The sequence below is a fragment of the Rattus norvegicus genome, chromosome 15 (assembly GCF_036323735.1).
Source record: "Rattus norvegicus strain BN/NHsdMcwi chromosome 15, GRCr8, whole genome shotgun sequence".
Classification (NCBI taxonomy): Eukaryota; Metazoa; Chordata; class Mammalia; order Rodentia; family Muridae; genus Rattus; species Rattus norvegicus.
This window is the reverse complement of record NC_086033.1, coordinates 23,774,600-24,022,605: the sequence shown is the minus strand read 5'-3', so window position 1 is coordinate 24,022,605 and position 248,006 is coordinate 23,774,600. Positions and strand designations below refer to the sequence as shown.

General features: G+C 46.3%; 1 protein-coding gene and 1 long non-coding RNA gene across 4 annotated transcripts; both read right to left on the bottom strand.

The window, feature by feature from the left end:
- Window positions 1-5,157: 5,157 nt before the first annotated feature.
- Window positions 5,158-149,622, bottom strand: Peli2 (pellino E3 ubiquitin protein ligase family member 2). 2 transcript variants are annotated; one of them, XM_017599664.3, is made up of 6 exons: window positions 148,367-149,255; window positions 100,252-100,381; window positions 25,772-25,873; window positions 15,766-15,960; window positions 13,915-14,103; window positions 5,158-10,090 (listed from the first exon to the last, which is right to left on the bottom strand). In XM_017599664.3, the coding sequence occupies exons 1-6, from the start codon at window positions 148,633-148,635 to the stop codon at window positions 9,524-9,526; spliced, it is 1,452 nt and encodes a 483-aa protein (XP_017455153.1). In that variant the 5' UTR covers window positions 148,636-149,255; the 3' UTR covers window positions 5,158-9,523.
- Window positions 149,623-202,846: 53,224 nt separating this feature from the next.
- On the bottom strand, window positions 202,847-212,001 carry LOC134482091 (uncharacterized). 2 transcript variants are annotated; one of them, XR_010058129.1, is made up of 2 exons: window positions 211,803-212,001; window positions 202,847-203,098 (listed from the first exon to the last, which is right to left on the bottom strand). It is a non-coding gene; the product is annotated as an uncharacterized LOC134482091 (long non-coding RNA). The 2 variants fall into 2 exon arrangements; XR_010058128.1 differs by having other exon boundaries at window positions 202,847-204,027; window positions 211,803-211,979.
- Window positions 212,002-248,006: the final 36,005 nt, after the last annotated feature.

The window sequence follows — 248,006 nt, the reverse complement described above, 5'->3', positions numbered from 1 at the left end:
GAAGTGCATTAAGTAAGTCCATGGGTTGTGAGTGGCTGAGTTGAGACGTGAACCTAGGCAAACTAGCCGAGTCCGTGCTGTCAGGGACTGAGCAGTTGTTAACTGCAAACAAATTCTTTCTTCCTGTGAAGTCCTCCATTATGATGTACAGTGACAGAGGGGAGCAAGGCAGAATGTCCCCTCTCCTCTCTAACTGCCCCAAGCTACCAATGTAGCTTTCTAAGATAAAGAAGCGGATTTAGTTACCCTTTGTATAGAATTTGAGTGCCACTGTCCTCCAGACCTAGGGAAGGACACTGGGGAAGGACTGTGACTCCCAAACTCAGGTGCAAATTAGCGCAGTCCCCAGAAACATCTATCTTTTCCCAAGCCTAGTGAATGATGTCATTAATCTGCAGACAGATCCAACTAAATCCCAGAGTAAAGTGCAGTATATGATCTCAGATAAATATACCGAGGAAAGCCAAATGTTACACAGCAAGAGAGAGCAGTTCTACGGCTCAGTGCTTGCCTGGAGCGAAAAGCAGGATGGGCTGCCATGCTTCCTGGGATGAGGTCACCCTGTTTGCATTTCCCCTTGACAGCTCCTGAAGATCTCTGCCCTTGGTCTCATTTCTCCCCCAGAATCAGGCCCCGAGTTTGCATTTAGTTTCTTGATTACCTGTGGAACCCTCGAGGCTGCAACAGCTGTGGCTATTTCGGGTCCTTGGATTTAGGAGCCCAGTGCCTGTCCCTTGCACCTGCCGGAGCTGTGACTTTTGGGATGAGTAGTGACATGGTGGGGAGGAGTGATTCTGAGATCACAGGAGTAGCAACAGAGAGCACCCAGCGTGTGTGTGATGTGCATGTCTTCCCCAGAATGCCAACCATTGTAAGAAGGCTGTTTGACCTCCAGCTGCAGGAGTGAGAGGGTACCTGGGAAACACGGCAGCGTGACATAAGAGAAAGACATTCTGAGGTGGGGTATAAAGAAGTTGCTTCTTAAATAGGCGTAACCTGGAGAAGAAGCAGCGGTTTCTAACCGTCCCTCTCAACACTAATGGGTAGCAGTAGGTTGCAGAATCTTGGTGAGGAGATAAGGAAGTAGACACACTTCTAGTTTCTTTTCTTAACAGAAATCAATACACACTTTGTTTTCCTCAAAGTCTTGATCAAAATGCCTTCAAACCAAAGAGGAAGGCTGTCAGACAGCCCCCATGAGCTCTCCATTCTCTTTGGCTTTGATTTGAGGTAATCCATTCTCCGTGTTTGTCTGACCCTCAGACCTGCTGTATCGTCAAGGCCTCTAAGGAAGGGAGAACAAGGCGGCAGGTGGAAGATAGCAGTAGATGGTGAGTGTCATGGAAGGTGAGTTCTGTGAGTTTAAGAGAACCAGATTTTTCTGCACCATCAGACGTCGGGAGCTTGTGTCCTCACAGTAGCATCTACTGGTTCTTTTTTCCCAAAGGACTAGACGTATGACAGCTTGAGTGCAGATCTCTGCTTACATGTGTGCAGCAACCCATGAAGTGAACACACATCCTCACCCATGTCAATGCTAATCTAGGCAAGAGATCCTCCAGGCCCTGCTAAAGTGAAATTCACTTAAGAAATCATTGCTAAGCCTTCCAAGCAGACTCAGTAGGACTCCATGTGTGTAGTATGTGTATCTTAAAAGAAAACCTCATTATTTGAAATTAAGATGACTATTGGTCCATGAGACACCACGACACAGGCAATCATAAGAACAAAGCATTGGAGGACTTGCTTAGAGCTTTTGACCTGCTTAACGGTTTTAGAGGGCTAGTCAATGTTTATCATGGCAGAGAGCCGGCAGGCATGGCACTGGAGCAACAGCTGAGAGCTTCATATCCTTATTCATAGGCACACACATACACACACATGTACACACATACACACACATACACACACATGCACACACATACACACATGCACACACACACATACACACATACACACACATACACACACGTACACACACATACACATACACGTGTACTCATACACACACATGTACATGTTCACACACATACACACATACACATGCACACGCACACACATACACACATGCACACACACGCACACATACACACATGCACACACGTACACACACATACACACATACACACACACACACACACACGCACGCATGCACACAAACAGAGAGCCTGGGTCTAGTGTGGAAACCTCAAACCCCACCCCAGTGACTTACTTCCTCCAAAAGGGCTGCACCTCCCAGTCCTTCCCAAACAGTTCCCCAACTGGCAACTAAGAATGCAAACCTATGATCCTGTGGGGGCCATTCTCATGCAAACCACCACAGGATATATTTGCCAAACCTTGAGGAACATTAGCTTTCATCAGAGAACCCTTGGGAGCCCCAGTTAGCAATCCAATAAACAAAAGGTAATATGGTTAAATGTGGCTCTTGCCCAGGCTGTCACATACAGGTTGAGGAGGGTTTAATTGGACGAGGCTCCAACTGTGAAGAACTCGAATAGCCACATAGAATTAAACCTGTTAGGGGTATGAAAGGGTTGCTTGTTTGATGCCTAGAAACTGCAGGAAGAACTCTGAGGAAGGCAGAGCTGCAGAAAAGGGGGTGTTCTTGGCCGTATCCTCATCCTCATTCTCTCTCTCTCTCTGTCTCTCTCTCTGTCTCTCTCTCTGTCTCTCTCTCTCTTTCTCTCCACCCCCCCTCTCTCTTTCTCTCTACCCCCCCCTCTCTCTCTCTCTCTCTCTGTGTGTGTGTGTGTGTGTGTGTGTGTGTGCACATATTAAAGTGAATGTTTGGAAGTCACAGGGCAATTTATGGAATATTTATTCCCTCCTTCCTACGATGTGGGTCTCTGGAATGGAATTCAGATTGTCAGGCTTGGTGAAAAGTTCTTTTACCTGATCCTAGGGTGTATCCTTTTTAAACATATGTTTTGGGGTAAAATTCATGTAGTTGCTATCTATCTGTTTAAGTGTAATTCAATCTTTTTCCTGTATAATCACAGTTGACCAATGACCACTAATTTTAGAACCTTTTCACCCCCAAATCTTTTTTTTTGGTTCTTTTTTTCAGAGCTGGGGACCGAACCCAGGGCCTTGCGCTTCCTAGGCAAGCGCTCTACCACTGAGCTAAATCCCCAACCCCACCCCCAAATCTTATACCTACTCATTACCATTCTTTACTTTCCCTTAACCACCAGTGACCATAAATTTGCCTTTGAACTTTTGTGCCTGGCTTCTTATTCTTAATGTACTACAGCCCAAATTTTGATTGTGTGCATACTTTGTTTATCCTTTTTCTTAGGTGATGGGCGTTTGGATAACTCAAGCCTCTCCTATTACGGGTAATGCCAGACTAGCACTGACCCATCCACATGGCTTTTCATAGTAGCAAGGTCATGGAGTCAGCCATGGACGTTCGTAGATGTCCACGAACAGATGAGGGATACAGGAAATGCTGCACATGCGTACAAAGGAATTGTACTCAGTTGTAGGGAAAACGGGATTTGCACAAAAGTGGATGGAACCGGAAACCATTATTTTAAGCGGGGTGGGCAAGGCTCAGAGACAGACGGGTTGCACACATTCTCTCTGGCATGCAGATCCTGGCCTTGGTCAAACATGTATCTTTAGGTGGGAGAAAATGATGGTGAAAACCAGGAAACCAGAAAGAGGCCCAGGAGAGTAAGGGCAGCTCTGAGGGAGGAGGTAGGGAAGGCAATAAAGTAGGAGGGGTACACCGATGATGACAGGGCACATAGCTGAGAAAGAGGTCTGGGAGCCGAGGAGGGTAGGTGGGGATGGATCAAACGTGTGTGGCGATGACTTCGTACGGAAACTTGTAGCTTCCTAGGCTAAAGGTGGAAGGACATTCACTCACGCTTCTTCTGTGTTTCCAGGTCTTTGAGCATGGATCTAGGAGCAGATTGCCAGGCCACACAGGAACCACACGCTGGATGTTCCAAGGAACTGCAAACTGCTCGTCCCAGAGCAACAGCTCTGTTCTCCTATCTGGGGAAGGGAATGTGGGCTCTGGCATTCCGAGCTCTTGTCAAAGCTCCGTGGTGGTCTTTCTTAGTTATCCCAGTGATATAAAGCAGGGCTGTGCATCTTTAATTTGCATTCCCCAGGGGCTAATGATGTTGAGCATATTTTATGTGTTTATTGGGCATTTATGAACCTGGCCAGGGGTGGGGTGGGGGGGACTCTGACCCTTTTTTTATCATGGCCGACAGATATTACCTCCGTTTTGTGAGTTGTCTGTTTGCCAATCACAGTTTCGCTCTGTGCACAGCTTTTGATTTTGATGAAACCCAACGTGTTTATCATTCGTTCCGTTTGCTTTTTCTGGCTGTACTAAAGAAATGGGGTGGTATGAAGTCCCCAGAGTTGAAGCTTTCCTCTAAGAGCTCCACAGTTCCGCTCTTTGACCCGATGAGGTGATATTTTTATTATAAGACCCCACTGAGGTATGGGTCTTTCTTTTCTTTTTTTTTTTTTTTTTTTTCGGAGCTGGGGACCGAACCCAGGGCCTTGCGCGTGCTAGGCAAGCACTCTACCGCTGAGCTAAATCCCCAACCCCAGAGGTATGGGTCTTAATTCCATTCTTCTGCATGAAGATACGCAGTGGTCCTTGATCTATTTGTTGAAAACACCACCCCCCTCAACACACACACACACACACACACACACACACACACACACACATTGAATGAATTCCAGCACACTTGCTAAGTGGGATACAAGTATAACTAGCTGTTTCACTGTAGAAACACATTTTACTATTCATGACATTTCAAATTTGGTAAAAAATAGAACATATGCTTCTTGTATAAAAGGCTATGTTTGTATTTTTTTGAAATGAAAACTCTATTTCCCTCAACAATAGTTATAACCTTTGAGTGTCAATTTGAATAGAAACAAACCTATCGCAAATGCAAATATTTCCTTATGATAGACAGGCTAGCTTAAGGCTCGAGGGCCCATACGCCACTCTTCTGCTATTAAAGGGGAAGTAGGACTATCGCAAAGGTAGTGACACAGTGATAGCGATCAAGAAGACCCACTAATCCTACAACCAGGTTCGATTCTCCTATGAGTTAGATTGATTGGACGGTGATAAAATGTCACAAGAAACAGTAGAAATAAGCGCCGATGGAGTTTCCTTAATAAATCCAAGTTTCTTTAATAAAAAATTTGGGAGATTTCAGACCACGGACGTAAGAATGCAGTGCGTAGAGTATAAGGAAACAACAATCCTGTCTGGGACTCAGGTGGGAAGCTCCAGAAATGTACAATTAAAGTCTACGTCTGCCTCCACGTCCTGCCGAATGTCCCCGTGAAGCCAGTGATAACAAAAGTCTGAAGACAGCTTACAAACATGGTGAGATTCGTTTAATAGCTTTTGGAGATTTTTTTTCCCCTGTAAAATGGCTTGTATTTCCACAGGTACAACAGTGAAGAAATAAATTTCTTGATTTGACATGAAATATAAAAGAACAGATTTTACAAATATAGCCATAAAATTTAACTGCTCGTAACACTATACATGGTAAATATGACCCAGCCCCCTAACTTCTAGATTATTTAACACAGAGAAGCGGCCTGTGATATCACCTTAAGAGGCAGAACATCCTTTTCAGCATGTTTATTTTTGTTTAGAAAGTTAAGCAGACCTGGAAAATAAGTTTGTTTTCCCTACTGCCCATTAGGGAGTCATGAGGGCACGTGGACATTTGTGAGGACGTGTTACTAAAAAGTAATGACAGAATTCTTGTGTTTTTTTACCACTTCAGGAATGCTTAGCTTCCTTTACAAATATTCTCAAGTTCTCTCATTGGCCCTGGGTTATGAAGCAAGGGCTGGAGCCTCGACCTATGCTCACCACCACAGCGACCTATGCTCACCACCGCAGGAGCTTTGGACCCTCAGCCCAAAGGCGGAGCTCTGGGGTCATGAGATTGACAGCTCTGGGAACAGAATCACATCTGGTGAAATCAAGGTCCTGGGGCTTGTCTCTCTTAATTTCTACTGTTAGAGGCAAGACTGCATGAAGCCAGTACTGAGAGTGGCATGACTGCCCACCTCTGTGCCCACCGAAAGGAAAGAACACCTCTGGGGAAGAAAAGCAGGGAGTGGAACCAAGGAGCAACCGTTAGTGCACATATGTAGAGCATGTGTACACTAAACTCTTAAAGGGGTTCAGAAATCAATACTGAGCTCTTACTTGCAGAGACTGGTAAGCAAAAATAGGGGCCCTTGCTGCTTTATGGAAAGTTCTCGACTCTCCAAATACAGTATACGTAATAACTTAAAAACGATTTCCCTACTAGCACTGGGAAACAAATTCTACTACAATCGCACTTACGCCGGTCCTGGCATCTTCTGCACCTAGATTAGCTCGCCTCCATAATGGCCTCCAATGTTTTCTAATGGCTTTCTCCTTTCTCTACACCCTAACCCTGAAAGTCTATAACCAGTTATAATCACGTGGCTTCCCTGAGGCACAAAGGTACCAAACCCTATAATTAACTATTGAGGAATGATATAAATATGCTCTATTTATATTACAAGATTTTAATTCTTCTGGGCCACAGACGGACGGGGATGGGGGAAGGACTTGGAAAGCTTAATGCTTAACTCTGCAGTGTGAACTGTGTAGCCCTTTTTCTTTTTTTTATTTTTTGCAAAAGCTGAACGAAATCAGAGAAATGTTGAGAACCACGGTGTGCATGACCCGGCAGCACCGTTTATTAACAACAACAACAACAACAACAACAATAATAAAAAACACTAGAAAAATACTCAGAGCTATATCCCATTCACTCTGATTTTTCTTTTGTAAGAAAATGACACAAACAACTGAAAAAAAAAATAGCATCTATGGAGGTGTGTCACAAGGGCTTGACTTCTGGAAACCTATTTGAAAAGACGACTGGTCGGGGTGAGACCAGGATGAGCGGTCGGTGGTTTTCTTATATACAAGTGGGAGGAGGTGTGGGGCTCATCGTTCAAGTGATGGCAGCCCAACCGGAACACCCAGAGCTGACCTTGGAGAAGCTTCCTTCTCTCCACGGTCTCATTCTACGTGGGTGAACTTCAGTTCTTCATTCTCAAAAAAAACCAAACAAACCGTTTTTCAAACTTAAAAACCTTTCCTCAGTAGAGAAGCGACTCATCAGAAGCTGCCCCAGTCGCGGTGGCGTGGCTGCCTTTGCAGGCTGACTATTCCTCTGGCAGGGGTCGGGGGTGGGACCTCACCTGGAAACCAAAGAGCTAAGGTGGCCCCTACGGAGAGCCTGTGGTTTATTACCGAGTTCGCCATGTTATGACCTCTGATGCTGGGATGCTTGCCTTATTCCGAGGTATGTGCCAGACATGGTTCTTGACACAGAGTAGTCTGGTATCAGAGTGAACTTCCTTGAAAAAACAAGTTTGGTGCTTTTCTTCTTTTGTTTTTGTTTTTTATTTTTGATGGGTGAAATATAAAATTTAACCTTACTGGGTGTGAGACCCTTTATCTTACAAGATTACGACAGGAACCCTCAAACTATAAATTTCCATATAACTAGAGGCGGGGTGGGGTGGGGTGGGGAGGAAAACCAGTGATAAAAACGCTGGCTGCACCAGGTGGCACCCTAGGTTTCTCTAGAAAGTTCTCTTCTCTCTCTCTCTCTCTCTTTCTCTCTCTCTCTCTCTTTCTCTCTCTCTCTCTCTGTCTTTATTTCATTTTTTTCTGCAGGTTATCTATGTAGAACATAGGGAACTACCAGTAAAAAGACTGTTGTTGGATTTTCACATCATAAATATAATTAAAACAAAAAACTCTCTCATAATTCTTAACAGTCTCCAAGGGAAAATAAAGCTATTTTTAAAATGACAGGTAACTCCAGCAAATTGAGTCGAACTAAGCAGCAACACTACAGAGGAATTAATATTACCGTTTTGCCTTCAGGAAAAACTACTCAAATAGGTTTAATTGGTTGAAAATAGGTGAAATATCTGCTAATAGGCAAGATATGGAAAAACCGATTCAAGTATGGATATGTCATAATCATATAAATTATTTATATTTACAAAAGCTAAAACAGGCAGATCAGATCTGTTGGCGGTCCCTCTGAGCAGATGTTAATTTAACCGAAGACTTTCTCCCTGGGAATGGGGTGGAATGCAGCTAAGCCCAGCAGTGTGTCTCCATGCTGACATTCTGGGAGCCTCTGATACCACTGTCACCAAGCATAGAAAACAAGCACTCAGGCATTATCAATCAATGCAAGATGAAACAGAGAGGGGCAGTGCAGCTCATATGAAACTGATTTAATGATTCCCCAGTAAACACTCACTTGCCCTCTCAAAAGCAGGAATCTCGACCAATCTCTACACACATGCCACTCAGTGCTCCGTGTAGCTGACAATCACATTTAGATTTAGCTTGATTTGCAAACATTAAAAAAAACAAAAAACAAAAAACAAAACCAAAAACCTTATGGGGTTCCTTAAGCTGTGAGGGAAGGTGACAGATGGTGGGAAGGTAGGGGACAGAAATGACAATCTCGCTGTTGCTTGTTGCTTCTGGGCTTAAAAAATCTTGGGCTTTCCTAAGAAGAAGAGAAAGGAAACACAGGACGTGCCAGCAAGTGGTTTTAGAAGTAAAAGCGTATTTTAAATCCCACTTGGGTCTTAAGTTTTCTGGTGTGCAGATAAAACTGATGTTAGAGTACCTAGGACACGCCCGCTGCTGCCACCCTCAGTTCATGAATTCAATCATCAATCAATCAGTTAACCAACCAACCAATCACTTCTTGACATGTAAGTGTCACGCTAAGCAAAATTAATAACAGGGCAGGCTAGGACCATGGGGGGGGGTTCTTTGTTTGACATGCCACATATCTGATGAGTGAATATGTAAGTGAATTCCACTAAAGTTAAAATGAAACAGTATATGGATTCTCTCTTCCACCCAAAGTAAAAAAAAAAAAAAAAAAAAAAAAGTGAGGAAAAGCTACAGAGTTCAAGACAAGTGCATGGTCTACGCCTCCTGTCCACGGGTGTTTGTGGCAGGGCCAACAGAGCTGGCCCTTTGGTACTGGGTCAGATTCTGGCCACTGTCAAGTATTCCCAACCACTGAACATCACCAGATGTGTGACTCCTGTGCCACACAGCTCTGCAGGCTGTGCTCTAAGAGACATCTGCAGAGTACCCTTCTTCTACATTTGTAAAATCTTACCCAAGTTTACAAAGGGGGAAAAAAATCTGGTTAAAAACCTAAAGTTAAAAATAAAAGCATGGCAGTTGAAATCTAATCATTACACAGGTATTAAAGTTTAGTCAGGCAGACCTCAGGTGAGGCTGCTGTTCTGGGCATGCCAAACACAGTGGTATCTGTCATCGCCTGCCCCACCTCTGTCGTCCCAACTCAGTCCGCCGTCCCCTCAACAAAGAGCCTTACAAAAAGGTAGGATCTACAGTTAGTGGCGAAATCTTCACAGTAACGTGTTATCGTCATGTAGACGGTCGTCCAGGGTGTCAGTCCACTGGACCTTGGAAAATCAATTTGATGCAGTTTTGTTCACCAACCAGCTGCGTGGCACAGAACGGACAGGCGGCGTGAAATGCGTGGGTTCCGTGGGGCAGTGGAATCTGGGACCAGTACTTTGCGGACTTCTCCGAACAGACGTGCCCACAGGGGGTGAAAGCGTGAGTTGGAGGTCCTGCATCGACATAAAACCCTGCCTCACAGCCCAGCCAGAGGGGGACATAGGGGCCCACAGTCCTGCACATGGGACACTCCCGCTCGTTGGCTTCGCCGTCGCTCCGATGGCCCCAGCTGTGGTAGCCGTGCACGTGACCGCAGCTCAGGTACGCCCAGGGCTGCTTCTCTTCTACCACTTCCTTCCGGTTGATGCTGGGGAAGGCCAGGGTGTTGAGGCCCACGGGACACTGGGGTCGGGCTGCGTTGATCTCCTGCCGGAGGGCTTCAATGTGCTTCTGAGTCGGTGCGTGGAAGAGGCCGTCGGCGGTTCTCCAGAGGAGCGTGGCCCCGCACAGGTCAATGAGGGAGCCATCTTGCAGGACATTGGTCTCGCTTTCCACCTGCAACAGGTTTAATAGAGACGGCTTTAAAAGCGAAATCCAACGATCTATGGGGGCAAGGGCACCCGAACATTCTTCACGCAGAACGCAACAGAGCAGAAGACAGGGAGGTAACGCATCCCATTAGAAAGGGGAGGGGAGGGCTGGGGATTTAGCTCAGTGGTAGAGCGCTTACCTAGGAAGCAGAAGGCCCTGGGTTCAGTCCCCAGCTCCGGAAAAAAAAGAACCAAAAAAAGGGGGGGGAGGGGAATTATCAACCCCGCCCCCAAGCCTTAGTACCTGTCGATGTCCAGGGTACAACCCAGAGCACAAGGCGCTGAGCTACTTAAGTTGGATTAATGCAGTGGTTACCTTATGAGTTCCACAAACGTCACGCTTCTGTTTTTAACGTTTTATGCTGGTAATACACCCACAGAGCTTAGGACCGAGGAGCTCCTTGCCAGTGAGGACCCATGCTTCTCTGGCAGAGCTGACGCCCCACCAGAGCATCTAACACATCCCAGGCAACCCTTAGCTGCACAGGCCTCGATCTGCCCTTCAGCCGTTTCTCCTAAGGTCCCAGTTTGGAAGCCTTCGTGAACAGGTCTTTGTTTTCCTAGGATGTGTGTGCTGCACGCCCTGTGCTCCTTGTGCTCGCACGGGTGATTAACAGCTGGCAGGTGGCAGCAGGGTCAGGCATGGTCAGCAGGACTCAGCCCAATCCGAGGAAGTGCCAGACGCAAGCTAAGCCCTGAGGGGAGCAAGACTAACAAAACAGAAACCGTGCTCTGCAGGGGTGTGAGCAGGACAGTGCCTGGAGCCAGGGGAGGTAAACGAAGCACTGGCCCACTGGCCCACTGGCCCACTGACCCACTGACCCACAATGGCTGACAGTAGACTCTGGGGGCTCATGGGCCCTTATAGGTGTGTGACCTTGGGGTGGTTACTGAAGCATATTGTCATCCCCTCCCTTTCTTTAGGCTGTAGAAGGTGGCTTTGACGATCAGAAAAACTAAAACAGTGGATTCTTGGACTAAGGTCTGGCAAGTTTCTGTTACCGTTACTTTGATGAAGACAAAGGTTAGGATGAACTCTGAGAGGATTCTTCCTGAATGGAGATTTTGGAGCCAGGAGGAGGGTGATAAGGACAGCCCACTGGAGAGGTATGATTGCCCCAAGTGTGGAACCCACAGGGAGCTCACAGGGCCCTTGGGAACTGAACAGGCTAGGAACTCTGGGTGACAACATAGCACCAGGCAACAGGCCCAGGCTGCGTGGCTGGGGGCCGGGGGAGGTCTTGGTGCCAAGAGAGAATAAGTGTGCCTTTCGCTAGCTCACGTCTAGCTGCATAGTGGATGGACTGGAGGGGTGCAGCGTGGTTGGTCCTCTCTATAAGGCAGAGCTTGAGTACACCACACACAGCAAAGAGTATCTGTGGCACCAGACAAATCGTTAGAGATCTTGATTTGAGGAAGAAACATGTCCGTAATTTTATATAGATCTAAGACCTGTTACTGATAGGCACTGATTCTGAATTTGTCTGGGCTGCGGAGACAGTCCCGTGGGTAAAGCACTACTCGTCTTGCAAGCAGGAAAACCTGAGCTCAGAACCCGTGTGAGAAGGCCATGGGTGGTACTGTGTCCTTGTCATCCCAGAGACAGGAGGCTCTCTGGGAATCACTGGCTAGCCATCTTAGCCTAGTGGCACACGGCCCTGCTTAAAAGGGCAGGCAGTACCAGAGGAATAGTACTAGAGGTTGTCTGTTGTCTCTGTGTGCACAAGTGAGCATGCACAGGTATGCAGGCACGCACGCTCATACTACCTCCTCCTCCTCCACTTCCTCCTCCTCCTCTTCTTTCTCCTCCTCCTCCACCATCACCTCCTCTTCCTCCTCCTCCTCCTCCACCACCACCATCACCTCCTCTTCTTCCTCCTCCTCCACCACCATCACCTCCTCTTCTTCCTCCTCCTCCACCACTCCTCTTCCTCCTCCACCACCAGCACCACCAGCTCCCTCTCCCCCACCTCCTCCTGCTCCTCCACCTCTTCCACCTCCCCCCGCACACCCCCAATTTTGGGGCTGTTTCTTTTTAGCAACGTTGGCAAGTGTCTATGGCACATGCCACTGTCTAGGCTGTATCACAATAACCAAAGGGGATGAGAACCCCACGTGGTGCCACGCTCGCTGGACAGTCTTGCCAGGAATGCTTTATTTACTCTTTTTATTTTCCCTTGCAGGGGACTGAGCACAAGTCCTTGCCCAGGAAGGGTAACAGTAATGTTCAGTAAAGAGCTGAGCTGCCTTCCAACGCCTTGGACTGTGAGACAGAGTCTTACAATGCATCCCCATGTGACCCAGAACTCCCAATCTGCCTGCCTCCACCTCCCCAGTACGATTCAGAGTCAGGGGCTACTGTGCCCGGCTCAGTGTCTGGCTTTTGCTCACACAGGTAGCAAATGCTCAAGTATAACCCAGCTCAGGGGAGCACCAAGCTCAGCCCTCTGGTGCAGTACCGGGTGGAATTCTAACCTGATCTGGGGTCTCAATGTGGTCACCCGGTAACTGGGGCAACATTTAACTTTCATGTGCTACTTCCCTTCCTGGACAAGGTGAGGGGATTCTGTCTCCTGTAGAGAGGGCTGTGTGGAGAGTGGCTGAGCTGACTGCTTGGTAAGGGAGGTGAACGTCGTGTCTGCACCCACCGTGTCTTCTTCCGACACTGTAATGATTAATCACAAGCCAGTTGAGCTAGGGCAGTCTTGTGTAAAATTATCAGATCACCAGAAACATTTTTGTAAGGAAATTGTTTTCATTTCCCCTTTCCTATTAGTAATTTCTCAAAAAGGACTCAGATAAAAACAGAGTTTGCCTGACCTTTCTCAGAAAATGCTTTTCACGTGTGTTCACTGGAGACGCTGAGAAAAGGCGGCCTGGCTGTGAGATGAAGGAAGGGCCCGTCCCTGTCCCTGAGTGGTGTGGAACAGAGGGGGTCAGAAGGACTCTAGAAGCAGGCCTCAGGAGGAGGACAGCCAGCTGTCCATCAGGTCCCTCTCCCTCTCTCCACCTGGAAACATCTGGTCGCCACTTTCATCCCTGCAGCCCATAGGACCCCCACCCCCACCCCGTGTGCTTTGTCCTGGGTTGCCTGGGAAATGTCCGCTTTTCTATAATCTAGAAAGAGGCATCTGCTCTCCCCTTCTAGCTTCTATGCAACAAAGTGGAAGTGAGTGAGTCTCTTCAGGACCTGTGCCATAGCTACTTCCCCGTCAGGAACCTCGGACGCTCCTTACAACCAGAAAGGGACACAGAGGCACTTGTTTCGAGGCTCGGCAATGACACTTCTGAGAAGAGGCCACCATGGGGATACAGGAATGACGCCAAGTAGAACAGCCTACCTTTGTCTAGGGTGAACAGCACTGAGAATGCAATTAGCGTCTATGAAACTAACGGGGGGTGGGGAGGAGCTGCCCACGTAATTATTTCTTAGTTTTAGAAAACCAGATCTTCTAGTTTAAACATTTCCCTCACTGCCTCGCACTGCTCAGGAGTTCTCTGGCTTAGTACAGTATCATGGGGAACGATGAATTCTGCAGTGATAAACACGATTAACGACTGTCTTCTCACGGCGGCCGGGAGTGAAAAATAACACACGTGCACACAGAAATGGCCAGCTACGAGGAGAGGACAGCCGGACCCCTCCAACTCTCCGGAGCTCAGGGGATCGTTTCTGGATCAGAAAATGGCACCTCCTACCCCACACGAAGGTTCTGAGCGTTATCAGCGGGGAAGCGATGGGCACCATGAAGTGCCTGCGTGCATTTTCCAGAGCGGAGCCCAACTCACCAGCTTCCCCCTCTGCTGGGCCGACCTGGTCTCCCTCAAGGTGTACACGTCTCCACAGACGGAGATCTCTCTCCAGACTCCGGGCTGGGACTCATCCGTGAAGCCTCCTCTTGGGTGCATTACCAGGACGCCGTTGGTGGTGAGTCCGTCCATGTGCCCGCCAGGGTTTTTCCACTTTGCCGCCTTCTCCTGGGGAACGACACCACAGACCAGAGTAAGCTTGCTAAGGGAACGCACGGAGCCTCCTAAAATACAGGGAAAGCCAGTCGGCCATAGTGGTGCGCGCCTTTCATCCTAGCACTTGGGAGTCGGAAACAGGTGGTTCTCTGAGTTCGAGGCCAGCCTGGCCCACAGAACGAGTGAGTTACAGGACTGCCGGGGCCACACAGAGAAACACTGCATTGAGAAACAAAGTTCCCTGAAAAGGTGGGAGAGAGGTGAGGGACTTTACTCTCTATTTAAAGCTGATAAGCGGAGTGCAGTGTGCTGGTACGATGCCAGGAGAGGTGTTAAACTGTTTGAGGCGGAAAGGTTCATCTCTGGCCACGCATGACACTCTCCTCGGGAGTTTAAACATACCTGGTACCTGACCTCCTCACTGAGGGATTCTCCTCCCCTGTGTCGAGCCTGGCATCTAAGCCTCCACTCCCTTTCTTTGGCCTCACTTCTGCCTGCTCTCACCCAGGGACCTACAACTGTTTTACATACACTCGAGATCTGGATACAGAAAGAAACAATATTCTTCAATTTTATTAAAGGTTCAAAATTAAAACAAAAAATGTTAAGCCAGTAATGTGGGGGCCGGTGTGTTTCCACGCAAATGGCTGTGCCTGTCCCCAGGGCGGACAGTGATGGGACAGACTGCTCCGGCTTCTGTGCTGCTTTGACGCCCCTCCTGCTTCCGGGACCATGAGGCAGGGCAAGGGGATCAAAGCCCTGCTTAGTACAAACCCATCAGAGCAGTCCCAGGCTCCCTAAGACCCCGGACCACTGATGTCCGAAAGCTCAGGAGAGGGTGGCACACTCAGAAGCAGACCTCCCTCTCCTCTCAAAGCCCAAGTGGCTGGTGTGCCGGCAGAGACAGTGGGCAAGACACAGAAAACAAGGCCCAAGATGTCACAGGACCGCGACATCATCCTGTGCTGGACTGGCCTTCCACGGCACTTCCTGTCATGTTATCCTTTAGGTCACAATGGACAATTACTCCCTGCAACAATATTCTGATTCTAGAGGTATTTGTATCAAGGCAGGATAGTCACTAAAGCTTTTGGGGTTTGTTTATCAAGATACCCCACGAGGGAAGGGCTTTCTCTTTGTTACGACATACCACATACAGGACGGGATACAGCAAACACTCGCCTTTCTGTGAACAGTTAGTTCACTGACAGTTTCTTTCCTTCCAGCTCTAAGGAGTTAAAATTTAGCAGCTCATTTTCCCCTTTGAAATAAACCTCTCAAATTCACCGCAAATGTGTTATACATAATGCTAACATACACGCCTTTAAAATAATTACTGTGTACATTATAACTTATACCGCAAACACAACAACAACGACGGAGTAATCTATGGATCTTCTTTTCACTGAGGCGGCATCTCTCTATGCTGTACAGGCTGGCCTTGAACTTATAACCCTCCCGCTTCTTTCTCCCGAGGGCTGGGTGCATGTGGCCAGGCTTCAAATTATCCTCAGGTCTTTACCGCAGCCTTCTCGGGCTGAAAACTAAAACTTAAAAAAAAAATAAATAAAAAATCTAACTACAGCCTCCATACAAAGCAAATTCCCCCCAAAGTAAGTTCCTATCACAGTAGTGGATGTGAGCCTGAAACCAGAGTACAGTCACAGTACTTACGCCGAGGAATATATTTTTGGAAGAATCGAACCCTGCTGCGAATATGCGTGCTGTGTATGGCTCGTTCCTGTCGCACACGATCCTGCAGGCAAACCTAGAGATGGTGCTCTGTGTGATCTGGGCATCGTCGTTCTGACCGCCGGAAACCGTGTCTGTGACCACGAAGTCGATGGGACTTTCTGTTGACCTGCCCACCTGAAGGAACCAAACATTCTCATGACGCGCATGAAAAAACGTTGCGTTCACAGGGACAGAGGCCCAGAACCCTGTCACCTTCATCATCTCCGCTTAACCATGCCCTTTCTTGTTACTGGAGAGAGAATTTATGGTAGACGGCAACCAGATCTCTTTTAAAACTCCACTTCATTTTATCCTACTATGGACAGTGAGTGAGATCTCCACGCCCCCGCCTCGCCCCACATGCCCTGTGTGTTTTGTGTGCAGACCGACACGCACACAGAGGCCAGAACCCAACTAAGGCTGTCATCGTCAAAGATGCCGTCTACCTCCTGAGACGCTCTCATTGCCTGCTGTTCCCCAGTCTGGCATGGCGGCCTGTGAGCCAGCAGCAGTGAGCCTCCTGTTTCTGCCCCCGGCACTGAGATTACACACATCACTTCACTACCCTTGGTAGAGAGGTGAGTAGCTTACCGACTGAGCTCTCTCCTCAGCCTGAGACGGACATATATAAACACGCAGGACTACAGGTATTATGCTATAGCCTAGACTCCCTGGTCTTACTCATTTTGTATACTGCAACGTTATGTCTGTTAGTCTACCCATTTTAAATATCACGAGAAAGCTCAACTTTCTATTCTTGGAGAATGATGTTGGATTTTCTATCTCGGATCCACTTGGAAATATTTTTACAGCCAATCACTCTTGGTTTTCTATTTTAGGTGGTCTCAAACCTTTAGAGGAACAAAGGAACTGTGCTTGCTGGATTCCGTGAGTCAGAGCCCTTGACTTAAACACAGACCTGCAGGAACAAAGCCCTTCTTACTCTGAGACAGAGGGACAAAGCTGCCATCACTCAGTCAACCTAAGAACAGGGGATGGGCGCTTATCCTAGTCAGTCTAGAGCTCAGAATATGAGTGAAAAAATTTAAAAAGCGCTTCTTAGAAATTCATGAATGGATTAAAAAGAAACTTCTCCGGGGAAGTCTAAACGTTGCTACCAATATCACAGTGTCTTCCTTTCCTTGGTGAGACGTCAACACTGCCAAGAGATTGAATTTTAAGAGAATCTTAAGAGTTCTAACAGGGCCTTTCCCGTTCAGTAGATTCCACCTTCCCCTGTGAACTAGAAGACACGTTTGCTTATGGGTTGGAAAATCCTCAGGATGGGATATTAAACATGGACGTACTGATGGTCCCTATGTGTTTGCCTGGAGGCACTGAAAGACATGGCCTCCAATCAAAGCCATTTACACGAAGATGAAGAATTCCTCACTAAATACACCGCTAATGCCTTCGCCTGAAAACAGGACTGGTTCAGAAGCTGCTCGTGGGAGGAACACATGGGCCCTGACATGTATGCACATAAGGCCATGAAAATCAATTTCCAAGGTGTTTTTGTTCTGGATCGTGAATTCTGCCTGGAAGATAAAGCAATGTAAAATACATGATTTTTTTTTAAAAGAAAATCCAAATGAATAAAGTAAAAGGAAGAGATCTTACAACACGTAGCTCTGCGTGCTTCCCAGGAGTGTCACGAAGTCCCTTTGTAAATTTGTTCTGCCTGTTCCCATGCACTGACTGCCCCAGGAAAGCCAACAGACGTCTATTTCCTCTCATTTTTTTTTCTTTTTTCTTTTTTTTTTCGGAGCTGGGGACCGAACCCAGGGCCTTGTGCTTGCTAGGCAAGCGCTCTACCACTGAGCTAAATCCCCAGCCCCTCCTCTCATTTTTAAATGACCCTTAACTCCTTGTTCTAATGGCATGTGTGTGGGATAGATGAGGTGACTGGTTCCGATGAAATTCATCAACTTGAGCGCATATACACCGCTCAGCGGTGTGCATCTCAGGCTTAGAAAACATACAACTTGCTTAATATGATTTTACCTTCGAGATACCATAAAGCCATACCGTCTAATTCGCCTGTCTAGGGTCGTGTACCTTGCCTCTGCTGGGTTTGTTTTCAACACAGGTGTGCACCTTAGCTCCACTGACTGACAAAGCTGTGAGTCCTTTTGCTGCTGCTATTGTTAAAACTACTTACTAACAAACTTTAAAGTAAGCTTTATATATGCACAGTTAAAAATGAAAAGGTACAAAAGCCGAGAATAAAAGCACAGCCCCTTTCCTTTTAAAAGTACAGTATTTCACCTTTGCTATTTTGGAATCTTACGCACATCTACAATGTGTTCTGATTACATCCACCAGTCCCTGCTGGATTCCTCTCCATGTCCCCGTTCCAAGTCCCAACTTCCTGACATTTCTTTTCTCCTTAAACTGGAGTCCAGTTACTGATGCCCGCATGTGCACTGGTGCAGGGCACAGTCCAACCGCAAAGAAAACTGACCCTTCCTTCCCCAGCAGCCAGGAGCTGTCAACTGCTCCTCAGTGAGGGTGGGCGCCTTGTGAGCCCCTCTCACATCCATGAAGGAATGATTGACTAGTTTGACCCTGAGTCGGTCTTGTGGAGGCAAGCTCTAGGTTTCTTCCTCCTCCTCCTCCTCCTCCCTCTCCACCTCCTCCTCTTCTTCCTCTCCCTCCTCCTCCTCCTCCTTCTCTTCTTCTAAGTTTTACTTTGTAAAAGAAAGGTCACAAATGCTTCAAATATTTAATAAATATAGAAACATAAAAAGGAGTAAATACAGTTTCTTCACACTCAGCACCATACCTCATCCTGAATTTTTATTCTATTAGGGGTGAAACAAATGTGAGAAGCCCTGCACCTTTCCTGGCTATGCCATAAAATCCAAAGCCTGGGTCCTAAGTCTTAGAGAAGGGAGGCGGGACTTCACACACTCTGGGTCCTAATGCCCATCACTCTTGGAGAGGCAGGACTTCACACACTCTGGGTCCTAATGCCCATCACTCTTAGAGAGGTGGGACTTCACACACTCATTTGTAAGCCAAAAGCCACTGTACTTCTAAAGAGCCACATGCTGCTCTTAGACAGGTAGGCAAGGGATGTTCGACTGAGGCCCACTTCCCAGCCCCACCCCTTCATGTCCTCGGCCATTATTTCCCTCCAGGAGTGCAACGTTGTGACTTCCCCCCAAGTCACTAAACTCACGTCCCATGATTCAACTGAAATTGACTTTAAAGACCTGAAATTCTATTTCCAACCGGAGCATTCTGCCTAGATCTGTTATTTTAAGCCCTGCTTTTGTCTGGCTGGCCATACTGTGATCTATCATCTCACCTCTGACTGCACTTTATTTCTGGGGTACTAGTAAGATTTCCTCCTTTAAGACACAAGCCTCTTAGGGCTTTTGCCGGCATGGAAATCTCAGCCACTTTCTTACTGAAAGCCCAGTCGGTGTGGGAAACCTGCCGTCCGTCTTTTCTTCTGTTGGATCAGTTCCCCCTTCTCTTACAGGCAGTTATGTAGACAAGCTGAGAAGCCTCTAAATTTCATCTGACAGTTGAGTGGTACACAAGCCAAGATGCCTCTGAATTCATCTGCTATTCATAGAATGCTGGCACTCGGAGAATGGCTGTAGTGAGAACTTCACTCACCACACTTGAAGTTTTATATATAATAAAAGTGTATTTATTGAAGGGGCCCAGGAAGATGGTTCTGAAATGGCACAAAAGCCTCTCGTTTCTCTTCTTCCTCACTTTCCCCTCTGACACAGAAGAATCATGGCTGTTTCTATCTAGGAGTCTTCTCTTACAGGGGCCTTAGATGCCAAGGGGGGTCCCTTCCCATGACTCTGCTCTGACTGTCACCCGAGTCTTCACTCACTCCCTTAGGTTTGGAGCTCTCTGAGCTGCGGTTAAAGGCACAGATCCGTTCTGGTTTCTGTTAAAGATTCTAACTTGTCACTGATAATCTTCAAATACAGTAAAAATGAGTATTAGAAAAATGACCCTTGGCTCAGACCATCTCAGCCAAGCTGAACTGATATAAAAGTTTCCGTGGCTACTCTTGGAACCTCATCCTGCTGCCAGCACAGTGGGCACAGACCCCCACTGGCCTAAGGAAAGATCTGCCTGCAGCACCAGCTCTCACACCTGTATACGCCTTGGACAACCGCATCCACCTGATCAACTTCCCTTCTTAGCCCAGGCCGGCTGGCTTCCTGTCCGCTCCCTTCTGGGAGTGAGTACACTGCTAACCCCAGGCTACAAGTCTGAACACATCTGCCCCTGGTATTTCTCCTGCACATACTTTCATCTCCTCCCCTTTCTTCTCTCCCATCAAATCTCCTTTACTAACTCCACACTCTGACCAGCAGATCCAACCTATCCTAGGTCTTGTGAGCATCTCTTGTGAGACTCGCTCTGAACAAAAACTTAGATCCTGCAGCCCTTTTCTGGATGGCAATGGCTGCCGTACAATTTGTTCAATCTAAAAGTCAACCCTAAGAACAGGCCTTGGCCTTCCTGTGGTCCCTGTGTACAACCCTGTCACTGGCTTCACAGCATACTTAGGTACTAACATTTTCCCTCCTTGGCTCCAGTTATCACTGTACAGAAGGACTCGAGTTTGTTTGTGTAGCTCAAAACACTTCTGATGGTCTTAGGAATCCTCAACCATGAGTTAATGCTTGCTGATACTTCGTAACTGGTAATTTTGAGTGGTATCTCAGTTCCCGAAATCATCGGAAATCTGTGCTTTCCTGCGGTCAAGACCCAGAGGTTGAGAGCCACTGATCTAGGTCACACACACACAAACACATACACACTTACACACACACACACACACACACACACTCACTCACACACAGTAGTCTACATAGTGAGACCTTGTTCAAACAAAACAGAACTCCTAACATGATGCTTTGTTTAGTACACAGTGAATGAGTGTGTGTGTGAGTGTGTGTATGTGTGCATGAGTGTGTGAGTGTGTGTGTGAATGAGTGTGTGTGTGAGTGTGCGTATGTTAGTGTGAGTGAGTGTGTGTGTGAGAGTGGGTGTGTGTGTGTGTACAGGACAATTTCTAAAAGTAACAGTTTAAAATGCAGGTATTAGTAAATCGATGCTAATTAAATGCTACCATCTAGAACTATAGTGATGCACCTAAGTTAAGTTGGTCTCCTGGCCTCAGAGGCAGAGCACACTTAGTCCTCTCTCTCCTCTGAGCAACAGTGTAAGGCCCCTGAGTCTCCTCTGAGTCCCTGAGATTTGTTTTACTTTCTTGTTGGGAGCTTCTTTATTTCCTTTCTCCATTTATTCCAACCCTAGGAAGCGACTACTAAGATCTTGCTTGCTTCTGTGAATTCAAACTCTAAATCCATCTCTAAATCCCTAAATTCACACCTAGTCCCAACTGTTCATGCTGACACTACCAACACACACGAAACCCTGACTGAGATCGAGCTAACGGGGATGGCTGAGAACGCAGCCTACCCTTAGAACGGTGAATGCTGGTGTACTGTTTGCCTGCCGTAGACTCTGAACATGCATGCTTGTTAAAAGGAGAAAAAGCTGGGCATGGTGTTGCATGCCTTTACCTCAGCACCCAGAAGGCAGATAGAGGTGGATCTCTGAGTTCACGTCCTGCCTGGTGTACATAGTGAGACCCTGTTCAAACAAACAAACCAAAACAAACCAGAACTCCTACCATGACTCTGTTCGGTAGACAGAAAGTGGTAGATATTACAGGGCTGGAGAAATAGCCGTTGGGAGCTGTTCTTCCTGAGGACCTACACTTGGTTCATGGTGCCCACATAAGACAGCTCAGTTCCAGATCTAAGTCCTCTCCTGGCCTCTGCAGTCACCTGCATACAGATGGCATGGACTCTCACACAGAGACACATTTCAAAAACAAAAACTAGATTATTTCAGGAAAACCCACCAGTGTCGTGCTTTCTTAAGAAATATATAGTCTTGTTTGTCTTGCCTCTCTCTGTAAGGAGGAAGCATTGGTTCTGTGTGGAAAACAAAAACCCAAAGCTTACTTCTGCCATGGCAGGCTCTGACCTCAGTTTAAGGTGGTCTTCCCTTCAAAAATCTTGAGTTTTCAGTTTCAAAATTTAGAGGCTATTTTAAAAAAAAATCAGTATTTTCCCTTTTTCTGTCTATGTATGCAAGGGGTTGAAGGAGTAGATGGTTGTGTGAATGTACAATGAGGCCAGAAGTCGATGCCATGTCTTTCCCAGTGACTTTCACCATTATTTACCCTTGGTTTTCTTTCCGCGTGTGTGTGCGTGTGTGCACGCACAGGAGTAATGAATGGGGGGCGTGCATGTAAGGCACTGTGTGGAGGTCAGAGAACAACTTGCCTGAGTTGCTTCTCTATAATTGTAGCTTCTGGGAATTAGGTGTGGGTCATTAGGCTGGAGGGCAAATGCCTTTACCAACTGGGCCCGTTTGCTGGTTCTCTTCATCTTATTTGAAGGACCTCTTGCCGATTCTGGAGCCCCCTGGCAAGACCGGTTGGCCAAGAAGCTCTTGGATCTGCCCAGATTTCTCCCATAATAAAGCAAAGATGTCAAGATGGCACTTCCACCCCACTGTGGTGCACCCTCAGCATTGCCACATATTGGTGGCGAAAAACTCTATCAAGTTTTATTGGATCTTGAGTCTTTTTACTACTTTGACAAAGTGAAGCTCTCAGAAGTTAACTGTAAAACAATCCAACTGCAGCTTTAATTCACTCTGACAAGGGAAGGGCACAAAGAAGAGCATACTCGTCATCGAAGGATGCTGCAGTGGGCATGGGGAAACACTCGAGATTCTCCTTAAAGGGGTGCACCAGCTCCCACTCTGGCACCTGCCTGCCCACTTCGCACGGGACAGACGGCAAGCTGTTGACTTAAGGTTGGGAAAGTGTCTGAGGCAACTGTCAAAGATCACGACGACTGACGGTTGAGGATGCTTCCAGCCCACTTGTAGTAAACAGGCTTTGTGTTAAACATCATTGTAAAGTTCCATAGCAATACTGACAAGAAGTACGCGCCTGTCCGTGGCATACAGAGAGCCATTTAGGTGGCACATGGAATGGCACAGAGAGTGGAACTGCTGCTAATGCTGTGTATAAATAACAGAGGCCTTGCCTCTGAGTTTGAACAACTAAGCCTGTATTTATGGTTATGTCTGTTACTTAGTGCGCAGCTGTCCAGAACTGTTTACCTCACGCGGTCCCTGAATGTGCACACCACTTCTTACTCCTCCCTTCACAGAGCTAGCTGCCTGGACAGTGTCTTATTTACCATTTTAGAGACTTTTAGTGGACTTGAGAAATGCTCCAGTCATTTAATAACGCCAACTTAACAATACAAAATATCTAATACTAATGTAATATTTAGCATTATTGCCTGTATTTAACACCATGACGTAACTGTTTGACACTTCACAGTAAGCAAGCCTAACTAGCTCTGATGCTAACGGTATGACTCACTGTACACAGCGGCACTGATATTTGCTCCACCAATCTGTTCTGAGCTCTGAGTCTGTATTCAGGGCTTTTCCTTGTCCGGCACGAGGCCTTGCGGGGCTCCAGTTACGTTTCTTAAGCAATGCATTGAGCAAGAGCCCTGTGAAACGTCATGTTGCACATACGAAAGGATATCCCTGGGGTGAGTCTGTGGGAAGGGAACGTCTTTCACTTGGGAAGATCAGAGTTGAGTCCAAGTGTGTGAGCATTTCAGGTTTTCCACAGCCATTTCCAAACCGCTGCCTCCCACAGAGGTTGCATCAGTTTATAACGCACTGGAGATTAACCTGTCTCTCCTGTATTTCTGACAAGAGTCTTTGGCTTCCTTTTCTAATCTAGCAAGAGAAAAGGAATGTTCCTCCCCTAATCAAAAATCACATATCCTTTTTTTTTTCTTTCAGTAGATGAGTACAGTGCAGTTTCTTATTTTAATGAGCTATTTAATGTCCTTTTAAAATGAATAGCTGTTACATCCTTTGATGGTATGTCAGCTCGACTGTGTGTACTTTTCTTAGTCGTTTTTTAGGAGTGCCTTATCTTTTAGGACCTCAATTACTTGTGACACGAATTGTAAATATTTCTCCCATTTGTCACTTGCCTTTTACTTTATTACATTTTGGCTATGAAGAAACTTACCTAAAAGACAAAACTTATTCATATTTTATGTTTTGTGGGGATGTCTCAGGATCAGGAAGCTTTAACTTGAGTAATTTATACAGTAATCACTTAATTCAGAAAACCTGGCCACCCAGTCATGTGGAATTTTACAGTGTTAATTTGTGAGGCAGTTTTCTTTCCCAGCTAACTACTGCAATTTTGATCTTAAGTTTTAATCAGATAGCTTATAAGGACAAATGTTTCTCCACAAATTTCGAGGACAGTTTAGAGAGAGGAGACCCTTCTGACAGAGACAGGTTCTTCTTTTCAGTCAGGCGTTGAAGCTCACGTGTGCTATGGAGCTTTCTGGTCGACCCGCTCTACCTGTTCACATGAAGTTCACATTTACCTTTAGTTCTTCCTTAGAAAATGTAACCGTGAACCAAGGATCTGTGGTTAAGTTACATTTCACAGTCATTAACCATTTATGCATAAACTAGTGGCAGAGTGGCTGGGCCAGTGGATCTGAGGGTTTACGTCCCCGGTGCTGCTGTGACGTTGCTGTGACGTTGCTGTGACGTTGCTCTGACGTTGCCCTGTGCACACACTGCCCTGACTCAGTGCTGTCCAGAAGCCACTTCCTCTCAAGGTGCTCGGTGCTGCACTTCCGATCACTAACAGCAAGGAGTACTCTGCCGTGAGCTCGCCTGCATTCAGTGACTTTAAAATACAGCCGCTGGCTACTTCTTATGGTTCTCTTTCTGACAACTGTCCCTGTTTCGCTCTTGCTCCTTTGTAAAGTCTGGGGAAATGGGTGCAGGATGGGGATTTGCATCTGGATTTGCTATCTCGAGCCCCCACTTTAGTTTTTATGTTTCTGACACTCGTAAGGAAGCCACACTGTGAAAAAGAAAGCCTGCTGCTCCATGGGCTAACCCGCCTTCCCACTCTGACACGTGAAGTCACCTCTGTTCATCTACAGGGCCTTTGTCTCTTCATCCCATGCTCACTCCTCCCCGTGCAGATGGGCAGGGCTCCCCTCCAAGGCTCGCCTCCATGGCTCACCTCCGCCTTTGTGTGTGTCTGGGTCCACATTAAAGCTTTCTGTTGGTTAAGTCCTGAATCTTGGGTGCATTTTCTAACCCCTCTGTTCAGTTTCATTGATGTTTTCCCTCTTTCTTTCCTTTGTTTGGTTTACTTCTAGACTCTGCAAGGTGCCATTGACTCTTCCTATACTCATCCTATAACATTCTTAAGGTCAAAGAGCTTTTCTGAGATAAGTATTAAATAATCTGACTATCAGTGTTTATCTTCTTAAAATTTAATTATGAAAGCACATATGCTTTACTCTTTCTAGAAGACAGTAAGGCACTGACCACATCACATGAGTTTTCCATACACTGCCCCAATTACTTCTGGAAGACTCCAGTATTTTTAGGTCTTCCTTGACTTGTGCCATTTAAAAAGCTCTGTTATGTTTGTTTTAAAAGTGGCCGCCTTTACATTTTTTGTGACTATTTTTAATATCTATTTTTATTACATTAAGATTGATGAAAAAAAGGAGGCTATGAATTTGAAGGCCAGCAGGGAAGGTGTGTGGGAGGGTTGAAAAAAAAAAAAACCGCTGTAATTAAGATACAATCTCAAAAACAAGCAAGCAAGCAATCAAAAACATATCAAGATATGGTCTTATAATTTCCTTATGCCGCATTAGAATCAGAGTAATTTTTACATTATTCTCACCGCTTTTCCCCTGGGCGTGAGTGAATGGCGCTATGGCAGATGTTCTGGTTAAATGTCAAAACACACACGTGAACGGAAATGGAACGGCGTGCACTGAAAAAGGCGTGTTACCTGAAACATGTCCGTGTCATTATCATGTGTGTACTCCACCACTACGGTCTGGTTCCGTGACAAAGTGTACGATATGCTGTGTTGACCTTTGCAGCTGATGGCCTGATCAAGAGAGGGGGGGAAAAAAGAAAGAAAAACTCATTTAAATCTCAGCAACTGGCCTCACTTCTGCTACAGTTCATTCACATCTCTACCAGGAAAACCCAGCGTAAGCTGGCAAAGCCTGTCCCCATGCTACGCCCTAAGGGTTTCATTTCAGAAAGCTTAGTCAGATACTCTATACAGGTGTAAAAAAAAAATCAGTTTATTTGCAACCCTTGATTTAATTACATCGTCAGAAAAATATAGACGCTCTCTTTATTCCCAGACTTAAGTGATAGAGCTTTAGACCAACCACGGTGATTTCTTTAAATTTTTAAAATTTCTTTCACACAGTGGGTAAATTAATAACAATCAGTCACACTGCTTCATCTGTGTTAGAGAGATTATAAGCACAGTCAAAGAAAAGTCACCGAAAACACTATTAATCTCCTGCGAGGATGCCTAAGTGACAACATAATGTTCCAACCCAGTCACGTCTATCCTGGGCTCTGCATCCCAGCTATGGCTTGTACAAGTGATTGCTGCACTCACACATTTTATATCTCACAGAGTAAGGCAACAGGGTTTGGTGGTACGTCACAGAAACCCCAGTGCTTCAAAGATGGGGGCAGGAGGACAAGCCAATCCTCGTTTTCTAGTAATCTAGGAATAGTAAGACAAGATATTGCTCATATTTTCCCCATAACGGTGTTTGAACATGTCTTAAGTTGTAGTCACGCGCTTTTAATATTTGTACATTAGCAAGGGAATTGATTTAAATGATGCTCCGAGCTGTTTCAATTACATTTTCCCTAGTACTTTAACTTATCTTCATTTCTACGCTTTATCAAGAATAATAAATAAAACTTTAATAAGCTTCCCCATTAAACATTTACTGAGGGAAGGCACTGTCAGAAGCGCACAAAACCCTTCTGAGGTAGCTGGGCGCGTTCACACAATGGACTTGGAGTGGCTCTCTCTCTGACCAGGAACTTCTCAGGGAAGCAAGCAGCTGGTGCCCCTCCCAGGCAGCTAACAGTATCCAATCAGGAATGCCGTGACTGATCTTTTATTTCACTTTATTACAATGCTGCAATTATTAAAGGCAACAGAGCTCTTTAATTGGGCCCGAAATCTCAAAAACACTTCCTGCTCATTGCCACCAAGCACAGTGTTCCAACCCTTCCCTGGTCTGAGTCAGACAAGTTCTATCTTAACGTGAGCGATATTCTATCAACTCAAAGTTGCTTTATTGGTTTGGAAGACATTTGATTTAACAATACTGCTAGAGAAATATCCCCCACTCTCCCTCCCTCTTCTCTCTCTCTCTCCCCCCTCCCACTTTTCTCTCCACACAGGTGAGGAGGAGGAGAATTTGCATGAGGAGGTCAGAGGTCAGTATTTCAGCGTCTTCTCTCAAATTCTATCTGAACACGTCCCTAATAGGAACTTGTCAGGCAAATTCCTCACTCTCAAAACACTGTACCTCAAAATTATTACAAGCTCTACTCGTGCTTGTTAGATTTATCATTCTCCCAATGTGCTGGGAACTGACATTTTGGAGCTGGCTTCTGCTAATGCGGGGGGCCTAGGTCAACCCTGTGCAGGTGCCCTGGAGGCGCCCCCATGTCACCTGGGGGTGCCAGAAGGGGCTCTGTGCGGCTGCCAGGCTAAGTCCAACTGTGCTACTGGGTTTAATTTGTAAAGTGCTCTTGTGTCCAAACCATTAAGCCACTATATAAGGAATGCAAGCCACCAGTGGGAGTGTTTACTGTCCTAGTGTGCACTTCTGTTGCTGTAAACACCATGCATGACAGCAAGCAACCTGAGAGGAAATGGTTTACTTCAGCTTTCGCTTCCAGGTTGCACCTTTTCTTTGAGGGAAAGCAGCCAGGTGCAAGGGAAACCCGGGGGTAGGAAACAGGTAGAAAGGATGGTTTTCTGGTTTATGCTTACCCAGCCTTTCACACAGATCTTCACACAGACCTAGCTCACCTGCATACACTGACAGTCACCAATCGGAATTTCTCCCAGACATGGTCACAAGCCCACTTGATAGAGACAGTCCCTCCTCCCAGGTGACTTTTGTTTCCATAGAGTTGACAATAGACACACTAACCAGCACAGGTACATATGGGGATGGACTACCTTACAGAGAGACTGCCAAGGCAGAGGAGCCTCACCAAGTCCCGTAAGAGACAAAGGGGGACTGGAACTTCCAGGCTTTCAAAGCCCCATGCTGTGAATATCACGTTTAACAAAATCTTAGCATTTGAATCTGCCGTGGGCTATTTATGTTATCAAACAGTAATGGATAGGCTTAGGAGAGGTAAATGGTATGATGTGAAGGAAACATGCTTTCTGCATCTTTAGGACTGAGAGAGCCATAGCTGAGGCCTATGATTGAATGCCCTGGATCTGGGGAAGGTAGGAAAGAGGGGACCAACACACTGCAAAAGCTCCAAGAAGACAGCCAGTGCTGAGTGGCTCACAGGACACCACCAGCATCTCACAGCAGAGTCAACTCACAGGACACCTCCAGCAACTCACAGGACACCTCCAGCACCTCACAGTAGGACCACCTCACAGTAGGGCTATTCTCCTTTATTCTCATTCCCAGCTTCAAGGGCACCACAGGCATTCAATCAAGACGAAATGAGCAAAAGAAAGAACTTGCCACAGACACAAGTCGACCTTTAGACTTTCCTTCCTCGAGTCTTCCCCGCACTCTCCTCGCTCTTCATGAGTGAAAGCACTGACAATGACCCATCCCGTTACCCTCAACCGTCCCCAGTCTATGAAAGCTACTTTACTCTGAGTGTGAACTTGATTAAAATGTGCAGCCAGGCGAGTGTGTCCACACAGAATGACAGCTTCTCGTCCATCCGACTAAAGGAGCAAAGCCCGACTCTGAAGTCCCGGAGGCCCATGTGGGCCCACTTAGAGCAAGGCACGGCTTTCTTTAGCTGCTTCGCTTTCCCGTGTGTAGCTCTTTCACAGGCTTAGTGCACCCAGCCTTTGACAGTCAGGGGGCACGCTGGTTCAACTTTCAACTAAGAACCTGGTGTCATGGAGTGTTCTTCAGGCCTCTAGACTCAAAACCCGAAATGGTTCCAGCTCCTCCTCTCTTAAATCGAAGCATGCACATCTGGTCATCTAATCACATCTAATCACAGGCAAGAGAGCACGGCACGGGTTTGAGCATATACCCCGAGTATTTGGGTTTCAAGTGCAGGGAAGTAGAATTCACTCTCAAAACAAAACCAAGTTAGTTTGTTACTATACACACCCTGGAACCAAATGACTCAGAACTTTAATAATGCCTTTTCTTTTTTTCTAGATGCCTTGGACGCCGATTATCACAGAACTGCAGGGTGCATGGCAGTGTGACTAACTCTGTTTCTGGGAGCTCACTTTGCCCAGTCTCCTCACTAGGTAAAAGCAATTGGGGCTCCCTCTGCCTCTAGGAAGGGAGACCGAGACGCTTGCTGTGGCCACAGGCTGAAGGACGCATCTGACTCCAGCGTTCTCAGCCCGGCTCTGCGACCACTGCCTAGGGTCTCCAAGCTCACTGTTCTCCATTTCATCGACCTGCAGACACCAATGGGACCTGGGAAGGAGGGACTTGGGGGTTGAAGAAGCTCAGGCCAAGGGATGTTTTTTGTATTCTGTCCCCTAGGCGTGGCCAGAACCTGCCCCCACAGCCACCTGAGGGGTCATCCTGGGATATGGCCTCACACTCTACTCTAGGAACCATGGCCCCCTTGTCTTTGGAGCTTACCAAGAAGCACAACGTATGCTTCCACTCTCAAAGGCCTTCTGAACGATGGCTGCCACTGCAGTCTTTATTAAGACCCGAGGGACCAACTACTGAGCCTCCCTCCAAGGCACCTGCAGGTTTCAGGCGGTATTATTCTAAGTCCCTCTAAATACCAGTCCTAACTGGTAATTTCATCTTCCAGTCCATTATGTAATTCAAGGAAGTAATTATACGAGGGGATCACTGCAGAAAGGACCTGATAAAAGGAAGAAATAACCCGCAGCGGGCCCGCTTTAAACGTGAGCATCCCAGGATGAACTGTACACCTAGACTGGTGTTACAGGAAACAACAGTGAGGCAGTTGGGGGGCGGGGGGAGTCTGGATGATGCAGATGGATTGCACCATTTTTGGTCTAAATCAACTTTTGACCTGTGTGTGTTTAGAAGCATGCCCACTAACAGGCAACTGGATGAGCTCGCTTGACTGTGAGGCAGCATGAAGCAACTGTGTACTCCATGATGCTAGGCAGAGAGAGGGGGACGGGCAGGCATGGGTACCACTGGGTCTTCAGTACACACCAACACAGAAGAGTAGTTCCACTAGCCGGTGACATTCCACAACACTCGAGACCACACTGCCCACGGTGATGCAGCCTCAATGTGAAGCCCCCTGAAAACCCAGCCTGTGTCTGAAGCTTCTCACATTCACGTTGCTCGCTCTGTATGAATGGCTCTTGGTTTATTCTTCTGGGCTCTAACTTGACATGCACTTGAAGAAAAGAGGGCATGGCCACATGTGGGTGCCACTATGGACAACCTGGTTAGTGGAGTTTGGTACTGAGGAGGATATCACACTGGATCTGGCTTGAATCCTAGTCCAGATACTCATCGGTTTAAATGACATCCTGTTCTGATGCTTCTGTGACCTTAGTTCGCCCACAAAGGGAGTCAATGCCAGCAGCTCTGAAGTACAACGGAGGCTGTACACCCTGGTGCCTCCCTTCCTCATACGTCAAGCTGCGCTTACAGCACGGTGTCAGAACCGAACAGGTCTGCCATCAGCTCCTTAGAGTCGACCACATGTGCTGGAGATGACTGTTCTTCCCAGCTTTAAATACATGTTCGATATTGATTGTGTTAATTAGAGATCATCCTGGTATAACAAACACGTTTTTCTAAAACTAATGACTTTTATGTCAGGATGACAAGTGTGATTAGGCAATAAATCTCCTGTCAGTCTGGTTCAAACTGCTACAGGGGGAAGAGGAGGTTTCTGCCATCCTTGTCAATTTACGTATAAAATATGCATGAGCACTATTTCTAAAGTAATTCTCAATTCATGGTACATGCGTGCACACTTTAAAGACACTCCATTTTCCAAGGAACCATATATTTCAGATGAGTGCCTAAGCTCATGGCCATGATAAGGAGGTCAGAGTATGTTTAATCAATGGCACTAGCATTTCCTAGCAAATCAAAACGATAAGCCTTTTTGACAACAGCAAAAGTTTTGAACTCGGCACTGGGCCACTCCCGTTCCCATCAGCCTAGGGAACTATTTTATAAGCCCTGACAGAGAATCTACTGGGTGCCTGGTACTGGACAGTACCTGGGGCAGACACAGTCAATCACCACAGACTAGAAAGCACGGAGGCTGAGGATGCTTAAGAAGTACTGTTTCTAATTTGGGGTTCACTCCACTACAAGGAAGCCGGATTTGGTTGGTGGTACCGGGTACAAGAGACGACTGTATGGTGATGCTCCAGAAGTCGGGAACAGCAAAGGTTACAGCAGAAAAGCCACTTCCTGTGCTGGCTGAGCGTCTGCCCCTAGGGAGTCCACCATTTCTACTTACCATGTATCCGTGGACTTAAGCACAAAGTACAGAGTAAGCCAAGGTCTCACTGTGGTGGCCAATACTGACAACTTGACAGGGTCTAGAGTCACCAGCCTCTGGGCACACCTGGGAAGGATTGCCTAGGCTACCCCTACCGAGGTGGCTTACTCATGCTAACCGTGGCAACACTACTCCACTGGCTGAGGTAAGAGACTGAATAAAAGGGAGAATGTAGGCCGACTGTGTTCCCTGACTGTGGATGCAGTGTGACCAGCTCCCTCAGGCTCCTACTGCCATGACGTTCCTGAGACCAAGGGCTATCCCAGGGAACCGTGCATGAGCCCAAACAATCCTTTCTTTCCGTAAGTCGTCAAGCCACAGCAACAGGACAGTAATGGATACTGAAGACTGGCGGTACCGTGATGTCTGACTACTGCTCTGATAAGCATGACCGACCATGTGGTCTCGAGTAGGTGGGCTGAGGAGTTTGGAATTCTGAGCTAGCAAGTCCTCCACTGCTGGGGCTACAGCTCAGTGGGCTGTTCTGATGGGGTCTGGACAGCAGAGGCCCAGCTCATGGGGTTTCAGAGGGAAAGGAGGATTCCGCCATTCAGGGTACATTGTGACAGTGGGTCTGGCTGCCTCCTGCAGGCATCCTGGGAACCTGAGGGAGACTCGTATTTGATGGCAGAAATCTTGCAACAGGATGGGATTCGGTTTGCGACATGGCTACTGTTCGCCGCTCCTGTCAACTCTACAGGGAAAACCAGTGACACACCCAGAGATTTGTCTCCCACACGATTCTCTGTCCTGTCAAGTGGCAGTCAGTGTTAACCATCACACTCGGGGTTGGAGGATGGTTTATTTCATTGTGCTACATACAAAGCTAAGCCAATGCACGGCCTTCTCTTGTTCTGTCTTACCTCTGGGGAAATCGGGATGGAGTATAGTTTTCCACACAGGAAAGCCGAGATTTGAATACACTATCTATTCATATAAACACGTTCCCATTACCAAGCGCACACCATGCACCAGTCGCCACAGAGGAAGCAGCGTATCTTAATCATGCAGCCTGCAGAGTTCTACTTTCTTGTAGAGACATCTCCCCACACTGAATCTGTGGCGGTTCCTGACAGAACACGAGAGGATGAACACCAGGCCCTGAGAGCACCACATCCGGGGTTCAAAGTAACACTGAAACCTAGGCATCAGCACTGCAGCCATCCCAGGGGGTCACGTGGTGACAAAGACCAGGCATGGCCACCTGCAGGAGGGTGGCAGAGCCAGTCCAATCTGGTAAGAAGTGGAAAAACTACCCTCAGCAGACTCCTTCACAAAAATGGCGGTGAGCTTGCTTTCAAACAGTTTTATGGTTGTAGAAATGAGCAAAGAAGAACGTGTAAAAAAAGGAAGACTTTAAGAGTATTTCTTGAAATACCGATGGTTCGGCAAAACTAAAGCAATATTTGCTCATCGTTGCATATGTTAAACTTGACAAACAGAACGGTAACTGTAACAGAAAAAATATTTAATCAGTCAGCAGGATATGCTTTAAGGGGTGTGTGCAAGTCTGTCTTCTACGATCTTCTACAGATATGTTAATATTTACACTGACAAACATATGAGGTACTCATCCCAGGAAGTGAAGTTTATTTAAAGAGTGAACGCTGGTAAATATGGATCATAAGTAGAACAAAGCATCTTATCAACAGCTTCGCTCAACACGCAAACTGCATTGGCCAATAATCCACGTAGGCATTGCCCATTTTGTTGGCCTGACCAGGCAAATTTTCAGATGCCATAAATTGGCCCTGACACAAATTGATTTTATACTAAGACAACCCAAGACCTGCCCTGCCATAGATATTTTTTAATATGCAGGCCAGCTTACCAGCTGTCTAAACAATTCCTTGAGCGCCGAGAAATACTGAAATGGAGTCTTGCTCCAAATAAAACATCTAAAACCCACTGGTTCCTACTACTGATAGGGCAAAGAGCCTCCTTCAAGGAGAAGAAAGAGAAGAAAGAGAAAGTTCAGTTTTTCCGAGTTGACTTTTGTTTTTACAATTCTTAGACGCAGTTAAAGTTGGTCCACCTGCTAAGGAGCCCTTTTCCTTATGCGACTGGTGAAATCTAGAATTCTAGTTATATAGAATCATGAAAATATTTTCGAAAGAAAACATGTATCTTGGCAGTTGGCATTTTCAAGATGCTGAGCCTGTTAGAGTCAAGAAATTACAATTTTAATATTAAAAAGTCTGGGGTAGGACGATGGCTGGCTGGCTCGTTGAGAGCCCTCGCCGTGTGAGACTGTCACAGGTGATTTCAGTGGAAGACTGAGCGTGCAAGGCTCATTAAACCCAGCCTTTTTATGTGCTTCAGACGGGGTCTCATGTGGTTCAAACCACACCTCTGAGGAGGTCTAAGCAAACTAATCCTTCGGCCTCCACCCCCCAAATGCTGGCATTTTATTACTGTTATGGAAAAGGAAGCCACAAAAAAGCAAAAACACAAAACACTTATTTTTCTTTCTTCCTTTTCTTTTTTCGAGTCAGTCTTGCCATGTAGCCCTGGCTGACCTAAAACTCCCTGTGTGGACCAGGCTGACTGGTGTTCCACTCACAGAGACCTGCTTGCCTCTGCTCTGAGTGCAGGGATTAAAGGCCATTCATTAATAAGAGATTTGCTATACTGCAGCTCGTAGAAACCTCCGCCTTAGCTGAGAGGCGGATTTTAGGTATCGTTCCTACCCTGTGAAGTACTGCCTTGAAGAACCGGGTGACCCTATCAGTCGGCATCTGAAATGAACTAGGGTTCAGTGCCCAGTAGGTAATTACTACTGCATCAAATGATCACGATAAACACTCAACATCTCTATTGGCTATTCAATATTTAACCTCACAGTTTCCCAGGTTCTTGATTCACTTATAAGGCAAGAGTATTTTTTCTTTGTATGAGTATTTTGCTCACGGGTATGCACGGGCACCATGCATGGGTTCGGTGCCCAGGGGCCAGTGAAGGGCATCGGATCCCTTAGAACTAGAGTTCTGTAGATGGTTGTGAGTCACCAGGCGGGTTCTAGGCTCTCAGCCACTGAGCTACTGTTTGAGTCCTCCTTCCTGCCAGAGTCACCCTTAGGGGCACTGGGTGAGAAGGCACAGAATCAATGGCTCCAATTCCAGAGCAGGTGAGAATGTGTCATCAAGCTTGTTTATTAATCCTGGGGGGGGGGTGCCTTTTATACCCTACACCTGTGTCCCATTGGTCCCAAGCAAGCATATTCTCCAAGTGGATGTCATCATCTGTGTCACCAATCTCTAGGCTCTCCATCGGGCCTCAGTCTGACCCACGTGCAGAAATTGCCTCCACGGCTGTGCAACCCACTCACTATTTACCGACATTTATGTCGGACCAGCTACTACCTTATCTGTCAGTGAGGTCTGCCGTTCCTCCTACATGGAGTCAGCCCTCCAGCCCTTTAATGGGGCAAGGGATATTTTAATTAGGTAAAATGTGCACACGTGAAAAGGATGCACCTTCCAATTCCAGTCACAGGGAGAGACAGAGGACCACTCACCCCTACTTTATTCTTCCAGGGACAACTGATGGCATGAGCAGAGTGTTTGTGTCGGGAATTAAAGCTTGCTGTGCAGTCTTCCACCATGGGGACTTAGTGAGGCCTCCTGCCTTTGGACGTACAGGTAAGAGTGTGAACCATCCAGTGCATTACATTTTTTTTTGCAGGTGCAGTGGTTTCAATGAAAATGGCTCCCATAAGCTTATAAATATGAATACTTGGTAGAACTGTTTGGCAAGGATTAGGAGGTGTGGCCTGTGGGAAGGGGGCACGTCACTGGGAGTGGGCTTTGAGGTTTCAAAAGACGATGATATCATTCTTAGAGTAACCCCTGCTTTTATTCCCAACGATCCCCGCCTAGGTCACAGTTTATTAGTTTCATGCAGTCTCTTGTGATTGAAAGCCGGTACCCCGCTGTTTCCCCGTCTATGTGTGCTGGGTTTTTGTTGAAGGCCTTGGGCTTGTTCTAGCAGGCAGTTAAGTCTCCTCAGATCAGCTTTATCTCTTAAGGCTTGCTTTCAGCTTTGTCTGGGCGAGTCTCAGGCAGACCCTGGTGTAGAGTAATTTACTCTGATTAGCTGGGTGGTACTCTTCTGCACGCCCCACCCTATTTCTCCTGTGCTATGTGTCTTTCCACTCTGTGGGTGGGAACATGAGCTGATCTCTTTGTGAGCCATGGCACTGTCAGGACAGCTTCCTCCAACAGTGAGGCTGCACCCTCAGAGAGAGAGCAGAGCTGATCGGTGGGCTCAAGGGGTACCCTCTGTACCTACTCCTTCTCAGTGCAAGGCCCTTTCCTCTGGGACTCGCCTTCACAAATCCTAGCGGCTGTCTGTTCATCTCAGTGAGGTCACTGGCAGCTTGGGGCTTCATTAGTGGGCTTGGGCCTGGTAACTGCCAGTAGGCGAACTGAGGCTCATCCACCTCCTTCTCTCATGGATCACAGTTCTGTCTTCTGTCTCCAGGCAGAAGGAGGCAATTTTTACGTGTAGGAGGTTATATTTTGTTTAATTTAGAATCTGTGTGTGTGTGTGTGTGTGTGAGAGAGAGAGAGAAAGAGAGAGAGAGAGAGAGCGAGCGAGCGCTATTCATTCATAGAAAGATATGAGGTGTATACTTGAAAGAATGGCAATTTTGATCTTAAACAATTCAACTTACTGAATTATTACCCTCCACATAATGACATATTCTAAGCACCGCCTTCATTCACCGCCTAAATTCTGAGCACTTAGTAGAAGCAAACACTTGTTTAATTTGCTTACTTTTTCTCAGTCCACATTGGTTTGTGAACTTTGAGACGGTAGGATGATTTTCTACAATCTTTGCAGCACTCATGTATCTCAGCATATCTGAAATAATTCCTGAATAATAATGCATGTAGAACAAGAACCTATTGTGTGACTTGGTGGGTGTCTTAGGGTTTTACTGCTGTGAACAGACGCCATGACCAATGCAATTCTTATAAAGGATAGCATTTAACTGGGGCTGGCCCACAGGTTCAGAGGTTCAGTCCATTATCATCAAGGCGGGAGCATGGCAGCATCCAGGCAGGCATGGTGCAGGAGGAGCTGAGTTCTACATCTTCACCCAAAGGAAGCCAGGAACAGACTGAGCATCCCCAGGCAGCTAGGAGGAGGGTCTCCAAGCCCACCCCACAGTGACACACTTCCTCCAACAAGGCAACACCTTCTCATAGTGCCACTCCCTGGGCTGAGCATAACCATCACGGTAGGCATCTTTCGCATAAAAGGAAAAATTCTTATCATAAAACCAAAACCAAATTGGGTTAAAATAACATCCTGTTTGTGTCCTTGATGCCAATATGTATTACTAAAACAAGGCCCTGCCTTGGAACAAATAAAAATTAACATTCATGTTAAAGGAAAATATGGCGCCGTCTATCCTGATGCTTACCAACTTAGTAGCATGTGACATAACGTGACCTTGCGTAGCTGTCTGGAGAGCTGGCCCCTTTAGGGCACCTGTACCACCAAGGAGACTCTGAAGATGAAAGACAGAGGACCCAAGCTCCAAAAACATCATTTCAAAGGTATGAACCATGTCTGTCAGGACAGAAATAAAGTACCAGAGAGGAGACCTGCTTGAAATCTGCACACTAAGGAAGGTTTTAAGATTTTACAATATAGATACTACTTGTTTTCCAAATTTTTTTTTAGTTTTATAATTTCTGACTATAGTTTGTTTCCATAAGAAAAACAGACAGACAGACACACATACACGCAGGTGGGGGGAGGGGGGAGGGGGAGGGGGGGAGAGAACACAGAATTCCAACACAATACGCTTTGAACTAGATGTGATGCACCCTTCCTTCAGAGCCGCCCCTGGCTTCCCGTGCTCCTAATTAAATTTTATTGGGAGCTTTTTGCTGTTTTGCCAAACCTCACTCCGTCATAACCACTATCGTCACGCTCCAGTTTAATAAGCTTCCCGTAAGTCATCTCACGATTGCATTTTGAAAGACATCTTTCCAAAGCTCCTTGAGTTGAATGGGACAGACTGAGTTACAGCTTTAAACACACCAGTAGCCCAGGATGACATCCACTAATGAGCACAGGGACGTCTCCGCCTTGGGATGGGGACCCTAGAACGGCAATATGTAACGTTAACTGAGGGAATAGTTCTAAAGGTGCAGAGTCTTCTCTTCAAGCCGGCGTCTGTTACACAGCACTCATGGCATCTCTCCCTCGTCTCCAAACTTCTCAGCTGGGATGCACTGACACAGTGTTCAGTATCTGGCCAGACACATAAACCCTTGATGCAGAGTATCCTATCCTGCTCCAGATAGCATTACCTGATGCTATTCTTAAACTAAGCTGATTAGTGGTTCTCTCAAAGGCCTACCTCGTAATCCACTTACGCCTCGCTGTGAAAAGAAAGGAATTATGGCACACACACTCGCCATGCTCCAGGTTGTCATGCGAATCTCGATGAAGGCACGAGGTGACACAATGGAACAGCTACAGCAGAAGCGGGTCATGGCGTCCCGCTGTGCTGGGCTGGCTCCATCGACTAACACAGAGGGCACCTCACATCTCCTGCTTCCCCGTTGCTATGCTCAGCAGCTTCTTTTCACAACTGGATGTTGTCAAAAACCTGAGCTCTGGTCTTGGTTTTTGTCCACTCAGGGAAGAGCCTGCAGGGTATGGTGGGACTGTGTGTGCAGTCACACAGCCCATGGCAACTCTAACTAACACCCGCTTTCGGAGCACAGACCTGCCGCTTAACATTCTGTATCGCAACACGCACGACGGACGAGACGCTTGTGTTTAGCAGTGTGCACACCTCACAGACCTCTGCAGGGACCAGACGGAGTGCCCCGTGCAGACTACTGGAGACAGACTTTAACTCACTTGACCTGCACGAGTGGCTACGTTCTCAGCTGACGACCATCAGTGATCACTATAATCACTTTACACTACGGCTGCGGGGATGCAATGAAATAAGGGAGGGAGGCTTGGTTTTTAAGGTTCAAAGTCTTAAGACACGCATTTGCCACCACAAAAGATTCCATTGTAAACAGAACGCTGAGGGTAACCAGCAGTCAGCCTTCCGGTCTGAAGGCGCAGACCTGAGCACCCATCCCCCGCCGCCACCTCTCGCCTTGTGGAGAGGACAGACAATGTAATACTGACCAATGGTAGTTCACAGGCTAACTCTCCTACTATGCCACCCAGTTCAGAAAGCCTGTGAGACATTATTACTCCCCTGAGGTAGCTGGTCTGTAGCCTAGGGCTAAGGGAGGAAGACTAAAACGCTGAGTCAAGGAGAAGCACTCTGTGTCTATTCATGCCCCAGAGCCCCTGGGGAAGCAGAGGGGCAAGACCGGTGTTAGGAACTTCTTTCCCACACTTCTTCACTGTTTGCTATTCCAAGCTCAGTTAATCGCGTCCACTGACTTAAAGAACTGCCAGTGTCTTATCTTCTAGGGTTGGTTTATCTCGTTGATACCCGACAGCCATCAGCAGATGGAATGTTCCCAGCGGGGGCCCGGAATTCCAGTGGGAACCACTGTTGATCTGATGGTGCCACACCAGTCCAGCCAGAGGTGGTATCTGCTTGGCAATGAGCTCGATGTCGAGTTTAGACAGGGAAGCGGCTATCACAGAAAGTTCATGGGGGGACAGGGGAAGAGTTACATGGGGGAGATGGAGAAGCCTTCGGTGATGGGACAATGGTGTTTACATGGAACCCATGTAAAGAATGCCAAATACAACAGGGGTCAGGTGTCTGTATGGGGAGTTTTACTCCTGGAGCCTAATTTTCATCTCTCTGCCTGTACAGCTGCTCGGTCCACAGGAACTGCCTGACATTGCTTACATTAGAAAACATTAATTCACTAAGTTTATAATTCTCATACATGAGCAGTCAATCGGTGAACACCGATGATCATCACAGCAGAACTCAGGCAGGAAGCAAACGACAAAATGGGCAAGGCTCAGTGGCAAACCTGACCGGGGCCCGGGGCAGAGGTACAGAGATCCAGTGAGGGCCACCAGCGCATTCCAATGCTTGAGCTGACCTTGGACTTCGAGGAGCAAAAGCAATGCCCTCTCCCAGAGAGGCCCCGGCACCCTGAGGGTGGCATGCCAAGTGTTCCGCTCCACACAAGACAAGGCCCAGAGGTTCGAGTCAGCGATGCAGCAGGATTCGGACAAGGCCCAGCTCCTCTTCTCTTTCACTGGGTTCCAGGACTTGGTGTGGTACTGTGTAGCCCGGCCACATTCCCTGCTCCTCTAGGCCCATCTACCATACCCGTCAGTCAGTCAAGAGTTCCTCCACCACCCACCCCCATTTCCTACGCCCTCTGGTTGCTTTCTCTGTCTCTCACAGGACTCTGGGTGCTCCTGTCAATCACCCTTAGCTGAATGTGAAGCTCTGATCAGGGCGGCCTATTGCATGGTTCTAGGATGCCATCTCCCAGTCTTCTGGGCAGTTTAAAGCCTCTGCTTTTCAATAATTCTTTCAACAAAGGGATGGAAGTAACAATCTGAATTTTGCTATAGATCTTGAAACACTCAAATGGAGAGTGCCAGTCTAGCCTTCGAAACCTTGAAAAGAACTAAATAAGAATGTGCAAACAATGGCGCTATTTACCGTGGTAGCCGGAGCCGCCTATTTAGTTGGCTTGATGGCAAGCTCGCCACGCAGTCAAAGCAGTACAGACGCCCGAAAATTATTTCTGCGCTTCAATTAAAATGTACGCCACTACTTTTGACGGTTTAAATGAACCTGATATTCTGAAAATACATTGTGACGGATGGTGCTACAGCTGATCTTGCTAAAAAAACTGTCCAAATGGAGTTTCTCTGCGTGTGCCAGTTCTGCGGTAGCCCAATGGCATCAAAACAGAGCTTACATTTTCTTTCCTTTTTGGTAATAGAGCTATGGTCGTTTTTAGACATTTCTGAGAGAGAGAGAGAGAGAGAGAGAGAGAGAGAGAGAGAGAGAGACCGAGACCTCTTCTTTAATTTCAACTTTTTCCAAATACAGAGCACAGTATCATCTCTCCAGACTGGGTAACGAGCCTACTCACGACGAGTAAATGACCTGCGAGAGGCATGTCTCATGGGGACAGAGACATGTTTGTACATAAAATGGAGAGATGTAGACAAATGGAATGACTGAACGACAGCTGTACCTTGGTGAATACACTTCAGAAATCACGCTCAACCGACCATGAGCCCTCTAGCGATAACTACAGAGCTCTGCCCTCAGTCGTGGAGGCCAACCTTCTTCAACACATGATTTGTAAGCTGTAGAAGAGAGTAACTTGATAGTCAATCTAAAACTGAAGCGTCTGGGTTCTGGGGAGGGGGCTTGGTGGATGAAACACTTGCCATATGAGTATGGGGACCAGAGTTTGGATTCTCTAGAACCCCCATCCAAGCTAGACTCGGTTGCTTACCTAGCTGGGATTGGTGAGCCCCAGGTTTCAATAAAGTGGAAAATAAACAGAAAGACTTGGTCAACTGGGGCCTACACACATGTGGCCATGTGCATCTGCAAACCTATAAATACACATCACATCACACACGCACACGCACACACACACTCACACACGCGCGCGCACACAAACACACAAACACACACACACACACACACACACACACACACAGCACATGGCGTGTCTGAAAACAAAGACAGTCAAACCACCATACTGCACGGCCCGATATATTCAACATCAACCCATTCCAAAAGTAGACCAGACAGACAGCACAAAACCTTTAAAGAGATAAATGCAGATGCCTACATGTAGGCTCAGATAATCAATTCTCAAGAATAAATAGTATCTGCTTAAGATCAGTCCTCTTGCCACACTGTTCCAGGGGGAGACATCTAAGCATTACCAGGGGATACAGTATACTCTGTAGCTAAAACAAAACCGAAAACAAACTACAGCAATACACAAGACCAAATACCCACATGGCGGAGACTGAGTGATGCTGATGTAATAAGAGTCAGGATAAACCAGGGTGACACAAGCCATGTGAGTGTCCTGAACACACATGTTCCCATTCTTGGTTTAGTTTTAAAGACCTATAGTGGTTTCCTGCTTGTGTTAATATACTGCACAGGTGTGTGCATCTGTGTAGAGCAGGATATCAGAGCAACTGTTACACACTGTGTGTGTGTGTGTAATAGGGCATCAGAGCTCCTGATTGTGTTAACACTCTGTGCAGGTGTGTGTGTGTGCATGTGTGTGTGCATGCGTGCACGTGTGTGTGTGTGCATGCGTGCACGTGTATGTGTGTAATAGGGCATCAGAGCTCCTGATTGTGTTAACACTCTGTGCAGGTGTGTGTGTGTGTGTGCATGTGTGTGTGCATGTGTGTGTGCATGCGTGCACGTGTATGTGTGTAATAGGGCATCAGAGTTCCTGATTGTGTTAATACTCTGTGCAGGTGTGTATGTGCGAGCATCTGTTTATGCATGTGTGTGCACACGTGTGCGTGCGTGCGTGCGTGCGTGCGTGTGTGTGTGTGTAATAGGGCATCAGAGCTCCTGATTGTGTTAACACTCTGTGCAGGTGTGTGTGTGTGCATGTGTGTGTGCATGCGTGCATGTGTGTGTGTGTGCATGCGTGCACGTGTATGTGTGTAATAGGGCATCAGAGCTCCTGATTGTGTTAACACTCTGTGCAGGTGTGTGTGTGTGTGTGCATGTGTGTGTGCATGTGTGTGTGCATGCGTGCACGTGTATGTGTGTAATAGGGCATCAGAGTTCCTGATTGTGTTAATACTCTGTGCAGGTGTGTATGTGCGAGCATCTGTTTATGCATGTGTGTGCACACGTGTGCGTGCGTGCGTGCGTGCGTGCGTGCGTGTGTGTGTGTGTGTGTGTAATAGGGCATCAGAGTTCCTGATTGTGTTAAAACTCTGTGCAGGTATGTGTGTGTGCATGTGTGTATATGTGTGTGTGCACGTGTGTGCATGTGTGTGTGGATGTGTGTTTGTGTGCATGTGCATGTGTGTGTGTGTGGTGTACCAGGACAGCTGGGCTCTCCCTATGCAGCAGATGCTCTCCTGCAGGTTCTTTACAGTAAGAACTCCTCCAGTCTTTAAAGATTCGGCTGCACATCCCTATTTCTGTTTCGTTCAGTTTTGGTGCAGACACAGAAACAGTAGGACAGGAATCTGAAAAGGCGGTCATCCTATTGGCATATGGTTTTCTTGCATATTCCGGATCATTTAAAGGGTTTTAGAAGTATATGGCACTTCATAAATTAGAGAAGAGAAACTGTCTAGAGAGTGCCTACGAAAACGATCGCACAGTCCAGGCCATCACCACAGTGAAACAATGGAGAGGAGGAGCAGGTCCGGTTTGCGACTCACTAGCTATGTTCTCGAGCATTTCCCCATCACCCGACTCAGTACTGTGACCGTCTACTGTAATTCATCGACTTGCTCTAACTCAGGAGTCAGGAAGTCACAGTCCACTGTACCGTACAGCGAGTGGTTCTGCACTGTTTTGTTCTGTTAGGCAGCCCAGATATATGCATTCATGAATCCATACATTATAAAAGCTGCTTCATGGGGTAGCTACGAGGACCTACGCTATCCTTCAAAGCTGTGAGATGGAGCTTCTCAACTTGGGAAAGTGGTGAACAGATTCTTCAGTAGCATAATCGCCTCTGAATTTTACATGCGCTGACATTTCATCTTCTTGATCTGGATCAACACACACCAGAAGAGTCAGGCTGAGTGGCCCACTGGCATCTTAAAAACTTCTGCTTTTAGAATTCTTAGTGTCTTGTTTCTGACCTGTACCAAGAAGTGATTGAGCTGGGAGAGGTAAGAGCACGTGTAGGCTCTGCCTCCTGATTGACTGACTGACTGACAGATTGACAGACTGACTGACTTACTGACTGACTGAAGACTTCATTTCAGAAGCCTGTGAAGATGGTTCAGCCATTCTGACTGCCTACTCAGTTGGGGGAAGAGAATAATCTCTGAGAAGTAGAGGGAGAGAGGGATCTGGGAAGGAGAGAGGAGGGAGAGGGTAAGGGGGGGCAGTTCAGATATGGGAGGAGATGGGGGAGAAGTTCAGAGGGTCAGGAATTTGAAAGTAGGTGTATAGCAGTGGGGGATGGAGAACTGGGGGGGGGGGTAGCCACTAGAAAGTCCCAGATGCCAGGGACTCAAGAGGTTCCCAGGACCCAACAAGGAGAACTTTAGCTAAAACACCCAACAAAGGGAACACAGAAGCTGCAGAGAGCATATCCAGTGGATAGGCACGGCCCCCAGTTGAGGGATGGGGGCACCCACACATCTCAAAAATATTAATCCAGAATTCCTCCTGTCAAAAGGAAATGCAAGGACAAAGAGTGGAGCAGACACTGATGGAAAGGTCACCCAGAGACAGCCCCACCTAGGGATCCATCCCATATGCAGACACCAAACCCAGACACTATTGCTGATGCCAAGAAGCTCTTTCTGACAGGAGCCCGGTATAGCTGTCCCATGAGAGGCTCTGCCAAAGCTGGACCAATACAGTACACAGCCAAACACTGGACTGAGCACGGGAACCCCAATGGGGAAGTTGGGGCAAGGACTGAAGGAGCTGAAGGGGTTTGCAACCTCATAGGACGAACAACCTCAAACAACCAGACCCCCACCTCCAAGCTCCCAGGGACTAAACCATCAACCAAAGAGTACACAGGGGGTACCCATGGCTCCAGCTGTATAGCAGAGGACTGCCTTATCTGGCATCACTACAGGGGGCTTGTGGAGGGGAAACAGGGAAGGGAGATAACATTTGAAATGTAAATAAATAAATAACCCATAAAAATGAAAGAAGGAAAGAGCAGCAAAATAATTAAAATGGTTTTTAAAAAGACGGTTCAGGGTAAAACCATTTGCTAAGTTGAGTGTAAGAATAGGCATTTGGGTACCTAGCACCCTTGTAAATGACAGGTAGGTTATGGTGCCCATCTGTAATCCCAGGGCTTACGAGGCAGAGACAGGACCTCCAGAGCAAGCTGGCTGGCCAGGGCAGATGAACCAGCAAGCTCTGGGCTCAAGCGGAAAACACGCATGGAGCTACTGAAGACTATTCCCAAGGTCACTTCTGCCCTCCAGGTGTAAACACACACCCTTTATGTGTATATCCACACAAATGTGTTCACCTGCACACTTGCAAACAGGCACGTGCGTCGCACACAGACACATGCAGAAGAAGAGAAAGTGAATGTCATACCCTATCTCTAACAGATCTCATTAGCCAACAAACCTCCACATAGCAAAGCTGAAATATGTTTGCTGAGAACTGTCTCCAGAGACCTGGGAAAGGAGTGTGGCTGTGCACTCCCACCGTACCAGCATCTTATGAATACTTGGTACCCTGTCATGAGGGACGGCAAAGAGCCTTTCTATCAGCACGACCATCCAAAACCAAATCAACTGAAAATGAAAGGAACCAAGCCAGACCATCTGAAGCAAAGGGTTCCAGTGATACAATGTATCCAGTCACCGAACACATCTCCTTCAAATGTGCTCCCAGCCCAAGCTCGGGTCCAACTCTGACTCTGCACGTCAGTGGTTTTAACCAACTTTACGGCGAAATGCTCACTTTCATATACTGTCACTCTTCCGTGCCGTACACCCCTGAGCTAAGTGTCACCCAGCAGCAGCACTTGACAAGGGGGTGGCTGAGAGGTTGTTCCACTCTCTGGGCCTGTTTGCTATTGGCCTTGGGGTTGGCCTGGCACAATTCTCTGCACAGCTGCTTCTGGATGAAGCATTCAACTCTGGGTGGTACCTTTGAGCCCTGTACTGGGCCCTGAGTGACAGAATTAATCAATTCCATTCCCAAACTCTATTTTGTACTTGGTCTGGACAGCTCCACTTTTACTGGAGGCCATTACGCTTTGCTTAGAAGTTCCTGAAAGACGCTGAGCTCTCTGACACAGCTTCATAGCAGAGGGTGCACAGAGTCCGTGGACGAGTGAACCACCTGCCAAGTCAAATCCAACTCTCGGAGGGTCGAGGCCACTTCCGGTTTACAGTTTTCCTTATTCCAGTGAAATTACCAACCTGTCAGATTTGCTGGTCCCTGGACATTAAGAACTAGATTCTGTAATTACAATGGGTTTCTTCTGTTCACCGTATTTTTTTATCTGTACAGTTTTATTTTTATTTTGCGACCCTTTTTATGTTCCAAAGAACCACTTCTGGATTACTCATGCATTTGTGCGCACTCAATAAAGGAAACAACACAGTTTTAATGTTAAAATAGAATCCTCCGAAAGCTAACTAAAGTACCACTCTGTAAGATGCCTACTATGTACCACGATGAACTATTTGAAAGACTTCACATATCTCAAATGATTATTCTTCACATCTAGAAAGAAGTAGTGCTAGCATCCCCATTTTGCAGACAGGGAAGTTGAGGCAATAACATCAATCGTCAAAGGTTAACCAGACTTGTTTTTATTATGACCTTCTCAACGAAGGTAGAACGCACAGAGATCAGTGTCCAGAAAGGGAAACAAAGGCATGGTGGGCACAGGTCTCATAGCCCAAAGAATCCCACCAGAGCTCTACTGAAATGAGCCTGCTCTTCAAAGCCCCCGGCAGCTGCTTCAGGGACACTATAGACAAGAGGTGTTCACCCACTCCTGTGAGATGGCGTCTGCTGGAGCGATCAGTAGCCAACTTCTGATGGATCGCTTCTCCTCCTGTGCATTAAGTCTCACTGGGCTAAAACCCACTTGGTCTCCTTTGGGAGGTTGGTTTAATATCACACGATCTCGCACACTATTCTCTTTTCTGATTTTTTAAATTGTTTGAGTTCCTCCTTGCCTCCCTTTCACACTGACTCTCCATCCTCTTCGTCCTAATATAGGGTTGTCATTCGATGGTGCTCGCTGTTTTCATGGCTAAGACTTTGAATATGATACTGTAGTCCAGCCTATAGCATGTCACCGTGTTTTCTTTCTTGATAACTCTACTTCTCCTAGAATTAATTAGAACTTTTTAGTTAATTTGTTTTCTGCTTTCCTATTACTGGTTTATTACCAAACCTTATGACATGACTGAAGAGCAACTCTGTGGAAAAGCCCATGAGTTCACTAGAGTTCCATCTGTTCCCACACCTCCCAGAGGCTGCACCTCCCTGTCCACCTTAGGTGGGCTCATCGCTGGGACCAGCACACACAGCCATTCTCCTCTCACCATTAGATTTTTTCTTGTATTAGAGCTCTTTTTTCCAGTGTAATGCCTTTATCTTTCTGAAGTTTACTCCCTCACTGCTCTGGAGGATACACTGGCAATTAATATTTTAGTCCTAACATCTAACCGTTTCTCAGTTCTAGTTTCATACTTGATAGTTTGGCTGGGTATAGAACTATTGACTAGAACTCATTTCCCCCATAAAACAGCAGAACTTTAACTTCAACTCTTATGACTCCTGGTTCTTTACAAATAACAGCTTTCTACTAAGGGAAATTTCACTAATTTCCCTTTTATTCTTGGTGTTCTGAAATTTTACAATAAAGAACTTCTTCACTTGCAAATTTACCTAATAGACAGGATTATCTCTGGCTGTCGTGGAACTCACTATAGACCAAGCTGGTCTCAGATTCACAGAGACTCGCCTGTCTCTGCCTCCTGAGTGTTTAGATTAGAGGTGTGTACCACACTCTATTCAGCTTTCTCTTGCAATTTTCAAACTTACTTCTACACGCAGAATTATTGCCACACTGACCAGTTACAGTTCAGCTTCATGATAAAGTGTGGGCCATATTTACTTCCAACGCATGTCAACAGAATGTATAAAAGGCCAAGGCAATGTCTGTCTCCCCTAACTCCTAAGTTTAACAGAGACTGTCTATGTGGTAAAGCTCAAACACAGAGGCTGAATAATAAACAAAGCAGGCTCACTGAGGTCTTAGGCCTTCATTTGTTTGGTATCAGATGCACTGTTTTGTGAATGCTAAGCACATAGTCTGTAACTGAACGACACCCAGCTCCACTAGGAATTTTTAAAAGCAGATATTCTAAATTATTCTTGCCTTGGGTATTATCTATTTTGATTCTTTTTTTTTTTTTTTCCGGAGCTGGGGACCGAACCCAGGGCCTTGCGCTTGCTAGGCAAGTGCTCTACCCCTGAGCTAAATCCCCAACCCCATCTATTTTGATTCTAAAGAAAGATAATAAATATTTTTAGACGTTCCAGACTGTATAAAACCAACATATGCAAATCTTTTGAATAAGAAACTCTATGGAACCAGTCAATAACATCGTTTGTGGCTTAGTAACTAAAGACTTTCGTTATTTTAGATCTTTTAGGTCAACTTACACTTTAAAACAATACCTCAGTTCGCTAACATGCATTAGCATCTAAGTCATCTTCAAAAGCTGTGATACGAACAGATAACTCATGCTTCCAGTCAAAACCAAAGGGGGGCGGGCGCGATTTTTCACTATTACTGAACAAGCTTGTTTAATTTACCACTTGAGTTGGTTCAATCACATCAAGTAGGTTTTCAGCCATCTTTCTAATCTGTTACTCTTCTTTTAAAAAAGAGAGGTTTTTTGTTTGTTTGTTTGCTGAACAAATCCTTTCATGTGAACCTTAAACTAACTTTAACCTTTAATGTTCACGGCTGGACATTTTCTGTCACCTACGTTCACTCATCTGGCCTAGACATAGGCTTGATATGTCTGCATAAGTTCCAGGATAGAAACAGATTAATTAAACGTTAAATTCATTGTTTAGAATACAAATAAAACATATTTCACAAATGTAATCACTGTAAGTCTGTATACCATCTAGTAAGGGCTACAGTCAAAGTTAGGCGACCCTGGCTGGGTGTGATGACATACGCCCTGTAATCCCAGAATTTGGAAAGCTCAAGACAGGAGGATCACAAGTTCAAAGCCGCCTCAGGTACACAGGAAATCACATCAAGGAGGTTTTCAGCCATCTTTCTAATTTGTTACTTTTCTTTTAAAAAAGAGAGGAAGAGAGGTTTTTTGGTTTTTGTTTGTTTTTTTCAAGTTTGCTGAACAAATCCTTTCCTGTGATTTGGAGACTAATTCCTGGGTGACACAAGAGCCTATTGCTAATCAAACAAACAAGCAAGTAAACAAACAAACAAAACAAAACACTCAAGAATCTAAGAGCTGCAAGACCCAGATTTTGTTTTCAGAAACACAAAGCCACAGCAGAGGTGGATTCAGACCACTAATCACCTTCAACTTGCGTGGCTCTTGGAAAACCCCTGTGACAAGAACCTGCATCATAAGACAAAGAAAGTATGTATTAGGAGACTGGGATCGTAAGAAATCTAATTAATATAGTCATTATAAAACGGCCATTGACACAAAATCCTGGATAAAATGTGGTAAGAGTTTTAATCTGTTATTTTAAATGAAAGGCAGTAAGTAAACAAACCCCTCTGTAAAATATAATTGTTACTATATAATCTCTTAAGGGTGCACTGGAAGGAGCATACATACTAAGCTAATAATTCAGTTGTTAGCAATTATAGCTGCGTATCTACTAACCTCTGCAGACGGAACTGATTGACAGAACGCGAAGTGAAAATGATGGGCTTTTTTCAACATTCCAAGAGACTTTCATATCCTAGGTAATTTTCTATTCAAACTTCTTTCGTCAAGATAAACAGAATAATTTATCTCTTATCGGCACACCCAAACAGAAGCAAATGACAGTACGATGTGTACTTTTAAAAGAGGTGTTATTGCCCCCAATCCTAGGACGACTACGTACACATGAAGAAAGGTCAGGGTGGAGAGTGACCTCCAGGGAGTAAGGAAGTGAGAACTCCTCTACCACCAGCCGCCGCTACGTTACTGCCACTAACAATGACCAACACTGCAGAGCTGCAGAAATGTACGGCCACACAAGAAGCAGCCGGGCCATTGCTATACTTACATACGGTTAGGTCACAAGTGGAATATCACAAGCACTCATGAACAGCAGTGTCTGAGGGACAGGCAAATGCCTGATGGGTGGAAATCCTTAACATTCCCAATGAGGTGGGCGGAGACTCAGAATGTAATGCTCAGCAAGTCTGGAGACGCCAAATTTAATCCAGGAAAGAGGGCTCTCGTCGGCTGGGGGAAGCAAGAGGCACGAAACCCCAAAGACCTTGTGGGAAAGAGATTCACCTCTGTTGCTTCAAGGAACCAGATATTAAACAACCAGAAAAACATTATAGGGAGGTAGAACGTAATTCTGTGTTGAGGAAGAGGGATTGAAAAACCGGAGGTGTCCGACTAGAATACGGTTCTGAACAAGCATCAGGCACTGTGTAGGAAGCAGGGTTTGCACCGCCTCAGATGTGAACTCGATGGATCTTTTAGCCTTAGCAGGAATCACGTGCGCTAAGAAGGGGTTCAGGGCAACCTCAGAACTGACGGATTCTATTTCTAGAGATCTGCATAAGCATTATGACAAAACTTCATTGAAAACTGAGCCCAGTCCTGAAACTTTGTGGACAGAGGTCTCTTAGGATTAAAAAAATACCTCAAATGTCCACAAATTTGAGATCATTCTGGTCTACAGGGAATTCTGGGCCAACCAGGGTTACACAGTGAGACTCTGTCTCAAAACAAAGCCACCCATTTACTCTCAGCTGAAAGTGGTTTCCATTGGTCCTGGGGCAGCCGTAGGTTCTGTTCCAGAAGATGCAAAAGGGATTCTCCTTTGGAGGAGCCCACTCTCCACCCTGGCTCCGGTGAGCTCCACTGATAAATTCTGAGAAACAGGAACTCGAGCTAAAAAGGAGCGAACAGAGACACTAAAAGGAAAGACCTACAAACAAGGTGCAGGGGCCTCGTGCCAGCAAGAACCAAGAGCAGGGCTGAGCTTGGGTGTGTACACAGGCATGCTCACACTACCTGAAGCCCAGTGGTAGCATCTAAAAAGCAGGGCTTTAGCACTGACTGCTAAAAAAAAAAAATATATCATATCTGTGCAATTAAAGCCTGAAAATGAGCCTCCTCTCTCCAGCATCCATTATGAGATTCTTCCTCTATACAGAAAGGCCTTGCTCACACATGCCTGTGTGCATTTGAAAGTGAACTCAAATACGTTTATGCTGAGACATGTTAAATGTATTCTAATTTGCAAATCCTAAAAAATTTAATTACGTCCACGCCACGAAAGCACTGACTAAAAGAGGTCATACACACCCGATGCTCATTCCAAGGGTTATGTGACCTGGGTGGGAGGGAGATTAGGCCGTTGGGAAATGATGCTCCACCAGAAACCCACCAGCCACTTCTCACTGCCAAAAGTAACTGGGGGAAAGGTGAGGAGCAGCCTATCAGATGGGACCAACTTCATCTTTAGTCATGTGACTTCGGGCCTAAGTAAAGAACAGACTAAGGAAAAAGTACCAAAAATGGAGGCGTCAACTGACCTTTCTGATAATGAACAGACACTCTTCTTTTTCTCGGTGGCTGCCCACTATCTAATGTGGCTTCCTTGGCTCTTCACTTGCAAGGCCTAAGGTGCACAGGCAGAACATATGTCGTGCAAACTCATCCAATGACAGCAGCTTTCTCATGACCCTGGTTTCAATAGTCCAGTGAAAAAGGATCTGATGGTGCCAGAGACTCGAGATCCCAGAGGACTGCCTCCCGGTTGGTCATGCTCCAAGCATTCCTAAACACCATTACTTGGAGGAGTTGACGTCGATGACTCAGAGCAAGCGCCTAAGACTGCTGCGATGCTCGGGAAACACGTGGTAAAATACAGCTTCCCACCCTCACGAGACCATTCAAGACGGGGCACCCAGCAACAGCTCCCAGCTGAACCTCTTTCACTATCCCACCAAGGAGGCAGAAAGACAGGAGAGGAGGGAGGCGGGTGAGCCTCACCGGCACTGAAATGGAAGCAAAACGAATGCCAAGGGCTAGGATTCTGTCGTGAAATGTATGTTAGTGGAATGTTGTTTTAACAAAAACATGGCTTTTCAGAGTGCTAGTATCCAAGGTTTGAGGAGTTCAATAACTATCACAGGACACACAACTGTACCCAAACAAAAATCCCATTTTCCCAAAATACAGACCCCCCCCCCCAGATCAACTTCTTCAAAGAGTTAAGGGTGCAGCTGGGAATGGCTTCGTGTTTTACGGCTTACAAAGAGTCAAGTGAGCATCAGCGTATCTGGGAGAGTAAAATATAGGACATCTTAACAGTCACTAAGGCCTGAGGACAAGCATAGCATGCAATAGGATTTTAGGGACATTTAAGCACTTGCATATTTATTTACAAACATACGGTGACAGCTGGACAAGTGGCTTCTGTGTGTGAGGGTAGGGGGTAAGCACAGTCCCCTCTTCTCATGTCTTTGTGCCATTTTACGGCTAGCAGAGAGATCAAAACACCTCTTTGTCCCAAATGACTCTGCAATCAGTAAGCCAGGTGTCCAGCAAGAGAGACCTGGGCTATACTGACTCGCAAGGGTGGGGGCAGGGGGAAAACCAGAACGGACGACAAAGCAGGTGAGACGGGACCACAGGCACGTGTAAAAATCAGAATGACCTCGATCCTGGGGGTGCACTTGTGGGACGCGGACGGCAGATAAAGTAGACATGAGAGAAGCACAAGAGGTGGGCAAGATGGGCTGGCGTCAACTACCAGGGTTGAGCCAGGCTCTGACCTGACTTGTGGCTAGAAGCAGCTGTGTTTGGATGCTGGGTGGGTCCCTAACATCCCTAAGGCGGTGAGATTACATAGGGACTGAAGACTGTCAATACTTCAAACTCTCAGATTAGAATGAGTCGGACCCAGACTTCACCAGGATTAGCTGGGTGGCTCAATCTCTAAGCTCTAAATCTGACTTGTGGAGCAGGGATCCTCCCACCCTACCTGCGGGTGTGCAGGTGTGGAAAGGCAGACTGGGGCTACCACTAGGTTCTCTGCGGCGGATTCTTCCAGTGGCCGTTTTGGAAACTCTGACTCCCTCTGGGACAAGAAAAGCAGGACAGACCGAAGACACAGTGCCTCTTCTCAGAGGGCAACATTGTAGGGGTTACAACCCTTCCTTGCCTCCCCTTACTACGCCTTATTAATACACAGCCAGCACGAGACAGTACTGGAAACCACTCAGCCAGTTCCTGATGCCCCACCTCACTCACTGGGGAAGTTCAGGCTCCCATCTCATCCTGCCTCCTTTGTTAGCCCTACAGAATGACATCTATATCCTGTGCTGAGCAGGAATTCTCAGATGTCTACATTTCTGAATAAGGTACCCCCCCCCACACACACACAGACCTGCTGCTACCCTAATACACTCTTGCGCCTACCCCAGCCCAAGTCTCTGGAGTCCCTTTGTTAATCTACCTGCTGCTTCGGGCAGCTAGCCTAGCTGCTTCCTTTCCTAGTCTCCTAGGATCAGCCCTCTACCTTCAACACTCATTCTACCACACTGACTTTCCAAGCATGTATACACGAATCTACTTTCTCTCTACAGTGAGCAACCTGCAACGTGCATCCCGGAGACAAGACCCTGAAAACAGGCAGCAGAGAGGGAACCTGACTGACCAACGAGCCATTGCACAATGGTGTGGCTGGCACCAGGTCAGGAGTCCACACAGAGAACCAGGGGCCCGGAAGAGTCGTGGGTCTCCGTGCTTGCCTCAACTAGACTTTATATGTTCACACTGTGAGTCTCACGCAATCCATTTGAGTAGTGAGTTCCTTGCTAAGTAAGCCCTTGAACAAATATACAGAACGCCTCCTTCCACGGATACGATCAGAAGCCGAACTCCGCAAGTAAGACACACTGCGTGCGGAAACTTGGAATTGCTTTTGTGAGTGAATCGCTGTGCTTGTCGTGGTTTCTCTAGAGGACGAGAGCAGGCAGGATGGAGGGCGAGAGGTGCACGCATTACAAGAGGAGACAAAGGCCTGACAGAACACCACCAGCAGAGGTTCAAATCCCCTTCCACCGCACCCCAGACCCAGCTGAGCTCTCGCTGGACGACCTCACGAGCAAGTCTAGCAGAACCCTGGTGATGAGCTTTGACAAGGCTACCAGTGGACAAAATTAAGAAGGCCCACCTTTTCAAAGCTGGAGATGCCACCTTACTAATGGCAGGTCACAGTCACCACCTGGCGGGGCAAGGGATTTAAGGCAGATTTAGGAAGTCAATGCCAGAACATGCTTTTTCTTGACTTCGAATTACAGGCCTCATCTGTAAGCAACAGAGGTCATTTTACCGAAGCAAGAACAGTTATCCCCAAAACCAAGACCCTTCTTGCTTAAATCAGCCATTCAAATGGATATGGGGCGCAATCCAGGTATTAGTCTGGGCGCCTCCAAACCTGCTGTGGTTTTCTAACTGGGACTTTTCAAAGTAACCATCTCCTTCCTGCTTGCCTCTTGAATTCTATGTTCACCCCACGTCCACAGAAGGTGGCTTCACACTGCCCACTATCACCTGCTCTAAGAATAGTGTGAGCGCACTGGCCATACCTCCCTATACTTAGAGTTGCAGGACAGAATGTGCGACTAGAGGGCAGCAGGTTTTACTAACACGAACTGGCTATAATCTCCTGTATTACAGCAAGTGGCACGCAATTCTTGCAAAATTAGAGTGAAGGATCGCTACATAAGGACAATGCAGGGGCTGGGGAAATGGCTCAGCGCTTAACAGCACTGCCTGCTCTTCTAAAGGACATGGCTTTGGGTTCCAGCATGCACGTGGTGGCTCACGGCCATTTATAACTCCGATTCAAGGAGCCCCTATACCATGCCTGTTTTCTGGCCTCTGAAGGCATCATACGCCCATGGGGTGCACAGTCATACATCCTGGCAAAACACCCATCGGGTGAAATGAAAAGTAAAATAATAAAAAAACTAAAGGGAAACGACAGGAAGAACGCCTGGTTTCCTTTTACCTGCTGTGTACACTTTCAGAAAGTGTCTAAGAATGTGGTATCCATTAACGGACCCTTGATGAAGCTAATAAGTAGTTAATAAATGGTCCAAATACCTTCTAGTATCAAAGAAGGGAAATAGTGAGGACAAGTGCCCAACTCATAAACAAAAGGTTCTTTTCAAGCTAGATTCCTTTCCACATCAATCTCCATCTGCCTCAATCTTCTTTCCTATGAAGCCCGCACTGACTCACCACCTTGGCCTTTCTTTTCCCATCTGTAACCCACAGACAGCAGAATAACAATGGGGTAGCCACCAGGGTGGTCTTCAGAAACCGGGGGTTTGGGGGGAAATGGTCAGTACGATTGAGCTGAAGGACACCATGGCATAGAGACGTTGCCTCTGTGACTCTAAGGAGGGGTGTCTAGGAGCTGGAGCAGTTCCATCAACCCTCCGTCATCACTAACCCCTTCGCTCTAAGAATGCACTCCACCTCTTAAGAACTAGACCTGTATCCAAGCACTGGAGCTACAGAAAGAAGACCAGTGAAAAGAACTAAGGTAGAGGAAAAGGAAACACCCTTAGCAGTAGCAGCAACAGCAACAGCGATGGTGGGAGCCGTGTACCTTGCTGGTTATGTGTTGAACCCTCCTTTCCTTTGGGCTCTGGCAAGAGAAGAATTGTGAGCCGTGGGGCTCAGACTGAGCTGCTTTATGCACCTTTAGCATGGGTCGGCTGCTGTCACTCTCCTTCCTCTCCCAACTCTGCAGTAAATTTGATTGTTTTACCACTTGTGATCCATCGCTTTGTCCTGCGTTGCTGCCCTCTCCAGCATCCACTCTCCCCTTGCTCTAATCAGTATTTTCATTCTTCCATCGGTTCCATTCCATCCCCCAACATCCACACACACCTCACTGACCACTGGCTAGGCCAAGCTGTATCTTCCGATACCCAGAAGATTGTATCCGGCCTGCTCTTGGCTGCTTAGGTCACGAGTCATGGTGCCAGGCTGGTTCTAACCCAAGACAGGAAAACCTTCTTTCTTTGCATCCAAGTATCACATAGGGAAACCCACGCCAGTGCAGGCTAAAGAGTGAGAGCCTGTCTCCAAAAACAACCACAGAAAAAAGTGCCACCTGCTCACCCAGCCTTGTGCCCTATGGGTAAAATCTGTCCACAGTTCCTTAATTGGTACAGACCGGGGCTACTTATGCTTCCTGCTCTATGGTTAAAACAACAATCCCTCCCACAAAACAAACTCTGTTCAAAATGCTCTTCATGATAGCATTTGTCATTTAAGATACAGTATCATTACATCAGTTGTTCCCCCGTGGACACAGAGTTTCTTCTGATCTACATCTAGCAAAACAACTTCTGGATTTTGGGGGTGGGGTTGGGGGTGGGGCACAGTGGCTGTAAAATGTACCAATTTAAGCCACACACATACTGGCCAGGGAAAAGGATAGCTTGCTATAAAGATTAAATGAGGTGTTGCACATGCAGAAAACATCAAGAAAAGTACAGCATGGATTCAGTATTCTTGGGGTTGAGGGAAAGAGGTGGAAAAACTTCCTAGAGGCCGTCTAGACTTTGAGAAGAGTAAGAGCGTACTGACATTATACACGAGCCACGCCTTCATTCAAAGTAAGCTCCTGAAGCTACCCTTAGCGCTCTACTTGCCCCGCCCTGCAAAAGTAACCATTCCAGTTCCTGCCACAGATGTCCCATGTCACCTCGATGTGTGTGCACTAACCTGGTCATAAGTCTATTAGCTGAGGGGTATTATATATATATATATATATATTTTTTTTTTTTTTAAAGAAATTGAGAAACTCTTCAAAGGTTTAAAAATCTGAGTGTTTAAGCCGTGGACTGTTTAGAAAAGTCATCTCATTGAGCTTCGTGTTCACAAAGGGCTTGCGTATTTTACACGGGCATTTCCCTCTGCCTGCTGGTGGGAGGAGAGGACTCATTAAAATACCGTCTGTGGGCATCTGAGAGACTCTGTTTCAGCCTGGCCCTTAGACTTCTGAAAGAAGCCATTATCTTCGTCATCAGACAGAGGTACCTAGACATGACGCTCATTTCCAGTGTGGGCCTGACAGACACCGTCTCTGCAGTTGGTTTCATCAAATGAACGCAAGGGGGCTGGGGAGAATCTGTTTGTGTCACCAGGAGAAGGAAAAGCTCTGAGACTCTGCCACCAGCAATGCAAGCACAGGGCAGCCGTAGGATGGCTGGAAGCCACTTTCCCATGTTCTCCTATCACCTCCGCCGAGAGCTCCCCCTAACCTGTCTCTTCATTCCCTAGCCCACCCATCCTTCCCGCTGCTCTCTGCAGTATCTCCTTAGAGTGTCAGGGTTGGGAGAGGGAGCTGTCATAGGGTCTCACCGGGCATAGCTGTCTGGCTGGTGTATGAATTAGTGCTTATGGCCATAGCAGTCAGAGCAGAGCACTGGGCTTCTGAAGACTCAGTACATGTAACACACATGTAAGCTGAACTATGCTGCCTTTTTAATTTTCTGGAATTCTTACAGGGTTCCGGGTTATAGTCAAAGATGGTACTGTGTGTACCACTTGGTCCTAGTTACTCTCTGTCCTGCTCCCCACTTTTGCCTCCTCCTTGTTTGTGGCGCTCTGTGTGCCGACGACAGAATCCAGCTTTCCAAACTGGTATTGCACTGGCTTCCTCAATTCCAGGCAGGTTTCTCCCTCCTGTTTTTCCTTTGTATTGTCATATTGTCACAGATTAGAATACGAAAGAACACACACAATGATTGTTTCATTTCTAGGTTTTGGCAAACTCAGCATGCCATTGTAGAACGACTTTATACAATGTTACCCTTTTGCTCAAACTGTTACACAAATGCCAAAACACAAGGTTACTGCTTCGTTTCTGGTTGTTTTTCCAGGGCGAAAACTTTGACTTTTTTTTTTTTTTTGCCCAAGAAGAAAAATACAGATTCACGCTGTGCTTCTTAACTATGTTACTTCAAAACCGTCATTTTCTTTTCAGCTACTTCCCCCACAAACACTAGCTTCCAGCCAGATTGTCAGCTGTGTGTCAGGGAGCAAAGCACACCCCCGCAGATGTGCCGCTGCTGCACAAATGACATTAATCTGATGTTAGGACTGCAGAGTGTTAAACCATCCTTCCCATGGTGCAGCCCACTGCAGTCACACTGGCGCTGTCACCATGGCCATCAGCAGCTGGGACATGTCTGCTGTTCGTCTCTTGTTCCAAGCCTTGTGAAGAGAGCAGACGTAAGGAGCAAGCTGAATGTCTGCAGCCCACAGATAAGGCTCATGTCGGTGAGACAGGAAAAATCCTCAATGTCTGCTGTTAATGCATTGTTTACCTGTGCTGCCTGGGAGATAGGATTCCCATGACAAGCATTAATAAAGCAATACAAAGTGTTAGCACGACACTCAAATTATCTGTTCAGCTGCATGAGATTTTCGGTCCTGAGAGTCTTTAAGGAGCCTGTATCTATTAGAGAAACAACAGGCGACTCTCTGTAAGGATGTCAGCTGCCTCCAGTCCTTTGTAGAAGGTGGCAAGTTATAAACACATGAAAATAAGAGACTTCGACTGCATCAATCCAATGTGTATCGGGCTACTTTCTAATTTACCGACCTACACAGAATTTCCTCCACCCAATTTCCTGCTTCCAAACTGACAACAGAAATGGAAGAACAATCAACAATTAAGGGTCATCCATAAACACGAAGCAATGTCCCGGGAGGACCACAGAGGCCGGTGGGAGAGTCTGACAGTGTGAGCCTGAGGGGGTGCTGACTGATGGGGATAACTGCTCCGAGAGCTGCGACATGCTTGGCAGTGCTCAGAGTACAAGAAATCATCTCATCCTATCACGGGCAGGCTGAAGGGCGGGGACGGGCAGAACCCTAGCAAGGCAGGACAAGTGGAGTCATTCGGATTGGAAAACAGTGTGTGACTTTTGCCACGCAGACATTAATTTTCAAGAACTACAAAAATGCTTCTGCATGGACGCTTTCATTTCCTGGAATTCTGATGGCTACTAGCAAAAGAGACGGGAAGAACAAACTAGTCATTGACCCAGGTGGGTGCAGGAGAGCATTAAAATCTAGGAAGCTTCCACAGCCGAGTGTGAGGCCACTTAGGAAGCTGAAGAGTAGGCAACGCGACATTATCTGCAACGTGGCAGAGAACACGTACACAAGCAAGCTACCGTCTTTGGATATGTCCGAACTGGCCAAAATGAAAGAGGAGCCAAGATAAGTTTCAGGACCAATCTCTTCAAATAATTGAAAAACATACCCGAAATTCACTACTCATCTGCTCTAGGACCACACAAGAATAAACAGTAAGGAGGAAAAAAAAAACCCAACAGTTTGTGGCGTTTATTATAACATTATTAAAAACAGCAGAATATTTTTGCTTAATGGTTAGAGCATTAGCATCCATGCCTTCCCCCCCAAAACTTGTACATATAAAATCTGTTATCTGTTAAACAAACGACAAACAAGAGTACTCTGAAGGAAGATGACAAGAAAATGATAGAGCGTGGTAGTTAATCTGACGCGGAGGGGAGAGAATTGGGCTATTTATTTATTAGATCCCTGGAGACGGAGTCAACAGAACAGGGTTCAAACTTAATGCCGGCTATTAGAGGTGAAGCTCTGGGCAGTTTCCTCCATTACAGTTTGATTTATTTTCAAAGTCTTAAGAATGGGAAGATTCAGCACGTTCAGCCGGCTGGGATATCCTGTGTGGGGATATCCCACCTCGTGGACGCCGGCTATTCATAAGGGGCAGTGCCCATTACCCAGCTGAGTTCCAGAGGACTGAGTGATCACTGGGAGCTGCTAAGAAGATGCTGGCCTGCTGCGAAGAAGGAGAGGAAGGAGAGAGAGGAGGCCTTGCTGGGGAGGGAGGAGCCGCATGGTTGGGGAGAGGCAGATGCTTTCCAGAAGGCTAACATTCGTAAGATGGGATCATGAGAAAACAATCACCTCCTCTTAACTGCTGTCTTTCCTGTAGTGAAGCACATGTCCATCTTCAGTGTAGAGCTTGACTAGGATCAAATATTGCCAAGTAAACCCAGAGCACAGCGCATGTTAAAGGCTGCCTGATGCACCGATGAGTAGACTCATCTGGCTGCTGTTCAGAAGGTGGCAGAGGGCAGAGCTACCCCAGGCAGAGACCGACACCCTTTCTCTCAGCCTGAACTCCTCCCTTCCTGCTGCTTCAGCACCGGCCTGTCACCTGGGCCTGTCACCTGTGAACATAAGGGTCCTGGGAACACGGCATTGTCAATGGCACACTTCCGCCTTCTCTGTTCCCACAGCTTCCAATGCCCAAGTTCTCACCCGAGGAGGAAGCTGTGTCAGGTACACCTCCCGTGTCACAGACTCTGAGCCACAGACCCCTGCAATGCCTGGAGGCTGTGCGCACCTGTCCACATGTCCTCACAGGCTTCGCCTGTTCCTGATTCATGGGACCGCCATCGCTCAAGGCCCAGTGCAGCAACAGAATGTAAGAGCAGTGACCTGCACAGAAATGCTTTCCTGTGTTTAACATGCTATCTCGCCCATGCAACACCTCAAAAACAGGAAGTTCCTAAAACTAAGTGAGATGCAGACGGAAGACTGAATTTTTTAGAACGTGCTTGGAATTATATTACATTCTCAAGTTATTTCATAGATGAGCAAAATTATTCTTTTTTTTTTTCTTTTTTTCGGAGCTGGGGACCGAACTCAGGGTCTTGCGGTTGCTAGGCAAGCGCTCTACCACTGAGCTAAATCCCCAACCCCCGAAAAATTATTCTTAAGAGATACTCTAAGGCACTACTTAGCCTCCGGGGAGGCTGTCAGCAGCTCTTGGCTGAGAGAGACAACTGTCCCCAGGGCAAGGGTAGAGACTGAATTTGTCTTTTCCCAGAGGAACCAGAAACTACGCCCGAGGAGCACAAACCTGGACAGCACCTCTGCTCTGAACACGGTCGCTGCTCACAGAGGCTTTGCTCCATTCTCAGCTCTGAGCTGAGTTAGAAAGAATGCAATTGCAACTGGCTTACACAAAGCCATCAGCAAACACAGGAGAACAGTCACCACAACTAGAATGAAGAGTTATCATCGGACAAAGTAAAGTATGTGACATATAGGACTTGAGGAACGACTACTTTTGCAGCACAAAACAGTATGACATGAGTGAGTGCATGTGTTTGTGTGAGTGTGCGAGAGAGAGAGAGAGAGAGAGAGAGAGAGAGAGAGAGAGAGAGAAACTAATAGTGTGACTTGAATACCCACCAGCACTAGCTTCCACTGTTCAACAGGTCTTTATAAACTGGGAGATAAAACCAGTGAACAAGACTGAACAGGGTAGGACAAACCCAAACTGCTTTGAAAGAAGCAAAGAGAGCGGTAAGCCCTAACGGCAATTGACCTTGAATGGCCCCCACTCCACCCCAGTCAAGCACCCACGCACATGAGTGAACCTAAACCAGAACAAGATGGGTCATTTCATAGGCACACAGAAAGGAACTGCGTCAGCGTACTTCTGTTTGCTTTTCTATAATGCTGATTAAACAACGAAGCAAAATTAATTACTACCTTGAAAACCTGGGGAATGACATCTCTGCAAAATATGAGCCAGATTAAGCGAATTCTTGAGCTGTACTGGCATACGCCTCCCACATAAAAGAAAAACTAACAGGAGTGCAAACGTGACATATAACCTAAGTTTCCGAGTGTGCGATGTGGCCACCCAGAGAAGCTGCATGACTCCTAGAAGCCGCAGCAGTACGGACGCTATGAAAGCACAGCGTGCATGCTTTAAGCTTCTGACCAACACTCAGGAGGAGCCTTAGGTACCCACGTTCCACATGGCTGCAATGGTGTCAAGACTTAACAGGAGGAATTGGGCAACAGTGAATGTGATTCAAGTTTTTAATTTGTAAAACTAAGTTCTATTTCCAGGCTGTGTCTGAAGACTCAGCTAATTTTGAAAATGATACAACCCTTAACTCCCGCACTCGTCTTTTGGATGACAGAGTTCAGCTGAAATGCTGTACAGCTTAACATCAAATACCAAGTCCCAACAACGATTTATAAACGTGTGTGTGTGTGTGTGTGTGTGTGTGTGTGTGTGTGGTGTGTGTGTGTGTGTGTGTGTGTGTGGTGTGTGTGTGTGTGTGTGTGTGTGTGTGTTACTCTAAATCTCTAAATGGGGAGGTGGCACAGCTGGTAACGTGGTTGATGTGTAAAGACTGAGGGCTTGAGTCTGACCCCCTACATCCACCTAGCAAGCCAGGAGCAATGATGCCCATCTATCGTTCCAGCGCTAGAGAAGCACACACAGAAGAACCCCGCCCTGGGCTCGCTGGCCAGCCAGCCCCGCTGACTCCGTGAGCTTCAGGTTTAGTAAGAGACCCTGTCTTAAAAAAAGAGATGAGGGGTTGGGGATTTAGCTCAGTGGTAGAGTGCTTGCCTAGGAAGCGCAAGGCCCTGGGTTCGGTCCCCAGCTCCGAAAAAAGAAGAAAAAAAAAAAAAAAGAGATGAGAGAGATTGAAGTAGCTGAAGTTGACCTCAACCCCCTACAGGACGAAAGTAAACATGCATACATGCACACGTACACATGTATGTGTACATGTACACACACACACACACACAAAGTCTTCAACATCAAAGGGATGACTATCTCCTACCTGCCTACCTGGGAATCCCCACCACTCGAAAGCCCCTTGGCTTCCAATGCACCCAGGAACCCCCCTCCCCCAATGACCTCTGGTGAGGTGGGGAAGCATTGTGGCGACAGCCTAGGAGGCCATATTTACCACCAGCTCTTCCTTCCCGCTGCCTCTGTGGAACACGGGTCTAGCCTGTGGGACACAGTCCCTAGTGCATAAATGCCATCTCTTCTCAAGAGGTGACAAGAGAAGGGCAACGGCACTTCACAGGGCCGGGTCAGAGATCTGATTCACTGTCACTGCGGAGGCACGTGAGACTGTGACAGACCGTGATCCATGAGTGGCAGGCACCGGTGTCTTAGAAGCTTCAGTGAAAAGCTGGCAGCAATTACTGAAACTCTTCTCCAATCTCCAGCAAACCGTGTCCATGGCTGTTAATCCAAAACGTAAGCGTAAGGGGAACCATAAATGTCTTACATCCCCATGGGAGAACGCACCCTGCGAGCCAGCAGAGTCACGTCCTGTTCCTGCCGCTCTGCTATCCAGCTGTGTTTCTGGAACCACCCCCCTCAGAGCTGTCCTCTCTCCCCAAAGCATCTTGTACCCTGTGAGGCATCCTCAACGCCACACTGTCATTTACCACGGTACTTCGAGATCTGCTTGGTATCCTGCAATGTAATGGTACATCAGATGCCCTACCAAAGTGGCTTCTAGGAGTGGAGGTCACTGTGCCACCTCCAAGGCTGCCCTGTCCTAGACAAGCAGCTGGCACTAAGTTCAAACCCCTCTAGGGCATGCAAGTTTCTTCTTGCCAGTGGAACAGGGCCGAGAAAGCCACTTCTTAGCACTTACTCTGCTCAAGGGACAGGCTGGAGGGGAGGAGAAACCAAAGGTACGGCTGGTCTATTGAGCCAGCCAATGCATATGCGGCTACTGCGTACAACAGCCCCCACACCACGACAACCCAACGCCCAAAATGAATTCAGAGGAAAACTAGCATCATTTCCTTTCCCAAACCCACCTCCAATGCCTGTCAAGAGCCACAGGTCTCAAGATCCCCTAGCCTCCTCTACATCCCTCAACCTTAGCCACAGACCTCTCTCAACAAGGAGAATCCAAGACCAACTTCCCAGCCTCGAATTAAATTGAAAATTATTTCCCCATGGGCCCTAACTTAGATCTATGAGTTTTACTGAATTATATCGCAGGGACACTAGAAAAAGCCTTGTAAGTGGTTTTGAAAATTAACACCGCATAAGGTCATGTTTGTCACCCAGAAAAACTGATACATCCCTGGAGAAAACCAGCTGAGCAAACCGGAGCTTCAGTTACTGACGTGGCTCACCCTGAGCCCTCTCGGGCTCTCCCACTCTCTCTTTGCCCCTGCCCTGTGAACCTTACCCTCAACATGTCTGTGTCCCTGAACCCTAAAAACATCACCGCTGCTCAAATCCTGACCTCTGTCAACTCGAGCAACAAACAGCGTCCTTTTAGCCTCTTTTCGACGTATTTTCTACAGACAGGCTTTCCCCCCTTCACTCCTCCCTTTCCCCCTGGAAAGTGAGCTGACCTGGCCAGCGGACATGCCTTTGCTTCTCATCACTTAAGTGGCGGTGCCGGGATTTGAACAAGCCAATTCCTTTCTGGATCTCCTCAGGCATCTACCGTGCGAACTGTGTGTGCAAGACGCCAATCAGAACTGCGAGGAACCTGGGATCCGAACTGTGATTTCATCCGCACACAGTAGAAAAGTCAGAAACTGGACTCTTCCTTAGTCAGCTAAAGCTGAGAGCCTCCCCTCCCCAGCAGGGTGCGGGTGTGATCAACAACTGGACATATGCCTGGCCTGTCCCTTCACGGTCCAGTCTCCAGGGGGTAGCTCAGGTATGGAAGGAAGACCATGAGCCCAAACGGTCTTCATAGCTGGTTCACCCTGCTGCACTCGTGTGACAGTGGTGTTGCACCTGCAAGACCGTGACCTCGGGTCAGAAGCCCCACCCTCAGAAGGACAGTGCAGTGCTAGGGAGTCCCAGGTGTGCACAACAGCAGCAGCAGCAGCAGCACAATCCTGTCCATCACCTCACCTACCTTAAATGTCTTCTGCAACCTGGAGCTCAGCTAGGAAGGACAAGAGTAGACGAGAGGATGCCTGGGGCAGAGGGCATCTGCATCAGGGCTCCTAAGACTTGGTGATTTATTCCGAGTCTGGCCTAGCAGGATAGTTTCAGGCAGAAATAGTGACACTTTTCAAAACAATAGAAAGGATGCAAGCAACCCAGGGTGGGAGAAAATCAGTCCCTGGTCCCAGACAGTAGGCGCTGGCCCTGGAGTGGAGACACTGGCCCTGGAGTACAGTGCTGGCCCCGGACTGCAGGCCCTGGACCCAGACTGCAGCACTGACCCCAGAGTGCAGACCCAGGCCCTGGCCTGCAGGCACTAGCCCCAGACTCTAGGTGCTGGCCCTGGAGTGCAGACACTAGCTCTGGAGTGCAGACTCTGGCCCCAGACTCTAGGTGCTGGCCCTGGAGTGCAGACACTGGCCCTGGCCTGCAGGTACTAGCCCCAGACTCTAGGTGCTGGCCCTGGAGTGCAGACACTGGCTCTGGTGTGCAGACTCTGGCCCCGGACTGCAGGCGCTGGCCCCAGACTCTAGGTGCTGGCCCTGGAGTGCAGACACTGGCTCTGGAGTGCAGACTCTGGCCCTGGCCTGCAGGCACTAGCCCCAGACTATAGGCGTTGGTCCTGGAATGCAGACTCTGGCTCCAGAATGGCTTGGGACACACATTACCATCTGAGCGGCATCTCTGTCCCATTTCTTCCCAGCCCATCTTTCCCTTGTACTTTGATGATGTTACCCCCCACCTAGTTCTCTAAGGTGCTGTGCTCTGAACAGAGCCCTCGCAGGACTCCTCTTGCACATAACAGGCTCTAGATCTTCTGTGCTGACAGATGAGGTCCAGCGTGCTCAGCCTCTCACTTCTCTCCCTAGGAGAAAGCCAATGTTGTATTTGTAGGGATTTTTGTTTAGTTTGCAACAGTTGTTTTTTTTTTTTTCTTTTTTTTAAAATCCTTGTAAGAAAGACAGCCCAGTGGCTATGAAGCTCATTGGCAGAGCTCTTGCCAAAATTTATGAGGAGTACTCCGAGGAGGAGGAGGAAGAGGAGGAGGAGGAGGAAGAAGAGGAGGAGGAGGAGGAAGAAGAGGAGGAGGAGGAGGAGGAGGACCACCAATAACCCAACTGGATCTATAATGAAAACACTGAAAAGCATTTTATCCCACTGCTGGCTTGGAATCCAGTCCTCTGTCAACCCTGCCCATGGAAAATAACAAGTGCGAAATGACACCTAGTTAATACTCTAACAGAACGTCTCTAGCTTTGATGTGCCAAATGTCTTCCTATTTTTATTTACTCATCTATTTATACCCTGAAATTAGGATTTCTACTCCAACTCTAAGGACTACAATTGGAGCTACAAATGCAGACAGCGTGTTCTCTGTGTTGATGTGGACTGTACCTGTGGACACACACTATACACAAAAGGCAAGAGGCTTCAGGAGAGGCACCACAGGCACACCTAACATAGCCTCGGTGTGGGACAGCAGCGGTCACTCCCAAGCAGGCTTCACAGGACTGTACAGCAAGGCTCAGAGGTCTCCTTTCCACCCCAGCACCCACTGCCCTGCGACTTCCAGATGCTGTACTGAAGGGCTGTGAGTCATGGCTGGCGTGGGACGGCCATGGAGGTGATTCAGTTGGTAAAGTGCTTCCTACACAAGCACGAGGACCTGGAGGTGTTCTGCCCCCGGAGCCCATGCATGGCACAGCAGCGTGATGTGCGTCTGCGTCTCGGTGATGTGGAGGTGCATAGGTGGCTGCTGAGGGCTTGCTTGCCATCTAGCTAGCTTAAGCTAATCAATGAGTTCCAGGTTTAGTGGTGTCCCCGAGAGTTACAGTGCTCTCAATTGCTCTGCAGAAGACACCTAGTGTCAGCGTCTGGCACTCGCGGATATGCACAGACGGGCCTGGTGTGGTATGTGTTGTAATCCTAGCACTTGGGAGGATAGGGCAAGAGTCGTTCCAAGGAGGCTCTTAGCATGGGTCGTGCAGTGAAACCCCACCTCAAAACAAAACAAAACAAAAAACAGATGGGCTAAAAGAGTTTGCAGCTTAGAAGAATCAAATTATTCCACAGGCTAAAGGTCAAACACAAAAGCTGGATCCACCTTTACTTCAAAACCAATTTCGTCCTCTCAGAGAAATCCAATCTTAACTCCTGCAGCTGTTTCTCCTGCTAATTACTTCTGTGTTCCTAGACAGCGCAGCTCCCAGACTGCATCCACTGACTAACTGTTCTCTCATCTCTCTTCTTCCTCTGTGCCCCATCCCCAACACCGCATGCAAATACTTCTCTGTGTTTGTCCACTGGGTTTGTACTGCATAGCTTTTGGCTGTCAATATCTGCTATGGCATTGTTTATTTAGGTTTTTTTTTTAACTGTATTAGTGCTGCTCAAAGCCACATTCCACAGTGAATAACGATTGCATTTTTTTTTCCACTCAATTACTACTTCTCCCTGGAGTTTGACTAGCTTTTAGTTTGTATATAATCCTGGCTCTCTAAAAATATAGCTCTCTCAATATAGTCATTAGACAGCCCATTGGTTCTGGGTGATTTTGCTTTTTGAATCCCCTCCTTGTACACAAAGCATTGGGCAACTGCTCTATCCTGCACTATGTCCTCTGGCCAGCTGTTATCCTGACTCTCTTTAGCTCCACCCCAAGTCCTTTTGTCCCCACCCTCCCTTTCCCTGTGGGATTGTGGTGATTATTTCCTTGATTCAAGGCACTCCTCCTATTTACTCTCTCCTTTAGATAAAACTCATCTTCTGGTAACTCCAGAGAGGGCACAGAGCTGGGACACTGTCTCACCCTGCTCGTGTTAAGATGTATTTACACTCTCCCTGAGATCCCCTGGCAATGAGGCAGGAGATACGATGTGGGGCTCGAATCAGTCACCATTTCAAAGCCAGTGTTCAACCTAACTCCTGGGTCTTCAAAGGTAGTGACTGTTACTTTCTGGCGGCTACTGCTCTTCCCCGTGTTTGGAATTCTGAGTTTCAGGCTATGCCTTGACGTGGTTCTTTCCTTCTATTTAAGGTGGGCTGTCGATATGTCATCCAATTTTATCGCATTATTACTCAGCACCTCTCCTTCCCATCCGCTCCTACATTCACATTTGTTTGATAGAACCTTTCCCGGTGAAGCAGCTCTTCCTCTCCCAGAAGCCACTGTTCACCAACAGTTCCTCAGCTGGGGCTGGGGATTCTCCTCCATGCACAGGTCTTGTGCACGATGTCATAAGCTGTGACTACGTATGTTCGACTGCCCTGTTTTGTCCAGGAAACACTACCTCTAGCTCTTACAGTTTTTTTCTGAGGCAGTTCCCCTTGAAAAGGTCCCTGGATCTCGGGAGCAGGGAGGAGTATGCTACAGGTGTCCCCTGTGGGGCTGAGCATGCACCCAGGCTAGTGTTGTGTCTCTGTGCTAATTGTCATCTACTACAGGGGCGCTTCCTTGATGAGGTCACCTCGGGAGTTTGTTCAACATATTACGTCATCGTCCAGTCTACTCTCCACCCCAGAAAACATTTCAAACTTCGTTTTCCAAACTTTTACTCATTTGTCCTGATGCTGCTATTGTGGTTCTGCCAGACATTTATTTTGAAAACCATGAAACTACAAAGTTTTTAAAAAAACAATGCTGTGAATTCCGTGTCCCCTTAACTACACCCACCAACTGTGAACACGTTGTCGTACCTTCTCGAGTTTTCACGTGTGCACCTTTTCTTCTCTGGATAATGGGAAGTGTGGCATTTCATTCCTAAATACTGATGGCTGTTTCTAAGAATAAGGATAATTACCACACTAAAGAAAGTTAAAATGAGTCCTGGTCTCATGGTGAGTGCTGTCCTCCTGGCTCTGGGCAGTGCCCTGCCTTCCTGACTTTCTGAGCTCTGTGAAGCCAGTGCCCAGGCTGAGCTAGTGAGGGCTCTCCCTGATCTCCTCCCCACAAGCCTTTCAAATGGTTTGGTTTGGCAGACATCCAATTCCTGGTATTAAACCCTTTCTGTTTTATATATCCCAACCCTTAGTTCTGGAACAATACATTCTCAAAAGCTCTCAATATTCTCTAAAACCACTGACAAATTCCAAAAGGCTTTTCTCCTGCCGTGTTCCATCTCTGTTTACCGCATCATATATTAAAATTGAAAAAATTAATTAACATTAATTCAGTTAAAATGACATTACTATAAAATACTTTATGAAAAAAAAAATCCTGTACCTCAAAAAGATGAAAGACCGATTTACTGGGAAGAATGACATTGTTTTATATTTCAGAAATCTTCACGCCAGGCTGGGCTCTCCCTTTCTTTCCGCAAGCAATCTGTCGTGACCCACTGATGTGGCTGAAGTCTATGAAAGGGATTCAGCCTCACTGAGATATGGGAAGTGGGCAATTGATTAACAGTCTTCACAGCTAATTGCAGACATACATATAGTACTACAGTTAGCTGCAGACACATATGTAATACATTTAACCACACACAGGTATAATACTATACATTTAACTACAGACGAATACATGATACTATACAGTTAACTGCAGACACATATAGTATACTACAGTTAACTGCAGATACATACATGATACTCTATATAGTTACATGCAGATACATCTAGGATACTATATAGCTACACACAGATACATCTATGATACTCTATATAGCTACACGCAGATACATCTATGATACTCTATATAGCTACATGCAGATACATCTATGATACTCTATATAGCTACATGCAGATACATCTATGATTATATAGCTACATGCAGATACATCTATGATACTCTATATAGCTACATGCAGATACATCTATGATACTCTATATAGCTACATGCAGATACATCTATGATACTCTATATAGCTACATGCAGATGCATCTATGATACTCTATATACCTATATGCAGATACATCTGATACTATATAGCTAACTATAAACACATATATAATACTATATACATTTAACTGCAGACACATATACAATACTACACAGTTAACTGTAGACACATATACTACACAGCTAACTGAAGACACACGATACTGCACAGCTACCTGCAGACATGTACATGATATGACACTCAAGTCTGACAATGGTCATTTCTTAAAGGTAAGTTGCAATGTCGAAACTATATCCGATGCGCTTATCAACCGCGCTAAAGCCCACTGTCTAACTCATGTACTAAGTATCCCTAACTATGTGTGTACAGTGGTTAGTTTTAATTGTCAACTTGGCTCTATAAACAACCACCTTTAAAGAAAATCTCAGTAAGAGACTGTCTAGAACAGGTTGTCCTGTGGGCATGTCTTTGAAGGAGTGTCTTGAGGACACTGATTGATGTGCAAAGACCCCGGCCACTGTTGGTGGAACCAGTGGAGGACACACATTCCGTACTAGAAACATTCATCTCCCTCTGCTTCTGACTGCAGGTGTGAGTATGACCACGGCTTCGGCTGCCTGCCTTGATTTCCCTGAAACGATGGCCTAGATTGCAACAAGAGAACCCTTCCGCACTTAGAGTTACCTCCAGGTTTTTTGTTTGGTTTTTTGTTTGTCTTCTCTCAGCAACAGAAGTGAGACTAAAGCACTGTGCGCTTCTATAACGTCCTGTGTTGGTCATGTGGAGTCGTAAGTTCCCTGAGAGGTGTAGATTTTTCAAATCTTGACACTGATGTCCTGAAAAACCCATTCTCACTGGTATCACCAATAAATGCTCCAGAAAAACCTTTACTTTTAAAACCTTTTGTGCATTGTGCATTTGCACATGTGCCTATGTGGGTGTCTCTGGTGTCCCGAAGAGGGTCACAGGCTGTTACTTATAGGTGCTGGGAGTCAAACTCAGGTTCTCTGCAAGACAAGTATTTAACCACTTTAAATCACCTTTCCAGTCAGTGATCAATCTTGAGCATCAGAAACTGTCAAGTCTCAGCAGCAGACATGAGTTTTCTAAAGTTCTAACTTTGCATAAAACCTGATAACCAATACTTTTTACTGATTTCTTTCAAAAAATGTCTGCCAAATATCCAAGTGACAAAAAGCAAAAAGCATGCTTATATATGTTCCTCAAGATAAACACACTTTTCAAGGAAAATGGCGAGTTCGGTTTGCAAAAAAAAAAAAAAAAAAAAAAAGCCTCTATAGAAACGTTCTTCTTAAAACTATTATACTTTGGTATAACACAAGTTTTACATACACACTTCTCATGTCATCACGACAAAGGTAAAAATGGTGTACGTAACAGGAAAAGTTTAATTTTAACAAGTTTACTGCCTTAGCAAGTGAAACTGAATTTTCAAAGCTGCAAATGTTTTGTGGCGGTGAAGATGCCAGCTTTGAACCACTGCACTGATTCCTGCTAAAAGGCCAGTTTTACCCCCACTGCTTGTAGACCATCAGTGCGAGTGTCAACACAGAAAGCAGCAGAATGCTTCAGATCTAATGGCTTTCCATCTCTCGGGCCTCACAGTCGAATGGAAACACTTTTAATTCTTGGAGCAGATTTGTCTCGGCCTATCCTATGTGAACCATCACTTCCCTCTGCCTGCTTCCTCCTTGACCCATGTTCACGTGCTGACATGTTCTTTGGGAAGCCCTTGCTGACTGGAGGCCATGTGTTCTTAGGGCCACTTTCACTGTACTTGAAGGGCTCTTCAGATCCATCCTGAACCTGCCCCCAAGGACTTGTTCTTTGCTCACTAGACCCCTAAACCACAAAAGCTCCTTCCATCACGGGCTGATGTACCCCAGTAACACCGTTCTTTGAGTTTAGCCAACATGTCTGACACTTAAGAAGTGTCTGCCTGGTTTTAACTGCCTGTATAACTAGATAATATTGGCTTTATGCTTGCCTTCTGGGCCTCAGTCAGTCTAAATACCTGACAGCTCCTAATGTGACTGTCAGTTCCAGCAACCATACAGACAAAGGCATGATTTTATGTTCCCCCAAAAGCCAGAGGCACCCAGAGCCACTACTGGTTAGATGTGTTACTCTGTATTAGTGGTCTCTGCAAATGTAGGCCTTGCTACCTTCTGGCCACACAGACAATCTTCAATGGCTCTAAGTCCCTTTAGCCTTTAGCTGGTCCTGAACACCTCACCACAGTGCTGGGGCTCCAGTCTAACCACCAATTTCACTATCCATGTCCCACACTGGAACTAGATAGAATTGTGCTTCATCTACGGTGTGACCCTGAGTTTCTGTGTAAGGACAATCTGCTTAGCCGAAAATGTACCCACTATTCAAGTTGGTTCCTGCTCCTCATATACCCCAAGGATGCTAGTTTCTTTTTTTCTTTTTTTTTTTTTTTTTGGTTCTTTTTTTTGGAAGCTGGGGACCGAACCCAGGACCTTGCGCTTCCTAGGCAAGCGCTCTACCACTGAGCTAAATCCCCAACCCCAGGATGCTAGTTTCTAATAGGGCTGATTGCTTGCTGGAATTTGTCACTAATTTATAAATCCCAAAAGGATACTGATTATAATATATCCAGTACCTACTTTAATACCTAGTACACAATAGACACTCAGGGCATCTGTGAAACTGATTCAATGGGATCGTGCATATCAAGTTCTTAGCATAACGCCAAGATGAGGAAGTCAACAGGGAGGCTGTCTGGACTGTGGCAGGATGACAATTATTAGAACGCTATGACCTGTGCAAAGATTATTCAGTATTTGCCCTGCCAGCCTTGTCGGCCTGCGAAATATGTTTTCTATTAGAACGGGGATCTCAGCGTGTATCTGAGGGCGGTGAGAAGTGATGTGGCCTCAGAGAGTGTCTCTGTTCGTGGGTAGTAATTTTTATTATTAATTTCTGCTACCTCCTCAGCATTACACTGCAGACTTACAACTCGGCAGGCAGCCTTGCCACCATTGGAAATTAAGGTCTCTTCTTTGACAACCTGTTGGGCACATTCTGATGAGGTCTGACCAAACTGCTTTCAGGAGCAGGGACCAGGCTCACATGTCATGCCACTAATCCCTCTGAGGATAGTGTCGAAGATTTTAGCAAAAGGAGCAGCAGGCGTCTGGGGATTCAGAAAACACTGACAGAGTTCCACAGCAAAAGAGAACTCTGTCATGAGAGCCTGGGCTGAGGTGGGGACAGCACTGGGCTGAGGAAATGCCTGGCTGATGAAAACGGGCAGCTTCTCCTGTTCAAACATCTCAAGCGAAACCACTTCTGATTGTGTTTTCTAGGAAATGAAGAACCATTAGCAAAACAAAGCGGCCTTTGATGAAATACTGAAATAGAGATATCACAGCCTGGATAGCAGACAGTGAGTTACTGAGTCTCGACTGACAAGACTGACAATGCCGGAACTCAGTGTAAGCAGAAAGGCGAGGTTAATTTAAATTAAACCTCAAAACAAAAAAACAAAAACAAAACCCTCGGTTTACACAGCAAGGCCTACTTGGGGAAGAGACTGCTGCAAGATTTCCATCAATCTAGAGCAGTGGTTCTCAACCTTCGTAATGCTGCGACCCTTTAATACAGTTCCTCATGCTGTGGTGACCTCCAACCATAAAATTACTTTGTTGCTTACTCTGTAACTATAACTCTGCTACTCTTAAGAACTGTAGACACTTGATATGCAGGATAACTACTACGCAAACTCCAAAGGCGTTGTGACCCATACATAGGTTGAGAACCGTTGGTCTAGAGTAACGTAAACTCTTCCTTTCCTTCAGTGGGGGAGTTTTCTGTTTTTCCTGGATCTGTCTGAGTAACAAGTCACGGCAAATTTGGCTTGATGAAGTGTAGGGAAGCAATCTGGACACAAGCAGGTTCTCCAGACCGTCACTCGCTCTACCCAGGCCAACTTTCGTCCTGCTACAGTACCAGTGAGTGAAGTGTGCGCTCTAGTGTCCAACTTTGTAAACCACAGCAAGATGGTGGACAGACACTATTCCTTCTGCCAGGGATGCTGCTAGAAAGGTGACTCTCCTTGGCAGGTTGTCTGTGTCCTTTTCTGCACTGGAACAGTACTCCCCGGCTAGTGCATAAGACCCTCTGACTCTCCACTCACACCTTCAACATCCGCAATACCCACAGCAAACTCTTATTCCAACTGCACTTCAACTCACTGCTAAACCCCAACTCTTTTCTAACCCGAGACCTAGCACCCAGCAAGTGCTCAAAGTGGGGTCTCTGCCAGAGGTTCCCTGTGAGGTCAGCACGCTGTCCTGGAGCAACACTGTACTTGGCAACAACATTCACCTTCAACGTGACCTAGCCTGAGAGCGCACTCAAAGGTTCTACTTCCTTAAATATTCATTTTAAATTTCTACTGAGTCACTGTCTTCAGCTTTGCCTCTGCTCTTCTTTTGCAAGTGGGAGAGAATTCTAGGCTACCTTGGCCAGTCCTGGCTGGATCCTAGCCACTCCTGTCTTCTGTGGGATTGCTCCACCCCTATACTACCAACCCCACCCTCTTCCACAGGCTCAGGATCCCTCTGTCACCTCACGCCCCTGCACCAGCATCATGACTCACTGGTTCTGTTTCCTCTGATTCCAACACCATCTTTACCTCCCGCAGCCCATTTCATCCTCAGTGCCGCCCCAGGGCTCCGAACCCTCAGTGAAGAGCATCCCTGAAGGTCACCTCATACTGGCAACACCGGTGGGTTCTTCCAGTGTTCTCCCGCTTGGCCCCTCGTGGTCCTTACCTGCTGCCAGTTGCTTGCCTTGCTGGAGGCCCCAAGCTCTCCTTTTATTCCTTGGGCCCAGAGCCCTAAGCATACCTTTCTCTCTTTTTCTCCAGAATGGTTGAAAGCTGCAAGGGTGCTCACTCCCTGCATTTCCAGACACCATCAGAAGGTCCCAAACTGCCTCACCCTGCGCAGACCCCTCTCCAGCTGCAGATGCACACTTCTTACCACAGTCTGGGCCCAGCACTTGTCAGCCTCACAAACACCTTAAACTCAGCAGTTCCTAGACTCATTCACCACTTCTTCCCAGGAACTGTAAGACCCTGAGCCTCCCAGGTCACCCTTAATTATTCAAGTCGATAGCCTGGTTGCCCAGCTAGCCTGCTCCTCCTCCCTTACTGCATATCCCAACCAGTGGAGGCCAGATCAAAGCATCTAGATTAACCTACAAGAGCATCCCTAAGATGTCTTTGCCCACTCAGTCGACAGCATCACAGCCCCTTGTCTGCACAACAGCTAACCCATCTGCTACAGTCACCACTGTGCAGCCTGACTATTTTCAGTTTCAAAAGAACCATTGATGTGACTTTCTCAATCAGCCACCCCATGCCTTGGTGTTGTTCCCTGGAAAGCCTGCCGGAGCCTGCCAGAAACCCGGTGAGCAGGCTCCTTCCCCTCTCCACTCTTCTTCCTGCCATGTTTCCCACCTAACCCTTGACATGGAAGAATTCCTTCTCCAGCTTCTCCCTGGGCAGCTTCCCCTTATCGAGCTCCCCATTAGACACACGGACCCCAAATTCTTCTTCGGGAGTCTCAGCCGAAAAGGCGCTATCTGCTGAAGCTGGTTTTCTCTTTGCTTAAAGTGTTAAAATACCTTGCCCCAAAACAGCGGTGTGGTTCTGTGTATGAGATGTAACCAGGTCACAAGGCTGACCAAGATGAGGACTGCATTGCTCTTGCTAAAACTACCTGGGTACCCTCAGGAGATCATCAGTAACCTTTGATAAGTAAATTATAAACAACACAGAACCTCGAAAACACTAGTTTAACTCCCTCATCTCACTGTGAGTCACTGCTTTGACCCTTAACTGTTCAACTCTGAGAAATGAACATGAGTATTATAATAAATAATTCCCAGAGAGATGCTTACAGTTACAGAGGATATCTGCACACACACACACATGCACACGCACGCACGCACGCATGTGCACACACACACACGCACACACACACACTTATGTCATCGAGGTAGTTATATGTATAAATATATTTACTTACATATAAGTGTGTATCTGTGCAAGAGGAGACACACACACAAGCAGACATGGGGTAATGTGAACTATTTCCAGTGTGCTGCACAGGCGACGTTGGCCCTAAGTTCAGTGACTTCTCACATCATCACGACGCCATCGTAACACCTGGAAACAACTTCCAAACAATGACTGCACTTTCCTTTTTATTCCAACTTTACTGACTGTTTAAGAAATGCACCACAGTCACTTCGTTTTTTTAAATCCTGGCTCCAGAGAACAACAGAAAGTGCCATTTAATCCTTTTAATCTCCTTTAATGAAAAACACCTAAGCCATCTTCTATCTTAATTTGACAATGTAGTCCTTTATGATGAGCTTTCTCTGTAGAGCCAACCCTGGTATCAAACGCAAGATCCTCCTGCCTCAGCCTCCTGAGCGCTGAGGTTACAGGGACCCTCCGCGATGTGTGGCTGTGACTGACATTTCTAAACGGTCCAGGCTACAGGTCCTACAAAGTTCTGCCTGTGCTGGGCTTGTCTACTTCTAACTGAAGAGACGCGGGTGCACATGGGCTGTTGACAGTGGTGTGCAGAGGACAATGTGCACTTCCTGCTCAAGTGCAGCCGGTAACAGGACCCAGACGACTCCCTCTCCTTCCTCCCCACCTTGGCTACACCTAAACCCAGGTCCCACAGGGCCAGGGTTCTTCCAAGTTGATGATACCCCAAGGTCATGCAACACTTAGGACAAAGCTAACGGGACGCTGGCTGTGAGGGACCTAGAGAGCAAGTTCTGCCTGAAGGGAACGAGTGAAGGGCTGCAAGACATGGAGCTGAAAGAACCCAGCATCTGTCCCTGAGCACAGCACTGAGGAGGCGCTAAGGAGGGCTGAGGGGTTGGCTATGCAAAGGGAGGTTGGAGAGAACCTGGAAGCTCCAGCGAACCAGAGTCGAGAAGCTGTCAGAGGCTCAATGTTATATTTGAGGCCATTTCCAGAAACACTTGAAAACAAGCTATGGTGTCCTACATACCTTTTACAAGGACTGGACAATCATCTCCACTGCAATTCGGCGACAAGAGATGTGTCTTCGTTTAAAACCGTATCTTCTGTGAGCTTTGCAAGTGACAGCTGCTGGGAGAGGGAAAATCCGCTTTCTCCTCCAATGGGGTTGCCCAGGAAGCTGACCAACATACCTGGACTTCAGCTTCTCGAGGGGTTGTTGTTGTTATGGTTTGGTGGTTTTGTATTGTTTTGCTGCGCCCCCTCCCCAGAGAGAGAGAAAGAGAGAGAGAGAGAGAGAGAGAGAGAGAGAGAGAGAGAGAGAGAGAGAGATGAAGCTGGGTAGGTCGGGAGATGGCAAGGATCTGGGATGACTTGGAGAAGGGAGAATATGACCACAATAGAGTGTATGAAGCCTTTAAAAAGTACTTTTAATGTAATTAAAAACGTCTAGGGCCTCAGAAGCATCACCTTCAGACACTCAAGCTGTCAAATGTGGAGTCTTGGCATACCACTAGTGATCCTGGGAGGCTGGGATAGAGTCTCAGGGATCTCTGTGCCTCCGTTTCTTCATCTACCAAACAGGGCGACAGAACTGAGCGGTCGTCAGAATAAACAAGGTGAGTGCTAAGTGCTAGACAGCGCCCAGCACATCGAGCGTGATCAACGCCTCTGTAGTCACCAGGTTAGGACAGCAACTCCACTTAACTCCACTCCATTTTTTTGTTACTTGAACCTTTGTAGAAAAAAAAATGTTAGCTGACCGCCCGTAGATGAGATTGCTGTAGACTATTTGCAAATGGACCCTTGGTTAAACACCCCCTGATGTTAGCTCCAGGACAAAGCACTTGCCAATCAATCGTGCATGAAGACCGTGGTTCAATTCTCAACACCTCGGAAAGTAAACCAACAAAAACAAAATATCCCCAGTTGCATCCCAGTAAACCAAGAGCAGCTAACTGCCTTGGGAGAAGCTTGCTGGTACAAAAGCAATGATTCCACACACCTGCAACCAAGGCGAAGAATAGTTTTAGGTGGAGCCTGCCAGTACAACTCTATCAAATCATATAAGGAAATTGGGCTTTTTTTTCCTCCCTCAAACTTAACATCAGTATGGGAGGCCTTTGCAAATGATGGCAGAATTCAATGAGATGCACTTTACACAGCAACAGGAAATCCGGGTAGAACACACGGCTACACCTTTAAAGGCCGCTCTAGGCCTTTCCTGCGCGACTGTTACTGCTCTGCGCACTGTTGTCCAGGGCTCTAGAGTGAACAACTGCCCTGTGCTGAGCGGAAAGGAGCTCTTGGGCCTATGCTAGAGGAAAACGGCGTGACGTCACCATTCCCAGCCTCTCTGCGTCTCCTACATAGTTCCAATGATACTTTTATGGGGAAACCGGGTCACCAAGCCAGCACTCTGCTACCACTGTCCACGGTTGTTCTCTGTACACCTTACAGCCTCCTCGCCATGGCTGGGATGGGGTGGGGGGTGGTAGGGGGTGGGGCAACCACTTCTGATACCATACAGCAGCAGGCAAGTTCCAGGCCACCAAACTCGTATCAAGAGTGAACATGTGTGTTTCATTCATAAATCCAGGGCCCTCGGGCAGGTCCAGAGCAACCTGCCGGGAGCATAGCGTAGCTTTTAACTATTCACCGCTACACCTAGCATCTCAGCATAGGGCTGTGTAAGGTTTCAGGCTGCCCAGAAGGTCTGTTGTTTATCTCTCCGCCTGTTCGGATCGTTTCTTTCCTTGCAGACATCGCTCCCAGTGTTCAGCAAAGCTTTTGTGACCTCTGTAGAGATGGAAGTCTATGGTCACTATAAAGACAGACAGCACAGGACTCAGAGCCTCTCTTCCATGTCTCGTCAGCTCTGTGGCCCTGGGGAGCCAACTCTGTGCCCTGAGGTTCCTCAACTGAGAAGTGAAAATTATAGAACTCCTACCCCACAACCAGAAAACACAGGGAAATCAGTAAAGACGCGAGACACCGGTGGCCTAACTCCCAGCAGCTAACTGGACTCTCTACCTACTGGCTGTCCTTATTACAGCACAGCAAAGGTGGGCTGGCAGAATACAGTTCTTTTCTTCAGAGAACGGTAACATGAGAGATATTTGAAAAACGCATCAATTGTGGCCTAGACTCAAGCACTCGAGTCAGAATTCTGGCTCTGACAAACTGTCCTTCATCTAAAAGAATCCTGCGTTACCCCTCTGCCAATGGCCGACAGGAAAAGGCAGCTTGGTACCAACCTGTTGTCTACCAGGTGAGTGAGTCTGCTCAATGCCGAGTTCCTTCAAAGGTGAGCTTCAGCAAGGAGTCATCACAGTCACCCAAACAGGCCTAGGCAAAACTTGCGGTCCCGCTCAGTCCCTGGATCCTGGAGCAGTGGTCAGTATAGGTATTTGTATGAGAAGCTACCTACACTTGTTAGAAATGCCCAGTTCACTGATGTTCAGGCTCCAAGAAATCAACTGGGGGACTAGGGAGAGTAATTTTATAAATGATTAGCCTACACAAAATCCCCCTTCTTAATTTTCCCAGCAGTAATGATTTTTTACACTCCGGATCCTGTCATTCACGATGGCAGGACCAATCCCACGGCTCTAGGTCCTTTAGCCGAACTGTGTTTATGCCACAATGTAAGAAGATCAAAAGAGACCCAGTTAAAATGCCTTCTGTATAAACAAAAACAGAAGGAAGCAACCATCAGGGACTAAGCAGAAGGGCTGTGCTCAGTTTCCAAACATGGGTGTGTGGGGTGGAGAAGGACAGATGCTCTGATGACTCAAGCGCGTCACGTGACCACTCTCACGAGGAAGACTGTGGGCAGCAACACAGAGGCTCTCGGCTCTCACGTACCACAGCAATAATATTCTGTTTGCTTAGAGAATTACACTGAAGGGGGGAGCAGAAATCCGTAAAGTTTAAGAAAATATATTAAAAATAAGGAGTGAGGTAAAAATTGACTTCTTTGAAGTAAAAATATGTTAGCAAAAGTGTACACGATATTAGGAACATATAATTTATATACACAAATCATTAAATGAAATACATTTTGTTTAATGTATTATCTGTAACACAGTAAATCCAGAATGTAAAGAAAACTTTTGTCTATTTGAGAAAAACAGGAGTAAAAAGGAATCAGTTACTCTATACACACACATATGTACATACACACATATGTGTACACACACACACACACACACACACACACACACAAAGCACACATACATACAGAATTGGCATTTTCTTTACCAACAGAAACTATACATCACAGGAGTACTGTCAGCTACTGTAACCTTTAGTAACCTAATTCTAAATTTTGAAGCTATTAAAGGTCTTTACAGAAACAAACTACCTTATAAAAAACAACCTAAGTAGAGATCATAGCAATATGAGATAATGCTTATCCCCAATTAATCTACCAATTACACACCATCCTTATCAAATTTTCCATGTGTCCTTTGATGGCATCTGTCAACTTGATCCCAAAATTCATACAAAGGGAAAGAAAGCGAGAACAGCCACGGACACTGGCAGAAGCGGGTGAGGAGACTTAGCTCACCAGGGCCGGGGACTCACAACAGTGTGGTTCCAAGTCACACTCAGCGAGAACAGACCATAGACTGACAGGAACAGCACTGCACACGTGGGTCCTCGGAGCTGCAGTAATTTTGTAGGTGACTAAGAAAGTGTTACAAGCTAACGCAAGAAAGCGCAGAGAAGCCTGGAGATGTTACATGAAATCAAAATCTTCCTATAGCTTACAACCTACGCAAAATAGAAACCAGATGTTAAAAGTCCTATCTATGAAAGTAAAACCTTAAAAGACAGTATTAGAAACCATCTCCAGGGAGGGAGGGAGGAAGGGAGGGAGGGAGGGAGGGAGGGAGGGAGGGAGGGAGGGAGGAAGGAAGGAAGGAAGGAAGGGAGGGGAAGGGAAGGAAGGAAGGAAAGAAGGAAGGAAGGAAGGAAAGAAGGAAGGAAGGAAGGAAGGAAGGAAGGAAGGAAGGAAGGAAGGAAGGAAGGAAGGGGAAGGGGAAGGGGAAGGGAAGGCAGGCAGGCAGGCTGGCGGCCAGAAAGAGTGACCAACATGTTTTTCAAGGAACACTTATTTTAAGAAGGGAAATCATCTATAATACCGCTTGGTATTAATCCTATTGACGTGACTTTCCCAGTCTTGAAAGTTACACTTTAAAAGGGCATTTCTGTCATCTACTGCTCACCTGTTAACACAGCCAACACCATGCCTCCCGTTTCCACCCCAGGAATCAGGTGAACACTGTGGAGTTGAGTGGAAGCTATGTTCTACCCACTGAGATGACAGAGGTCATGTGGTGGTGACCTGCTGTGAAGAGAACTACCCACTTCATCCTCACAGCCATAGCCTTCAGACAACCTTGCAATGGGATCCCGGACACCCATCACAGACTTCAAGTTGGATCAGGCCTGACATCCGAGCTACACCGAAACTTCCAAGGGTTCTTCCCCGGAATGGCCCCCAAAGCTAGGACAGGAGTGAGCATGATCTGAAGAGGTAGAGTGTGGGGGGGTTCTTCTCACGATCTGTGCATAGGATTTAAATACAGGAGGCGACCATGTTTGGAGGACACACACCCCCACCTGTTTCCTTAGTGCTGATTCCCGTGACTCAAACTATCTCCTCTGCCTCTACCACTTTGAGCCGTGTTGCTGCACAGCCTCTCACACAGAGCGAGCCCGTTTCATAGCCACTGTGATGGCCACGTGCCTCAGACGTGCTGTGGTGAACCGATGCCAGGTTGAACAGCCTCACGCCAGTTGTAAGGGGAGACAGGCTGATGGCAGGAGAATGCCACAGACGGCTGTGTGGCATGGGACGTGGGAAAGAGCATAGCTGTGGTGCTCGCTCTGCACCAACATCCCTGCTCGAAAATGAAGGACAGAAAAGTGGTAAGAGGCAAACGTGAAGTTACAACATGGCAAGCAACAGTAAAATGTAGAAACAAACAAGAAACAAAAAGCCCACATGTTCAGAACCCCGCTTTTCCAGAGAGAGAGGCCAAGGGACCCGGCATAGAAGAACGGTTCACTAAGGAGAGGTTATTCACTCTCCAGTCTTATCTCTGCCATGCATCCTTCCACTTCACAGACACCTAAAAGCATTTTTGCTAAAAGCTTCAGACATGTGTCAAAAAAAATGCATTAACTTAACAAGCACCCGGTTTATGGTTTTAAACTCCCATCAGAAGGCAGTGACTTCCGCTGCACTCATTAGGGTCATCCCTGGCCATGCTAAAGGATGGCGGGCTTTCATTCCACACAGGTGCTCTTGAGTTCCAGGAACAGGGACAACACTGTTGTCTTCCTACACTCTCCTACATAAACAACCAGATCTTGAACATGCAACCCCTTATAGTTCCCCACGTGAGTGCTGGTGGGTGCAGAGAAATGGGGTGCTCTGGGGGAAAGTGGTCGGAAGCATCATGTGGCGGAAGGCTGTGTGCGAGTTAAGATCACCGGCTGGGTAAGGGGCGTCCCTGAGCAGAACACAGGTCTGTGGAGAAAAACGCCATCCTTGGCACGAACAGACTGGCCTGGAGTCCAGGGAACTGTGAGGGGTCTATTCACTCATCCATGGACACCTGAGATTATGAGGGTATCAAACAGTGCAGAGTCTAGGGGCTCCCTGGGCACGAGAGGAAAGAAACAGCAGTATACCACGTGTCCCCCACTCGGACAATAAGGAACTGGAGAAGGAACTGGGACTCAAGGCAAGAAGCACACCAAGGCCAGATACTTAGGTGAAAAACAGGTTTTGCTCCAGTACAAAGAAGGGCAGACACGAGCCGATGCACCACCAGAATGGATGGGGCATGAACGGAAGCCCCAGGTCAGTGCCCCAGTCATTAGATGCACTTTAACCTCGGCTGCTGTCTATGAGTGCTGCATATGGGTTCCTAAACTTAGAACCCATTATTACTTCAGTTTTAAAAGGTAGGCGAAAACTTTTGTCAGCTCAAACAAAGTCAAGACACTAACAAGACATAAAATAACTGAAGGGCCTGAGACTTAACCGAGATGGTGGTGGCCACCAGCAACCAGAGGACCTCAGAGTCTTTGGGGGGCGGGGAGCCCGAGAAACCCAGGGAGGCTTCAAGAGGAGAGGAAGCTTTGGAAGATGGGTCTGCAGAGCTCGTAGTACCTCAGGAAACACTAAAAGAACGGGCAGGTCTTAGAGAAAGAGCCTTTTAAAAAGTGGTCTCACAAAATTTGAAAAAAAAAAAAAGAGAGAGAGAGAGAGAGCAGCCCACACTGCTCTCCTGGTGCAGGAAGAGATGGTGGGGCCACAGCACTGCCCATGGGCTGCCTGGTGAGCTGGCCCCAAGGTGTGCAGCGGCCTGGAGCTCTGTGGATCCTTCTGCTGGATACATAGCTCAGGAGCAAGCTCACCCTGGTAACCACAGGGCACCTGAGATAAGCCTCAGAAACAGTCCAGTATTTTTGGTGCTTCAGAAACCAGAAACCTTGAACCAGACCAATACTGGTTGCAGTATTTGCATGGAAAGCTGCCCAGGCAAGAAACACACGAGGAATAGACGGCAGTCTGCAAAGCCCCTTTGTGGATGAATGTGAGTGGAGAGGTGGCAATGACAGCGAACGGAGACTTGGGAGCACAGCTGTGGTGGTCAAAGGAGCACATCCCTGCTCGTCAGGGCTAGCCACGTGGAGTGCAGCAGCCTGTCGCTCATGCAGGCTCTGTCCTCGATCATCTGCCGAGGCAAACAGTCCCCGACTTGGAGCAACAGGATATCAGAGATGAAGAGTTCACTTTCTGGGGTAAGGCTCCTCGAAAGACTTCTGTGGTCCCTGCTACTGCCAGAGACCATGTTGGTGCCTGTGATCAGTGTTGCTGGTGGAGGCCATGATGGTTTCCATGGTTTGACTTGAGGCCACGTTGATATCCATGGTCCACGCTGCTGTGTGTTGGGGAGCATGTCTGTGGTCTGTGCTTCCCTGGAGGCCATGCTGATGTCCAAGGTGCACGTTACTACACCGGGGCCAACCTGATGTCCTTGGTTTATGCCGCTGCCTGAGGCTATGCTGGTATCCTGGTTTTTGCTTCTACCAGAGACCATGTTAATGTGCATGATCAAGGCTGCCGCGGTAGATCCATTTGCTGTGGTCTGTGAACAGTGCTGTGACTCTGGCTGCGCTGGTGTCCGTGGTCTATGCTGCTGCTGCTGCTGCTGCTGGAAACCATGTGAAAGTCCACGATCTGTGATGCCACTGGCTGTTAGGCACAAGGAGGTTTCTTTTGCAGTGGTGTTGATGACTGCAGACTTATAACTTGAGAATGAGAGACACTGAAAGGCTCTGTAACAATTGCCCGCCCTCCCCCACCCAAATAAAAACACAGGAAACCATTGGTGAGAAGACTTGAAAACTGAGGCAGTGACAGAGATGCTGAAGCGAAGATCTTCCCAGTTGATGGCTTCAGGAGGGACCAGTGGGTGGGTGAGGGGACAAGTCTGGTAGTTTTAAGGAGCTGGCTGCCTAGAGTTTGACCGTGCTCCATGAGTCTATGGGCAACACAAACTGGGCTTGCTTTTCCCTTTATGAGGGGAGAGCAAAGAGGTGGGAGGGTGAACCTGAGAGGAACCGGAAGCGAGTGGGATGGGGTACGCGGTATGAAATCCCCACGTAATCAATACTGTGCTGGGAAGAGGAACAGCAGCGGCGACAGCAGGACTGGCTGTACAGCAATGATAGTCTCTTCACGACACTACAAAACAAAGTTTGCATTTGCCACACGCCAAGTGCCACACATCTACAGAAAGGACATGCGGGCATCCCAAGAAAGCAGACGGCGTGACAACGACTTCCATGGCTTTTACATCTTAATATCTTAACACCTTAATATAGAGGCGAGTCAAGCATTTAGGTGGATGTATGTGGTTTCTGTCAAACACTGCTCAGTCTTATACAAGGCACTAGGCCATCTGTGGATTTGAAAACTAAAGAGATTCCCAGACCCGATGCCCTATGGATTTCCAGGTAAGCCTCTGTCTCTATTTTATTAAAAAAGAAAGAAAGAAAGAAAGAAAGAGAGGGAGGGAGGGAGGGAGGGAGGGAGGGAGGGAGGGAGGAAGGAAGGAAGGAAGGAAGGAAGGGAGGGAGGGAGGAAAGGCTTGAAGCTACTGTCTTGGTTAGGGTTGTGCTACTGTGAACAGACACCATGACCAAGGCAACTCTCATAAGGACAACACATTAATTGGGGCTGGCTTACAGGATCAGAGGTTCAGTCCATGATTATCAAGGTGGGAGCATGGCAGCATCTAGGCAGGCATGGTGCAGGAGGGGCTGAGAGTTCTACAGCTTCATCTAAATGCTGCTAAGAGAAGACTGGCTTCCAGAGAACTAGGACTAGGGGTCTTAAAGCCCATGCCCACTTCCTCCAACAAGGCCACACCTCCAAATCGGGCAAGCATATTCAAATCACCACACTGCACTCCCTGGCCCCCATAGGCTTGTTCAAACACATGAGTCTATGGGTGGCATACCTAAACACTGCATAATAAAAATTACATTTAGTCCAACATCCAAAGGCCCCCTAGTCTACAGTAGTCTCAACAACGTTCAAAGTCTCTTCTGAGATTCATCCAATCACTTAACTGTAACTCCCAAGGAAGACAGGGAACCAGCTGGGCAAACTCCACACTCTGCACCCCCATGTCTGATGTCAAGGTGGTCTTTAGATCTCCGACTCCTTTTCCACCTTTGTTGACTGCAACCAATTGCTTTCACCTGGGCTGGTTCTACTTCCTGTTAGCAGCCTTCCTCAGCAGGTATCCCATAACTCCGGCATCTTTAACATTTTCAGGTCTCCACGGGAACTTCAACTTCTCAGCTTCTTGTTCCAATGTCTGGGATCCACACATGATCTTCTGGGCTCCCCCTCTGAAGGGTTTTCGTCAGTTCTCCGGCTCTGCCCTCTGTAGCACTCTAGGCTCCGGTTGACTCCACTCCACTGCTGCTGCTGTTTTTGGTGGTGGTCATCCCATGACACTGGACTCCCCAATGTGAACACAACACCCAGCTCTATTGCACTTCCTGGTGCCCTTTAACTACTTTAAACCGTGCGTTTTCTATTTTTTCTTTCTAAATCTTGCTATGCTGCATCATAACGCTCTTCATGAGACTAAACCACAGCCCAGAGTCTAAACTGGATTCTTTTAAGACCTCCTTTGTCAATGCAATTAATTTGACTCTCCTCACCTGAGCCTCAGACAGATTGTTCAGACGAGGGCAAAAAGCGATGGCATTCTTCACCAAACTATCACAAGAACAATCTCTCAGCCACATGTTAAAATTCTTCTCCTCTAGAGCCAAGCTTCCACAGTTAAAATCACTCTCAGTAACAGTCTTTCACAGTCATACTAGGATAGCCCATGAAGCCCCACTTAAAGCATTCCAATGCTTTCCAAATCCGTAGTCCCCCAAAACTCACCTTCTCCCAAACAAAAGCATCATCAGGCCTATCACAGCAATACCCCACTTCCTGGTACTAACTTCTGTCTCAGTTAGGGTTTTACTGCTGTGAACAGACACCATGACCAAGGCCACTCTTATAAGGACAACATTTACTTGGGAATGGCTTACAGGTTCAGAGGTTCAGTCCATTATCATCAAGGCAGGAACATAGCAGCGTCTAGGCAGGCATGGTGCAGGAGGAGCTGAGAGCTCTACATGTTCATCTGAAGGCTGCTAGGAGAAGACTGACTTCCAGGGAGTTAGGATGAGGGTCTTAAAGTCCAAGCCCACAGTGACACACCTACTCCAACAAGGCCACACCTTCTAATAGTGCCACTCCCTGGGCCAAGCGTATTCAAACCACCACAATTACCTTTAGAATTTCATACCAGCCTCATGGATATTTCTAAGCTGAAAATGCTATTTCTTTAACAAACGTATATTCTGAATGTCAGAAGGTTAATAAGATTTTTAAAGAACACCTCTCACTAACTAATTTCAGATGAATTCCTTAAAAAAAATCAACCTACAAATGTGAGTCCATTGGGAGTGTCATCAGATGGGGTTGTGCTGTGTCATGCTGACTGAGGATGGTGGTGTGGTGTGTTACAGTGACTGAGGATGGTGCTGTGTTATGTTACATGGTAGTGTGTTACAGTGACTGAGGATGGTGCTGTGTTATGTTACATGATGGTGTGTTACAGTGACTGAGGATGGTGGTGTGGTGTGGTGTGTCTATCACACTGAAGATGGTGTGGTGTGTTACACTGACTGACTGAGATCCCCTTTGTTGAGCAGGACTGGTATTGACTTGTAGCTCCTTTTCCAGAATCCTACTTTAAGGAAACACATTCCCTAACATAACTTCTGCTGCTCCTTCTGTCCCTCCTTCATCCAGCCCTGCCTTTTCATTCTATAGAATTAGCAACCACTGCCACAACCAAGGCGTGGGCAACATGAATCCATCCTTGTCAAACCAGGCTGAATCCAGGGAGGAGGGAGCATCCACTAACTTAGGCACCAGAAAAAAAAAATCAGTATTAGTTTCAGCCTATTCTCCCCTACACAGGCTTCTGAATCCCTCATCCTGGAGATGCTGGTTCTCAGGGTGCTGGCAAGTCTGGGAAGACAGAGGCTAAGAGAAGAGACCAGTTCTTCTTAATCAAAACCAAAGTCAGATTAAACCCCGTATCAAAGGTCAATTTAGAAAGTACATCCATTTCCATAAAGCCCAATGTAAGGTGACGGCTTCTGCCCACCTCCTGTGCTGTGTGTCTGAAGGAGAGGGATTTGGAACCGCCTCCTGATTCTTCTGCTTCCCTCGTCCCACATCAGAGCCATGTCAAGGCAGCTTCTGAACGTGGACTTCCTTGGCTAAGAAGTATGATCCACTCTGTTTGTATTTTGTGATAAACAGAATGGCAACAACCAGAAGACGTAAAAGGGCACCCCATGTTAGAAGCAGCAGTTAACAGTAGTTAGTATAGAATTATACAGATAATAATTACTAGTGGTCAATGGGCATTTACTGTGTATAGAGGTTATTCTTTAAGAACTTTACATGTACGTGGTTTACAGGAGTCCAACTTGAGAGCTAGATAAGTATTTATTCTCTCATTGAGAACTGAGTGTTCGAGGGCTGCAGTGGTTCTCACTCAGCCAAAGGGGGGCTGGGGGTTCAACCTGGGGAGTTTAATTCTAGATTCCACACCAACAAAAGATTAACAGTCTAAATCAATGTTCCTTAACTGGCATCTAGGACTCCCAAGATGAGGAATGTCTGAGGACCTCCTTGGCAGTCATGACTGAGGACGGACGCCCTGGCAGAGGAGCCAACCAGTCTAAGCTGTCAACAGTGCTGAGGCTGGGACACTCCCTGTCCTTAACTTTAGAGTAACCTTCTCTCCCGTCACAGGTGGGAATACAGAGCGGAGGGCAAGCACGAGAAACTTAGCACAAGGAGAGATGAATCGCGAGTTTGGCAAGTTGACTGGAGTGCTCACTCACCTGTTCAAAAACCATCAAGAGCAACAGTAAATTAAAAAAAAAATATTAACACTAAAATCAGAAAGGGAAGTGTTAACCAGCATCAAAATTTTAAAGCTGTCTTTGTATTATAATTCAAGCAGGGACGTTCTGAGGCCCTTGTGTAGCCACTAAAAAGAACAGTTACTGGTCCCCTAGAGCCTACCTAGCAGGCAGGGGATGTGTATATGGTCCATCCTGCCTGGTCCTCACCAGCAACCCTGCAAAGATACGCTTAGAGAGCATGCCCTGGGCCTCACAGCCAGCAAGGAGAAGCGCCACGAATCTGGTCAGGATCACCCACACTGGTCCACACCATCTCTGACTCCTACGTCAAGCGACCTCCGGACCTCACAAAAATTTGGAGACTAAGGGAAACATGGTCATCGGTGAGCATTAAAAATGTTTTTCAGAGGAAGACAGCAACGTACCACAGTAGTAAAAGAGTAATATAGAATTAGAGTTTTCCCTGGAATATTCAGCTCTATAAAATTATTGTTGTTCTAGCAAATCTACCAATTTTCCAAATGAAAGTAGGTTTTTTTTCTTTTCACTTGCGGCAAAAGCTAGATTTCTAAATTGTTGCAGGCTTAAACATAAACACCGGTAGCTATGATTAACTTGCATTTACCTCGACTTTACATCCTAAGGTGAAATAGCTTTTAAAAAACCAAATATCAGAAACCCCCCCCCCCAAAAAAAATCTAACTGGGATTTCGGTGCTATCAAAACTTTCAGGCATCTTAGTTATTAGAATAGTATCCACACAAAACATTAAATAACACTAAACAAACTCCTGCATCCAACATATGAGTATTTCATTTACAAGGAGTCAGACACAGAGACGCTCACACGGTGGGAGCAGAAGCCACCTGTAGCTTCCGGGTCGGGTGGTGGGCACCTGCTTAGCTCGGACAGCAGCCAGGAGGGGGCTACCGGATCTCTAGAGCTCAGGCAGGGTACTGCTTCTTGACCTGGGTGCTGTGTAAACAGGTGTTTGCTTCGTGGAAAGCCATCAAATTCCACATGGAAGATGTGTGCATGCTAAGGAAAAGTCGAAATAAATGAAAGATACCAGACCTGGGGGTGTACGGAGGTAGGATGTGCACCTATAACGTATGAGACTCTGGGCTAACGACACTCACCGTCACATGCTAAGCAGAAAGTAGGAAGAAATTAAAAATACTAGGTAAGATCTGCTTGCCAAAAGTCCATTCACCTCACCGAAGACAGGCAGATTCACATCAGTTCTACTCTGCTTGTAAGACTTAAATATCAATGCCGTTCGGATGACCCAGCAAGGCACGCCAGGGCAAGCGAGTAGTCTCTGCATGTGAGGACGCTTGCCGCCAAGCTCACGCCAGATTCAATCCACGGGACCCTCGTGGTAAAAGGACAGAGCTGGTTCCCACGAGCTGCCTTATGACCTCCACACATACACCAGGACATGTCTGCCCAAACACACCCAGAACACGTTATGTTTTTAGATGTAGTCACATTCTTCTATTTATGCGACTAGGCTGCAAAGGAACGTAACGGCGATGGTTAATGTCGGTTGTCTGCTACAGAATTCAACTCAACTCCTGTGAGGGTTTCCTCGGTCAGATTAGTTCAAAGAGGAAAGACCCACCTTGATGTAAGTGGGTACCTCCCCTCAAGCCCAGAGAAGGGGAAAGGAACTGTGTTGTTTGCCTGGCTGCTTTCACTCTTGCTGGCAAGTTCACCTATCCTGTCGCCAACACCACTGCATTCCTTTCCAGGTTTTCCTTGTAGACTGAAGACCAGAAGCTCCCTGAGTATCTTCCATGCCCTCATCTCCAAACGGGGATGCTGAGACATGCTGCCACATGGTCTGAGCAACTGCCATACTCTGCTTACCTGCTGTGTGTCAGCCATTGTTAGACCACTCAGGAAACCCCCCATCCCTTTAATACACGTGCATTCTGTGGGTCCTATCGCTTTAAGATTCCTGACTATTATAGCAGTAAAAATTAACAATTTCAACCAGACATTATTATTATGACCGACTTAGAGAAATCTTTTTTTTAAAAAAAAACATCTAATCTGTTCGTGTTTAACAAGGGCGCAGCTCTACATGGAAAAACACGCAGAACAACTCTTATGTTCTAGACTCAAGGCTTGTGGAACTCGGCTGGCGGGTGAAGAATGCCAGAGCAATGGGCTGTGCTGGGCCAGAAGCACCTTCCCTTGAAAGGGCTGTGTCACGGAACTCTCTGCGCTGACCACACTCTCCAGTGAGGGTGTCCACTGACCTCCAACGTTAGTGCGCTCAATGATTCAGAAACTTCTTCGCAATAATGCTTCACTGCTGGGAGCTAAGAAAACGATAAACTTAAATCATCAAGTTCACACAGGAAGCCTACAACCAAATTCAGTTTCAGTTTTAACCCAACTTTAGCTAAGTTTCTTCTAACACCTCAACGGCCGGTACAAAAGTGTAGGGGCCAGGCTTCAGAAACCAGAGCCCACCTCACCAACATCAGTGTACATTAGCCAATTGCTACCACTACCATATAGCACTTGATGCCTTCCAAGTTAGCCACTAGACAGCAAACCTACAGGGTAACCTGCTGTCCCAGGAAGGCCCAAAGCAGGTAAGAGCGTCTGTGTAAGAGCTGAGCATGTCGGGCTAGGCAGCTGGACAGCGGAGACACACAGGTTCCTGCCTTTGAGGAAAGCCAGTCCACACCTCTGACGAAGCGTAGGTGCACAGCAAACATTCTGTGAGATCAGAAAGGACTTCTCTCTGAGGATGGGGAGGAGATTCCAGGGAGGTGACAGCACAGGTTAGTATATGAGACGGAAGCATGTGTTAACAAACGAGGGTGTTACCGACAGAAGCACAGAGCTGTGAGGGGAAAGGCTATCTGGCAAGCAGAGAGGAAGAGAACAGACCGTGTGAGGAGCTCAGAGGGCAGCGGAAAATGCAAAGAGAATACAGTCCAAGCAAGCAGGTCTGCCCGCTCCACAAGACAAAACCAAAGGGCTCAGAGGCCAGGACTTCTTTACCTAGAACACAGATGCCATTGACCGAGCTCGAAGATGTAAGTGGTGCTGGACACAGTCACGTGGGGTTTCAAAGAGGCCAACATACTTTCTCGAGAACCATGTGCTCCGAAGCACATCTAAACCAACAGCAGTCATTCCCAGTCAGCCCATGATAGCGATTCCCTCTCCACTCCATCGCTGTTTTCAGCTGCACTGGACTCATTTCCCTGCACCTGTACAGCATGCTATCAAAACCACCCCTGCAGACACACTCGCTATTACTGAAGTCAAGCCTCCATCACTGATCCTTCTGTAGAATGGCTCTCTGCAGAACACCTGATCTCACTAACCACCGGTGCTGCCAATTCAACAAGGCAGCTTCCAATTCCAACTGTGTGTGTGTGCATATGTGTGTGTGCAGGTGTGTGTGTGTGTGTGTGTGCATGCAGGTATGTGTGTGTGCATGTGTGTGTGTGCAAGTGTGTGTGTATGTGTGCAGGTGTGTGTGTGTGCACAGGTGTGTGTGTGCAGGTGTGTGTGTGTGCAGGTGTGTGTGTAGGTGTGTGTGTGCAGATGTGTGTGTGTGCAGATGTGTATTCGTGTGTTCAGGTGTGTGTGTATGTGCATGCAGGTGTATGTGTGTGTGTACAGGTGTGTGTGCAGCTGTATGTATGTGCATGCAGGTGTATGTGTGTGTGTACAGGTGTGTGTGTAGGTGTGTGTGTGTGCAGATGTGTATGTGTGTGTGCAGGTGTGTGTGTGTGTGCATGCAGGTATGTGTGTGTGCATGTGTGTGTATGTGTGCAGGTGTGTGTGTGTGCACAGGTGTGTGTGTGCAGCTGTGTTGTATGTGTTTGTGTGTGTGTGCAGGTGTGTGTGTAGGTGTGTGTGTGTGCAGATGTGTATTTGTGTGTTCAGGTGTGTGTGTATGTGCATGTAGGTGTATGTGTGTGTGTACAGGTGTGTGTGCAGGTGTGTGTATGTGCATGCAGGTGTATGTGTGTGTGTACAGGTGTGTGTGTAGGTGTGTGTGTGTGCAGATGTGTATGTGTGTGTGCAGGTGTGTTGTGTGTGTTTATGTGTGTGTGCAGGTGTGTGTGAGTGTGCATGTGTGTGTGTTTGTGTGAAGGTCAATATGCGTGTGCCTCTGTGTGTGCATGTGTGTTTTGTACACAAGTTGAAAATGTGCATGTGGCAGCTGGACATCGGGTGTCTTCCGTTTTACTTTTAGAAACAGGTCTCTCACTAAACTCAGAGCTCCCCAGACTGCATGGCCAGCACATTCTGGGGATTTGCCTTTCTCTGCAGCCCAGTGCCAGCCAGGGTTACAGATGTGCTGACACGCTGTTGCACTGGGCTCTTAGGTAGGCACTGGATCTAAACCCCGTCTTTGTTCGTGTGCAGCTTTTCCCATTGAGCAGTCTCATCAGCCTGGCAGCTCGTACTCTTGTGAGCGAGAATTCACTAATTCACTTTGTTGTCACGGCAGCCCCTGTCTGGCAATGAATGGGTTTTCTGAGCCACATTTCCAGCAGGCTCAGAAAGACAGTCAGAAGCAAGCCTCTCTCAGTGCGGTCCCCTGTTCTCAAGGGAATTTACTCCGTGCTTCCGGCACCAACAATTGGCCAGTCCTCCAGGGCCCTGGGCAGCACCCACTCCTTAGAGAAGTGAGTCAACTTGCCAGGGTCGTTTTTTGTCAGTTGGTTTGGTTGGTTTGGCTTTTTGACACTTTAAAAATGCAATCTAAATAAAAGTTCTCTGAATTTTTATTGGTCACTGTTTTCAAAGGGAAAGTTATAAGAAAAGACCCCCTTCCTCAACAAAAAGAGGGTTCCAAGTGACTAACGGGGTCATAATTCAACTGAGTTAGACTAAAAGCATAATTAAAGATAACATTCTCTAAGACTAATATGTTAAAAACAAGTCAATGGAATTTTGCTTTAAGGACACAAATTATTTTTCCAACTAATGCATGCATTGAGTCAAAATTATAATTATTGTGTAAATGTAATATACATAATTGCAGTGTTAATTAAAGATGCCAAGCGCTAGAATCAACATTTCCTGTTTTAATTCTCTACTTCCAAAATTGTTCCTTGTCCCTCAGTTGTCGTTTTTTTTTCCCCCTCATTATCTTTGCTTCCTCTAACACAAGACTAAGAACCAATCACAGATATAGGTGTTTTGTACTTAATCTACCATAAAACAGTAGGTGTAAGTTTTCTCTTGCTGCTGTAACAAACCATCAAAGACCTCTGCTGCAAAAAGCACAATAAATTTTCTTGCACACTTGTTTGCCAGTATTCAGCAGGCACCCTGGATTCCCTGCCAGAATCACACCAGGAGGACAGCAAGGAGTGAGTGAGTTCTGGGGGAGACTGTTTCTAAGACCCTTGGGTGGACTGCAGACCCTATGGTGGGAAGAGTGAAGTTCTGGTTTCCTTACTGGCTGACAGGTTTGTCCCCAGCTTCAAGAGGAAGCAGGCACTCTGATTTATGGTCCTCTTCCTCTACCTCAAAGCCCCCTTTGCCCTTTGCCCTCATCTCTCTCTAAACTATGCATCAAAAACCCTTCCCTTCCATTGTTAAGGGCCCTTGCGATTACACTGGGCCCTTGATAATCCATGATAATCCCTCTTAAAAAGTCCCTGCCTTCGGTCCCCAGCTCCGAAAAAAAGAACCAAAAAAAAAAAAAAAAAAAAAAAAAAAAAAAAAAAAAGTCCCTGCCTTACTACATGCAGGTTTCCTTTTGCCATGAAGGCAAAACCAGAAATTAAGGCAAAGGCCCCCTGCACCCAAATGGGCTAACTACCTACAGAGTGCATACGAGAGACTCTTTTATTTGAAAGCGTGACTGTTATTCACGCTACACAGCAAATCAGAGTCACACACACACACACACACACACACACACACACACAAACAAACGACTTTTAAATTGCGGAAACTAGGAAAATCCCAATATCGCGAATCAATACGTCGCTCTTTTGGAAGTACTCAATGTTGGAATCTCGAATCAGACTTCTAACTTCAGGTTAAAATGTATTATACAACATACTGAAACCTACTTGAAAGGCTCACAAAAGGCTACAGAAGAGAACTGATAAGGAATTATGTTGTTTCAGGTCGTAAAACTGCAAGTGACGCTGGTTTTAAATACTTAAAAGCACCCCATACATTTCCTGGTATTCATACTATGAAACCACACGCAAATGTGGCGGGCAATGGCATCAATCACTCACAGAGTCACCCCACTAATTTCCAAGTCCCCTGTTAGTCATTAGAAGCTGTTAACACGATCCTTTCTTTGACTTAGTTGCACACGTGGCTCGATGTCTGAGCTAGGGTTTGACTGAAGAACCCAGGTTCTCCTACTGCTCCAGATAGTTGAAGGGAGCAAAGAGTCTGCACACACGAGGACCCTGCCTGTGCTGGAGGGGCAGCTCTCGCCCTTTGCTCACTGATCCACGTTCAAAGCACCTGCTCTCGTATAGTCACTGTTTCTGCCATCACCTAAGCCGTGGAAATTACTTATTAGGTGTGATTTTTTTGCTCTACAGAATTCCAAAAATCATAGGAATCATAGGTCAGATCATAGGAATCAATGAATTTTAAAGATAATGTTGGGGTTTTTTTTTTTTTTTTGGTTCTTTTTTTTCGGAGCTGGGGACCGAACCCAGGGCCTTGCGCTTCCTAGGTAAGCGCTCTACCACTGAGCTAAATCCCCAGCCCTAAAGATAATGTTAAAAGTAAATAATGCATTACTCATATCTGTAGTCTGTATAAGGTCCATGCTCGGGTAAGCTGTCAGATACTTTATTTTTTCTCCTGGAATTCTTACTTGCATTTCTTTTCAGATTTGGTTCTAATATATTCTGACTCACCACCACACTTGCCTCTATTTGCTTTTTATGGGTTTTATCATCAATTACCTGTCAACTAACTCTGGCCATGTTGGCATTACAATTTCTTATTCTTAATATAAAGAAACGCTTCACATAACATCAGTTACACTACCAAGGCCAAACCCTTAAAAACGCTACCCAGCCAACTGCTACCTCAGTTTCTGTATAGGCGAATGCCTTTCTGAGACATCAGAGCTAAGAGGATACCATCAAGGCTCTGTTACCTCAACATTGTAACTCCGGGTTCTTCGGAATGCTATCTAACTCTGGTGTGTTTTTGATGTTACCTCAACATTGTAACAACTCCTGGCTCTTCAGAATGCTATTTAACTCTAGTATAACTCTGATGTGAAGTAACCAATTCTTTCAACATAAAATGTTACAAGGTTTCCTTAGTTTATCTTTCAAATCATCCACCGAAGGAACACCAGGGAGAGCATCCACTGACAGACCCTTCTCCCCAGCTCCTCACCTGCATCATCTGTGCAAAATCTGTGAGGTTTTCCTGTAAGTACGGCTCCTGGAAACCATTTTTATTGAATCCATGAGAGCCAGAATAAAGCTTAATGTTTTTCAGATGTCACTCCTTCCGGTTCCATGAAATCAACGAAAGCCATCATGCCATCTCCACAGTCTTCGCATTGCACTTTAAGTAAATCACTGGACTTCTACATGAAATGGTTGGCGCTTCGCCCTTGATGACTCGGATTTTACTGCTTTGCTTTTCTAAATTTTCCAAAGGGTGATTTTTCCCCCATCTCAGTGGATGTTGTGTAATGATCGGAACCATAAATTTAAACTGACACGATCATTTCCTACAAGAACTGTACTGGAAGGCAGGATACTCTGTCAGGAAATCAGGTGAACTGTATGGCATGCTCTCAGACACACCGTCTTTGCTTTATCCACACTCAGTGACGACAAGTTGCTACTTTAACCATGTAGAAGCTGACCCGTGCCTGCAGTTTTACTGAAATAAGTGGGTTCTCATTCTAGAAATGACAGTTTGTTTTATGTTTGTATCCAGTAGAGAATCAAGATACATTCAGCTCTGCAGTTTATTACTCATTCTTTTCTTTTCTTTATAGGTTCAGAATATTCATACTTACAGTGCACCTAAATGGAAAAGCCCAAACTATAACATACCTTACTGAATTAATTAAATTATTTACAATAATCTCACTAACTAATTCTTGAACTTCAAATTGTCAGAGAGTAGAGTGTGGTGATTCATACACGTAGTCAGGAGGCTGAAGCAGGGGGACAGTGAGTTTAGGGCTAACCTAAACTACATATTACACCCTGTCTTACCAAGCAAAACAAACAGGTTCTCTCATTATACGGACTGAAGATTTATAACAAAGTGACTATAAAGGAAACCAAAATCAAGACTGCAAAGCCAAACTACATAAAAGCAGCACCAGTGAACAATCTGGGGACACTGAGAAGCTGGTGCTTCTCCTCAAGCAGTCAGCTATGCTTTCCAGGGCCACCAAGACACACTTCAAAAGTGGACTCGATGAATCCTGTTAGCTGCTGAGCTAACACTAAAGATGACGTCAGCTCTCCCACTTCCCACAATCACTGTGACGCTCACAGTGCTCCATCCACTACCCACTCAAACATACCGCTGCGGTATTGTTGGTCCCCAAGGCTTACGTGTCCACAGCTTGGTTCCTGGGGTAGCCATGCTGAATAGAGGTGCATCTGTAAGAGGAGGCCGTACGGGCGCCACCATCAGACTGGATGAGTACTGATCTTAGAGTAGGTGAGGTGTGAGGACACCGGATAAGCTCCTATAAGAACCAGCGCTGGGAACAAAAGCTCCAGGATATCCGCTCCATTTCCCGGCTAGTGCAAACCCCAATGCTTCCCTTTCAGAGAAACTCAAATCCTCCAGCTAGGCCTGATCTCTCTGCATCCCTGGCTGGCTCTACCCCAACATTTCCCAGTCTGCGGAGGATTATTCGCCCTCACACAGAGACTCTTCCCTGCCGACCTAGTCCACATTTGTGCCTTTTCCCTCCCAGCGCTTCTCACAGTGCACAGTTGCATATGTACTCAAACAACACTCCACTGTTTGCCCACACTGGCCGATTAGCTCCATGCTGATGCGTCTGCCCGAGGCAGTCTACCCAGTACCTGGCATAATGCCTGGGCGTGGAAGGTACTGGATAAATATTTGTTGAATAGATGAATGGGTGAATAAAATATGAGGCTTTATGCCTATGTAACAGATCTGCCAGGAGTAAAACAGGACTTCTGATACTTCTAACCACATTATACAGTCGGAGAGTACCTGTATTCTTCCCACAAGTAAAGATTATACAAGCCGAGATTATACAACAATAGCATGGGCTTGCCATCAGAATCTGCCTGGCTTTAATGCTGGCATTCATGGGCGACTAAGAGGGCCCATCTCCCGCTGACTTTACCACTGGCCAAGAGACATCATTGCTCTGCCCTCAAACAGAGAGACCGAGGGAAGACACAAGGACAAAGGTGTCAGGAGAGAGGTCGGGCCAGACACCAGGTCACTGATGTGCATGAAGGAATAAACTGTAGGCCAGCATGGGGAGCAGGGAGAGGTAAGTCAGGAACATCAACTCAGAGGAGACAGGAACGGCAGCGGGATGTAGTCATGTCTAATGCCATGGCCGGAAAAACAAAACATGGGAAGGGTAATAAATGTGTTTAGGAGCTGGGAGTTCATCTCCTCAATCCTGCCTGTCCACCAGACTACTGGCTTATAGATTCAGTCAAATATGTGAGCACAAAGAAACTGTTCGTGCCTGGATGGAACCCAGAAGCAGCAAGCAAGGCTCATAGAGCAAATGTAGCAGGCCTAGCACGTCGCACAGACAATGGTGTGCATCTGAGAGGCCCAGGAGGGCACAGCCTGTGACTGAGGTCCGGGTCCCTGAATGGGAGAAACAGATTCAACCCCTATTCACGCTACAGACGATATTCCGTGTTTCCTAGGTACAAAGCCCTGGAGGCAGTCGTACAAGGACAAGTAAGGCTGAGGTAGGCCAGTGGTTACCACCCCGCACCCCCACCACACACACCACGGCCCTGGTCTGTCTCCCTTGGCTGTGGTGAGGCCAAGCTGAGCCTACCAGATTCTCTCCTAAAAATGCAAACCTTGAGTAGCCTTCCGAGGCTCCGAGAAAATATTTTCTTTTCCAGATTACAAAGAGGGTCAAGGCCTGATGTGCCCAATTCTTAGTATTGTGGATAACGTGTTTAGGTACAGAGACTGGCACGACTACTAAGAGGTGAATGGTTTAAAAATCTTGAGGCAAAAATCTAAGCATGTAGGAAAAATAACGAAAGCTAAAAGGGGGCAGCAAGAGGTGGGGAGAGAAGAAGGCAGAGCCACTGAGTCCAAATTCCCCAGAGCTAGCGACAAGTTTGTTGCATTTCATCACAGCATGAGCTTGGAGAGCCAAAGCGAAATCTAACCTCTACAATGTGTGTGTGTGTGTGTGTGTGTGTGTGTGTGTGTGTGTGTGTGTGTGTGTGTGTGTCTGTCTGTCTGTCTGTCTGTCTGTCTGTCTGTCTGTCTGTCTGTCTGTCATGGGGGTGGGAATGAACCAAACTCAGGACCCTGTATACACTCTAAGCCAAGTCCTCTATCACCATGCCCCAGCCCCAGCTTTCTGTTTGTCAGCCATTCTATTAACATAAAACTCCCGACTTTAAAAGGAAATCACGGGTGTATGGTGGGAGATTCCCATAGAGTGAAGAGAAATGTTACGTCCATATTTACACTCCAAGAATGTTTTGGGCACTCATCGTGTGCTCTCAAACATCTGTCTTGCTTTCCTTCTTCACATACCACACGGTGTGGCCTGCGCAGGTCCTGGGTTCCATCCCCAGCACGCGGTGCTGTTTAGGGAGCTTGCAGATCCTTGGACACGAGGCGTGGCTGGTTGGGAGTCAATCAGAGGCAGTCCTATGTACTCTGTTCCCAGGACCATCTCTGCCTCCTGATCCACCATGAAGTCAAAGGCTTGTGCTACAAGATCCAGCCACCAGGGACTGAGCCCCTTGGCCACCATGCCTTCACTGTTGCCGTAACTGGCATCTCCTGAAACGCAGCCGGAGTAAACCAACCTCTCAGGGATTTTGTCAGGGGTGGCTGGGGGAAGTAACTACTACAGACTGTAAGACCTTTCTCGTGTCCTTCACCACCCAAGAGCTTGCTTCTACTCCATTCCTTCCGATCCTTCAGGTCCTGGTGAAGCCAGGTCACGTCATCTCCCAGCCTTCACAGTAGCCAACCTTGTCCACTCTACACTACTCTTTCTTTTTGGCTCAGTTATCACTATCAGCAGACCCTCTCCAAGGCCGCGTCACGGATCCTTAAACAGCCAACTGTTCGCAGGCTGATCACTGTTTATGCCGTGCATGAACACGATGAACACTACACTCGATTCCAAGGAAGCGTCGTGTCCTCTGAAGGCTGGTGTTCAGTAAAAACAGAACCGGTGCTTGACTTTGCCCAGGTTGTTCAAAGTCATAATCACAGACACATCCAGTAACCCGGTAAGAAACATTGCACATTAATATGTTATTTAAAAGGCAGGTATTATATAGCAAATTGTTTTATTGAGAGAAAACTTGCCGTAAGTGTAGTATGTAAAACTGATCATAGTATAATATCAGTGTAACAACTTGCCAGTCAGACTGGAAACTCAAGATACTTATCTCTTGATTATGTATCAGAGGACACACATGATTTAATCCTTTAAAAAAATTAACATTTCATTTACTTCCAACTTGGTCTTGGTTACCGTTTTATTGCTGTGAAGAGATACTATGACCAAGGCAACTCATAGAAATTTACTTGGTGGTCTGCTTTCAGTTTTAGAGGGTTAGTCTGGGATCATCATGGCGGGAAGCAGTCAGGCACTACACGGGAGCAGTAGCTGAGACGTTTACATCCTGATCCACAGGCAGCAACCACAAAGAGAAGACAGGCCTGGAGTGGGCTTTCGAAACCTCAAAGCCAACCCTCAATGACACGCCTCCTCCAATAAGGCCACACCTCCTAATCCTTCCCAAGCAGTTCCACAAATGGGGACCAAGTTCAAATATATGAACGTAAGGGTGTTATTCTTCTTCAAACTACCACCAATTTACTGGGAAGGAATAAGCACGGTGAACCTACTGTACCACTTAGGCCTGTCTACTTCACACTGTATTAATCATGCAAATTCAACCCCAAGTCATGGGTGGACAATGCTACAACACGTTATAGCAATGGACAGAGGAAAATAGCAATCTTTGGGAAGTTTAGCCCCAGATCTAATGCAAAAATCCTTTAAGATAAAAAGCATCACACAGCTCCCAAACACAACTGTAACCGGATGAACGCCAGCTGCCTTCTGCCCTAAAACAGTGTACGAACTTCCAACGTCCCCTGCCTACCCCTCCCCATCAGCCATCGTGCAATGCTTCCAAATGTTTGAGCATCGGGGAATGGGAAGAGGGATGCTGTGGGCACCTATTGAGTCAGGGTCAAGCTGCTACACACCTCACCGTGCACAGCACAGCTCTTCAAAGACATTCCCCAGCCTCATGTAGCTGAGTAACTAACTCTGTACTACGTGAAAAACAAGGTCCAGAGGAAAGAGCAGCTGACGAGAAATATGAACATCACCATTTGCCTCAGCTACTTACCTTGGATGCCTGGGGTGTGGAGACCACGTGGATTGTGCTGGGTTTGACACCGTTGGCCTTGGTCCGCTTATACAGGGCAAATCTGCTTTTCCTCCTGCCCCTGTCACCATTAGGTAAAGCACCATTGTACCTGAAGTAGAGACAACAAAAGCGACGGTCAGTTGCTTGTAAGTTTGAAAAGTGTTAGGTGTGAGCACTAGTGCCAGAGGGCAGGAGTGGCCAGAGAGCTGCTCCCTGAGCCCTTACGGAAGGAGAGGGTTGCAAGCAGACTTCAAGCTGTAATAAAGCCCAAGTCACTTCCAGAGACTTCATTTAAAAGTGACGGACAAGTAATTACAGGTTTCCTATTCTATAGAGACAGACTCTTCAAATCTTCCTCAGAAGAGACAAGGGTTTACATAAGCAAATGCTCATTCTGCAGAGGCTGTACAAACACTGGTTGGAGTCGGCGAGATCCGCTCTAACAGACCTGGAAAAACACTTGAGAGGTAATTTAAATGAACTAGTTAGGGAGGAGTATGCTAATTAAGCCGCATCTCTTACTCTCAGATCATGTTAATGCTTTCTGTATGATCTTCATTCGCAAAAAAGTCTAAATTTAGTCACTTTCTGCAGAGTTCTGAATCCTGGGTGCATTCTCGCTAGTTTGAACCCTACACAGCTAGGTTAACAGGAAAAAAAAAAAAAACAAGTTATACAAATTGTACACGAGTTTTACCTCGCTCTAAAATACCTTGGAAAGTAAACAAGTCCTGAGGTAGGCTGCTCATATTTAGCTAATGCCAGAGTTTCAAGAAATTCAGGATTACAGCTGACAGTTTGGTTTCAACTGCGTGTGCTAACCACGGCTTAACTACTAATCTCTGAATGTTTTAACCAGCACCCCATGTGGCCACGCGGATTTGACTAAGACTCTTTTGGCACCATGGCAGAACTTCCTCCCAAGAGAAGATGCCAGTGAGAATCGTGTAAAATTTACCAGGATAAACACAGCTGCTCTAAGGCCCTCTGAGAACACCAAAGAGGAGGGCCACAGGTCTGGTCACCTGTGCCTACTCGGTCTTAGCCAGCAAACCCTGTCCAGAAGAGAAGTGTGGGGTGAGGCCCCTGGGAACTGAGCAGGTTGGAACAAAGGGGTCTGGGTGTATTTATAAGGGCTGAGTCAATGGCTCTACCAGACAGCGGTTTTACATTACAACGAAGTTATTTGTACTGTGCCTGACATCTGTTTCCATGCCCACCGCAGCAGAATGCCAGCTACCTAAGGATGTCTCCAGACTGAAGGAAAAAAAATTGTCAAGTTTTAGGAGTCTCTTTTTCCTCTGAAGCAGGATTTTTAAAAAATGTATATTTTGCCTAAGTCTGCCATCACTAGTATCAAGTACTCACGAGTAAACGATCTCTATAGACTTACTTGAATATATTCTGACACCACTTAACTCGCGATCAGCTATATATGTATACACACACACACACACACACACACACACACACACACACACACACACACATTTATTAAAGGAAACATGTGAACCAATTAAAGCCAAGATAGTGACCAACTTGAAGAGGCGTTTTCACAAGTTCTGTCAAGGTTTCCTATGTCACACAGTTTCCTCGATCATACACTCCAGTCAGGGGAGCCAGGCCTGGGCAGTGTGCCACAGGCACTGTATAGCTCTCTGCTCAAAACTGCATTCCCTCCTCGAAAACCCGCCCCTCCCCTCACACTACCACTCCCTGTCTGCATAAGACGGGACATGCCAGCACCTTCCCCTGCTCCTCTCCAACTTATACCTGGTCCAACAACATCCTCATCCTAGGACACACAAAACTGGGAGAAGGGACAACTGACCGTTTTGGGTGGGTGGCCTGAGCCACATAAATAGAGCAGTGGGAATGTCATGTTCTGGCTGACGCAGAAAGCTAGGGGAAACCGTATCTGTAAGGGCTTTTATGGGCTCAGATGTCCTCTAAGCCTCATTCATGAGAGGCTGTTTCACAGCCTCAACGCTATGACCAGCACAAAGGGAAGGGGTCAGGAATGCCAGCACATGCAGAAATGACTTAATTTAAACTGCCTGCGTTCTTGCACAGATGCACAGATCCTGTAGGCTACACAAATGCAGCAGTGCATGTACACACTAATGTATCTACACAACGGCAAGTGCAAAGTCCTACTGGGAGCAAAACAGTGGCGGGAAAGCAATGGCAAAGATGAGTCCAGTTTCTCGTTTAGATTGAGCGCCTAAGCTGTACACCCAGTGTTTACCAGGGCCCTGCCTTCACGGGAGCCTTCTATCTGTAAGGATCTATTACAACGGTGTTAGAAACACACAGGACCAGGGGTGCTAGCGGCGCACAGAGCAGGGGAAGGCACTCTGGAGTTGTCGTGTATCCAGGCCAGAGGATAAGATGTGGAACACACACTAAGCAAGAAGACTCCGGGAGTCCCAAGTTCTAAGTTCCAGAAGCAAAAAGGCAGTGGGGAGGTGGGAAGGGCAGACAGGGTGAGGCTACAGGAGCAGGGTCCTGCAGGAGAAGGACCTGGCTTTCTTAGCCTAAGGAGAACAGGGAGTCTGGTAGGATTTGCTCAGTTAGTATGATAGGACCAAGGAAGTACTCAAGTAAGGTACACGATTCAGGATGAGCTCACATGGGCTATGCGAGTGACCGGTACAGAGCCTCATCACAGCCTGAGGGGGCAGGCGGTAGACAGATGCTGCGTCCCCAAAACAGATCCGAGCATACCCTGGAGTCTGTGGGTGAACCTTTCAGGAAAAGGCAAAAGTTGGTGGGACCTAACTCTAATGACAAGCATCTTTAAGAGCCGCTCTGAAACGGAGGAAGAGACCATGCAAAGATGGAGGGGAGCTAATTCTAAGGAATTCCTGAAGCCACCAAAAGCTGAAAGAAACAAGGAAGGCCCCGGAACCCTCAGAGGGCACAGGGCCCAGTCCACACCTTCATCTCAGTCAGCCGTGAGCCTTCTAGAACTGTGAAAATGTAACACCCATTGTTTTAAGCTACCCGTGGGCGCTCATCTGTTATATAAGCCCAGGAAATTCCGCAGGATGAATCAAAGTAGAATGGTGGGAATGAGCTAGGGCCTGATAAAGAGGTGGCATTAAAAAAGAGCTACTACACCCCAGGGATTCTAGTGCAGCATGGGACCCCAGGTCCACAAACATGTGACGCTCCACAGGTTGTACTTGTCTAGGAGGAAAATCCGAAACAAGTCAACAGTATGGACAGAGAAAGGAAAAATCAGAGAGGTTCTGGCCTGGCCAGGGTGAGGGCACTTCTAAAAGGAGTACTGGAATTACGAGTTATCCAGATACCAGGCAGAGGACAGCTGCCATGGCCCTGACAGATCCTCACATCACTCAAGGGCAGGGAAGGTTTTGCCTGGGGGACTCCCTTTGTAAACTTTGTAAGCCCTCAAGGCAGGAAACTACCCAGCCCCACTATTCCTCCACAACACACACACACACACACACACACACACACACACACACACACACACACACACACACACACCAGAAGCCCCAGCAGCAAGGCAGGAAACTACCCAGCCCCACTATTCCTCCACAACACACACACACACACACACACACACACACACACACACACACACACACACACACCAGAAGCCCCAGCAGCCAGGCCCCTAAGACCTCCCTAACTGTCCTAGCCTCGGTAGCTGTCACAAAGGTCATCTCCGGACCCCCAACAGGACCCTCCTCAGATTACATTAATTTTAGGTGAAAAGACTGAACAAAAGCCACCAATCCCTATGAATAGGGAGACCCACCAATCCCTGACCTTCCTACAGAAACCCATCAATTCCTGAGCTCCCGCAAGTTCAGGACTTGAAATTCTACCACCCTTGAAATCTCCATATTAGGAAGCCCCACAACGCCCAAGAACCCCTCTATAAACACCAAGCTTTGTCCAACTTCCTGCTGTGTTACTCCCTCCCAGGGGCATAGGTAGTCGCTCCTGAATTGTCCCCTCCACACCCGGACCCTCTAATAGATCTTTTATGAGATTTGCTGCCTGGTGTGACCCTCTCACCAGAAGAAGACAAGAAACAGTGAAGAGAAGAAACAGAGAGAAGGCTGAGGCTCCTGAGTTCCTCAGCTCAGCTGGGGATCCCCTCCCCGGGAGCTGCAAGGCCTCTGCTGAGGAGGCTTCCTCTGAGAGCTGCGTGGTTCCTGGGCTCCCTTGTCTCAGGATGCCCTTCCTTTGGAGCACCATCTCACCTCAGAGCTGTGTGGTCCCTGGGTTTCTGAGCCCCAGGATGCCTTCCCATCCGAGCAGAAAGGCCAACCATGTCGGCGGGCCTTTTCCGTGGGATGTTAGCTAAAGCAAGGAGGATGAACAAGAGCCCTGTTCAAGAAAAAGATGCGGAGAAGGGAAGCAAAGAAAGCTGAGGCGAGGTCACAGATGGAAACCACTACAGAAAACCGCCATTCTTAAGCATGGGCAGAGGGAACAAGCCCAGGACAAAGTTTCCTCACAAAGATAGAACAGAACTCCATGGGTAGCACCTCATCAGGTCAATGGGACATGTGAACCATAAGGAGCGATGGTGGTCTGGAATAGAACAGGTCATGGTGACCTCACCATCTTCACAAACTAAACAAAGCTAATACCTTCAACCCTACACCTCCCAGAGCCTCCACGGCGGCTCCACCCCCAGCAGCATTAGTCTAGGAAAGCACTGTGTGTCTGTCAGCCACACCAGCTTCCCAGACTCCTTCAGCCTATGGTCACCTGATTTTTGTCTCAAATGGAAATGTGCACTTGGTCACCCACCATGGATGCCCAACGCCCTTCCACCCTTTCCTCTTCAAGGTCTCGCCGAGGCTCTCCTCTCAAGACACATGTCTGGTGGGTTGAAGAGGGTCACAAATCCCTCATCACTGCTCCTCTGAAAAGTGGAGTCTAGCATCCTCTTCCCTAAATGTGGGCTGACCTTCATGGCTTATGACGTACTTGCCAACCAGACGCAGAAGGAGGTGAGAGTCAGGTGTGACACTCTGGTCTCTGTTGGGGACCCTGAGGACCTGGGCTGCCACGGGCAGCGTTAAGACGCTGTGCTTTAGAGTGGCTGGCGATGCTCTCACAGCGTTCACGCTGATGCCCAATCGTCTTCAGGTCCGGAACTACAAGTTTGTAACAACCAGCTCTCCCCTTACCCCTCCCTCCTGTCTGGTGCCATTTCCCCTAGAGAACTGTGACAGTGTTGGGGAAGTCGAGGTACCTGGCACGGTGCACCACAGACAAACAGTAGGCACTGAGAGTGTCTCTAGTGAAGCGCCCTTGCTTATGGTAGGCCTAGGCAGAAAGGCAAAATTCTGCTTGGAGAGGCAAAAAGGCACTGCTCCCAGAAGGAGGTCAGGATGCCCTCTGCCTGGCGAGCCTTTCACAGAGAATCTGTAGGAACAGAGAGAGCGCCCGGGTGCTGCTGACTCATCCTCTGTAGCTGCTGAATGGGGTGCTCTGGTCTGAGCCCACAAGGTGCCTTTGAAGCATACACATTAAAAAAGAAATCTGAGGATGTTTTTAAAAAATCCATTTACTTAGTAGATGAGCGATTAAAACCTCTGCAAAGAGGCAGAGCCAACAGCCTGCCTTTGTAGTAAACTCACATGGAATTTAAAAGATAATGAAAATCCTTCGGCGGGGGTGGGGTGGGGGTGTTAAAATCCCACCCAAGTGTTCAAGGGATTCCCTTGGTCTACAATATAGAGTTCATATACCAGTGTCCAGCAATATCATTTCTATTTTCTGCCAAGGAAGCTGAAATGGGGGCATGGCTCTTAGGCTAGTTACAAAGCTCAAAACGGGGAAAAGTCAAGAGCCTCAGCAGGTAAGAAAGGTCATGCAGAACCCAACGCCTCATCCAGTTCTGTCCGACTCCAAATCGTACGCTTTCCTGAACACAGAAATGACAAGGTGGCATCAAGGCATGTCCTGACACCCAACCGGTGACACTGTCTTAAAACAATACTTGCCACCTAAAGATTGACTTGTCGAGAAGAAGGAAAAAAGGACAGACAACGCTGAGAGACGTTGGTGGAGGAGCGCCCATCCCGGAGTCACTGCAGGGGCAATGAGCTCTCCCAGCAGCATCCCTGTGGAGTGAAAACTGTGGGCTCCCACAAGGGAGGCAACAACTGCAGGTACCAGGAACAGCCAGGGTTTTCGTTACAGACTGAAGGCTCTGGCTTCCATTCAGAGCATCACCTGTCACTTTCCCCAATAAATCACAAGCAGCTACTGTACCCCATGTGACCCAGCAGCAGGACACAGGCAAGGCAGTGGCTCCACCACTGACTCCCATGCAGAGTCCTGCTCTGACTGGAGGAAGATGCTTGTGAACCATGGCGGCCTGGCCCGCCAGCAGACGTTACAGTCTTGACCCCCTCACTATTTAACTTAGCACACTGACCTCTGCCCTAATGAGCTAGAATGCCGAGATGCACTATTTCTCTGTGCACAGCACCGCTGCACATTGCAGTCTTGTAAGTAGCAGGGTTGGGTTTTAGCCACAGCAGGGACGACGGCACCACCAGAACATCGGTTCCCTCTGAAGGTAACCTGCGGCTGCTCTGTGAACGTAGGTTCATTCGGGAAAGGTTCCCAGCTTTGCCATTAGAAGACCTTCAAGCATCAGTTTCTTGTCGGAATTGGTACCTGCTCCAAGGAGCCATTCGAAAAGATATTCAACTTAAGACACAGACACATGCATTTTCTTTTTCAAAAACACATCAGGTAAGATCACGGGGTATTGTCAGGCTAAAGGATGGGGTCAAAGGAGTCGAGACGCACAAAGAAACCTGAGTCTTGATAGATTTAGCCAGGTGGAGAAGGCTGTCCATGTAGCATCAAACCTATACTGGTAAATGCTAATGAGAGGAATTAAAATAGGAAAACTGAAAGGAAACAGAAGACTGTGCTTATGCCCGTTTTTCCATTTTACCTTTTAGTGCTGGGTGAGCCCGAGGCCACACAAATTATCTATCACTGAGACAGCCCCAGGCCCTCAATGCTGCTGCTGCCCTAGTGTCTTGGAGGCAAATATATTGGCACAACGACGCGTGCAGCTCCAGTCATGGGGTGATGAACGCCTTCCACAGCAGACCTGTGTGACAGACAGCACAGGACATCGGGCGGGTTTACTTTGCTCCTCCCATTTGGAAGGTGGTTACCTTCTAGGCAGTTCCTTCTCTTTGCCCATCCTCCCTACACATCTCCCTAGTGCTGTATGCAGAGGAAAGGCTCACCCAACAACCAGGACATCGGTGTGGGGACACTGACGGTAGTCTAAGGATCGTGATCCACCCACTGTGGCCCACCTCTTTCCTTAGCGATAACGGAGACTTTACCTATCATGACTGTATCCTCAGCTACAAATTGCCAATTTAATCAAAGAGCAGTTCTCAAAGGCTTCCACCGAGTATGGACACAGGAGCCATTCCATCCAGGTCTAACTCTGGCATCCTGTGAGTCCCATCTGAGAGGGAGAGTGGGTCGGGTCATGTCTGGTAATGCTACAGGTCACCTTGTGCTTATCGTCTAGTTCCAACTTCCTCATGATACAATATTTCCAAAGACCAAGCCTTACAAAGTGACACCCATCCCCAATATCAAGAACACAATCCTTGATTCACCTTCAGCTGACAGACACCTTCCCTTCCCAGGAGGCTATGGTGGTTTGAATATGCTTGGCCCAGAAAGGAGCACTATTAGGAGGTGTAGCCTTGTTGCAATGGTTGTATCACTGGGGTGTGGGCTTTAAGACCCTCTTCCTAGCTCCCTGGAAGCCAGTATTCTGCTAACAGCCTTCAGATGAAGAGGTAGAACTCTCAGCTCCTCCTGCACCATGCCTGCCTGGACACTGTCATGCTCCTCCCTTGATGATAACGGACTGAACCTCTGAACCTGTGAGCCAGCCCCAATTAAATGTTGTCCTTTATAAGAATTGCCTTGGTCATGGTGTCTGTTCACAGCAGTGAAACCCTAACTAAGACACAGGCAGATCCACAAGCTTGTCCGTCCTCGGTGTCAAAAAGCCTGGTGTGGCTAGGAGAAGCCTGGATCCTGGCCACCTACAATCTCCCATATGCCTCCACAAAGCCCCTATACTTCTTGAAAGGAGATTTCTACAGAGTGGATTCTGTCCAGTGTGCCTTGAGAGGTCTGGCTCCTGGCCTCGGCCTCATTAGCACCACACCTACGCTGATCCCCGGGCAAGCACTTCGCTCCCTCTGGCTTTCATTCAATTCTTATTGATCCTTGAAGGTCAAAGTTCCTCTAGTTCTTCCTGATACAGAAAATAAATACATTAATAAAATAAAGGGAGTCATGGTAAGGAAAACCTGGCTCACCTAAGACAGACACTCACAAAAAAGAATATTTATTATTCAATATTCGCCTTTGCCCTCTGAAGTTCTCATTTCTACCCATGCTTTCACACAACCACGCGGAGTACTTACCTGCTTTCACTGTGCTAAGGCCTGATTTTTAAGCGAACGTTTTTCAGGACAGCTGAAGAGGGTAGACAAAGAACCAGGGATAAGGAGGGGTCCTACTCTCTCTGTTCCAAAACTGCTTCTTTCAGATGACTCCCTTTCGTCTATCTCTGGAGCCAACAGGCCGAAATATCTCAAACTAAGGGATTTCCTATCCATGCTTTATGTCAGGGATGGCTTACTTTACTGGTGAAAATTTTAATTCTTTTCCTGTATTCATTTTTTTTTCTAAAAGAATGAAAATGCTGGGGCTGGGGATTTAGCTCAGTGGTAGAGCGCTTACCTAGGAAGCGCAAGGCCCTGGGTTCGGTCCCCAGCTCCGAAAAAAAAAAAAAAAAAAAAAAAGAAAATGCTACCCTCAGACAGAGTAAGATGTAGCAGGAGATGGGCTTACCCTTTCTGTTACTGTTTCTATCACTTGCCGTTTGAGATCACATGAAGAATATACCCTAAATCTTTCTATGAACTAAATGTCTTCTATATATTGAATACAGACACTCCCATGTTTCAATAATAAATTTAGAATTCTAGTACATTTTTTGGACATCAAATCCTATGAATTCCTTTTTCATGACTTTGGTGTCTGTCTATTTTGGTTTGGCCTCTCATTACCAAAATTAAGACAGTCGGGTGTATAAACCATAGGTGGCAGAAGAAAAACCCAGTCCCAGGTCTTTATGAATACAGATCCTGGGCCTGCTAACCTTAATGCTCCAGCCATACCCTTTATATGGGTCAGGCCACAGGAGGACCTGTTCTAGTCGGTGTGTGGGAGGAGCGGGGTTGAGACAAGCAGAGGTTAGAAATGTGCTAGGTGGTGAAGCGGTCTTGGGGGCCTGTCTTGGAACCACAGGGCACAATCCAAAGCCAAAAGAGGATGAGGTGCCTGGAGGTTGCCACATCTCATGGATGCAGAGGGGAACCCAGGTGATGGGGCGGGGAAGCAGGGATGAGTACCGAGAAAGGAGGTTAAAGTGGGGAGGGGAAAGGAGGATAAAGTACTACATGGGTGAGAAGGCAGGGTGGAGGAGGGTGTCAAGCACAGAAGAACTAACACTAAGGATGTTGGGAAAAGCCATACGGAAGCCTACAATTTTCTAAGCGTCCTGATTTTTTTGAATGTGCTTGTGTATCCATATATGTTAATTGGAGTTATCCCACATGGTGGGTTAAGCTTCTTCCCACATGTTGCCAGAGACAGATGTGAGGGACTTCCCTCAAGTTGTTGGCTAGACCTGTCCTGGAGACCCCACACAATAAGGGCTAGTGCCACTGTTCCTCCCGATTGCCTACAGGAACTTGATAGCCAGACCCTGTTGCTGAGGACACCACACATGTTGGTCATGGGACACGGAGAAACCAAGCTGATGCTGACCGGGATGCTTCCTCTCTGTTGACAGCTCTGATAGTCCTGGAAGTGGGGAGAGAGCAACTGATGGTCTTACCCACTTGTGAACTCTGTGAACTGGATTCAAGACCCACTCCACAGCAGAAACATGCCTGGTACTGCAAATCTGACCAAAAACTATAAAAGCATATTCAGGGCACTCCCACGCCCAGGGCTGAGCCTATATGGATGGACACTGAAGAGCCTCTAGCCAGCTAGAGCACGGCCAACATGGCTCTGGCAGGCCTTGCCCTTCTCCCATTCCCTAGAACTTGCTGGAAAAAATGATATTACATTCCTAAAGCAAGACCCCAAGATCTATTCCCTTTTTTTGGCCACTTCCTCTTCCAAAGGTCCAGCTATCAGAGTACTGAAGTCCAGCAATCAAAAACCCCCTTTGGCTCACCTAATTAACATGACCAATTAAAATACAACACCACATAATAAGGGTTCCCCTTTTACATTTATAACCGCCATTTTCCACACCTGTCTCCTCTCTATCCAGAGGCAGTCCTTTGTTCCTCCTCTCCCTCGTTCCCTTCCCCTTCTCCCTCACCCTCTCCCTCTTGTCTTTGTCTCTTACTCTCTGCCTTCTGGTCCTCTGGCAAATCAATCTCCTCTGTGCTGAGAACTTAGACATGGGAGTCCTGGTCTGACACTTCTCCCTTCAAACACGGCTAGCAAACTGCCCTCTACATTTGTAGAGCTCTACCAGTACTTTGGGAGATCTCAGACCTCCTCAGAGGAGCCCCTCTGTGCAGCAGACAACAGCTATCACATAAACTCACAACTGGTCCAAGTGCAGAGAATCAGTGCTCAACCACAAACAGGACAACTGCTACCACGACCCTACTCAAAGCTCAGGACCATCCAGAAGGAGGCAGAAAGACTGAGCCAGAGGACAGGGAAGACCAGAGCTAAACAGCATCTTCCAGATGAGACAGGACCACTGCCGTCAGGAACTCATAGCAGCTGTGGCTGGCTACACATAAGGCCAGCCAATGCTCTCTACTACATGGTGCAAAGGGGTCTTGAGCCTGGTCCCAGCCCTTACTGAAGAGGTACGGGCAGCAGGGAGAGTCTGGGGGATGGAGAGTTTTCTTTATGGGTGTGGTACCTGGTGGGTCAACTACACCCTAGCGGGTGTCCCACACTCACAAGTGGAGGGACAGCACAAACTGGAGTCCACACAAGACAAAGCCTGTGAGATGTGAGGTAGCAAGGTGTGCGTGGATCAAAGGCAAGTTAAAGTAGAAAAGTTGAGGGTGACTACAATCAAAATATATTATATTCTCGGGGTTGGGGATTTAGTTCAGTGGTAGAGTGCTTGCTGAGCAAGCAGAAGGCCCTGGGTTCGGTCCTCAGCTCCAGGGGGGGAGATATATATATATATTTTTTTTCTCAAAGGATAAAGTAAAAATCTTAACTGAAAAAAAAAAATCTCATGGATGAAATAAGAAACAATGCCACTCCCCAACCCCAGAGCCTCCCCAGTCCCCTCAATCTGGTAAGTGACCACTGCTTAAAGCTGGCTGGTACAAAGTAGCAAATGACAACAGTTAGCTGACTTCTGCAACTCAAAGGCAAGTTAACTAAGTAGCTTCTTCAGTACTTAAAGACTTTTGAGGCCAAATAGATACATTAAGTATCTTTTCAAACTTTTAAACATGAAGAAAACTCATTCAGAAGGATAAGCATAAATTAGAGATAATTTTAAGTTTACTCCCTTTAAAGTTGGTAAGAAAAAGAAATTTCAAAATGTGTAACACAAGAGAATGGTTGATATGTTTGATTTTTTTTCAATAAATCATGTCCATTAAAATCTGTGGTCCCCTAAACCTATCTGCATACAATGACTTTAATCTTACATAATCAAATAGTCACAAAAGACTTAAGATAAAATTACATATTATTTAGCAAAGAATTGATCCTTTAAAATCTGTTTGCACACAAATTCTACCTCAACAGAAGTCTCTAGAAAGAGCATCTCCACCACCCTCTGAAGAAAGGAAGCATTTTTAACCCAGCACTAGCCATGTCATCAAAATCGGCAGTAAGACAAGGCATATTTCAAAACCCAGAACTTAACGCTAAAAAGAAATCTGGTCACTGGCCCAAAGCTTCAGGGTATTAAGCCAGATACATAAACAAGCACTGTGCTGTCCTCTGTACCGTCCCAAACCACAGCACTGAAAGTCATTTCCCATCTCTTCCTCTTGTTTAAAAATGTCATGGCATGCCTCTTCCTACTCCCAAACAAACCATGCCAATGTGCTTAAACTTCTGTGTGTACAGAGATGCTTTTTAGAATCTCACAGCAGTACAGACAAGCCAGAGCATGCAGAATCGCTGAATACTACTAATGGAGAGAAATTGTTTCTAAGACTCGCTCTGGTCCTCTCCTACCTCTGGCTGGTACACTCTTCCTGCCTCCTTCCTGAGTCCCGCTTGTAGCTAAGCACTCCTCGCTGCACTGTGGCTGGATCAGAGCTTATGCAGTAGCTGCGGAAAGGCTCCCATTGCTACTCAAGTTTGTTCTAAGGTATTTTAGCCTTGCTCAATTATTCAGGCAACTTTTTCAGAGACAACGTGACTGTGTCAGATGTAAAAGTCTTAATGAGCCTCGAAGAGAGGCATCATTCATGGCTTCCCAGCACACCTGTCGGCCCTATGCGGATGACTCCTTTTCCCTTGACTCTTCTTATAGCTCAAACACAAGACTTAGGACATATTCAAAATAAAAATACATACAGGGTCGGGCTCCAAAACGGGAACACTTTTAAACAGGCATCTTAACTGCACAAGAGCAGATGAAGAAGGTCGATTACACGAGAGGGCTTCTGAGCCTCTGAGTAATAAGTGCTGTTTGCCACAACCAACTCTTAAGAGTGCCACAGCAGCACGCTGCCCAGAAGTCAATGTGCACTGGGTCATTAAGCCACTGGCTTCAAAAGGGAAGAGGCTTCTCGGCCACCCTGAAAACAGATACGCCCATTACCTTGTCAATTAGCCAACAGCGGACTGTACTGAAATGACCACCGAATCTTAATGGAGGGACAACGGTATCAATTATTCAAGCACTGAAGCACGGCCGAGATCCACCCCCTCGGTCTCTCGGTTCACAGATCCTTGAAGTACAGGGAAATCATAGGAAGTTGCAGGCGCAGGAGAGCCACAGTTCACATACTGTAAGTGATCTTACACTTCGCCACATGCGTCTCCACTGTTTAATGTGGTAGACAGTAGCCACGAGAAGCAATTAAAGCTTCAGTTTAAAGTGAAGCGAAAATTAATACTAGTGTAAGGCAGCACATCAAGCCCACTGGCTCGTGCGCAGGATGGCTGCCGTGTGAGAGGTCTGCTGGCCCACGCTCTGGCGTTTTCTAGCATGTCAAGTAAAGGGGGGGGGGGGTGTCACTAAGGTCACATGACCAGTCAGCAGAAGAGTCCGGAGTCCTAGTTCTAGTACATCCTGAAGATTTCCACAATCTGACAGGATTTGAACACACACAGGGGCCCTGAAACACCAGGGCTGGAACACATTCTCAAACTCCATCTCTCTGCTTGACCCCCACCCCCGCCCCCACTCACTCCAAGTGGTGATTAAGAAGATGTTCTATTGCCTTTTGAGGGAAAAAACAATTCTGGCGTCAGAAATATTTTTCTGCTTGGGGCTGACGCATTTCCCCTAGAGACACACTCTGGAATTTACAATGTAAGTTACTAACAAAGTGTGATTTACCCACAGAAGTTGATCTCACAAACAACTTCCAAACAGACCCTGCGGATGCCAAACAGGCATCGATAAACCGGACTGCCGACTGCTTTTTAAGAGCATAGAATGACACTTCATCACCGCACGGTACTTTTGAGAACATTCATGAGGTAGATATGAACGGTCACAAAGTTTCAAGGGGAAAAAAACTTGATTATTTCTCTTATCCGTGAACCAGAAATATTCTCATAAACATAATAGTAAGGATTTGTCTCACTTAATATATATAAAAGTTTGGCATGTATATGCAATCAAAAATTACACTCAACGAGTCTAGGGAGAGACTGGCAGCAACACAGAAAGCACAGCATCCGATAGCGAACTTCTTCTTTAAAGATGAAAACACAGACGCTGTCACAGGAATACAACGGAGAAAGGTCGAGAGCAACCCGCAAAGCAGCTATGACAAACAGGTGAGGAGTTTAAAATGTTCCAGCCTTGTTAGGAATTTTTAAAAGTACCGTTTGCCAATCAAATTACCAAACTCTGTTCAAATGCCACCGAATCCTGACAAGCCTCTGGTGAAAATATTAGCCAGTGCAATTCCTCTGCAAAACAATTTAGCAACACACAGCAGCACCCTCCCAAAATGCTCACATACTGCGACCCAGAAATCCAAATTGGAGAGCGCCATCCGAGGAACATAATTTTGAAATAAAAGCCAAGTTTTATGCACAAACATTGTTAGTTGTTACTTGTAATGACCAGTAACAGCGAATCGCAGAGATGTCCAATAATAATGGGTCTATTTGTACAATTCTACACGATGAAATAGTTATCCCAAATTCCTCATGACGATGAAAGAGGAGTTTGAAAACTAAACAGAAAAATGTGTGGGTAATATCCCCTTTCATACTAAAAATGTTTAATATACACGAGACAAAAAAAAAAGCAAAAGAAACGTAAGATATTAACAGTGGTTGTTAGAACTGTATGGTTAAATTTTTATTTATGGTCCTCTCTTTTGGGTGTCTACAGTGAATCTGTTTCTTTAAGTTTGAGTTAAAGTGTGTGCGTGTGTGTGCGTGTGTGTGCGTGCATGTGTGATATATATATAATATATATATTATATATATATAATTTGTATATTCAAACAGGCTGTCTTACTCTCTAGTAGCACAGCAATGTTCTATTTATAATTGAAATAGGGCGCAGATACAAAATCACCCATAGGACTGAAGGTTAAACACAGACTCACTCAGTAGAACAGCACAGCGAATCTAAAGCGTTAAGTGGCCACTGTCATGTTCACACAGGCACTGACTGTGATGCACAGATAAGTAACACAGAGGCACAGCGGTGCTCTCCTCCACCTTACATAGATGTCTGTGAAGCTGTCCGACCACCAAAAGACAAGAAAACCAACTCCTTATGTATTAACTGTTGTAGTTTCGTTTTAAACAAAACCCTTGCTTTTACCAGAGATACCACTGAGGTGGGCACATCTAATTCTTGTAACTGTAATCAGATTTTTAACTTTGGTGTAAAGTTCCAAACTGAAGACATACTTCGGGAAACTTGTCACTTGAAAATTTTGTTTTGTTTAATACTGAATTCCTATCGCTCTGCTCTAATCAGGCTGTGCCGCACTTGCCTCTGCCCTCCCAACGCCTTCCGGCTTCCTTCACGGCAGTAACAGAGCGCTGACATTCTGCTGACACGGACATGTAGTCCACACTGCATGTACACGCACGGTATAAACTGCAGGACTTCCAAATATCCGTGGTTTGTATGAACGACACACTTACAGAAGTCAGTGAAGGTCAGTAAGAAGTCGGGAAGCTAGAACGCTTCTTTCCAAATGAACTACTTCACACATGTCTTCTGTTCTCCTCTTCCTGGCACCGTGCGTGGGACAAAGCATGCAGAATCCCCAAACTCACCTGTCCCACTGGCCTGCTACCATGGCATATGCAACTCACTCCTAGAGCTGTACTCCTGGTGGCAAGGTTTGGAACTGCCTAGGTCAGTGTGTAGCGTACACCATGAAGTCTCCATGCTGTTACGAGGACGATGGCCCTGGCCCGGTGTGTGGGGGTTGGGAGTGGGGTTAGAAATGTCTGGACTTTCACAACACCTACACTCATTTCCTCAAGCATGCACTTTCAAACTGACAGTAACTGGGAATAGGTTTCAATCTGTGAGACACACTATATAGTCATCTTTTCCCAAATACATCTTCAATTAAAAAAAAATTAACACTAGTGGCTACACTGGCATCTCAGTGGTTAAGAGCACTTGCAGCTTTCAGAGGACCCAAGTTTGGCTTCCAGCACCCACAATGGGTGCCTCACAATCACCTCTGACTTAACTTCCAGATGATACAATGTCCCCTTGGTAGGCACATGCATGTGTAAATAAAAGCAGAAAATAAAAACGCTTAAAGAATTAATGTTTAAATGAACGTAGTTACAAACAGAACCCACTCAAGATTTACTTGGTGTGTTAAGAACGAGCTTTTGTGACAGAAGAAGAGGATAATGAAAATATCTAAACGGTAAGCCAGAGCCTTTAATCCCAGCACTTGGGCGGCAGAGGCAGGCAGAGCTCTGTGAGGAAGATTAGGTATAACATAAGCTTCTGAAACCTAAAGGTAGCTATGCGTCTGTGACTACCAAGGGATCTCAAGGAACAGGACAGGCTGGGGAGCCATCTGCCCGGGCTCTAGGAGGTCATGTGACTGTGTTAAATAAGGAGGCAAGGCTGTGAGTGGTGCGCCTAGCTTCTGCTGCCTCTCCCTAAAGTCAGAGCTCCCAAGGGCTTTCCTCCCAGAGGATGCAGACAGGGCAGTGGCTGCTAGGCAACGCCGGGGATCTCAAAGGTCAAGGGGGCTGGGTCTCTGGATGACTCTTGGATTCCAGAGTCTTGAGCTGTGCAACCTTGAGCTGCTTCACAAGAGGAAACATCTGCAGGGCTCCCCGACGTTACTCGAGTGTCCTGCAATCTGTCTAAGAACAGAGGGCACTCACTTGTGCCCGGATTTTTATCCTCTGCTTTATCTTCTAATTCTTTGTTTCTTAATAAAACTTCATTTTCTACTTAGGTCCAGAGAGAAATACTTGACAGTCCAAGCGCACTTCATTTACTCACGGACTCCTCACAAAGAACAGGTCGTGGAGAGAGACTGAGACACGTTAGGTTACTTGAGACTGAAAAGAAAATTATACGAATTCTAGGTTTAGAAATATAAAAATTAAAAGAATAAACCCCAAAAGGCCACAGACCCAGGGCTAAGCCCTGCAGCCAGGACTAACAGGCCATAAAGATAAAGGAGCACAGAAAACACTGTCCAGGCAGGACTGGCAAGCCATAAAGAAAAGGAATGCAGGAACCAGCCTGAGCTAATGGGACTGATTCATGGGACGTCTGGCAGAAAGACATCTCCCCCCAGCTCACTCAAAGCCATCCTCCAGACCCCAATAAGCCCCTGACTTCTAACACGTACTCTTTCTGCTTTGTTCTCACTGCTATGTTTGAATGAGCCAATTGTATGTAACCACGCCAAAACCCCCTAGCCTTCTCTATATAACCCTCTGACTTTTGAGTTTCAGGGTCGACACCTCTGTCTCCTGTGTGGGATATGTGTTGGCCCGGAGATCTCTGTAATAGGTCTCCGTAATAAACCTCGCCTTTGCTTATTACATCCAAAATGGTCTCTCTGTGTCTGGGGTCCGCGATTTCCCAAGACTTGAGTAAGGGTCTCTCTGCGTGGGATTTTTCAAGACATGCCGCTGCCACCCTGTTAGGTAGCAGAGATGAGACAGAAAAAAACAAACACTCTGCCTTTGAGTCTTCACTCAGCAGGGGTGCCAATGTCCAAAATAAGGGGAGCGTTTAGTCAACCTGACTGTGAGGACCACACACATTGCACTGCGCACACGTCACACAGCGCAATGTTCCTGAACAGGTCTCAAAGCACTAGTGAATCATCAGGGCTGGAGGGTGAGACCAGCCACAGGGCACATGGGGAGAGTCATTAGGTGCAAAACAAAGTCAGTCGTAGGGACTGCCTGGCCAGGGGCCACATGCTGTGACCTGTGCAACTGTGCTCAGAGTTGACACAGACACTCGGGGGCTTGGAGGAGGGCATTATGCTTCAGAACCAAAGGGCGATGCTTACCTAACCTGCAAATCATTGTCATTCCTTCTGTTCAAACCCAGCTTCAAACATGGCAAAGCTTACTGAAACTCTTGTTTTGAGATCCTACATTCATGAGGCCGAATCATTTCATGTCTTTAGACCTCTGCTTTTTATCTGTTAAGTGTGAATCGGGCTTCTCAGAATACAGGACTGAGGGACCTTCCCCTGCCCTGAGAAGGAAGGTAAGAGGCAAACCAGCAAAGGCTGGGTTGTTCAGGTCTCCTTGTCTTTTCCACAGAGGTCTGAAAAGGCCACTGTCACATAGAGACAACGTGACAGCTTATAGGAATGCAGGATTTGTTACTTCTCCATCATCACCAAAAAGAGAAGAGGGAGGGAGCATGCACGCTCTAGACCGAGAGTAAGACGGTAAGCACTCCTCAAGGACAACAAGACTAAAACAGAAAATGCTTCCATTTTCAAAGAGACAACTGGCCTCTTAGACCAAGAACAGAATTGTAATGTAAACAATGTTTTAGAAAGACATTCCCACAGATAACTTCAAAGTGAAGAAAGACTTCGCAGCTGTGGTCAAAAGACCCTGAAAGTACAAAGAGGACCCCAATCTCCAGGAAAACCAACGGATGAAACCAAACACAGAGGAATTGGTGATGAAATGCACACACACACACACACACACACACACACACACACACACACACACACACACACACACGTGTCCTCCTGCACCGACTCCCCTCCCCCACACTCCTTCAGACAGGCTCCGTTTCGTTTTGTTTTTAACAGAATGTGTAATTAGGCATAGCAAGTTGTAGGGAAGAAAAGGACAGTGCAGCCTGCAGCTTGCAGAATCCATTCGGCAGGGCTCATGGCAGGAGGAAGGGAAGCAGGGCACACAGCCTTTTATCACCTAGTAGGTTCACACATACAACGGCATCCAAATTCGCAGCTCTAACTTTCAGTCAAGGCAGTTACAACTCTAATTCAGTGTCTTTGCAGAAGGATCCTATGGCTTAAAATCTATCATGGAGGACTTGGGTGAGGGGCCAGTCTATAGCCTCTGGGCAGGGCTGTTTTGATAACTAAAACAAGTACATGCAGACGTGGCTGGGAGTGTCATATTCAGAGAGAATCTGAAGGAGGGAGACAGACTTCCAGGGGGAGAAAGAGAGACCTTATGCTGAACTCCACGCTCTTACCAAAAAGTAAGAAGTAATCAGTAGCTCCCATAAACCCTGACTGATTCTTGAGCTGCCCACACATGGGACATTAAATCTTGTATCAAATCTAATTTGAGAACCCTTGTCACACTAATAACAGCGTGGTCAAAACACCACACGGGTAATCACGAAGCAGTACCCTAGTTTCCCATCTAGATACACACCCAAACCACAGGCTTCCGAACACCGGCCCTTCCTCCTACACATCTGTGGCTTCCTCCTGCCTTTCGGAGAGCTGGGGCCAGAGAATTACACAAGACAGTTAGTTGTGGGGCTGATTTGTTTCTAGCACAGCTGAGGACCACAATAAGGGTATTTCTCTAGACTCTGGTGACTGCCAACTGGTTCATATAAAACCAGAGCTAATTAAGGAAAGGGATTAATGTCAACATGACACTTCGAACAAATACTGTTATATCCTCAGGATGCTAAACCATACAATTTGGTTTAGAAATACACACACACACACACACACACGCAAATCAACCTCCCTACCACAGTAAAGTTACGATGTCCTATCTTTGCCACATACATACATGCTGTGTTCACCCTAAGTACAAATGGCAAAATCCTGGAGCCAGCAAGACCACACATTCCATAAGGTAGAGTGGCTTCGAGGGGAGGGAAATTTGTCAGTCTCTACGAAAGTTAAACACAGACTTACAGTAAGACTTGAGGAAGTCGTTACTAAGAACCAACCAAAGAAAAATCAAAACAAGCCAATATCCATCAACTAGAAAATGGACTGTGTGACCATCACCTGGTCAGTGGCTAAACCAACTGTGGTATACCCACACCAGAGTCCCATTTGAACATAAAATGCAGAGCTATCACATGCTGTAACATGAATGAGAACACCGAGCTTCTGAGTTCAGTGACAGAAGCCAGGCACAAATGACTACCTACTCAGTGATCCGATTCAAATGAAACTTTCTAAAAAGGGCAAGATTATAGGGAGATCAGCAGTTGCCTAGAAGCAGGCAGGGAGGAGAAATTAACCACAACTGCCAGGAGGGGCACTGAGATGCTCAGGACTCTACTGGTGGACTGTGTCGGTGGACATATAAACCACTGAACTGTTTGCTGAGAGGATGAGAAATGTTGGCATGTATCCCCAACCTTAAAGTTCTCTCTTGGATTAGCAACACTGAACTACTGTACCGTGTGCCTGTGCTTAGCTCTGCGTGACATGTCCTTCTCTGCTGCTCCACCTTCCTGCTCCAACCGCAATCACATGTGGTACCCTGCCCCTCCAGTCCATCAGGAAGTGCGTCCTTTGGGACTAGTGGACTAGGACCCCTCTCTAATAAACCAATGCTTCCCCAGCAGGGACTCATGAGCGTACTCTTGGGGAAGCATGGGGCATTTTCTTCTTCGGTGCCCTGACTGGAGTTGCGTTCCAATTAAAACAAAGCAAACGTAGTGCTCTCAACATCAAACACTAAGAACCGAACTAAGGCAGGTATTATATAGATGACGCATTCGGGACTACGGAAGGATATGGGGAATCCATGCTGCACTCTACAAACCCCAGGCCACAGTGGCTTCAAAACACAATCACAGGCATCCCATGGCAGCAGGGGCAGGCCAGAGGCAAGGCACCAGTCGACACAGAATGCTGTATTGCAGAACATGCTCTTTTTTAGCAAAACAACATCATTCACCACATTAAATTGATAGTTAGATCCAAACTTACCCAACTCTGTAGTTCTGTATTTCATTACACAATATTTTCCTGTCTAGTTCAAAAGAAAGACAAGCATAAGGTGTTTATTCCTAGTTTCTGGTTTCGATAAACCTAAGCAGTGTTAGAAGAGGAAGGAGAAGGAGGAAGGAGAAGAAGGAGGAGAAGAAGGAGAAGGAGGAGAAGGAGAAGGAGGAGAAGGAGAAGGAGGAGAAGAAGGAGAAGGAAGAGGAAGAGGAGGAGGAAGAAGAGAAGAGGAGGAGGGGGAGGGGAAGGGAGGGGAGGGGAGGGGGAGGGAAGAGCAACAACAAAAAGGATTTTAACTCAACATTGAGGAGACCCAATATCTCTTCCCCTGGAAAGAGAATTATCAAAACAAAAAGTGCATATGCTACGGGTTTTTTTTTGGGGGGGGGGTTGTTTTTATTTTTTTTGGTTCTTTTTTTTTTTTTTTTTTTTTCCGGAGCTGGGGACCGAACCCAGGGCCTTGCGCTTCCTAGGCAAGCGCTCTACCACTGAGCTAAATCCCTAACCCCCCCCCTTTTTTTAAAGGTTTATTTATTTTATGTGTACACTGTAGCTGTCTTCAGACACACCAGAAGAGGGCGTCGGATCCCATTACAGATGGGTGTGAGCCACCATGTGGTTGCCGGGAATTGAACTCAGGACCTCTGGAAGAGCAGTCAGTGCTCTTAACCACTGAGCCATCTCTCCAGCCCCCGGGGGTTGTTTTTATTAATCACTGTGTCAAACATCTGAAACAACACATTCCGACTCATGTCTTCAGAGATTTTGGTGCATGGTTTGGTGGCTACAGGGTCTTCAGACTCATAGCAAGTCATGATTACCACAGTGACAGGCATGGGGTAGGAAGAGCTGCTCACTTCACAGTAGCCAGGACACACAACTCTTTCCAAAGCACATTCAAGAGACCTACGTCACCCACATGGGCCCCACCTCCACTTCTTGCCATCACACTGTGAATCCATTAAGTAATTAACCCACCAATGAGGTCACTGCAGTCAGGATCCAATCGCCTTTCGGGAACTGGATCTACAGCTACAAGCCCAGCCTTCAGCATATGAGCCCTTAGGAGCACACTTGGCTCAAGGTGACTAGGGTTATATACTCTTCAATAGCAGAGCCAAGAGTCTTTCCACTCAATGGCCCCAGGGCAAGGCAGAGTAGAAACCCTGGCCAGACACTTGGGTAAATGCAGTGTGCATTCTCCTGCTGCTCCATAAGAACAAGCACGCCAATCTCCACTGAATAATGCCGACACTGCCCTCAGCAAACCCATCCTGAAGCTTGAAACTAGGGTGAGTGGGATGAAAACTAAGCAAAGCAGAACTAGCGGAAGGAGCAACAGGAGAAGCAGGCGACAAAGGAGTCAGCTGTCTTAACCTTGTCTCTCTACACGCTTCCAAATTGGGGTTCTCACTTTGTTCTTGTCTCTTAATGGAAACGTTGGCAAAGGCTAAAACTAGTAATAATAACCCGTTAGGATGAGAGGCCCTCTCATTCTGCCCTCTGAACAGTCCCTGAGCATTAGGTGCTGGGGGTGGCAGGACAGGACTGGAGCCCCATGAGACAGAGACACTTAAACCAAGTCATAAGTTACAAATAAGTGTTGATCTCATCAACTGATGCTGGACTTGCTATACCTGAGCCCTGATATAACCCTGACTCAAAAGGTTGAAAGGCCTTCCAAGTGTAACTGATGGTTTCCTGAGGATGAAATCCCACCTGTTGACGGTTCAAATCTATCCTATGTCACAATCTGTGGAGTTGGGATCCAGCCAGGCCAGTCACCATCTTGAAACATGCCAACCAACTCCTTGAAAGGCGTGAGATATTCTCTCCCACTGGTTCTCTTGCTCTAGTTCATCCTCAATTATTCAATGGATTGAATGAATAAGTAAGTAAACCGTTTCTCATTCTGAAAAGTCAGTTTCAAACAAAGGAAAGGAGAATGCTCAAATGCATCTTGTGGCACCAGATTGGAGTCATAAATAAGAATATGTTCACATATAAACACATACACAAACATACAGATATATACTGGTAAGTATGTAGCATTGGGTATGCATGTATGTGTGCAAGTATATGTGCGTGCATACAGGCACTGTGTAGTGCCTGCGTGTGTGTGGTGTGTGTGCATGGGTGCGTGCGTGCATGCGTGTCTCCCAGGAGTAGCAATGAGCTGTCTGAACATCCAAATGCAGTCTCTAGATATTATTATTCTTCAGTAAGAAACACATTAGATTTCAGGGGTGCAGTAGGAGAAATATGGATGAGCCTAAAACACCTTGGAGTGCCACGATAGAAGATGCACACAGAAGATGGGGCATGTCAGCAGGGGCTGGGGCCAACCCCAAGTTTGCTGCAAGAAAAAGCTGAAGAAATCTGAAAAGTGGGAAGTGTTTTGGGGGTCAGGGTGCAAATCTTAGACTGCAACCCTGGAAAGTAACTATTAACTCAACTTTCAAATGAACTACTGAATAAGGACATACCTAGGGGAGGTGGGACAGCCGATCCTCTCAGAATTAAAATCAGTGAATATGAAAGGAGGAGAACTCACCATTAGGCAAACACCTTGGTACTCAGAGACTGTCCCTGGTAAAATCCACCGACAGATGTTAAACTCAGTGAAAGAAAGATAAGGAGAAACACAAAAATGCATTTGGGGAGGTCTTCCCAAGACATTTATCTATTACAGAGGGCAAACACTAAGTTCGGCCACCACCCTACCCGAAGCCAAGACAAGGCACTCCGTCACTGTGGCCTGACTGAACACTGACCTCACTCTACCTATGGACTTAGTGAGAAATCATGCCATGCCACTCATGAGGCCCTGTCACTGCTTGGTGCTCACCAAAAGCCCTGGTAGAACTGGCTAAGGAATTTTCAGAGCTGGAGAGTGGAGAACTGACAGTGACGGATCCTGTCAGCCAGGACTGGGCTAGAGCACAGACAGAGGACACGGAGGAAGACGGTAGAATCCACGTGGAGCCTGCAGATTAGGCTCTAGGATGTCGACTCCTGGCTTGGAATTACTCGCTAGTTATAAACTCTGATGCCGCTAAAGGGAGCTGAGTGAGGAGTGTACACAAAATCTTTGTGCTGTATTTACGATGTCTATGCAGGACTTGAGTTATTTCAAAACGGAAAAGAGAAAAAGACCTGCTATCCAAAGAGATTCTAAATCTGGCTGACTATCTCTGAAGTGGTAAAAACAGAAAGGCTACATTAAACTATTTTCATTACATGTAAATATGATGAACGGCAACTCAGTGCTTTTTAAGAAGCATGTCATGACTTCATCCTCTTTGTGTTAAGTGTTGCATGCATGTGTGCACAAGGTCACGTGTGTGGTGCAGGTGAGCTCATGTCACATATTGTGTGTGTGTGTGTGTGTGTGTGTGTGTGTGTGTGTGTGTAAGTCAGGTGTGGGTCCTTGCCTCCCACCTGCTCTGAGGCAGGCTCCCTGGTTCACAGAGTCATACACCAGACTGCTGACACCTTGAGGCTTCCCAGCTCTTTGAAGGAGCTGTAGGATTACAGAAGTGCCCTACCGGGCCTGGCTTTTGGAAGCCCTCAGGATTAACCCAGAGTCACCACCACAGTCCTAGCAACCTTGTGATTTAAAATGAAAAACAGCCTTACCAATGGGGTCGAGGCAGGGACTGTATAAAACAAAGAGTCTGTAACAACAGCAACCATATGCACTTGTGTGCACTTGTGTGCACTTGTGTGCACTTGTGTACACAACAAGAAACAAATGGAAGCCACCCACCCATTCGCCAGATATTCAACAAGACCCTATAAAGCCTCTCCAATTCCAGGACACTGATACTACGGTGACATGGTCCCTGGGTTCACCAAGTTCATACAGAGAAAAGGACAAAAACCAAGTGAGCAAATGTAAAATAAATCACACCAGAGGCTTTGATAGAAACTATGGGACAACAGACAGGAGAGCACAGCTTCTGTGCCAGACCCTCCTGGAAGCCCAGACCATGTGAGCAAACTTGATTCGATTTCCTGAAAGGGCCCCTGGGGCTGCAGTGAAGAGAGCTGTGCTGCAGAAAGGAGCCATCAGTGGCCAGGGGAGCCCCAGCCAAGAGCAGGAGCTCTGAGTGACCGACCTATCCTTTACATGGTCTGTATTCTCCGTGTCTTCCACAATGAATACACTAAAGCTTATTTAAGAAGTAATGGTTAGGATAAGACGTTAGGAATGCTTCAGTTCTCCGCAGCTGTGCTGGCACATCGCTGGCAATGCTGCGATCTCCTACTGCTGCCCTCCGGTTCTAGCATCAGAGACAGACATGACAAAACAGAACATGATCTCGTTTTCAAATTGGGGCTGGGGGCTTTATATAAAATACACCCTGAAATTTTCTAAAGTCTAATAGCTCTAGGTTAGGATCAGGACTCAGGGAAAATGATATCCATCCCTAAACATTAAATTCTTAATTCTCTCGTTATAAACTGCATAGTGTCCAAGGGCAACTAATGGTAAATGGGAGAGCAATGGTAAGCAGGCTTAGAGAGTCCTGCTGACAGCCTATGTTCTCATAGTACCGTGGGTAACAGTGAAATCAGTGCAATAACGGCAGGCAGGACGGCCCATTTTCCTCTCTGTTCTGAAGCAAGTGGACCACCTGTTGTTTACCTATTTGACCAGCAGTTACATTTGCAGTGTCTTATTTATTTACATAGAGACAATGTCTCAGTTTCTTGTTTATCTACAAACTTAGAAACAATGTCTCGAGTATTCCAGGTGGACACCAATTACCGTTAAAAGAAAAAAGTAAATCTTTTAAAAGAAAAAAGAGGAACTCCTTATGTAGACAAAGGTGGCTTTGAACCTGATCTTCTTGACTCCAACTCCCAAGTGCAATGGTTATAGGCATGGGTCGCCATGCCTAGTCTTTTGTGGTGCCAGATAGCAGACCAAGGGTTTCTCCTAGGCAGAGACTCTTCCAACTGAACTACAGTTCCGGACATTTCTTTTGACTTTAAAGGGTAAGAAACCATTTTAAAGGTGAAACACAGACCAATGTCAACATCTCGTCAACTCACAACTATTTCTTCAAAGGTTTCTAAATGAGGGATTGGTGTTTTCTAGCCACAGTATAGTAAAACTCAGTGCTCATGAAAGAATTCCTTATAACCGGAAAGGACCAGGACGGTCCAGATGACGCACCTCACTTCTGCTTAAGCTTTTGCTGGTGCCTATGTACAATGCTATGAAAGGTGGTCCTTGGAAGGGAATACGTGAGATCTTGAGATATGCTCTCCCAGCTGAGCTGCAGGTCCTTGAAATCTTGAGATACAGTCCGTGAAACAAATCAGTTCCTCACCAGAGAAGGCAGCTCTGCCTCAGAAGGAGAACAGCAGAAAAAGAAGAGGGGATGTGCCTACCACTCCTGTCTCACCAATCCTCTGTCCCACATGAGCTACCAAGACCCAGCAGGTACCAACCAGACTCTGGTATGGCAAAACCTTCCTACACTTTATTTTTCCCACCCGCAAACTCAGCAGAGGGTCTAGTGCCCGAAGAGAGCTCGACATCTTCGTGATGTCTTACGTTGCTAGGACAGCTCAACAACAAGGTGCCTGGGAAACTGGCAGAAATCAATGTTCGATGGCTGTGGCTGCACCCTAGAATCTGCTCTATCCTCTTGGCCTTCTCTTTGTGCCTCTGGATGAAGTGAGATGTCTGCTACCAAGTCAACCCCCTATCGTCGCCATTGGTTCGCTTCATCCCATGAGGGCTGGGTTCTTGAGCAAATCATCCTCACAAGTAACTCGGAAGTCAGTTTCAAGGGTTTGCTAAATTCGTATTCCTTCCTTTCAGGTACCACTACAAAGGCAGAATCGAAGGGATGGCAACGCTGCTGCTCTAGTTACTACTGCTTTGGCTGTCTTTGAAGACTGTATTAGTGTGCGGCTACTCCAATGAGCTCCACTGAGAGCAACTTCCGTGTTCTTGGCTGCCTACTTTAATGTGCAACAAGTGGAGGGTGAAGTTTGTTTTTGGTTAAAAAAAAATATTCATCCCCAAGTTCCCACAGACATTCATCAAAGAACACATCAGCTCTAAAACATTACAAAGCGTCTCGCTCAAGCTCAGCTCCGGAATGGGCCTGCTCCAGGAACGGGGCAGAATTTGACCGGAACCAGCATGTTCCTTGTGAGGGAGAAAGACAGCCATTAATTTCTGATGAGAGTCGATTTCAAGAGCAATGGCACACTCTTCACCAAGGCTGGGGCTCCAATACCAGAACCTGGCCTCCCCCTTTAGTGAAGGCAGTTTGTGACACGTGTAAAGGAATGGGTTTTACCTATGAGTGCGTTTCACATAGCGGTGACATGGGAGGCTATCGTCCGGACTTCCGGCTCCGGCGTTTACAGTGCCATCTCACTGGGTACAGGAATCACATATTTAAAAAAAAAAATAGCTTTAAAAATATTTTTGTGACAGGGAAGAACGGCCAACACCCCAAAACAGAAAAGATGGGGGCGGGGGCAGCAAACCAGAGCATAAGTGGCAGTTAGTATAAAAAGGCCCTCAAGCTTTAAAGTCACCCTAAGGAAGTGTCCTCCTGCACCAGAAGGAACAAACACACAGACTCACACCAGACACACACCATGCAGAGTGAGACCCTGGAACCCTTACCCTAAACAAGAGGACATGGCCATCAAATCCCTCCCCTCACAGCTCAGAGGAAAGGAGAAAGAGGGGTCTAAGACAATAGAAGATACCAAGCCAGCAAGGCTCTCTAGAGCAACATGAACTCGCAGAGACAGGAGCATTCGGAAGGCTGTACCAGGTCCTCTGCAGATCTGCCATGGCTTCTGGCTTAGTGTTTATGGGATTCCCAAGGGTGTGGACAACTGAGCCTGTGGTTCTTGTGCCTCCTCCTGAGCTCGTTTCCTTCTGTTCTGTCCAATTCTGCAGCGACATGTATGTGCCACGCGCACATATATGGGACTCCGTTTTGTCCAATTCTGATGTGTTAGTTTTTGTTTTAGCTTATTATAATTTATTTTATCATTATCCCATGGAAGCCTGTTCGTTTTCTAATGAGAAAGGGAGTAGTAGTTCCAAGTGGGAGGGGAGGGGAAGGGAGGGGAAGAGGAACTGGGAAGAGGGGAGGAAAAGGAAATCACAATCAGGATAAATTAAGTTGGGGGAAGGGTAATCTACTTTCAGTGAAAGGAAAAAATGTAAGTTTTAAAAAATAATTCACACACTTGAGTGTGTGTGTGTGTGTGTCTGTGTGTGTCTGTGTCTTGTGTGTGTGTGTGTGTGTGTGTGTGTGTGTGTCACTTTGAGACTTAAAAATAAGCTCAGTGAACTAAAATAACAATGTACCCAAGGAAGTGGAGAGAAAGGAGATATATGATGATAACTGGGTAATGACTAGGATTCCAGTTCAGTAATGGCTTACACATGAAACTATCAAATATTCTACTTAGCAACTGCAGACAAAACCTTCATACCAATCAATTTCTATAGACTTCATATGCTTGTGAGACCATGATGTCCACAGAATACTGTGTTTTAAATCCCACTCACTGTACTCAGCAGCCCTGCAGTCTCTCTCGTGTCTCCTGCCCTGCAACTCCCCTTCCCTAGCCCATCTGTCTTCCTCTCCTTCCTGGCTTGCGTCTCCACACCCAGTCACAGAAAACCATGGAAAAGCCATAGGGTAAGGTTAGGCCAGGGCCTGGTGCTGGGTTAGATAATTAAAGATCCTATGGCTTTCCCAAAGACTCCACCTCCTCCCAGCTGTCCCTGCAACAATGTGGCCTCCCTCCTGAAAAAAATCCCTCCAGCTCCTGTCAGCTGAGATCCCATCCAGCTGGGTTCCCCCCACCCCCACATCCTCATCAACTCTGTCAGCAGGAGGAGTGAAAGGTGGGCCGTGAAAGTCACCTGAGAAAACAAACATGCCAATGACCTCAGGAGAGAGAACTGTTTCCACGTGAGCCCAGACAGGCAGTGGAATGCATGAGCGGGCTTTATGTGACTGACAGTGGACCTGAAACTATTTGCTTCTTCGGTAAAACCACAAACCAGTTACATGGGAAGAGAAAGCATGCAAGGATTAGCCCAATAGAACAAACCTTTAATATTTAAATACCCCGTCATTACTCAGACATCCCTACCGGGAAAGCCCGACTTTAAAGTATGTCAAAGAGGATGCTTACAAAAATTCCAACTCCAAACTTCATGAACAAACCCCTGTTATGTAATAGTCCTGGCTGGCAGCCCCCTCTATCTTTACTGCTGAGACTTTACAGAAAATTTTAAAACGACAAACACTTGTCAGTTTGGGAGGAAAGAGCCACACAGGACCATGTTTTCTTTCCTGGAGAAAGCAACCAAACAGTGTGATATTCCGATGAGCATGCTCGAATCTGCACTCCAGAGCATGTGGGCACTCGGTGGGTGTCTGTAGCAAAGCTACCCCTCTAAGGCATCAAGCAAACATGCTTCCTAGGGACTGTCCTCCCCACTACAGGCAGAAATCAGGATGGTCCAGGAACCAGTGTTCTTGCCTCATTTCAAGCTGAAAGAAAGAGATTTTTAAGCCCCAACAGAGTAAAGACTTCTGAACTTTTCTGCAAAGATCAACCAGTTTAAACTCCCTGAGGTAGCACAGGTAAACATTGAACAGTTTAGGATCTGAAATTCAAGCCCTCAGCCCAAAGCCTTACACTGGATCCAGGCAGTGACAATTTTGCCTTTTAAACGATGTTTGATAAAGGTGGAAGCCCGTGCATCAATGCAAGGGGGCTCTTTTTCCACATATAAAAGGCACTGCTAAATGCCTTCAGAGGAAGGCACCACGAACAAAGCCCTTCTCCCACCCTCTTCTTTCATGTATGAGCAAACACAATCTGTGCATGGATCCAGCCTCGGACAATCCAGTAGGCAGTATCCCCAGGGGACTAAGCAGCAGGGTCAAGATGGCTGTCTTGCCTCTACCCTGGTGGTAGAAAAGAACCAGAGGAACCACTTAGGAAGTTCTGCTTTCTTTACGCCCTTTCACCCAGACACGTTGATTACATGGTTACATGTTAGACGGCTCAAAAAAGTTCTGTTTTCCCTGTTGTCTGTCCCAAAGATTACGGAAGAAATTTCTCCAGTTTACAGAGAGAAAAATCCTCTTACTCTGCACACTTAACTGCCTCTCCCTTCTAAGAAAGAAGGAAAAAAAAAAAAGCCTGCAGGATTCTTAGGTTAATGCTAAGGCATAAAACAGTTTCTGAGAGACATTAAGAAACTCATTTCCAACTCCTGCAACTCCAATGCTGTTTCCGCCTGTGCGGTGAATCAATGGAAACTAGTGAGTAAAACTGCCAGCACCCAAACAGACTGATGTCTGTGAACACGGGGAGTGGCCACCACTCGAGCCTGGCTTCGAGGAGATGCTTCAGAAGACTGGTTCTATATACTTAGGATATTTTGCACACCTAAGATTCCTAAAAGCTACAAAAGTCAGATCAACAAGGTCTACCTACCTAAAAGGAAAGCTGTGGGAGGAGCATAGAAGACTGAAGAAAAGGAGGTGGAGGGGGGAGAGAGAAGGTAGGGAAGAAAAGGAGGAAGGAGGAGGGGGAAGGGGAAAACAGAGGGAGGAGAGGAGGAGAGCAAGAGGAGAAAGGAAGACTGAAGTAGGACAGAGAGAGTAAAGGAAAGAAGACACTTCAAACCAAGAGTGAGACCACTGGCATGAACCCACACCAGTCTGGGCTTTATTCATTAATTAAAACCCTTGGCATGCCATGAATTACACTAATAATTACATCAGAAGATGTAGCAGTCACCAAGGTCAGGAGGCCGAAGTAGTCAATTACTGTTTTTATTCGGATTTCAACAAAAGCGTCTCTTCTAGATGAGCAGCCCTGGAGAATGACGGATCCCAGATGACAGCCCCGGCTTGGCTTTCTGCTCCCAATTCTCCAAGGTTGAAACCATGATTTAATCTCATCTTCCCCGGCCCAAAGCATTTCGAGAAACTATAGTTTCGAAGGTTAAAAACATAATTAGCTAACGGGGATCCTTCGAAATTACATGCTCCACAGATGGGTTGGCTGACAAGTTTATTCTGTTGCCCCACTGTCTAGATCCAGACAGTCTGAGAATGTCAAAAGATACCCTGGCCTCAGTGAGCCACCCACCCAGGTGATGACACTGCAGAACCTAGACGCACAGAATGTGTGGGGATCCTCGGCCAGGGACACGCAAGTCTCCTGACCGTCCCAACATCCGTCTAAACGGCCAAGACCCTTGCAATGCTGAGCCTTCGCCCCTAATTTTACAGGAACCAACGCTTGAGAGGGACTTTCAGAGTGTTCCCGTAGTTCCCTGTTCTCCGCCTCTTTGAATTTCACACAGTTATCTGACGATCAGTAATATACAGGAAGAACAACAGAGCAAGCCAGATCCACCAACGACTCAGCTTGGAACCAGCTGTACTTGAAAATAAAATCAACCATAACTTAGAAAAAAGAAAAATTCTTCTATGGCAATTTCTGCTAAGCAACCAGTTCACCTGCCACACCCATGGTGTGCCTGACCCCTGAGGTGTGCCTGACCCCTGAGGTGTGCCTGACCCCTGAGGTGTGCCTGACCCCTGAAGTGTGCCACACACACTCCTGAGGTGTGCCCGACCCCTGAGGTGTGCCTGACCCCTGAGGTGTGCCCAGACATACCCGAGGTGTGCCACACACACTCCTGAGGTGTGCCCGACCCCTGAGGTGTGCCTGAACCCTGAAGTGTGCCACACACACTCCTGAGGTGTGCCTGACCCCTGAGGTGTGCCTGACCCCTGAGGTGTGCCTGACCCCTGAGGTGTGCCCAGACACACCCCTGAGGTGTGCCACACACACTCCTGAGGTGTGCCCGACCCCTGAGGTGTGCCTGAACCCTAAAGTGTGCCACACACACTCCTGAGGTGTGCCCGACCCCTGAGGTGTGCCTGACCCGAGGTGTGCCACACACACTCCTGAGGTGTTCCCGACTCCTAAGGTGTGCCCGACTCCTGAGGTGTGCCCGACCCCTGAGGTGTGCCGGCCAAGCAGAGTCTCTGCCATATAAACTGACCACTAACCACTCAGCTCGGAGTCCTCGGTGAGCAAAACTTTCACAGGATTACATTGTTGGTCTTGCATCTTTTTAAAAAAAAAAAAATTCAGCTACTTTGGTCCAGAAAAAATAAAACATTCTAGATCTTGAAATATATTCTACTAGGGATATAAAGGCTATTTTCAATTTAATAATGGTTACCATATGCCACTGATAAATTCATCAAAGAAAGTAATGGGTCACTTGTCACCTCTTGGGAGAAAGCTCCTCCGAGAGATAATCTTCAATAATAAACGTATTCATCAGACACACCCACCCAAATCTTGAGGCTACCGTTCTTGAAGGGCTGTGATTTCCTGGCCATTTGTTTACTGATAGGTGTCTATCTATGTAGTAGATCATTCCAGAAAGATCTACTAGACAGAACTCCTCAGCTGGAGACTCGCCGTCAGACAGTTGCTTATTTTAACCCAACGGAGACCAAATGAACGGTTTCATTAAAGCCACTTTACAAAACCACAGCTCACAAATCATTCCCACTGCAGCTTTCTCCCAAAGACCCGTGCGCGCACTGAGCGCCCGGCCGCCCCTTCCCTTCAGGACTAGGAAGTCATGAGGATGTCTGCGCTCACAGAGCTCGGTCTGTGTCTGCTTCCCACTTCGAGGACGGGGATGTTGTTGCAGACACCACTCAGGACAGTGCTTTACACGGTCACGCTGCCGGCCAATGCACACGCAGGTCACTGAAGTCAGCCCATTCTCCCCGTTTATTTCCTCTGAGCCATAAGAACCATCTGCATTTCAGAAATTTTGTTAGTTACCACAGCCCCTGCAAGGAAAGGAGTGGGAATGGAAGGAGGAGCTGAAATACTTGAGGATTCCAGAGTGAAGGTTGGGTGGGAAGCTAGCAAGGGGGGCAGATAAAGGGCAAGAGAAGAGAGATGGCTTATCATACTGGTTAGCCACATTCCCTCCAGCAAAAAAGAAACTGAATTGAATGGTAAGATCTCTGGTTCCTTCTGATAATGAGGAAAAAAACGTAAACTCAAGTTGGCTTCCAGAGTACCCCAGCTGTCTTGCTTCAAAGCTCCAACAAGTCACCCTCAACGTGGTGTAATGGGGTACACGGTTGGCCAGGAGCAGCCCGTTTGCAGAGACAGGCCCCAGAATGGGCTAGCTGCAAACATCTACACTTTGCGAGCATAAAGCTCTCCAGGCAGGAGCTGACAGGCGAGAGTGAGCTTGCACACGGCCAAGCCCAGCCAGCACACGGAGCCAGCCTCGATAAGCCTCGGGTGAAAATAATGGAAAGAATATTTCTCTGTGGCTTCGGGGTGAGAGATAAGGAGCCAGGGCAACCAATTTCAAGTAAAACTAGAGCTTTGTCAATGTCAACAGAGCTGGGTTTGCGATGTTTCGGGAAGGTTTTTTTTTTTAATACTACAACACCAAGAAGATTCAAAGTCGCCGTCCCAACCCTGTATTTATCCATCCTAACTCTCATCATCGTTAAACTTAAGAGAGAGTTTAAGCCTGTCTTGATCTCATCTCAGGGACTCTCAACTGTCACTGAGCACCCCCATATCCGTGCAGTGAACAACTTTACAACCCACTGCACCTCAGAAGGCAGTCGGGAGACTTTTTAGAAGCCTGGTTAAGTACAAGTAAGTAAATAGCTACTTACTTAGGGGCAGAATGCACTTTTAAAACCAGAACAAGGAGGAGAGTGGCCTGTTCCCACATCAAGGAAAGTTGCTTACTCCCTCTGCCCATCTCTGCCAGGGTAGGTCTCACGCCAGGTGCTGGGGCACAGAGCAGCTGAGGGGACACTGAGGAGGCCCAGAGGCCTCACTGGACATCCTCGCTGTGACAGGAAGGGAATGCAGGGAAAGGCGGTTGAGCGACCTCCTAAGCTATCCCTTAAGGGAACTGGGATGGGGTGGACAGCAAGGAGGCAGAAGGAAGCAGGGAGGATGAAAAGGCAGGAGGAGGGAAGTCTACACACATTTCAGACTGTGGAGGGAAAGCCGTGAAGGCAGGGATGGGTGTTCCGAGCTCGCCCACGCAATGTATGCACAGAATTTACCATCCTAGAGGAGCGTTTTCCTCTGCCTACACCGACTTATTCTCAGAGGCCGCACCTCACATAACAGTCTTTCTGAAATCCTGTAGGCCTGCTTGATCCTCCCCTCATGTATCCTGTGAAGACAGGGGCCTTAGGGATGGCAGGATGACTCCTGTCCTTCTCCCTCCAAAAAGGGAGACTTTGTGTTAAGTGGCTGACTAACTCAGACCTACTTTGAAGAAGAAAAGAGGTATTGGTTTTATTTTAAAATTTTATCAGGAATCAAATTCTCTTTAAAAAAAAAAAATAATAATAAGGTTAGTTGGGCCGTAAGGTTAGTACTTTTTAAAGGGACTCACACAGTAAGTACAAAGTGAAGTCTGTAAAATGTTTGTAGATGAAGCGTAACTAGATAGTGAATTTCTTCGCATAGACTTCTGTTGTACAACTCTTCAGGGTGAGACCAGGTTGCTAGAGAATAAACGGTCTGCCTTAAAACTCTTTTCCTTTAACAACTGCTTTCGGTAGAGGGAAGCTAAAACGACTGGTGTCGATATCTGTAGGCTGCAAGAATTCAGGACACATAACTTAAAAGTGGATTTAAGCTCAGAGAAACCGAAGGTTAAAAAACAAATTCTCAAGAACAACCAAAAAGGAGATCATTCGGCGATTTCCGTGTAGTATAGCGGTAGTGGTCAACTGACTAAAACGGCCCAACTAGGTCAGAGATTCGCTTAGTCTGAGCTTAGGAACCACACGAAGGCCCTTCTCTCAGGGGAGTGGAGCTCTCTTGTCCACGTAGTCTGAACAGGAAGAACAGGGGCGGACATCCTTTGACCCCTGCCCTGAGCCTGGAGGAGGAGCTCCAGGGGAAGTGTAGACAGCAGAGCCAGCTCCAGCAGGACTCTCAGAAACCTCCACTCCCACTGCCCCGTCCCCCACACCCTGCTGATCCAAAAGGAAGTCTGCAAATCATAACCACAACTTCGCCTGCTTCTGATCCTGAGTGAAAATCATTCCTGACAGTGCCACAGGCTCGATGCGGTCTTGTGAGCCAGGGAACATCACGGCACAAACTTCTGGAAGCTGAGGTGCATGAGTTTAACCAGTTACACTCCTGGACATGAACACCCTTTGATGCTGGTAAACCCAATGGCCCAGAATTCTGTTTCATTTGTCCAGTGGGGAAGACATCACCTCTAGATGGGTTGTGATTGAGCCCCTAGTGGGAAGGGGCTACGGTTGTGTTCTGTCCGCCTCCCATACAACATTTTCCTCACACATCCTATGGGGCAGTTTATGCTGTGCTATCCCCCTGTGAGACTGCCCCCCCCCCCATACACACAACCCTCAAAGCATGCACTTAGGTGGTGGACGGGAACACAAGTAACTAGTGGGATGCAGATATGGTTCCCTCTCTTGTGGGGAGAAGTGACTCGTGGTGCCTTTTTCTATTTAAAACAGTATTACAGGAGCAGACACCTGCTGTAGGTAATTCGACTGAAGGGCCTTCTGGTGAGTGAATTGCTTGGTGTCCCACCCGATTCCTGTAGTTTACTGCATTATCAAAATGTGTTGACTGATCCCTTCCCTGTGGCACTCCCATGCTGTTTCCCCCACACAACCTCCTCTACTGCTCACCAAGATACCCTGTTTGTTCCCTGGTTTTTCACCAGCGGATACTTATGAGGTCTGTCTGCTAGGAATGTTTCTGAGAAACACAGGGTCATGAGTACCTCATCGAGCGTGCTACTGAAGTCACAGGAAGGCTGAACCCACACACCACAAAACTTTCCCACGGTCTAAGTCATGGAGTCCCATCAAAGCCTTAAGCTGGAGCACGGTCCAGTTTAACACTTAGTTTAAGCTAGCAAAAAAAAAAAAAAAAGGGTCCCTTTCCCAGTCTGCTGCTCGTCTGTGCCCCTCAGACGAGCTGAATGAATTTCATCACTGAAACATGCTGTACTGAAGAGACAAATGTTGTTGAGTCTTCCCCCTTAATCAATAACAGGAAGGCCAAGAGACAGGAAAGGAAAAAGCCATGAATAGCAGCACTGAGACACAGGTAATGCCAGTCTTTACTGAGGAAGGGAAGTGTCACTGAGGCTCCTTCCCTAAGCTACCAACCTAATAAAAATGTTTGTGTAAATAGCTCCTCAAAGGCAAAGGCAAAGAGGAAGGACTTCAGGACTGTGTACCTCAGTCACAAGGTTAGAGCTGGCCTATGGCGGACCGGAGGCTGGAGAGACGATCTGTAATCACTCTAGGTCGGCCATTCTCAACTTGTGAGTCGTGACCCCTCTTGGGGGCGGGGCGGGGATTGAATGAGCCTTTCACACAGGTCACCTAAGACTCTTGGAAAACACTGATATTCGTATCATAATGTATAACAGTAGCAAGATTATAGTTATGAAGTGGAAACAACCATAATTTTATGGCCGGTGGTGACCACGACATGAGAAACTGTGTCAAAGAGTCGCAGCATTAGGAATGCTGGATCTGCACGATCGAGGCACGTTTTCCTGGAACCATCAATTCGGCTGTGACACATCCACGGGAGTAAGACAGGGGCAGAAATCCTGTGTTTACTGTTTTAAACATGCACAGGAAACAAAGCAGACTTTTTTTTCCCCTAAAGACGCTAATCTAAGTTGTAAACGCAAGAAAACACTTTTACTGCTGGTAACTTCCTTAAAGGAATGATGTCTTGTGTTCTGTGCTTAATGAAAACAATACAGCACGGAGGTTGACCTGAAAAGGTCAGTCGAAAGGATGTCAGGCTGCTGCTGAACACAGAGGAAAAGACTGGCGAGTCTGACAACGGGAGTGGAGACACGAGCTGGAGTCCAGCCCTGGCTTCCGTCCTCAGGACCCCTAAGACCTGGCAAGGTGAAACCAGGTGAGGAGCTGTAAACTCTCAGGGCTACATGAGAGCCTGGGTCAAAAAAGGAATTGGAGCAAAAGCCAAGGGGTGGAGCAGATGCACTGTGCATGAGGGGGGTCACCCAAAGCTCCAAGTCCTCCCCCTTTCTTCACTTACAAGGCAAGCCAGCCATGAGGCCTTCTTGTGTTCCAAGGCTGGGGCCAGCGGCCCTTCTGCATAGGACTCAGATGAGAATAAGCGCTCAGAAACAACAGAAGTCACCATCAGGGCTGAGGAACCAGCCCTCTGGGCGCCCCTCCTGAAGGGAAGAGGAAACGGACTTATAAAAAGAAACAACTGTCCAGGGGAGATCACCTGTCTCCACATAAAGGGAAAAAGCCTCAGCTCCTTTTGCTTCCTCCCCTAACGGGGACCTCGATCACAGGTTCCCTCAGCACCGGGAGGCCTCACTTCAATTCACTTCAGGGTGAGCAGCACACCCTGAAGGGCAGGCAGAGATGGAGAGAGGGACACTCCGAGGCCGGACAGGCCATGCAAGCAACTACCAGGCCTCCCACAAATATCACCGAAACACAATTTCACCCGGTTACACATCTGAGGGGCCGGTCTGGAGCAAAAGGCCAGGCTCTATGCACAGTCCTGCTGGTGTGGCTTGGCAGAAGGCAGTGGGGTTGGGGTGGGACTTCAGTAGAGGGAGCAGCCTGCTCGGAACCACCATGGGAGTGGCCTGGAGGTCAGCGGCCAGCTGCTTCTTACAGCGGCTACCAGAAAGAGCCTCCACAGACAAGGAGAGGGGAACGGTGGGCTCTGATGTCATCCCACTTCCTCCCACCCCAGCAGACACTCACAGGGACACCGTGACTTGGGCCTGTTGGAATGCCAGGCCGGAGTGGGTGGAGGAAGGCCAGAGTGTGGAGAGGAAAATGGTTATCAGACCCCGACTGCCTGGGCCAGTGGGGCTCAATCCCAAAACATTCATCACTTGTAGCTCGTGTCTCTAAAACAAAAAGCCCCCACAGCATGAAATGACCATACTGTCACCCAAATGCCACTGCCAGAATGGTACTACAACCACTGAGAGGGACTGTCCCTCAGCAGGAAAGGGGGGAGAGAGGGAGAGAGAGGGAAAGAGAGAGAGAGAGAGAGAGAGAGAGAGAGAGTCAGACAGACAGACAGACAGACAGAGACAGAGACAGAGACAGACAAGAGAAAGGAACTAGAGTCACCTAAGGGCCAGAAGATTACCAAACTCAACTATTTTTTTTTCTTTTTTCTTTTTTTCGGAGCTGGGGACCGAACCCAGGGCCTTCCGCTTGCTAGGCAAGTGCTCTACCACTGAGCTAAATCCCCAACCCCCAAACTCAACTATTTATAGCCTTGTATAAAAGCTTCTTCCTGCACCCAGAAGACCCTGAAGCACCATCAGCCGAGCTTCCCGGCCAGAGCCTCTGCCCTTCCAGCCTTCCAGTTATCCACCCTGACTATGATTTCTAAACACTGAGTGTCTCAGTTCCCTGGGCTACCTGTGCCCTTCATGCACCCTATTCACACCTCACTAACAGGCTCACCCGCCCACCCACCCACCCCCACTGGCTCCCACACATCCCGCCACCTCGGCAGGCCGAAGTGGAGTCGGAGAACTCAAGTCCCTCACACAAAACCCTGCTTTGTTCCCAGTGGCTACCCTCGCACTTGGCAGCCACTAGCTAGGTTTAATTGGCTCAAGTCCTCTTTGTAGCCAATTCGCTACAAAGTCCAGGAAGATGAGGACTAGCATCTTTCACCAGTCCCCTAACTTAAGAGCCCACTGACTCCGCATACGACACTAGCCACGGTTTCCCCTTCCCCAAGCACTTCCGTCTCAGGGTTTCAATGCCCCTGTGGCTTCTGTCCTCCAGTCCCAGAACAACCACTCTCCCTTTAAAACTGCTCAAAGGTTGCAAAAGGCTGCCTCGGGCAATCTTTCCAATGTCCCTGGTTACACATTCTCTGTCCTCGGATGAGTGGAAGGAAGCAAACTGCTGAGCCGTACACACTGACCTCCCTGTCAGGCTCTGTCACCAGAGAGGAGCCTGGATGAGTCAGTCACTAAGCTGGGACCTCACTGCCCAAGTAACCTGAAATCTTGGGAGAGCAATGGAAAACAGCTTACAGAACCCGGAGCTCTGTTACCCTCTCCCTGCAAACGCTGTGGCTCTGCACCTGACACTTGGCTCACTTGAGTTCCAACTAAAAGTACCATAGCCAGAGCACCCAAGGTCATCACTCTCAAAAACTGAGGGGTTACACCACGCAATGTTGATACGGCTACCTGATCAATTCTATATGCCCGCGTAGAACACATGTGATTTTATAGGTGGTCCCAAATGTTATTACAGTTATAAACTTTAACACTACAAAACTGTAAATGCTAGAAACTTAAAAACACATTTCAATGTCTCGCTTAACACTGCGTTGACTAAAAGTAGAAAACGTTGGGGTTAACTTAGAAATTACACTTCTCTCAGCGGCCTGCAGGAAGAACTTCTGTTTTCTGTGCTGTCCCTGAGTTGGTTTCCTTTTTCCTTCCTACGGGACATGTCCAGTTTCGAGCCAGCGATGGCAGTTTCCACGTCTCCAACCTCTCCCTACTCGCTACCCAGAGCCCCAGAAAGGGCCTGTTGCATTATGGTGTCACGACCAGCTTCTCTGTAGAAAGCAAGCTGCCCCCACTCCACAAAACCACACCACACCACACATACCTGTTTCTTTCTTAGCCAGCACAGAACAGCTCTCCACGGCCTGTGTGGGGCCTGAAGTGTTTTGTGCTACATTCTTACCTCCCGAAGCCGCAGCCAGGGACAACACGGGGATGTGAGCTTCTAGGCTGCTACCTGCCCCACACTGCAACGCAGAGATGCTTCTTCTGGTCTCCTGGGAGTCTGGAACCTACAGGATGCCAGGAGGGATTCCTCCCTCTTCTCAAGCTTCTGCTTGCTCTGTTACTTCACAACAGGTAACCCTTAAGAGCTGGAAAGTCCTCTGCCGTGCATTTACCCATCCTGAGTGAAAGGCGCTTATGTGAAGTCTCCAAGAGCATGGCTGTCAGCTCAGTTGGGTCAGCTGCCAGTGGCGGGCTCTCAGCACAGCTCAGAAGATAGTACTGAGGAGGACGATGGAGACTAGGCAAGGAGCCTCGACGATAACTTACATGTGATAAAGTTCTTGCAGATGCTTTTGTTAGCTAAGATTCTCAGAACCTCCAGTATTTAATGTTTAGAATAACTCATCCAAAATACTGTAATTAGGCTAATTAAAGTAATCAATAACCTAAAGGAAAGAAAAACAACTCAACAAGAGCTCCATGAATCCACTTCATATTAGAATTGTCAGACCTAACAAGTGAGCCAGATGCAAATGGTGTATGGCTGCTTCGGAACAAGCCTCCCAGAACACAACTGTACACAACGTCTCTCTCTGTCTTTCTCTCTCTATCTCTCTCTGTCTCTGTCTCTCTGTCTCTGTCTCTCTGTCTCTCTGTCTCTCTCTGTCTCTCTCTCTCTCTCTCTCACACACACACACACACACACACTCTCTCTCTCTCTCTCTCTCTCTCTCTCTCTCTCGTTTGGACACAAGACGGTGGAAAGAGCCTTCTTGCTGTTCCCGGTAAGGCCAAGTGGCAGGTCAGTGGACACAAGGAGCCCTGCTGATCTCCTTCATCCATCCATAACCTGAGTTTAGTGGCTGTCATAGACCGGGTCCTGCAAGCCTCTTCCTCCTCTCTTGTAAATCTCTCATACGCCAGCACCTCTCTCTCCAGGGAAGTGGTCAAAACTTCTCGACAGGGCAGCCCTCCGCTAAGGGAACAGTCTGGTGTAAAACTGCACTTCCATAAAATTCACGTTGAAGTACTAAGTCCCAGAAAGTGCCAGGATGTAACTGCATTTGGAGACGGGCTTTAAAAAGAGGTAATCAAAGGTAGATGGGGTGATACCAGAGGCAGGTGGGCGGGACGAAGGAACCAAAGAACATGTGAGAAACTGGTTATGTGTCCGCCAAGGAGAGGGGCCTTAGAAGAAACCCCCAACATCCTGGTCCTCAAGTTCAGAACTACAAAAACCCTAAGTTTCTGCTGTCATCTTGTCTATAGTGTTTCTTGGCCCCCGTGAAAGGTATAGTGGGCAGAGGCTACAGCAGCCACTAAGGCAAGGCATAGAAGCTTGGCATGGTTCCTTCCACCACGGTGACCAAAGCAAACCCTGCAACCAGCAGGTCTGAGAGGGAGATTTCACCCACTGAGGACCAGCACACCCAGGCCAGGCAGGGGAGTTCTGGCTATCTGAATAGAGCATAAGGTGATGTCAAAGACCCGACTCCCCTCCAGCCACAGGACCAACTGGGAAAGGGGTCTCAGCTCCACCTCGGTGACAGTACAATACTTTCCCTGAAAGGCTTTAGGATGAAGCACTGAAGTAACTAAGTGAAAACAGGTGCAGCACAGGGAGAACATCTTGAAGTGGAGAGGGGCCTGGTCTGCAAGACTTTCCTGGAAGCTGAGTGGAAGCAAATTCCCCTGTCTACAGTACTTTACTTCTGAAGGAAGAGCCTCTCCTCGAGGTAATCCGTCAGTCAAGCATCCCAGGGAAACCTCATTACAGGGAGCAGGAGGTGTTGTGGTTACGATGCGTATCCCACAGTCTCAGAACACCACAGAGTCTAGGGAAGGATGGGGAGAGGCAAGGATGGGGAGGGATGGGAAAGGACAGAAAGAGAAGGAGGGCGGAGGTGAAGGCCCCTCTGGTGAGCTTGCTAGAACAGTTAACAGCCTCTTTTCCTACCAAAAACCCAGAAGCTGGACGTAGTGACTGCCTGCTGTGGTTGGATTCTGTGGAGCCGTTCCTAATGAGAACGGAGGTAGAAAGCGCAATGGCTTCTTATCCTACAAACAGATTTTGACACAAGCTGAAAAGGCAAGGAACCAAGTTGCTTAAGCATCTGAGTGAGTAGCCTTGTGTAGACGGCTGGAAAGAAAACCTCAGCCAAGCCTTAACTCCGGACTGAAATGACCCTGATGCGTATGGATCCAAGACGCTTGTACGCCCCAGTGTTTCCAGCCCTAATGGACTTGCACTGATGACCACAGCCCTTCAAGGCCACCATGGCGCTGCAGTGCAGCTCAGAGCAGCTGGGAAAGACACAACAGATGGCCTGCTTCTTCCCTGTGAGGCCCTACTTGGTGCAGGTGACCGCATGACTGGCAGGTAACTCGTGAAAAGAAAAACAAGTAAAGTTGGAATTGAAATAGCTGACATCCGTAGAGTAGCTCCTGGAGGAGACGCTCCGTGAGTATCTGCTGTGCCCCCAAAAGATGTGCCCAGCACTCCTCGACTGGTGGATTCACAGGTCCCTGCTCGTACATCCGAGTACTTGAAGGGAAGGCCATGCAGTTTCAATGAATGCTGACAGAATTCAAGGACCACGCTGGACACACTGGGCATGCAGATGCAGGTCCTTATCACTTCAGACTGACTCATGCTCAGTGAGGATCTGTCTTCGTATCTGTCCTCCTGTCTTCCCTTGGGAAACTCCTCTGTCTCCTTAATTGATAGAATACCTGAATGCCTTTTGGCTGTAACACCAGAATGTGCGTTAAAAAGGAGGGGGAAGCCCTACACAGAGGGTATCCTGAGAAGAAGACCGTTCTCCAGTCAGCTTGTCCTAGATTATTCTCTCTGAAGGGGTCCCACCACCACTTCTCCCTATCACCCACCCTGCGAGACCTCTCCTCGAGCACACCCAATCATTCTCTGAAGTTCTGCCCCTTTTTCCCCTCTGTCCCTCAAAGTGAACATGAGGTAAACAGAGCAGGTGCTTGTCTATGACAGTACCGGGGTTTATAGAGCCAGGCCTTAGCCAATAAATCTGTAGTCAATGACCAAAGGCAAGGGATAAAACTAGGTCCCAATGACAGGAAGCAGGGTCTGGAAAGCCAGATCACAGACCTCTCTGTCTTTGCCTTGGTGGACTCTTCAGTTTCCTCCCCATCACCAGGGTGCCCTCTCTGTAGAAGGCTCTGCCCACAGACCTTTCTAGTCTAACCCTGCAGTAGTCTCAAACTCTCCCACAATACCCCTCGTGGCCTGTCTCCATCTCACCTCACACTTTACCTCATTATTCTGCCCAGTCGCTTTCCTGAAGCACCGTGCTCTCCCCTGATACCAGCGTTCTTTGCATTCTCTTGCCTGTCTCCCGGCCTCCTCTTCCCATTTTACAGAGGATCTGCTAAAAGACAGCATGCATCACAGCCTTTTGCTCTTCCTGACTAAGCCTGAAGCTCTCTGCAGCTCGGACTAAGTCTATCCTGCGCGTCTGAGTAATACGCGTGGCGTGTAAGTATGTGGGGGACAAATAATGAACTCCGCCTCAACTATAGCTGGTCACTACAGGGGTGGGACAAGAGCGTCTAGCAATTCGCCTGGGTGGGAATCCTGCCCGCCTGCCTTAATTTCTAGCTGCATCCCCAGGGTCTGGAAGGGTTATAATAAATACTTGTTGAACGGATAAATTCCTGGCTTGCCTGATGTGACTCCGCCCCCTTTGCCTGATGTGACTCCGCCCCCTTTGCTCCCCGCTTGAGGAAAGCTCCACAATATGTGGGGGTGTGAACACGGCAGTACTAGAGTAACATCGCTGAATCATCTTCAAGAACCGCCCTTTACTGCTTGTCTAAGTCACAAGCCACAGGTCTTAGGAGTCATCATCACACACATGGTGGCTAAGAGTGGTTCAGAATGGCCAACTAATGACAAAACTAAGACATGTGCGTGAAGCATGTCCTGTGTTCATCAACCTGTTTTCCAAAAGACGAAGATGACAATGAACCACTTTGTGACTCAATCATTTCATCTTCGTGTTTCTTCTCGAAACACCTTAGGAGAGCCCTTTAATTAAATCACTAACAATTCCTTTGCCTGGATATTTTTCTCCCATGCCAATGAGGCCCATGGGTTGCTGTTACATGCATTTAAAAGCCAACCTACGATCCCACTCAGGGAGGTCACTTACCCCTGTACCCGTGTCACCAGGGTGTCGGGATCGGTCTCCCTATAATGGACTGAATGCTGTCTTATTTTGTTTCACTTCTGTCTTATTTTGTGTTTTATGTTTTGGATAAGTACGTACTGTTAATGACCCTGAATCCATCTGGTCTTATTTTGTTCAAACAAAGCATCTTGATAGGACAGTTGCATGAGGAAATACGTCCCGAATGAAAAGTCCTAATAAAGTTTTCAGTCTTGGCATATGAAAGAAACAGATCTAAGAAGGCCAGACTGGCAAGCCGACGGCCAGACAGACACACACACACACACACACACACACACACACACACACACACACCAAACGAGGCTAAAGTTAGTAAAGGGAAACATAGCAACCCCAAGCCAGTAACATCATAACCCATAATAGCCTTGGAATGAGGCTCCCGCGGCAAACAGACGGGCAGCAGCTCTCCACATCACCCCACATGCTGGGTGCCAGCAAAGAACCTGGCTGTTTATCTCTAAACAGTCGACGATCTTTTCGTCTATAAACTACAACGTTGGACATCTCTGGGGTCAAACAACAGCAAAAAGGAAGGAAGGTATACAGTAAGAGAGGCCATCAAGGCAAGTCCAAAGGGCACAACACGGAAAAGACGTGGATAAAAGCTGCTTTAAAAACCCTAAAATCTGAGTCCATAGCATGGTCAAACAAGAGAGCCCTCTGTCTCATCTGAAAGAACAACCACCAATCCAAGGGAAGAGCAGGCCCCTCCCTGGGGTATTGCATTTCCAGTCACAGTGCATGATAAGCTTTGACGGCAAGGGGTTCTTTAACCTCTTTTTTGTGCCAAGCGTCCTTTAGTATCTGGAAGCCCATTGAGTCCTGCTCAGGAGTAGGGAAAAGGGGGTTTTCAATGCATAAAATAAAATACAATGGATTACCAGTGAAATTAGTTACTTTGTTATCAAAATAGCTTTACATTGGAAAATCAAGGGTCCCTCTAACGGTCTAAGTGCTGGAGGTGAAAAGCAGGGCCTTTGCACATGCTAGGCAGTGGCTTTACCATAACCTATACTCTCAGCCAGCACCTGTATTGCGTATGTATTTGAGCGGGGTCTCACATACAAGCTGACCTTGAGCGTACGTCATTACGTAGCTGAGGACTTCATGTTAAGACATTAAGCAACAAACAGGCAGCACTTCTCTGCCTTGCCTATTCTGAGTGAAATACTAGATTTCAGGTGGAGATCTGTAAAAACAGGGTTGTTGTTTTTTTTCCAAATCCAACTTTGTGGATTCTCTGAATTCTACGGAGCCCAGATGAGGAGCCCTTGGCTGAAAGCGTAGAAAACAACATGTTCTGTGTCCCATCTAATCAGAACTAAAGCTTTGCAAAATGCATTACTCATTCAATGCTGAGGTGAGGGAAACCGAGAGAGTAAGCAATATATTTCTTCCCCAAAACCAGGATGGGCCATTAGTCCGCGAAAGAGCTGCCTGCTTCAAAATGAATTCAGAAGGGGGCTCTGAGGCCCTGTAGCACAGCTGGAGTCAGCCACCAGCAGAAAACCAGGAAACTGACCCAATAGGGCAAGTACACAAAAGTAAAGGAGCCCTCCATCCTTTCAAGGGCCCTGGTTTCTTTGTGAAGGGCTAAATAACCTTCCTCTTAGACTCCTGCTACTCCGAAGTTCCATTACCAGATTAACCCTCTCTCTGCTATTTGTCTCAATCCGCTTCACTTCCAAACGTGACTTTTTTTTCCTAAAAAAGTAATTACACTCATTTACTCTGGGGACTGTAAGTGGCACGTGCGTGCGCCACAGCTCCGGTGTGATAGAGGTCGGAGGACAGTTTACCAGTGGGATTTACCTATGTGGAGCCTGTTTGCCAGGCTTGACAGCAAACACTCACACCTCCTGGGCCAAGTCCCAGAGCCATCTCTGCCTCTCTGGAATAAGGATCAGAGAGTTTTACTAAATGTGCACGATCTTGTACATAGAACTCCCATCAGTCAAAACTATAGACTACTACGACTTTTAAAAACCTGTTTTGTGCAAGGCTACTTGATAGAAGGCCGTCATATCACTGGCCTTGTGTGTAGTGTGTGTGGGTATATGCACATGCTCGTGAACCCAAATGCATGCACGCACGCATGAGCCAGAGGCCAGGCAGGGTACGGTGTCTTTCTCTGTCACCCTTCACTGTAATTTTTGAGAGGGATCGCTCACTGGATTTGGAGCTGGCCATTTGGACTAGACTGGCCAGACTGGGAGCCCCAGGGATCCACATGTCTCTGCCTCCCCAGTGCTGCGGTTACAGAAGTGATCACAGAAGTGATCGAACGCATTTTTCATGGATCCCCTTGCTTGTGCAGCAAAAACTTGCTCACTGACCTATACCTCCCACGCCCCAGAGCCCAGCACTGACTGCTCTTCCACGAAGGATGTGTGCCCGTGTGAACTCTAGCACTATCACTTTAAGACTCACGAGAATCAACAAATATCAAGCTACTTAGAATTTGTTAACTGTGCGTGTTCCACATTTGAGCGAACGCACAGAGTAACAGAGGACACCCCGGAGAGGTTCCTTGGAGACTATTTTGATATTGCTGAAGAAACAGAGAGGAAGGAACTAAATCAATAATCACAGAGCCAGTGGGTCAGAAAGAAAAAAAAAAGACTTTAATCAGGGCTCCACTACCTTGAATGACTTTTAAATCCCAAACCACTCCCCCAACTTTAAAGTGATAGCCAAATTAATACTTCTCAGCTAAAAGGAGCAAACGGCCAATCATTTCTCCAACTTCAATTAAGCAGTGGACACACCAAGGACTTGCGACCATGACAACAGTAACTAGTTAGAATTACCAAATAATTCCAATCCCACAAACTGAACAGAAAGTGATGACCCCACTAAAATCCTACATGGCATTCTCCCCTGCTGTTCAACCTATAACAAGAATCACACATACGCAGATCTAGGTCTGAACCAACTTGACGGTTTGCTCTCGGAATGTCCTAGGTAACATTTTACCATGTGATTCAGAACACAGAGAAAAGGACAATCACTCTACAGTTAAAATAAAGTCACTGTACTTTCCAAGTAAACAAAATAGGCTAACATCATCAGATGCTGTGAGCATCTTTAGCCCCAAGAATAATTTCACCAAGAAAATTTCCTAGACAGTCTCTGCTCACCAATATGTATACCCCAAAGGACCGGGCATGCAAAGTAATGGCTTTTTTTCTTTTTCATTGAAATGCACTTGTTATTTTAAAGGTCCAGAAGGCATTCTCTCAAGTCCAGTGGGCAGAACTGGGTGAGACTTGGTGAAAATCTAACTAGTTCACTACTTTTCAGGTCCTCTTTAGCGTGCCCAATGTGGCCAGAGTCTGAAATCTGAAAGAAAGAGGGGGAGGGGGCCGCGGCCACAATTCAGGCATACACAAGCCAGACCAGCATCTGCTGCTCCCATTTTTTCTTCCTTAAAGACCTTCCTAAAGCTGGCAAGAAGCAGCATCCCCCCCCCACCCCGCCCCCACAACGGCAGTGCCTCACTGTTAACTAACTTCAGTTGGGGACAACACAGACATCATTAGCCACTTTCGGGTTTCTCTCTCTGTCCGCCACTGGATGATACCCAATGTCCAAACAGTGTTGGCATGTGGTAGGTGCGCGGATAACTGCCCTGCCGGCCTCCCAACTACTCGGTAAGAAACCACTAAGCCATCGCGGATCCAGGAAAAGCATTCGTAAAGGACGGAGCAGGTGTTACAGGTAATGTGGTTACACAGACACTAAATTACAACAGTCCGGGATACAAACTCTTTTCCTGGCATTGGGAGTGTCCTACGCTTTTAGTTATGAGCACAAACCTCTCTCCGAGCTTACTCTACACAGCTCTGAAACACCCCAGAAGATTGCCTCAAAAGGAAATAATGAAATGGCTCTGGCATAATCTTCTGTGTCAAATCCACAGTGTTAAGCATAGTCTGAAGCCAGCCACATAAACAAAACCAAACTCCACAAAATCTGGCTGGGCTGAAGTTACATAAGACAGACTAAACTGTGGCTCCCCCCCGCCCCCACTCCCCTCTTATCCCCTCCTCTTCCCAGCGAACTCTGACATCTGTCTCCTAAGCGCAAGCAATTCCCATGCAGGTGCGGAAGGCGTTCGACTGCTGAGCTTCCAAATAAGCAACGGTGTTTCCAGTGCTACCCCCCCGCAGAAATGCTAGCAACAAAATGAGGAAGGCTAGGAAACTTTAGACGACGAGCTTAAGTCTTTAAAAAAAATTTTTTTTTAAGTCGGCACTTACTTCGAGGTAGTAATCAAAACACGTTTCTCAGAGTTCCCTGAGTCTCTGCTGGTGGGGGAGGGGGGGTCGCTTCCTCGCGTGTCTCTAAGTCCACCCATCAGCACCCGTGTGGGTCTGAATACAGATCTTTCAACAGAGGACAAAAGCGCGGGTTCCCCAGAGCGGCACATCCAAAGGGAAAACAATCCTTCCCCTGCAGCACTAAACCCAAGTTGCTCCAGCGCCGAGTTTCCTGCACTTTCCGCCTCCCCCACCCACACCCTTTTCATTGCCCACTTTAACCTGCTTTAATCCTGCGAAGCCTCCCTCCGGGTTTATTAAGGGTAAACAATAGAAATGTCACAAGGAAACTCGGGAAGTAGATGAAGTCTCTTAATTGCTGCCGTTTAACGATTGTGGATAATTACTATCTTCACAATGTGATTTTTACCAGCGGAGTGGAAGCCAAGGCGGGCAGGGTGGCGAGCTCCCCGCCGCTGGCGGGGGCATCGGCAAGGCCGAGGCTCGAGGGGTGCAGGGACCCCAGGGGTAAGGGGATCAAGGGGTACGGAGACCCAAGAGGTATGGACACCCGGGGGATCCGGGAAACGTTGTTGAGAGGACCCGGGAAAACCAGGACCAGGTCCAGGCCCTTGGCCGATCTCACTCCCGGCGCCAAAGAAGCGGAGGCCAGCCGGCCGCCCGGGTCACAGACTGGAACAATGCTTAACCCCCGCGGACTGGGCTCTGGGCTCCGGGGACAGGGCTCCGCGTTCGCGGTCCTCAGGAACGAGAAGTCCCCAGCGGCCACGGGCTCCCGGCTGCACCGAGCGACCCCGCGCGGTGCAGGAGCGCCCTCCGGGCCGCAGCAACGAGCGCCCCGGGGACCCGGGCCCTCAGGAGCGCATCCCTCCGCGACGCCCCGCCGCCCGCGTCCTCAACTCACCCCAGGACCACCAGCTCCCCGTATTTCACCGGCTCCTTGTTGGGGGAGCTGGGTTCCTCCTGGCCGGGTGAAAACATGGAGCCGTGCTCGGCCGCCGCCGCAGCCGCCTCCGCCGCGATCCCCGCCGAGTCCGCGCCGCCGCTACACTCCCATCCCGAGAACGGGGTGAGCGCGCCGGGAAACGGCACGGCGGCGAACGGGGCGCGGGGCGGCCAGTCCCGCGGCTGCTCCGTCGTGGCTGCGAGCGTCGCCCGCCGGCTTCCCCGGAGCTACACGCTCTTCCGCCGCTGCGAGCGGGACCGGACTAGGAATGCGAGCGGCGACCGGAGCCCCGCGGGAGGAGGAGCGCGCGCCGCCGGGGGGCTGAGCGGGCCGGGCAGGTGGGACGGCCGCGCCGCCGCCCGCGCCTCCGCGCTCCCGCGGCCCCCGCCCGCCAGCCCCCGCGGCCCGCGAGCGCCCCGTGTTATGTAAACATAGAGTAAAGGGGAAGGGAAGCCCTTAAAGGGGCAGCTCTGTTTTTCTCCTCACTTCCTGTGGAAAGTTGGAGCGCGGGGTCTTCGTCCTCAGCCGCGTGCCCGGGGCTCCTGGCCCCGCCTGCTTGGAAGCCAGGCGTCTTGCCCCTCCCCGCCCCCAGCTCAGGGTGCTGCGCGCCCTGATCTGGGGGTGTCTGCTTTCAAAGCCAAGCCTTTGAGGGGGGGCTTGAAAGGAGAAAGAATCTGCCCATGGGTGGGGGTGGGTGGGATAATCGAAGAACCCCAAGAGCTCCCCACCATTTCACGGGGTGTACCAAGAGAAAGAACGAAGGGAGGAAAGAAAGGAGAGAGAGAGAAGGAGGAAAGGAAAAAGGGAAAAGAAAAGTGAAAAGTTACTTTTAATCCCTTATTCACATCTCTGTCCCTTCTTTCAACCCCCTGGGGAATTTAAAAGGGAATTACCTAGGCTGATTTTTTTTTTTAATGAATACAAATGTTCCTTTCTTTCCAGGGCTTAATCAAGGCACCGTTTGTATTTTATGATTTTTTTATGTTGCTGTGTCTTTAAAATATTGTGGGCTGTGATAGTTTTACTGACTGCTGTTTTTCATCATAGAGGAATTTATTATTCTAGCATTTATTAAGCCCTTGCAACATGCTAGAGACACTACATATTATTCCTGTCACTGCCTTTCCAGACTGTTAAATATTTAAAGAAATAAATACTGCAAAAGCTACCCAGTGTATAAACAGCGAGTGTACACACACACACACACACACACACACACACACACACACACACACACTTAGGCTATGACTCTAAGTAAAAAGCTAAAAAAGAAATAATTGCACGGGTAGCCTTCCATTCTACTGCTCAGCATCGTGCATGTGTCGCTCTCTGACAGGCTATTACTGTAGTGACATGACGCTTTCTGGAATTTTACTTCAGTTAGTAACTGGCTTTTCTTCTTTTAATTGAGGCTTTGGAGATAAATTACTCCGCTATTGATGAGCCAAAAATAAACTTTATTAAACAATTACCTTATTTCCGCTAATTACAGAAATTCTATTCTTAGACTGAAGGCAACTAGCTATCCAGCTTATCCTCTGTGCTTTTCTCTGTTATGAAAATGTAAAGGTTTAGCCAGCGACCCTCCTTTAGACAGTTGAGTTCTTTCTCTTCATCCAGTGTTGGTAGATTTCCGTAGGATGGGTGTAGGTTTCCTTACTCCCTGGTCCCACTTACTATATCGTCTATGTGACTGTCAGCAACCCTCTGAGTCCCGTCACAGTTACCCATCTCCCTAATTATAGTACCTCTCTCTGTCATGTGAACTTCCCCCAGTCTGCTCTGTTGCTGCCACTGATCTCTAGGCTACAATTACCCCCTTCTCTCTTGGCACGCTGTGCTTTTGTGCTTGCATTTCACTCTTCTGGCTCGTTTCTTCCTTGCTGCGCTCTGCATCTGCTGTTAGGAGGATGGAAACAAATATTTATTAACCTCCTACTAAGTCCCAAACTCGAGGCTGAGTGCTTCCTATAAGCTGTCCCAAGCTTTGGCAGAGACACTCCTCCATTGCTGTCAGCTGGTCCAGACACCTCCGCCCTCCACAGGGGCATCTTTCTGTTCTCTCCCAGCATGTTGGTAGAGCTTTAGTCTGTCTTTGTGGAAGTTACTTACAGGTAGTTCTGCTTTCTCCGAGTTTTTGTATCTGTGGAGGCTTTGATCTTAGGCAACTCTGGACTTGTAAGTGTATCAGTTCTGTCAATCACTGTAAACCTTGCAAGCTTGCAGACTGGGAAGCCAGTCTGTTGATGGCCAGCGGGAATGGATGCATAAGAATGACAGGCGAGGGATCCGAGTGAACGAATGGACCAAGTAGGGACTGGCGGCACATCGGTGGTCCTGTGGCCTCAAAAGAAATATCAGACACTCATCTCTACCTACTTATTGCCACGCGAGAATGATAGCTCACTCTTACGTATGAAATCAATTTTTAAGTTCCCAATCCCGATTGCACATAGACTTCTAATATTGAGCGGTCAGAAATGCATCTGAGCTTTTTGGACTTGCACACATAATATCACTTTATTGTTTGGCTGCCCTTTATATGCGATGTGGACCCATTGAAACTATGTCCACTTTCTAGATGGTTCCCAAAGCCCCCAAATCTGCTTTTGCTGATTTTAAGGAAGGCCACATGAGTAAATTAAAGAATACGTCTCAAACCAGATCAAACAGTAGAACTGTGAGTTTGTGGTGAGCTCAACTTTCTCAGAGTTTATGGTCTGGGACCCTAAAATAGCCAGCTTTCATCTCTCTCTTCCCACCCCTTACCTGATCAGTTGTCTGCTACAGCTTCAACCAGCAAGAGCATAACCCCCTCCATCCCAGCTAACACTAGGAATCTGATTGTAACAGGAATTTATCCCCTCCTGAATAATTGTTTTAGTAGCTTCAGGCTGGTGGGACAATCTGGCTGTGCCATCTGCCAATCCACCAAGAACCAGGGTGGGGTTGGCTGTCCTTGCTACTCCCATCAGCCCCTTCTCTCCCCTCCCTGCTGTCTCTGTCATGTATGTCCCCAAACCACTCCACATGCCATATTTTCTGAAATAACCCAATGCATACTGATTTCTCCCCCTGATCGATTTACTTCTTTTTCTTTCAAAGTAAAAGCTTTAGCCAAAAGGTCTATGTTGATTTTTGACGTACTTTAAGTAAAACCAACCATATTTCTAGAGTGAAGAGTAGTCTAACTTTTGATCACACCATATTCATGTTTACTGCATCTAAGGGACAAGTATGCTCTTTGAAAAGCATATATTTGGACAAGCTGGTTTTGCGTGTGAGAGATATCAAACGTTTGACTTTTAAGCTGTATCCTCGACTAAAGCATCATGGGTGTTCTTCCCATGCATTTGGAAAATGTGAGGAAAAAGAATTTTTGAAACCCATTTTAAAAGTCACCCATAAACTTGACCGGCAATAACCCTATTTGTCATGATGTATGTTTTCTCCTTAAAACTTACTTTTACAACTTCACTTGTCAGAGGGGGAGATGTGCACAGCATGAACATGTTTCCGGTCATTCGGGAGCAAGCACCTGTATGCTCCCTTACCTTCCGGTTGTTTCCCTTTCCTCCTTTGGTTTGGTTTGGTTTTGTATTTGACAGAGCCTCCCGGAAGAGTTTATTATTCTACTCTGCCCTCCTTTCGCATTGGGTTCCAGGTGGTTCTTTGCAGAACATACTTGCGATGACTTGGGAAGTGGGGTTGATCAAAAGTATCGGCATCCGTTAATCAGTCCTCCTTAATGGAGTATATTTTAAAGTCTTTGCTCTTGGAAAGGTATCTGCACGTTACTATTTCACTGAAGTGGATTTCCACACGTAACGACTACATCAAAGGGTGTAAACATGTTAAAGACCTTTTGATGTATACTTCCAACGTGGATTTTTTTTTTCCGAAATGATCAGGGCCTGCCAATTTACCCTGCAGTCCCAAGTAAAGGAGAGCCTGTCTCAGGGGATGCTTGGCCGCACCGTTAAATCCTCACTAACTTGACTGGCAATCTTTTTTTTTTTATTATTTGCGTTTCTGTGATTACCGTTTTGAAGAGTGTCCACTTTTACTGTATGACAAACACACACACACACACACACACACACACACTGCTGAGCACTCACTACCCCACTGAGCTGTTGATTATAAGCAGCATTCTGCCACAGGTTTCCAGAACCTTTTCACCATGCATGGCTGCATTTTTACACCCAGTGAGCGGCAGCTTCCTTCCCTTCCCTCCCTCCACAGACGCTGCTCTGCTTCCGGCTTCCATGAGCTGATTGCTTTGGATATATCCTTTAAGGGAATCACGCTGAAGTCTTCCTTCTGTGACCTGTTTACTATGCGTGTCATCATGACCCCGAGACCCATCCACACGATTTCCTCGTCAGGGTCTGAGTGCTCCATTTTCTTTACCCATTCCTCCTTGGTGGACACTGAAGATGGACAGTGATGAACCCTGTGCACGATGCAATCCATGGGGGAAGTTCAAATATCTCACAGAGATATCTCGAGTTTAACTCTTAATAAGTAGACGTGGGCTGTTGGCTCAGATGTCCGTTTTTGGACGTCTGTTTTGAGAAGCCATGCCAGTTTACCTTCCTACCAACATCATGCAAAGGTTCCCAGGTCTCTCCACTCCCACGGACACTTATTTCCTGCTTTGTTTTCTTTCCTTTTGTGAGGTGATCCTAACAGGTATGAGGTGATTTGCATCCTGATCTCAATGTCAACTTGCTGATTGTGGGTCTTTGTTTTTGCTGTATCTGTTGGTGTCTGGAGCTATGTGGCCTTTGAATAAATGTCGACTTAAATCTTGTGTCCATTTTCAGTTGGGTTATTTAAGTGAGTTTAATGGTATTTGTCTTGCTTTTGGAGGAGAGGCGTTCTTTATATTAGATTTTAACCTCTGGCCAGATACTCGGTTTGCAAACATTTTCTCTCAGAAGCTTGTCGAAGGATTGATTGGCTGACTCAGTTTCCGTCTGATGCAGCACTGCCTGCCATGGTAGCTTCCCTGTCTGTTCTTTTGTCACAGCCAAGAAACAAGGTGAACCTCTCTAAATCCTTCCCACGTTCTTCTCACATTCTCTGAGTGTGAGGTCTTGACATTTTTTGGTTCGTTTTTTTGAAACAGGGTCTCATTTTGTAGCCCTGGCTGGTCTTGAACTCACAGCGATCCTCTGCCTCCTAAATACTGGGATTAAAGGTGTGTGCAACCAAGTCCCCTGCACGACATGTTTTGAGTGTGAGAAATGAAACCCAGACCTTTGCACACACCAGGCAAATATTCCATCCCTGAGAAACATGCTTAGCCCTTCTGCTGAAGGCCTTATACTTAAATCTTTTGTCCATTTCATTTGTTCTGTAAATGCTGTAAGAGGAAGACTCAATTTCATTTCTTTGTGTGTGGACTTCTAGCTGCCCCGATGCCGTTTGTTACCAAAACAATCCTTGGCTTTTGCCTGTCTGGGCACATTTGTCAAACATTAGTTGGCCATACACATTGTATATTCTTGTGTTTTCGGTTGCTATAATAAAATCTCTGAGACTGGATAAATTTGGAGAGAGGAGAGAAGAGGGAAAGGAAGGGAAGAAGGGAAGAGGAAATAAAGGAGAGAGGAGAGAAAGACAGGGGTGGGGGAGAGATGGAGACAGAGATAGAATGTTTTTTTTTCTTTTTTTCGGAGCTGGGGACCGAACCCAGGGCCTTGCACTTGCTAGGCAAGCGCTCTACCACTGAGCTAAATCCCCAACCCCGAGAGAATGTTTTTGCTCAATGTTCCAAAGATCCAATACAAAAGCAGGTTCTGCTTGGCTACAGCGGGAGTTTCCTGGTAGATGACGTCACAGCACAATGACAGGAACCTATGTGACAGGCAGAGATCATACGATGAAGCAGGGAGACAGATAACAGGGAAAAGCTGGTTTTGATTTCTTTTCTAACGCCCTCTTATGAGAACTAGTACACTCTGCAATGTCAATCCGTCGGCCAACTTGCCATGACTATGTAACCAAAATCCTACCGGAGAGGAATACGTTCAGAGGAAGACCTGCTTGTGTTGGCTCACGGTTGTAGAGGTTTTTTTTTTTTTTTTTTTTTTTGGAGCTGGGGACCGAACCCAGGGCCTTGCGCTTCCTAGGTAAGCGCTCTACCACTGAGCTAAATCCCCAGCCCCGGTTGTAGAGGTTTTTAATGCATGACTGCTTGGCTCTGTTGCTTTGGGGGGGCCTGTGCTGAGGTAGAATATCATGACAGGGACACATGGTCAGGTAAATGTAGACCTGCTATGGTAGCTGGGAAACGAAAGAGGTGAAGGTTATGGCCCCGAACTCCCTTTCAGGGGCATGCAGTGCCCTCCGTTCTGCCAGACTCTGTCTCCTAAAGCTTCTATTCCCTCATTCATACCCAGACCAAAAGCCAAACATTTCTTACAAGAAGCTTTAGAGACACTTAAAATCTAAACCATAACAACCAGCATTAGTCTGTAGTGAGGGTACTCTTTCCCATGACCAGATTACCTCCCTCTAGGCTCCACCACCAAGACTCCACACTGCAGAGCACACTTCCTGCACATGGCTACTTCAGGAAGCACATGTGGGCTGTATGCATTCATAGCTCATGGGTCCCTTCATTGGTGTGTGTGCATGTGTGTGTGTGTTTATGTGTGTTTATGTGTATGTGTGTGTGAGTGTGTGTGTGTATGTTTGTGTGTGTATGTGTGCATGTGTGTGTGAGTGTGTGTGTATGTTTGTGTGTGTATGTGTGCATGTGTGTGTGAGTGTGTGTGTATGTTTGTGTGTGTATGTGTGCATGTGTGTGTGAGTGTGTGTATGTATGTGTGTGTATGTGTGTGTTTCTGTGTGTGTATGTTTGTGTGTATGTTTGTGTGTGTGAGTGTGTGTATGTGTGTATGTGTGTGTGTATGTTTGTGTGTGTGTGCACGCACGCCTGTTTGAATGCCTGTTTATAGTGCCCTCAGAAGAGGATATTGAATCCCCTGAAGCTGGAGATAAATGCACTTGTGAGCTGCCCAACATGGGTGCTAAAACCCTGAACTCAGGACCTCTGGAAGAATGGCAAGTCCTCTTAACTGCTGAGCCATTTTCAGCCCATCCGTACGACTTTCAAGCAGACTCTTTCTCGATACCCCAGGCTGGCCTCAAACTTGTGATGTTCTTGTCACCCGAAGGCTTGAGTTACAGGCACACCCTGTCATGCCCAATCTGTATATTTTTACACCTATACCGCACTTGTCTCTAAGAAGCTTTGGCTAGGTTTTGAGGCCAGGAATTGTAAGACATCCGTCTTCATTGTTTCTCAAGAGCCCTTTGGCAAGCCGTCGTCGTTTGTGGCTCAATACAAAATTAGCTTACGATCTTCTATTTCTGCAAAAAGTGCCGTTGATTATTTTGGTTGGCATTGCGTTGAATGTGCAGCTTCTGGCTGAGACAAGCAGGCTGATGTGGTAAATCTCCCACCCATGGGCATTTACGTTTCAGTCTGCTCGAGTGAGTTAATAGACCTAAGTGGTTTTCTTGTTTGTTTGTTTGTTCTTTGTTTTTGTTTTATACTATCATAAGTGGGATTTTTTTTTTTTTTTGGTTCTTTTTTCCGGAGCTGGGGACCAAACCCAGGGCCTTGCGCTTCCTAGGTAAGCGCTCTACCACTGAGCTAAATCCCCAGCCCCATAAGTGGGATTTTTAAAGTTTGTTTTCTGGAGCCTGTTGTGGTATTATTCGAGGGTTTCTACTCTGCCTCTGATCCTTTATTTCCCAAATAAAAGACATAAAACCTTTATATTGATAACGAGCCTTAATTAAAGCACTAGAGCTGAGCAGATATCAACCCTTTTTGCTATTCAGTGTATTTTGATCAATAATTCTGAGTTCCCACTTGCCCTGTTCTACCTGGGCTGCTCTGATTCCAACTGACCAAGGTGTGCTCACCATCTGCTTACCCCATAGTGCCTTATTACTTATTCCCTTCTCTCACCTTCTGGGTCTCTCTGTCTTAGATCTCTAAGCCCCACCTACCTCTCTTCTGCCCAGAAACAGACACCCAAATCTAAACACAAGCAATAAACAGAGAGAGAGACAGAGACAGAGACAGAGACAGAGACAGAGACAGAGACAGAGACAGAGACAGAGAGGAGGGGAAGGGGAGGAGAGGAAGGGGGAGAGGGAGAGGGAGAATGTGAGAATGTGATTTTTTTTTGTGGGGCTGGAGAGATGGCTCAGCGGTTAAGAGCACTGACTACTCTTCTTGAGTTCAATTCCCAGCAACCACATGGTGGCTCACAACCATCTGTAATGGGATCTGATGCCCTCTTCTGGTGTGTCTGAAGACAGCTACAGAGTACTCATATACATCATGAATCTATTTTTTAAAATCCTTTTGCATGACTTTTTGTTTGTCTATTTGAGGTTTTATTGGTTGCTGGTTTTGGGGGGGGTGTTCTTTTGGTTGTTGTTTTCTTGTTTGTTTTGACAGGGTTTCACTGTGCAGCCCTGGCTGTCTTGGAAGTCGTTCTGTAGACCAGGCTGGCCTTGAACTCACAGAGTTCCTCCTGCCTCTGCCTCCTGAGTGCTGAGATCAAATGCATTTACCACCATGCCCGGCTCACATTGCTTATTCTTAATATACTGACATGCAAGGGAGCTTTGCCTCCTGTGACTTTATTGAATTCATGTATCATGTTTCTGTGAAGTCTTTCAGACTTGCTGTAGAGGGCAGATAATTTTACTACCCTCCTTTCTGATTTATTTACTTTATTAATTACTTTTCGTTTGTCTTTCCTACTTTTCCTTAAGACTTCCAGTCCTGTGCTGAATGAACGCAGCAAGTGTGGATATATGTGCTTCGCCCCCTGTAACCTTAATTTTTTTCTAATCTTATTTTTAATGATGGTTTTTTTAAAGATTTATTTATTTATTATATATAAGTACACTGTCGCTGTCTTCAGACACACCAGAAGAGGGCATCAGATCTCATTACAGATGGTTGTGAGCCACCATGTGATTGCTGGGATTTGAACTCAGGACCTCTGGAAGAGGAGTCAGTGCTCTTAACCACTGAGCCATCTCTCCAGCCCTTAATGATGGTTCTTAAACACTAACATTCCGTGTGTGCCCATCACCCACCAGAGGTCATTGGAAAGAAAGGGAGGGGGTTGTCGGGGAGGGTGGACCTATTTAGAAAGGTGTTGTTGTAAAACTATAAAAAATAAAACAGCTGTCTTTTACCCGCTCTAGGTCCGGCACCACAGTGCCCCAAGATATCTGCTGGATGTCTTAATTCTCAGTCAGCAAAGCCTCTCACCCGCTTTGCTCCATCCCATATCACACTCTCTCTGAGCCCGGCAGCAATCTCTCTACCTATCTAGTTCCCAAGGCAGGTTTCCATGCCAGAAACACATCCCAACTCTGCGGCAGCCCAGTGTCTCCAGCCGCCGCACACTTTCCCACACTCAAACCGTCACATAAAAGAACACACAATACCTTTGACTCCTGTGTGTGTTGTCTGGAAATTGGCAGTTCAGTTCACAGGTCAGCAGGCAGTGGCAGCTCGATCCACTGGCAAACACCTCAAGAATACACAGCAGTCCAGCTCAGTAGCGTAGTGTTGGCAACAGCAGTGACATGACCTAGCAGAGACAGCTGGGCCTCAGCCTTGGCTTGAGTCAAGCAGGAGGGTCCAATAGGAACAGCAGGAGAAGTTCTCAGCTGTGCTTCTCTCAGGGACGTGAAGATCATTGAAGATAGGAGACCCACAAGGAGTACCAGCAAGCCAAGCGCTCTCGCTCTCCCCCCTCCCTCTCCCCCTCTCCCTCCCTCTCCCTCTCCCCCTCCCTCTCCCCCTCTCCCTCCCTCTCCTTCCCTCTCCCTCTCCCCCTCCCTCCCTCTCCCTCTCTCTCTCTCCCTCTCCCCCTCTCCCTCTCCCCCTCCGTCCCTCCCTCTCTCCTCCCTCTCTCTCTCCCTCCCCCTCCCCCCCTCTCTCTGTCTCTCCGTGGAGTTCTATTTATGTCCTCCAAACCTCATGCGTCCACCATGGGCCTTGCCTCAGCACACACATCCAATTAGCCTGAGTCCACAGAGTCCCAACAACTGAAATGTAAGGCTGACCAATACAGGTGTGTCGTTAGCAAAGACTCCTTTATCACGTGCCCTTTCACATGCTTGCCTTAGCAGAACATCCTCTCTCCTGTGTCTGCCTCAGCAAAACGTTCCTTCATGAGTCCGCCTTTGTCTTTCACCTGTGTCCACTCCACTTCAGGAGAACATTCCTTCAGGCCCCAGCAAACCGCCCTCCAACACCACTGACTCTCCAACGAACCCTTAAGTCTCCACCTCTGCCCCCAATCTCCGAAGGGTTTGTTTACGTTTCAGTTGAGATTTTTGTGTGGTTCTTACCCAGCGTTCTGGGCTATACTACGTTGCCAACACTGAACTATCCATGCAGCTTTATCCATTTGGTCATGATGTATGATCCTTTCAGTACCTGTAAAATTCAGCTTGCCATTATCATGGCTATTTTGAAGTGCGTTCTATGTAAATTGGTAGGCTCCAGTTTCTTTCATTTTATGTGACTTTGTAATTTCTTCCTAGCCCCTTCCATTGTTGAAGAGACCTTTTTTCTATTGTGCATTGTTGGTACACTTGTAAAAGAAGTTTAACTGGCCACATATGTATCAGTCAGTTTTCAGTTGCTGTAACAAAACATTTTAAGGTGGATAATTTGTAAAAAACGAAGAATGGGTGTGTTTTTTTCGTACTTCTGGAGACTCAAGAGGCACTCTACCTGGCTTGGTTAAGGAACTTTTGATGGAAGAAGACTTGAAGCTAACAGTGTTTGCAACACGGAGAGGCTATGTGATGAGCCTGGATACAGATCTGTAGTTCTCGGAGCTTGTGGAATATTCGTCTACGTTTGGCATAAGATTACCCTCCTCAGAAAATACATTTGAAAGTGTTCTTTCCCCTTTAACTTTTTGGAAGTATTTAAGAACGGATATCGACTCTCTAGTTATTTGATACAATTAACTGGAGAAACCTTCTCTTCTTTGGGAAGTGTTTGGCTATTGATTCAACCACCTTAGTCCCTTTCTGCTTAGATTCCCTGTGTCACAGGGACTCAGTCTCTAGATCATGCGTTTGTAGGAATGTGACTGTGCTTTTCTATATATTCTAAGTTTCAACATATAATTCTTCACAGTAATCCCATAATTCTTCTTTCTATGAATACAGCATCTGGTACAATATCTCAATTTCTGGTTTTATTTATTTGAATACTTTTGTCTCGATTACTACAACAGTTCATCAATTTTATGACTTTATTTTCAGAAACACTAACCCTTAGTCTCTTTCTCTTTTGGGTTTATTTCTAATGTTTTTCTTCTAGGCTTTTATATAGTTCTCTAATCTTATTATTTCATTCATGCTGCTAATCTTTGGGGTTAATCGTCCTTCCTCTTCTAGTTCTATGAATTGTACAATCAGATTGCTAACTCGAGAAGGTTCTCTTTTAATTTTAAAAAGTTTTATTTTTATATATGTGCGTGCGTGTGTTCGAGAGCGTGTGCATGTGTGCATGCGTGCATTTTGTGTGTGTGTGCGTGTGCATGCGTGTGTGTGTGTGTGTGTGTGTGTGTGTTGGGAGGGGATGTCTGTGGAGGATAGAGGACTTATCTGATCCTGTGGAACTGCAGTTATAAGTAGTTGTAGGTGTAGGACTCGAACTTGGGTCCTCTGGAAGAATAGCAAGTGCTTTCAACCCCTGAGCCATCTGCAGCCCGAGAAGCTTTTCCTTTCTTTCCTTTCTTTAATGTAGGCATCAAGGCCACACCTATTCATGACTACATCTATTTTTACAGTATCCGATAAACTTTAAATATTATGCCTCTTTTTAAAACTTGTTTCACAGTATCTTTTTTCAATCTTTTTTTTCTTGATCCGCTGATTGTTCAAAACTATGCTGCCTGCTGTCTTTACTTCTGTGAACTTTCAGTTTTACTCACCGGAGACTAATTCCTGCCTTCATCCTATTAAAAGTGAGATCGTTTTTAATGTAGTTGATATTACGTCAGTCTTCTTAAGTGTGCTATGTCGTGACCTCGTTGGGTCTGTCATGGAGAGTGTGTTGTGTGCTCGAGAAGAGCGTGTATTCTGCTGTTGGATGCGTGCACCAGCTCAGTCAAGTGGCTTGGGTACCCTGAGCTTGTAGTCAAAAGCTATCAGATGCATTGCTTTAAGTCCGGACCTCCCTCACAAGGTTCTATGCAATTGACTTCTTGACTCTAAGCGGAAGATCAAGTATGTATTCCTTTTCTGCTTCCAATTTGTCCATTTCCGACCATCTGACACATCCTATTGTGTAACTCTTTGAAAAGGGTATTAATTCTTTTAATAAGTAGAGGAGAAAATAAACAACTTCAATACTACAAAAGAGTGAAAGAAAGATTTAATCCCGATAATATCCTACAGTTTCCCCTAGAGGCAACCATCATCTTCAATTTCTTGTCTATGTTCCTGCAATATTCGATGTGTGTGTCTTCGTGTAACTAAGACGTAAGGAAATATGCAGAATGGTAGTAGATATAGTATAGCATTTCTCATGTAGCAAGGAATCTTCAGGGGGGACTCTGAGGAGATCATTGATAACAAAATAACGACTCATGCAAGGCCCGGGGGGGCTGGTGTGGTTTAATGAAGCTCCTCCACGTCAGTGGTCCTGGCTGGGAATGAGTGTAGCGTCTATTAAAAGCAGGAAGAAAGCGGACTGTTGTAGAGCACCAATTGGGCAGAAAGTGGGGTTTAGGTGAAGGTGGAGACACAGGTAAGGAGGCTGCCATGTAGAGCCTGAGGGGCATTGGCGTGAAAGTCAGATCTGTTCTCTTTGATAATGGAAACCACTAGAGTTTGGTGTAGTTGTTGAGATAATAAGAAGTCATTGAACAATTTTGCCTATGTAGAGGTCGTAAGAGACCACGGGGTGCCTCGTCAGACTCAAGGTACACATTCTCAAAGCCATCTAATGAATGATCTGTAAAGGGATTTATTTTTACTTTTTTTTTCAGTAGAGAATAGAGTTTATTCAGGGCATGGGGGAGGGGAGTTAAGAGGGCAGAGAAAGGCAGAGAGAGAGAGAGAGAGAGAGAGAGAGAAGAGTAGAGGCTGGCCATGAGCACATGGAGAGAAGGAGGAGGGGAATTTTTACATTTTTTTTAAAGTCTAAAGCTAGAATGACCAAAATCAAGAAACCAAACTTGTGACAATGAAATGGCATTGCAAGGGGCTCTCAGACTCCCATGTACCCCCGGATGAGGGATGCAAGGGAAGAAGTAACCGAGGCATGGGAAGGCAAATTGACTGAGGGTTCAAAGACCTCAAATTCTACAGCATTTTTTTTCATGCCTGCCTCAGCTATCCCATCTGTGAAGTGGGAATACCAAGTCCCTACCTACAGATAATGCCCTGTAACTGAGCCACGGTGCAGTCCAGACACTGGATAAAGCTGTAAGTGTAATGTGATAGGAAACAGTATGTGGAGATGTTTATAAAACATGCCACGGTGTGCCGGGAGCTCCATGCACTCGTGCAGTCCTGTAAGAGCACGTGTGACCAGTGTTATCTGTTACGTTGGAGACACAGTGACAGATATAGCAGATGACATGATGGGCAGTAAGACAGCTGTTATGTAGGAGCCCCAAGGCTCACGTGTTGCACTTGGGATATAATTTAGTCATCTAAGGCTAGCACAACCCACAAGATCTGTGGCTTCCCTGTGAATGCTGTTTGTGGCTACTCAAATTTCAGAATTAAATAGGAAATGGGCCCCAGATGAGAATGCTTTCTAAACTGCGAAGCTCTACAATCGTTTGAGTACGAGGAAGCACTGAGTGCTCAGGTTCTGTTAGGAAACCAGAGCGAAAATTTCGATGAAGGGGTTCACCGTCTATGAATATCATTTGACCTTAAATCACGCTGGCCGAGTGCGTTTTTTTATCTTAACCTTTCCGTAATCTTTTAAGTTCGGCTGTTATGACTGCACGTGCGAAGGGGTCGGGTGTGTTCAGCTGAAAAGTCAACACACAAACCCGCATGACCTCATCTCCTTCGCCACCTGCTCACTCCCAGACACCGTCCAAGGGCGCATTGACACAGCTCAGAACAGACAGCACTAACCCCCGCGGCCAACAATTAAAGTAGGCACCGGATGACAAGTAGAAGTTATAACTGCCCCCCCATAGGATAAATTATAAGATGATGTGACATTTTGCATTCCTCTCGGAGCGTTTAAGCTAAGGTTACTGTGGAATTGCCACCATGGGAAAATTGAACACTTGATCACCACAAAAATCTAATCGTGAGCTCACGAGATATCCACCTGCTTTGTCCATTTTGGTTCCTACTAACCTTTCTCTTTGCTTGGTCGCTGATCAATGTTGGAGGGGGACATTTTTTCCTCTTGTTATGAATCGTCTTTGGCTCGTGATTCGCTACACTCAATATCCCAGAAAGCTCTGGTGTTAACCAATAGGACGCCACAAATAATATACAACCGCAAAGATAGTCCTGACTGAACTCCAAGATCGAGAGACACTTACTATGAGAGACGAAACAAAACACAACAAATTTCTGTCAAGTGAGGGACATCTGAGCAGATGTTAAATTTCATGTGAGCCGCATCCAGACCAACAGATGTTTAAACCAGAAGGGAATCCCAAACCACACAGAAAATGTTCTTTTAGAAACATTACTCGCCAGAGCTGTAGAATTGGCTCAGAGGTTACGTGTGCTTCCTGAACTTTCAGAGGGTTCCGGTTCCCAGCATCCACATCCAGAGGCTTACGACTGCCTATAACAGCAGCACCAAGTGGGTCCAACAACCTCTTCCGGATTCTGGGGTGTGGACACCCACATTGCACTTACCACCCAACATATGCACATAATTAAAAATAAAAAATAAAACCTGTAGGACAGCCTATCACTCACCCTCTTTCTTCTCCTGGGCAGTTAAAATTGTACATCCCTTTTCTGCATTTGTCACAAACTTGCCATATGTTCTGTTCTACATGTATCATATTCAATGGAGAACATTCTTAGAATAATCTTTTTGAAATAAAATAATAGGGATATCAAGTTTTGAAATATGATTGAAGCATGTTTTAGTTCATAATTAGAGATTTTACTAAACAACTTTTGAGGGTAATACATCTTTTACTATAGATTTTAAGATGCCAAAATGTAGCGGCTTCAAACGAAGTCAATTTCTGCGCTCGTCTGCAGGGTGGGAATGTGGACTTAACTGGGTTGGGTGGCTCTTCTCCCAACCTTTTGCCGGCTCATGTGGTTCTGGTTGGCTAATGGTCACCTGAGGACAGGATGGTCCCATTTGCTCTCACTTACATTTCCAGGGCCATGGCATAAAGGCCTCTCTCCATACCTGGGCTTTACCCTGTCTCTCTGTACAGTCTCTCTTTCTACACGATGTTTCAACATCAAGGGAGCTAGCCAGGCTTATTCATAAGACAACAGTTTTCCAAAAGGCGGAGATGCAAAATTCAAGAGCAAGGGCGAGGTGCTACAGAGGTGAAATACTGATACCCAGAAGTAGAATGCTGTAAAGTAACATCTTCAACTCGTGGCTTTGATGTTGGGACTGAGCAGTAGGGAAAGGCTAAAAAGCTACTAGTAAGACTGGGATAGCTGTGATGCGGGTGGAGACAAGCAGTGGTGCATAGAGGCAAAGACAAAACAAAACCAAGCAAACCCAAAGTTAGAAGACAAGGGGTGAAGGGAAGGGAAAGAAAAGAGGAGAGAAGAGGAGAGGAGAGGAAGGGAAGGGAGGGGAGGGGAGGGAAGGAAAGGAGAGGGGAGGAGAGGAGAGAGGGGAGGGGATGGAAAGGGAGGTTAGAGGAGAGGAGAGGAGATGAAGGGAGGGAAGGGGGATGGGGAGGAGAGGGGAGGAGAGGAGAGAGGGGAGGGAAGGAGAGGAGAGAGGAGAGGAGAGGAGAGGAGAGGAGGGGAGGGGAGGGGAGGGGAGAGGCATGGGAAGGAAAGGGGAGGGGAGGAGAGGAGAGAGGGGAGGGAAAGGGAGGGAAGAGGAGAGGAGAGGAGAGAAAAGGGAAGGGAAGGGAAGGGAAGGGACGGGACGGGACGGGACAGGCAAGGCAAGGCAAGGCAAGGCAAGGCAAGGCAAGGCAAGGCAAGGCAAGGCAAGGCAAGGCAAGGCAAGGCAAGGCAAGGCAAGGCAAGGCAAGGCAAGGCCTATCCATCTCCACCCCTGCTCCCAGGGCTGAAGCTACAGGCACTGTCTGTCACCCAGCCAGATTTTCCACACAGGTACTGGGAATCCAAACCCAATGCTTGTCCCCTCTCTCCAGGGCAACTTAGTCAATGCTACTCAAACCCTGATGTATTTTGCTATTGTTTGGTTTAAAATATTTTCTAGTTCCTCCGAGACTTTGTCTGTGCATGAATTGTTCATCGTTTTTATTTTAAAGGTTTTTTTGGGGGGGAGGGGCTCCCTATCATATGAGGATTTTTCTATCTAATCGAATTTACTTGTAATTTGGGAAAGTATATTATCTTGGCCCTTCGCTGGTGTACAGCACTCAGTTGCTATAGAAAGCCACATGTGCTCTGTTGTGCGTCATGTGCCCTGGGAAAGGAGTGTTAACTCTTGAATTCTGAAGTCATTTGTGTAGTGTTCCTTAAGTGTCAAGCGACTTTGGTAGTGCTGAATTTTTTTAAATGAATTTTTTTGTCTAGTCATTCTCAGTTACTGAGCGTGTACTCTAGCTACACACTGTCTGTTTCCTTTTCAGGTTTGACAGGTTCCTTCATAGGTTCTACCATTAAGCACAGACGTTTATACCCACTCTGTCTTCCTGATGAATTTTCCTTTTTAGTTACCAGAAATCCTCACATTTTAATCTGTCATCAAGAACACTGAACCTATTTTTCAGTCTTTTTAAAAATATGATCTCTAAATATCCATCCACTCTTCTAGGCCTACTGTTTATACAGCTTCCCTCTTTCTATCCAGTTACTTTGAACATGTTTTGGGGCAATAGTATGTCAATTATGTGCAGTATAATAATATTGTCTTGCTTTTATACCACTCCAACAATCTCTAATTCGTTAATCAGACTGTTTAAACAGTCTTAAAAACTACATAGCCTCTGTTCCTTTTCATTTAAACAGAAAGGAATCAGATGTAAATGAAAATACATTTAAGTACATATTAACTACATATTAAATACATAGTAAGTACATATTAAATACATACTAAGTACATATTAAATACATGTTAAATACATATTAAGTACATATTAAGTACATATTAAGCACACACTAAATGCAGTTCCTTAGTTACAGTACCTACATGGACTGTGTTCAATGGTCACATGTCGCCAGATAACTGTTTTTATGTACCTGTGTGCTGGGACCTGTCCTTCCGGAGTGGTTCTACTGTGGTGTGCAGAAGTTAGGGCTGGCTCAGTAAAGGAAAGAATTGAGCCCCAGCCATCAGCCAGTCCCAGGCATTTATCGAGTGGTGTGTGTGTGTGTGTGTGTGTGTGTGTGTGTGTGTGTGTGTGTATGTTGGGGGTTGCTCAGTGACTCCCATATGGCACCAACTGTAGAAGATGCCCAGATGAGTTGTTGTTGCTATGGGTCTGCAGAATTGTTTTTTCATTCTGAGGATTGATCTCAGGGCCTCCCACATTCTAGGAAAGCAGTCTACCACTGCCCACACTCAGCATCAGGAGTGGGCATTTATATGCTAACTTTGTATGCTAGTTGTGTTACCCTAGATGAATTAAACTATCCTATCCTCCTACTTACTGTTTTCTTATTTACAGACTTTTAGCTGCAAATACCCAAGATTTACACCAGTAGCCTTAAATGAAGGCGATGACCTGAAACAAGGGTTTGTCTTGTCTTTGCCAGGGCAAGAAGTACGGTTGGGCTTCCTCGAGGATAGGGCCAGAATCATAGTTACATGGTCTCCCCCTCTCAGAGGGTAGCTTTTATACAGTGCTGTTCCTAAGTTATAGGGCTCTGCTGGCTAGTTTTATGTAATCAACTGGAGACAAGCTAGAGTCGGGTGGGAAGAGGGAACCTCAACTGAGAAAATCCCCTCAGCAGATTGCCGTGTGGAGATACGACTGTGTAGCCTTTCCTTCCTTAATGGCTGATTGGGTGGGCCCAGCTTACTGTGGGCAGTGCCACCCCTGGGCTATTGGTCCTCGGTGCTGTGAGGAAGCCGGCTGAGAAAGCCAGGGAGTAGCACCCGTCCGTGGCCTCCGCATCAGCTCCTGTCTCCAGGTTCCTGCTTTGAGTTTCTGCCCCGACGGAGTGTGACCTGAGAGCCAGAAGCTGAAATGAAACCTTTCATCTTTGGTTACGACGGTTATCACAGCAATAGAAACCCTCACTAAGACAATGATTTTAGCCAGGGCGACAAATAAAAACCGCTTGGCCCCTCTCAAATCCCACTCAAAATTCTAGCAGAAGAGGTTCTGATTAGCTTAGCTTGAGCCAGGAGGCCATTCCTGGGGCTGAGAGACAAGGTTGTTAGGTCCAACTAAGGTTGGTATGGGAGCAATCTTGAGGGAAGTCCGTGTGTGACTGGGTAGATGAAGCCAATGGCGAGGAGGGAGACTTTGGGAGTATAAACAGATGTTGGAGGTGCGGGAGGAGTTTTAGTTGCTGCGGTTTGAGAGACACGGGGGGCGGGAAGAGTGCGGCTTGAGCAGAAGGTGTAGGGAAACGTTAGGCCACCAAAGGGACTGAAGTACGGATGAGTAACCTGAGTCTGGAGGAGAGCGGTCAGTCAGGGAGAAGAGGTGTGAGGTGGGAGCAAATTTGACATTCAAAGACTCAGCGAGTGTCTCTGTGCCAGGCTTCCGCGCTGAGCTCTGGAGAGCTGGGGACCGAACCCAGGGCCTTCCGCTTGCTAGGCAAGCGCTCTACCATTGAGCTAAATCCCCAACCCTGGATCATTTTAATAGGAGGGTCTGGAGTGCACAGAGGGAACACACTGCCCGGGGAGTGGCACGTGGTTCTTCTCGTGTATGTAGCTGAAAGGAAAGACATGCTACCGGAAAGGGACAAGAGAGCCAGAGCTCCACTGTGACACAGAAAAACAACTCAGCATTCTTTACCTTTGCAGGAAAGCGTCAGGCTTTGCTCTTTAGATCAGCACCGGTAAGCGAGGATGAAGTCTAATGGCTCTACGCTTCCTTCAGAAGGGTCTGCATGTGTGTGCATGCACACACATACACATACACACATACATACACATACACATACACACATACATACACACACATACACACATACACACACATACACACATACACGCATATACACACATACACACACATACACATATATACACACATACACACACATACACACACATACACACATACACATACACACACATACACACATACACACACACATACACATATACACACACATACACACACATACACACATACACACATACACACACATACACACACATACACACACATACACACACATACACACACATACACACACATACACACACACACACACACACACACACACACACACACACCGGTGTCATTTCCCATTGCTGTTATAAAACACACTGACGAAAAACAAAGGAAACAGTTGATGTTTTCCAAAGGAAAGAAGTCAGGGCGAGGAAGACACGGCAGTGGGCAGCAGAGTGGCCTCTGGATGGGACGCTGGCTTGTCACGGTGTCTACAGTCAGAGAGCTTGATTCCTTCCATCCCTGTGGCTGACCAGATATCTCCTTCTGGCCTGCCTCCCCTCTTGACCTGCAGCAGACACTAATAATAACAGTGTTTATCCTGTGGCAAGCATTACTTACAGACTTCGCACAGACACCGACCATATCTAATTTTCACAGTAAGAATGAATTTGAGACTGTCATCACCACCCTCATGGTAGAGATGAAGAAATTGAGGCTTCGAGAGCTTGTAAGTGGCACAGGTGGGCATTAGATACAAAACATTTGGTTCCAGAATCCATGCATTTAAAAAATGATGCCATGTTACCCCTTAACTACTGTGATGGTTAATGTTGTCAGTGATCTAGAATCATCTGAGAGCTCACATCCTCTGGGTATGGTGGTGGTGGTGTTGTGTGTGTGGTGTGTGTGTGGTGTGTGTGTGTGGTGTGTGTGTGTGTATGGTGTGTGTGTGGTGTGTGTGTGTGGTGTGTATGTGTATGGTGTGTGTAGTGTGTGTGTGTGTGTGGTATGTGTGTATGTGTTGTGTGTGTATGTGTGTGTATGTGTGTGTGTATATGTGTGTGTGTGGTGTGTGTGTGGTGTGTGTGTGTGGTGTGTGTGTGTGGTGTGTGTGTGGTGTGTGTGTGTGGTGTGTGTGTGTATGTGTGTGTGTGGTTTGTGTGTGTGAGTGTGTGTGTGTGTGTGTGTGTGTGTGTGTTAATTTTGATCATATGTATGTGGATAAGATCTACACACTCTGCCTCCTTTCCATGGCTGGGGGCTGGGATCTTGGACTCGATAAACAAAGAAAAAGAACTGAGTAGCTGCAGGCATTCCCCTAGCTTCTTCCTGACTGTAGACACCGTGACAAGCCAGCGTCCCATCTGAGGCCACTCTGCTGTCCTCTGCCATGTCTTCCTCACCCTGACTTCTTTGGAAAACATCAACTGTTTCATTTAAGTTGTTTTTTTGTCAGTGTGTTTTATAACAGCAATGGGAAATTAACAAGGACAGTTATTTTTTTATATTTTTTACTCTATACCTATTAGTAATGCCATGTGAGATCCTTTTATGTCAGGACCAACAGTTTCAGTCACAATGTATTTCTAGCAGGAAGACCTTAACTTAGGTGCCTCCCTGTCCTAAAGAGACAACAGTCAATGAAGGACCGAATATGTCTGTTCATAGGTACTATGGGGGAGAATCATAAACTGTGGTGGAGACTTTCCGGTAAGAGCTTTACGCTCTCCAAGCTAGATGAAATTCCACCACTCTTTTTGTCATACATGACAACCGTTTCTCTCCTGATAAAGGCTAGCAACCACAGGTCCAACCTTTGCTTATCAACACACACATACATGCACACACATGCCTGCACGCATGTATGTATGCATGCACACATGCATACCCACACCATTGAGCATGAGAGAGCAAGTTCATCTCCTCAAAGTCTCTTCTTTATCTGCAAATCACTTCCAGCGTCCTTACCAGGGTAATTCTGCTATTTCAGACTTCAATCTCAGTGCCCTTCTCTGAGGACAGAGGTCACATCCTTGCTAAGACAACTTCTGCCCTCCCGCATCCCACACTGCTTTCAATAACTCTGATGTCCTCTGTTGGGGTCCTACCTTCCATCGTTCAATGACTAGGTTTACTTACATTTGTATGGAGGAGAAAGAGAGACAAATTTGTTCCAGGAAGGCAGGCCAACATGCAAATGCTTTGCCAAATTTTCTCTAATTTCATTATTGGGCAGATCAATGTCAGTATCCTTAATGTCAAATTATCAAATTCCATTGCCTAATGGAAGTTGGCAGCCCAGAGCCGTTTACATGAACTCTGGAGAAGACCCTGAAGTTAGGTTGTTTTGAATAACGAGAGACAGAGAAATTCATTAGCATTGCTTCCAGGAAAGAGTTCCTGCTGAAGCCTTTACCTGGATTGTGAGAAAGATCTGAGCCTGCTTGGTCGGCTGCCTGACTCCCCTCTAGGCTTTGCTGGCTAAGCTGTTACTTCTTTCCCCTTCCTCCTACAGGCGTGTGCTGCCTCTGTTGGCTCCCATCTTCTTCTCACCGGCTTTTGCACAGCTCACTGGAAACCCAGTCCCTGTGTGACATAATGCTGAGCCTTGCTTCTAATAATGACTCTTAAGTTCCTTCTCTGTGCATGTATTAGTTTACATCCCTGAGAGAAAGACCCTGCATGACTCCACAGATGTCTTTTGAATGTCAGGTAAGGAGTTGCAGACTAACTTTGGTAGCGGTCTTTCCTGTTTCAATCATTAGGATGCTGGGAGCCACTCAAGTGTTAGAAAAAAACGAGGCTGGGGGTTGGGGATTTAGCTCAGTGGTAGAGCGCTTGCCTAGGAAGCGCAAGGCCCTGGGTTCGGTCCCCAGCTCCGAACAAAAGAACCAAAAAAAAAAAAAAAAAAAAAAAAGAAAGAAAAGAAAAGAAAAGAAAAAAACGAGGCTAGAAGCACTCGTATTCTCTCTCTCTCTCTCTCTCTCTCTCTCTCTCTCTCTCTCTCTCTCTCTCTCTCTGTGTGTGTGTGTGTGTGTGTGTGATGGAAATTACGTTACCAGGACCATGTGTGTAGTCTAGCAGGTGCTATAAGCATGTCTACTACGGGTAAGATATTTGGGGCAAAATGAAACAAGATCTTTGTGACATCTTTACCAGCATCTACTTTGACATTAAATTAAAATGAAGCCATAAAAATTTAGAATCTTTCAATTTGCATTTCTTCCTAGCCATCTTTCAGATATAAGATGATGTGTATTTTCCAAAATTCATGATTCAACAAACTCATGTATTATTTTGAAGAAGAAAAAAAAAGATCATTAGCAAATTATCAAAGGATGTTTCAAGATTACAGTCTCATTCATCGGTTTAAGTTTCCACAGCATCACCAGCTGCTCCAACCTCCTCCCTAGTGTGGGACCCGCCCTCTTAAGCCTCACTTTCATTCAGGGTGAATGGTCCTCCGAACCAAGCTGCTAGACGAAACACTAAGAGTTCAAAGGTCTTAGCCTTGCTTTTTAACACCTAATATAGGACCTGCAAGGTCAGAGTTCTCTAAACTCCCCTCCAGGATAACTTTGGGGAGAGAACTCGTGAGCTTGAGAGAACGACATATTATTTTAGGGATAAAAAGTAAAAAAAAAATTAGGTACAAAGACTGAAGCTTGTTTTCATCATTTTTATTTTAAATGGTCTCATAACCAAGTAGTCAAAAGTATCATACTCCTTCCCAAGTTAAATTCCCACCTTTTTGCTTTGTTTTTTTTTTCAAGACAGGATTTCACTTTGTAGCCATGGCTGTCTTGGAACTCACTCTGTAGACCAGGCTAGCCTCTAACTCACAGAGATCCACCTGCCTCTGCCTCCAAAGTGCTGGGATTAAAGGCAGTCGCCACTGCCAATCGGTGTTCTATGGTAATTTTTAAAGATTCCCTACGTAGATAGAGTAATCATTTCTTTTTGCCCATTTCTTTTCTCTTCTTAAGAAAGTTTCTTTCTAACAATTTTGAAAAGATTGACTCACGCTTCGAGTAATTCCATGAGATCTGGGACACGGGCAGGACTATTCAACACCTACAGTGGTGTAGCCACTGTTAAGATGCCTGAGTGCTCATAAAACAGCCCTCGTCTGTGTTCCTCCAAACAATTCTCTCTCCCCCTCTCTCTGTCTCTGTCTCTGTATATGTCTGTGTCTCTCTGTCTCTGTCTCTCTCTGTCTCTGTATATCTCTCTGTGTCTCTGTGTCTCTGTGTCTCTCTCGCTCTCGCTCTCCCTCTCTCTCTTCCTCTCTCCCTCCCTTCCTCACATACACACATGCTCACACACAAAGGTAAGTAAATAGAAAAGGACTAGTTGACTAGTTGACTAGTTGAGAAGAGGAAGAAATTTATTGGAAATGGGAAAGGAGAGGATAAGAGGATGAATACAATTAAAATACAATATGCACAAGTATGGAAATTTCACAATAAAATCCATTGTTTTATATATAATTATTATATGCTACAAATAAAATATACTATATAAAATTATCTCCATGCTATGTATATATGGTACATACAATACTAAAATAATATTAAAAGTGATGAATCTTATGTTTATACTTGGTTTACTACCTAAGGCCACTTTGTATGCAAAAATTAACAAATCTCCCCAAATCTGAACTCTAAACACATCTTTTTTAAATGTCTTCATACTAGATCCCTAACCTGTATCAGGATTAACTGTAGAACACCCCAAATTCCATGTAGCTGGAGTTACAGGCAAACAGACACTGAAGGTCTAGAGAAAACCCCGGTTTTCATGGGAAACTGGAGAGACTATAAAAAGAGGAGCGAAGACAGTATGGAGAGAAAGACTGGAAGTTATCTGCCCAGAGATGCTGAGTTCCTCAGGTCGCCAGCTGCATCATGAGAGGGCAGAAGGTCCTTCCAGCTCGGACAATACAGTCTTCTCCACGGGCTTGAGTGAGTGATGGCGTGAAGGTAAGTCTGCTTCACTTGTGCCTATTTTTAATCAGGACGAAGCCTGCTTTTGGTGGTGTGTCAAAAGACACAAAGAAATGGCTTCCACCCCTCCTGGCATTCTCCACAAGTGACCGAAAGCAGGCACCAAAGCATGCATTTGGTACGCATTTGCAACGACTAGCAGTCTTGTCTGGGATGGATTTCATGAGCAACTTCTGCCACCCAGATGCAACTTAGTAGGAAAGTTTTCCCAATGAGGGGCATGGTTCAGTTATCGGTAAGTTATACTGAGGGTGTCTACCGTATAAGCAACACACTGCCAACAGTTCAAGATCCCCTAGGACATTAGGTGAATTACAAGTCAGGTTTTCAATAAATCACAACCACCTCGACATTTACTATGGTCCACCGAGTGCTGATGGATTCCAGCCACTTGTAAAAATGGGTTCCGTCCCCCTCTCTCTTGACTTTCATGGAAAATGGATTCCAAATGAAGACGGAGTGCTATCAACGAGTTTCTGAGGTAATTCTGAACGAATCAATAGAGTTTGAAAAAGGTTTCATCAAAAACTTTTGTACTAGAAAGCTAACTAAGACACATCTGAATAGATTGTGTATTGTGAGGCGAGATATCCCTGGCCCATCAGCTTCCCATTTATGCTGCTGTCTTCTTAGGTGTCTTGGTAAATTCTGCAATTGTCTAAGACCTTTGCCACTCAGCATGATCTACATTCACTGTGAATTAGGAACACGCATGACCTTTAAATAATGGCATTAGAACTGGATAAAGGTATTATTAACAACTCAAGAGTCTGTGCTTGCCTTCTGGACAAGGTCTAAGGAAGTTTATGAGGTCTCTACCCTGGAAAGCAAGGTGTCAGACTTCGAGCAACAACAGGTACCATTCCTTTCTTGTTGAAAGGAGCAGACAGTTTAACTCTTCCAATATGAGGTCAAGAGGGAGTTAAAACAGGAGTTGTCAGCCCAAGAAGTAAGTCCAGGAAAGCTATGTGGAAGAGAGCTGAGATTGCCAGCCATGTTGATAGAGTAGAATAAAGATTTTATATATATATATATATATATATGTGTGTGTGTGTGTGTGTGTGTGTGTGTGTGTCTGTATATATCTGTCTGCTGTCTGTCTATCATCTATCTATCTACTATCTATCTATCTATCTCTCTATCTATCTTTACATTTGCAAACCAAATAGCCTCTTTCTTCCACAGCAGCCCAAGGAGCTTTCTCAGAATTGGTCAAAAACAAAAACACAGCTGCGATTAGAGCCATTCCAAAGAGACACACAAGATCAAAAAATACCCAGAAAATACCTTGCAATGTAGTTCTGCCTAAGTGCACGACAGTCATAATGGCCGAATGCCCATCGAGTTAGAGATAAGGACCAAGAAAACAGAGCCCTTTTTAGAGCAGACTCTGTTTCCTTAATGGCCTAGTAGGGCAGAAGTTCAATCATAGAAAATGTTAGGCATTCAATAAGGTATATTCTTAGAAAGAATGGGGGAATCCTTCCAGAAATCAGAGTTATTACCTGAGGTAAAAGCCATAGTTTAAGTGGAGCAGGAATTTATAGAGGCAAAACATAAATGTAGGTTGAGAAGCCCCTTTACCTCATAATTAAAGGAAAGTTCTAGTCACTCTGAGTTGCTACAGCCTCAAATATGGAGTGATCAGAAACGAAAGACTCCAGAGGATTATCTCAGCAAGGATTCAGGTGGAGCTGACCCGAAGCCCTGTGCTGGGAGGAGAGGCACTATGAGAAGAACTGGAGGACTGAGGTCAGAGGACTTGGCTTTGGGTCTCACGATAATCTCCATCTCTGTGAGTTCGGGTAAGCTAGTTCACATCTTTGAACCTTGATTCTCTTTTATGTGCCATGGCCGTCACAATAGCTACCCCCCAGGGTTATTAGGAGAACTCACAGAAATCGTATGTGGACCATAGGACCAGACGTATGGCCTAAGACTAAGTGTCATCACACAGTTTGCTTTTCATTGTCTTTTTCCTATGTGTTCCTTTGGGTTGGCTATGTGGTGAAGTGGTTAGAACACACAGCACAGGGAATGAGACTCCCTCAGCTCACACCTTGAGCTTTTTTCCAGTTGTGTGTGGTTTCTTAACCTCTGTGTAAGTCTCTACGGACTGACTGACATAGCCAAGGCACCGGACTGCATTTGGCTCATAGGGAACACTGTACAACTTAGTACCTGCTGCTATTACTGCTGTTATCACCTGTACACTAGGTAAAATGGATGTTCCATCAAACAGCTCATTCACATGGAGTGTTTTCCTCTGTCTTTTAACTCACAACTCAAATAATGTACACGGGAAACAATTTTGGCATTTAAAAGAAGCAATCTCTTCTTGTAGTGACTTCATTTTACAAAGACGATTCAACAGTAACTCCCATCTCAAGTGCTTGTTCTTCTACAGTGAGAAGCTGTCCCCTCTCCATCAACCGGCACTGTCCCTGTCCCCTGTACCCAGTGGGCTCTTGACTAGTTTGTCGAAGAGAGTCTGATGAAAGTGATTTCATAGTTGCTTGGATGGGAGTCCATTTCACCTTGAGCTGGGAGGCCCAACTGTCCTGTGAGGAAGGCAGACCTCACAGAGAGGCTATGTGCAAATATCTGGTCAGGGAGTCAGATCCTATGAAATACTTCAGCTATGGTGCCAGGCAAGAGGCAGGCAGCCCCTGGATTCCAGTCTCAGCTTCTGAGTCACTATGGATGACTAGAATAGTTGGGGATGTTTATACAGCAACAAATACTATATCTCCTTCCGAGACTGCTCCTTTATTATCACTCTTTCAGAAGTAATATGTGCAAATACGTGCATGTGCACACACACACACACACAAACACACACACTCACACCATATACACACACACCACACACACACACAAACACACACACTCACACCACACACACACATACACACATACACCACACACACACACATACACACACACTCACACCATATACACACACACCACACACACACACAAACACACACACTCACACCACACACATATACACACATACACCACACACACAAACACACACACTCACACCATATACACACACACCACACACACACACACAAACACACATATACCACACACACACATACACACACACCCCACACACACATACTCACACCATACACAGCACACCACACATACACACACACTCACACACTCACACACACACACACCACACACACACCACACACACACCACACACACAGACACAGACACACACACACATACTCACACCATACACACCACACCACACATACACACACACTCACACACTCACACACTCACACACACACACACCACACACCACACACTCACACACACACCCCACACACACATACTCACACCATACACACCACACATACACACACACTCACACACTCACACACTCACACACACACATACACATATACACACTACACACCACACATACACACCACATACACACCACACACACACACCACACACACAGACACAGACACACACACATACACACAGACACACACACACACACACACACACACGCACACACCACACATTTGAACTGAGAACACGGTATTTTTCATGATTACTTGTGGCAATAACTTGAAGGATAGACATTTTAAATTGAATTTTTCTTGTATGAGCTCTGCGGCAGGGCCTGGAATGAATGCTTATACATCTCATATCCAAAAACCATGCATCATTTTCCTCTTAACACAAGTACAATTGTTCTTCTTGACCTAGACTTTTCTCCTTTCTAACTGATTATTCCCAAACTGAAGTAGAAATAACTTAGGGATATTTAAGCAACTGCAGGCAGTGATTGGCGAGTATTTTTAGTAGCTAGTGGTCTTGGATGCAGAATTCCTCAATGCAGCTTGCAAGTGAGAAGTTCCTGTCACATGACTATGCACACAGGAATCCTTACCCAAGAACCACAGCCATACAGAGGAGAGACCTGGGCATGAGAGCATTAGTGTGTGCGTACAAGCCAGACCTTTAGGAAAAGCTGTCCTGAGGCCTGTCAGCTTCTACCACCTTCTCCGGGGCAGACAGATCCAGCCTGTCCATCAGCATTTGAGAGAGGGTCTGTGCTGACACAGAAGGATACAGGAAAGATGGGGGCGGGGCAACAACGGATCTTTCATTGGTCACATGTTGTTAGGGCCTTAAGCCCTTCTTCCTGATAAGAAGCTGTTCTTTGTTGGTTCCTGTTGATTGCAGGATATTTGATCTCACTATGAACCCCAAGGTTGTGTTGTTTGCTGAAAATACTTGTTTCTAGTTATAGTGTGGCTCAGGGCTTCACACACCTGTCATCCCTCTGACTGGAATACAGGCACGTTCTTACCACACACATTTAATCCAAAACAATAAAAGCAAAGTTAGTTTGTAGAAGGAAGCACCCATGATTGAAAATGACACCTAACTGAGTGGCAGGCAAAGTGATGAATCAGAGAAAGATTTGACACAATAGGATATGCCCAACTCTCACGAGGAGAGGACAGGGAAGCTATTTAAGGGGCAGTGCAGAGAGATGAAGAAGGCAGCTTGATCCAGACAGTGATAGATGGGTTGCAGAGAGAGAGAGAGAGAGAGAGAGAGAGAGAGAGAGAGAGAGAGCAAGCTAGATACACATGAAGACAGACTGGGCCAGAGAAGGAGCCAGAAGATTAGAACAGATTGCCAAAGTTAGTATGAGGCCAAGTGGAGCAACTCAGGAGAGGCCAAGAGAGAAGCCAGACTGAATCCGTTAGCTTGGAGAGGAGTTTGAACCAGAAGAGCTGAGTTGAATCAGCCAGACAGAATCCAGAAAGGGATCGAAAGGGTGATCTTATTCAACACCCAGTCTCAGAAAACATTCTGAGAAGCTAGAAGCTTCAAGGACCGGGCCTGCGTTAGCAGACGGAAGCAGTCAGCCTCAGAGAGGACAATTGCATCAGCAGAATAAAAGGTACTTTTACAGGCTCCCTCCTCCCTTCCCTCTCCTACACAAACCTGGCAGGGTTTGACCTCCCGTAGGCATGGGCCTCACAGAGACACCTGGGTTTGACTCATCTCCTGCCTGCTAGTGACCAACCCCGGAGGAGTCAGATAAATGCCTGAATCACGAGTTTCTTTGTCTTAAAGGAAGAGAAGACTTTATCCCTGCCCTTGTAAGAGTCCCGTGAGGATGAGAGAACATGCCATCAGAACTCTAAAACCCCGCTTAGATGGGAACGCTTAGATCAGAACCCGATGTCCACGGTATATTTAGAATCAATAGACAACCAGAGACTGGAACGTCCAGAGGGAGCCTGGCTTTGCCAACAGTGTGGTTGTAAACTATGGCTTTAGAATCACTAGAGGATACATGTGTACTGTTACAAACCACAGTTTGTGACCGTTGGCTATGGCATGCTTAAGTAAGGGGTACATCCAGCTGCCACAGTCTCAGGGGACTCTGCGCTGTGAACGTCACCTACACTATTCCAAAGAACCTTCCCAGGGAGGGCAGCAGCCGACAGCTGAGGAGACTGAGCTGGGCAGTAGTCGGCCATCTTGTCCTGGCTACATCTTCAACAGTGGCGTCCTTCCTGTTCCAGTTACAATAGTTGCAGCCCTTCTGTTCCAGTGGTTTCCCTAAGCGGTGAGAGTCGTTGGCCTTTTTTTGAAAGCGGAGCCTGCGGTTCACAGGGCAAGCTTTAATTCGTAAAACCCTTTTCCCATTTTCCTTCTGCTTCCCTCGCTGCTACTTTGCCCCCAGAGCTGGGGGCCTCGAGCTTGCACTCCTGCAGCGTTGCAGACTTAGACACAAGCAGGGAGGTGCCAAGGCTTCCGGGCTGCCTGAAGGACTACAGAGCAGGAACGTGGCCTTCGTATCCCCTCCTCCCATTTCGCTGAGATCAACTCACTCCATGCCCAAGCCCTTGCGAAGCAAACATTTCCTCCGTCCTGTTCATTCCATCGTGGCCGTGCGTGCTTAAGCATATTTTTAAATGAAATGATATCAAATTTGGATCACAGTCCCCCCTACCCCCCCGTTCTTTCATTTTCAAAGGCGATTACACTCCTGGGTACATAATTCAATGTGTTTTCAGGAACATTCTCTTTCTGGTTCGTTCACTCGGATTCTCCCTTATGTTTTCTGTAGAAATCAGAAGCCGGCATGGGGCTGTATCCTGGTGCTGTGTGGGGGCTTCCGGCAGCCCAGGCCTCGGCAAGAACCTGCTGCTTCCTTCTCCTGCACATCATGCTCGGCCCCGTCTGTGGTATTTCCCGAGCCTTCCAGCATCTGTGCTGACACACACATGTTGAGCGGCTCTCCTGAAGATAGCACTTCACTCCAGTTGCTATAGAAATGCGGCAGGGAATGTAACTCTGGGTGCTTATGTCTCACATATTCAAATTTAGATGATAGGTAGCATGTCTAGAGAAAGGGGGTGGGGGAAGAAGGTGCCATTTCCCATGGGACAGAAGTGCAAACCTCCCATGTCAACAGGCTCCCTAACTGATAAGGCGGCCAGGTGAAGCCATGCATGTGTCCTACTTTATGATCTCCCGACTTAGGAAGCTTCGTTTGGTGTGACTCTTAACCTTCGGTATCCACGCTGCCCTGACAGCTGGTGGAGTCCTGGAGGAAGATGAAGGGGTGAGTGATAGGACATATTATGATTCAAGTGTTTGTGAGGACAAACTGCTTTTGTTTTTCTAATAACGCATCACGAAAACAAGCATCAGTTGGAAACTGTTCAAACCGAGGATGCTAAGCCAAATGGATAGTGTATGTGTGTGTATGTGTGTGTGGGGGGGAAGACAGCCCACAAAATATATGCCAAGGCTCCAAAAAGAAAATAACAAGGAGCCAAACCAAGCCCTGTGTGTCTGTGGGAGAAAAGGAGGCAGAACATTCCGTTTCTATTGCCCTTCTGAGCTAATCTTTTTTTTTTCCCCTTGAAAAGACATTAAAAACCAATCGAGAACACACACTACTCTTTAGCTGTTGGTATTGTTAAGCACATGTTCGATTTAAAAGTGGCAATGCTGAGAGTAAGGCCACAAAGAAATGGTCAACAAGATGGGGATAGGGGAGAAAGTGGGAAGACCAGGCTTCCCAGAAGTCAGCCTTTGAAGAGGCATTTGCCATCAAACTGTTGGCAACTGGGAGCATCCCCCTGTCCCCTAACCTCCACTACCCCATGCCCTCATGCCCCGACATGTGCAGCTCCCGCTTGAGAAAATGCATGGACAATCTTTTCTCAGCTGGATTTTAAATGGCACCCTGCAAGCAGTGTGAGGGGAGAGAGACTCTCGCGAGAACAGGAGACAGGAGTCACACACATCTCCCCTCGGTGCTTCACACGTTAGCACTGAGTCACTGGGCTTATGGGTCCAACTTTCGGGTACTGCAGATTACTTGTGTCAGCCAGGAAGGTGCCCCCAAAGCTTCAGTCTAAAACCCCAGCCCCTGAGGGTTTGATGGGAGCCTGAAGATGCTAACCAAGAAAGTAGAGGCAAGAAAGACAGCTGCATTGGCCTTTGCTTCTGTGTTCTTTGAGGGGAAAAGGCTCGTATTGATAAAGCTTCTAATTGCACCAGGAGAAATGGTGGCTAAGGGCTTGAACGGGCAGGGGGGGTGGGATTTAAGCCGCTTGCTAATAGTGGGCGGGGTTAGGCTCAGCTGGTACTGTGCTTCCCTCCTACAAACCAAGCCCTGGGCTCATCACCAGGCATGGTGGCAGATTCCTACGAGACCGTGATCCCAGCACGCAGCAGGTGGACGTAGGAGACCTCCTTTGCTACATAGGGAGTTCAAAGCCAGCCTCAGATACCTGGGATCTTGGTTCCAAAAACAAGTTTTTCAATGTGCCAGGGAGTTAGCTATGCTACTTAAGAGACTCCCAGACAAAGAAAGGCTCAGCCTTTTAATTCTCCTCTCCGTTTAGTGATTATATAAGAGATAGCTGCTGCCTTGGGCCTGGAGGAGGGTCCACTCTGAGATCCCCTTTTGGAGCATCTTAGTATCTGTGGCTGTTATGATGGAGACAGTAATAACAATGAATCCTGTTTGACTTCTAGTGAGAAGTCATGCAATGGTGTGTAGTAAGTGTGTGACTTACTGTGTAGGAGCCTAATAAACACTCTGTAAATATTTATAGCTCATCCACTAGTGTTTGGGGCTATTGTTTCTTCATCAAAAAGGAGGGGACAGGGGTTGGGGATTTAGCTCAGTGGTAGAGCACTTGCCTAGCAAGGGCAAGGCCCTGGGTTTGGTCCCCAGCTCTGAAAAAAAGAAAAGAAAAAAAAAAAGGAGGGGCCAGCCTTCAGTGCCTCTATTTCCCTTGTGTCTTACACAATTAGGGCATCAGTAAACATCTTGATAAAGATTTCAGTTCTTTAGGAACTGAAAGTTCTCCGCTAGGCCTAAAACCACCCACACAGTGCATGTTCAGGCCGACCTTTCACCCAGCGTGACAATGTCAGCCTTACCCACCCAGTTCCGCAACACCTTACCGGGAAGCCGATATGAGCTTGGGTTTCCCATTGCCGGGAGCACCGCCTTCTCACTGCTGATTTGCCGTTTCTCTGGGGTCTTGGATCTTTCGGAATTGGATATGGTCAATTTCGTTACTAGTGGCCTAGAGAGTCCATTTTACAGTCATTAATCTCTATAAACTCAAAGGTATGCCCGCCAGCAAAGGTTCTTACAGAGCGTTCATTATGGGGGCTACGGAATACAGGTCGTTGGTCTGGTGCTGCTACATAGTCAAACACTAAATACTCTGTGTCCAAGATCTGGTTGCCCCGAGGAGCGAATCCCCGTGTACGCCAGCGTTTGTTGTGTAACCTTGACCCATGTTATCCTGATAAAGTTACCTACAGTCTGGGCTGGGCAGAGAGAGTGGAGAACGTTTCCCAGGGCTTGAAGTCTCCGGCAGGGACAATGAGGACAGCAAGGAGGAAGATGGAGGTCACCATGGACTCATGGGATCATGTCCATGATGCCTGACCCAGGTGGAATGTGGCAAGTGACATCACAGGGATTACCACAGGGAAGTAGACAAAATAGCACAGAGGGTTGACACATGCCCAGCTCCAGGGCTTCAATGCTTATTATAAACCTAAAGGTTTCTGTGTCTTTTATCTGGGAACAATATGGTCTGAAGTGGGTAGGAAACCCCTAATAGATATTTAAAGTCGACAAGGGGCGTAGCAACCCCCCGCAATAACATTAGCCATAGCAACGGAGTGGGTGGATACAGAGGCGGAAACCCCTCTCATAGCGATAAAACCCCAAGGACGTTGTTAACACAGACTGAGTGTCTGTTGCAAATGGTGCCCGGTACCTGCGTTCTTCTTGGCTTTAGGAAACCTATGCTGGGAGTGAGCTGCTGGGAGTTAGAGGAAGCGTGCAGGTATCGAGGGTCGCTCGTGGAAAGCTCCATGATCACCCAGGGATTGCTGAAGATGCAACAGAAATGGAGTGGACTTGTCTCTGGGGAGAACATGAGCTGGGAGGACAGGCGGGAAGGGTCCTGCCTCTGCTTGCTTACTTTGTGGAATCTGAGAAAAAGATTCAGGTGGCATTCCCTTTTTGTTCTTTTTTTTTTTTTTTTTTTCCGGAGCTGGGGACCGAACCCAGGGCCTTGCGCTTCCTAGGTAAGCGCTCTACCACTGAGCTAAATCCCCAGCCCCTCCCTTTTTAATCCATTATTTATTTTCCTTTTAGCGCTTACTTTTCTTTTCACACCCCCCCCCCCCAACTAGGCTTTAACTTTAGGTACATTAGAATCGAATTTTAAATTTAAATTTGGGCAAGTTTGATGAAAAAAAAATAATAAAGCAGGGTCTTGATGGTTGACCAAAAAAAGCAAACAAGCCCACAGACAGACGGATACGCGCGCGCGCGTGCGCGCGCGCGCACACGCACGCACACACACACACACACACACACACACACACACACACACACACACACACAAAACACAAGAAAAAGTGAACTTCCTGATTCAGAAACTACTAGAAACATTAAGTTGGCGGAGCTAATGTAAAACAAACCCCTCCAATAAGTCAGCTTTTGGAGGTCTGATTTCCGTTCCTCAGCTGAAAGTGAGCTGAGGCAGGTGGGGGACGGAGAAGCTGTTCCACCGGGCAGACACACTCACAGGCAGAATATTCTAGAATGTTTGCTGTGGGTTTAGTCTCGTAAGAAAAACAGAGAGGGGGGTTGGGGATTTAGCTCAGTGGTAGAGCGCTTGCCTAGGAAGCGCAAGGCCCTGGGTTCGGTCCCCAGCTCCGGAAAAAAAAAAAAAGAAAAAAAAGAAAAAAGAAAAACAGAGAGGGGCCTCAGATTTGGAGATCCCCTTAGCCCTAATAAGTCCCGGGACGACAATGACATGAGAAATATCCATGATGCCCTTAACACCAGTAGCAAGCAACCTCGACAATGAGGAGATCCGTGTGGTACATCCTCTGAGAGCACAAGTCGGGGACCCCTGCACAAGCCGAGCCTTGGCTTTAAATCCTTGTCCGCAGAACAGATGGGGCCAGCATCCTCACATAGAGAAGTGGCCACGTTTGCCCCTCATTAGCAACGGCCATGCTGTTAAATGGCCTTCTTATTCCATTTCCAGGCCAAAGCCTGGATGACCAGCCATAAACCACCTGAGCCCAGGGCATGATTGACACCCATAAATGCTACTGTCGTGGCCACCTTGGCAGAGGCGTCCAGTGTGTCAGGTGACAAAGGCCTCCGGAAACCAGCTTAGGGTTTCCTTATTTCTACTTTAACTCCACCAAAGGCAATTCCAATTTCTCACAGGTCATCAGCCTAAGCAAGAAGAAAATGTACATAATTTGGGGCTCACCATCTATTTTCACAGAAAGCAAACACAAATTTTTTTTCTCTTAAAATGGGGACACACATTGTGTTTGTGGATTGACACCACATGAGGAAAAGATGTGTTATTGACCTTTGTTTGTGCCGGGCAAAAATAACCCCATGTGGCCACAGCAGCTGCCTGGGAACCTGGCCTCCTCTCTGTCCCTGTCCCTGGCAATGACAGATGATCAGTAGATCCCAGGGTCTTCAGGGGACTCATTTAGGCTGTGAAAGCCCCTGACTGCTTCCAGTGGTCCCTAGCATATGTCTGGCTCAGTCCAGGCTACAAGGACAGAACCTTCCCCCTTTAACTCCCCCTTCCACCCCTCTTTGAAAGCTACAGCAGTGAATGGGAACATTCCAGCAAATTCAGCAGGCCGGACTTACAAAGAGCTAGTTGTGCTGCTCAGAAGAGAAATTCAGTTCTGTTTCCGACCGTGTGTGAGAGTCTGCATTGTGTGCGTGTCATGTTTGGGGAAATTGCACACTCTTCCTTTGTCTTCACAGCTTGCCCGGGACCTTTTAGAAGCTTTTCCTGCAACAGCATATTCAACATAAAACTAAGTGTCCCACTGAGGTGATCCCAGAGAAAGCTTTGGGTTACTTCCCAATATCAAATCTCCTACTGTTCCTACTCGACCTTGGAATAAAAACTTTGGGCTTCTGAGATTCAGTATTTTTAGCGGATGAGAGTGGCTACCTTTGCCTCTGAATACATGGAGATAACCATCTGCAGACGCTATTATAGATTTGTTCTCCTTTTACAGTTGCCAGTTTGTAAGACCGAAAGTCTGTATTTCAGGTGATTCAGATAATAAGTAATAATAGTAATAATAATAAGCATCAATATTTATTGCTCACCAGCTGGGAGCTTTACACTAAGAACTTTATGTCCTCAGCCTTATTCAATTCTCAAAGCACTACAGAATTGGACACTAGTACTACTCTTATACTGGAGATAAGACTGGATCAGAGATTTGGTACCATGAATGCATTCACAAGGCCACCAGGCAGCGTAGGCCTCTGCACCTGCCCCCAGCATCTACACGCTTCATCATGACACTTACCCACCTGTCTCTGTTAAACGCTACACGACTGTCTCTCTAGAGACAGGGATAACTCGCCTTGGATATATCTGCCAATCGTGGTATAAATAAATAAAGGCCACACTGTCCTGTGTAGTGATTTCTTTCCACCACTTTGTGTCTGGTGTATAGGGATGGCCAGGTGTGAGCCTCCATGGACAGCAGCTGGTTTGGACGAGTGGAAGTATCAGAAATGGCTGAAATGGTGGCTTTGGGGTATGGCATTGTTAACTAAACTTGACTGTCAGTAGTTCTGGTGACAGATATTATGGGATAAAATTTAACAATCGCCCAAACCAAGAAAAATTAATCAAAGCGATTTAGACAGGAAAATAGTTGGCAACTAAGATAATACAAACCTCGAACCTTCCAGTGTATTTCCCTTTTCCCATTTCCGAGCCCTGCGTTCACACAAGGTATCAGTTTACTGTCCCATAACATCGACGGGCGTCACAATGAAAGCAATAGAGGACATAAGAAGTCAGAATTTTGTGACTGCAGACCTTGATTCCCAGTTCTCAGTAGAAATTACTATAGGAAAGGCGTAAATTTGACTAACTAGCAAAGGGCTCACGTAGCTATTTTAACTGATGTATTTCCCCCCCCTCTATGTTTAGAAAAATAAAGATAACATGAATACCAGTCGCCATGGTAGACTTTGTAACCTTTTCCCATCTCCCCCTGGCAGTTGAAATTTCCCCTTCCTTACTGAAATGTTGAGCTCAGTAGAAGTCTAAACAAATGGTAAGAGACATTCATTTAACGGCCTGACAGTTTAATCGAACCTTCTGGTGGCGGAGTTTTCCTTATAAGATTCAGCTCTCTGATGCCTCAGAGAATCTTCATCATGTCCACAGCAGAATGTAGCCTCCCGTGCAAACCTGTCACACCGGTGGTGTGCATCGTCCACAGCTAATTCGTCCATAGGGTTCCTAGTGGTACTAGCTACCATGTTCATGCTGGGGGTGCTCCCTTCTCCTCCACTCGGGAAACATTGCACTGAACTGAATCACGGGTCTAATCCTTTATGCAAATACTACCGGTAAATCTGGACCCTGGAGCACATGTGCCTTGCTTGCCATACGGAGCGTTCATCTTGGAGACTCTGCTCTCTGCCAAGAACTCCAGAGTCATCCTGTCAGGAACTATCAATTCAGAGATCAGTCTTCTCATTGGCAGCTAACCACCAAACCCACAAAGTTGTATTTAATTTGCTCTTGGAGGAAGGACCGGGCTCTCCCTGAACTGGGCAAACCTTTCTCTGTGGTGCCCCAGAAAATATCTGATGTTCAGGACACGCAGCCCTTCTCCTAGTTGTCAGTGGCATGGCTGGTCTGTTCTAGTCAGCCTTCCCTCAGAGCGAGAACAAGAAAAACACCGTAGGCTGCACCAGCTCTTGAGAGAAATTTGGCTTCCTTCTGTAAACTCAAAGCTCTCTATTAACACCAGTTAATGCGCTCTGGTCTCCAGGCAGCTTGCTTATTTGCCTTGTAAAAGGACGCATTGCTTTCTTGGCAATCAGAGACTTTACACGAAATAGCAGTGAGAGCCAATGACTGTGTTTTTCTTGTGAAATATATGCATGTGTTGGGGTAGGCGAGGAGTTAGTCCAGAGTCCCAGAAAGGTATCTTAACACTTTCCAATGCTAATGCTCCAGCAGGTAGCCCTCAATCTGTCATTGCTTAAAAGTAAGCCAAGAGCTTGCAAGATGGCTCGGTGGGGCAGGACTCTTGCTGCCAAACTGGATGGCCTGAGTTTGATCCCTCCAACCCATGGTAGAAGGAGAGAACTGACTCCTGGAAATTGTCCTCTGACCTTCGTATACACACTGTGGCATGGACACACACGTACACACGTACACACAGGTGCACACACACTCACACGCACATATGAATGCAAGCACGCACACACATTCCAATACAAATTTAAATTCAAAATAAACCAGAAAAGTAGCTTTGCCCCCAAACTAGTCACAGAGCTAAAGAGTATGACAGCAGCAAATGCAGTTAGTCTTCATGGTCTGAAGCTAACAATAATCAAATGTTATTATTTCTGCCTCAGTTGGGTCTGAAGGTACAGCATAGTCTTCATGCTCAAGACTCACGTTATCATGGGAAGAACATGGGTTTCATGTGTACCCCAAAGGATAACTACTAGCACCTAGCTCTTGGTCTCCCTTATGCCCACCTTGAGACTCCATGGTCTACATTCTTGCTTCTACTTCATTAAAAGCTCTCTTACCACACCTAGTGTGGCTTGGCTTCTGGGGTTTTTGTTTGTGTTTATGGGATTCCTGTGTGTGAAATGTGTGTGTCCTCTGTGTCCAGACGTGTGTCTTATGTTTTTTGTTTGGTTCTTTTTCTTCTGTTTGTTCATTTTGTCCTGTTCCAATATGACTTTTGTTCCTTCATTTTATGTTATTGTGTATCTGATTATTATTCCTTAGATGCCTGTTTTCTAATGGGAGACAGAAAGGGTGTGGATTCAGATGGGAGGAGAATACATCTTATGAAAAAATACTCTTCCATTTAAAAAAAAAACTTGGAACTTTCCAAGTATTGAGAAAACAAAAGAAAAAACTTATCTTACTCTTTCCTGGGGCTTCCGGTTCATTCTTGGGGAAGATGTTCTAGGGGATGCATCCTTAACTAGAAGTCATCTCAGTCAGGGGCCAGGTGCTTCTCTGGCCTCCTTTCTTCATGGACCACAGATTGGAAAGATCCACTCCTTCCACACTTAAAACTGATGGGGAAGACAAGGATCTGCCCCAGGCTAAGTCAAATGACGTATTGCCTTTGACCACAAGAATTGGTCCAAGAGAGTTGTGCATGACTTGTTGGGTGTTTACTAGTACAAGAGAGACAACGTCTGATAATTCATTCCAGTTTTCTAACTTGGAAGAAGATAGTCTGGGAAGCTGCCACAAGATACAAGGCTGGAAAACAGACCCCATATAAAGGATAACGGATAGAAAGGAATTTGACCGACAGAAAGACCACTCAATTCTGGTGATGAGATTTCAGCTTGATTAAGCTACTCTTGAAGCTGAACTCTATTCTGAACTCTTCGGTTTCTAGTCAAGCTTCTTAATCTCATTGGAGTTATCTCATCCAGCATCTTCCACCCAACAGTCATAACCAAGAGAGATTTTTAGAGAAGGATTGCTTTATAAAAACTCATATGATAATTATCAAGTATTTTATGTATTAGAATAGTGAAATTTGCCCTTAATTGAGGTTTTATAATATTTGGGGCACAGTAATATCTCACCACTTGTAATCCTAGCCTTTGGGAGGCAGAAGCAGGAGTTCATGGTCATCCTTGGCTATATAGGGTGTTTCGGGCTAGCCTGAGCTACATGATACCCTGTCTTGGAATAAAATAAGGAAGGGAAAAAGGAAGGAGGAGAGGAGAGAGGACGAGAAGGGAAGGGAGAGGAGGGGGAGCAGAGGAAGGGTGGGAGAGAGGAAAAAATCTAGCAGAGAATAGTAAGAATAATCTTTGTGTGGACAATGTGTTTGTTAATCAGAACTTTCAGAAATATTGCATTTTCTTCTCATAAGCAAAGTACTAAGTATGTGAGATAATAATTATTCCTTTATTTTGAAAGGAAACAATGACATTATATCAAATGAATATAAGGAACGAGTAGTGGTGACTTACTCCTGTCATCCCAACCCAGTAGGCTGAAACAGGAGTCAGAATGAGACCCTGTCTCAGATAGTTACATAAGATAAGATTAGATGGATAGATAGATAGATAGATAGATAGATAGATAGATAGATAGGGATAGACAGAGAGAGACAGAGACATAGAGCATAGAGAGATGCACAGAGAGACAGAGACAACAGAGAGAGACAGACACAGCAGAGAGAAAGGCAAGAGCAAAATAGATCCCAGATGTGGACATTGATTTTCAAACAGTTGAAAGACTTATCAATATCTCACAGATAATCATTTAATTATAATATTTGGGGTGAGAGCTTCCTGGAAGGTCTTCGTAAATTAAGATGCTACAGGCTCACTCTTTATAAATCTCTTAGACCTTGGTGCTGAAGTTCAGCCTCCATCCTCCAGAAACTGAGGGCCTTCAGGTCGTGTTTCATTTGTATAAAAGGGACACTAACCCTAACTGAGTTCAGGCCCCTGAGCTCATGAAATGTCACTAGGTCACAAACATGGCAGAACATATGTTCCCATCCATAACTACTGTGGCTGTAACTATAACCATAATCACAAGCAAGTCCATATACTTTTTTGTGAGTGTTTTTCCCCACTGCCTGATGTGTTATCCTACCCCACTGATGTTATAAATCACTGAGGACTGATTTCACTCAGCTAGGCTCTCTTGCTTGGCCGTGTGGTCATTGTAGTTTTATTGCTAATTCTAGAGTCATGTGGTTGGCCCTTTCCAAATGCTGGGCAGCTCTCTGGCTGGCCACTAGTACACAGCTAAAAAGAAATGATACTACTCCTGATGGGGGTGGGGAAAGTTACTGCTGGGTGGTTTGGAATAAGTTTAAAGAGTAGATTTCTACCACCTTTCCCTCCAAACACCATGTATCCAAACACTTAGAATTAATAAATTCAATCATTCAGCAAATAGCATGCTCCAAGCACTGTGCTGGGTTCTGGAATAACATTTTGCATGAGCTGGGGGATATCATCCACCCCTCCAGGACCTTCATTCTATGGACAGAGAGAAAAGACAAACAAGAAGGTAAAATGCATCGTGATAAATGTTAAGGAGAAGGAGAAAATGGAGCAAGAAAGTAGGACAGACTTTGTTGAACTGTTTACATCTGAATACCCGAGGAAGTGAGAGATCCAGACACCATAAACTAGAGACCAACGGGTCCAGGCAGAGGAGCAAATGCAAAGTCCCAAAGGCAGAAGCAGACTCCAGGGATGTGGGAAGAACAGTAAAGAAGTTCTTTGGAGGCATCTTGTCCATTAGTATCGTGTATTTCATCACAGCCACCGTTCCATCCCATGTCCCCCTCACATCTCCCTCTCAAATCCATGTTCTCTCTGTCTCTAACTATTGTCGTGACATACATCCTCCTGGGGCCACTCGGTGTTGCCCATATGCTCACAGGGGTATGACCAACTGCCTGGGCAACTTATTGAGGTGCTCCATCCAGAAGAAAACTGACTCTCCTTTGATAACCATCAACTGGCTGTGGCTTTTCCACTCAGACTGGAGCCTTGTGATCCTTCCCCCTCTTGACTCATGTGGTCTTGCACGGGTCCTCTCCATAATGAGGGAGCATGGGTGTAACTTCTCTGGTCTTTCCAAAAGACACTATTACCCAGAATTCCTCCTGGTCTTCTTACCGTTATGCTCTTTCTGCCTCAGACAAATTTTTAAGATGACAGAAGCTGTGAGCAGCAAGTTGGCAAGCTGGCGAAGCTTGCTGAGAGAGCTTGAAGATGCAAGAGGAGAAGTTGGGGGAATTCCTGGGGGCAAGTGTCATTGAGTGGGACAGCAGCACAGGGCTACTGGCCCAGCTCTCAGTGGCTGCTGTAGAGGCTGGACCAGGCACGAGCAGGTTGAAAGACCTTGTGACCACTCTGCGTAGGTCATCTCTATTTTTTGCTGGAACACTGTGTACTTTAACAACACAGAGTTTCTAGCATCCTTGCAAAGTCAAAGAATGTCAACGTTATGAGTCTTGTGACTGGGAAGCATACCAAGACTTACACAAAATAGCTACGTATTACAAGTTCCTTGCTCTTAGTTCCCCCACCTACCCCCCCACTCCCCACTCAGACAGTGTCTTGAATTTGTGATGTCTGCCTCAGCCTCCCCAGTGCTGGGATTAAAAACTACTGTTAGTTTTGTGTCTAATTTAGGAAACTCAGTATAAGGGATCTCACTGTGCTATTAGCCCTCCGCCATTCACATTTAATTATCCCTTATGTGTGTGTGGAGGGGAGAATTCCATGGCATGTGCTGAGGTCAAGGGGGCAACTTGAGGGGACAGGGTCCCTCCCGTTCTACCATATGGATTCTGGGGAATTGAACTCGGGTCATCAGGCTTGGATGCAGTCACCTTTACCTGCTTGCTGAGCCATCTTGACAGACCAAAGCTGTCGTTCTAAGAATTCTGAGTCTAGCCCAGGTTAGACAGTGTGCATGTGACTGCTAGGGGAAGGAGGCCCAGACATTCCACCATCTTGATTTCAGGAGGGCCAGCTTCCGCCTTCTGTCATACGATGCCCTCTCTGTCAACTTCTTTTCTAACATTCAGGGGAGCATGCTACAGGGACAAAAGTGGCAAAGATTGGACCAAAAAAAAAAAAAAAAAAGTGCCAGGGAACTCCAGATTGGCCCTGCATTTTTTCACATTTTTCTACATTTACACGGAAATTGTCTCTGTTGATTCCTTTCTCTGCTTTCACGACTTTTCAACATTCAAATTTAAATCTCTGGTGGAGGTCTCCGCAGAACTCCATGAATATGGTAAACATCTCTTTCCCACACTTCAAAATTAGAGATTTTCAAAGTGTTCAGTCAGGTGCATATACATATGCACATGAACATATATACACATACACATACACAGACACATGCATATACACATGCACATGCACACACACATACACATACACATACACATGCACATACACATACACATGCACATGCACATGCACATACACATGCACATGCACATACACACACATGCACACACACATTCACATACACATGCACATGCACATGCACATACATAGATTGTTAGGCCAGCCGGTTCTCTCAGGCTCCCGAGCTTGGCACTCCTGTCTCCATTCTATGACTACAATGTGCACACTCTGAGGAGAACGAAGACCCAGACACGCCATTCTGGGCCAACAGAGCCCCACAGCCATGCTCTTTGTACCGTACTTTGCTCTGTGCACGATGAGGAGAGCAATTGAGATGCCAGTCAGAGCGCTTCTGTCCCTCCCTGAGCTCACTCAGAAGCTCCTACCTGAAGCCCCTGTTTATGCTACAAAGAGCCTTTTGTTATACCGTGTGCTTTCAGAGCGCTGCCTCCTGCCAAGGTGGCTTTTAATTTATCAGAAGTCTCTCTGGGAGAGTGATATCCAAACTATTTGCTCTACTGCTTCCTCAGCCAAGAACCCTTAAGGGAGGCAGCTGTGGCGCTGCTGGTGTGACAGTCTGCTGTCGTGTCTTGGGGATGGCTTCTTTTATAGCTTCCCTCTTCCCTTCTCCAGGACTGACTCCCTGTTCTGCATTCTCTGTCCCAAACAGCCTTCTTCATCATTCTGAGCAGATAGCTACCACTCTCACTAAGTCAGCTTTTGTAGCACAATGGCCCTCCTACTCTGTGCTCTCAGTTCTGCCAGCATCCTCCTGCCCCCCTCTCTCTTAGCTCCCACATATTCCGGGCCAGCCTCTCTTTCTCTCTCTGACTTCTCCGTCTCCCCTTCCTCCATCTCTACCTCTTTTCTAGGTCCCTGCTCCCTCTCCTTCCCCTACAATAAACTTCCCTTATATCAGGTCTGTCCCGTGGTGTGATTCCTCAGGGGAGCACCTTGGCCTGGCTGCCCCCTTTACTCTCACTGCTGCCACATTATATTTCATAACAGTAACCACACTCCATGGTAAAGCTTCTCAACCTTCCTAATACTGTCAGACTTTACTAGTTACTCACGTGGGGGTGACCCTCAACCATAAAGTTATTTTTTTTGCTACTTCATAACTGTAGTTTTGCTAGTTATAAATCATAAAGTCAACATCTGTGTTTTCCACTGGTCTTAGGTGACCCCTGCGAAAGGGTAGGTAGTTCAATTCTTTCCCAAGGGGGTTGTGACCCACGGGTTGAAAACTACTGCTCTATTGTGTTTGTTAATAGGTTGTTTATTTTTGAGGGAGAGTTTTGATAGCCCAGGCTGGCCTTGCCATACAGCTAGAGATGACTTTGAACGTGTGATCCTCTGGCTTCTGCCTCTAGAATGTGGGATCAGAGCGAAGCAGCAACACTCCCAGCTATGCAGGCAAGCACGCTGCCAATGGAGCTACAAGCTCAGCTAGAGAAAATTGGTGCCTTGGGTTTGTTGATTGGGTGTTTTCCTATAAAGTGTGTTTGTTTCAAAGCTTTACTGCTACTGAGCATTGAGCTTCCCCTCCAGTCCCTCATAGTTCTCCATCTCCTCGTAACCTCCTCTGGTCTTCTTCTCTGAGCTGTGTCCAGCCTCCTGGCCTTCGCCTTTAACTTTTCCTTCTTTTCTTATTTCCACTGCCTCTCCCTCTCCCCTGGATGAGTAGCTCATGTTTTTTGCTCAGGCTGTGGCTGATCTGATTGGCTGACCTTCTCAACTAGGGGTGTAGATAAGTTTTAGGGTGTGCCAAGCCCTCGGTTTGACCCTCACTATCACATGAAAACATTATAAAGGGAGGAGGTACTAGAACATGTAGCAGGATGTGAGCTCATCCACAGTCTACTTCCTCCAGAGAGCCTTTCAGACCCATGCACCCTCGGCCAACATTAGGTCTTCCATGGGGAGTGTCTCAGCCCTCAGATCCCCCTTTCTGCACTTACTATCATGTATCCTATGACTTTAAGGTTCAGTGCCATAGAGGGACCCCGGATGAGTGGTTCTTAACCTGTAGGTCACAACAAACAACATTTTCACCAGGACCATCTGGTGAAAACTGTATCATCGGGCATATCAGATGTTTACATTACGATTCTTAACAGTAGCAACATTATAGTTATGAAATAGCAACGAAAGTAATTTTATGGCTGGGGAGGGTCACCACAGCATGAGGAACCGTATCAAAAGGTCAAGGCATTAGGAAGGTTGAGAAGCATTGCCGTAGACCTTATGGAGTGGTGTGCTTTCCCTATGGAAGGCTGAAAAGATTTAAGTTGAATGAGTAGCATAGAAACAGGACAGACGAATGAAGCCTGTTGAATAGATTAGACAGCTATATCCTGAACTGGACCACAACTAGCTCAGAGGTAGGAAGACGTGGCCCGAAGTGGGTGATAGTGTCTCACAGGCTAGTGATTTGAACTGATCAAGAGACATGGATACCAGCACCCGCTCATCACTCTCTGCTTCCGGGTGGCAGACTCGATGGGAGCAGTTGTCCTGCGCTTTGTTTCTGTTGCCACAACTGACAGTCTGACAGGAGCCAAAATAAACCGTCTTTCCTTCAGTCCCTGTCAGTCGGGCGTGTCTCAGCAATGAGAAAAGCAGCCGGTACAGAGAGGGTAGGGCATCGGAGGCAGAGAGCCACGGCCAGGGGAAGCAGCGTTCTCTTCTCCTTGTCTGGCGGCGGGCTTTGCACCTTGGATCCTCTTACACAGCTTCCCGGATGCAGGAAGAATCAAAACATGTTTATAAGATTGTTTCCAAGTTTATTGTTGATAACGTTTGGAAGATCTTCAAACACAAAATACAAAGACTAGGGCTTTGGGGTTTTTTTTGTTTGTTTGTTTGTTTTTGGTTTTTTTTTTGTAACCAGGCTTTAAATATTAAAGTGAGCAAATGTCTTTAAACACAATTAGAAAATACGTCACGTTATAAATAAGCACACTGACCACACTGACTATAAATACTGAATGGGTTTTCAACGACTGGATGAGGAATGTGATAAATTATATATAGAGAATGTGGATGCTCTCTCCTTGCTTTGCTTGCTCTCGCATCCAAGGGAGGAGGCAATAATATGTTAAATGCATTTTTAACATAAATTTATTTTCTGTCTCCCTTTCATCTTTACATCAGCAGCAAATATTTTAGTTAATTAAGCTGAATTCCCACGGGCTTCTCCTCTAATGTGATCGTTTAAATACAGGCCAGATGCTAACATGAATCTGACTTAGACGAGCCTTTCTCATTCTTCGGGTCCCTTCTAGAATGTTCCATGGACAGTTTTTTAGAATACCTATTTCTGAAAATCGGCATGCAAACATTTTTTTTTCACAACAGGGAAAAACAACAACAATAACAACAGCACAGCAGCAATAAAACCCAGCTTCCTATTTGTGGCACCGGTAACCAGCAGTGGAATGAAACCTTAAAAATACATGTGGGTGAGGGCCATCAGGAGACACTGAAGCCAAAATGTCTGGCTTCAGTCAAAAACAGAGACTGGACAGTAAGAAATGCTCTCGAAAGTTCACTGGATCAGACAGAGAGAGACACAGAACCTCATCTGTAGACAGATTAGAAGAAGAGAGGAAATTTTCCTCGGGTGTTCTACTTCAGACTTGTTAGGAGCAAAACAGTCTCTAACAGCACTGGCTGGGACTCTCTTGCCAAACCATCCAGCGGCCTTAGAAGGCTAAACTTGGAATGGAGATTGCGTCATCCATCTGAGAGGCCTGCGGCTTGCTCCCATCTAACTGCTGGGAAAAGCGGGATGGAAAAGGCTGTGGCCCCAGCATGCGTGGCTCACCCTGCTCTGATTCGCTTTTGTGCTAACTGCAGAAGAAGCGCAGTGAATCGAAGGACAACCAACGCTGTCCTCCCGACCTGATATCAAGTGGAATTTTCCCATGATCCCCTCGGAGGGACCCTCTGCTCTGCTTCGTGAAGCCAGAGGCTGCTCGGGACAGACTATGAGCCGCGGAGCTTGACTGATAGCACACGCCGTCGGGAGGTCAGAGGTCGAGAAACACATGGTCTGGGGGCTCTGTTCCCCAGCTCCTTCTGTTCCCGAACACAAAGGCTCAGCTGCTTCTCAGTACCAAAGGCTCCCATTGTCAGACTCATTCTCCACACAGCCATTCCCAGGTTCCAGCAGCCCATTGTTCCGGCCGGGCTATGCATGTTGAAGGTTAGCCACAGTTTCTGTCCCCGGGAGCACCATCATTCCTAGTGAGAGCATGGATCTGATTTGACAGACTGCTTAGCGGCGGTGAGCAGTCGCTGATGGCTACGATGTTACCTGCTACATTGGTGACCTGAAGACCAACGTGCGGACCACAGAACTGAGGGCTGCGAAACTCTGCTGCTGTTGACCTTGAGTATGGGGTTAAGGGCGAAGAGCAACCCGCCCCATGTATTTCACACTCTGGTCATAGCTTTACTGTGGGGGGGGGGTAAGACCCGCCCACATGTAAGGTCACCTTTACTTTTCAAGTATTTGATCTTGGAACTTAATCAAGGCATGTGGATGGCCTCCACTTTCATGTGCAAGATGGTAAAATGTTAACACTAAAGTCAAGAAACCTTGGGAATTAAAAACTAGGACGACAAAAAACAAAACAAAACAAAACAAAACAAAACAAAAACCTTTAAAACTCTGAATTTCCAAGTAACTTGCAGTGGAAGGAGAGCTTCTGTACAACACCTCAGCTGGATTTGGTGTTTGTTTCATAGTTTATCCTTGGTTTTTGTGCTGTTTTTTGGTGTGTGTGTGTGTGTGTGTGTGTGTGTGTGTGTGTGTGTGTCTAAGACAGACAGACAGACAGACAGACAGACAGACAGACAGACAGAGAGCTGGTTTGGCTAATTGCCTTCGTTCTTTAGTAATCAGTTCTCTCTACTTAATCTCCTACTTGACTTATTTACCCCTCTAGAAGCAAGTGTGTCCCAGAAACCAGAGCAACAGGAAATCAAACATTTTTCAAATTTTTAAAAAATTTATTCTCTCCCTCTCCCTCCTGTGTCTGTCTTTATACCTGTCTTTATGCCTGTCTGTCTCTGTGTATGTGCATATGTGTGTATGTATAAATGTATGTATATGTATGTATATATGTATGTGTATGTAGGTATGTATATATGTATGTGTGTATGTATATATGTGTGTATGTATGTGTGTGTATATGTATGTGTATGTATGTGTGTGTATGTATATATGTATATATGTGTGTGTATGTATGTGTATATGTATGTATATATATGTATGTGTGTATGTATGTATATATGTATGTGTGTATGTATGTGTGTATGTATGTATGTGTGTGTATGTGTGTATGTGTGTATGTATGTATGTGTGTGTGTATGTATGTATGTATGTATGTATGTATGTATGTATGTATGTATGTAGAGAGCACTGGGTTCCCTAGATCTAGGGCTACTGGAGGTTATGAGTGTGACATGGGCGCTGAGAACCAGTTCTGGCTCGTGTGAAGAGCAGCCCTGACTTGTGACTATGGAGTCATCTTGTTAGACCTCACTCTTTGTTTCTTGTACCTAAGTGTTCTTTGGCAAATGAGAAACACTGAGATCAAAGGCCATGCCACTCATAGGCCAAGTCATGTAAAAAACTAAAACAAGACAGAACTCCAACAAACAAACAAAGCACGGTAACATCCCAGGAGTGAAAGGAATGCCAGATTTACCACAGAACCAGCTTCTTGTAGCCCGCACCCCAGCACATTTACATAGACAGATGCAGCATAACATCCCCCAAATCAATAACTGTGAGACACGTTCGATGATAAATGAAATAAGAAGGAGGTACTCACCTGGACATGAGATGTGAATCATTTGTCTTAACTCCTTGATCTGTGGGCATCTTTCACAGTGATGGTGTATGAACTGCTTCACAATCGATGAACCATGAAAGATGCTAACATGAGTCTGACATAGGCAAGCCTTTCTCATTCTTCAGAATTCTCCCTTCCAGGATTGCTGTTGTGTTAGAACCTTCTGGTCCTAATTGCTAAGGCTGGCTAGACCAGTGTTTCACAACCTGTGGGTCTTGACCCTTTTGGGGATCAAATGACCCTTCCACAGGGGTTGTCTAAGGTCATAGGAGAACACAGATACATACATACTGTTTGTAACAGTAGCAAAATTGCAGTTATGAGGTAGCAACAAAATAATTTTATTGTTGAGGGTCACCACAGTCTTTAAGGGTCACAGTGTTAGGAAGGTTCAGAAGCACTGCCCTAGAAAACGACTTCCTCTTCTTCTGCCTGCTCCTCTCTTCCTGCTCCCCTCCCCCGTTTCTTCTCTGTTGGGAAACTATTTTTCCCCTGAGGTTGGAGGGAACAGAGTAGGTTTACAGGATGCTGTGAAGATCCAGCAGAGAGAGACAACTTGAAGATGCTAGGGATACAGAGAAATACAGTCACGTCAGTTAGATACAATAAAGAGACATCTTGGTTAGAGATAATATAGAGCTGTGTGCATTAGATTTGTGTCACTAGAATAAAAACCAGAGACAGTTAACTTAGAAAGAGAGAGGGGGTTATTTTAACTCATGGTTCTTGAGTTCTCCATTTAAGATCAAGTGGGCCTGTTACATTAGGCCTCTTAAGAGGGCAGGATATCATGGCAAAGAGCACATGGTGGAAAAAACCTACTTATATCAGGAAATAAGAGAGAGGAGAAAGTAGTCTTACAATCCTCTACCACAGGGATCAAACCTTTGACACACCCGCCTTTTGGAGGTCACTCGTCTATGACGAAAGAATGGTGGTCCCCACCACTGTAGGGGGATGTGCAATGCAGAACACACACACACACACACACACACACACACACACACACACACACACACTGGGGGCCTTAGCTCTGGACTGGTGTCCTGTGTTTGTACATGCCAGGTAGGTAAAGCTAGAGAGTAGCTTCCTCCATTAAAGCCCTTGCTCTGTAGGATCTGAGCCTGTTCTCAGAAGACTTTCTGTCCCAGAGCTTTGGAGTTAGTGACTTGAGATCCTCTCTTCGCCCTTTGGCTTGGTGGCTCTGGGCAAAGCTCTTAGTGCTTGGCTCTGGCTCCTGAGACCTGGTGCCCCTCGACCTCCTCTCTGCACAGACTTCTAGCGGTAGCTTTGTCCCACAGAGCTTCAGCCTACGGCTCAGCACGTCTCCCTGTCTCAGAGTATTCAGGCCGGTAGGGATATTAGCTTCCTCCTGGCCTAGCTTTGTCTCCAGGGCGAGCAGCTCTTTGGGTGGAGTGAGGAATTCAGAGATATTGGCAGGAGGAAGTAAACGACTGTGAAGATGGAGGGAGATACAGGAGCCTCAGTTGACAGGGTCCACTGGGACCACTCTTGCCAAGACCATGGCCTTAGCCCCGAACACCAGGTGCAGAGACTAGGTGCTTCCAGGTCTGCTCACCAGGATTCTTTTTAACTCGTATATATTAATGATAAGATATGGGTTTCAGGGTGGGAGAGGTGGCTAAGAGCGTGCGCTGCTCCTACAGGGAACTGGAGTTCAGTTCCCAGCAGCTGTGGATCACAAGCAGCTGTGGCTCCAGCTCCAGGGGGACTCAGCACTTCTGGCCTCTGGTATTTATGGGTATCTGCACACGTGTGTGTCTCTGCACGCGCGCGCGCGCACACACACAGACACGTGCACACACACATACACACACATGTGCACACACATACACACACACGTGCACATACATACATACATACATACACACACAGGCACACACACACGCGCACACACACATGCACACACACATGTGCACACACACATATACACACACGTGCACACACATACATACATACAACATACACACACAGGCACACACATGTGCACACACACATATACACACATACACACGTGCACACACATACATACATACACACAGGCACACACATACATACACACACACAGGCACGCACGCACGAACGCACGCACGCACACAAAGTGGGGGTAGGATAAGAATTTCAAAGACAAACATTTTTTAAATAGTTCGTGATGTGTCCATAGGTGCACATAATGTACCTTGGTCCCAGCCATCTGCAAATGCTCACTTACCCCCGAGTCCTCCTTGTCTCCCCCCATCTTTCTTTATGATCAGCCTTTTCTTCACCGCCCATTAGTTCTTGAGCCCACGTAGCCGCTTCCCACTCGTCTCTTGCTTCTGATCGAGTATATGTTTAAACTGCCTTGGCTACATCAACACCAAAACATTCCTACAAATTAAAGACTTTCTGGATTCCTCGCCCTGTTCCCGAGCTTGCTTTTGGAATACTAATTAGTCAAAGAGATGATTGCTTTGTGTTTCCAAAAATAAAAAGTAAAAAACAAAAGAACCCAGAAAAAAAAAGGGGGAGACCACACTAAAGATAGTCAGTTCTGGTGGGAGACTTTCTTCTGTTTCACAGATGACGACTCTGGTCAGCACGAAGCGATGGGCTTTGGAATGAGAGACTGCATGGTATAAAATATCATCCGTATAGGAGCAGACGCTCCAGCCAAATGGCTTCTAGGGATGCCATGATTCCATCTGAAAGGGCAGACATGGATGGATACACCGTTCCAAAGGAGCTACCGCCAAGGTTACCGTCTTGTCCTAATGGATGGCAAAGGTCACTCTCTCACTCTTATGTGATGGATGACTCTGGTGCCATCACATTTGTCTTGTACCTGGCAGCGATTCTCAAGTCTGTCATAACGAAGGTCTTCCTAACAAGAGCGCCGAATGCTCTCAGAGCTGGTGATTCCTGCTCTGCTGCTTCACTTAGAGTTGACGACCAAACCAGAGTCCAGTGGCCAGGGGCATGGGTGATACAGGACATGCGCAGTGATGATGCCGGACGAGCCCCCAGGGCCATCATAAAAGTTCCTTAGCATCTCTCCTGGTCCATGGAGTCTTCTAACCACAGAACTGGATAAAGGAAAAAGGTCAAAATCGTTTCTGCATTTGGAAGAATTCTGGAAAACTGCTGTCGCTACCAATCCCCACTACACACCATGTGGGTAAAGTTCTGCAGCATTAGTAACTTCATGGGTAAATCAGTCCTGCTGAGTGGCTGGTTGCAAAACAAGGCAGTGGGTGAGGATGAACAGCTGTGTGTGTGAGCAGGTGCTTTTAAAAAGTAATTTACGTGTGTGTTTGTAAGTTTTTACCTGAGCTGCTGCAGATGAAGGCTGTAAGTCACTGTTGGTGTATTGGTCATAGTTTCTAGAATCATCTAGGGGGACAGAATATATATATTATTGTATACTACATATATAATAGTCTTGCTATGCAAGTCAAGTTCAGTGGGTACTGACTTGGGGAACAGAGTGGAGTGGGTTAGGCTTCCTGAACTGGAGAAATGGAGTTTTTCCTTTGCTTGGGTCCTGGAATGCTCTCAAGGAAACTCCGTGACAGAGGCGTTAATGAGGTAGAGCCAGACCTCAGAAGGTCTCCGGTGCCACATCAGGAAGGCCGAGATCTATTTGGATGTCATAGAAGACTCCAAGCGTATGGACGCTGTGAACATATTGCCGTGTTGAAACCATCACTGCCACAACAGTCCAGAGGTCTGAGGGAAGGGGTGAGGTCTACACGGGCACAACCAAATGGACAGAACAGCAGTGTAGAGAGGAGAGGGCTCAGGAGGGGTGCAGAGGAAGAGGGAGTACTTCTCTGAATGTGGGGAATGGATAATTCATGCACTATGAATTAAGGCTGCTCATGGAACAGCAGGGTGGGAGATCCAGCAGACGGAGAAGGGACTGTGCAAGCAAATGCCTAGAATGCTTTCTATTGGTGTTATGTTAATATAAATGATAAGATAATATTTGTTTCCTGACGTTATGGTCACCAAACTGTTGCATTAAGTTTTGTTCAGCATTCGGGGCTGTGTGCACAAAAGGCTATGACTATGTAAAAACTATTCCCAAGTCAGCCGTGCAGTAAATCATAGTTTACCGGTTGCGCAATGTATAATCGTAAAATCCTAGGTTGAAAATAACTTTGGTTCAGTGTTTGCAGACATTGTCTTACTCTCTGATTGCTTCTCGCGTTGCTCCTGAGACATCTAAGGATCCTTGGGTTTGCTCTTCTGATTGTCACTGATTTAAGGCAGGATCGCCCATAGCCCAAGCTGGCCTTGGTCTCCATCCAGCTGCCTCCACCTCCCAGGCGCTACAAAGCCTGGCTCTCTTGGTCTTCATTCAGGGGTTCTTAAAGTATAGACCAAGGTCTTTAAAAAACAGGGGAAAGGGGGTTGGGGATTTAGCTCAGAGGTAGAGCGCTTGCCTAGGAAGCGCAAGGCCCTGGGTTCGATCCCCAGCTCCGGAAAAAAGAACTAAAAAAAAAAAAAAAAAAAACAGGGGAGAAAGCATATTTTTCTCTTCAAACTCAAATTCTGAGCTTCCTTTATGGGGATGGGCAGCAGAGCACAGGAGTGTGGTAACAGCCTGGGCTTACCTGCTATGGAAATCATAGACAGACATATAGAAATCACAGACCTATGGAAATCACAGACATATAGAAATCACAGCTCATATTAGGCCCTGATCATTGCAAGCATCTTAAAATACTATTCCCCCTTATTACTTCTTCAAAATGATGCTAACTATTAGATCTTCTGCTAAATGTTTTTATTTAATGTGGACAAGAAAGCATATGTATCACACCACACATTCATTTTTAATATTTTAATAACTCTATTTGGATATTGGTTCATCTGTGATACCACATATTTATGACAAGTATTTCAAAATGTTATTCCGAGAAGAGGTCTACGGGTTTCCAAAAGCTGCCAAATGAAGCCATGGATCAGAGAAAGGTCGAGAACTTCTGGTCCAGAGTTTGAGGGCCGCGAGCCTGGTTAATAACTCACTGTTTTCTGCTGAGCAACCATACGCTGAGGAGGAGGTAACCTATTCCAGGGTCTGGAGAAATAGATGGGAAAGGCAAGGGAACGGTCAGCTGCAAATGAAGAGGAAGCAGGGCTTGTTTGCTTAGGGAGCTCTGGCTCCTTCCCAAGATAGGCCTTAATAGATGCAGTCTCCTGCTCTATTAACAGGCCTGGGAGGTTTCTTTGGATGTTCTTGGGAAATCATGAGCTAATGTGACGGTATGCACCGACTCCAGAGTCATGAGGCACTCTTAAACTGATCATTCACAATGCTCGCCCTGTTAACACCAGATATAATATGCCCAGCATGGTGGGGCTGCATAGCCAGACCCTGTTTCCTTTGTTTGTTTAAAATCAGATTATGATATATGAATTGCAAAACAAGTGGCAGGAGTGCATAATTGTCTCTGGGGTAATTTCCTGAATCCAGCCTAGTAAGAAATCAGCCACAAAGAACACTCGATGGCTGAAGGAGACAGCTGGAGTGGTGGAGGGTTCTCCTCAAGTGGACACAAAGTCAGATGTGGCCACAGGCTCTGTCCTTTCCAGGACTCTCGGGGTATCTCTCTTCACAGAGCGTGTCCTGTCCAGCCTTTTAAGGCTGAATGGGCACCGAGTCTTTCCACTGGCTCCGTCTGTCCATGTAGTTCTGCGATCTTGTATCTGCTCTGTGGAGGTGAAATAAAGAGTGGCTATGGAGCTTCCAACCATTAAAAAACGACAGAAGTCCTCTTCAGAAAGTCCAGTGCCTGCAGACTCACTTCTGGAAGTCCGTATGGTAAAATGATCTGACCACAGAGGCCTTGTTCAAAGCACCATTTATGAGAACTGGAAACAACCTGAGGATGTATCTGGGGACGACTGACATAGGTGTGTGGCACAGGCTTGCAATCCCAGCATGTGGGGAGTTGAGGCTGGAGGGTTATGAGTTAGAAACCAGTCTTGGCTGTGTGGTGAGATTCACTGGAGGGAGAGGACAGGGACAAGTGGTTAAAGGGGTTTAGTTTATTCATGCTTACCAAATGCTTCAAGTTGTCTGAAAAATATACCCCAGCCCAGACAGAATTCGTACTACGGAATAAAAAATCACCATCATCATCATCACCATCACCATCATCATCATCACCACCACCAAGTTGCAGGAGAGCATGCCTACTAGGATCATATGTTTTCAACGAAAGTGTGTGTGTGTGTGTGTGTGTGTGTGTGTGTGTGTGTGTGTGTGTGTGTTGTATGGGGATTCAAGGATGCTTAGAAACGTCTCCCCAAGATCGATGAAATGATGCCCACATTTCACAGTGTGTATATCGGAAGCCGTAGTGGAAAAGAGACGGGGGAGGGCAAAACTTTCAAAGAGAATTTATCAGTCTTCGCGGTAATATCTTCATGCAGTTTCGAAGTATGAAGTTAGTCTCATGATTTAAAACGCAGTTGTTAAGAGTGAACGTAGCAGCTCCCGTCACGTGCGATGGTAATCACCTGGTAATTGGTTTGTAAATTTCAATTTGTCAAGAAAACTCTTCTAAATCAAAACAATTCTGTATCCATTAAGATTAGGTTTAACTGTGACTAACAGAGGCTGTAATAAGCACAATCACTTATGGTGGGCGAATGAGGCTGCACTTCCGGAGGAGGTGCTTTCCTGTTGATTGACAGCCTGCTTACCTACTGGCTTACTCTTCCGCCTCCCCCTCCCTGCCCCCTGATGGGGCGCTGGGTACAGCGCAAACACTCAATAAAGATTTTTTTTTCCCTTTTAAATGGTAGTCAAATTACTTCTGAGTATGTAGACTATGAAATGGTTTGAAAAGATAGAGAGAGATACATATATAAACTCGTTGTTTAGAGTTAATCCGTTCCCTCCAGGTTTTACTTGTACATAGCCTTTAACACGCCACGGCAACATGTTTCGGCTGGCAAATGGAATCTGGATATGTTTCCGATGGATATGTAAATTGTTACAGCCGCTCTGGAAAGCCATATGTCAGTGTGTCCCAAGGTTATCAAAGCTTCCACGCTGCCAGGCAAGCCTCGCTTAAATATTATCGGAGGCGTGGGCGCATAAAAATGTTCACATCGAATTTCATTTTCGAAAGCTTAAATTAGAAACAATTCACTATTAGTCAAAAGTGAAATGGATGGACAAGTAATATGTGTTCATTTAGTGAAATATCAGACGACGAATTGTTTGGGTGGCGGTAGCTCACGTGGAAGGCCCTGGTTTCAGTCTCCAATGCTACAAAAATAAATTATATAATGGTTAAAAGAAAAAGCCAACAGCAGCAGGTGCAGCAGTATGAAAAGCTTCCTCACAAAATTTATTTATTTATTTATTTATTTATTTATTTATTTATTTATTTATTTAACTATTTACTTGTTTGTAAAAGAGGCTACCTACAAAAAAAAGCAACTCACAAGGGTACAAATAATTTCGTTTATAGGAATTGAAGAGGCCAAACTAGTCTGAGGGAAAGAAGTGAGGAGAGGGCTTACTCTCACTGTATAGGCAGGTGTGAAATGGGCATGGCGCTGATTGTGGCTTTGGGAATTTGCCTGGGTGGTGTGTATGTTGCTATACATGCACACACACATCACGTGCATTTAGGATCTGTGTGCATCTCCATGTGTGTGCTGTATCACATTTTCCAGCTATTCACAATTTTTGTTTCCTGATTGCTGTGCATGCGCCATCTGTGTTTGTGATTGCCAGAGAGCATGTGGAGGTCAGAGGACGACTTTCTGCGATAGGTTCTCTCCGTCCACTTTTGTGTGGGTTCTAGAGATGGAATTCAGATAGTCAGGCTTGTGTGGCAAGCACGATTACTCACTGAGCCATGTCACCACCCCGTATCACACGCTCTTCAGAGCTAGGGGAAAGCATATAGTGTCCATTGGGAGAGCTCCGTGCATTTCATCATAGCCTGATCACCTAGGGCAGATGACGATGAACATTTACTGAATAAACAATGAAAGATGTCCGGCTTTGCACCCTGTGCTAATTATATTTATGCCCATCTTTCTTTTGGGAAGTTCTTTGTGACACTGAAGTTCAGATAAGAGTCTTGGTCAATAAAGCAAGGAGTCTTCTTTCTGCTTCCAAAGTCTGGCTCTAAAAACCAGTATCTCAATGTTCCCCACTATATCGAGAGACAGATGAGAAATGGAGGTGTGGCCAGGGACATGAGGCAAGACTCTGGCACCCAAATGGACAGCTGAGGAGACAGCAAGATGTCGAGGCTGGGAGCTGCCTGCACGACTGGGATGTGCTGTGAGTTCCTTGCCCCTGCGGTCACTACATGGCCACAGCTATTGTGTACCTGCAGCTAGGAAAACTTTTCCAAGTGCAGGGGTTGAGTAGCTCAGGAGAGAAATACGGTAGTTACTGCAGGAGAAGTTAGCCCGCCATACTTCAGCTGGTGGGATGGCAATGTAGGTGATGGGCAAGCCATGGGTTCACGAGGACAGGGGAAAAGTGTAGTCACCTATTTATCCCTCTTATAGCAAGAGCTGCTGGGGTTCGTGGGCGTCAACAAATCCATCAGGAGAAGGATGAGATGGACTCCATCAAGCCCTGGCTGCCTTGGCTTCCCTGCCAGGATGGGCTGTAACTTGGAGCTGTAACAATAAACCCTTTCGCCAGGAAGTTGCTTTGATGGTGAGGGACTTTTGTCACGACTGAGGGAAATAAGCTGGCACTGTCCTTCTCCACACCTGTCCTACCACATGGTCATCACAGCCTACCTGGACTGTCGCAATACCTTCCAGTTAGTATCTCTCCTTCTTTCGCTTTCTCACCCCAAATCCGTTCAGTGCTGTGTGATCGGGGTGGCTCCTCAAATCCAGCTTTGGTCCCAGGAGCCCTAGGACTGCCTGAGGATTCCAGCTTCATCCATTCTCTGGCTTCTGACACTCACCAGGTTCCATAAATGACGGTGCTTTGAGAACAACCTTATTGAGTTATCATTCACATGTCATACTGAGCATGCATTTAAAGTATATACCTTGATGACGTTTAGAGTTCAGAGAGTGCTTTGACCATCATCGTAACCTGTTTTAGAACGTTTTATCACTCCCCCATCCTGTGCCCATTAGCGATTCCCCTCACTTGCCAAGACAACCATTTATCTACTTTCTGACTTCATACACTTATCGGCCTTATTTTTAGATCCCAACACAACAAACTCTTTCTTGCATTACATCCTAGAAAGGAGCTGTTCCCTGAACTCCAAGGCTCTGAAGCCCCATACTCCCTTCTCCGGTGTCTGGCTTAACTGATTCCTCATCGTCCCAGCTTAGATTGACCTGTATTTGGGGCTTGTCCTGATCCCACTTCTGTTTTCTTCCTAGTCTAGGCTGGGTATCACGTATGCAGTGTTTGGAGTTATAAGTGTTGCTGATATCGGCACAGTTGAGCATGGCTGTGATGGTTAGTTTTTTTGTCAATGTAAAACAAGCTTGAGTCGTCTAGGAAGAAGCTTCAATATTATCACTATTGGATTGACTGTAAGCAAGTCTGTAGAGAATTTTTTATTGTTAATGATTAGTGTGAGAGGGCCCAACCACTGGAGATGGTGCTTCCTCTGCGTCCTAGGTGGTGTAATAAAGCAGGCTGAGGGAGATATGGAGAGTGAACCAGTAAGCAGCATCCATCTACAGTCTCTGCTTCAGTTCGTGTCCGGAGTTCTTGCCCTGGCTTCCTTCAGTGAGGTGTGTGTGTGTGTGTGTGTGTGTGTGTGTGTGTCTGAGTGTATGTGTGTATATGTGTGTATCTGAGTGTGTGTCTGTGTGTGTGAGTGTGTGTGTCTGAGTGTGTGTGAGTGAGTGTATGTGTGTGACTGAGTGTGTGTGTCTGTTTGTGTGAGTATGTGTCTGTGTGTGTCTGTGTGTGTCTGAGTGTGTGTGTCTGAGTGTGTATCTGTGTGTGAGTGAGTGTGTGTGTCTGAGTGTGTGTGAGTGAGTGTGTGTGAGTGTGTGTGTGTCTGAGTGTGTGTCTGTGTGTCTGAGTGTGTGTGTCTGAGTGTGTGTGTGAATGTGTGTGTGTCTGAGTGTGTGTCTGTGAGTGACTCTGTGTGTGTGAGTGTGTCTGTGTGTGTGAGTGAGTGTGTGTCTGTGTGTGTCTATGTGTGTGAGTGAGTGTGTGTGTGAGTGAGTGTGTGTCTCTGAGTGTGTGTGTGAGTGTGTGTGTCTGTGAGTGACTCTGTGTGTGTGAGTGTGTCTGTGTGTGTGAGTGTGTGTGTCTGTGTGTGTCTATGTGTGTGAGTGTGTGTGAGTGTGTGTGTGAGTGAGTGTGTGTCTCTGAGTGTGTGTGTGAGTGTATGTGTCTGTGAGTGACTGTGTGTGTGTGAGTGAGTGTGTGTGAGTGAGTGTGTGTGTCTCTAAGTATATGTGTGTGAGTGAGTGTGTGTGTCTGTGAGTGATTCTGTGTGTGTGAGTGACTCTATGTGTGTGTGTGTGTGTGTGTGTGTGTGTTGATGATATGGAACTGTAAAGCAGATAAACCCTTTCCTCTCTGAGTTGTTTTTGGTGCTAGGGTTTTGTCACGGCAACAGGAAGCCAATGGGGGACAACCCTAATCCAAAATTTTCAAATATTAAATGTTCGGGAATTCTGAAACTTTTGAGAAGCATGCCTGGGCTCAGAAGTTGTGCTTGAGTCCATTTTCAGAGCACAGAACTTTGGGTCCAGGTGTGGAACCTATGATGCTAGGACTGGTAACCATTGGTTAACCTATGATGCTAGGACTGGTAACCATTGGTTAACCTATGATGCTAGGACTGGTAACCATTGGTTAACCTATGATGCTATGACTGGTAACCACTGGTTTGCCAGCCTCTCACTCTCCTGATTTTAAGTGAACGTATGGAGTGGCTGCTCCTGTCTTGTTCTCTGTCATATCTCTAGGATGGCAAGGCTGGGACTGTGACAGTGCACTGTACACATTTAAAGAGCGAGTGAGTGAACGGTCTTCACTGCTGTGACAGAGCATCGACCACTGTCGCAGTTACACTTAGGAGAGATTAAACTTAGAAACTTTAGAAGACCGCCCTCCCTGTTCCTGCAGGAACTGTTAGTGAACTGACATGGACTAGGTAAAGACCGCCGTGTTTGCTTTGAGCAGTGGATTGTGCAACACCTTGTCACCAAACAGCAGTGTGAAACAAAATTACGAATTAGGTTTCTCTTCAAATAATTTTAGTAAGAAATGGGAGCTGGGTTTGCCCTTGTTTTGTTTTGTAGTTCCAAATAAAGGCCACTGGCCCAAAGAAGTCTGAGCCTTGTCACACTTGCAATGTTTCTATAGTTACATTCTTACACATAAGGATGCGGCCTCTTCTACAAGAACACAGCAGCAGGATGCTTCTGTGCACAGACTGTAGCGTTTGGAGCCTTTCATTTTCCTTCTCTTCTTAAAATAGAATTATTAATCACTGATTCTTCCCCTAAACTTGACCAGTAAGATGGTCACTGTCACAACCCTGGCCACTGTGCCTCCCTGCTGATTTAGAAAATCTAATGAGTGTTTTCTTGATTTAAAAACCCAGGGCTGAGCATGTAGCCTAATCACAGAATGTTTGCCTGGCAAGCCCAGGATCCATAATGGACCAAGCCCCAGTATCACATGCATGCAAAATTTAAAGTAAAACCCAGGAAAGGTTTAAACCAGAAAGATTGGCAAATACTATAAATTAGAGGTTCTGTTTGTTTCAGGCTTAGGTTGCCCTGTATTTGGGTCTTTCCTGATCGTTCTAAGGTTATATTCCCTCTGTTTCCCTTTGCCATGATTCCTTGTTTGTTTTCTTCCTAGTGTACACTGGGTCTCACTTATGCAGTGTTTGGGGTTAGAAGTGTTGCTGATATTTGCATACTTGTAGCATCCCTGTGCTGTTGCCTACGCTCCTGACTCATTGTGCTAATATTGTCCTCTGTCTGCTACACCCCCCGTTTCTAAGAGAACCACGGACCTGTCCTAATTCAGAGACAGAACATTCTCAGGCCATGTATTTTTAAAGCAAACACTTTGTTCCCGCCTCCTCTCCAGCTCTTTCACAGCTCGCACTGAGAGGTGCTTTCAGCCCTCAGCTCTGCTCCGAACAATGCTCTTACACAGTCTCCACCACAGACTAAAATCAAATTAGAACATCTTAGGGATTACAGTTAACTTCCTTCTGTCAGGTTTGAGAGAATGAAAAGCACAGTGTTTTCAGGTCCAGAAAACAGCTGAGCAGAAACTGAAAGATCCCCTGTGCCAGCATCTGCCAGCCCAGAATGGCACGGTGCTTAACACGGACATCTCCCTCAGAGTCATATACGTGTGGGTGCACACACACCTAAGCATTTAACTTCCAATGCATCTGCGTTCTGGACACAAACTACCCCCCAAAGACCATGTGAAATGGTCTCTCTCCTGACCCAGTGATTGAACAATATAGATGCCCAGATCCGTTAGAAGAAAACAATGACAGCGTTGGTGTCAGACATCATGTTTTAATCCTGGCTACATCTGCCCATCACCCAGGGAACTGAGCGAACGTCAGATGTTTAGGTCCCACACTAGCAGATTTGCTCAGAAGAAACCGGGCTGGGCGAGCTAGGGCATGCCTATTTTTAGCAGCTCTTCAGAAAGGGAGCACCCCTGCATTTTCAAGGAAGAACCCGAGCTTTTCTGGAGCTGCGAGCGTTAGATAAGACTCAGATGTCTAAGACTCACAAATTACAGAGCTAACAGAATTGTACCCCACATCTCAGGCCTGCCTGGCTCCTGTTTATTAAGACCCCCCAAACATCAGTCATGGAAAGGATAAAAGTTTTCCTCAGTCAGAAATCATCCCATCTCATTCCAGAACTGATCCATGATCCTATATCAATGTTCTCCCTATTTTCCTCTGCATTTCTGTTATTCCTAAAACTAAAAGGGGAGCCAAGTGTGGTGGTTCAAGATTGAGGCAGGAGGATTGCAGATTCTAGGCTAGCCTGGGCTTCATGGTTCCAGGTTAGCTTGGGCCACAGTTAAATTGTCTCATAAAGACGGAAAAGTTAGAGGGAAAAGAAGGAAGGAAAATCGTATAAATCGTATAAGGTGGGAGCTATTGTGACTGACTAATCTTTACTATGTCAGCCTGCTCAAGGGCGTACGCCCAGTGATCTGTGTGTAAATATTTGATGTGTTAGATGCCTTGGCTGCAGGCTGGGAGTCATTTGATCATGTAGCTAAGGTGTGTATTGTTGAATCCTTTATCTTGGGTAGAGATCCTGGCCCCACTGTACAGCCTGAGGTCTCGAATGAGTTATTTATTTTGTGCTTCAGTTTCCTAATCCAGAAGAAAGTTTCTACAACAGAGAGTTGCCTTGCATATTAAAAAGTCAATACATATTGAGCTCTTAAACCCAGTACCTGGCCGTGAGCCCCTCAACAGACACCCGTAACTGTTTCCTTGGCTTAGCATTGCTCCACCTCTTTACTCACAGCCTGCTAGAAGAGGAAGAGCCATTTAGAGCTTGAAAGTGGCTACCGTTAGGTGTATTGAGCTCCATCTTGGCTTTTAGATCTAAAGCAGGCTACAAAGACATTGCACTGCATTCTGGGTAAAACAAAACAAAACAAAACAAACAAACAAACAAACAACAACAACAACACCTGCAATGTGTATTCTGGTCTGTCCCTATTGTTTCTCCTTTGGAGACATGTACTGACTCTGGAGAGCTGCGCCCCCCCTTGAGCCTGCTTGCTGTTCTCTCACCTCTCCAACTGGGCAAAGGGTAACTTCCTCATGGTTGCTGCTGAGGGGGACTGTATCCTTTCTTGGGGTTCCCAGTTCAAGTTCAGTCTTCTTCCTTCCCCAAACTTGGCTTTAAGGCTGCAGAACGCAGTGAGTGAACCAAAGGTGGATGTGGAGCTCAAAATGGGGGCAGATGGAGGCTTCTAGAACCCTGTTAGGTGGAAGCCTGAAGTCACAATGCAAAGTGTTTCAGTACATGTGCATCTCTGTCCCTCAGAAGCTACTCTGTCTGCCCACACAAGGCAGAAGGCGTGTTTGTTGCACGTGTGTGCGTCAATGTTTCTTATTTAGTTTTCCCACTCCCTGGCTTGGGATTTTGATTGATGCCAACCCCCTGTCTCCTGATGAGTTGGATTCCCCCAAATCAATCAAGAGCAGCATCCTCCCATAGCTCGAAACAATCAGGTTTGGTTATCTTGATGATAATGCTTGAACTGATAAGGAGGAGTTATACCTTCACACACCATTAAGACTTTACCATAGTTATTCCAACAACAACATCAACATCTTTAACATTACTTTTATTTGTTTCACAAAACAACCCACCAAAACAGTTTGGTACATAACATTTCAGAACCATGAAAGCGGGATAGAAGACTGTAAGGTTTTGGCTTGCTCCGTGTCCTCTCCTTTCCTTAAAGTAAGATTACCAAGGTGAAGTAGCCAAGGTCACAGGGCTAGTTAGAGGCAGGCTAGGCCTCTGACTGAGGACAAACTGTCCATTAATGGAGCAGTTACAGAGCAACTTCTAAACATAGAGTAGTATGCAGGCAATCCACGGGAACCTGAAAGGGGCCCGCCCTCCTGTTCTCGCTTGTGGTGAGAAACCAGGGCTCTGAGTGCAACTCAGAGATAGGAAGGTAAGGAAGACCGACAGCTCTCTCTCTATCATTCATCACCCAGGGTAAGGGTCCTCCAGTGCAATGCGCCTTTCTGACTTCTGGATCAAACTAGACAGCTGGCTTACTCTTCTTTTCCTTTGACTGGGGTAAGCACAGTTGAAGAATGTAATCTGCAGTCACTGATGCCTGTTGGTAGCCAGAATCAGCAAGCACTGGGGTGTGGGCTTGAACTGAAGTCTGAAGTGACTTGTTAGGTTTTTAAAATTACAAAAGTAATGTGTTTGAATGGATTTAAAACCCATCAGCGGGCTGGAGAGATTCAGCGGTTAAGAGCACCCTACTGCTCTTTCAGAGGTCCTGAGTTCAATTCCCAGCAACCACATGGTGGCTCACAACCATCTGTAAAGAGATCCGATGCCCTCTTCTGGTGTGTCTGAAGACAGCTACAGTGTACTTATATATAATAAATGAATAAATCTTAAAAGAAAAGAAAAGAAAAAACCCATCAGCACGTTTCCTGACTTCTTTTATGTTATTCCAGAACTTGAAAGAGTGCCCTTCCCTTCACCACCAGTTTCTTGCTGCCTAATGTCCTTGGGGACATTAAAGCACAATCCCTTATTTGTACCCCATTCTTCATTTTCTGAAATATAAGGAAAAGAAGAAGTTAGACTATCTTGGAAACACCAATATTAAGAACCAATGCCTATCTGCCCAAGGAGGCTAGAAGAAAGACACTCAAGGGCCCACTGCAGGCATCACGAGGATGGGTGAATGTGTGATGGACAGATGTGAAAGAAGGAGACCTCAGTGCAGAGATGGGAGAGAGAGCAACGCTGAGGGGTTTATACGCTGAGGAGAGAGGTGGAACTGGAGAGTCCACACAGCTGTGAGGAACAGGCAGGTATAAGGAACCTGCACAACCACCTGAGCCCATGGTGGTGTCCTAGCCCAGGCTTCTGCCAGGGTCCATGTCTGGGTTCATGGTTCTATCTCATCAGAACCATGTTGTGTGGATGTCTCAGGCCTGTGTTACCATCACAGGTCACGAAGATGTCCCTGTGCTGGACTGCTGCCTAACGCACTTTACTGAGCCGGTCCTGCCCATTGTTGACCACCACACTTGGGAGAGCTGGCCCCGCCCTTTGCCCGGGCAGCACATAGCTGACCCTGGTTGTGAGGGAGCCGGTGAGCCAGCCCTGGGTCATGAGCACGGGAGAGCTGGCCCGGCCCCTCACCAGCTGCGGCACTCAAAAGAACATTTCCTGAACCTTACCTGGAAGCGCGGCAGAGGTGCATGGGTGGCATGGGTGGCATGGGTGGCATGGGTGGCATGGGTGGCATGGGTGGCATGGGTGGCATGGGTGGCATGGGTGACATGGGTGGCATGGGTGGTATGGGTGGCATGGGTGGCACGGGTGGTACGGGTGGCATGGGTGGCATGGGTGGCATGGGTGGCATGGGTGGCATGGGTGACATGGGTGGCATGGGTGGCACGGGTGGTATGGGTGGCATGGGTGGCACGGGTGGTACGGGTGGCATGGGTGGCATGGGTGGTACGGGTGGCATGGGTGGCATGGGTGGCATGGGTGGCATGGGTGGCACGGGTGGTACGGGTGGCACGGGTGGCATGGGTGGCATGGGTGGCATGGGTGGCATGGGTGGCATGGGTGGCACGGGTGGCACGGGTGGCACGGGTGGCATGGGTGGCATGGGTGGCATGGGTGGCATGGGTGGCATGGGTGGCATGGGTGTGGGCGAGCTGGCTCAGAGGACATGAAATCAGGAGCACTGCCCCTGCCCCCTGCCAATTGTGGTACTGGGTGTGCTAGCTGTGGCCGTGCTGGAGAGCTCGCCCTGGTGGTGTGGGTGTGGGCGAGCTGGTAGGCTGGCCAGGGCTTTGAATTAGTCCATCCCAACATCTACCCCATCTATGAACTGCTGGAACATGTGTAAGGGCTGGTGATACAGATTCAAAGCGGCAGGATCTCCATGACACAATCAGCAACAGGATATCCAAGAGGACTCCCAGTGAGGTTTCAGTGTTGATAGTGTAACAGAAGCCAGAGGTGTTGAAACCGAGGCCAACGACTCATTGCAATGAACATTTGCAAGCAAAGAGGAGTGAACAAAAGGGTATATACCGTGTGACAAGGCACGGCACACTACAGCTTCCATGACAAGATTTTTTTAAATTTTATCTTTTTTTTTTTTGAGGGGGAGGCCGCCAGGGCAGAGGGTGGATTTAAAGGGACAGGGAGATGAGTGGGACTGTGAAATCCATGAGGAATCAATAAAACGTTTATAGAAGAATCAATGCACAAAGCAGAGGCAAACACTGGATAAACAGCTACTTTTACTGCATCTAAGAAACATTGATGTGTTGCATTTCTTTCCTTCCTGTTTGCAATTTTTAAGATGCTAATACATAATCACAAACTTATCTGAAAACAAGGGCGTAGCCTAGGCTGTGATCTTTAGGGCGTCTGTAGTGTATCATGTATGACATGGGCAAGAGATACATACAAGGATTAACCCAAAACCTCAGCTACTCTCACTTTTTCTATTAGACTTTCTTAGATTTACACAAACTTTAGAAAAAAAAAGAAGGAAGAAAGCCTATGGAAAGTACTGTGCTAAGGACTACTGGATAAGTTTTGGATGCCAACACGAATAAATTCCCAACTTTTACCTGGTTTTGCTTGATTACTTGAGGAACATGCTTCACTCCACATCCTTAAGAACATTTTTTAAAAATCTAGTTTTTTTATCTTAGAGATTGTTTTACTCTTTAATTATGCATATATGTGTCTATGTGTTTGCACACTTGAGTGCAGTGCCTGTGGAGGCCAAAAGAGGGCGCCATAGCTCTTGGCGCTCAGGTAGCAGGTGGCTGTGTTCTGCCTAACACGGGTGCCCTGAACTGTAGTCACGTTTTCTGGAAGAACCGCAGTACATAAGCCGTTTCCTCACCCACCCACTAGTTGGTTTCTTGAATGAAGAACTGCTTTGGGTTGAGTTAAGGCACTGGATATCCTGTTTTGACCCAGGATGTTCCTATGGAGGAACGTTAACCAAATACCTGGGTAAAGGTTGAGGCTTACCAAACGAATGAGGTGGACCTCATTATAAAGACAATGCTACCAACATGATGCGTGAAAAGGACAATTTACAGGTCTGAGCAAACGGGCTCAGTGAGCTCTTAAAACAGCACAGGGCACTTCATTAAAGCTGGAAGAGCTTGAAGGGGCTTGAGACCCCTTATGAACAACGATGCCAAGCAACTAGAGCTTCCAGGGACTAAGCCACTACCCAAAGACTATATATGGACTGACCCTGGACTCTGACCCCATAGGTAGCAATGAATAGCCTAGTAAGAGCACCAGTGGAAGGGGAAGCCCTGGGTCCTGTTAAGACTGAACCCCCAGTGAACGTGATTGTTGGGGGGAGGGTGGCAATGGGGGGAGGATGGGGAGGGGAACACCTATAAAGAAGGGGAGGGGGAGGGATTAGGGGGATGTTTGCCTGGAAACCAGGAAAGGGAATAACATTCGAAATGTAAATAAGAAATACTCAAGTTAATTAAAAAAAAAAAAAAGCTTGAAGGGAATTTTGAGACATGGGGGCGGGGCCAGGTCTTGACGCAGTGTTGGACAGAGACAAGGGCTGAGCAGCTCCAGGCTTCTAGTAGCTTGTGCTGGGCCCTCAGGTCAGTTCTGACCAACAGTCAGCCATTACCCTCTTCCAGGAGGAATCTGATGTCAGTGCATGTGTTCCTTATGTTTAATGGCTGACAGGCTTTGTGTCTCGTCGTGCACCATGACAGTCCGTTTACCTTTGCAACTACCTAATGGGTAGTAGGTGTGTTTCCTCCGTGTGTAACTACAAACTCAGACAATAGAGTAAAACAAGGTTTCTTTCCGTTGGCTTTGCAATGGTCTAGCTTCCAAGACATTACTGTTGGATTCGTCCTTCTCCAGACTGAGGCATTATCTATCCAGATAGAAACAAATGCATAGATCAGATTCTCTCCTAGGGTTTGGGACAGTGTAAATAATGTCTCTCTCCCCGTCCCTCCTGTTAGCTGAAAACTCTTAGCCTCTTGGCTATGTCCAATCACTTCAGAGTCTTCTTTAGCTCTCTGCTTCCAACAACTTTCTTTCTACATTAAAAGAAACCCAGAAGAGTTGCCAAGATAAGGCCACAGAGAAACCCCTTGGTAAGCAGAGATGTGCATCCTGCGTCTCACATGCTAATGGCTCGCTTCTGCTCCCATACCTACCCTTTGCATCCCCTCTGCGTCTCAGAGCTCTGGGCCTTTGCTGCAGGAAAAAGCTCTTGGGATGACAGGCATTGATTTACTTACTTCTCTGCAGAATCCATGGAGGAGCTGCCGCTCTCACACTGTCATGTAGGGGCAGGGAGAAAGTAAGAGAAGTGAACTGCAAGGGACTCTGGGAATGAAAAGCAGCTAACCATCTCTGTGAAAGATGGGGAAGAGGATCTGTTGCCTCTGCCCATACACGGGACGGCAGAGGTGAGAACCGTGGTCTTCTGGTGGGTACCATCCCACTCTGCCTCTGCTTTTCTGACCTCCACACGTTACTTAGCCTCCCAAAGTAAAGCTCCCTTTAATTCTTGTCTATTGTTTTCATTGCCAGTAGGGAGAATGGTGTGTCCACCCCCTGACCCCTGACCTCCGGGAGCTGTCTCTGAAGTGGAATGAGCACCCAAGCCGCATGCTCTATGTCACTGTTAGCTCCTGGAACTCTGAGCCTGTAGTTCCTGATGAGAGGCAGATCCTCCGCTCTCCTTTCTTCATTCAGCATTGGGGGCTTGGAACTTACTTCTCCCTCCACGGCTCTTGGAGTCTCTTAAGACAAATGACACCCTTGACCCTCCAGGTCAGTTGGTTTCCTGGTGATGAGACATCAAACTGAGGTTTCAGAATGACATTTTTTTTTCTGGTCAACAGTACGTACGGCCCACAGATGGACTCCTACCCAGGTTCAGTGACTGTGTGCTGAAAGTTGATGCTTTTGGTGGCAGATGAGTGGGCTCTATTTTCCTGAACATCTCCTTTTAAAGTGAGAGTACTGTCTTACCTTACTCTTCCCTTCTCTCCTACCTCTTCTGCTTCTCTCTACCCTCCTCCCTCCCTCTGTTCCTTCCTTCCTTCCTTTCTCTTTCCCTTCTTTTGTTTTCCCTCTTGATGCCCTGAAACATTAGATTATTTATTTGGGATATATTCTTTTTTTACTTTTAAGTAAGGGTTATTGATGTCGACTGGATATTACGGCTTCCTTCAGACTCTCTGGACAGTGTGTAATTACTTCTTGGCCTCACATGCCTAGGATTTTCCTTCTCTCTGTTTTACAAATGCGGAGGACATCGCCGTGAACTAAAATAACTTTACCATCTGCAAAAGATTTCACAGACAAATAGTACTTAAGCTGAGAAATCCCTCAATAAATTTGCCAGTGGACCAATTCTCCTCGCTGGTACCAGAGAGGCTTATAACAGGAACCCTTTGTGCATTGCGGAAGGCATGCATTTTACATGAGCAAATTCTAAACCAACTGGCCGCGATTTCTTTCAATTACACTTTCCCCAAAATAACCCCTTTAGAATAAGTTCTCAAAGGTTTTTCTCTCCCTAATTGTAAGCTTCTCTGGGAGCCTTCAGATGCTGAGGGAAAACTGGGAGTCAAAACCTTCTCTGTGCCACAGCTACTCTATGCATTGGAAGCCATCCATATTCTCTCTCTCTCTCTCTCTCTCTCTCTCTCTCTCTTTCTCTCTCTCTCTCCCTCCCTCCCTTCCTCTCTCTCCCCCTCCCTCTCTCTCTTTCTCTCTCTCTCCCTCCCTCCCTCCTTCCCTCCTCTCTCTCTTTCTCTCTCTCCCTCTCTCCCTCCTTCCCTCCTCTCTCTCTTTCTCTCTCTCCCTCCCTCCTTCCCTCCTCTCTGTCTCTTTCTCTTTCTCTCCCTCTCTCCCTCCTCCCCTCCTCTCTCTCTCTTTCTCTCTCTCCCTCCCTCCCTCTCTCCTCTTCCCTCCTCCTCCTCTTCCTCCTCCTTCCTCTCTCTCTCCCTCTCTCTCTCCCTCTCTCTCTCTCCCTCCCTCCTCCTCTCCTCTCTCTCCCTCCCTCTCTCTTTCTCTCTCTCTCCCTCTCTCTCTCCCTTCCTCTCTCTCCCCCTCCCTCTCTCTCTCTTTCTCTCTCTCCCTCCCTCCCTCCTTCCCTCCTCTCTGTCTCTTTCTCTCTCTCTCCCTCCTTCCCTCCTCTCTCTCTTTCTCTCTCTCCCTCCCTCCCTCTCTCCTCTTCCCTCCTCCTCCTCTTCCTCCTCCTTCCTCTCTCTCTCTCTCTCTCTCTCTCTCTCTCTCTCTCTCTCTCTTTCTCTCTCTCTCTCTGGAGAGTTGCAGAGTTTTTATGTCTGTCTCAAAGTTGACTGTGCTTTCCGTCTTACCATCCTTTGACTTAAGAATCCCAACCAAAGAAACACAAAGGCGACCCTTATCATCTACCCTTCTTCCCTCATCAGCTAGTTTACTCAGCACTGTGACTGCTTGGTGGACTGGTCCTAGCTGGTGTTCACTACTCAGAGCCGCAAACCTGAAGGTGCCTCGGGAGGACAATCTGAGGACAGCTGTGTTCTTTGGGCGAGTTGATTCAAGGCGTTCATTCATGAATTAGCTAGACCGTTTGGTTGGTGTGTATTGACTTGAGGTGACAATTCAATCCATGAATCAAGCCATCTCGACGATGCTGCCCTTGCAGTACACTGACTGAGGGTCAGCTCTTTCGTACGCGTGAGATTGGTAGTTAAATAAACCAGCGCCTACACTTGCAGAATGGTTTGTTCTTATTGTCATTTAGATAGGATGGCTGTTTGTAGCCTAGGCTTGCCTTCGGCTTATAATGACCCTGTCTAAACTACCAAGTGCTAGGATTACAGGTATGCACCACTATGCCTGGCCGTTTAGATTTCATTTTATTGTTTTCAAACACACATCCCTGTACAAGTTAGACAAGCACTGAACCACTGACTGTCCCAGCCCTCATAATAGTGTGTGTGTGTGTGTGTGTGTGTGTGTGTGTGTGTGTGTGTGTCGGGGTGGGCATTGCTAAGGATCAAACCCAGAGTTAATTTTGATTCGTGAATAAATGTCGTCTTAGATTTCCATTGTTGTGAAGAGACACCATGACCAAGACAACTCTTATAAAGGCAAACATTTAGTTGAGGTTTGTTTACAGTTTCTGTCCATAATTATCGTAGAGGGGAGCAGGGCAGCGCGAAGGCAGGCATGATGCTGGAGATGCTGAGAGTTCTTCTTCTTGTCCCAAAGGCAGCAGAAGGGGCTAGCCTTCCCCTGTCAGCCAGGAAGAGGCCCTGGAATGCTACCCTGGGCATAGCTTGAGCATAGAGACCTCAAAGCGACCATGGTGACACACTTCCTCCAACAAGGCCACACCTCCTCAAAGTGCCACTCTCCATGGGCCAAGCATTCAAATACAGGAGTCTATGCGAGCCGAACCTATTCAAATGGTGACTCTTTACCAGGGTCATTCCTTGAAATAAGTCAATAAAGGGTAAAAAAAAAATGTATGGAGAATCAGGACATAAGAGGAAGGGAGCACACAGAGATGGAAGAGAGGAAAGGAGACAGAAAAGAAATGCTCAACATCTTTAGTCATAAGAGAGATGCAAATCAAAACAACCCTGAGATTTCACCTCACACCAGTGAGAATGGCTAAGATCAAAAACTCAGGTGACAGCAAATGCTGGCGAGGATGCAGAGAAAGAGGAACACTCCTCCATTGTTGGTGGGATTGCAGACTGGTACAACCATTCTGGAAATCAGTCTGGAGGTTCCTCAGAAAATTGGACATTGAACTACCTGAGGACCCAGCTATACCTCTCTTGGGCATATACCCAAAAGATGCCCCAACATATAAAAGAGACACGTGCTCCACTATGTTCATCGCAGCCTTATTTATAATAGCCAGAAGCTGGAAAGAACCCAGATGCCCTTCAACAGAGGAATGGATACAGAAAATGTGGTACATCTACACAATGGAATATTACTCAGCTATCAAAAACAACGACTTTATGAAATTCATAGGCAAATGGTTGGAACTGGAAAATATCATCCTGAGTAAGGTAACCCAATCACAGAAAAACACACATGGTATGCACTCATTGATAAGTGGCTATTAGCCCAAATGTTTGAATTACCCTAGATGCCTAGAACACATGAAACTCAAGAGGGATGATCAAAATGCGAATGCTTCACTCCTTCTTTAAAAGGGGAACAAAAATATCCGTAGGAGGGGATAGGGAGGCAAAGTTTAGAGCAGAGACTGAAGGAACACCCATTCAGAGCCTGCCCCACATGTGGCTCATACATATTCAGCCACCAAACTAGATAAGATGGATGAAGCAAAGAAGTGCAGGCCGACAGGAACCGGATATAGATCGCTCCTGAGAGACACAGCCAGAATACAGCAAATACAGAGGCGAATGCCAGCAGCAAACCACCGAACTGAGAACAGGACCCCCGTTGGAGGAATTAGAGAAAGGACTAGAAGAACTTGAAGGGCCTGCGACACCAGAAGAACAACAATGCCAGCCAACCAGAGCTTCCAGGGACTAAGCCACTAACTAAAGACTATACATGGACTGACTCTGGGCTTCAACTCCATAGGTAGCAGTGAATAGCCTTATTGGGGCATCAGTGAAAGGGGAAGCCCTTGGTCCTGCCAAGGCTGGACCCCCAGTGTAGGGGATTATTGGGGGGGCAGTAGTGAGGGGGTGGAAGAGGAGGGGAACACCCAGATAGAGGGGGAAGGAGAGGGGTTAGGAGGCTGATGGACAGGAAACTGGGAAAGGGAATAACATTTGAAATGTAAATAAGAAATATCCAATTAATAAAAATGGAAGGAAGAAAAAAAAAGACTTGTAAGCCTTCACAGAGCAGAAACAAAAAAAGTTTAGCATGCTAAGCTGAGTATCATCACTGGTGAGAACAGTTGCTGAGAAGTGATTGAAAAATTCTTCAAGGTCCTTGGGTACAATGTTGTCAACAATGCTTATTCACGTCCAGTGAGCCATATCAGAACTGCCGGGATGAAGGTTCTTCTTAACTCAGCACATATGGTGGCTAGAATCTGCTGGTCCCCTTGAGACCCAGAAAGTCTGGCTTCTACCCTTACTGTATCTTGTGCAGGTCCAAATGGCCCCATGCTGAGATTTCTGCTATGCTAAGGAAGTGCTCTGGGGGAGGAGGGGAGGGGATGTGGAAGGACCCCATTTTATATTCTGGCTTTCACTCTTGGCTCAAGGCACTGCTCGCTTTGTAAATAATCCAATTTCTGGTTCTTCTCACTGATTCGCATGTGGTATTTTATCCCATAACACACTAACCCCGATGCGAACTATTTTAATTTCCAAAACACTTACATTATGCTGTATATCTAGGAGATAGTCTACTGAGTACTTAGGGTAAGAGAAGGGGGAAAAAAATCAACCAAAGAGTCATGCCTAAGTGTCCAGTCAGTGAATGAGGTTTTGCAAATGCCACCATGAAAATTGTCACACACCACTCCTATTGTCATGCAAAGTACCTTTGGCCTCATGGGCACCAGGCCACACACTCAGTTCTAGACAATCGCTGGTCTGACTTTAGTCATCTCTCCATTCCTATCCCTTACTATATCGACTGGGCTGTCCTCGAACTCACAGAGATCTGTCTGCCTCTATTTCCCTAGTGCTGGGATGAAAGGGGTGTTCCACAAGACCTGGGCTGGTTAACATATTTTAGAGACACATCTTTATTGTGTGCATATCTACACACTGCACAGCTATGTTTTGGTGTCAGTTATGGAACCCACATACAACAGCTCCACTCCCTAAGATTATATTGTCCAGCAATCTCATAGACACCTTTATCTGTGTAACTGTACTGTGTGATGTTGGTGCAATGATTAAATCACCCAAGCGCATATCTCTTTTTTTTTTTTTATTAACTTGAGTATTTCTTATATACATTTCGAGTGTTATTCCCTTTCCCGGTTTCCGGGCAAACATCCCCCTCCCCCCTCCCCTTCCTTATGGGTGTTCCCCTCCCAACCCTCCCCCCATTGCCGCCCTCCCCCCAACAGTCTAGTTCACTGGGAGTTCAGTCTTGGCAGGACCAAGGGCTTCCCCTTACACTGGTGCTCTTACTAGGCTATTCATTGCTACCTATGAGGTCAGAGTCCAGGGTCAGTCCATGTATAGTCTTTAGGTAGTGGCTTAGTCCCTGGAAGCTCTGGTTGCTTGGCATTGTTGTACATATGGGGTCTCGAGCCCCTTCAAGCTCTTCCAGTTCTTTCTCTCATTCCTTCAACGGGGGTCCTATTCTCAGTTCAGTGGTTTGCTGCTGGCATTCGCCTCTGTATTTGCTGTATTCTGGCTGTGTCTCTCAGGAGCGATCTACATCCGGCTTCTGTCGGTCTGCACTTCTTTGCTTCATCCATCTTGTCTAATTGGGTGGCTGTATATGTATGGGCCACATGTGGGGCAGGCTCTGAATGGGTGTTCCTTCAGTCTCTGTTTTAATCTTTGCCTCTCTCTTCCCTGCCAAGGGTATTCTTGTTCCACTTTTAAAGAAGGAGTGAAGCATTCACATTTTGATCATCCGTCTTGAGTTTCATTTGTTCTAGGGATCTAGGGTAATTCAAGCATTTGGGCTAATAGCCACTTATCAATGAGTGCATACCATGTATGTCTTTCTGTGATTGGGTTAGCTCACTCAGGATGATATTTTCCAGTTCCAACCATTTGCCTACGAATTTCATAAAGTCGTTGTTTTTGATAGCTGAGTAATATTCCATTGTGTAGATGTACCACATTTTCTGTATCCATTCCTCTGTTGAAGGGCATCTGGGTTCTTTCCAGCTTCTGGCTATTATAAATAAGGCTGCGATGAACATAGTGGAGCACGTGTCTTTTTTATATGTTGGGACATCTTTTGGGTATATGCCCAAGAGAGGTATAGCTGGATCCTCAGGCAGTTCAATGTCCAATTTTCTGAGGAACCTCCAGACTGATTTCCAGAATGGTTGTACCAGTCTGCAATCCCACCAACAATGGAGGAGTGTTCCTCTTTCTCTGCATCCTCGCCAGCATCTGCTGTCACCTGAGTTTTTGATCTTAGCCATTCTCACTGGTGTGAGGTGAAATCTCAGGGTTGTTTTGATTTGCATTTCCCTTATGACTAAAGATGTTGAACATTTCTTTAGGTGTTTCTCAGCCATTCGGCATTCCTCAGCTGTGAATGCTTTGTTTAGCTCTGAACCCCATTTTTTAATAGGGTTATTTGTCTCCCTGCGGTCTAACTTCTTGAGTTCTTTGTATATTTTGGATATAAGGTCTCTATCTGTTGTAGGATTGGTAAAGATCTTTTCCCAATCTGTTGGTTGCCATTTTGTCCTAACCACAGTGTCCTTTGCCTTACAGAAGCTTTGCAGTTTTATGAGATCCCATTTGTCGATTCTTGATCTTAGAGCATAAGCCATTGGTGTTTTGTTCAGGAAATTTTTTCCAGTGCCCATGTGTTCCAGATGCTTCCCTAGTTTTTCTTCTATTAGTTTGAGTGTGTCTGGTTTGATGTGGAGGTCCTTGATCCACTTGGACTTAAGCTTTCTACAAGGTGATAAGCATGGATCAATCTGCATTCTTCTACATGTTGACCTCCAGTTGAACCAGCACCATTTGCTGAAAATGCTATCTTTTTTCCATTGGATGGTTTGGGCTCCTTTGTCAAAAATCAAGTGACCATAGGTGTGTGGGTTCATTTCTGGGTCTTCAATTCTATTCCATTGGTCTTAGGAGTTATGGGGTTGTTTAACTGGTTTATCTGTTCCTGATTTAACTTCGGTACCTGGTATCTGTCTAGGAAATTGTCCATTTCCTGCAGATTTTCAAGTTTTGTTGAATATAGGCTTTTATAGTAAGATCTGATGATTTTTTGAATTTTCTCTGAATCTGTAGTTATGTCTCCCTTTTCATTTCTGATTTTGTTAATTTGGACACACTCTCTGTGTCCTCTCGTTAGTCTGGCTAAGGGTTTATCTATCTTGTTGATTTTCTCAAAGAACCAACTTTTGGTTCTGTTGATTCTTTCTATGGTCCTTTTTGTTTCTACTTGGTTGATTTCAGCTCTGAGTTTGATTATTTCCTGCCTTCTACTCCTCCTGGGTGTATTTGCTTCTTTTTGCTCTAGAGCTTTTAGGTGTGCTGTCAAGCTGCTGACATATGCTCTTTCCTGTTTCTTTCTGCAGGCACTCAGCGCTATGAATTTTCCTCTTAGCACAGCTTTCATTGTGTCCCATAAGTTTGGGTATGTTGTACCTTCATTTTCATTAAATTCTAAAAAGTCTTTAATTTCTTTCTTTATTTCTTCCTTGACCAGGTCATCATTGATAGGGGACTGTTCAATTTCCACGTATATGTGGGCATTCTTCCCTTATTGTTATTGAAGACCAGTTTTAGGCCGTGGTAGTCCGATAGCACGCATGGGATTATTTCTATCTTTCTGTACCTGTTGAGGCCCGTTTTTTGACCAATTATATGGTCAATTTTGGAGAAAGTACCATGAGGAACTGAGAAGAAGGTATATCCTTTTGCTTTAGGATAGAATGTTCTATAAATATCCGTTAAGTCCATTTGGCTCATGACTTCTCTTAGTCTGTCTACGTCTCTGTTTAATTTCTGTTTCCATGATCTGTCCATTGATGAGAGTGGGGTGTTGAAATCTTCTACTATTATTGTGTGAGGTGCAATGTGTGTTTTGAGCTTTAGTAAGGTTTCTTTTACATATGTAGGTGCCCTTGTATTTGGGGCATAGATATTTAGGATTGAGAGTTCATCTTGGTGGATTTTTTCCTTTGATGAATATGAAGTGTCCTTCCTTATCTCTTTTGATGACTTTTAGTTGAAAATTGATTTTATCTGATATTAGAATGGCTACTCCAGCTTGCTTCTTCTGACCATTTGCTTGGAAAGTTGTTTTCCAGCCTTTCACTCTGAGGTAGTGTCTGTCTTTGTCTCTGAGGTGTTTTTCCTGTAGGCAGCAGAATGCAGGGTCCTCGTTGCGTATCCAGTTTGTTAATCTATGTCTTTTTATTGGGGAGTTGAGGCCATTGATGTTGAGAGATATTAAGGAATAGTGATTATTGCTTCCTGTTATATTCATATTTGGATGTGAGGTTATGTTTGTGTGCTTTTCTTCTCTTTGTTTTGTTGCCAAGACGATTAATTTCTTGCTTCTTCTAGGGTATTGCTTGCCTCCTTATGTTGGGCTTTACCATTTATTATCCTTTATAGTGCTGGATTTGTAGAAAGATATTGTGTAAATTTGGTTTTGTTGTGGAATATCTTGGTTTCTCCATCTATGTTAATTGAGAGTTTTGCAGGATACAGTAACCTGGGCTTGCATTTGTGTTCTCTTAGGGTCTGTATGATATCAGTCCAGGATCTTCTGGCTTTCATAGTTTCTGGCGAAAAGTCTGGTGTGATTCTGATAGGTCTGCCTTTATATGTTACTTGACCTTTTTCCCTTACTGCTTTTAATATTCTTTCTTTATTTTGTGTGTTTGGTGTTTTGGCTATTATGTGACGGGAGGTGTTTCTTTTCTGGTCCAATCTATTTGGAGTTCTGTAGGCTTCTTGTATGCTTATTGGCATCTCTTTTTTAGGTTAGGGAAGTTTTCTTCTATGATTTTGTTGAAGATATTTACTGGTCCTTTGAGCTGGGAGTCTTCACTCTCTTCTATACCTATTATCCTTAGGTTTGATCTTCTCATTGAGTCCTGGATTTCCTGTATGTTTTGGACCAGTAGCTTTTTCCGCTTTACATTATCTTTGACAGTTGAGTCAATGATTTCTATGGAATCTTCTCCTCCTGAGATTCTCTCTTCCATCTCTTGTATTCTGTTGGTGAAGCTTGTATCTACAGCTCCTTGTCTCTTCTTTTGGTTTTCTATATCCAGGGTTGTTTCCATGTGTTCTTTCTTGATTGCTTCTATTTCCATTTTTAATTCCTTCAACTGTTTGATTGTGTTTTCCTGGAATTCTTTCATGGATTTTTGCGACTCCTCTCTGTAGGCTTCTACTTGTTCTCTAAGGGAGTTCTTCACGTCTTTCTTGAAGTCCTCCAGCATCATGATCAAATATGATTTTGAAACTAGATCTTGCTTTTCTGGTGTGTTTGGATATTCCATGTTTGTTTTGATGGGAGAATTGGGCTCCGATGGTGCCATGTAGTCTTGGTTTCTGTTGCTTGGGTTCCTGTGCTTGCCTCTCGCCATCAGATTATCTCTTGTGTTACTTTGTTCTGCTATTTCTGACAGTGGCTAGACTGCCCTATAAGCCTGTGTGTCAGGAGTGCTGTAGACCTGTTTTCCTGTTTTCTTTCAGCCTGTTATGGGGACAGAGTGTTCCGCTTTCGGGCGTGTAGTTTTTCCTCTCTACAGGTCTTCAGCTGTTCCTGTGGGCCTGTGTCTTGAGTTCACCAGGCAGGTCTCTTGCAGCAGAAAAGTTGGTCTTACCTGTGGTCCCGAGGCTCAAGTTCGCTTGCGGTGTGCTGTCCACTAGCTCTCTGTGGCGGCAGCAACCAGAAAGATCTGCGCTGCCGTTTCCGGGAGCTTCAGTGCACCAGGGTTCCAGATGGCGTTTGGTGTTTTCCTCTGGCGTCCGAGATATGTGTGCAGAGTGCAGTCTCTTCTGGTTTCCCAGGCGTGTCTGCCTCTCTGAAGGTTTAGCTCTCCCTCCCACGGGATTTGGGTGCAGAGAACTGTTTATCCGGTCTGTTTCCTTCAGGTTCCGGCGGTGGCGCATATCTCTTAAGACACGTCCTCGATCAGTTATTAATGACTGTGACTTCAGAAGTACTAGCCCTTTGTATGTTTATACTGCAAAGCGTTCACTCCTTTCTTTCTAAATACCTGCATATCATTGAGGTCTTAGCAATTATAGCTAAGTCTACTGTGAACATTTATTTAAGAGTCTGTATGTGGATCTGTAGTTTTCTTTAATTCTCTTGGCGAAATAGGAGGATCGGGAATGGTTGTACCCTAAGTGAGTATAATTGTTTCATAAAGCCAACATACTCCTTTCCAAAAATCACTGTGCTGTTTTGGAATCCAGCCAGCGATGTGTAAGTAGGTAGTACCTGTGTACAGCATCAATGCTCGGTATTGACAATGTTTTCAATAAAGCCATTATGGTAGCGCGTGTCTCATTGGGACTATAGCACATGTTCCTCTTACGGTGCATCTCACTGAATGTCTTTGCAGATACTTATTCAACATTCATACTTCTCTTTGCTGAGGTGTCTGTCCATATCTCCAATGTGCTTTTTTGCGTCATCTGCTTGCTGCTGCTTCCTCTATCAGATGGATGTTCTGAAAAACGTTTTCTCTTTATCTGTTCTAAATGAAAGAAGTCCTCCATCAGAAAGATGTTCTACAAACCCTGTCTCAGACTCTCACTTTGCCTATTTCTATCAGGCTATCTTTTAAATTTACTTTAAAAGTAATTATTATTAGTGTGTGTGGTTGGCTTATGTATGTATGTGTGTATATATGTACACACACACATAGATAGATAGATAGATAGATAGATAGATAGATAGATAGATAGATAGATAGATAGATGGATGGATGGATGGACAGACAGATGGACGGACAGATGGATGGGTGGATGGACAGATGGACGGACAGACAGACAGATAGATAAAATAAGAGAGAGGAGGGGGGGTCAGAGGAAGTCACTTCTCTCCTTCCACCCTCACATATGTCCTGGAGATTTGAACACGGGTCATCAGACTTGCCCTGCTGAGCCATCTTGCTGGCCCGATGCTGCTTTTGATGTCTATAAGTCAAACTTACCAAATTTTCTCTTGCATGATTCCTATATGGTTTTTAGTTGTATTTTAACATGTGCTCTCTATTCTAAAGTGGAGGAGATCCTAAGATTTCAGTGACTGTTGAACATTAGCCTTCTAGGATGGTACGCTATAAAAGTCTCATACTGCCCATTCCCTGTAAAGATATTTCAGGCACGTTTCAGCCCATATCACACAGCCCAGGTTACCCAACTCTAATGCCCATTCTCCAAATTCCTCCTGGAAGTCAAATCTTTAAAGTCAAACCCTTAAAGCTCCAAGCTCAGTTTCGTGTGACTCAAACTCACAAGATGTCCAGTTAGTTGAAAGGGTCTCCTAGAACACAGTTATGATTAAAATAGTTTCCTCTTTACATGATTGAGTCTACTCAAATTTATGACCCAAGCATTCCAGCAGCATGATGGGATGTTAGCTAAGCACTGTCTTTGACTAGAGTATATGCAAAGCCTTGGGGACCCAGGTAGCTTCCTCTATTCTTATCTGTGGGGTCCACGCTCCTGATGCTGATGTGATGTAGATGAGATACACTGAGAAAGAAACCAATCAGCTGCCACAGAGACTCCCACAAGGCAGAATGGTGTCCCCTCTTATTTCTAGTTCCTAACACCTCTTTATTTATGCCTATGGGAAATCCCAGATACCTCAAGCTTAAGTGACAATGTGGGTCCTCTGCTCTTCTCAAGTCGAGTTCCAGCTTTGCACTTAACATATGCATTTCTTTAAATTCGTTGTCTTTGGTCACATTACAAACCCTACCACCACCTCAAATGCTGCATGTTCCAGAAGAACCTGTCTCTGCTTTCAAACTGGGTTTTCTCTTCAACTGTACCATCTGCACCGGGCTTCATCTCGAAGGCTTCTTGGGCTCTTTCAACCTTATTATTCAATAACCCCGTACAATGGGCTATTCTTAAATTTGTCCTTCTCTCTCTTCATCTCAAATAAAGACTGTCTTGTTTGAGTTGCTGTAGCAATTTCTGACCTATTTCTCCATAATTCTCTCTTGTCTTTCACTCTTTTGACCTGGTTATAAACTCACATCATGTTCATAGTGGGCAGATCTTCCTATACTCATTAAACAACTTCCCTTGGTTCCTCTGCCTCCCTTTGGAATGTTCTGGACTATGAACTTCTCTGCTCCACCTACCAGAGTAGGTTTCCACTGCAAACTCTGCCCTGGAGCCAGTTCCCTAATCCCTGCCCGTAGGTACCATGCCCACTCTGTCTCTGAATCATTTGCCTGGGTCATTAACTTTCCTCCAAGACTCAGAACCTGCCAGGTCACTTCTCACAGTCACTAAAGCTTCACCTTCCACCTGCCTTCTGTAACTAAATTCTCTGTGCTATAAACTGCGGATTCAACTGGAATTCACTGAGTTTTGACTGCTGTGTCTAGGTAACACATGAATATCTTGTAACAGTGCATGTGATAATGGAATGAACTGTTATCCACACGGAAATACATGAAGGAAAGTGAAAGAAATGCCCTAACAACAGAGGCCCCACTAGGTTTAGGTAGAAACTGAGCCTTTGCGGTCCTAGGCCAGTAGATGTAGACTTTTCATCCCCTCTTGACATTTCTCTTCCTATCTACTCATTTATATGGGGACTGAAGTGACCAGGGAAACACAAGGGACTTGAATCTTATCCAGTGTTTACACCCACAGAGACATGTTGGAAGAACTGATAGGTTGGGATGACCTTAGTATATGCTAGAGACAAGCAATCACAGGGAACCAGAAGTCTGGTTCAGAAAGCTATGGGGTGGCACTGTGTGTGTGTGTGTGTGTGTGTGTGTGTGTGTGTGTGAGAGAGAGAGAGAGAGAGAGAGAGAGAGAGAGAGAGAGAGAGAGAGAGATTCTGGATATGGTACAACAGCTAATAACCAGAGTCTTCCTGAATAAGCTCTGGTGCTGGCATTAGTTGGTCGTTGTATGAAGCAGAACAAGCTGTATTTTAAGCACTGTCATTCTACAGGCTCAATAAACCCTACTTCTCTATGTCCATTTTCTGCCTGGGAGAAATATAGAGATATAGAAAATCCTTCCTCCTCCTCCTCCTCCTCCTCCTCCTCCTCCTCCTCCTCCTCCTCTTCCTCCTCCTCCTCTTCTTCTTCCTCTTTCTCCTTCCTTTTCCTCTTCCTCTTTCTCCTTCCTTTTCCTCTTCCTCTTTCTTCTTCCTCTTCCTCCCCTTCTCTTCCTCTTCCTCTCCCTTCTTCTCCCCTCCTCTTCCTTTTTCCTCTTCCTTCTCCTTTTTTTCCTTTCCTGTCCTCACTTCTCCTCCCCTTCCTCCTCCTTGTAGTCTTCCTTCTCATCTTCCTTCTCCCCTTCTTCCTCCTCCTCTTTCCTCCTCATTCCTCCTCTTTCCTTCTACCCCCTATTCCCTCCTCCTCCTCTTCTTCCTCTTCCTCCTTCTCCTTCTCCTCCTTCTCCTTCTCCTCCTCCTTCTCCTCCTCCTCCTTCTCCTTCTCCTCCTTCTCCTTCTCCTCCTCCTCCTTCTCCTTCTCCTCCTTCTCCTCCTCCTCCTCCTCCTCTTCCTCCTCCTCCTCCTCTTTTTTCCCCAGAACAATGACAAGATCTCTGGCCTTGAGGTACAATGGCATCTCTCCAATTTCCCAACAATAAGACCAATGGATTCCTACCTCTACAGGTGGCCAGAGGACCGGGAGCCAAGTTCCATCTCTACAGAGGCATCTCTGTGCTGCCGGGGCCCTGAGCTGCCGAACCCCAGCTCACTCTGCTGCTGACCACAATGTCTCTGTGAATGAGTAGAAGGCCAAATTGCAGGTTGAGGCTCATTTGTCATCGCCATAGGGAACTTTGCACCAAAGGTCTCTCTTGTGTGTGTCTGAGGGCATTCTCTAGTTCCAGAAGTGAAATGTGAATCTTTTCCTCCACACAAAAGCACAGATTCAGAGGATAGACTAAAAACACGGGTTCTTTAATGTCCTCTGTTGTCCTTGTCTGACCCAGTGAGGAAAGTAGGGAGGAGTCATATCAAACATAGGACTGGTTTCTCATGAACTCAGGAAGGTGTTACATGATCTAGTGAAGAACAAGTTGTTCTGATGGTCTGTGAGTTCCTGGGAAGTTTAGTCCTTCGTTCATTTGGGGGATGAAATAGCCAAATGCCAAAAGGTCTTGAGAGTTGTAACAGTTGTAGCATAGTTTAGGGGACTCCTTAGTTTCTCTAGGGTCTTTCTTTGAAAGGGGTCAGTCATTACTGACCTATCTCTGACAGAAAACTGTCACTCATGAAGCCTAGACTGTCTTGTCCTGTCACAGGTAGCCAGATTGCGGTAACATTGGAAATCATACAGCTAAGGTAATTCCCACATCCACATCACGTTGCTACCTTCTTTATAAAGTTAATATTGTCTGTGGAGATCAAGGACCAACCCCAGCAGTTGCCCTCTGACCTCACACGACTGCCCTGTGCCTGTACTGGCACACAGGGTGACACATGCACACACACAGTCCAAACACATTAGACACTTACAAGCTTATCCCATTAACTTTGAGACTACTGGGACACAGTCTAGTGATCAAATAAATAAAATGTCAGTAAGTGGCATTTGCTTAGAGAGACTGCCATGGTTTGAATGCCCTTAAAATTTTGTGTCAAAATCGAATGGCCATTGTAACAGTTGGGAGAAAGGGCTTTCAGAAGTGACTAGGTCACAGAGATGGTCCCCTCATAAATGGCTGGATGCAGTCATCTTAGAAATGGGGGATGCTAGTCCAGGAACATGTTCCTAACCAAAGGGGTGATTCAGATTTCTTTCTTCCCACTCTTTCTACCTCACACGTCCTCCATATTTCTTCCTTGAGGTGAAAGAGCAGAAATGCTCTCGCTTGTGGCTGGCACCACGATTTTAGATTTCTCGTTGTACAGGTTGGAAGAAATAAGTTTCTGATTTTGTACAGGGTGAAAAAAAGAAGTTTTCGTGTTTTATAGATTACCCAGTTTGGGGGTATGTTCAATTACAGCAGAACAAAACCGACTGAGACAAGACTAAGGCCACAAAAGTGGGAGCAAATTAGGAGCCTGCTGTGGCATTACACATAACCAGGAGGCACGGTCGAGGTGCTCGCTGGGGCCCTGGGCAGCGTACATGAACTTGACATTGAGTATGTAGAGACCTAGGTCTATTCCTGTGGGGGTGGAGCTGTCTAACAGGCTGGGTTTGGGTGTTGGTTTCCTTCAGGATTGTTCTGTAAGCTTTGAAATATGAGAATATTAACAGAACCATATAAAACAACTGTATACACATCACATATCCAGTAAAAGAAAGGGACATTATGGCCTTGGATTTTTACCTCAGGCATATATATATATATATATGGATATTATGGTTGAAATATAATTTAATTTCCCACCTTTACTCATTCTCATTATTTTTTCCCTATAGTTAACCTTTTCTGTTAATTAAGCTCATGTCTATTTTAAATTCTTTTGCTTTATCCATGCCTATTTATGAACAACATATATTATAATATCATTTTGTGTTTTTCTACCAAATATATCATGTAATATAAATCTTTTTGGCAACATACTTTTCTCCCCTCTATCTTTTAAATCTTTAAGTTAGTAACCAAAGAAAGCCACATCATACAGACAGAGGTTTATTCTGACTCAGTTATATTCATACAAGATCCAAAGGCCATGGTGTAGGCCCTGGTAAGTGGTCCCCTTGGCTGCCTCTCATCATGGTAGAAGTGCACACATATCAACATTATGGAGATAGCCTCTCTTCCTTTGTAAAGCCCTGGGATTGAATCCTGCACACATATCAACATTATGGAGATAGACTCTCTTCTTTCTGTAAAGCCTGGGATTGAATCCGGGGGTGTCATTTCAGGAATTTAATCCAATCACTTCCAGAGCCCCACCTCCACTTAAAAACTCTGCCCGTGCATGTTTTACCTCCACATATGTTTGTGCGCCATCTGTGTGCCTGGTGCCCCCAGGGGAGCAGAAGGTGGCACTGGATTACCACAAGGAAGAGCTTCAGATGGCCGTAAACTACCACGTGGGTGCTGAAAATTGAACCCAGGTCAACTGAAAGAGCAGTCAGTGCTCTTAACCTGAGGCCTCTCTCTAGCCCCAGTCCCCACCTTAAGCACCACAGTCAGGGCTTCTTTTAATACCGATCACCTGAGACTTCATGGATTGGCCTCCTAGGAGCTTGGCAAGAGACACGAAGCATATTCAGGCTAGCACCTGTCCAGGGACAGGCATCGATTTATGTCATGTATGTGTCATGGGACGTGCACACAGACACACAAATCACACACACACAGACCCAGTATAGGAAAGTAACAAAAAGACCCACTCCAAGGCGGAAGGATCTCAGGTGACATTTTCCACCATTAAAGTCAGAAAAAGAAAACAATATGACTCCCGTCGTGTTGTATTCCATTAATGACACCAGAATTTACTTGTCTTATATACAGACACATTAAATATATGTCAATATACTTGTCGCCCTATTGATGGCCATTCATTTGGGTACCTTTCCATTGTTACATTATATAGAAAGCGTACATACAACCTGATGTTTTGGACGTTCATAGCTTTTGAAATCGTTACCTTACTCAAGACGGGAAAAATGTGTTGCCCCATTCCAAATATTCTCATGCTCTTCCAAATTCCACCCTTACTGCTCTAGGGTAACCATAAGTTAGTCTTCATTTTCTAAATTTTACAGAAGCTGGGTCGTGTGTGTTCTTTTTAGTATAGCGTGTCTGCCATTCACCATAATAATTCAGAAATTGATTCATGTCCTTACGCAGACTAGCAGTTCATTCTTTAAAATAACAAGTAACTTCACTGCATAGTGTCTATTTCTATCACTGAGAGAACCTGGGGGGAGGGGAAGGATTTATTAGGCTTGCATGTCCCAGTCACAGACCATCACTGAGGGAAAAAGGCAAAGCAGGAACTTAGAAGCAGGAATTGAAAACAGAGACAATGGAGGAGGCTTGCTCCTTCTGACTTGCTCAGCCTGCTGTCTTACCTCTCTAAGGACCACTTGCCAACGGATGCCCTACAGTGGTCTGGGCCCTCCCATATCAATTACAAAAGTGCTCCCACAGAGTAGCCTACAGGCCAATAGAGCGGAGGCATTTTCATAACTATGGCTCTCTCTTACCAGGTGACAGAAACTTTGTATCAAATTGACAACTAACCAGTACACGTGAGTACAGCACAGATAGTCACTTACCTCTCGTCTTAGTTTCTTTTTCTGTTGACGTGACATAATACTCCAACAACAGCAACGGAAGGGAGAAAAGGCCATCTCTAACTCACAGTGCTTGCACGGTTCGTAGGGAGCCTAGAGCAGCTGGTCATGTTATGTCCATGGCCACTTGAGAGCAATGGACACCCGACGGTGGCTCGGTTTGCTTTCTCCACTTAGACAGCCCAGTATCCTATCCAGGAAATGGTGCCACCTCAACGGTACGATCAAGATAATCCCTCATCAGGGCGCCCAGAGGCCCATCACCACCTAGACGATTCTAGAGTTTTTCAAGTTGACCATTACCACCAACCATCATACGCCTATTGAATCATTATTAGATTGTTTCACATCTATTACAAACATGGAGAGAAGCAGCATATGCCAGATTAATGACGTCCAATAGTGTCTCTGCCTTTTGGATAAGATCAGCGTGCATATAAATTACTTGCTGAGAAGGTATGGGGTGGGGTGTGGTGGACAAAGATCACATTTACTTACACACTCCCAGATGCTGATGTCTACCCTGCTGATATATGGCGTACTTGTCCCACCATGTCTGTCTGGGGTGGCTGTATGTTGAGAGGTCTTCTATGAGCACTCTGTCTGATACTGTTAGGAGGCAAGAGGACCCCAGCCTTTCTAATTTCACTGAGGCCAGTTTGGATTCTGTGCTATCTGAATATCACCAAGTGACCTCAAGTAATGTGGAACAGAAAGACAGCCCAGGTAAACCCGATCTGAATTTGTCATCCATAAAACGCACTAAGACGGTCGTTTTAAACGAAGAAGTTATTACCGAACTAAACTCGTGTTGTGTAGAAGTAGATTGCCAGGCAGGATTTGGTCTAACAGGCACTACCTACATACTAAAATCAACTGGAGAGTTAGAAAATACTGATTCCAAACTGGAGAGGTTGATCTGAAATGGGTCATGGGCATTGATGCTTTTAAAAACTCCTAAGATGGGCCTTCCAAGAGTAAATGTTGATGTTTGAGGCCATCGCAATGGATGGAGAAGAACCTGGGAGAGGCAAGAGTATATTTATTGTCTTGATGATACATTAACTTTAGACTACCTACACTTTCTACTTAGATAGGTCTGATAGCAGTTAAATACTTACATTTTAAACTGAAGAGAGCAGTGTTTGCCACAGGTACCGATTTGAGTGATGGCTAGTGTTATTTCCCCCTTGAAAAACTCACCTGGAGATAGGCCCCTGGGCGCGTTTGTGGATTATCCTCATTGTATTAACTGAGGTGGGAAGACCTGTGCATTGTGGGTACCGTCATGCCTTTTCCTTGGCTCAGGTCCTGGACTGTACATGTGGAGAAAGGGAGAGGGAGCCAAGGCTCGCATCCATCTTTCTCTGCTTCTTGATTTGATGCAACGTACTCAGCACCTCAAGTCCCTGCCTGATACTTGGTTTCCCTCTATGATGGAAAGGTTTTCCTGCCTTGAATTGCTTTTGTCAGGGTATTTTATCAAAGCCCCAGACAAAGAACCGAGACAGCATCACTCCATGGTAATTAAGACCAAGAGAAGGAATGTTATCCAGAGATGGCTCTTGGTCTGCTGGGCAAGAAATGCTTAGGTTAGCCTGGGCTTACCAACCTCAGTATGGGGCAGATAGATGGCAAGGCCTTGAAAGGACCACACATGAACCAGCCAAATACACTGGTGGACTGACTAAGCTCCTGCCTTGGAACTGTACTAGGAGTCAACGAGAAATGGGTAGAACGCCCAGTTCAAACTCTGCTTCATTCTTCGTCTGGGGTTTCCCTAGTCTGCCTTGTGACAGGACAAGGATGATGATGTTCAAGGTTAGGAGGGCTGATAAGAGGCCGAGGCCTCTCTTCTATGGCTCTGTCTGCTTGCAAGAAAGGTCGTCCATTTCTCAGTATAGAAGAACTCATAGAGCCAAATTCAGTTGGCTCTAAGATGCTTTCTTCCTCTTACACACCCAAGGTGAGCTCATCCCTCTACACCTACATCTATAGATCCCACATTTCGTATCCATCAATTAAAGTTAAATAAAAAAAAATGTTATTGCTGACGTTAGCACTTCTTGACACATTAACTTAATCCAACTTGTTATAAAAATTGATGCAATGGTCCAACAACCAAATGCTCACATTTAATTAATCTAAGTGTTCCAAGGCTGGTGTGCTTCTTGGTGTTTTTAAGTGCCAATTTGCCAACACCTGAGCCGAGAAGAGAGTCCTAACTGAGGAATTGCCCAGATCAGGTTGGAGGTTGGTCTGTATACATGTCTGTGAGGAATTGTTTTGTTGGTTGATTGGTTTGGGAAGACCCACTGTGAGTGGTATCATTCCCTGTGAAGGCGGTGCAGGACTATTGGTGTGTGTGTGTGTGTGTGTGTGTGTGTGTGTGTGTGTGTGTGTGTGAAGAAGCTTGCTGAGCATAAGCAACACCATAAACAGGAGGCACGGATGCACTTGCTCTTGACTGTGGGCGTGATGTGACTAGTCGGTTCAGTTCCTGCCTTGACTTCCCCTCTGTGATGGACTGTCAGTATCCCGGAATTGTAAGCTAAATGAGCTCCCTCCTCCCCTAAGTTGTTTTTGGTTGGGATGTTTTAGCACAGCAGCAGGAGCAAGACTTGAACATTTGAGTAATGCAAAAAGCACAAAGACTTATTTTGCTCTGAGTTTAGGAGGCTCAAGGACAAGGCAGAGTCATCGCCTCTGGTGATGGGAACTCATGGGTGGATAGTGTCCCTATAGCAGGAATGCCTGCAGAATTGATCCCACAGCAAGGCAGGGGGCCAGAGAGAAGGCAATGGCTATCTTATTTTTAGAACAGTCCTTTCTGGGGGAACTAACTTGCATCCAATGAGAGCTTCCAGTTGTATCCCAGTTAATTGCCTAATTAGTTTGAATTAAGATCCATGTTTTAGCGATTCTGCTGGTTTTTAGCCTCATCACGCTGAGAACCAAGCTTCTAACATTTTTTTTTGGTTCTTTTTTTCGGAGCTGGGGACCGAACCCAGGGCCTTGTGCTTCCTAGGTAAGCGCTCTACCACTGAGCTAAATCCCCAACCCCAGCTTCTAACATTTAACTTGAGGGACCTCCTTACACTATATTTCAATCACAATGAAGCTCACTTAAGAATCACGTTGCTTGGGGCTGGGGATTTAGCTCAGTGGTAGAGCCCTTACCTAGGAAGCACAAGGCCCTGGGTTCGGTCCCCAGCTCCAAAAAAAAGAATCACGTTGCTTTTGAGGACGTTTCAGGTGATTCTAGTGCATATTCAGGCTTAACTACTGACTTTTGCTGATTATACTTTATAGAAATCGTAAAACCTTGCTTTTCTGTTGTATCTTCGATGTGTGTGTTATGAGGTTAGGTGGCTTTCTGGTTTTTAGGTAGGAAACTGAAGGAACTACTCACTTGATTTATACTCTGTAGAAATAAAGTATGGCCGTTGAGATTTCTTGGATTCAACAACTATATTTATCTCTCTAAGCAACTTCTCTTGGTTTTACCATGTAGCCCAGGCTAGCTTTGAACTCATAACCTTTCTGTCTTAGCCTCTCCAGTATTCATGATTATAGTCATGTGCTACCATACTCAGGATATGAATATATTGACATGAGTGTTTTGTGTGATAATGGCTTCTAGCTCTATTAATTTTTTTTGTAAAACACGTTTATAAGTACTGAACACATTATAGAGTTATTCATTTGTGAGCTCAATTTGTGTTTGATCTGGGCTTAGGGTGAGAAAATAGCGTGAGTGAAACGAACTAGCTAACTAGCTTAATGTTTTTTCCATGCCAACGGCATCCAGTCAGGCCAAAGTCCTTCAAGTTGGTTTCTGATTAAATGCCCCAATTACTAGTTAATTGCTAGAGAATGATGCAGCTGACTCATTTGTCTTACAAATACCAAGTAGGAGGCCTCAAGTGAACAAGAATAATTCTAGCTCCCCAATTAGTTAAAGGCCAGCCTAGACTTGGCAGATACTGCTGTGGAAACCCCTCCCCGACCCCGTCTTCATTGTCTTAGCACACAGCTCCAGAAACCGAACCCTGATAGGATGCTTTGAAAGACCGCCATCACAGCAGACAGCTAAAAATCCAATGGCCCACACGGTCCACATTTTCCAAGAAAAAACTACTTCACACGATTTCTTAATTAACATCATTAATAATAATTAACCTCATGGGGGGGGGGGAAATGACTCATGCCACTGGTGAAAATCCACTTGGTTTCTTTTGGGTCTGCCGCCTTCTTCCCAAGGTCGGGTGCAGACTGTCTGCCCCATTCCATTTTCCTACTCCTCTGGCAAGCAGGAAGACACAACTCTTTGAGAGTCTTGGCGTGAAGCCAGACGCTGCCTAAAAGCTGGATCTCTCCTCAAACCAGCCCACTATAATCTCGGAGGAGACACATGAAACAGGGCGATTGTGTTGACTTACACACAGAACTGGTCGGCCAGTGATGAGTGATGCAGGGCTTGGTCACTTCATTGTCCAGCTGGGGGGGGCACAACAATCTGACAATTTGAAATTATTATTCACCTAACCGTATGGATTAGTTAATATGCACAGTTTACTCAAGGGCTTGAATCAGCCCCAATTAAGGGCTGCCTGTGGATATTGAAGGCAAAATTGTTCCATGAAACTCTTTTCACCTGAACTGGAAATTCCTCTCCTCTCCTCTCTCTCTCTCTCTCTCTCTCTCTCTCTCATTTTCTCTTGTAGCCCTGGCTGTCCTGGAACTTGCTTCGTAGACCAGGCTGGCCTTGAACTCACAGAGGTCTGCTTGCCTCTGCCTTCCAAGTTCTGAGGTTAAAGGCGTATGCTACCACCACCTTGACCCAGTCTGGTATTTTCTATTACAGTAGATCTAATCTCCACAGAAGAACTCTGGGTAACTGGGATTGAGGGACTTGTTGAACAGTAGAATTAGAATCCACTGCCCAGCTCTATGTCACCTGCTTCATTAATCAGAATGGTCAATGCAGGCCATGTTGACTCTCGTGTGTGATCTAACAAAGGCGAGGGCTGGTACCAAGAACCTGTTTTCAGGACTTAGATACTCATTCCCTTGGCTTCTGGAGTGCTGGCTCCTGAAGGCGCCAAGCTGAAGGTGCCTTTGGGCATTGCCAACAGCGGAGAGGAGCTACTTCCTCATTGTTCTGCCCCTCCTCCCTCAGGTTGGTCAGTGGAGACAGTCGAGGTTGCACAATGGCTTATCCCCTCCCTGGATGTTAGAGCATCTGTTGCCATGGCATCCTTGAACTTCTTCCTTCTGTTCTGTCTTCTGACTAGCCTGTTCCTCGGCTCCCTGGCCTTCCCCTAGTAAACCTTCAGGAAATAAATTTCCACCTCTGAAGTTCATTCCTACAGGAACAACCCAGCTAAGCTACAGCCCGGCCATCCTGTGAAGAAGAAAATAGGCCATAGCTCATCTCTTGGCAGAGTCTGGGTTATTTGCATTTGGTATAGCCAGATAAATAACCACGACATAGAAGAACTTTATTGACTTGGGCCATCGGGGTTTGTCTGTCATCTGTTAGATGTCATGAATGGAGCTGATTTAAAACACTACGGTGTCATCTTTTTGTGTACACACACACACACACAAACACATACACACACACACATACACACACATACACACACACATACACACACATACACACACACATACACACACACATACACACACATACACACACACATACACACACACATACACATACACACACATACACACACATACACATATACACACACATACACACACATACACACATACACACACACATACACACACCTTTTTGTTTGGCTTGTAAAACATTGTGCATATTTCTAGTACACTTTGTTTAAAGCAGTTTAAAGCAGGCCTTGGACAGAGCACTTTGGAAGCACAGTACAGAAATCTGTGTGGTAACTACAGCCATTCTATTCCCTGAGGTAGAGACCATGCAAGGGCCTATTACCAGTTTCGTTTTATTGATGATTTTGTTTTAAATTTATATTTTAGTGAGTATATGTCTTTTCATCCCACTGACTCCAAACCGTTGTCACTTTACAGTGACAATGAGGGACACCTAGTAATGAACACTCAGACATCAGTCAGGGCAGTGCATGTTCAAACCCCTGCCCAACCATTTGTTGTATATAATTCATACGATTGTTGTGTGGATAATCATTCTACTTAGCCTTTTCCATCTAGAAAGGGACATAGCCAGATGTTGGCAGTCAAGAACTCTCGCTTCAGAGTCTGTGCCCTTAGCTATATCACTTTGACTTCTTTATATCTAAAGATGATCAAGATAAAGAGAAGGCTAAAATATTTTGAGAGTTGATAGGAAGAGAGCTAGTGCACACACGATGAAGTCATGGTAGGGATGGAATTAACCTGTATTCTACAAAGTAGCTATACAAATGTTCTGAGTCTCTTTCTCCATTAAACAAAACACCGGGCTCAGAATAGATACCTTGCCCACCTAACGTATTCATGGCCTTGTGTTCAGTTCCTAGCACCACACACAATACATAGATGTGTAAAAAGTTGACTAGCCATCAGCAAAGAGAAAAAAAAGGATAGGAGGGACAGGAAAACAATTACGACAAAAACATTGGTTTTTCCCATCTTTTAATTAGAACAACATTGTATGCTTGGCATTGTAAGGGAAACTAAAGTTTGTGGTATGGCCAATGTCTTCAGGAAAGTAACCGTCTCCTGGGAGGGATCAGACATTAATATTGAAAAGATAAGAGACAGTAGCTATTAGATTCTGTATGAGTATAATCCGATGACCAAGGAACAGGAAAGTGAAGAGATTAGCAATCCTGCCCAGCCCCATTCTTAAGACATGAGAGAGACTCATGCCACCTCCCAGAGGAGTGGTTATTGGGTAGTCCTTGGCAAGCTAGAGCTAGAAATGTATAGATGACAGTGCTCTAGGCTGTATGAATACAAATTCTTTTGGGATACCATTGGAATAACATCTGCCTAGATATGTCCAGAAGTTTTATGGAAAAATGAGATTAATAAAACAAAGACATGAAGCTGAGAAAGGGAAAGAGGAAGGGGAGAGAGAGAGAGAGAGAGAGAGAGAGAGAGAGAGAGAGAGAGAGAGAGAGAGAGGGAGAGAGAGAGAGAGACAGACAGACAGACAGACAGACAGACAGACAGACAGACTCCATTGGCATAGGCAGAGAGACAAAGTGGAGCCTCCATTCTTAGAGACCAGATCCTTTGGGTGCCAAAAAGGTCTCAAAAGAACAATTAAAAGTACACGCTAGTAGTGGTGTCTTTGAGGTGCCCCTGAAGTGCCAAGCAAGAGCTGTCCATCTTTGTGTCTAATGAGTCTGATACTCATTCTCACTAAACTGATCTGAGCTCCTGGTTTAATTTATCAGCATTCATCAGCTTTTTATGCCCTACCCCACAATATGTTCTTTTTGGATTTCAGTATATTAGAACTTATAGAATGAAGGAGAATATATATTCAGACACACACACACACACACACACACACACACACACACACACACACACACACCTATACATTCAAGGGTGATTTCTTAGAACGGCTCACAGGCTGTGGTCCAGCTAGTCCAACAAAGGCTGTCTACCCATGGAATGTTCAGGAATACAGTCGTTGCTCATCCCACGAAGCTGGTCCAGATTAAAGGTAATCTTTCCACCTCGAAGACCTGGGTTAAAATTAGTCTTCTCATGGCAAATGATTTAATCAAGAAAAAGTCCCATATGGGTGTACTCAACCATCTGTGACTTAGTTAATCTCAGAGGTAGTAAGGTTAAAAATCAAGAGTAGCCATCATACTCAGAGATGGTTCTTGAGACACAATCACCTGAACCCACAGTGTACATCATACCTTCCAACGTTCCCTGGGTTTCCCTGAACTGAACTTCTCTCTCAGTCTCCCATGGTGAGCACTACTGATGTCCTGACAAGCTGGAATTGGCCTGTGGACCCTTTCATTGTAGCATGGGCTGCAGCCCTTCTGTGGGGGTCTTTTTTGCTACCATAAGGAAGCTTTAATTCCTCTTTTGGTGAAAAAATGCAGAGACTGCTGTTTTCAAATCATCTGTTGCTTTAAAAAAAAAGGTGTTAAGCCCATTTCTGCTGGGTACATAAGCTATAAAATTCAAATTTTTCTATGTAAAGTATTGCTTTATTTGGTAGAGGATAGAGAACAGAGAACCTGCATTCTACATAAATGTTATTTTAAAATACCGTTAAGTCTACTACTTAGCTATTAAAAATTGGTGACTATTTAGAAAAGTCCTGAGACTTACCCGTGCGTGTTCAATCCGGAGAAAATACATGCAGGCACACCATTTCCTCTATTTCTCCCCCCCTCCCCCACCCCGGTGTCTCAAAACTTTAATTCTGTCCTCTCCTCTGCCCTTCTTTCTGATTGCCTTCCTGTCTCTGCTCCACGCCGTCAGAACGAGGAAAACAGGCTCCCTTGGTCCTCCATAGCATCTTTGAAATGGGAGAGCAGTGGAGTTTCTGCCTGGCCTTATGTTTTTCTTGTATTTATACATCTTGTTCTCAGTTTCTAATGACATCGTTTTTCCTATCCCATCCAGGTGCTGTATCAAGCCCCCTGACCTTGCTCCGTGGAAAAATCTTTTCACTTAGCACATGCCTAGCCAAGCATAGTCAGAATGGACATACGACCTTTAACAAGAAGCCGGCGAGGGAAGGGTTATAGTTGGTGTCCTGAAATGCCCAGCCTTGCTCTTGGCTGCTCAGTTAGAGCTGCAGTCCTCAGAAAGAAGCAGATTCCCCATGGTTGGCCCACAGGGCGCTACTCGGAAAACACCCATTGGAAATGATCTGGAAGTTGTCAATGATCTTTTCTTCTAGGAATGTTATCGGCCGACATCGAAGGATTGCTAATCGGGCAGTTTCCTTCCTTCTGGGAACACATCACAAATCCACACCATGACACGTCCACAAATGGCACAAGCAGAGGAGTACGACCAGATACAGCTGGATGTGGTGGTTGTTTTTGTGTATGTAGCGCAGGCTGGCTCCAAACTCTTGATTGCCTCACCTGGGATTATAAGCAGGTCCCACCAGAACCAGATGCAATTACTACTTTTAATCTTTCTTCTAAAAGTTCCAGTTTTAAGGAAGACAACTGCACATGAATAAACAAGTAAGATCTGCACCAGAGGCCACATTCTTAGTCTCAGAAGAGCCTGGGACCTTCACGGTGTGACATTTAAATCAAACTCAAGGGTAGGTATTTAGTCCCCTAGCATTCACTGAAGGAATATTCTTAGCAGGGCTCCAGAAGACAGATATCAAACTACTAATTTTGTTTGCCTAGATGCTGGATAGAGAGCCTGTTTTCAGAGAGTCAGAAGTAGGACTTCTTGTGCTCGCTTTCCCTGAGTTTCACAACCCAAATAGCCTTCTACAGAATGGATGGCTTCCCCCAGGGAAGCTAGCATGGTGTGAAAATTCTGCTACATGGTGCAGAAGTAGAGAAAAGAGAAGGCTAAATGTGAGGGCAGCTGGCCTAGTGACAGCGAGGTTGGGCCACCAGAATCAATGACCAATTTCTAGTGTCACATGCTGGCCCCATCTCTGCACTTGAGAAGGAAAGGGGGCAAAGCTTCCTCTGAGTCTTCTCTCTCAGGCGAGTGGAACTTCTCCTCCTAGAATCCTCCTCAAGATCACTGGCAATTATTTCTTTCTGCATTGATTTGCTAAGGCTGTGTTCCCAGAGGGCTCCAAATTCGTGGCTTTCCCAGCCCGAGTTTACCGTCTCACAAGGCAAGAGGCCGGAAGTCTGAATGCAAGGTAGTGACTGGTGTATTCGGTGTGTATCCGTTCCTTTTCTGTTGCCGTGATGAAACACCATGACCAAGGAAACTTATAGAAACAATGGAGTTTATTTGGGTTTATGACTCCTGAGAGTTACAGTCCACAATGTCAGGACATCATGGCACCAGATGGCAGCAGCCAGAGATGTAGCTGAGAGATTACATCCGGAGTCAGAGAAATGAAGCAGATAGCATGAGCCCTGGGAATGGCATGGCACTTAGAGATCTCAGAGCCCATCCCTGGTGACACATTTCCTCCAAGATCTCACCTCTTAAACCTCATCCAAATAGCACCGCCAATCAGGGACCAAGCGTTCGAATGTGTGAGTCTTGGGGGATACTCTCATCTATCGACCCACACATGACTGGTTTGCTCAGTGTGAATAAGGGTCAGCCTTTCTCTGACTTGTACGTGCTCCTCTTCAGCTCCTCACGTTGTCTCTCACATACACACAAGTGTACATACCTCTGTCCCAGTTTCTTCCTTTGTAGGGACACCATTCATTAAATGGAATAGAGCCGGCTTTAAAAGTCTCGTTTAAACTTAAGCGTCTCTATAAAGACTTCATCTCCAAATAATGTCACCCTAAGTGTGTTTTTTTTCCTTGAGTGGGGTGTTCAAAGAAAAGCCAGTTTAATAAATATAGCAGTTTATCAGCTTACACAGCACCAGTCAGCCAGCAAAATGTCTTGCTCCAATATATGTGTGCTCTTTGGAAAGTGCCACTTGTGGTAGACAGTGCAGCCTGCTTCCTCCAATGGTTGCTAATTGTGAACAAGGCTTCATGGAAGGAAATTCACAGCATCCTGACTGTTTTGGGGTCCTGTACGTCAAAGAGGGCCTCTATCGGGAACATGATAAACAGGCCGGTTTGTACGTGTTCCCTGTCACCAGAGCTCCCGTCTCCAAATATTTACAAAGTACTATTTATCAGAACGGGAGGGAATGCTTCTGCTCCGCCACGTCAGGCATATGGTAGCAGCATGAAGTGGAAGATAAATTGTGTGGGGCATTTCCAATTGGATTTAGTGCCAGCAGTAATTATTTTTAATCAGATGGAAAGTTCCCTTGGCGATACCCATTGGAAAACAATGATATCAATTCTCCTCATGGTCTGATGTTATTTCTACAGATAGTCTCCTGGAGCTGTTTGGACTTCAACGTGCTGTCTTTCCTTTACCCTTTTCCTTCTTTCCCCGACCCTGTCCCATCACATCCCTAAATTCTGGCTGCTGACCACAGGTTGCAAGTGTAATTGTGAAAACATGGAGAGCGTTTGTGGCACAGAATTTCAACCCATTCTTTGTATCTACCCCCTTAAAAGGGGCGTCACCAAATGTCGCTAATAGGCTCACAGCAATCCTGATCGGTGACATTTGTCACTCCATGTGTTCGAGTGAGGACAGAGGAGGTGACAAGTGTTATTGAGGTAGTCTCTATTCTGAGTCCAAATCTTAGTTTGGGTGTGTTGTCCTTAGATTTTTAGAAACAGCATTCAAAATGTGTCAGGGACTCTTCTTAATCTCCACAAACTGAAAACTTTAAATGACATATATTTAGATGGGATTTTTTTTAAATCTGGGCTTCTGATGGACCCCCTCGAGCTTCAAATGTACTTTCTTTAGCACCCAAAATTGTGCTTTACTTAGTTCATCTAGGTCCATCGTCTCTGACCCACGAGATCCTCAGAACTTCAGTCCTCCTTCAGGGAGCAAGCAGGAGAGCGCCGGTAGATGTACCTGGTGAGAGAGACGTAGGTGTGCATCTAGGAAGGCTCAGCCAGGACCCAGAGCTCTGCGTCCTGATGTTCCTGTGCCCCGAGGTGCTGATCCAGCTGTTTATTGTGAAGTTCTCTTCCAGGATTAAGTTTCTGCTGAGTTATTCACTTCCCGGTTCCTGAGGCCCTCCCTGTATTTTCTGGTTTCTGATCTACACTTTCATGTCTCTGACTTTTCACTCCTTTAGTGTCCTGTAGTGAAGTCCCGGAAAGCGACAGCAGTGAATACATTTTTTTTTCCGGAGCTGGGGACCGAACCCAGGGCCTTGTGCTTCCTAGGTAAGCGCTCTACCACTGAGCTAAATCCCCAGCCCCAGTGAATACATTTTTAATGGCGCCCACCACCTTCTATAGAACTCCTATCAAGTATCTATTAGGGATTTTCAGTTCCTCCTGTCTATCCTATTTACTAGTGATTTTTTAAAAAAAAGATTTATTTATTTATTTTATGTGAGTACACTGTCACTATCTTCAGACACATAGAAGAGAGAATTGGATCCATTACAGATGGTTGTGAACCACCATGTGGTTTCTGGGAATTGAACTCAGGACCTCTGGAAGAGCAGTCGGTGCTCTTAACCGCTGAGCCATCTCTCCAGCCCTACTAGTGATTTTTAAACACAATCTACACCTATGCTGTTCTCCAGGTGATTTACCAGTTCACTCCTTGTCCCTTATTTCATTTCGATCTTAATTAAATTATGTTTATTGTATTTTACTTCAATGACTTTTTAATTTTTGAAAATTTTTAGTTTTTGCTATTCTCTAACTCAACTTTCATCAGAAGGCAAGGCTTAAAGTTTTTGTCACAATCATGTTAAAAGCTCCTCCCCTCTAGAATAAATTCATGTTAAAGACTCAGCAGATGGCTATGATAGCAGGAGATTCTCCGTGCTTTGGAGTTAGGGTTTTCACTCCATTTTGGATTTCTTTTCTTCATCCTTCTAGCAGCAGCCTTCCTTGAGGGTGGGTTCGTGTGTACGATTATTCCATTCCCAGGTTTGGCCAAAAGGGTAGTATCGTTTTCTTGTTCCGATGTGACATTGCTAATATGTGGATTTGCTGGGTCAACCACTGGGTCTGTGACTTCCTGTCCTATCATTTACCACTTGCCACTGGGAAGAATGTGGAATTCTCAGACTCCCTTATGATCAGGAAGCTTCATGAATTCAATCTCTGAGACTGGGGTGCTTCACTACATCACAAGAGCTAATCCCTGCCTGCCACAGTCCGAGCGTAAGGGCACACCTTGACTCTCGACCAACTCATGATTCCTTTCCAGATCTAGTCTTAAGTTGGCTCATCATATTTCTGACCCTGGATACGTTATTACTTGATTTCTTTCTTGTCAAATGAAATTGCCAGTTCATTGGCAAAATGGTCAACTACTGGGTGTTGTATGTGGTTCATATTTTTAAAATCTATTTTTTTGCTGTGTGCTTTGCACATGAGTACTTCGAAGAATAGAGCAAGGTGACATCTGGACTGAAGGTCTATAAACTCCAGTG

What these genes read in the sequence shown, in the direction of transcription:
- Peli2 (XM_017599664.3), bottom strand. Translation starts at nt 148,635, where the DNA reads ATGAAAAGGGTGTGGGTGGGGGAGGCGGAAAGTGCAGGAAACTCGGCG. An exon ending in CCACACCCCAGGCATCCAAG is followed by an intron (nt 25,874 to 100,251) that starts GTAAGTAGCTGA and finishes TCTCTTGATCAG; the next exon opens with GCCATCAGCTGCAAAGGTCA. An exon ending in CCCAGCAGAGGGGGAAGCTG is followed by an intron (nt 10,091 to 13,914) that starts GTGAGTTGGGCT and finishes AACCTGTTGCAG; the next exon opens with GTGGAAAGCGAGACCAATGT.